Source organism: Emydura macquarii, unplaced genomic scaffold, assembly GCF_026122565.2.
Source record: "Emydura macquarii macquarii isolate MOO-44397 ecotype Brisbane River unplaced genomic scaffold, CSIRO-AGI_Emac_v2 contig_968, whole genome shotgun sequence".
In the NCBI taxonomy this organism is placed as follows: Eukaryota; Metazoa; Chordata; order Testudines; family Chelidae; genus Emydura; species Emydura macquarii.
In genome coordinates, this window is record NW_027131105.1 from 14,105,558 (window position 1) to 14,312,085 (window position 206,528).

The following is a 206,528-nucleotide window of genomic DNA, read 5'->3' on the forward strand; positions in this document are numbered from 1 at the left end:
AGTTTTCCCTCCCTGCTGTGCGTGCTCCAACGAGAAGCTCTCGGCAGAAGCGCCCCCAGACCACCACGGAGAGGCTGCAGCCTGCTGGGGAAAGCATCTAGCCCTTTGTGCAGACAAAAGGCTCTGGGAGGAGGGAGGTGCTAGTCACAGCACAAGGCAGAACTACAGATAATATCATCCTCATCATCACCTAGCGCTAGTATGGCACTTTTCACCTGCAGGTACAGGAGCTGGCCCTCTTCAGAGCAGGGGGGGTTTGCGCCACCGGGATAGAGCCAGGGCCCTAGCTGCAGAGTTCAGATTCCCCCCACTAAACCCATCAGATCTAGGGCCAGATCTGCTCAGTAGCAGCGCTGGCAGAAATTTTCCAAGAAGTTTTCCCCACTGAAACAATGGCCTATCCTCAAAGCTGATGTTATTTGCTTCCCCTCCTCCCAAGAGAGAAGCAGCTGTAGATGATATCAACCCAACGTTTTTCATTTGTCACAGGGAAACGCTTACATGTTTTTTGTTTACCTAAAATTCAGGGAACAATAAGGGCCAGCCACTGTTTCGATAAAAACGTCAGGAGGAGACATAGTAAAGTGTCACCAAGGGCAGGCCCCATTATGCATGCTGCACCCTGCACCTCTTTCTTCTTAATTTCCCAACCTGCTCTGCTGAATAATTCATGAGCCTTTGCACTAGTAAGGGACCTAGACTTCCCTCCCAAGACACAGCCAGCCACGCCAGTTATCCTTGCCCATCATTGGATGCCTCCCTCATTTTACCCTCATCCCTTCACATTCTGCCTGTCTTCCAGCATGGTGCCTTCGGCTCCTCATCCTCACTCTGAGAGTAACCACTCTTTCCTCCTGACCTGTCTCTCTGCTCTTACTTCCTGCTGCTCTCCCCTCACTCCCTCTGCTCTGCTGTCTTCTCTCACTTCTAGTGCACCTTTTGCCCAGAGTAAGGGGAGATGCCCTCTCATGCTTTTCCCCTCCACCCCATCCTCTCTCTGCCCCCTTGAAATCTCTTCTTAGTATTCACTACCCCAAGTAGCAATTTCCCAAAGCCTACACCTGTGCTTTCTTACGGACACGGTTCCAGTACTGCTAATCCCAAACATTCAAAAATGATGAGTCTGGCCACCAAATAGCATCAGATTCTGTTTTGTTTTTTTTTTAAACCAGATTTTTTGCCTTCTGTTTTTGATCCTTTAGGGGGCACTCAACTCATGGTTTCAAGCTTTTCTCCACACCAGGAGGGCTAGAAACGTACTTTAAAAAAAAAAAAAAAGCTGAGGTGCTTATAATCACACAACTCCAGAAACTAAAACTTTAAGGCAATAAATCATCAATCTCATGAGATGACTAACAACAAAATCACAAGAGTTGGCATACCTGCATTCCCTTTGCCATGAGATATTTGTCTTTGATTTCAAGTGTAAGCCCCTCCAGACCATTTACAAATGGCATCAGACCATTTGTAAATCACTTTCTATAGACTATTCTCCATAATAAGTGAAATGCACTTTGAATATTATGCCAAAGGCTGCTGAGGCTTTTAATGACCTATTTCATAGATAAGGAAAACTAGCACAAAAACAAGCAAAGTGACTTGGTGAGTCAGTGGTAGATCTGGGAATGGTACACAGAAGGCCTAATTCCTTGTTCCTTATTCCATTTGAGAATGAAGCCAACCAATTAAGACCAAAGCACAGACATTTACAACTGTTCAATGTTTTCCATTCAATTCTGTGATTTTGTAACAAATGGTTAAAACTGACCAAACAAATAAATGTTGGTTCTCTGTTTTTCACTAGGAAAAAATTCAGAAAAACATCCAAAATATCGCAAACTTTATTTTTTTTAAATGAAAAAGTTTGGAATTTTTACCCCACAGAGCACACTTATCAGTTTCTGACATGCTCTATTTAGAACAATATAGTGAAGCAATCTGGCTTCATGTAGTAAAACCCACAGAACTCTCTGCTGGTCAGGGTCAAATAGTCAATGGTCAAATGGACCAAGGCATTTAAAAAACAAAACCAGATAGCCTTATTACTAACCCTGACATTCATAGTCATTACTAAACAAGCATGAGCATTGATCACCCTTCAGGATGGCAGCTGATCACAGCAGGGTCAGGAAGGAATCCACTCCCCCACCAATGACAGCACTACATTACTGCCTGGGTGCATTACAGGGCTCTTCTTCCATTATCCAACACACCTGATATCCTTCATCTGATAGGGACAGGTACCAGCCTAGATGAACAAGTGATCTGATATGGTAAAGCAGCTGCTATGAGCTTGAGCTAAAGTGCTCTGTCAGCTTTCACCTCAAAAACTTCCAAATGGCTGAAATACAAAATTTAGTAATTGATACAGCGTCAAACACAATGGATAGGAAATTCAGCTAGACATCAGAAGATGCGGATTCTATTCTCACCAGCTCTGTCACTTACTCACTGTGTGACGTTGGGCAATTTATTGCCCCTGTGTGCCTGATTCCCTGAGTGGTAATAATGTCACTGACCCTCCTTTGTAGAGCACTTTGAGATCTATGGCTGTAAGTGTCAAGTCTCAAATAATACTTCCTTTATCATAAATACTCTGTAGGGTGGAGGTGACGCTGTTGGTAATTCAGTTCCCCTCCTAAAGGGGAGAATTACAGAATGTGGAGTGAATACTTGGGAGAGAAAAGTCAACTAAGTCCTTCAAACTCCACCTGCTTCCCCTCCCTCCAAGTGCCCCAAACTTTAGAGATACGTTGGGTCCAGATTTTCATTCATTCCAATGACAGTGATAGAGGAAAGTCCATAAACTCAGATCTAAATCCTCACCTACATCCTTTTATGTTCTGTGGTCTCTGCACTGGGGCTATAGGAATAACATGAGCAGAGGAAACTAACTGAGCAACACATGCCTATTTAAAATTTCTAGTGACATAATACTCCTGCCTCTGGATGGGCTGAAAATAGCTCCTTACTTTGGCACTTATGTGTTGGTCTAGGACGGAGCTGTGTAAATGCAGCATACATGGAAAAAACACACTTTAAAATAGAAGAATGAAATAACTATGTCACCATTCATCACTAGCTTCAGTCAGCCAGGCTAGCTGTGTCAAGCTGGGGGAAAATAGCTGTCAGTGATGGGCAAACGCCAAGTCCCAAGATAGCATGTGTAGCTTAAATCCAGCACATGAGCCTTCTGATCCACACAAACATAGACAAGTGTGGTTAACTGAACTTTGCTCTAAGGAGATTTAGACAATGCTATAGGTGATGGTTTATGTAATTTCTTATTTGATCTTCAGTTTCCCAGCTGGCTGATGTTTCAAAATTATGTTAATAGCTAGCAGTAGTGAAAGGAGTCGTGTGATTCAACTAGTGTTGTGAGCTAATATGAATCCTTTGTTTTATGGCACAGTTAACAATTTTCATGACCATTTAGAAGTTAATCGGATCATCCACATGTCCCCCCCCCCCCCCTTTTTTTTTTTTTTTTTTTTAAATTAGCATCTTTTCCTGTTTCTTTCTGCCATTCACATAGGTTGGAACACTAACATTGGTCTGTTCAGTTCCACTTTTGTTTCCACTTTCAGGTTCCCTCTAATACAGTTGTGTTGAGGTTTACAGCACTACAGGGGAAAACTGAAGATTTTGGGGGGTTTTGCATGCTTTAAGTTAAGCAAACAGTCTTGTCCTTAGGAACGTGCATAGTTTTACAGTTCCAAAGTTAGGATCAAGTTTTGGCCCCAGATACTTTCATACAACTTCCATTGAAATAGACAGACCTAACAGGTGAATAGCTGAGAATTTCATGATTTAGATCTATTAAATAAAATATACTAAACACAAATTCTTGTTTTAAAGCTTCAATTAAAAAAAATTAATTTCAAATACACTGGTAAGAAATTTTAGACCCATTGGTGAAACCAGACAACAGACTGGTTGGTTTATCGTTGTTCAGCTGAGCAAAAAGTAATCTACTGCCACGGTGAAGAGCAGATAGAAGTTATTAAATTATTGCAGTGTTAGCTATTTAAGGTGTTTACTAGTAACAGAACAAAGGATTTTAGTAAAACAACAACTTACTGTTTGTATTTCAGTAGCACTTAGAAGCCCCACTGGGCCTCATGCTAGGTACATACAACAGTAAGAGATAGTCTCTGCCCCAGAGATTTTATGATCTAAACAGGCTCGACAGAGAGTGGGAGAAAAAAATTCCTTTTATGGTCGGACAACGAAGGGATAGAGAGAATAAGTGACCTTGCCAAGGTCACACAGGAAAGATGTGGCACATCTGAGAATTGAACCCAGTGCCCTGCAGCACAGTCTATTTTTAAGGTACAAGACCCATCCCTTTTCTCATAAAAGGAAGGGTTGAGGATTTCCCTTTTGTCCCAGCACTAACTCCCTCTCTAAAGGAAAGAGTTAATCTCTCTGCTGTTGCAGACCCAGAAGTTTACTTGAGCATGTTTCTTTCCAAAGAGATTTATATAAGCTTATTTTGCTGACTTAGCCTTTTAATGCTGGGACACTGTGAAAGGTTTGTGACTTGTACTAAGCAGGGGCAGGTACTGGTTCTATTCTTCAGTCACTGTGGAAGCGAGGTTTGCATCTACTTCCCACACAGATGCAGCTTCAACAACTCTTGGGGCTTGTATGGAGGAGACATGTAATAATACAAAGTCTTCAAGTTAAGGGGCCTTGAAGACATTAAGGCCAGAAAGGACCATTAGGTCATCTAGGCTGACCTCCCTGTATAGCACAGCCCAGAGACTTTCACCCCATTACCTCTGTATTAAGCCCAGTAGCATGCATCTCTTCCTGAAAGACACCTAGTGTGGATCTGAAGACAACCAGGACCTGTAAAATCAACCACTTCCCTAGGCAGTTTGTTCCAGGGCTTTTGTTTTAAGTGTCTTTGATATTAAAATTATCTTATTTTTAATTTGTAGTTGCCTGGTTTTACTTTCCAGTCATTGGCTCTTATGGTTTTCTCTGATAGATTAAAGATCCCTTTAGTACCTGAGATTTTCTCCCCATGAAGGTACTTATACACCTGTGTATGTGCTTTGTTACTAGGGGTCTAAAGCAATACTTAGGCTAGAAAGTTATTCAGAGATTTCCTTGAGCACCTGAAAGCTCTAAAAGAATGTGTTAGGTGCCTGTGTTCACTCCCCACTAACCTTGAATTCAGAGAGATGCCTTGAGAGGCGAGCAGGTTAACCCTGATGCAGTGTACTTTGTGAACAGGAAGCAGCTTTGCACTGGAGATGCAGTTCTCAGCATAGGGTAGATGTTCCCCCCAGAGGCTCAATCTAAAGCCATGGTGTGGAGCTCCAATATAGTGGAGATATTACATCAGAGTGATTGCTGTAACAGCTGCAGAATTGATTCAAGGTCCAGTGCAGGAAGTTTAGAGCAAGCCCTCGCTGTAGCAGGGCTGCAGCACAGTATAAGGGTGATTGCACCCATCCACTCACTGTACCGAGATGCACATTCATCTGCAAGTAAATATTCCATACTTGCTCTTGCTCAGCTGATATTGCTTTCATGGCATGGATACCTCAAGCTGGAACTGGCTATGCTCAGTCAGTACAGAGCCTGGCTTGTCTGAGCTCCTTATAGGAGACACCTCAAATGGCTCAGGTATTTGAGCCACAAGTGGTTGGCTTCCTCTAGGACAGCAAGACGACATTTAGAGTTTATGATCATTTTATGAAAGCCTTTGCATGAGATCTGTAGTTGTGAATGCTGACTGTCATTTGACAAGCATGCTCAGAAAGGTCTATTATCCTGCGTGCTATTAGCCTCAAGAAAGGCTGGATGGTGGTGCTTTGGGGCCATGGTGAAAGCAGAAGCTAACACTGAACTGTTAAACCTTTCTGTACGTAGCAGGTCTAACAGTTCTAGTAAAGAGCTCACAGGACCAGAGGCAATACTGAGGTGCCATCAGTTTTATGGAGCTGTGCACAACAATTCTTCACCTATGAAGTGAGCTGGTTGCTTACAGCGATCTGCTCACCCAGAGCAAGCAAGCATTCTCTGTGCCTAGAGTCAAGTTTACCAAGGCCTCCCTTCAGTTGGATAGTTGTGCGCAGCTCTCCAAGCTAGGCTGAGGTTAGACAGCAGTTCTGTAAAGTGCATGCAGACAAACCGTTCTCTCCCCAGGAGACGGAGCTTGCATACAATGTGGTCAGCTTGTACTAACCCCCGTGTGCAAGAGTCTGGGCAATCTCCTCCCCGTCATGTTTCAGAGTCACACTGGAGGCCCTTCCAAAACCAGCCTGACTCAGTGTTCACAAGCAGCCAAAGGACCCCAGGGGACTTGGCAAATGGTAGTGACACAACCTTGCTTAACTAGCCCCTTTATTTCTTGGAGGGCAATAGCCAAGTAATTTGGCATTTCTTAGCTATCAGTGGATTTAAGTACAAATCCGAGCAGGGCAGGGGCCTCTCCCATCCATTGCTACACACAAGACCTTCACTTCACACCCAGCTTTCCAAAGGTGAACACTCATCTAACATTTTAACCATTACAGCTTGGAGCAGAGGGCCCAAACCTGGCTAACCCCGAGGACTTTCAAGGAAGCCTATTAGGGAGGGCAGCGGCTCAGAGGAAATCTCTCTGCTCCTCCCCAGTGCCCTGCAGTCCAATCCTTGCTGCATTCTGCGGATGGACGCTTCCTGGCAAGGCAGCTTCTGAGTGAAGCAGAATCAGTGTTCACCCCGTGTGCTGGACACTGGAACAAGGTGAAGTGGAGTGAAGTAGCTACCTTTAAATTAAGAGCTTATGATGTGTGTAGCGTTGGGGGCAGGGCAAGCAGCATCTCACAGTGAAGGCATCTCTGTCCCTTGACAGAGAGGAATTATAGGACTTGATGGGACCTTGAGGTCTTCTAGTCCAGTCCCCTGCACTCAAGGGAGGGCTAAGTATTATCTAGAGTTTCTAGACCATCCCTGTAATGAATGGCCGAGCCAGACACACAATTCCCAGATGCTTTCTGCGGCCATTTGCCCCTCACTATGCCTTCCCTCAACTTCAGGCAGGAGCAGGTGAGGTATTAATAACCCTGGGCACTAAAAATTAAAACAAGTTTTGGATGCTACTGGGACGCTGTTCATGCTAGGGGGTTCTGTCCGGCTACTACCTTTAACCATGATTATGAAAATCGGCTTTAAATTCAGCTCATGCCAACTGGTTACAAGTTATAGGCTGTATCCGCACACCAGCTCTTCCCTGATAAACGCATTGGCACGTCCACAGCTAGCGCACTAGCTCATCATATTTACATATCAGTGCATTCTGGGGACAAAAGTCCCTCAGCAAGAGAGAGGCTGGCAGGAAGACATGCCCATGGGCCACAACAGGAAGCCCTGACACACACAGCCCGGGGAAAGCCAAGCCAGTTATACAAACATGGGGTAGGAGTCTGGTTTACACTGCACAAAAGCAGCATGCTGAGCCAATTATGGAACTAGAGTCATGTGCTACCCTGGATCTCTGGCAGGAATGAAACATTGTTAGACACCCGCTGCTAAGTTATAGCCAAGCTGTGTCAGGCTGACAGCTATGGTTTGAAAGCCACTAATGCCAATAACTGGAGCCAAATTCTGTGAAAGGCACCAAAACACTCTGGAGTTTGCTTGGACCCCACAGCAGGCACAGCCATTTTCAAGTCACGTTCTAGACCCCCTGGGGGCAGTCTATACCAATGGTTTGAGCCCTGTTCGACACCAGCCACACAAATTGCATTTAAAACAAAAACTAGCTGACCTGCTCTTGGACACGGTCTAGGGCTGTGCCACACTGAAATGTGTCAGCCACTCAGCCAAGATGGCAGATGGACATGGAGGCTGCATAGTAAAAGGGAAGGGAACTGGGGTTACTGGGCTGCGGTTTAAGACCACGGGCACAGTGCTGTTCATCGCAGAGGCAGGAGCCTACAGAGAGCCAGTGGAACTCAATAGGGGCTTGAGCACTTCAGAAGAACAGTCAGGTCTGGCCCAGACATCAGACACACACACTGGTATAGGAACCAGAAAAAGTCCACAGAACCGGGTATCATTCACAGGCCCTGCTCCTATCGGCCTCAGGCAGAAATTGTAGTGTGTCGATCATTCCCCTTGCCCTGTGCAGCAGTTTCCTATTGTCCCATCACGGTGAGGAAATGCTGAACAGTCTAGAGAAAACTACTGTGTGCCCAGCCCATTCCCACTCCCCCCACAGGGCGACAGTTCCTGCGAAGTGAAAAGGCAAGGCCAGGACCTCAAACCCCAGGAGATTAAAATGGCGCCTCCCTCTCCCCCTGAACCTCCATTTTGGATGGAGCAGACACACAGCAAGACAAAGGACGAGAGCAGGCAAGTTGCTCAGTCACGCTTATCCTTCCTGACAGCCATGGGGCGGGGGAGGGGATTCCCAGAGGAATACAAAGACAGGCATATTCAAAACACATGTATTCAAACACACAGTAAAAGAGCAAGAGACTCGCCGTCCGTCGAATATACAAAAAGCAGGCATGACACAGGAATGTGTTCACACAATCCAGCCCTCAACAGATTTCTTCCTGCATGTTGTGCTGCAGGGCTTCTCGCCACCACAGCTCTCTAAATGGCCAAAGCTCATACATCTGGGGGGGTCTCAGCTGACTTTGCCCTTTGGGAACACCTTGCACTGATGACAGGTTCGCCAGCCAGCCAGCGTTCTCTACAAGCTGTACAAGTTCTGTACAAGCTGTACAAGCGTTCTGTACAAGCTGGGCTGCTTTAGGACCGAGAGGGGGCGATGCTTCATTCCTAAACTCACAATACAGCTTAGGTTCTACTGCTTGGTCCAGTTCTTACCCTCACCCCTTCCTAGGGCAGAACCTGCCACCCATCAAGGCGTTTAACAACCCCCCAGGGCCTTTGGACAGTGACCCCATGCAAGACAGATGCAATACCAGCCCCTCCTTTACAGATAACCACTTAACCAGCTCGAATGTTTGATGGGTGCGTGTTCTACTTGCCACAGTGAAGCCTCGACAAGCCCCTCCTGCTGAACCAAGCACGAGGTAACTATCAGACCCGAGGGATTCAGCCTGGGGGCCAGTTTCTCTCCATCTCCCAAGGGAGTCAGTCAGTTTCAGCTCTCCGGGAACCAGTCCTGATTGCTACCCGTTAGGCAGTAACCAGAAACAAATGGAGCCTGAAGGCTACGGTGATCTGACTGGCAAGTGCCTGCCAGCCAAGGAATGCCCGTCTGTTGGGACTGCTCCAGCTATGCCTTCAGGGAGAACCTCAAGCCCGAGCTTCAGCATGGAGGAAGCGGGGAGGGTGGAAAAACATCCCGCGCATTCTCACCTATTAGGTTCGGCTAAGAGACAAATTAGTTACCAAAGCTGCTAACAAACAGACTTAGCTGGGCCTTTAATTACTTAACTCTGTTCTATTTACAAGTCCTTCTGCAACTCAGCATGCCCAGGGCACTCCCATAACCCATAAGGCACAGAGCAAGGAAGGGAACTGCTGAGTCCTTTGGGTTCTCTTATTTCCTGTTGCATTCTTGGGTGGGACACATGCCGACTTCTCTTCTCCCTTGCACACGAGGCAGGCTCTGCCACTGCCCTCAAAACTGCTGGACAATAACCTTCCGTTTCAGGTCACGGCTGAACTTGTTCATCTTGAACAGTTCGCTGTCATAGAAGGCAGAGAGGTTGTGAATGTTGATTTGGCGAGCCTGGGAAGAGAACAGAGGGAGGCGTCAATGCTCATTTCAGAAGAGAAGGCTTTGCACAGCACAGGCCTCACACCATTCATCCAGATCTACATTCTCTGCTCAGCAGAGGCCCAGGCTTGCAGCAACAGGTGATGCTGCAGGTCAAGACTAAGGAAAGCTGCATAGTGGATGCTACCTCAGCACCTGTCTGCTCTCTGCCCGTCCTTTACTTCCATTGGATCTAAAATGCAACCATACCTAGAGAAAGCTGAGACCCATCATATGAACTGAGTTACACTGGGATTTCAGTGCTGGTTAAGAAGGCTCTTTAGCCTTCTCTGATGAGAGGGGCTGAATGGACCAGGTACAGTTATTAGACACGTTCCATGACAGGGGCCAAGAAGGAAAGGAAAGGAAGGAAGAAACCAGGAAGTTTGATACTCTACTGGTGCCATGTACTGTACCGACACACCCAGTGAGGGCCAACAGTTCAGTTAAAAAAGCTCACAGACAGACAGGTAAGCTGCAAACACTCAGTGAATGGGGGGTGGAAATGAGGGAGGACAGGAGTAGGTATGATCTTTACTGATCACTGCTTGTATAATTACATGCTTTTCCCATCCTCCTGTCAGCTCATTGGCCAGTCAGACTAAACTCCCTGGGGCAAGCACCAGCCACTCCGTGGGCTCTACTGTCCAAACACTGGAGCACTAGACTAGTGCACAAGAGACAGAAAACAAAACTGATTAGGAATAAGTGAAAGCCACTACTCTATTCCCTTACCCAGATGGGAGCCAACCAAAGAGACAGACTGAAAGCTAAACTTTAAATTAAGTGGTTTGTGTCTAATGCTAGGCTCTTCTGGCACAGCAACTCAGGCAAGGAGGTTTTCAATAACAGTATTAGTCTGCCAGTGTCCCTTTAAAGACAGCTATGACCCTATGGCAGATTGACAGTAGTAACGGAGGACCCCAGAGAAGACTTCAAAATAAACATTCCAAATCACATTCTGCAAGGGCTGGAGCAGCTGGTTTCTTGCTCCTTCCTGGTGTCATAAGCATCTTCTTTTACATAGAGCAAGGAGAACTCTGGACCATTAGCACTGAAGATTAAGGGGGAGACCAAGGATCAGGAGGTGGGGACGGAAGGGACAGGGAGCAGTCAGTCCCCACCAGGCAGAGTGCAGTGCACAGAACTTATCCCATACCTTATCCACCAGGTCTTTCTCTGGCATCTCAATAGTATCCTGCTGGGCCCCATAGCGGTTCCTCTGATACATCACCTGCTCTGCCACAAGCTGTTTCAGAATAAACAGCAAGAGCTCGTTGTTGTCTCGTCTGAAAGCCAGGTAACGGGAAAAGGTCTGGGAAGCAAAGGAAGAGCCAAGAGGTTAGAGCCAGAGGGCCACACAAGCGTAACGGCCTGCTTGCAGGACACAAGCGTAACGGCCGGTCTATACTTAAAAATTAGATTGATGTGACTACACTGATCAGGGCTATGGAAAATTTTGCTGCGAGTGCCATGGTTAAATTTATCTAACCCCCGCTGTAGACGTGGCAAGGTAAACAGAAGAATTCTTCGGTCAAACTAGTTGCTGCCTCTCGGAAAAGTTAATTTAACTACATTGATGGAAAAACCATTCCAGCACACTACAATGGCATAGCCGCAGTGCTGCTTGTCACGTAGACATGCTGTGTGGGAAGGTGAGGCTTAGACTGTGAAGTAAAAAACAAACATTCATTTCCATTTCACACCCTCCTTCAGGGTCCTGCCTAGGCTTTGGAACACAGGCCTTTCCCAGCCATATGAACAGCTAAGGAGAAATTTACAGAATCCAAAGGGCGAACATATTTAACATAACCAGGCGGAGGCTCCTCCATCAGGTGCTGTATAATTTTGCAATGTAGGACATCCCCAAAGGCTCAGGAACCAACTCTGATGCTCCTCAAAGGCTGAATGACTGTGCTTTTGGGGGAGGGCCTGCCCTTGGGGGGAAGGTCTATACGGCCTCTTCCCTTGGCCCTGAATTCTAGAGATTTCACAGTGACCTCCCAAGATTAAAACTTGCTGATCACAACATCCTGCCAGAGAAAGAGGCCATGAGTGGTTAAGTGACCCCAACCAACGAGCCGCTTCCCACACACCTTCCGCATGCTCCTCATGACGCTGAACTTCTGCGTGTCGATGAAGCTCTCCAGCATCACCCTGATGGCCATGTTGACATCATCCTCCACCACGTAATCCCGCAGGTGAATGCGGGCGTGGGCCTCAGCCATGCGGATCATGGACTCGATGTGACGCACTGTGATGGGGATACTGCCAGTGGCCTATGGAGCGAGAGGAGGGACAACATTACAAGGGCACAGAATGCAAGAGAGAGCAGACCAGGCTCCTAACACAGACCATGCACACCTGCCTGAGATGCAAGGCTACCTACTGTGACTGATCATAAACCCTCATGCCCAAGGAACTTCAGAAACCATGGAAACCGCACCACCTGCTGGCAGACATAGTGCAATACAGAGAAAGGCAACTGATATCCATGGGCCTAGATAGGCAGCACTTTAATTCACTTAAAAGTGAGCCGTGAAGGTGCTTATGCCCCTTATTTTACTTATTTATGATGAGAGGCCTGAAAGGGTTATTCTCCCCTTCTCCCCCAATTCTTAGTGGGGAATTTAAAAAAAAACCCCACAAAACAGACTAAGCCATACATTAAACTAATTTCCTCAAGGTCTGTTAACTTCCTGTGGCCCTAGCAGGTTCAGCTGAGAAAAGGAAGATCCAGGATCCCAAGGGAGGAAAGGAAAGGAAATCCAAAGACACAGCAGGAGTTTATGGGATTCCACAGCAGCAAGGCCAATGAATTCAATTTGTCTCCATGGATTCCGACCAGAGAGCATAGTGCAGCAGAACGTATTAGCCCCATGGCATTGAAAACCACACTAACAACCTGTGGGAACTTTACATTCAGATGAGGCAGAACCACTTATTTACCAGGTATCTCTACAACACTGGACTCAATCCAGCCCTTATGGCAAGGTGGCCCAGAGCCCCCTACCCAGATACCATGGTGATGGATACAACATGAACAAGTAGGAAGACCTTGGGACAGTCACTTGTTCAATCCTGTTCCAGGCAGGGCCCCAGTTCCGCACAAAAACCCTTTTTAAAGTCTACTCACCATGGACTCCTTCCGGAGATCACTGTATATCCGAGCCACCTTGTCTTGGTCCATCTGGTTGAGTTTAGGGTGGACCTTCTCCTTGGCATAGATGATGTATTTCTTCAGGATCTCTTGAGGGATGGGGTCCACACCATAGGTGTTCGGGAGAATCATCTCCTGGGTGTCTCCATTCACTACGTCTTTGCTGCCAGGGTGGTGTTTGATGTGGCTTCCCACAACAAACCGGGCGAGCATCTCGTCCTGCAGGACAATGGTAGAGTAACAGGCACTGAAGCCACCTGCTACACAAAGTGGCAGCCAATGCTGCTTCTGCAGTGGAGTTCTACCAAGCAGCTGTATGCTGCAGACAAACAGAAGCTTGGGGATAGGTGCACAGATGGCCCAGGGCTGTCCTCAAACAAGGGGACCCAGTCTATCACCCTGGCTGGCAAAGGCTTGAAAAGTCGCACTCAGTCCCTGGAAAAGGGGAGCAGGGGCCCCGTGACATTCGACAGTGATCCCAGCGCCAGTCAGAACAACATGCACTGGCCCCAAAAGGGAATCTCAGCCAGTTGCCAGTGGAGGGACATGTCACATTTAGAGAAGCAACATCATTCTTTTCTGGGGTGGGGTGGAAATCTTCACTATGCTGGGGGGGTGGGGTTGAGTGCCTCAGGAGGAAACACAGTTACAGGAGACATTACAGCATGAAAAACGGGGCTGCTGACAGACGCCTGGGTTTGAGTAAGGCCCTGGATGGTGCAGGGAGGTGTTGCGGCCTGTTGGCTGAGAACGGGGGATGAAGCTCTCTTGCCTCAGGGGAAGAGGCATGGTGCAATCCTCTCTCCATGTCTTGAATGGCCAATTCAAGGAATTAGCCACTTGACTGGCAACAGAGTGAAATGGAGGCAGAGGCATTCAAGGAATTGGATTAAGGGCAGGTGGCTGGAATGAGATGAGTCTTAGGGGAGAGGGTTGGGGCCCACAACTGGCTGTAGTCACCAACATGCAGAGGCTTGGGGCGGTGAGGGTGAGGGGGGCTTCTCTTGGCAAGAGCACCAAGGCAAGGGGTAGCTCTGCTCCATGCCCACCGCTATCAGTGCTATCACAGCATGGCTGGCGCTAGAATCCGACCATCTCCTGGTCAGCCGGGGCAGTGGCACCCCCACCACCGTATAAGCTGTGGGTCACACTTTGGCTCGTACCTGAACTGGGTCCACCGTGTCTCTCACCACACACAGGACATCAAATCGAGAAATGATGGGCTCCGTCAGATCCACGTTCTCCGAGAAAGTCAGCGAGGGGTCATAGCGCCCACCTGCATCACAGACAGATGCTTTCATGGTCAAACAGTACGTGGGCTGAAGCTTTCAAACAAGGTCAAACAAGGCCAGAGAGGCCCTGCATCCAGCATCTTAGCCTTGTTACTGTGGGTTTGGTTTCCATCTCTAGACGGCACATGTAGTAACAGGGTCAGAGCATCTAGTGAGCAAAGATAGATGAAGAGGCAGGGCAGTGGTTCTGGTGACTGCAGAATTGACACCATATGTCTCAGACAGGGACCCCCTGCTCTCATGGTCCGCAGGCACTTACCTATAGGGTTGGCAGCAGCAATAACCGTGCAACGGGCCTGCAGGGAAGTGACTATGCCTGCCTTCGAGATGGAGATGCTTTGCTGCTCCATGGCTTCATGGATGCTGGTCCTGTCCTGGTCCGTCATCTAGGGAGAGCAAAGACTTTAACATACACTGATGCCCACTAGTCTGCAGGAGGGCAGAGGCAAAGTGTAAAGGAATATGCTGCACAGAACTTTATGGTCCAACTTTCATGAGCCTACACTAGGTGCATGCTGCCAATGTCACAGAGGGAGGGAAGAAAAAAAAAAAATCACCAGTCCACACCCACTACACAGGAGATTGCAATACAAAGCTGAGAAACTTGTTTTAACATTTCCATGGGCAGCAAGACGGGATGTAGGGCAGATCCATAAGCCCTGGGTTAGGGGGCTCATATATTTCAAGGACAGAATTCACTGCTACAGACTGCCCTTAGATCCTTACCTGTCTATTGCTGGGCCTGTGGGTGGCTCAGATTCAGGTAGTGGTGTAAAAATTACTTTAATTAAATATCCGTTTAAACATTCTAAAAATAGAACATTTAAATGGCTAAAGGCTGGGGGGTGAGCCCAGCTGGGCTCCGCTCCTTGCCCAGCTGCGGCTCCCCCCGCCCCTGCCTCACTGCACATGCAGAACCGCAGCTGGGCACCTCCTACTTGCGGGGAGCCGAGCCGAGCCCACTGCCTAGCAACACTCCCACCCCGTGCTGGGTTTTGTGCCACCCCGCTAGCAAGAGCTGCCCAACTGCTCTCACCCGCAAGGAGCCGAGCCCAGGTGCCGCTCCCCTCCCCCTCAGTTTAAACAGTAATCAGCTTTTTCATAACTTTCATAAGGGCATCCACACCAGCCTGGGTCATTCTCTCCCACAAGCAACAAATAAAATATTGTGGGGGGAGGGAGGTGCGGGGAGACACACTGTCGTGAGCTACTGAACTCCTTAGTCAAGAGGGCCCCTAACCTGCATTCACCTAGCTCTGCCTTAGTGCGTAGAAGAAATCAGTGCTCACCTTGTCAAACTCATCTATCAAGCAGACACCTCTGTCTGCCAGCACCAGCGCCCCTGCCTCCAAGGTCCACTCTTTGCTGACTGGGTGCCTCTGCACATAGGCGGTTAGACCAACAGCAGAAGCACCTTGGCCAGTGGTGAAGATGGCTCTGCTGGACGTCTTCTCCACATACTTGAGGAACTGAGATTTGGCTGTACCCGGATCTCCGCAAAGCAGGACATTGATATCACCACGGACTTTGTGTTTGCCACCTACAGCCAGGTCAGGAATAGGAGAGGACTTAGGGAAAAGCAGCTTGTATACAATTTAACGACGCTGCCCTCTAATGGAGAAGTATGTAATGGAAAGGAAACAGCAGCACTAAGAAGGGGCGAGTGTTTGACATGGAAGTTTAAGAAATACAGCGTCTGGTGTTTTCATGTTTTGTTAAAAGTTTGGCAAGAACAGTGAAATCTCATGTTTCCCTTGGACCAGGAGTGTGCAAATGGGCCCATCGGCACTCAAGACACTACTTCCTGAGCAAAACCCCAGAAGTCTTGTTTAAAGATCAGTTCCTTCTACCTCCCTCTTCTCCTCCACCCCCACTTCAGCGTGAATTTGAGTTTTGAACATTTCGGAGGGGTCCCAATTCACTCACTGCTGGAGTTCTGCAAGTGCAAAAATCCACCCCAATAGAACTGCAAGCGTTTTATAGAGATCCAGGGTCACCAAACTCTAGTACATTTTGGTGGTCCAGGATCTCTTGGTACTCCCCACAGCAGCGCTAACCCCTTGTGGAACTTGGTTCTTTTACATTTAGATGTGTGATGTTGCATTTCTTCCCCCAGTTTAAATAAGATCCTTTGTACAAAAGGAGGAAGCAGTGAGGACTCCCTAGGCATCAGACCTGCACAAAAACCCTAAACCCAGAATGCTAGGAGCAGAGCGATGTTAATGACTAATAAGCAGTTGCCTAAATTCTAGCTCTTCAGAGCAGGGACCTTGTCCAGTCCATGTATTTCTACTTCTGCAAAGTGGAATGTATGTTTCTAGTGTTATAAACAGAATTCCCTTATTCTACTACTCCTGATCTTCTCATCACAAAGATAATTCCTAACTGCCTGCACTGCATCAGCAGAAACAGGTCTGGAATCACACACTAAATACAACTGACAACACACCTACCAGGGTTTTTGGGTTCACCACCAAACAGGGCAAGGGCCAGGCCTCTCTTGATGTCTTCATGCCCATAAATAGATGGAGCGATGCTGGCAAAGATCTGAAAGGAAAGGCAGAGGGATTTTCAGTGGAGTCCCCTTGCCCAGTATATTCAGTATCCGGCTTGAAAAAAATCAGTAAGACACATTAGCTACACAGCTATTCTAATCAGTGCTTGAAGTTCACATTGCTGACTTCAATTATTCCCCTATTATGTAAGAGGAATGTAGCATCGATGCAATAGTACGACCAATACACCATGGAGGTTCTGCTGATGAGCAGGACACATTGTGCAATACAGTGCAAGAGAATTCGCTATTACCTCTACATTCACACTTCACACTAAATACAGTGGAGAGACTGTATTTATTACTTTGTTCTGAGTTAGAGATCCAGATTCTGGCTGATGCCTGTTTAAGTGATATTTTAATATTTGTCAACTATCAGAATAACTAAGATTGGATGATCTATTGTATAGATTAATGGCTCTCAAGGTCAAGTATTCAGATTAGACTTTATTTTGCATCCCCAATTAAGGCACGTGCAGTCAAAACATTGGATGTTGGTCATTACTGATGTCAAACCTACTGAAGTTTTATTTCCAAAGCTCTGGCTTTATAGATGTATCAGCTGCACCCAGTGGAAGTAAAGTTACAAACACCAGACTCTGCAATTAAAGAAGATAGGACAGAGATGACAGAGATGTCATCCTTGCTACAGGATCTGAACCCACCACATTACACTTCCTGCCCTACGGGTGCTCAGGAAATCCTTATTCTAGCTCTATGTTCTTTAGTGTATCAACTCAGGTCTTGGCAGGTTGCAGGGTTGCTAAATGAACAGTTTAAACTCGTTTTATTCCTTGTCAACCCGAAATCACAACCCTCTATTAAAAAGAGCAGGGACAGAAGGTTTTAAGGGGAAAATGCTTGTTTTAGGCACTCGCCCTTAGAGAGCAAGGCAAGAGAGACAGGAGATCAGACACACAGAATACTGGAGCTAGACCTTCTTGGTCTTCTCCCCACTAGGCAACCACTGCTTCAGCAAGCGACCCATCAGTTGGCGTCGATCTAGTTTCAGAACTGCCCCTGTGGAGTCTCTTTGTCAATTCTGGTGGCTTCCCTATTCACATTTTTCTATTTTGTCCCTGTTGTGGTGTGAAAGGCTTGTCCAAACAAGATGGGAAACTGACTATCCAGGAAGAATGCTCAAGTTGCCGCTACACAGAGCGCTGACAAAAATGCACAAAGCAAACTAAGAAAAAAAAGTGTCTCATCCACCCCTCTTCAGTTTCTCACTCTCACTGGGAGCCCTCTTAGCACTATAGGGGGCAAGACATTTTCAGACAGAAGCAGATTTTTGAGCTGATGGTGTCCCACTAACGAGGGACGCCACACTGTCATCTCTCTGTTTAACTTCATTCTCTGATCTCAAGCAGACAGCTGGCTGCCAGGAAGAGAAATGTTTCAAGCAAACTCACTTTCTCCCCAATTTGCTCATCCTTAGACAGGCCTATGATAATCTTCATGTCCTCATCAGTCAGTTCCCCAACTGCCACCTTGTTGTCCTTCTTGGCAATGTGATTTGCCATGATCACCGTCGCAAAGACTGGGAATCCATTGGCAGTGTTCAGGGAGCCATCGTAGTTGTTGTGATAGATCCCTGTTAGCTCCTAGAAAGCACAGGAAGGGATATGGCAGGTTAATGTCTTAGTAGCAGGACCTCCAAGTACCGATTTACATGGCACGAGACTGTCTTCTCCCACTAACACTCCATTATCAAGACACTGGACGTGAAAGTCGGGTTTCCAACCTGACATCTTGGAGCTAAGACACCCCTCCCAGTATCACCCCTTCCCATAGACAGACACAGAAGTGAAAGTCCAGCTCCTCACAATACCACCAAGGAACTGAGAAGAAGCTTAACTGCTCCTCACTCACAATCTCATCTCCTGGTTTGCAGCTATCGACCAGGTCAGCAAGAAGAATGGCATCCTTGGAGCGAGGCAGCCTGCCTGCTGCCACCTTCCCCGGGCTCTCCTGGATTTTGATGCGCTGATAGTTCTGGTAGACAGTCTGCGATAACAAAAGCGAGTTGCATGGTGAGTCAGGTGCCCCTACGGCCTGCACAGGTAATTTTCAAAGGGCCTTTACAGAAGAGGCCCAGGAGAATGCTGGAGCAGTTACTTCAGATTTTTAGACTCTGAGTCAAGAGCGGGGGCCATGTTTGGCTTGGGGTTAATCAGAAGTAGTTTGAGGGCTAGAGGCAGTCTGTTGGATAGACAGTGCTGGAAACAGTGGAAGCTTCTGCCATGTTGCCCCTGACCAAAGCTTTTCACCCTCTAGTACCCACCTCCATGAGTGGGAGGTAAGTAGTGTTTGCTCATCCAACTCCTGGCTTTGGGCAGGGACATCCAGCTTGTGGGGAGGAGCATGATATAGTGGTTAGGTCAAACACTGGGAGCCAGGAGCTTTGAGTTAGTGGTTCCGCTTCACTGCTAGATGGTATCTGCGGCTCGGTTCTCCTAGCTATAAAACGAGGACAATACTGACCTAACTTGGGGAGGAGGAGGGTGTGCAAGGCTCAGTGTTTGCAACCCTGCAGCACCTTCAGGGATCTCCATACCACAGGGATCAACATGGTATCAGACACAGAAAGATTTATCCAAGGCCCTTACACCAACCAAACAGATAAGGACACTCAGGCCCAGAGACAACAGGATCTAGATCCAGGGATCAGACCTGTCATCAATACAGTTCATCATTTACTACACCAAGCTTCAGCAAAGGGTGGGAACAAATCCATCTGAGGACAGAAGAGGGAAGAAGACACTACTGCAGGAGCCCATGTCCACATTGTATAGGAGGTTTAAATCTTACCTCTTCCATGTTGATTTCAAAGGGGCCAACAGACTGACACTCTGGGCAGGAACCAGGCTTCACCTCCTGGTTCTGGGACTGGAAGAAAGGCCCCAGGATGAAGCTGCACTTGCTACAATTGTACTTGACCATGCTGAGCTGAGGCAGGACCCCTGTGCAGCTCGTCACCACACCGCTGGTTCGGATCAGCTGGTTCAAGTGCAGCTGCCTAAAGAGAGAAGGGAAGACAATGGCAGGCGTCAGGGAAGGCAGAAGGACCTACAGCAGCCTCCTTGCTGCAGGCACACCCGGTATGATACCTTGTCACAACACCCAATAGAGAACATTGATCAGTAAGTCTATTCTTACAGATTTGTTGTTTATCTTTTGGGGCATCAGAATCATTATCCTTAAGCAACTGGATTACTTTAAAAATAGACCCCACTGTCCTACTGAGGCAGGCTGGATCAGCTGGCATCCTTCCCCCCAGCAGAGCCAGAGCCCCTATTTTCTTACACACAATTTTAGTCACTGTAATTCCAGCAAGCCTGTCCATCCCAAACATGTGGTCCAAAGATCCTCATAGGATGGCCATCAGCAATACTAACGGCACTGCCTACCTGAGCGACCGCAGCTCCTCCACCAGAGGTAGATGCGAGATACGGACATGGATCTCCTGAGTAATCCGGTCGTATTTGGGGTACATAGCCAGCACCACTTCCTTGGCTGCTTCATCGAAGATCTTCAGCATTTCAGCTGGGGCCTCCGGCAGGAAGTAGGCAAGGACATGCTCCCGGGCAGCCAGATCTTCATAGTTCACCACCAGGCTCTCTCTGTTCTCTGCAGAGGGAACAAGTAGGGTGAATTTTAATCATCTGTAGTCAGTGTTCTACTGCATCTCTCCTCACCAGTACCAGATTGCTGATCGCTGAGCTGAAAAACAACTAAAAAGCTCCCCAAAAAGCCCAGAAGCCCAGTGCAATGTTTATAAGACTGAATGGCCCTGCTGCAATGCCCAGTCATCCAACCACCTCCAAAAAGTTAAAATCAGAGACTACTAGCCCATGCTGTGCTAGATGACTGACCCAAAAATCTGTGCCTCATGTAAGCTCTTTGGGGCAGGGACTGACATTTTGGTTTTCTCCTGTGTTTGTACAGTGCTTTGCACAATGGGATTAAACTGACAACACAAACCATTCTTAACAGATTTGATTAATTTTGCTTTTTCTATTGGCCAATTCTTCTTCAAGATTAGTCAACAGTATTTGTTGGTTCTGTTTCTTCCGTGGCTTACAACTTCAAATTCAACATTGCACTGCTGAGCTCAGACTGGTCTCCTAAGTCACATGGCACTGTTTCTATTCCCTGTTTGAATGACCTGGTTTCTGGTGCAAATGATGCCAAAAAACAAATGTAAAATTCCCCTCTATCTTGTACTGGAGCCTGTAAGCTTCCAATCTGCACCCCTGCAAGCCTTCCTGCTGGCAGAATTCAGCTGCATAGTGGAAAAGTGGAAAGTGAACACAAGAGGGGCAGGAATTAAGAAGTCAGGGGAAAGTTTGCAGCAAAGTTCTGCATTATTCAGCCAGCTCCATCAAAAGCAGCAAATCCCCTGTAAAAACTGATTCAGCATTTGGGGTAAACAGGAGAGAAAGAGGACATATGGAATGGAGTGTTTTAGAGTGCCACAGCCAAGGAGGAAGGGGAAATGCTGTATCAGACATCCCAAAGTGTGTTCTGCTATAAAAAAAAATCTATCTATCTATCGAGGTGGGTCTGCCCTCCCCCTGGCCCTGCCTGCCCCACAGCCAGTCATACCTTTGCACATGTCACTGATCCTCTCCTTGAACACATTGTGCCCATGGTCATCCACATGGGTCTTCAGGAAGTTCTTGAAGCGGTGGTAGATCTCAAGCCGGGGAGCCGCCATAGACACCCACTCCCTTACCGAATGTCCTTTCATGTCTTCCAGATTCTCAATGCTCTCAATCATGTCTTCATCCTCTTCTTCTGCCCCATCTGCAGCCCGTTCCGCCAATCGCCTCTTTCGGGAAGGACGATCCTCATCTTCATCATCACTATCTGAAAGTTTAAAGAAAAAGAGAAGTCAATCAGAGCTGACATTTCTGCTCTCTACGCTGCCCCGCCCCCTTCCCAATATATATATAGAGAGCTTACAAGAACAGAGCTTAGTTTGGTCTGGCTGAACGTTGGGAACTCTCCCTCTGTGCGTGCGTGCGTAAAGAATGGACCATTATATACATACATGCATACAAAGAATGGACCGCAATATCTCTGCAAGTGGGGTCAGAAGTTCCCAACATTCAGCCACACCAAATTAAGCTCTAGTCTAAAACCATGCCAAACCAAACTCTGGGCTACATCAGACCCCAAGCGTTAGGTACCAAGAGCAAGTTGATTTACACACTGGCTTTTCAAAGATTATGGAGGCAAAAGTAAGAGCCCCATGTAGGCCCCCAAAACTATACACACTGAAGTTGACATCAGAACCTGTGTCCAGAATTGTTCCATTGTGTCCAGAATGAGAGAGAAGGGGGGCTGGACTGGATGCCAGGGATAATAATTACCATTTCCCTAAATGCACCAGGAGACAGCCCATCAGAGATGGCTCAGTGCTGGTTTGGAAGTCTCCATAAAGACAGCACTGCCAACAGTGCAGCAGTCTGCTCAGCCCTTACTGGGTATGAGCCCAAATCCTGATGTGGGCCTGGGAGCCGCGGCTCAGCAGCAGCCACATAAAGTGCACTAGGCTAATAGCGCTAATGCCAGAGCCCCCAAAGTGCCCACCTTACAAGGATTTTGTATAGGGAAATTCACGTGCTGCACAGGCCCCTCAAAACCTCAATATTGAGCAAGCTGTAGAAGCTCCGCAGCCGTCAGGCTCAGCAAGTAACTGCATGCTGTGGGGGAGGGACTGTAACCTGCCCTTTCAGGAGAAGCTAGACAGTCACTGCTGGAATGGCAGCGTGCTTTTAAAAATCTCATCGATGCATACCATACAGCAGCCCCCTCCTCATGCGACCCAGGCCACGGTCCAGCTCACGGTCCCTCTGCCTCATTGCCTGTTCTGCCGCCTCCCTCTGGCTTGCGGTCAGTTCCTCCACATCCTCATCATCCAAGGCCAGGCCCTCGGCTTCATAGACATCCAGCTCTGGAATAGGGCGGTAGTCCCTAGGCACAAACAGATGTAGTTTAGTCAGCTATTCAGTTCAGCCAAATGTCAGTGTTTCTCTAGCCATTTTACCGTTTGGGGCAAGGCAGGGTCAGGAAGATCCAGCCAAACTTTCTCTGGTGAACAGAGAGGAATTCTACAATTCCATGTTACCACTGGCAGAAGCTCCAATTCTATGGCAATGAATACCAAGGTACAAGCCTAGACCAACAGTGTCTGTACTACACAGCTGACTGGTTTGTAATTGGACCAGGGATAGGCAAGGTTTCTTTTTCAATCCAGTTGCAAAGGTTCCAGTATTTGTAGAACAAACAGTTTTGCTTCAGAGGGAAGGTTGTGAGTTTCGAGCTCACAGGAGTGAGCGGCTAGCACTGATCTGAGCCAGACACCGTCTGGGCAGGAACGGTACAAGTTTACCCCCACAGCTCACCCAACAACACACCTCACTGCTCCGCTATCCCAGCCCCGGACACCTGTCCATACCCCTCACCAGTGCCCTGCAGCCTCTATGCTTTTCCCATCCCAGGCTTCTCTTCAGCAGACACATCCCACAGGGCTGGTGACAGGCACTTTAGAAACACCTGCACAGTGTGAACATGCTGAGCTACACTGGGCTATTCTGAAGTGTGCACAAAAGGGGAGCAGGCTGAAGACAATGAGTTCTCCCCCCAATGCTCCTCGCAAGAATCTGAACCTGTCCCAAGGTGAAAGACAGACGCTTCCCCTTGTGCCAAGGTGCTGCCTGCACAGAACAACCCCGGGAGACTTCTCACATCATTCTCTGACTGCTGCATGCACCCTACCTTTCCATCCCATCCCCAATCAGCTCTTCCCCATCCTCCTCCTCTTCGGGGAGTCCCTCAGTCCCCAGGAGTCCCTCTGACTCATCCTCAAAAGGAGGCAGGTCCCTGCCCGGACTGGAAGTGAAGGCATCTCGCCGAGAGCTACGGGCAGGACTGGTGGCCACATTCTGGGACTCCGAGGAATCCTACAAGAAAGGCAGAGTTGTGTTAGAGGCGGGCAGAAGAACAGACTGTCCCATAGGGTATGCACAGGGCTCCCCCCCACCCCAACGAAGGGTCCACAGAACCGTGGTAGATGGAAGGGACGGCTAATACCCCATGGGTCTAACTTCCCAACAGGCCCCATAGTGCCAGAGGTCCAGGAAGGGACAGGAGATCTCCCAGGGGAAAAGAGTTACAATACTCTTCACATTACCTGTTGGGCAGATCAGGGCATGAGACCTGCCACTCTTCAGGGTCCCCTCCCCCATGCAGAGCCCCGGGCGCGGGGGGGGGAAGGGGGGGCTGTCCCGTGGATCCCCTCCCCCATGCAGAGCCCCGGGCGCGGGGGGGGCTGTCCTGTGGATCCCCTCCCCCATGCAGAGCCCGCGGAGGGGGATTTCAATGTCTCGGGGTCACCCATATCCAGAGCCCAGCTACCATGCGGTCACCCCCGTCCTGCTCACCGCCATCCTTCCTGCAGACCGGTCCCGCTCACTCCTGTCCCGGGGCCCGAGGGTTACCGCGCGCGCAACTATCCCACGTGGTCAGCAAAAGCCCGCGAAACCTCATGAATAATTAAGAAGCCGCTTATGAATATTCATCAGCATGTTGTGCCTCTGCGAGAGACCCGCGAGTTTCGGGAAGGTCTCGCACACCGAGCGCGGGGACAAGCAGCGGGCTGGGCAATGTGGGAGAAGATGAGGGGGCTGGGGAGTTGGGAGATGGGGGGGCTGGGCAGGGTAGGAGGAGCGGACCTGACTGGTAGAACACCAGAGTGACACTAAATCCTCACCAGCTGCGTCGTAAACACCAAAAGGAGTGAATTGAAGTCACGTGAGAGGTTTTAGTGCAAGTCTGTGTGTGGACGGTCTCTTTTGGAAACAAAGTGGTTTCAATCAATTTGGCTTAACTCGGTTTGTTCCTGATCCTAGTTAAATTGGCTTAGCCACCTCTGTTCGAAAACAAGGTTGTCCACACACAGACCTGCACTGAAATAACAAAAGGGGGGAATTACCACTGGTGTTGTTTTGGGACAAGTTGGTGTGTAAAATACCTAGCCTGACATGCATTCATCTCTGAGACGCAACCCAGGTGAGCCAGCAGTTGTTTAACAGCACAGCAATACAGCTCAGAACAGGATGTAAAGGAGACTCGGGTATCTAACAGAAACTGCAGAGGGAATCTAGGAAGAGAGAACGTAACTACAGACTGGAATGTGGCCAGCAATGAGGGTTAATGCTGTCTTGCAAACCATGTTGTGAGCTCTTTATTAACCACAGGTGGTTTGGATGAGGATTATAGGTCTCTGCTTCAACCTGGCCTATTCAGTGGCACAGACCCTTGGACTGATGGTAGGTCTGAGGTTTAAAGTTAAACCCTATCAACCTCCTAGCATGCAGGACTCAAATGTGGGACAACACCCCCAAAATTTGGGATGCATGGAAAAAAACAGTATCCAAAGGAGGTAGCTAACAATACAACTGAAATGAAGGTTTTGAGAGCCCTAGTTCCAGGATGGACCATTTCTGGTAGTTAGAACTGGCACTAATGTACAGTGAGATAACACATCAGGTTTATATGGGACAAAGGCGAATCCAGGCCTATGATAACGTGGGCAGTGCCTGATAAACAAGATAACCAGGGATGGAGTGAACTTAATGTCACAGTGTGTTGGTCTCACCACAAGGTGTCACCTTATTCCAGGCCTAGGACAGCTGGAGGGGGTGAGCAAGTGGCATTTCCAAAGGAGACAGACCAATGCCTGCACTTTTACAAGTGTCCAGTGTTTTAGGGTACTCAACTTCATTGTGCCTGATTTTTAGAGATGACCTAATATAATATAGGGGGGCTGCAGGTGCTCAGCATCTCTGAAAATCAGGCCCTTAGCTGGGCAGCTAAAATCAGCGGCCAGTTTTGAAATGGCCCAAGTGTTTGGACCAGGACTTGTCCATCCCTAGGTGAGACCAGGGCTGGATTTACATCTTATGCACCCCTAGGCACAGCATCTTCAGCGCCCCCCGTCTACAGCTGACCATGTTTTTCGGGTGCAGGGGGAGAGGGGCTGGGGTGACTAGCTCAGCCAACTCTGGGTTAGGGGAAAGTGTTCAGCTCACTCCTGGGCTGGCCAGGGATGGGGCTTCAGGAGGAAGAAGAGGAGCAGGGGGTGGGGCCAGAGTTCCAGTGTTGGGGGCCCCCAAATGGGCCGGGGCCCCTGGGCACAGGCCCCATTGGCCCATGCAGTAATTTGCCACTGTTTAGGCACCCCTAGGCACATACCTACTGTTCCTAATTGGAAATCCAGCTCTGGGTGAGACTATGTATTGGTATATTCCAGGGGATTGAGAAGGGTACGGAGCCCTTCACACCTATCTGCTGGTCTGAATCCAGATACAGTCTGTTTTGATCTGATAACTGACTGGTGGCTTGGGTGAGTTGAGTTTTGTAAGCTCAGTCTAATTCCTAGTGGAATGGTAATCATATCTAAAAAAACCCAACCCAACCCACCACCACCACCAGGATTGCACTAACTGATCCTTTTTGTTGGTAGTTCCAGCAGACGGCAAGCAAGGATTAAATGAGCCATGGAGACTGAATCCCCCTATCCAAGGCAGGGCTGAGACAGATGGGTTGGTGAGAGGGAAGCTTGACCTGCTGCAGCTCATGTATCTGTCCTGTGGATAGAGAGGTTCAGTCTCTAGGGTCATCAAGTGAGCAGCTTCCACCAGTGATAAAAATTTCAAATAAAATGAGATTTCCTAGAACCAAAGTAGAGTGAAATGGAGCAATGAGAGGTTCCATAGTGACAGCTCTGCCAGGGTTCCAACAGGAGCTATCAGGGTTATACAGAGGCTGCTAAATTTCCCATCCTCTCAGGCAAGTAGCCACTGTCTCACTTTGGCATGGGAGAGTTACAATGATACATAAAGAAACAAAGGTGGGTGAGGTAATACCTTTTATTGGACCAACCTCTCTGGGTGAGAGAGACAAGCTTTCGAGCCACACAGAGCTCTTCTCCAGGACTGAGAAAGGTGCTCCAAGTGTAATAGCTAAATGCAAGATGGAACAGATAGTTTAGCATAAGTAGTTAGCAAGTTACAGATTGGTCTGATCTGTTGTGGGAATCCCCGGTGGATAAAGCACTGGACTGAAATTCAGGAAGCTGGGTTCTATTGCTCGCTGGAAGTCACTTCATCTTGCTGTGCCTTGGTTTTCCCTTCTGTAAAATGGGGATAGGAGATAACAATATTGATATTGTAAAATGCTTTGAGATCTACCAATGAAAACACTATGTAAGAGCTAGGCATTGTTATTGCTAATAATAAAGCCCATGTTCCTATTAGAAAATCCAGGAAACAAAAGGAAAATGGAGATGACAACATTAGAAAGATAAAGAGGTAGCACAGTATCATCTTTTTGAGTGTGCACTTATGTTAGCCTCAAACCTAGGTGCAGAGGTGTGAAGAGCTCAATACTTATTGATTCCAGACAGAAAAGTATTTATTAAGACTTAGGCCAGAGGACCTGTGGAGATTCTTATCCTATTAAAGTTGTCTATAATGCTGTCTCCACTGACTCAAGGGAAATAAATGTCTGTTCTTTAGGATCTTATACAGAGTGATACAGCAAGTATCTTCAGGAGAAACCAATTGAAGCGATGCAATACGGTGAAATATCTTTGTTGGTGTTGAAGCAAGTGGAAAGAAGCTGCTTTGTTCTGTCCATGTTACAGGGAGATGCATGATAACAATCATTATTATTTATTATTTGTATTAGACCAGGACTCGTTTGTGTTGGGGGCTGTACAAATGGAGAACAAAAAGGTGGTCCTTGGCCCAAAGAGTTTCCAATCTAAGTATAAGAAGAGATGATAGGTGGATACAGGCAGATAGATGGTGTGTGTATGTGTATGAGGAAATAATAGGACAGTTACTATTGGTCAGCATGATAGGCAGTGGCCTCAACACAGCAGTAGTCTGACTATTGTCAAGTTTTTTGTAGGCTTCATGGAAGAGGAGAGTTTTAAGGAGCAATTTGAAGGAGGATAATGTTAGTTTCGCAGATGTTTAGGGGGAGCTCCTCCCAAGTGTGAGGGGCAGCATGAGGAAAGCATAACAGTGCTTGTTTGAAAATTTAACAAGTGGACAATGGAGGCTGGTGACATCTTGATAGTGAATGACAGCGTTAGGTGGGAGGGGATGGGGATTGGTTGTCAAAGGTCTTGAAAGTGAAGACAAATATCTTGTTTGCTATACAAGAGGTATTTTTGGCAAAAAAAAGAGGTAGCCAGTGGAGGGATTCAAAGAGAGGGATGAAATCTTCAAATCACTAGGGAACTTCTAGAGGGCTGGGCTGCTGACTCAACTGTATCCTGAGCCTCTGCCAACCCCATGCTCAATATAGCTTTCAATTAAATCTATGAGAATTGAATCGTGCTTCCAGAGAACAAGATACAAAGACCTGAAGACAGTAAATAGACATTCTGCAACTCTTTGGACTATTTGAGCCTATTTCATTATTATTATATTACTTGTATTGAGGCTGTGCCCAGAGACTCTAGTCAATATGATGGTCCCATTGACAGGGATCCTGTCCCAAAAAGCTTACAGTCCAGGAAGTCAAATGACAATGAATGGGTGGGGTGAGGGAAGAGGAATGTAATCAAAAATAGATTCAATGTGTATATATGTTTTCTCTATATATGCAAATATGAGCTCAACTGCTTCCCAGTTTAATCACAATAATCTGGTTAACTTGTAGTGAACCCAGCAGAAGTGAGTGTTGAAAGAGGAAAGGGTAGTTGCCTCAGGGACAGCTTTTCCCTAATGACTGAGACTGCAACACAAAGTATTTATTCAGCACTTTGCATTCGTCTGTCAGCTTCCGCCTGGAGATGTCAAAGCACTGTACACATAACATCTCATGCAATCCAACTGCTTTTCTTTACTCTGAAACTGCCTCGGGTGCTCTCACATTAAACTGGGTCAGTGTTGGGATCTCTTACGTTACCCTGACTTTTCCATGTGATCTCGAGTGTTTTACGTCTTTTCTTGTGCCATCCTCACATAGTTCGCACCATAGATCTTTCTGTTTGTACCTGTCCCGCGCAGACGTTTCTTCCATTCTCTACCCAGCTCCTCCGTCTGCTCTTTACCCTCCTTATTCACTGTGGGCCAGATTCTGCCTCCTTTACCCACCCCTAGCACCTTACTACTCCCCCCAGTCCTTGGGGAGGGGCGGAGATGAAGAGAGGACATATGTTGGGATCAGGAAGGAATTTTCCCCCAGGGCAGATTGGCAAAGGCTCTGGGGGGTTTTCGCTTCCCTTTGTAGCATGGGGCAGGGCTCACTTGCTGGTGGATTCTCTGTACCTTAAAGTCTTTAAACCATGATTTGAGGACTTTAATAACTCAGTCATAGGTCAGGGGTCTACCACAGGAGTGGGTGGGTGAGGTTCTCTGGCCTGCCTTGTGCAGGAGGTCAGAATAGATGATCATACTGGTCCCTTCTGTTCTGACTTTCGAGTTCATGAGTCTATGTTCCTGCACCTTTTAGACCCTGACATTTCTACAGTGCAAGTCCCGCCTCCCCGGGAATTCCATTGGTTCCTCTGGCCGTTTTGTTGCTCCTTTTGGCAAGTCTCTTGACCTGGGCACCTCGTGATTGGTCGAAGCGCTCTGGCTCAGGGACCCGCTGTAAATTCCAATTCTAGGCCCAGCCGAATAGGCCATTCCTTCCCTTCCCCGCAGGGCGTTTGACCCCTTTCCGGCTTGCGTGGGCCCGACCAGCCGAAGGAGACCCCCACCAGGAGGGAATGGGGGTGCGGCCAGCCCCGGCGGAAGGGGCTAGCGAGCCAAGGGAAGGGTTGCGGATTCCCGGTGATGTGGCTCCTTAGCGACGCTCCCTGGGCTCGCAGGCGGTGGGAGCGGTGGTGGGGCCAGGCGATGGGCGGACGAGGCTGCCGCGGGTGAGCAGCGCCGGCTCCTGCCGAGCAGGTAACGGCGAGCGGCCGCCGGCGGGGCTGAGCAGCGGGAGAAGGGGCGCCCGGCCCGGGAGGAGGGTTTCCCTGGCAGGCGGCGGGAGCCCGGCCCGGGCCTGGCACTGAGGCCTTGTGGGGGCTGCAGGGCGGCCGTGCCCGGGGGTGATCCGCTGCCGTGTGCGGGGGGCCCTGTTGGGAGGCGGCTGGTTTCCGATCCGTGCCTGTGGGTGCAGGCGCGGCCCGGCCCGGCCGGGACATAGGGGGAAGGTGGGACTCGCCGCGCAGCGGGTCGTTTCGGTTCCGGTTTCTGGACGGCCCCGGCCCCGGACACTCCCTGGCCGGCCACCAGCACCTCGCCTCCCGCGAAGGGCCTTCAGCCCGGCGGGGCAGCGGGGCGGGGAATCTGGCGGCCGGGGGCTGTGCCCAGGGGCTGCCCGGCAGCGGGACTGCGAACAGCTGTTCTCCCTGTGCGCGGGAGGCGGGACCAGAGCGAAGGGGCTTGATCTGCAGCAAGGGAGATTGGCCTTAGATGTGAGAGAAAGGTCCCAGCTCTGCGGGGGTTACGCTCCTGGGCAGGCTGCTCGGGGAGGCTGTGGAGTCCCCATCGCCGGAGGTGTCTAAGAAGGGGTTGGGCAAACACCTGTCGGGGTGGTGTAGGTCTACTTGGTCCTGTCACAATGCAGGGGGCTGGACGTGACGCTTCTGAGGGTCCCTTTCAGCACTGCATGTCTGTGATCCCCTCTGCGCCAGCCTTCCTGTGCGGAGAGATCTGCTAATATGAGAGTGAGGAGCCTCTGAGGGGTTGGCTACATTCAGAAGTTCCATCAGTTTTTAAAATCATTTGAAAAGCCTGATATAATTGTTGCAAACCCCCGTGTGGACACACTTGTTTCAGTTTAAAACTGAAACTGGTCAGGTAGGTTTAACTTGTGCCTGTACCTTTTCTGACACAAACTAAACTGATGTAATCCAGGTTTAAACTGACACAAGGGTGTCCACACATGGGTTTTCATGTGTTACTAAATCACTTTAAAACAGATCTTTAGTTATACTGATGTAACTTGGGGTGTGTTTAGATAGTTTTAACATGTTAGTGGGAAGTACGATTCATCCTGATCAGCTAATACATGTTAAAACTACAACTTGCTCTGGCTACATTATGATTTTAATGTAACATATTTCAGTTTAACAACACACCTTTTTTTCCTGGCGTAGACACGTTTTTTGTGTGTATGCCAAGCTTTAATGGGAAATCCTTGTTTAATCTGTTTATTCTGGGGATGTGTGTATGTTGGGAAGGTTGTTACTGGTCTCAGGAGTTCTAAAGAAGGTGAGAAATGCTCTCTCTCTTTGCTAGTTGTGTTTTTTGTGCATACTCTGGGTTTCATAAACCAGTACGTTCTAGCAACACAGTTTGTGCCCTGCATGGGTGCTGCTGACTGGGAGCTTTTAGTGTTGTTTTTGAGAAACATTGAAATTAACTGCACACCTCTTCCATGAGGAGTGAGTGTATTAAAATGGAAGTCTAGCAAATCTGGACAGATGCAATGCAGTGGCAGGTTGGCCCAGCTGTTGCGAAGCTCTAACAGCTAACTGCATAGTGCATGGATTATAACCATACACTCTTGGAGCTTTTATGTGACCCTGCATATTGAGGATCTGTCTAAGAATGTACAAATGCTATTCTTTTAAAAGCCTTGACTAGCAAGGAGTGCAGCTTGACTGTATGAAGTGGAAGAAGCTTGGGAAGAATTCCTTATGATCATTGCATCCCTATTTGAAAATCTTGGATGTAGCCTTATGTTCCCAAACAAAGCTATTGTTATGGCTATAAACAGGATTTGATGATGATTTCTAACTGGCCTTCAGAGCTGGCCCCTTCACTTGTGCCAAAATGTTACTTAAAATCTTAGGCCAGACTTTCCAAACTTGGGTGCCTCAAGTTAGTTGTCTGTTTAGACACCTCATAAGTGGCCTGATTTTCAAACTCTTTTTGGGAGTGGTGGGTGCTCAGTGCCGCGGAAAGTTAGGCTACTTTAGATGCTGAAGCATGGAATTAGGTGTTTAACAAGAGGCATACACATTTAAAAATGTTGGCCCGAGTGTCTTATTTAATAGTAAGGCCTTGATTCTACAGTGGGGCTCCATGAAGGCACAGGATTCTGTTCGCTCAGAGCTCATTGCAGGATCAGGGCTGAATTTAAGATTTCTCAAACAATTCTGTTGGATTTTTATACCGTTTTAGGTGACTTTGAAGACAGTTAATCTGTTGGACTTAAAATCTGCCAAGGTTGCACAAGCGGTCTTTCTTATTGAAGCTTTTTATCATGGTGCTTCATATTGTCACTCTATGATGCTGTTTGCAATGTAGTTGAGCTCCAGGTAATCACTGTGGATGGAAACTAAATTCTAAATATTCTGCGATGTGTGATCAACTGAAAATTACTCATCACTAATATGGAGCAAAAAATGTGTGTCCAAAAAAAGACTGGTAAACCTAGGAAAGAGAAAATTGTTGAAAACAGATGGCAGTGGTAACACTTGTGAGTGTGAGAGTGTGTTACATCTATTGTTAACCCACAAACACATCAGTAAACACTGGCTTTCAAAAGCTAGATTGTGTTCTGAACCAGTGGTTTTCAACCTTTTTTCATTTGCGGACTCCTGAAAAATTTCAAATGGAGGTTGTACCCCTTTGGAAATCTTAGACAGTGTGTGTGGACCCACAGGATGAAAACCACTGTTCTAAAGTCTGCTCAAATGGCAGAACTCTAAGACCTTTCATCCCTAGTGCATGTAATATTTTGCACTTCTCTAGGTGTCTCTCATCAGAAGATCCTGAAGTACCTTACAGAGTTTAATGAATTTAGCCTTACAGCCCTATTTGAGAGGCAATTGAGGAATACTCCATTTTACAGATGGGGCAGCTGAAACACAGAGAAGTATCTTGTCTGAGTTGTCACAGTGTTTGGGTGACAGGACTGAGAATAGAACCTGTGGTGAGAATTTCTCATGCGATATGGTTCAGAACTTGCAGCTGAAGGGTGGGGAACGGCTAAGACAGCTTTAAGTCATGCTCCAGGCCACCAGGATAACACAGACAGCTCTTAGCCATAGGGGCCTAAATTACCTAGTCTCCTGGGGCTGCTCCACGGGCTGCAGTGCTGTGTGGGACCGTGAGGGCTGGTGAGTTGGCACTTGGGAGGCAGCCTCACTGCATGCACTGGGGCAATTTTCTTATGGCTGGAACCAGGGCTTCTAGGAATCGTTTATTCCACTTTGGTACCTTTGTGTGATGTAAAGGGGCTGGAGTGAGGGTTGAGGATCTCCAGAGTCCTTTAGCTGCTTTAAGCAGGTGGTCATCCTTCCTTCCCTCCTCTCCTACATAGGGTATGTTGACTCTGTTTGCTGTGGGTACTTTTGCTACTCCTCTCACCCCTCCATGAGAAGGCTGTGCTGTCTTCCTGTCTGCTGTGCGTGCAGCCGTGTCCTAAGCTAAGGGATATTTATGAAGAGACTCTGCACATAAACTGTGGTTCATTATTTTATGGGTTTGGGTCACTGTTGAGTCTGCTGCTTCCGCTATTTATTTTTTTAGTATTGTGGTTTACTTTTCTTTCCTTATTTTTAAATATTTGCTTCAAATTCTGATGTGAAATTGAAACTGGGAGGGGGAGGGAATTAAATAAATGTACTTCTGCCACCGGGTGGAAACCCCATCTTGTGAGCTTTTCCCAAGGATAAAATGAGGATGCAGGAATTTTGAAGCAAACATTAATACGGTGACTCTTGAAAAGCTGTGTTTAAACCTCCCTTCCCCCAACTCATCCGCCCAAACCCTTGTTTTCACCTTTAAAGACATTGCAATGATAGTTGCATTTAAGCATGGTGTTTGTTAGCAGTTTTCTGTGGCCAGGGCTGCTTGTATGTGGAGAAGGCTGTGGACCACACAGTGTAGTGGATAAGCAGGGGTTTCTAATATGGTTCTCAGAAAGGGAGAAAGATATCCTTTCCTCACCAGTCTGGGAAGCCAGGCTAAAACTCTGCTAGCTGTGTAATTCAGCTCTAGAGGAGAGGGGCCATGAGAGATCAGAACGCTATCCAGTAATTCCAGCCACAAACCTCATCTATCTCTGAAATTGTTAGAATGTCCTAATTAAAAATAAAAAAAAAATCCACCTTATTTTAGTGAGAGGGAAAATAGTCACCATTTGTATGTTACACCAGCAATAACAGGATGCCCCGTGCTACTCTATGATTAGGGCTTCTAGGCACTATGGTGATAAAAGAGAGAAATAATAATGGTAAGTATCTAACTAGCCAGGCAGACGTTCCTGTTGCTATTGTCCCTTGTGAGTCCAGAGTTTGGGCAGAGAAGTTGGTGCAGTTTAAGACGGAATGACTTCTGCTCTGTCCAAAACGTGGTGAGGAAAGAGCATGAATTGATTTGCTGTCTGACAAAGAAACACCGCCAGTGGGAGAAAGAAGAGGGGCCTGAGCTATAGCACCATTTTTTTTAAACCTGGTATAATATGATTTTTCTTCATCCACACAGTCTGGTCCAGTTAATTCAGCTTCAACAGAGTTTAACAGCTGTGGAGCATGGTGGTGGTGGCTATGTGGACAGGACCTAATGAAACATCTCTCACAATGCATACAGCTGATTGTATTTCAGACTAGACTGGACAAAGCTCTGGGGAATATCCTGTTAAGGAGCAATCCTGTGGTGGATGAAGGAGCTAAGACTGCCTAGAGCCTGTTCCTGCTCCCATTGAAATCAGTGGCAAAAATGCCTGGTGCTTCAATGAGAGCAGAACAAGGACACTTGATCAGTTCACTAGCCCTTATTATAACCCCTAATCACTATAAATAGTGTCACTTAGCGTGGCTTGGTTCTCAGTGCTAGATGTCTTCTTACTTTGCTTTTATATTGAGCATTCTTTGGAAGAAAAGTAGAACATCTAGCGTTTGCCCAGAACTAGGAGCCTGGTTGAGAGGCAGGCTCAGTATTGACTTGTCCTCGAGTCTTTGTGACTGGAGCGCTTAGATCTGGCCAGCCCAGCTCTGCTTATCACCACTATGTTGTTTTTGCATGATAACAGTGACTCTTAAGGAGAGGATCTTGGGTCTCTGATGACCTCTACAAGAAAGACATTTGTTCTTTCCTATTTAACTCCCAGTCCAGACTGACTGATTTCTACCCAGGCTCTTTCTGCTTGGGGAAGGCAGGTCAGATGCTGTGTCTGGCACACAAATTGCCACCTCAGCACAAAGTTAATCTTCCCAACTGTGTGTTTATTTAATGTTATATACCTAAGGCAGTGCAGCATATAGTGATCATTAAAGAAAACCCCAACTCAACAAGTTCCTGTTAGAATATAGGGATGAAAAGTGGGTCTGTCACCTTCCCTTGTAAACCCTGGAAAGAATCCAAGCTCTCGAGAAGAAAGAACAGCTCTTTATAGGGCAGTTTCAGGCAGTCCCTGGAAGGGCAACACCTGAATGCCAAAGGTTCATCAGATGACACAGAGCTGTGCCTCTCCTCCTCCCATTTATGAGCGTGTCCGTGTACTGGCTCCTGCTGCCAGCACGTGGCAAAAAACCTACTTTACTTAACTTCCTCATCCTGGCTGTCCACTTTCACAGTGCTGGCTGTGTTTTAAAGCCAAACGAAGGGGAATTTTGTTGAGATTAATCCTGCATTAGCTACAGCAAACTGGCTGCCAGAGCTTTATCTGTACATCTATACTGCAAAAAACCCCCAAACCAACAACAACCTTGTGGTGGTGAGTCACTGAGCCTGGGCCAACTGATTCAGGCTCATGCTACAGGATTAAAAATCTCAGTGTAGACAATCCTAGTTTGGGCTGAAGCCCAGGTCTTGAGACTCTCCTCCCTTGCCAAGTCTCCGAGCCTAGGCTCCAGCTTGAGCGGGAATGTCTACACTGATATTTTTAGCCCATAGTGCAAGCCCCACAAACCTGAGTCAATTGACCCAGCCTCTGAGACTCACTGCTGCAGGTGGTGGTGGTGGTGTTTTGCAGTATGGACGTACCCCACCAGTACCCAGGGACATGTGACTTTGTGATGACAGGAGACAGCTTTTCTTAATCCCACTGTGCTCTGCAATGGCTGCACTGGGGAGTGCTGGGTTCGAGAGAGAACAGGACCTTGTGTCTGTGGAGTGTAAAGCATATTGCAGGGATGGGGTTCCCATTTACGGCAGGGGAAACGGCTGAACAGAGAGGAGATTAGCCTGAGGTCACACATCATGTCCGTGGCAAGGCTAGTGAGGCAGTCCGGGTCTCCTGCTTCCCAGTCTCCTTTAACCCCATGACACATTATGTGCCATGAAGCATAGCATGACACTGCCTCCCAGGCTGCATTTCACTGGTGGTGGACTGATCTGTATATAATTGTCATGTCTGTCTGTAAATCCCATGTGCTGGAACACAGGCCTGTGGTAGGTTGGGTTCTGAGAGGCGATCATAGGGCCAATTTCTACCCTAATTTCCACCAGTGCAACCCCACTGAAGTCAGTGGCCATGACTTGTGATTCCATAGATGAGAGTGCAGAATTTGGCCCAGCAACATTATGAATGACAACTAATAACCCAGCAGGAGCAGCCTCTTCTACCTGAGAGATGTGGAGCTAGGTCAGGCGTGTACGCAGGGAGGGTGTGAGCATGCATTTGGGGAGGACAGGTCATACAGTAACTGCCCATCCCCCTGCTGAAACCAGTCCCCTCTTCCTTCAGAACGCTAGGGCATTTTGTGATGCAGTAGACAGAAGAGTGACCCTGGACTCCAGGGTTCTGCACTTGTCTGTCCCCCTGACTTGCAGTGTGACCTTGGAGAAGTGACTGAATAACTGCGCTTCAGTTTGTACATCTATAAATTGGGGACAATGATGGTAACCCGTGTCCCAGGAGCGGTGAGGGGGTTAGTTTGTTGATGGCTGACCCTCAGAGCCCCATATGACAATCTTCAGAAGTTCTAGAGCTGGGGCATGCCTGCCGGGCCTCCAGGCTTCAGCCCTGTGGTGGGGTAGTTGTGTGGCTTCAGGCTTCTGCACCGCAGAGCGTGACTGCCGGGACTTAGGGCTTCGGCAGGCATGCCCGCCCCTGGGGCAGAAGCTCCCCAAACCCCCCTTCTTGCAGGACTGAAGCCCTGGCAGGCATACTCTATGGGGCAGAAGCCCTGAGCCCTGGCAGGTGCCTCCCATGGGGCAGAAGCCCTAGCCCCACTATCCCACCATGAGGCTGAAGCCCCAAGTTCTGGCAGGCGTGCTCCCTGCAGCCCTCTCCCCGCTGGGCAGAAGCCTCTAGCCCCACCGCCCAACAGCAGGGCAGAAGCCCTGAGCTCCCCAGTCTGATGGGAGGAAACGGGGGGGCCTAGAGGGCTCGGCAAGCCACACTTTAACTGTAAAAGAGCCACATGTAGCTCCCAAGCTGCAGTTTGGCCACCCCTGTTCTATGTCGTGTCATACTTGGCCTTGGAACCTATTGTGTGTGACTCTCATCCTCTGTCCCACATCCAGAGCAGAGGCAGGATGTCCCAGTCTGTGGTGAGGTTCTCCACGTATGACAATGTTACCCACTCCGCTGCCACTACCCTCGTTATGGCCTTGGATAATGTGACGACTGTGTCCCCAACAACAGCACTGGCATTCAATGACACCAACATCACCATGCCACACAAGTGCCTGCTCTTTCTGTATGAAGACATCGGGAAGTCCAGGTGAGAGGTGGGAACTAGGGCTGGAGCTTGTCCAGGGAAGAGTGGCTTTCACTCTCGGGTGGGACAGCAGAGGAAAGTGGGGCTGCCTGCCTCTGTGTGGGGGGAGATCATGCAAATGCACTTTTAACTATTAGTCTTATTTTACTTTTTGCAGAGTCCGCTACTGGGACCTTCTGCTTCTGGTTCCCAATGTGCTTTTCTTTGTCTTTCTTCTCTGGAAACTGCCCTCTGCCAGGGCCAAAATCCATGTCACCTCCAGCCCCATCTTTACTACCTTCTACATACTAGTGAGTACCAGCACCTATTCTTTGAATTGACTGGGAGTGATAAGGTGGTGTTTTGGTTTTTTTGGGTCTCCTCTTACCCGTCATCCCAGAACATTTATCATTTGGGGAGAACCTGAGTCAGATCCCTCAGAGGTAAAAGCCCTTTGGCTCCTGCATGAACACAGGTTTTCTTTTTAAATTAAGATGCACTGTTAGAAATGGGCACAGAACTTGAGAGTCTGGATCCAGATCAAGATTTCACTTCTCTGAGACGTGGAGGATGTTTGGATCTGGGGTTTTGGGTTGGGTCTTTCTCTACCATTACGTGACTAGTTTTTAAACTAACACAATTTTTGTACTTCAGCACCTTGCTATCTAGTATCTTCCCTGCTCGTTGCCTCTCTTCTAATACGTCACATTTAAAACAGTGCTAACTTCTCACTGAGGTAATGGAAGCAAAACCCCAGAAAAATGAAATGTCTGAAGCTGCCAGGAAGAGACTGCACAAGTGGCTGCCAGGAAGAGACTGCACATTAGTTATCCCGCTGCTTGGAGGGTGAAAACGGAATGTGGACAAGAACAATATTTGTTCTCCAATACATAGGATCCCCTTTCCCTTTCCACAGTTTAAAAAGTCACATGCAGCCTCTAATCAGGAGAGGATAGTCTCTGTAGTAGCTACTGTTTCTGTCAGCTGTGCTACCGCTGGTGTATGTACAGCAAAGGACCTGGCTGGATTAGATGTGTGGGTGAGATTCATGAAGCTGCTGTCCCAGGTGTACAGTCAGGCCCGGGGCTGCCTCAGAGCAACATGCATATGACTGTTGTCTGTCAGTGGGATTAAAGCGGCAGCAGTACAGTGCCCTGCTGGGCAGAGTTCACCTTGGTAGAGGGAAATGCCTGTTTATACAGGAGCGAAAGGAGGGGTGTCTCTCCTCAAACTAGGAACAAGTAGTAACCAACAAAAACTGGGAAGCGTGAAAAACTGAGGCCCAAATAATAGCAAACCTAGGTTCAATCTGTAATTGGAAGTTCTGAGTTGTGGAAAAGGGGTACAGTCCTGTAGTGCAGGCCCAGGATGGGTTGGTAGTGGGAGGAAATCTTTGAACAATCTAATATATAGAAAAGTGTCCAGGAATTTTTAAAAGCATTATCAAAAGTTTTAAATTTGGATTTGAACCTTCCTCAGTGGAGTCTCTGTGTGCAAATGGCTCAGCAGGGCGCCAGTGCCAAGGACCAGGAAAGTGCAACTGATCAGAAAGCGAAGGAAAGAAACGAAAGTGAAACTGCCTAGATGGTTGGCTTTGGGAGGAGCACAAAGTAACCCAGCAGCAGAGACTGTGAGAAGCATTTCTCTCCATTTTAATAATCTCGGGTATATTGGTAGGAAAGCGAGGACATAAATGTTTCCTTTGAAATCAGGATTTGTAAACTGACGGTCTCCTTTCAGACAACTATCTCTGTCTGGTCTCTCAAAAGTGAATGTAGGTCCTCCCTCTTCCAGGGCTTGGTGCAGCCTGTTGGACTGGTGGCAGGCTAAAGACAGCCCACTTCTCCTCTTGCCCCTTCTCGAAACCCACCCAAAGAGTTGCACTAGTGGGACTTACTGATGCCTTACTAAGCTGATCTGGTTTCTTTATTGTTAAAAATAAGTATGGGCTTTGGGGAAAGGTGGCCAGTCTTTTGCCCCTTAGAGCAGTAGCAAAGAAGATCCAGTTTCTAAACAGAGGAGGAACATATGGCTGCTAAACTGGTGCCCTGGAACATTCAAAGATTTTTGTGTTCTTCTCAGCACAACCTTTTTCAAAATCTTGTACTCCAGTGAGTAGCATCACTGCATTCTCTCTCCCTGTGTTGCACTCCTCCACACATCCCACTGCAGGGGTGTCCTTCAGAGCACCCACTTGGATGTAAAGCTAGACAGCTCAGGACGGTGCTATGAAGATCTGAAGTAGGTGGTACAGTTCAAGACACCCATGCAGTATACTCTAGAGCACAGCCACCCTTGGCTCACCCTCACCATGGAAAGGATAGTACAGTTCATGGGCTGGTTGATCAGATTTGATCTCTTCCCCCTGTTTTGATAGGGTTAGCCGCCTTGTATCCCTGGAGGCTTATCATAATTCAGCCCATGATGCTGGAAGCTCTTCTTGGAAAGGTTTGTGTTCTCAGAGGCTTGAAAGCCCTTGGCCACAGCTCATTTTCCATCTTCTGCATTCTTGAGGGCTGCCACTGTTGAGTGAATGGATTGTGGAGCTCTGCTTTATAACAGATCTGAGGTCTATTAATTGGTATCTGGTGAGATCTGTATTGAGTCACATTAGGCACTTGCCCTCATAATCCATAGTGGTGTTTTTGTTGGTTGAATCCTTTTCTGCGCTGAGAAGGTGGGAGGGAGAAAGAAAGAATTAGCTTCTTGGATCTTTGGGAATCCCCCTCATGAAGCCATTCTGTATAAGGACGGGATGAGGCTCCCTTCAGAGCGCCTTTCACTGCTTGTTGAGGGAAGTTAGGTGTTCATTCCTTCACACGGTCTAAGCCTGGTGCCTGTGCAATACTTGCACACCAAGTGAGCCTGTGGAGAAGGGGACCAGCCCCAGAATCTAGCTTGGATATCTGACTCAGAAGGCCCTGAGTACTAACTGCTAGGCTTCCTAGCTGACGTGGAAACTGTTACTAGAGCAGAGCTCCTGTTGGTCATCTTGGGCAATGTGTAGCACAGGGGCCCCAGCTCATCTTTGTTGTCTTTTCCTAGGTGTTTGTGGTGGCATTAGTGGGGATTGCCCGTGCTGTTGTGTCCATGACAGTCAGCGCCTCTGATGCTGCCACAGTTGCTGATAAGGTGAGTACAGCACTGACCCTAGACATTTCCGCATCACGCAGTTCTGGCCCTTGTGATTAGTAGCTTCCTGTTCATGTGCATGCTGGAAGAATGTTTTTATCTGCAACATTCGTGGTGTGTGGATACCATAAAGTCCTGGTGTGTGTGTGTGTGTGTGTGTGTGTGTGTGTGTGTGTGTGTGTGTGTGTGTGTGTGTGTGTGTGTGTGTGTGTGTGTGTGTATATATATATATATATATATATATATATATATATATATCTCAAAATGATCACAGCATGCAGGTCTGTGAAACAATGAGCTTCCTAAATAACACAAAAGAATATTAGCAATATCTCCATCTTGCCAGGAGAGAATGAATCAGCTAGGCATCGTAATGCGAAGGCAGGTTCCCCTACAATTGCCTAACGACTGGTAATCCCCAGGCTTTAATGTCCTTAGCTGCAGCTAAGTGAAAAATGTGAGGTTTTTTCCTGTGTATTGAGAACAAACAACATTGAGGTCCATCGTGATCCTAATAACTGAATGAATGTCTCCTGATCAAGCAAGGGGCAAATAGGAAATTTCTTGTAAAGTAAATTTTGTTCTATAGAGTTAAATGATTACCACAAGAGAGCATCCCCTAAATCAAATGCTCTGTAGCTCTTGTGCTGTTGGAGGCAGAAGTCTGACCTAGAAAACATAACTTACGCTAATCAGAGTTCCCTGAGTGCTGATGTAGTCTCTATGTTCCCTATCTCCCTGACGTTCCCTGTCGCAGATCACTGCTTTTCAACACTCTACTTGTCGTGAGTAGCTAGCTAGGTCCTTATAGCCTTTTTCCTTCACCTCTGCTGCATGGATCAGGGTCTGAGCATTACGTAAGGGATGAGATTTCATGAGAACAACTGTCTGTGCCTCTGTTCAGCTCTTTGCTGCATGTGGTGTGGTTTAGCAGCCCTGCTGGGAAGTCAGAGATGTCCTGTCCAGTACTCCCTACGTGGCTTTGCAAGTAGGGGTGCTATAACAGGTGGTGCATCTTTTTTTAAATAGGAATTGCTGTTGTGTGATTGGTTTTCCAAAGTTCATGAGTAACTCCTCCAGAGGTTACCCTGCATACTCCAGAAATTTCTGGGTTCTAATCCCAGATATGCCACTGCTTCACTTCAGGGAAATCATTTCATCTCTCTGTCTTGGTTTCCCTGTCTGTGAAATGGAAATAATAATTACCAGCCCCTCAGGGAGCATTAAGAGTTTATGTTTCGAGATCCCTGGATAGGCAACACCAGAGGAGGATACTAGAATTTTCCCAGCCATAGGTTTGCTGCAGAATAGCCCCAATAGTCCTGGTTTCTAAAGTGATGAAGACACATGCTGGTTGGGTTGGCAGTGATTGGGAATGCAGCAGAGATGACATCCCTTGCCCCAGAGGGAGGGCTTTAACTAAGCTGAACCAGGGCCACTTTCTCAGTCCCTCAGGTGGTGCATTGTTCATTCCCGCTCAATCCTCTGTTGGGAGGGCAGTGTGTGCAGTGCTGGGCCTTGGGCACGGGGTATAATTGGGGGGATTAGTTAATTTTCAGCACCCTCCCCTGCATCTTCTGCAAAGGATGAAGATGGTACGTGGGAGTGATCAGTTCCATCTGAAGAGTGTCTTCCCTCAGGGCAAGGAGGGTGGAGTCTTACTGTATAAACTTTCCATTGGCTCCTGGCCCTCCTGACCCTGGTTTTTATTGTCTCTCAGATCCTGTGGGAGATCACAAGGTTCTTCCTCCTGGCCATTGAGCTGAGCGTGGTGATCCTAGGTCTTGCCTTCGGTAGGTGCCGGGACGCTTCTTGCTTTCCAGTGCTTTGGATGTGTCTCTTCCCTTCCGTGGAGGTGGTGTGCGCAGCCTGGCCTCTGCCTGTGGGGGGGTGGGGTAATCCTGTCCAACGGGGCATCACTAGAAGAAAGACAGGAGACAAGTAAGACTCTGGTTATTTGAAATGACCAGAGGTCTCATTTGTGCAGTGTCCTATGTGGCCCATGCAGTTGCCAGGACTGCACATGAATCCTGGATTCACATTCATGCTTGTGGTGGTGGCGCCGCATGCAAATTGGGGAAGCCAGGAATGCTGATGCACAAGCAGACCTTTGAAAATCCCCTCCTCACAGCATGCAAATTCTTCCCAGAGTCTTTTTCAAGTCATTATTATATTTGGTTGAACCTCACTGTCTTGGGAGGGAAATTCCTCTGGAGGCCCTTCTAGCCACCTCCTTTTGCTGCCTCTTCCCTCTTAGTGACATAGACTAGATGAAGCCTCCTCTGTACTTGGCAGAGGCTCTTCCAGTTGAGCCCAGAGAGACGCTGCTTAGCACAGAGCAGTCCTCAGGTGCACGTATGTACTCGTGATGTTTCTCGTAGGTGTTTCTGTCATGCTCATCACTGCAGTATCTAAACACTGGATCTCCCACCCCAGAGGGCTCAGGACCGCGATGAAGGTTCTCCCAGATAATGCTGGTCCTGACTTGACTGCCTTTTACCTGTTCTCTGAAGAGAAAAGTTTGCAGCAGCTCTGTGTAGCTAAAGTTGCTGCTCACTCTCAGTCTTGTAAACAGTACTGGAAGTTGGTTTTCTGGGGTGGGAATGGGTGGGAAGCAAGCAGTCAGTCTCTTGTTTTATAGATGTGACATGCTGAGTCCTGTGAAAGGCTTAAACAGTCTGGGTGGTAATAGGGCTGCCTTGGGTTAAGTGAGCCGTAATTCTCCTACTGGGAGTGGAGATGGACAAGGGCTTTCTAGTGTTGCAGCAGCTCCTGGAGACAGCTGACGCGATGAGGGTGACTGGGGATGTGATCTCTCCTTGCTCCTTTCAGGTCATCTCGAGAGCAAGTCCAGTGTCAAGCGTGTACTGGCGATCACCACAGTGTTGTCACTGGCCTACTCTGTTACCCAGGTGAGCGCACCAGGGGCCAGCAAGCTAGTGCTAGACACTGTCTGGAGTTGAGCGGTGTTTGCCTGGGAAGAGCTGGTCAGCTGTGTGAGGAAAAGGATCTGTTGCTTTGGAGTCTGGGGAGGAAAGAAGCATGGCCAAGAATAATCTCCATTCTATGAGACTGGGAACATAACAGGAGCTTTTCACCTCTAGGGCAGTGGATTGAAGCTGGCTCAAGTCAAGGGGACTGGTTGGCTCAGTGGTGGGTCAGGGAATGAGATACCAGGTTAGGAGGACTGGCTGGCTGCGGGGATTGAGGAGTGGGAGTTGGAGCTTTTCACATCTAGGGAAGTACTTCCAAATTCAGCCTTTGCTTCCATCCTAACCCGATGGAGAAACAGGGCATGCTTATTGAACCAGAGCTGTACAGGGGACCTTCACAACCTCACATCTCCTGCCTCTTCCTGAGCTGAGAGCTGTGCTTCCCAGCACGTTACCAGTCAGTTTGCTAGCTCAGCATATTAGCTGCGTGTCTCTCTCTCTCTCTCTCTCCCCCCCCCTCTGAACAATGTGCTATGTGTCTCAGCATGTTTTCTTCTTCACTAGTGGCAGTGGTCAGCCCTTTGTAATAGTCTTTCTATTTGAGGCAGTACCGGAGTAATAGGGCGGTCATTGTTCAGTGTTTGGGCTCTCACATGCAGAGGCAGTGAGCTGATTGTTACCACATGATACGCTGGAAGAGCCTCATTAAATATCAAGTGGCTCAACTGTATCTGGATTCAGTAACTCCCTCTTTCTCTTCACTGTCTGTGCAGTCACATCTGTCTAGCCCGTTTTCAGATGGGGTCCAGGAAACTGGGTCTCCTTTCCCAGCTGTGCACAAGTGCAAGGGTTTTACAGATTGGGCGTTACAATAGGAAGTATCAGTTCTGGAGGAGGGAACACGGGACTTTCCATTCCAGGTCAGACCAATAGTCCTTTGAGTCCAGTCTCCTGCCTCCAATCCATTCTGTCTTTGGGGACCTCACAGGAGCTGTTCTCCTCCAGACCCAACACTGTGGCTGGTCCCCTGGCTTGCTTGCTTCCCCCATGTTCTGGGGAAAACTCTCTCCCCCTACCTCTGCTCTATTGGAATCCTGTGGCTCCCCAGCTTCTCCCCCACATCACATCCACTGTCTTCCTACCTGATGCTGAATTGCCTGGGTGGGGGGCATGTCTGAGCAATGCAAGGTGCAGGCTTCAGGGGAGCAGTTGTCTGAGCCTCTGTAAATGCAGATCTCCTTTGTCCGGTGTCCTGTGGTGGTGGTGGGTGGGATAAAGAAGGGTCTATAAGTGGTTGTGTCTTGATAATGCCTTTTTCTCTGTTAGGGGACACTGGAGATCCTCTACCCTGATGCTCACCTCTCAGCAGAAGATTTCAATATCTATGGCCATGGAGGAAGGCACTTCTGGCTTGCTAGCTCCTGTTTCTTCTTTCTGGTAAGGACAAAGCATGTTCTGTTCTCCTGAGCCACATGGAAGGACAGTTTGGAGAGGTAACAAATTGGTACCTTTCCCGGTAAGTGTACCTGTTATCTCGGCTTACCTAGCTGCTTGAAGTCTTCTAAACAGCATAGTGAGAATTGTGCCCAGGTTGTCAAATGCCAACCCAAAAGCACTAGACAGCGCCCAGCTCCTCAGCTGGGACTACTTATTCTCTTGTAACTCGCTGGGTGCAGTGCTGGAACTGGGAACTCCTGGGAGTTGATGCCTCTCGTAGGGGTGGGGAGGGCAAATGAAGATGGGGTGGGAGAGGCTCTGTTGTTGGCAGCTGAATTCTAGCTGTGCCTGGTGCCCCTTCCCAGTGTGCCAAAGTGAAGAGCCTCTAAAGGTCTGAGCCAGCAAGGTGCTGAGCACCCAGGGGTTCCAGTGGCTTCAATATCGATGTTTTGGTTCCCTGTCTCCCCTTCCTTTTCCCTCTGAATTCATATTTATATAGTGCCAGTGGGGTGCATGGCACTTTGCACACCCACCGTTCCCTGGAGACTTTTGCAGTATAACCCCAAGCCAGTGGTAGAAAAGTTTGCAAGGGCCAGGACTTAGCTGTCTCCTTGTGCCTCAACAGGTCTATTCCTTGGTGGTGATTCTTCCAAAAACTCCCCTGAAAGACCGGATTTCTCTGCCATGTAAGTGGGCATACCAAGCTTCCTGTGATGTAGCCAGCCAGTGTTGGGACAGAACCATGTATTGGGAGTGGTGTGCATGGATGGGAATCAAGGGTTCCTTGGGCCTCCATGTGTAACCAATTCTACTGCAAATACATCTCAGGCAGTGACTGGGGCATTGGGTATGTGGCAGAGGATTGAGTAGAGGGGTTGCTTGCTCTTCACAACCAGTAAACCTGCTCAGTGGGATGTCCATTTTCTGGGTGGTTTGGATACTGTAGCTTTGGTCTGGCTGGTCAGTATTAACCCTCCAGTTGCCAGCATGTTTTCATACTGGCAGACAAAGAATTTCCTAGCACAATGGGATGCACATAGGTTTCCAGGGTGAATGAGGGTTACTTTGGCGCTCGAAGCACAAGTAGCTGATTCCTGAGGGGTGAAATCCCTGCAAGCTGGCGTGTCTTGCATTTCAGAGAGTCTCTCCCTCCTGAGATGACAGAGGGCGAGAGAGCATATTCGTGTCCCCGCTGTGACCGTAAAGTCATTGAAGGAAGAGAAAGGGGCTTTTCCATTATCGGGGCGGGGGGAAAGGGGTGTAACGAGTTTGAGTCCCAGTATGACTCTTGTAAGTGTGGTGAGTACCATAAGGGAGGGTGTGGCTTCTGAAGGGCAAAGCCCCTTGTTGTGGAGCACAGGAGGTTACATCATCATGGAGTACAGCTGGTGGCTGGCCACTTGGAAGGGAAAAGCTCTAAGCTTTCCAGACTGACTGCATAGGAGTTGTTAATCAGTCTTGTCTGGTTTGGCAAACTCTGCCACCTTTGTTAGTACGATACATCCAGAGCGTCCTGAAGTGGCTGCAGTAGCTGAACTAGGGGATGGGTGGTTCAGGTTATTAGAATCCTTTGATTAGATTTTCATTCTTTAAATGAGAAAAAAATTGTGAATGTGATGCTCACCAAAGCAAGGGAACATGCTGCAGGCAGATACTGGCCAGGCTTTGCCAGGCCACAGCTCTGCAATGCACTGTATCCCAGACCTGCAGTATCCCCTGTTATTCCAGTCTTGGCCTCTGTCAGTTGTGCTGATACTATCACTCCTGATGCACAATGCCCCTTGTCGTTCCTGTCCTGGTCCTCCATGCAGCTTTGCTAATGCCCTTCATTCCTGACCCACAGCATCTCTTCTAGTTCAGTCACAGGCTTTTGTGTCCAAGATTGCCACCTGTGCTACACATTTGTTTGCCATGTGCCCAGCATTGGGTCAGCATGTCCAGCTGTAACAGACTCGCGTGTGTTGCCTTGACACAACCCTTTGGAGCCCCACCTTTTCCTTGATGATGCATGAGCCTGTGGTTTCATCCATTATACCATATTATTATATGGCTGTTTATTTCCTAGTCTCCAGCAGAGCTCCTGGCAGAAGATGTGGTATGGGAAAGAAATATGGGACATCCTGCATTCCAAGCATTCCTTAGTGTGCTCTCTTTAAATGCTGCTTGAGACCCTACCCCTCTGCACATGGATTGTGTCGCCTCTATCAAGCAGGGCATAGCTATCATGATCAAGCATTATCAGTGCTGATGGGGTTAGATTTCATCCTTGTGTCCTTGTCTGTCTTACAGCTAGGAAGAGTTTTTATGTCTATGCTGGAATTCTTGCTCTGCTGAATCTGGTGCAGGGCTTGGGCAGCGCCCTTCTCTGTGTGGATATCATAGAAGGATTGTGGTAAGTATGCAGGAGGCCCCAGTATCCTGCCTGCTACTGCAGATGGGTCCTTGGGTTGGCAGGTAGGAGAGAAGCCTGTAGCCCTGTTAAGCAAGACTTATTTACTGAGTGTCTTGTATCTCCTTCTCTTCCTGCCCTGGGCACAGTCCTGGGATAATGAACTGCCTGACTGTCCTTAAAGGGAAATAAAGCTGGGGCGTGAATTAAAGAGTACTTCTGTTATGATCTCCCTATGAGAGATACCAGGAAAAGACAACAGTGCAGGAAGCTACTTGGGAGCGAGGGGTTTGTGGATTTGTTCTTTAGCTCTCGCCACACTGGCCTCTTGTGCCAGGGTGGCACCTTGTCTCCAGCGATGACTAGCTATTGGCTTCATCTTGTCTGGGATTTTCACAATGACAGAGACCATGTTCAGTAGATATTAATGGAAGAAATGAACACAGACGGTTTCCCAGAAGTATTGTGGAGACACCCCCTGAGTTGTGCTTTGGAACTGACAGGATCTGCACTGGGATTCAGTGCTCTGCTCTTAAGGAGCTTCCCCTGTGTTTGAATTGGGATGTACAGGACTCATAGGCCGTTTGTGCTGTAGACATTTGGGGCCTGCTGGTTCTGTCCTGGGGACTTGGGAGTGATGAGGCTTTGATGGCAGAAATTGTTCATTTGCACCAAAGTAATGTACTTGTTTCATAGAAGGTTTTTTCTTCTGTTTGCTCTGCCCCACCCTTGTGTCTTTGACACTCTGGATGGAACAGATCCCCTCCTGGGTGGATGGTTGTGTTCATTACATAGCAGACAGCTTCTGCTGTACTGAAAATAGATGGTAAATAGCTGCATGTTTCTTCTTGCCTCCAAAGCTGTGTCGATGCCACGACATTCCTCTACTTCAGCTTCTTTGCGCCTCTCATTTATGTGGCATTCCTGAAAGGCTTCTTTGGGTGAGTAGCCAGACAGGCGGCTTAAATGTCTGTTGATCTTTGTGCCCATTGCCCCATTTGTAAAATAAAAGCAGTGGATGGAGCACTAGGCAGGGACTCAGGAGAACTGGGTTCTGTTTCAGGCTCTGCCATTTTTCCTATGTGACCGTGGGTAAGTCACTTCCCCTCTCTGGGCTGACATTTCTCCATCTGGACAATGGAGCTAATACTTAAACTGCTCACAGGAATTTGTGAGGATTAAACTGTTCATGTCTGCAAAGCACCAGTAAGAGCTAAATTGTTGGTCACTGAAATTAATAATTGACTGATTAGTGAGAGACTGAGTCCCACAGCAGGATTAAATGGGGATCTTGGCTCCTGGGTTTTCTGATGGGTTTAGAGAAACTATCTGTGGATTAGCTAACACCATGGATATCCAAAACCTGAGGCTGGGAACTCCTTGAACATACCTCCACCCCTCACAAATGCTCTCTGACTGACTGATTCTTGGGCTCAGGTGCCACTGTGTGGCCAGACCGAGGAAATGCAATGTCTTCATCTTACCGATGTTTCATGAACAGGACACATCAAAACATGCAGGCATGTTTGTGAGAGTCTTGCCAGTGGGGGAGGAAGCAGCGGATTCTTAACCCCACTTAAGGGCTTGAGGTACTCTCAAAATAAGTAAAACTGTCTCTGGGGCCTCATATGCTGTCTGAAGGGAGCTAAGTTTGGTTTGGAATCCTCTGTAGATAGAAACTGCTGGTTCTTCAGATAGAAATGCCTCTTGTCCGTGTATGGCTTAAATCCCCTGGAGGAGCCTTGAGGTGCCGGCCTGGTCCCACTGAAGTCAGTGGCAAAACTCCCATTGACTTCAGTGCATCAGGATTTCACCCTTGGTATTTAGGAGCTAAATATTTAATCGTAGCTCTGCCAATGTGACTCATTGCTGAGCTGCAGAGCCCCGTGCTGTTTTGATCATAGAACTCTCCCAATGATCACGTCATGGAGTAATGTGCTGAGGCTGACTGTCCTTTAGGACAGTGCAGGTTCCTTGTAGCTGCTATTGCTTCTCTTGAGATACTGCACCACTTAAACAAGCATGTTCATTCTTTTCCCTGACTCTAGGTCTGAGCCGAAGATCCTTTTCTCCTACAAATGCCAAGTCGATGAGCCCGAAGATGTAGATGTGCACCTTCCCCATCCCTATGCCGTGGCCAAGAAAGAGGGTGTGGATTCCAGCTTCTACTCCAACACCCAGATCGACACCACAGCCTACCTGGATGATGTCGCCTCAATGCCCTATCATGTGGGCAGTGTCAACAGCATTGACAGTGACCGCTGGAAAGCCATCAATGCTTAAAGCAACCCAGACCTCCAGCACGATGCCACCTGCCCTGATCACACAACTGCTGGGATGTGCATCGCAGACTGGTCCTCAGTCACTTGGTGTGGCTTTTCCCTCTTCCCTTGGGTTTTAAAAACCCATCGTGGAACAAAATCAACAGCTCCAGTACTCCTAGAAGGATCTTTTGTATCTTCATGTGATAACCATCTAAACCAGCTTTGTTCATAAATATCTAAATGCTGACCCTTCCTGAGCCTTAGTGTTCCAGATGTAGCTGTGACCCAGACGATGGGCCTGGCTGACACCCATTCCTTTTCAGGAATGGCAACACTTGTGTAACTGGGAGGGGAGTGGAATTTTGGGGCGGGCGAGTTGAGATTGACTTCTCCATGGTGCATATGGGTGAAGCATTCAGCACGTTGAGCCGAAGGCACTTTCATGGGCTCTCTCAACAACAACCAACCTGCCTGAGCTCTTAGGAAGAGCTCTGTCTAGAGAGAGAGAGCCTGGGAAAGCAGGGCTACTCCCCAATTCCAGCTGATACCGATGGAAATCATGAACTGCAGTAAAATGGGGGTTACAAGAAGTGTTTTGGGCATGTGTGGGAGAAGGCTTACTGATGAGTGAACTGTTAAATGTGTCCTGTGATCATTACAGGGGCACTGTCTGGGATCTGGCAGCATAGCTATATCCTGGGTCAAGGAAAAAGGCTTTTAAAGAGCCAGCACTGCTGTCTGTCAGTGGCTATGGAAGGGTCTCTGAAGACCATGCTAATGTGCGACTGAACTCATACTGTGAACTTGCAGTGACAAGCGGCTATGTATTTTACACTGAATTAGGGTTGAATTTTAAGAATAAAATTGGCCAAGTGTCATTTTTTTCAGATCTGCACTCTGCTTTACAATCCTGGCTGAATTCCAGAGCTCCAAGAGGGCTGTAGAGGAGAAAGCTGGCCCTGAAGATGAAGGCTTCAGAGGAGTTCAGATGGCAGACACAGAGCAGAAGCCCCAGATGAGTCCTGGCTGCCAGTGGCCAATAACTGGTGAACTCTGGGAAGTCACCAGAGTGCTAGGATCAAGGCAACTAGTGTTTTAGGTTCGGTGGTAGATGGCATGCAGGGAGACAGGCAAACTGCTGCTACTTCTATGACAGCTTCCCTCTCCTGACCTGTGGTGCATTACAGCTTGCACCCTAACACAGTCACACAGGCCTGAACAGGTTTTATAGCAGGATGTATTGAAAATACTTCCTTGAACTTAGAACATGGTTCTTTTAAAGACTGTCCACAACCTGCCATTAACCCCTTCCACAGTGAAAGAACAATTCCCATCTCTCCAACCTGGCAGGCTTTCCTGGACCTCATCATGGTCCAAACACATGGCTGTTCCACTGAAAGATACAGCAGCTGTGCTTGTGGCACCTCTGTGGTTGGTTTGTATTCACTGATGACAAATAGGTTTATGGCTGTAGAGATGGAGGCTCTTAAGATAAGAAATGGCTGCATTCCATTAGGGATGGCAGAGTGAGACCGTTTTAAACATTTGAGGATTGTATGTGTCTCTCTCCTATGACTGTTGCTTGTGCCTGGCAGCCAAAGAAAGTGGAGACGGCAAAGGTTTTAGGAAATGTTCATCCTGTGGGGTGTGGGGGTGGTGGTTTGAATTACAAGTAGGTAGGGGGCAAATGTAGCAAAACCAGCTTCCAGAAGTGCCTAGTGTGAGGAAGGGGAAACACCAGGAGTGAGAACTGGAAGCTAATGCAGGTCTTTGAAGCCATGCAGACACCTCATTTCTCACCTCTTGTGAATGAGCAGTGCAGTCTCTCTATGGCCCAAAGTTCTGCTGCCTTTGGAGTGATTCTGCCCTGCTGATCTGCAGGCAGTGCTGGGACTCAAAGGAAAAGATTCTTTGGTTTATTTTTAAAACTTTTATCTACTTTTTTAAAGGAAAAACTTCTCTGATTGCTCCTATGCTTGGGTTGAACTGTTCATGTGGCTCCTCCACACCTTTTATATTCCCACTGCCGGCAATGACACCGAGGCTGAGACTGGGGTCTTCCTTTTTGTCAGGCTGTTTGGCCAAGTCAGCCTTTTCCACTCTAGGGAAATGTTGGAATTTCCTACTGTTGTGGACACCCGTTCAGCTCCACTGGTGTTAGCAGTGTTGGGATTGTAGGCCTGCAGTGTGTAGGGTTAGATGACGTCCCCCTGAAATACTAGCGGACTAGTGCTTCCAGTGTGGCTGACATCACCAAAGTTGTCCCAGCGTAGCAACAGTGGGGGAACTCTTGCAAAATTTCCCTAGGGTAGGTAGGGCTTTGCAGAGACTCCTCAAGACCCTGAAAATGAAGACTTGCTTGTTCCCCTTGGTGATGTGAAGAGCAGACTATAAATATAACCTACGGTATTATCTGCAAAATTAAATGCTGAAGAATCAGCTGGGCAAATGTTCATTGTGTTCTTCCATTTCTCCTTTTTCAAGACTCTGTTCCCCCAAGTTAAATATCATCTCTGAATGTCCCACATTGTCTTCTGCTGAGGAGATTCTGCACGAGGTCTAGGATGGATCTTCCTTCTGTGGTCTTTTTATGTCTGGAACGCCTCTGAGGCCAGTACATGATGTGGTCCATGAGCAGAAGCGTGTGTATGTGTTTGGCAGGACTGGGGGAGATTAAAAATAGAGTAATGTATATTTTTGTTTGTAAAATAAAGAAATAAAATGAAATTTGGTATAAACAGTAACATTGTCACTCAAATCACCTGGGCTGTGCAAATGCTCTTCAGAATCTTTTAAAAAATCTGTCTTCTATAGTGTAATGTAACATCCCCTTTTCAAAGGCTGACAGGGAAAGGGGGTGATGTTTGTATGTAGTCTTCCACCCTAGCAATAACCATCTAACAGTATGGAGCTGAAGTGACCGTGGTCTCCAGTTCCAAGTAATTAAGTCAAGCCTTCAGCTATCCTGCTCTTCCTCTTGGAGTGGAAGAGTGGGCTACCTGGAACTTCTTTTATGCTGCACGCAGATTCCATAGCCATGTCTCAGACTTCATGCAGTCTTCGTAACCAGTGAACACTGATTTTTAACTGGCCAGAGAGGTTACTCCAGAATAGGGCAATTTGCTTCCAGATGTCCAGTAGGGCTTAGCCTATTGCTTCCACTGCAACCCCGCCTTTCAGAATACCACTCCAAACTGAGCCGCCTCCCAAACATTGCCTGCACGTGTACCATTTCTTCCACTGAAACTATTGTTTAGCTTTCATCTCATTCTGTCGTGACTCTACCAGCTCCTTTATCTATGTCACAGTGGTCCATAAGAGCTTGTGCAGAATGCTGCTTCAGCCACTTCCTATGACAAAGCAGCTTGATCATATGCTCACTGTTCTCAGACAGCCTTATTAGAGAGACATTTAAAAATCTCTTTGAAAAATAACCCTCCATTGCCTTTCTGTATCTGATCTCATGGACCCTGGTGCTCGCTCTTCTCTCCACCTCTTTTTAGGGCTTGCATAGTGCCCTGCACTCACCTTTGGTGGGGCTTGGCTGTCCTGCTGGGCTCTGTGGTCTTGTTGGCTCCTCCCTGGTTATCTGTGCAGTTGCTGCTTCTGTGCTGCTGATACTGCTGCTCCTGTGCTGTCTGCTGTCCCCTGCCATGCAGACAGAAAGGTGTTCATGCTGTGTTGCCTAGCAACCAGCACCAGTGGGTGGTAGTTGATCGGCCCACTCCTGCAGGTCACAGGCAGCATCTGGCAATGGATATTATGCTGGCAACAAAAGGGGAGGCGGGGAAGCGAGCCTGCAGCTTGTTGGACACTTGTCTCCCGTGTTTGTGGGCAATGCCCTGGACTCAGTAGGGGATTCAAGGGCTTCAGTGATGGTTTGGGGTGACTGGTGCTGGTTTGAAGTGAGGGATGGTTGGGGCAGAGGCTTGGGATGGGTGTAGCTCAAGAGCAGCCGTTTAGGGTAGGAGGTGGCAGGAGCAGTGGTTCAGGATGGTGGGCGGTGCCTCAGGGAGGGGGTCTGCGGGGTTGGCGGTTTAGGGTGAAGGGCCAGTAGCTCTGGGTGTCAGGTTGTGGTTTGGTATGGTGGTTCAGGGCAGGGGTGGGTGCCAGGCATCGCCTGTCTTTTGGCTTTTACATCCAACTGCATTTGTATTTGGTGCCTCTAACTGGGCATTTCCATAGATAAGATGGCTAATGAGCAGCAGCAGCACCAGACAGCATGGCTGGCACAGGAGGAAAACCAAAATAGTTGCCAGGCATAAAAAAAGTACCTGGTGATAGAACTAAGAGGAGCTCTACCCCTACCAAGGGACTGGATCACATCCTCCTGGAGCAAAACCTGCTGCTAGGATGGCTTAGAAAGCAGAAATCTTTGTAAGTATCCCTTGACCAAGTTTCTTCCAGACTTTTCCATTGGAAGATGGCAGGGATTGCCCCACACAAGAAATAGGCTGCTGGATTCATCCCCTAAATTCCTCAGGATCTCAGGGGGGGATGCAGGAGATGGTGGCTATTTGTGGAAAGGGTATTTTAATTTTTTTGCTTTCTTTCTGTACATAGATATCCCTGTAATGCAAGTAGTGTACCAATATTTTTTATTATTTGTATTATTGTAGAACCAAGGAGCCCCCATCGTGGACCAGACCCTATTGTGCTAGGTGCTGTACAAACACAGGACAAAAGATGGTCCCTGCCTCAAAGAAATAACGATCTAATGGTCTTATATTTCTGCACTTGGATCCACGCAGAGGGACCCTTGTGTTTAGCCAGCGCCGCACTGCTAGACTGAGGCTGTGGTTTTCATATTTATTAAATTAATAATGTTAAACATTACATGAACACCTCTATCTGGAATGTGTAACTAGTAAATAGGCAAGCAATTTATTAATATTTTTTACTTTATATCTGTAAGTGATGGACTGACTTTGGAAAATGAGGAAAGTCAAATAATAGAGAGGTTAGGTTGTGTGGCGGGGCTTCAAAATTTTGCTAGAGAAGAGCCCTGTTGAAAATAACATGTCTGCTAGTCACCATTCTGATTAATCTGCTTGTATGTTGCATACCTTTTCCCCATTCTTTGTCTGCCTTATCTGTTTAGATTGTAAGCCCTTTGAGCCAGGGTGCATCTCTTACTATAGATTCGTACAGTATCTAGTACAAGGAAGTGTTCTGCTCCTTGTTGGGACCTCTGGGTGCTGCTGTCATACACATAATAAATAGCAATAATTCATAAAAGACTTGCTGAACTGAAGTGAATGCCAGGTAAGGAAAGGTTATCTTGAACTACAAAGCATTATCTAAAATTGGTTATAAAAAGAAGCGCAAACTGCAAACAAAAGAATTGCGTGAATTGAGTTTAAGATGATATTGGATGGTGGAATGCCCTCCAAGGACTCTTCGGGTACATGTTGGTTTAATGATGATCTAGGAATTCCTTGAAATGGAAACAAATGCCTACGCTTGGAACAGTGGAAACTGACTTGAATGATCAAATTGATGGGAGTGTGATAGCTGGCACTCCCTTCCTGGACATTTTAGAGGGAAAAAAACATTGCACATAGACATCCTGAGCATCTTCAGGATCTTACAGTCCCTGAGGTTCTGACCCTGGTGAACTTATCATATGCAAGTGATAACACCTTCAGTAGTGGACATGGGGGACATTTCTACACTGTTGCTTGAATTTATGCCATCACCATCAAGTCAGTGGAATCTAAAGCAATCTCTGGAATCTAAGATATAAGCATCCTGCTCTCCATTCCCCATCACCCCTGTGATACTCCGTTTTCTTTCTTTCCTGTCTTTCTGTTTGGCTTTTGCCTAAAGAAACTCACTCTATTTAGTTTATCAAAGTGAAGATTTATGAGATGACTTTGACTTGACCACTGTCTATAAATACCTACATAGGGAAAAGATTTCTGATAGTATAGGGCTCTTCAATCTAACAGACAAAGGCAGAACCAGATCCAATGGGTGGAAGATGAAGTTAGACAAATTCAGAATAGGAATAAGGTGCAAACTTTTACCAGTGAAGGTAATTAATCATTGGAACAATGTTGCCTAGAGAGGTGGTGGATTCTCCATTACAGGAAGTCTTTAAGATTAGATAGCTTTTTGAATGAGATGCTGTAGCACAAGCAGGAGTTACAGTATTGATGCAGGAACGACTTGGTGAAATTCCCTGGACTGTGTTATGCAGGAGGTCAGACTCAATTATCATAATGGTCCCTTCTGACCTTAAAATAGATTAATCAATTCCAAGATTAGCCATTTTTGAAATTAAGTGAACTCCACCCTACCATCCCCATAACAAACCAGGACAGGCTAAGACTTGTGCCAGATTTGCACCAGCATGAAGGAAGACCAATGAGAAGAAACCAGAGCATACCAGCCAGATGTCATCCCAGACTGGGGAAAGGAGCGAGGCACAGAGGGTAAAATGTGACTGACCTGTATACCATATCCTGCCTACAACCTGAATTAAAAAGACAATTTTTTCTTTCCTCTCCCTTCTCTTCTTCTCTTGTGTGCATTTGTCTAAAGAGCATGAATGATCATAACAAGAATAACACCAGCAGCAGCCTGAAACATTCTTTTTCCCCAACGAAGCCTTCTGGTACTAGCAAGAAACTTTTAAAATCAACATTTTCCTTCTGAAGGACTTTGAATGAAATATGGAGGGGAACTTTCCTAGAATGAATAACCATTTAACTTTTGATTTCCAAGAATTTTAATGTTTCTCTTTTGCTTGTCATGATTTTTTTTAAACAAATGCCTGGAAAGATTGGTATGGTAAAAGTAGCCCAGAGTCCCTTTACAAAAGAACCTGAATCTACAATTAACTGTTTCATGTTTCAATAAGAAAACACAGGTTCTAGTATCACCTTAGTACCGTGGAGCCTAATACCCATCCAGCACAACATAACACAATGGTGATTTGTTGTTAAGAGAACCTTATTTGCTGGTATATTTAATCTCATTAGTGGTGCAATAATTAAATAGGCATATTTTGCCAACTGCATATCACATTTTATTTGTGATAACTGTGTTAATTAACTGTATTCACCAACTAAAATGTATTAAATTAAGAGATTCCGAGTTCCACCCTCACAGCACCAAGCCTTTCTCTTGGAGCAAATCCAAATTGCCTTCTGTAAGACCTTTTAATATGTCTCCAGAGCACAGAATTAATCATCTTCCTGCAAAATTCTTTGCTTAGTAATCTTGTAGAAAGCCTTGTGTATCTTCTAGATCCTAAGACCTCCGGAATGACCCTTCATGCTGTACCCTCAGGATATCTAGATAGACCAAATAGTGGCAGATTTTATTCTCTGTTTGTTGCTGTGTAATAGGATTGACTCATGCCTGCTGTTCTAGTACGTCAGATGCAAATTTCCGAAAAAGTAAAATTATTTTGTCTGGGTGCAAGGTAGTCCTTTCCCAGGCATTTTGTAGCATAGTCCATCTACTGGGATAATGATGTATTTGGATTATCACAGCCCTTGTTTTTTGTGTGTCCATTTGTCTGGCCCCTAATGTACATTGGGAACTCATAGACTATAAGGTCAGAAGGGACCATTATGATCATCTAGTCTGATCTCCTGCACAATGTAGGCTACAGAACATTCCCCCACCCACTCCTGTAATAGTCCCCTAACCTATGACTGAGTTATTGAAATCCTCAAATGATTTGAAGACTTCAAGGTAAAGAAAATCCACCAGTAAGTGACCTGTGACCCGTGCCCCATGCTGCAGAGGAAGGCAAAAAAAAAAAAACCAAAAAAAAAACCCCCAGGGCTTCTTTATTTCTCAATTTTTATGAGGAAAACTTCAAAAGATTTGGATCAAGCTGTCAAATAACTCACCATATTCTTTGTATGGGCAATGAGAGATTTGCCACTGTTTTCCATGGTCTGATAAAGCAGTAATAATAAGTTGTATTACCTAATTAGCTTAAAAATTACTTTGGATTTCAACAAATATCCTATGCTCACTATAAGAGTCTACACAGCTGCTTCTGTATAGATTCACTGAGGTATGTGCCATGATATATGGTAGACTAACATGGAATGTTAGCTGCTTTGTGGAATCATTCTTTGAGTGTGATTGAGGGTAATATCTTTTTTATGAGGGCTTTTAATGTATTAGGTATAAAATTAGCTATAATTCTGTCAGTGGACAGAAAATCCAGCAGTGGGAAACTCTGTCTTGTAGAGGCGAACTTGCTTTATTTAAGTATTTTGGAAAAGAATCATTTTCTTTTTGCCTGTTAACAGAGCCTAGGCTGTGAGCACTCCTCTGTTAAAAAGTTCTTCCACCTTAACTAAGGAAAGGTAAATAGTTGTGAGACCTTTCTTTCCTATTTAAGTCTATGAACCTTCTGCCGTCTGTATTCAAATAACTCCACCTTTACTGCTCAAGTCTATGGGCATTCAGCCCATCTCAGTTATATCCTATGAACATTAATTAATCTGTCCCATTTCACCCTTTCCCTATTAGAACCTATGGCCATTCTCTTGTGGTGTTACATCTTAAATAAAAAGGGGGTGGTGGTAGAGGGTTGACTTCACAGGAAGAAAGTCAACTTACGGTACAGTGTACACAAAGTGCTGTCAAATGCATCCAGTTAAACTACCTCACCCCACCAGCCCCATTCAACAATCCCTATTTTATCATACATCTTGTTGTATTTGGTGCCGTGTTGAAGCCCCAGGTGCTGCAATCAAGAGATTGCATGAGAATCTCTGCTTTCATGTAAGGGAAGCTTGTAGAGCTCCTGGGTGTGGAGAAAATCCCTGAAACTGCAAAGCAAGTGAACCTAAAGGCTCAGAATGTGGAAGACGAACAATAGCTCAATGTGTCTTATTTTAAAAACCCTCATGGTTTTGGGGGCCCACCCAGCTCATGGTGTGGAAAGCTTGGGGGGGGTGGGGGGAGGTGGCTCTATCTGCTCCTGTGGGGGTTGAGGGTGGCCTGCCCAAGGCCCTGTGGGAGGCCAGGACCACAGGCTCAGCCTAGGATGCCTAGCAGCTAATGCAGGTCTGAGCTGGGCTCGCAGAGGTTAGGCCGCCTCTTATGCCCGCTTCTCTCCTGGGGCCCCTCAGTCTGTCCTCTGCAGACAGAGGCTTTGGAAGAGCATCCCCAGCGACCAGACTACACTTCCCAGCCTGCCCCGCGCGCCATCGCCAGCAACGGGCCGCTCCATTGGCTGCTCCCGGGCCCGCCGCTAATGAGACGCGGGGTTGTTGGTAAGCGAACTAGGCAGAGTTTGTGTTGCTGTGTGGAGCTTGTGGGGCAGCCTCGGAGGGGGGCAGACAGGGATAACCCCCCCGGCCAGCCCCGCCGCCATGGGGGGCAGCGAGAGCAGCTACGAGAACAGGAAGGTCTCGTTCGGTCTGGATGAGCAGGAGCGAGTGCGGGTGCTGCAGGGCATCAGGGTGAGACGGGCTGGGGTTGAGAGGGGCTGTGGGTGGGGGCTGGGGAGGTAGGGGGAGAGGTGCTGAGGGGCTGGGACAAGGGAGCGATGGCCAAGACTAACCGTAGCGTTGTTGCCTCTTTCCCCCAGAGCTGTTTAATTCATCCTTCACTCTTGATTTCTTGGGGGTTAGAGGAGCTTTGATGTTAAAGGCAGGAGATGGCTGCTGTGACTAGCTCAGAAAGCCTCAAAGGGAAGATCCCATCTCCCTTAATTCACATCGCCTAGGTACTATACTCAGTGTGAATAGGCATGTCGGGAGATAGGAGTTGTTGCGAGTGAGGATTAGAGGCCTCTCCAGTAGCAGTCTGGGGGGGAAGGTTAAAATTGGAGGTCAGGAAGGAGGCCCCAACTGCATCGTGAAAGGACAACCTAGAGATAGAGTTGGTGGTGTCACTAGGGTGCATTTTTCTCTTTAGAATCATAGAAGATTAGGATTGGAAGGGACCTCAGGAGGTATCTAGTCCAACCCCCTGCTCAAAGCAGGACCAACCCCAACTAAATCATCCCAGCCAGGGGTTTGTCAAGCTGCACCTTAAAAACCTCTAAGGATGGAGATTCCACCACCTTCCTAAGTAACCCATTCTGGTGCTTCAACACCCTCCTAGTGAAAGAGTTTTTCCTAGTATCCAACCTTGATCTCCCCCACTGCAACTAGCAACCATTGCTCCTAGTTCTGCTATCTACTACCACTGAGAACAGCCTAGCTCCATCCTCCCTGGAATATGCCCCCCTTCAGGTATTTGAAGGCTGCTATCAAATCCTCCCTCATTCTTCTCTTCTGCTGACTAAACAAGCCTAATCATTTTTGTTGCCCTCTGCTGGACTCTTTCCTATTTGTCCACATCCTTTTTGTAGTGGGGGAGCCCAAAACTGGACACAATACTCCAAATGTGGCCTCACCAGTGCCGAATAGAGGGAAATAATCACTTCCCTCGATCTGCTGGCAATGCTTTTACTCATGCAGCCCAATATGCTGTTAGTCTGCCTGGCAACAAGGGTACATTGTTGACTCATATCCAGCTTCTTGTCCACTGTAACCTCCAGGTCCTTTTCTGCAGAACTTCTGCTTAGCCAGTCGATCCCCAGTCTGTAGCAGTGCATGGGATTCTTCTGTCCTAAGTGCAGGACTCTGCATTTCTTTCTTTCTTATTTCTGTCTCCTTATTTCGCTTATGTTACTCCACTCTTTTGTGCTTTCCACCTATTTCCTTTGTGCCATTTGTATCCCATTTTAGCTTCTTTTTTGCTTAGCCTGATGTGAAAGGCTTGCGGAGTGAGACTAGATAAAATTATTCACTTCCTTTCCCCCAGCCTCCAATCACAAGGAACCGACTAGGGTTGTTTCAGATTCCCCTTGCAGATGTTTGATATAGAGGGGAATCTAATCCTAATCAGTTTTTTCTTTGCTGCGGCTTAGTTGGGCTTGTTTAACATTCAGCTCCATGTACAAACTACACAGCAAAGTGAATTGCTTTGTTAACTTTATGTTGCTGCCCAGCTGAGTGGTGGTGGAATTAGAGAAAAGTGTTGATTCATGGTTATTGGTCCATTCCATTGATCTCTAGGAGTTCAGACAAATGGAAGGAGCCCCAATATCGGTTGTCATAGGAGCTCATGCTAAATGAATAGAGGCCTCCCTAGCTCGTTCATTTGAATTGCAAAGATGAATCCAGTCAAAAGCTTTTATGAAATGAAATAGACTTTCTCGTTCTTGGAACTCTAAGGGGATTATTTTGTTTTTTACAAAACCGTCATACTTTATAGCTAGTGTTGACAGTTCATTTTCTTTCAGGGAAGTACACTCACTTCTCTACAATTATTAATTTTGTCGTTGTCATTACTAAAACATCATAGACATTATGTATATTATTTTGCAGTGCTTGCTGAATGCCTGGAGCTGTGTTCCCTGGGATCTGTCGATAGAGTACTGTGTGTATTTCATCTTCAGTGCAAGCAGTAGGGAATAGAGTTGAAGACCTAAGACCAAACTGCAAAATCACAATATGTAATCAAGATGTTAAAATGCTGCTTATCTTGGATTTTAGTTGTGCCACTACTGCCCATGTCTAGTTTATGTTCTGAAGTGTGTCAATATGAGTCTGGCCTGAGCACGGAAATTGAGCACCCCTTAATTTTGTCCATTAGGGAGGAGTGGCCAGTACAAGATTATTGACTGTGTGATTTGTCACAAGAAGACTTAGACTTGTCTATTCCATCAAAGGCAAGGGCAGAAAGGCATGCTGAACTGAATTCCCAGGAGAATTTTGGGTGCATTTTCTACCTTTCCATAGTTCTAAGTATGGGAGTGGGAAATAAAATTGGAGATGGGCACATTCGGCATTCCACATGTTTTGTGGAAAACTCTGTATAGACTTATAAAAGTAGGTGCTGAAGATCTACTAGGTAATGATCCTTCCATTCCCCCAGGTGTGTGCAGGTTTGTCCTCTATAGTGTGTTCTCCAGTTCTTTGTCCAGTCTAACCTTAAGACTCAGCTGCTGAAACTCATCACTTCCTGATGTGATATTTTCTAAATGTGAATTCAACAACACATAACTTGATCTCATATAATGTTTTAAAATAGCATAACAAGCAGTATTTTGAAGCAGGATAAAAATAATTATCTGTTGAAAACTCCTCTTAATACAAAATAAAAATCAAGAATTGCCTCGCTTAATCTCTTCCCAACAAATGCTCTAGCTCTCTGAAGATGTAGTGAACCGAATGAAGGAAACTCCTCAACCTAAAAGGGACCAGAGATCATCTTCCTTACCCTCTCCCTCATCCTATGGCACTGCATCATCATCACAAGCCACAGAAGGGAAGCCCAAGTCTGCTATAGGTATTATCAGTCTGTGCTGTCTCTGCAGTCTAAAGTTTTGATGCTGTTGGTCACTGAGGCATGGTCAGTGTCTTTATAAACACTTATACCTTGTCAGGATATACTTGTTAAGATGAGTGGCATTTCCACCTGTGCAGGTATCAGTGTGACTACACAGATGTGTCATTGTCATACTGTTTCAAGAAAGCTTTTTTTTTTTTTTTTTTTTGGGGGGGGGGGGGGATGGGGTGGAGAAGGAGACGGAGACAATGTTGAATGGTTGGGAGCTCTGGGTTCTGTTTCTGACTCTGCCAGTGAGTCAGTATGACTCTAAACAAATCATCTAACTTTTCATTGCCTCTCTGTTTTCCCCGTGTGTGGAATAGTAGTAATACCCATTTGATCAAATATTTGTATGACTTCATTAATGTATGTAAGGTTCTTTTGAGATCTTTGCATGGTAGGTGCTGTAGCAGTTCAGAGTATTACTTATGACTAATGCCCTTTTAGAAGCATTGTTGTATCAGCTCCTTTCACTGGACAGGGAATCTGCTGTACATATGTGATGTTTATTCTTCAGGTTCAGAAGAGAAAAATTTCATGTGCTGATACCAGCTGTTACCAGAAAGAGAGGAGGAGAAACTGGCAAAGTTCAGCTATTTTGCTACATGCTTAATGGCTTGTTTTCTCATTTAGTCAGCTGACTCTTGTTTTCCTCTCTGGTACCCAAATATGTATTGTTGGTACATTTGTCATTGGTCCCTTAAGAGCTGTAAAAAAAGAAAAAAAAAATATGGGATCCAGAGTGATGCAGGGGATTAGTGAAACAGTCCTTTGCTGCCAAAGACCAGCATTCATTTGTTGCCCAAGTCTTGTTTAAAAGTGAGTTTAGCGGTGCCTCATCATTGTCCCTGTCTGTGAATGTCCCAAACCACTTTACAATTTGATCTCTACTCAGGAGGCCAGTGCTGGAATGGCAAAGGATGCAGCAGGTCAGGAAAGAGATGCATTTGCAGAACTGGGACAAAAGGGGTGTAAAGTAGGATTAAAATAACATGAGTGCTTGAGGTAGGTCAAGGTTGAAGTGCATCTCCTCAGATGTTGTTAGGTCTTGTTCTAGACAGTATTGTCAGCCTCTCACTTACATGAATACTAAATTCAGCCATAAAACGTTTAAAAAGTTATTTCTTTGTTTTCCTTTACTTTTCTTGTTGTACTGTGTGTTCCCTTGGTGGACTGTTGCCAATTTGTTAAGAATTTTCCTCTTCCCTCTGATAATGCCTGTTCATGTGATGGTAGTCAGTGTTTTCTTCCACAGTAATCACTCGCTTCTGTTCTTCTCTTCAGGAATCCATCCACCAACTGCCAGTAGCTCTGGTCGGAAGCCCTCTGAGGCAGAGGAGGACCTGTACAAGAGGTAGGGGGACATTATTCCTGTCAGGAGACAGCCACCTGTGCTGCCTTGGCCACATACGTGCCCTGTGTAATGCTGCGTTCTATAGTTCAGTGCTGTGATGATTGTATGTGTTACTGCATAGTATCTTTTCAATGAGGTCTTAATGTTAGCTAAGGCCATTGGGCATCTTTTGTTTAGAGACCATGTGACACTTGGGGTAGGTGACAGGTGAGGAAGCTGGGAACCAATGGGAGAGTGTTTATAGAAACATGGAAGATGGGGAGTGAAGAATGCTCTCTCCACCACCCATAGACAATTATGTGAGACATAAAATATATGTCCACTGGAGTCTAATGTTGGGTCTTCCTGCTCTTGCTGCCTGAGGAAAGTGAAAACCCCTAAGACTTTTGTTGCTGAGTCCTTGAGGAAACTTCTGCCCAAGCCACAAATCTGTTGATCAGTTTAACTCTGCATATGAGTGAGAATCTCTGTGATTATACCTGAAATAATGTTTGTCTGGACATCTTCAGTTTCTCCTAGTGACTGCTCCACTAGACCTGGGGGCTGCCAGCCTTTTCCATTATGCTGTGGGTTTTTCTTGTATGGAGCATTTTGGCTTAACAAGAAGTCAGTGCATATAAGGGTACAGTGAGAATGAGATTAGTTGTGTGAAATGTGGTCCTTGCTGTTCCCAACCTCAGGAGTCTCTGCTGCTTGTTCCAAGGGTGGAGGACAGTAGGAGCTCCACTTCCCCATTGCTGAATGGCTGTCTGTTATAAAACAGTTGCCATATGTTTTTCTAGCAGCTTTTTCCTGTTCTTTCTTTGCTGCGTTGGCATTCTCCTGACTGTGTCCATGCTTTCTCTGCATGTCATGCAGGGCCAGCTTTGGGGACTATGAAAATGAGTCCTTTTCAGTGCTATTGTTGGTTATTCAAGCTTGTAAAAGTGGTGCATCATCTGCACTGTTCACGGTCATGTTTCTGACACACCAAGTGGACACTCTGGTTTTGTTCTTTAAAGAGATGATGAAATCAGAATTCCTAGTAGTCTTCAGTTTTGGCTTTCTTAGCTGTTTTTTGGACAGATGCTTTAGCGAATGCTGCAGAGAGAGAAGGGGAGTGGCATAGAGGTCCGCTGTCTCTCTTGGGTCCTGATGGGCCTACCCCTCAGTGTATGTGGAACTCCCAGGGTCTGAGTGGCAGTCACTTGGAGTATACCTACACTGCAATAAAAAACCTGCAGCACTGAATTTCAGAGCTCGGATCAATTGATTTGGGCTCCAGGGCTAAAAATTCCAGCATAGATACTCGGGCTGGAGTCTGTGAAGGAGGTGGGACCCAGAGCCTGGGCTCCAGACCAATCCTGAACATTTACACTGTAATTTTTAGCCCTGCAGCCTAAACCTGAGTCAGCTGACTTTTGAGCCAGCCACAGCCATGCTGCAGGTCTTTCACTGCAGTGTAGATGGACCCTTAGGTGCACTTAATTTGCTCCATAATACTGGTCCTTCTGATTCAGGTGCTTAGACTGTGGACGTGTCTTAAGATTGCTTCCCCTACATCTATCAGCCCACTTACTTTGCAGATGGCTCCTTCTGCCTCACAGGGCCAGCAAAGCAAATAAGTAAGGTAGGATTGGTAGTAAATATCAGCTAGACAGACACACTCCTTTTTGTATGGCCTGCATCTTATTTTTTAAAAGCAGTTTTTTATATATAGTTTATTAAATCCTTTATTCTCACTATTTTGAGGTGGCTTAAGGGCCACCAAACCTAACGGAAATGTAGGTTTATGTGCTTTGTGCCCCTTTGTTTCTTGAATTGTTCAATCCTGAACTTCAAGTTACCTTTAAGTTCATGGTACTCCAGAATTCCCACAGATGCCCAGGAACTGTGAGCAGGCTTTGTCCCAAGTAAATCACAACTCTGCCTGTTCTGTTCCTGGCCAAGGGTAGAGCAGACCATCCCATTAACCTGTTGCCAGAAGTCTGCTGAGCACCTTCTCTCTGCCTCCCTTTGGCACTGATACAGGTATGAGCGAGAGCAGGCACTGGTCCAAGAGGAGCTGCTACGACTGGCTAAGAGGGAACGGGAGGCAGCCAGTGAGTGTCTCAGTACAACCCTCCAACGGGAAAAGAACAGCACCAATGAAGAGAGGCAGAAAGCAGCTCAGCTGGTACGTAAAAAGCAACATATTTCCATGCATGGGGCGAGCCTGAAACCTTTTCCTTTGGAGAGATCAGTTAAATGCCATTTATTTGCATAATAAGTTCAGCAATCACTGCTTAGTCCCAAGTCCATGGCAGTCATCACCTCATAACTCTTCACCTGCTTTTTTTGGCTTACACAGGAGTTAGCAAGCCTGTCATGTAACTAAACCTAGGCTGATCTTGCATGGGTATGGTATAAAATCTGACTAGATACTAGGGGGGAGCATCGCCTGTGGGAGAGTGGAGATGGCTGGCAGAGGCGGCTGCTACATAAATCAGGTTGGGAGAGACTAGCATTGTGACAGCCTGTGCCAGATGGAGCTCTGCTAAACTACCACGTGTGAAATGGATATTTTGATGGACATACAGACTTGACCTGTCTCAACTTCCCTATATCTGGGCCGTCGAGTAAAGTTACACAAACACCTGAATAGTGGTGGGTAGAGTGTCTTACAGGAACTGGTAGCTTATTCTGAACTGTAGTGGCATGAGCTGCCTGCCTCCTTACAATAATGTGAGCATGATGCTTGCTACAATTTCCTGAGTATCATTAGACATCAAGGTGAATATTTAGACTAATTCACTGAGAGCCACGCCTGTTACTAATTAAAAAGACAATGTCTAGATGAGGGAGGGAACAGGGCTGAGAGTTGAGTTCCAGGTTCTATTCCTGTTTTTTCCCCTCCCTCTTCTTCTTCTCTCCCCCCCCCCCCCCAACTGATTTGCTATGTCTTTGGTTAAATCACAAAATCACTCTGAACCTCCATTTTTCCATCTGTCAATAGGTGTACATGATACTTGCCTTCAGGGGTGGTATAGTGCGGTGTAAGTTGGTAATGAAGCACTTTGGAACAACTGAGTATCATAATTATTATTGGGCCAACATGTTAGCCTGCTGCTTTCTGATATTGATCTCCCTGATGTGGTTCATAAGTAACCCCTGTGAGGCAAGTGATATCCTTTATGACGAACAGCAAGGTCTAAGGGTGGAAGATCTCTGTCCAAAGGGTTAAATTAAATAGAAAAAAGGAGTTGATATCCAAGGTGGGAAAGAGCTGTGTACCTGGGTGAGACTTGGCTGGTAGCATTAACTCTGTTTCCCACGAGGAGGATATTAGTTACTTTTATAAATGTAATTAACAGACCTTTGTAGAAAGTGGCAGTGAATTAATTTCTAAACCTGAGGAGATGGCACTGCTCAGTGAGAGAGGCCATTTCTCCTGGAGTGAGGCACAGAAGAGTTGTCTGGGAGGAATGTGGCTGGGGTGTATCAGCATTTATCACTGAAACATGCCCTTATGGCTAGAACAAACTGGGAAATGACTCCTAGGATATGTGTATACTGCAACTAAACACCTGTGGCTCGCTCATGTTAGCCAACTTGGGCTCGGGCTACAGGGCTGTTTAATTGTGGTACAAGCAGTTGGGCTCGGGCTGGCACCCAGGTTCTGGGACCTTCCTCCTTCCCGGGCCCCAGAGCCTGGCCTCCAGCATGAGCCTGAACATCTGTATCCCAGGAAAACAGCCCCATAGCCTGAGCGCTTTAAGCCTGAATCAGCTGACCCAGGGCCAGGCATGGGTGTTCAATTGCAGTGTAGACATGCTTTCTATGTACAAAAGCTGTAGTTACATTAGAGTGTAACACTTAATTCTCCAGAGTATCAGGCATGGAGTTGCTGGGTACATGATAGTTTGCAAACACAAGGTGGATCAAATCAGACTTTTCTTGGGTAACCCCTGGAAAACAAATAGTGAATGTGCAGCTTGAGCCCAGAATGTAGTTTTAGAGAAACTCTGGTAAAGTCTCAATAGATCACTGACATAATGAAACAAATCCGAACAAAACCTTAGAAATCAATGAGAAATTGGGTTGTCTACTCTGTTCTAGCAAGAGTCAGGGCAAGGCTGCTGCCTACTTGCTCCTGGATTTCTTCTGAAACAGGAACTTTAATGTGTTAACCCTTTAAACTATGGAGACTCTTACATGGTTTATTTTCTCTCAGTTCCAGGCACCCTTTGAATATAAGGTTCCCCACTCTGGCCCCTCAAACTACTGGACCTCTGCTTGTCAGGAATGTCTCTCTACATCACTCCCAAACTTCCCAGTTAGTGTTTGAAGGCCTGGAGCCCCCTCCTGCTGTGCCTTGTACTTCTTGAACTGTAGCTGTCACTGGATCCTTGTTGGTCAGGATTCCTCTGTTTTCTAGCTCCTGGGTCCCTTAGTCTGGAATAATGTCTGAATGTTTGTTTGCTCCTGTCCTCAAACCTGGAACATGAGGGGAGTGATAGGACAGAGAAATCAAAGGGTGGCCTGAGTCTATCTGTTGCCCCCTAACTTAAAATGATAAACAGCAATGTGGATGTGATTTTTATGGATGTCGATTGTATTATCCTGCCAGTCAAGATTGCACTTTCATGCACATGGAAGCCAGGGGGAATAAACTTTCAGGGGTTCTATGCGGTCTTGCACAAGGGGGTGCTAAAAAAAGAATGGGGTATCTTATTTTATTTGAAGCAACTGAGTGGTCTGCCTTTAGCTACTTGAAATTTATTAGGACTTGAAGATCATGCCACATCTGTTGGAAAACTCATTTCTTCAAGATTTTCAGTAAGGTCTTAGTGATGTTCTATGCCCTTGATGGCCAAATAATTTGGCTTTTAATGCCGTTTTCTCGAACAGGCACATCCACTAGGGTCTCCATGTTCTCTCTTCACCAGACCATTTGTAAGCCATAAATCTGAATACAAAGGCTATGGTTTTAAACAATTTCATTTTGATTGTTCTGAAAGCCATTTGTTGTGTAATCTGTGTTCTTTATAGTTTTCATCCACTGACTTTTATTATTATTAGTATCTGTGTAAGGTGATGGTTCAGTCTTATTGGATTGTGGGCTTTCCTGTGATCAGAAAGTAGAGTGTACACTGACTCTTCAATAATGGACCCTATTGCAGGCTTATGGATATAATTAATTCATTACTTACAGGAGGGCCTCAGTTTAGAACAGGCAGAGAAGAAAGGTGGCTCAGTGGTTGGAGCAGAGCCCTGGGAGTAAGGTCTCCTGGTTTCTATTCTGAACTCTGGCATGACCTCTTTTTATGAACCTGGACAAGTCACTTATCCTTTTGATATCTGTTTCTTTAGTTGTAAAACTTCTTAAATCAGAAGTCCTTCCTGGCAGGAACTTCACAGCACTACACTTTTCCCCTGAAGGGGCCATGGATATCACTGTGTGGAACCAGCTGGGATGGAAACAGTCTGTGAGCAGGAACCCTTCCCATTAGAGGAGGAGTTTTCTTCCTGTATCTTTGTACAACATCTAGCACAACAGGGCTCTTTATGCTGATCAGGTTCCCTAGGTGCTCCATAATAAAAATATTAATATCAGTACAATGCAGATTGTATGTACAGCACCTCATAGTGGGGCTCTGATGCCTACTGAATGTTTGTAAAGTGCTTTGATCCTCAGATGAAAGGTGCTATCAAACGGCTGAGAACTAATGTAGCTGATTTTTGTGAGCCTTTTTTATTTTAGCATGAAGGGCTAGCAGTGGAGTCTTCCTAATCAGCTTCTCCCTTACTCTGTTCCTCGGTTTTACCCTGCATAGCCCCACCTTTCCACAAACCAGATACCGTTTTTTTCCCCTTCTTAGTTTCTAATTAATCTCAATCTTTTTCTCCTCTCCTAATTCTTGTATTTTTGCCAACCAAAAAAACTTTGCAAGTGAGGCAGCCCCCACACATTTCCTTAATCTGGTGGGGCTATTTAGCATGCATCTGTCAGCCACCCAGGCAGAGGCAGCGACTTTTCAGGCCTGCTGGCTTTAAACAAAACATTTGAAATAAATCAATGTGGGATGGGGAGAGCAAGAAGCAGGCGGGAAATAAACACGATTAAGCAAAGACATCTCATTACTGCTCTAGAAAGGGAGGATTATAACCTATAAAATAGGAGGATCTCATTCAGGGGCCATGTATGCCAGTGTTATCAGGATAGAGGGAGAGCAAATAGAATAAATGAAATTAATACTTTGAAAAGAAGCATTACCCGGATTTGAGAACTGAATTAATATGATTTGTGCAAAGCCCTGAAGTTCTTATCTCCCTGTTTAATCCCTCCAGAATAATGGCTGTCAGATTTATTGACCCAAAAGTCTTCTCTTCCTATGTCCCCATGCCCCCCTTTTTCTTTTAAAGCGTGAATGCAGAATGGGTGAGGGTAGGGTCAAATTTCACATAACTAGCTTTTTTCCCCAAGGAGAGCAGAAGGCATTGGGTTGTTGTGTGGAAATGGGCTAGGATGGAAGCATAGCTCCGCATCTGCTGGGGAACAATTCCTCCTGCTGTGTGTAGAATGGTGGCTTCTCATGCATGGTATTCTTGACTGTGCTTTGCTAGCTGGGCAGAAAATCTCTCTGATGTCCACTGGTTTCTGCTTATTGGCACTTGAGATGAGCCTACATTGGAATCTGGACTTGAGGGAAATCCTAGCCAAATGTTGTGGTTTGTGCTCAGGTAGATGGTGACAGTAAGTAAGCATGGGCAGTCTAGGTCACACTTCATGCCCAAAAATAACCTAGTTGCTCTTCAGTTTCTTCCTGTTACTTTTCTTGGGACTAGAATGAGGAAAGCATGATTGGTGGTCATGATCGCAGTCTTGGATTTTGGAGCTGGCCCTATGATTTGCATAACTCCAAGCTCTTGAACCTTGTCTACACGGGTAGATCTCTGAAAATTCCCACTCTTGTACTAGCAGTGGGAATCCTAGCATAGACTGGCCATTGGCATTTTAACCAGTGTTCCGGGTTTGTTTTTGTTTTTTTCTAACCCAGCTCAGAGCAGATCTTTGACTCTGTTTAAAATGCCAATGGGTGGTTCATGCTAGTTTAACCACCAATGTTAACATAATGGAGGGAGAGTTTGAGAAATTTGCCAGTGTAAGCAAGGCCACTGAAGGTCGATGTGGAAAGGTGGGAGATGATCAGATGAGGAGTTGCCTTTCCCCTTTGGTCCACAGGTAGAGGGGAAAGACCAAGTCAGTCTGCGGGTGGAAAACTTGCGTGACCTTCTCGGCAATTGTTTATGCTTAAAACTAATCATGCTTGCTGTATTGCTAGTTTGTATAGCTGTATTCCTTGTTGCTGACTGCTGGCATCAGAAATAGATGTAGCTGAACTGGTGCTGAACATGGTTTGGTTCTGTTCACACTTTCAATTAAACTGTTTTTTTTTTTTAGTTACGGATCAGCTGCACCCTTGCTGACTCCTTTTGTCATCAACAAGTAAACTTTCTAATGTAGACAAGGCTTTTGAAGCACATATTCTTTTCCCTTTGACAAGTTTGGATGACTGATTCAAATCCAGTTCTTTTCAGCATAGATTTACCGGTCTTGCTTCCTCTGCTTGGTGGGCTTTGCAGTCATGGTGCAGCATGCTGGCTTTGTTCAAAAACCCCTTTCCATTTCTGTTGCAAGAAATCTGATTGTGTGAAGTGTGGGGTGTGGGAGGATGCATTTGTCATCAATGAATGCTGGATCAGTATCTCTCACAGCACCATTGTAAAGCATGAATTTTGTTTCTACATGTTGATTATTTAAAAACAAAAAAACCTGGAGACAGCAGTTTCTTTGTGGATGGAATGGCAAGGTGGATTTTTTTATTTTTATTTTATTTTTTTTTAAACTAAAGTAAGCAGGAAATTTTGACTTAAATAACTTCAATCTTGTTATACATTTTACTGCTTGGTTATTTTCCTGAAGAGAGGTTGATTCTCATTGGTTTGTATGAGAATTACTTTTTGGTAATCAGGAGGATACACTGTACTTCTACACATTTATTGAAGCAATTATATAGCTTAACATACTTTATTCATATTCTTAATTTTTTACTTGTTTAGAAAATGGTGAATGATACGTTCCTTATTTACAAGATGATGATGAACTGCATTTGGATAGGTGTTGGAATTCCATTAAAAATGGACCAACAACATTTTAAGTGTTCTATTTAGCTAGTAAAAACATACCTTAAACTTACTATTTTATATCCAGCTCATTTATCAAAACATTTTGCATTTAAAACTGTTTTATTAAACAAAGTATTCTCTGTAGTTACTGAATTAAACTGATTATTCCTAGTTGCTATGTCGTTCAAGATTTTAGAACTTGTAGATCTCATCATGTTACACCTTATTTCTATTCATAAATTGGAGGATGAGAATGAGCTATTCTGCTTTTTTTCCAGCTCCCCATCAGTTTTTCAACTTTCAGTGAACTAGCCATTGAACTGAACTAGATGAATAAACTGAAATGAAGAAATAATTCTGCACCTGCAGAAGAGGCTACTGCTGTCAAAAGCTGGTGTAGCACTTCAACAAGCTCTTGTTCCAGGTGCTTGGTCAGTGACTTCTGCTAGTTCAATGGTTTGACTTTAAAATATTGGCAACAAAACATACTGCTTGAATATTACTATTTTAATTTAATTGTGCTGGCTGGGAAGAAATTCCTGCTCCGCAATTCCTTTGCACAGGCAACAGTGATTTAGAAGAGTATTGCTTCATTGCATCATTTTAAAGACTAGATACCATTCTGGCTATGCAGAAATTCCATTATTCTCACTATGTACTTATTTTTAGTAAAACAAGGTTGCCTGGTGTGACGCCTGTTATGTTAGCTCGTCAATGATATGTCTCGTTGGCATATTGTTATGTGTTTTTTTTAAACCTGGAAAGACCTGTAATAAATAGTGTTAGACAGGGTGCATGCTGGAATTGTCTCCCCCTGTAATGTGGGATATGGAAATATCCTCCTCTTCTGTGCAAATGGGAATTGTAATACTATGTTTTCAGCATTCTTAAATGTGTCTCTTTGTCTCTGCTGAGGGGTCTGGACTGGTTTATATAGTTCCAGTTTCCTTCCTCTATCTATTGCAAGAAATTGACAGGGGGAATTAAATCACTAGGCTGTGCAGCTTCATAACTTGCTCTCTCTGCCTCCCCACAATATATTGCAATCTGGGCTAGATAACATAGCTCCAGAATTTCCCTCTCTCTTTGTTGAGCTGAATTCTATGTGGTTTTATTTATGCTGTGTCTGTTCTGCATGGACATTAAAGATTCCAAGGCACTTCTCTGGATCTGACCTGGAGTCCTCGGTCAAAACTCCTCTTTTTTTCTTCTTATCCTAGGGGGACAGCAAAGGCACTATCTGGCAGGGGATAAGAGGCTGCCAGCCCAGCTGCCTATGTGCTGTTTATTTTTGCAGCTACCAATAGTTCAATGGATTCAGTACCCATTTGTAAACCTGTCGCAATCCAAAGGACCACCTGTAATGCCCTCAGACTTGTTCTCTCCCACTTCCCCTATAGGGGTCCATTGGCAGGGTGTGGGGGCTCAGAGCTAAGATTTCATATGCTCCATCCAGATGTGAACAACTGGGAGGAGGGTCAGTGAGCTGAGATACTCTCTGCCCCCCACCCCAAGCCATGTGTGTTTTTGAGAGTTAAGGAGTGGGAGAGATCTTGGGGTCTGGGGGTGTAGTGAGAAAGGAGTTGGGGGTTCTGAGCAGACTGGGGAAGGATATGGAGATGTAGGGGTCTGGGGGAAGGACAGCAGGCTGATAACTCTGCAGAGAAAACACAGCCCCTGACATGCCAATGAGGGGCAGAGGGTAAAGAGGTGCGGGATTTGGGGATCTAGAATAGAGAAGGGGTCTTGGGGGAAGGAGTTGGGTAGCAGAAGAGGCTGTGGGTGCAGTGGGGGAAGATCTGGGGAGTCAGGATGGGTGGTATGATGGGGAGTTCCTGGGCTGTGGGGGAGGAGATACATTGGTGGGGCCTGGCTGCAGGGCAAGACAGGGAGTATGGAATACAGGGTGTTGCCTGGCTGTGGGGCAGGGGTTATGTTGGGGGGCCAGCACTGATTGGAGAATGTGACATCAACCACTCATTGCCGACTCCTGTTCCACGGGGCTGACTGAGCTTGGCTCCCTGCTCTGGGCATTGTGACCTCTGGGGTTGCCGTGCCACTCAGTTTGGTCAGGGCCAAATTTGCGAGAGTAGTGTTGCAATCTGCTGTGTGGGGCCATGGTGCCATTCACTCAAATTTGGCCTAGATGGCCTCCATCATCATGAAGGAAGAGGTGGCTGGGCCAAACCTGAGCAGGGCTGTGACCCTATGCACTAGATTGTAATGCTTAGAGTGGGGAGCTGATCCTGGCTAGGCCCTGCGACTCTGATGCATTCTGGTTTTGGATTGTGACCCACAGGTTGAGAAACCCTGTACCAGAGTGATTGACCAGAGGTTTGCAGCAATCTTTTTTTCTCTCCCTCCTTTCCCCTCTCTAAAAACCACAAAAAATCATTTCTATTTTCTGCTACTTGAGTCTCTTTATCTCCTGACTCTGAAGGTTAATTTGTGTTTGCAGGGTTTGTGCAGATTTCAGCAGCTGATGGTCTAATGTGAGCATCACATTTTTACACCTGCCTTGGCTAGAGGCCCTTATCATTGGATGGGCCTCTTTTTAAATCATACAGCTACGACAAATTGAAGTCATTTGTGGGGCTGATTGACTTTTCTGCCTTCCCTCCATTTTGCATGTTTTTACTACAAAGTTCACTCACTGCATGGAATCTGCTGTCAAAATAGCTTGTTCTGGTTTAGAAAGCTCATACTAGCAGGGGTTGCAATGGGTTTGTGAGTTTCAAAGTCTCTTCTTTCTTGGAGCTGTGAAGTGATGGATAAATCACTGATTCTTTGAGGGAAAAGCCTTAACAGCTAAAATAGAACTTTTAGTTTTTCCTTCCACTTGTGAGTGAATTTAGTGCTCAGAGAAGTGAGTGCCTAATTGCACTAGCTGGAGCCAAGGATAGTGCAGGTCAGTGCTATGCAAACTTATCCAATATACCTCTGCCAGTGCATCTTAATCTTCCCATGGAGCACCAGCAGCTATTCCAGTCCTAAGCTCTATCAAGATATTTCTATTTTGACCAATAACAGCCCATTCTATTTTACTCTTGGACCTTTCATGAGCAGTGGCTTTTGATTGTGCCAGAAACAGAGTATGTCACAAGCTACCAAAGAGTGACTAGAAGATTGTGGGAACATTGATTTCTAGATGCGTTAAATGTGCAAACTCCCTGTTCCACCATGATCCTTGGTGCATTGCCTATATAAGTCCCATAGAGTTAGAGCAGATTAGCTTTAGAGTTACAGAAAATCTATTCCACCTCTGAAGGAGGGGAGCAGAGGAAAAAGAACATGGCCACAACATTGGCAAACAAATGCAAGGTTCATAAATTGATACTTGACAGTGAATGAGTTCATCAGAGCTTCTCCTTGATTCTTCCCTTATAACTAAAGGCCCGAACTTCATGGCACAGATGGAATTCTGTTCTTATTCCCAGCAGTCATTTTCTGGCCTGAGTACCAGTACTTTGATTCCACATGGAAGGCTTGGTTAGGAGTTACAGCTCTTCAAAGAGAGAGAGCAGCACCACTTCTCAAGGTATTACGTTGATGTTTCATTAGAAAGTCCGTACCCCTCCCCCTTTTTTTTGTCTGTACTGAACCAGTGTGGTGCTGCTGGAGGTACCATTCTTCATATGAGATCACTACAGATTTTTGTAAGATTAGGAGTATTAGTCCAATTTCAGTTTGTTCAGTTTGTTCTGCCTCTCAGTTTTGTGTATGGAGTCCTAAGTGAACTTAGTTTAGTATTTGGCTATACTGTTAAATATCTGCCGTGTTCCACCTCAGTAGTGATTGCATTTTAGTCCTGCATGATGACCTGAAGAATCCTCCTAGAACAAGATTAAAAACTAGGAACTGGACTCACAGCGGTACTTTGATGGATTTCAATGGTGATAATCAATGGCGTGCAACCTGAAATATTTCATCCGTTCCAAATAAGCAGCTTATTACCGACCCTACTGAAGAATGGCCAGGCTTTGACCGGCGACTGAAAGAATGGTGCATACTTAGCCGCATAAGAACATTGCATGGAAGATGTGTCCAGAAACTCTTCCAATGGAAAATGAGAAGCAGCCCAGACTGTGATTGTAGACCAGGGCCTCAAACCATGTAACACACACACTCTGCCTGCCCTAAGTGTTTGTTTAAGGGTAGCCTCACTGATATTCGACTCACCCCTGATGCAATTAACTGGGTTTCAAACCTGGACATTGACCTATGAACTGATCATTGCAAATCAAACCAATGCCATAAGTAGTAGTAGTCCTGGATCAATGATTCTTAGAAATACAGTTTGTAAATTCCTTTTGGGATCCTTCTGGTGTGGGAAGGGGGGAAAGATGAGAAGGTGAATTTAAAGGGTATATGGTGGCTAGGAAACTATCTAATTTACATGAAATGAAAAACTTGGTGAATAGCTCTGCTTTTCCAGATAAGGTGGAAACTGGGTGAGGAGTCCCATTCCTTCCTTTCATCCTGTCCAAACACCCTGAAATCTAGCCAAGGCCCTCCCCCTTCTCACACCCTTCCATCTCGGTAGCTTAATTAATTTTTTTGTTTTGTTTTGCTTTGCTTTCTTAAGAAGCCCTATATGAAGGTTCCTGAGCGCTGCCAAGAAAAGGTTGATGTGATTAGCCCATGCTTGAGATGGGAATAATTTATCTGTATCGTTCTGGGGGATACAGTGAGTGTACATGGTGTAGTTGGAGAAATTAAAAAGTGGCCATAAAGGTATGGTGTGTGGTTTTACTTTATTTTGTTTAAAAAAAAAATGAGGATTAAAGAAGTTGATGTGATGAGCAAATTCCACTTGAAGCTTTTCTCCCAGTTAGTGCTAGCTGCAGCCTATCATTCCTGCACAGCTGCCAAAACTGGGTACCCAAAACCTGTTTTTTTTTTGTTTGTTTTTTTCCCCCTTGATCAAGTTTATTTGCTTTCTTCCTAGCTTACTGCTCCCTCCCTCTCAATCTCTTTTCTTCCTCAAAGCTGCAGGACAGTTTCATTGCGTTGCATCTTGGTGGTGGTGGTGTTATCAGGAGCGTGTGTGCGGAGGATGAGATTGCAAGCGCCACTGTTCTCTGGGACTTTAAGTATCAGACAATGTTTTACACAGCGTCCCATTCTCTAGCTGGCTGGTTGGACATGATGTTGGTACCTTATCTTCATGCTGACACACACTGGACATTAATAGAAATACATTGCTGAGGCACGTGAGTGGAATTTCAAGCAGCCTCTCTAGCTGTTGCTTTAGATAGTCTATTGTGTGCTTAACCTCCTCGGAAAGGGTTTTGATGAGAAACCAATAATGTTAACTCTTGGGTGTCTGGGTGGCTTTTTAAAAAGTTTTCTTTTAGAATCAGTATAATTGCTTCCTAATTGTATTTGCACATGCACGTGTTGTGGAATTTCATTTTTTTAAATCATAGTTCCATGAGCACCATTCCTACTTCCTTATGCAAACTCCTGGAAAGAATTTGCCATGTGTATTACACATTAGAGAAGGGGGTTGATTTTCTTTCTTTTGCTTTTGTGTTACATTTGAAATTTGGGTCCTATTTAGCTTGGAAGACTCTCTGTGGTGAATGGGAAAACTTAGAGGAATGACATGCCAAAAGTTGAAAGTGAAAACCTGAGCCACTGAGAAGATGGGGGAGACCTGTTAGTTATGACTGTTTTAAAACTTTTTTCGTTTAACCTCTACTAAACTTTTGTGGTAAATCAATACTTTGGAGAAATGGTGTCTTTTGTTAAAGTTCGAGTGCTCCTAAAATTAAAGATGGGACATTGAGCAGGTCTTTAGCATAACCCTTCTGCATTGGGATATGAGGAGGCGCAGCTGGCTTACCTGGCTCAGAGCATTTATCTAGTAAACAAATCTTCAGACTGTCTTTTCTAAACTTCTAGGTTGGTTTTGGTTTTTTTAGTGAATGGAACAGACGTGCTCATTGGCATTCAGCTCCTCTTACAACAATAGTGTGCGAACACAAATTAAAACCATGCCACCCCATATTGGTAGATTTCCCATGTCAAATTCCAGAATCCTAGTGCACGAGTAACTGGCTCCAACATAACCTGTTCTCTTCCCAGTTTAACACTTGTAAATTTATTTTCCAAAACATTTATTTGAGCAGTAATATCGTGTGTGCACGTGTGAGAGAGAGCGCATCTATATATGAGGAAATAGCCTACATAATTCATTTTAGTAGGTAAATGGGATATTTTTTGGGAAGGGGGTACATTTACTGTTGCCAATTCCAATATATTTTGTTCATCAATCCCCCCCTTCATCTAATCTCCCTATATAAAAGTGACATTTTTGGGTGCAGATTTTACAAATAATAGAAGAAGCCTTCATTTTTTTTTATATCTTAAAAAAATTAAGTTGAACATTATCTTTACATTTTTAAATAGTTTAAACCTGAGCCCAGTTTATAATTCTATCCCTAAAAGGCAGCTGCTTCTCTCCAAAACATCCCTACCTGCTCAGGAGTTTCATTCTTTAATTGATAATTTTATTGTCTAATTTTTCTCAACTTCACGCACATAAAGGGTATCAATTTGACAGTCATGAAGTCCTTTTTCCACATGATGGGTGGAACACAAGATTCCCTGTACTAGACCCCCTCAAGCAGGGAGAGGAGAGTTCAGTCTCCATGCCCCTGTCAATACTTGATGCCTCTACCAGTGCCGGTAGCAATGCGGGCATTTCTCCACTGGTAATGAACCAGAGACTTACCAACTCATCTTGCCATCTGATGGCTGTTTGATTGCCTGTGTAGCTGCCAGACTGTTGGTCACTATGACATTGGTTCAAATAGGAATTGGCAATCTAAAGATGAAAAGCTCTTTATCCCATTCTCAGCCTCTGGAGCTATTCTGCCCATTATTTTCTTTAAAGTAATATATAAGTAATTTGTGTAGGCAGCCATACTTTCCACAGCTGAGGCAAAATCTGGAGTTTGACGTTACTATTTTAATTGTAATGAGTCCAGGTACAACATCACTTTCTGCATGCCCAAATTAAGATGAGACCATTAGCTGTGCTATAACTTAGCTATAATGGGTTCCTTTCCCAGTGTTAATGAGGAATCTGTTAAGGCACCTTGAGGCAAGGGAACTCTAATGATCTTGGTTACCTTTCTGTTTTGTGGAGATGGGACTGGTATGCAAGGTAAATACATTATTGCCACAGGCTGTTGACCTGCTGGCTGTTCCCTTGAGAAAGGAAACGGGGTCCAAAGTGTACCTCAGGGATCATTCAGATAGGATTGAGGCAATTGGAAGAGACCATCAATCTGCTCCAATATGAATTTAATGCATTTTAATTTAAATGCTTCACAATCAAACTTGAAGCTCAAGGATGGGCACATGCAGGTGTGTGTGTGTGTGTGTGCGCGCGCGCACAAATGTTAAGTTCCATATTCCAATTGGTTGCACCCATCTTTGAAGGGCAGGATTAAGCCCTTCGGGCAGGGAATATCTTACTCTCTGCTCTTAAAACATGAGGAAAGCTTACAGTTTTAGTCAAACAAACAAACCCCTAATAATTAATCTCCATTAATGTTGCTCTTGATTGGCCAGCAGGTGTTGCTATTGAGCTGTACTAGGCTCCCTCTGGTTGTTCAGCAAGTCATTTGCCTATTTAAGGAGCTATAGACTCAGGCTGAGAGTTGAACCTGGTTCTTCTGCTTGATAATTCACATTGCTTACCACCAGGTCAATGAGCTGATCCCTGGTCTTGAAGTGTTTTTCTTTTATGTCTGTGTCTCTACATATATATATAGTTTTAAAGTAAGTCTCTGCGTGTGTGACACTCTGATCTGTTGGTTTTGCAGTTGGTTAGTGGCCCTGAGTGAACTTGAGTCCCATGAAACCTTTTGCATTAGCTAGGACGGTATGAGTTTCTGCTTTGACCCTTAGGCGGAAACTCTCAAGCTGGCTAAGTGTGACCCTCTTTCTAAAACCTGGTGGTGCAGGCAAGAGCCTGATAAATAGGGTCAAAACAGCAGGTGTTTATACACTCCTGATTTCTCACCCTACTCTTTGCACTTAGAGCCCAGGAAATCAGTCACTTGCCTCATTTACTGGGTCTGGAAGTTGATTATTTATCTTCCATAGACCAAAACCACTGCCCAGCTGGGAGTCTGTTCTGTATATTGATCTTATTCAGGCTCTGGGCTGCTGGTCAGATAATTGGGATGCAATTCTTGGCTGTAGCGCTCTTTTATTTTGGGGCTGAAAAATTTAACAAATGCTGCTTCAGTTACTTGCCAGTGAAGAGTGCTTTCCTGAGCCAGTCTCTTTTCTTCTGTATTGAGAAGGGTTTCTCAAAACTGCTAAACATTTCCACTTGGTGGTGGTAAAGGGATACCAAATCACTCTTCCAATACTGTCTCACAACAGCTGCTGAGGCCTTGAATCGCATACCAATGAAACCTCTTGAAGTTTTGATTCTGGCCATAGGCTCTTCTGAACTGGGTTGTGGAATATGCCATGTTTTCATCCCGAATGCAAGTTTATACCATATTCTGGCCATCCACTGATTCTGTTTGGAATTGTGGGGCTGCTGTGGCCTAGAACACGTTAAAACCTAGAGATCTATGTTGGATCCACCTGCTGCTGCTTTTCATTTTCTCCTCATGCCCCCTGAGGGTTCTTCTCCTTCTGTTTAAACACACAGATCTAGCAGCCATCAATTATGTTGTTGTGTATTCAAGCTTTAACAGTGACAGTAATTAACCCATGGAACAATTTATTAAGGGTTGTGGTTGATTTTTTCCATCACTGGCAATTTTTAAATCAAGATTGGATGTTTTCCAAAAAAATGCTCTGGAATTATTTTGGGGAGTGTTCTATGGCTTGTGTTACACAGGAGATCAGATTAGATGATCACAGTGGTCCCATCTGTTTTGGAATCTATAAATTTCTGCAGCAGGATGAGCAAAATTATCAACAAGGAAACAGAGATTTCTGAATAAATGCTATGAATTTTTTTAGCTGCCTCAGTTAGCTGTCTTTGCTGTCCAGGTTCTTTAGTCTGCATGTGATAGTTCTGTTTTTGAGGGTTAGATGTTCCCTATTACAACTTTTTAGAGGCCAGTCAGAGAAGAATTGCAGACAAAACAATGCTCCGTGCTTGATCCTGAGATTCACACAAGATTTTCCTGAAGACTCACTATTACTGACCTCCATCCCAGCCTTCTTTGTAGATAGTGTCCACAAAACCAAGAGTATTGTAATAAACTAGTGTCTGTGACCCATTACCCTCAGCTGTCTGGAATCAGAACGGTTTGACTGTGTCAGAATAGTCCTATATTGCTGACAGGTAAAGGAGACTCTCTCCTTTAGCTCAAGTGGCCATGGCCTGTGCTTTGAATCAGGAGAATCTGAATTCAGTCTTGCTTCCATTCTGAGTTTCTGATTAGCTGTGATCTGAAGAATAGCGACGTCCTAACTAGCCATGGACAAATCGGATTTTTAAAAAATAAACCAAGTGTATGTATGTAACACACAACGGATCTTGTGATCTTTGATGGTTGTAGCCCTTCTGTTGTTCCCCTGCAAGTGCAGAATCCCATTTTGGGGGGTATATTGCTGGTTTGCTTGAATCCCTACAACTTTCTTTAGGAGCAGGTCTGTCTTCTGCCTTCAAGAAGGAGAAACCTGAATTACAAACACCACTTACATGTTCAGCTAAGATTTATTCTGGCTGCATAACTGCCGCCTATAATAACCCTAATGTGCATTGCCCTAAAACTCTTAATTGGCCTTCGTGTTGGCAGGCCTTTCAAACCCAGCAGAATCTTCAGTGTTCAGCAGCTTTTAAGGAGGAATCTAGCCAGAGAGGCACGAAAGATGAAATGGCTGCCTTATAAATTCTGACTGACCTTGAGAGTCCTCATTTTAACAAGGAAGCAGAGGCTGTTAAGACCTGATCTTGATGAGAATGGAGAGTGTGCAGGGTGTGATTTTTACTTTTGTACAAACAACTCTTGGACTTGGTCAGAGCAGATAGCTTAGTCACAGGTCATGTACCCAGTACCCCATCACCTCTAAGTAACTGGTTTGAATCACACCCACATTGGAATTATCATCTTGTCAGCTGTTTGGGGGTTTATGTGAGATGAGTTTGTTGATTTGGTCCATTTTATTGGGGCCAGTGTCCTTGCTATAAAACCCACTCCCAGTTAGCACTGAGCCTCTGTGTGGCAGTCTTGGCAGAGGCCAACAATTGAATGGCCACAGAGGCTGAAATCCCTTTTGCCCTTAACAGGTCTTGGTGTTGGGGTGGGTGGAATTCTGCCCTGCTGTTGTCCATGCTCTACCTGTTCTGAATATCATGAATAGCAGAGCGTTTCAGTCTCCAGGGCTGTCAGTTTGGCACCTTTCAAAGGCACTACATTCCCTTTAAAACAAAACATTTGGCTTAGTTTATTTTATTCCATTAAGTAATTTTGGTGCTAATGCATAATTATCTACAGCAGTACACTCGTCTCTGCTTTAATTATCACAAAGCTGCACAACCCCCCCAGGAAAGTTGTCACTTGTACACTAAGGTTTTGTAGAGATAAGTGTGTAATAACATTCCAGTGCTTTGGGCCTTACCCAATACCCAGTTAATTGTGGCTTGCCGCATGTGGGCAGTGGAAAGGTAAGTGTAATGAGGGATTTGAATCCCACATCTTCTGTTAGTTTTTGGTGTGGGGTCGGAGATATTTGGAATGAAAAGGAGCTAAGGCTTATCAGAACCTTCTAGCAGCAGGCTGGAGATAGAATAGTGGGGGAATGCTGAGGGGGAGAGACTAAATTATGGGAGGGAGAAAGACATGGAAGCACAAATATTTAATTGTAGGGATTTTTTTAAGTTGTTTTCTTGTGAAGGAATATTTGAAAATGTAGTGTTTGTGATGGTATAGACTACAGCCCTGAAACCCCACCCCACTCCTGAGGATTACATTGTGCAAACCTCTCCTTTCTCCTACCCTGCAAACTTACTCCCCAACTTAAATGTTCTGCAAATGCTGTTGTTGATGGAGCATAGGGGAGTCCATTAAAATCCTTTGGGGACCCAGCCTTGTCACCCCACTTTGCACTATGCACTAACGTGCATGAAATCCAGTTCAGTTATAGGATTCTTGCTCCCTGCTCTGGAGGAGCTGCCTGCATGTCTGCTGGGTGCGAGCACCTGATATTGCTCAATGACAGCACCTCTGGTCCACTAAGGAACAGCTTTGGGATGAGGAAGGAGATTCCTATCCAGTCCTCTTTGAAAAGAAAGTTAGTGGTTACAATGAGTCATGGATGCATGTGTGTGGAGTTGGGGGGAGGGCGGAGAGAGGAAATCAGTTTGGGTCCAATTAGGAGGGAATCACTTGATCTTCAGGAGATATCCAAAACCCCACACAAACTGGGTGAAGAGAAAGCAGGAGAACTAACTTTTATTTAGGACTGGAAATGTACATTGTCACCTTCTGAAGCTAACCATGGTGAGTCTGAAGGGGAGAAGTGGAGCATTAAGGCAGAGCTTGTGTGAGTTCCTGATCTAGGGAGGAAGGAAAGTCTTGTGCTTAAGACACTGGCCTGGTAGCTCAGGTGAGGAGAAATGTTTCTTACTTGCCATATACCGGTGATAAGATCTGGATTTTACAATTTTGGTGCCACCTGTTGGCTGACAACTACCTTGTTTGGGACTCTGGCAAGGGCCTGAGAACTCTGAGCCAGTTTCCATCCTTTCTCTAATGGTTCTGAGAAGGGTTGTCCTTTCATATTTTTAAGGAAATTAAGTCCTTTCCTTATGTTGTCGAGATGGAAATCTATATTCATTCACCAACTCTGTGAGAGTGGCGAGACCATATGCAACCAGCATTGCAAGGCAGGTCTCTCTTCAGCATGTCAGCTGCCTTCAGCTAGCTTCAAGGATGCCTGTTCTAAAATGAACTCTTGTTTGGTTCTAGTGATTTCTAATGTAGCCTCTTTAGGCCGGAGATCTAATCTTCTGTGTATCGTGCATGTTGCCAACAGGGCTTTTAGAGCTCTAAATCCGTTGATCTTAAGACTTTCTACGGTATGTATCATTATAGCATCTAAGTACTTTCCAGTGATTAGGTCTGCATGGTGAGGTCCCCAGTGGATTTCACAAACCCTGTTTTTCCTACTCTAGTGAAGGCAAGATTCTGCTAGGAATATACTTTTTTTTGTGAAGAAGGGTGTTTCCCCTCCTCTTGTTCACTTATAAGAAGACTGCCAGAACTTCTTTTCCGATAACCCCATTGCCCTCTGCTAAGCTTCTACACCTCTCTGGAATAGCCTTTCCTCTAAACACTGACTGCTGAAATTCCTTCCACATCTGGAGATAGAGGTTCAGCTGTGGAACAAGCTTCCAAACATAGCAGAACTAATCCCAGAGTCCAATTGCTTTCAGGGCATGCTGGAAGTCCCTCCCATAAGAGAATAGTGCAGAAGGGACGCTGACTGAAATTTGAACAAATTGTTCCTGTCAGATATCTATTGAAGGTGACTCTCCTGGAGAACACCCTCTCCTTCCCACCTGCCAGGTCTGGAGCCTTCAGCTGTCTTGTTGGCTCTACCTGCAGAAACAAACTGTGGCATTAAAAGCATCAGCATATGCCCTCCAAGTGAGGGTGGGATGGGATGTCACTCTTATTACAATTTCTTTTTTTCCCTTGTGTGAACACAGTGAAGTGTGTGAGGGAGCAGAGGTGCTGTAAATGAGAGCCTCTTGATTATCGTAGTTGGCACTTGTGAGGGAACCCATTGAGAGAGCATTCTTTAGTCTAATGGCAGGTGGACTGGCCAGGGATAATGGGGGAGCAGAAGAGGGAAAGGGCAGAAAATGAACCAGATGGGGATGTGTTTTAAAAAAAAGCATAACTTGAGGTTTTGGAGCCGGGAGGGTGGGGAGGGAGGTAGGGGGTGAGGTGTGGGGTAGAGGTTCGGAGGAAAGCAAAGATGAATGCTTTGTTGTTTTGTTGTGGAGGAAGAGATCCCAGCCTGCTAAGGCAACCAGCAGCACAGCTGATGATTAATTGCCTTTTTAAAATTATCATTATGTCACTCAGCAGAACCCATGAACATTAATTCTGATTTGCTGCATGAAGAACTGAATGATGACGGGGGTCATTTTGCTGGTGTCTCTGAAATGGGCTGAGTACCTCAACCAAGTCTTAATATTAAAAGCAAACTCCAGTATGACCCTGCGTTGTTCAGTGTCTGTTCTGTCTTCTCTCACTTCACTTTGTTTCTGTGTCCTTCTCAGGAGTCCACTCCCTTAATGCTGGTAGTTGGAACTTCCCATAATAACCAAGATAGACAGACTGACTGGCAGCTTGATTTAACTAATGGGTCTGGGCAGTGTTGGTTACCTGGTTAAACTGATAGCTTCTCATGATTTCCAGCTTTTGGAGTCCCTTAAAGAATCAAATCCTATTTCATTCTCTTGCAACTCCTTTCTCTAGTTTCAAATGATGATGTTTGTTGTTCCACTGTAGATTGGTGGGGGTAGATCTGATTGTACTATCATCAAAAGATGATGGGAGACCAGGGCTTATTAGCTGATACCCTGTGATTGTGAAATTGTTTTCCCTTTACAACCCATCTGAGCAAATATGTGGCAGGCCATGTTGAAAACTTCATTTATGTTGCCATTTCGTTCTCTGCTGGGGTGTGTGTTATATCTAGGGGAGTGAGAGAGATGTGATCTAGTTGTTAAAGCGTATGTCTGGGAGCCAGGAAGTCTGGAATTCTAATCCTGACCCTGACTCTTATTTGCTGTGTGGATCTGAAACACAGACGCTGAATGACTGGCCCAGTTTCCCTGGGAATACATTAATACCTATCTCAAAGGGTGTTGCCATGACTCATTAATGTTCATTGAGCACTTTGAAGAAAAAAAGTGTTTGTATGTGCTCAGTATCAGTATTTACAAAACAAAAATCCCTCTGGGACCTATTTGGTTATTGGGCTTTGTTGCCTTTTTAAAATTCTTTGTTTCAGTTGTAGCTTTCTGAAGGTTTGCACAGGTTTTCCGATATAACTGCTCTTTTAAATACACACATTGTTCCATTGCTTGCTCATAGAGATTGGTCTGTGCCACATTATCAAATTGACTGAGGGTCTGCAAGAAGGCAGAGCTGGAAGATGGGGGAGTTACACTGAAGAGGCAATATCAGGTCTTTGTTGTCCTTTCAAAGCTCCTTTTCTGTGGTGGTAAAAAATTGACCACCCTGAAAGTCTGCAGTGGTGGGGCAATGAACTGGAAGCACTAACCATGAAAATGCCACACTAGTTCTTGTGCAGGAAGAATAGATTCTTTGTTACTCAGTGAAGTCTCTGAAACACCATTTTGACTGTATGCTAAGATCATAGTCTTCCAGCATTGTCATTCTCCGTATCACTTCATGTGTGTTTGAGGGTCATCTCTCTTACCAAAATTAATCTGCTGATATTCTCTGACAGCATTATGTGCATTTCTATTACTGTATTTAGTGCTTGTACATACTACAGTGATAGATATTTTACCAGTACCTGAGAGAGATTTGCTTAGCCCTCCTATTTTCTTGTGGAAAGCCACCTGGTTAGATTACTTTTATATGTGATGAACTTTTAAATGCATTTTGATGTAAGATCCTCCCACAGCATGCAAGAGAGGCTGGGGACAACCTTAGAACAGAAGCGTTAATGGTTCATTAGATTAACAGATCAGCTCTTTTGTCTATCTGACAATTTAGCTTTATAATTCAATGATAAATTGTTCATTTGCATCAAATCCTTCCATTTTGGATTGTCCTTGGCACTCTTGTGTTACCATTGTTGCCCTCTGAGGTGAAAATTGAATGTTCCATTCTTCTTTGAGTATGTCCGTATTCGTCCCACTGTAGGCACACATGTGCCTCCTGTGTGGGAACTTGGAACCTTTCCTGACTAGCAGTGTCATCGGGGTCATGCATGCACCCTGTGCATCCTCATCGAGGGCATAAGGGTGGAGTGGCTGTGACTCTCCCTCAATTTCCATTTACCACTTGTGGCAGTGAGATGGAAACAGGTGAGTGTCTGACATGCTACTCCTCCTTGAGCTTCAATTCATTCCAAGTTTCCAAGTTTGTTTTTGTGAAGAAATCCTTCTTTTCCTTATTAATTTTTCGTGATTTGGACTCCCCACTCTATCTTCCCACCACCCCCACCAAAAAAAAAAAAAGGACAGCAGGAGACCATCTCTACCCCACCCTGTATAATAGGGTGAGACACTTGAGGCTAAACACCATCATGGCAGACTCAAATCCATAGGGTTTAAATCCAGTCCACCATGCAATGGCCTTATGCCCTTAAATGATGGGCATAGCAGATGCCTTTTCTGTTCAGTCTGCTATTCCTTCTCATCCTGCATCTGAAAATAGAGAGATGAGGATCAAATTATGTCTACTTGAGCAATCCATGAAAGTTGTGTCCAATCCAGGAGAGGTGAAGTCCACCAGGTGTGAGTTGAGGAGGCTATCCATGGCAAGTACCCCAGTAGTCAGGCACTATATGCCTGATTTGAGCAGGGAGACGGAATATAAAAGGGCCACCAAAACCACCAGTACCAGTGCCAACATTTCCAATGGCTGATATGAGACTCCTTTTTAATGAAGAATTAAAGGAGGATAATCTAGTTAATGCCAGTCCAGAAATGTAAGGAAAACAGATCCTTTCAAACTAACCTGAGACTACAAACATGTTTGATAAAGGTAATGGTGTTGATATAATATACTTAGACATACTGCATAACATTTTGATTTAAAAAATAAAAAACTAGAATGATACCAAATTTACACAGTGCACATTAAAAGGATTAAAAAAGGCTAGCTAAGAGATCTAAATGTAATTATAAATGGGAAATCATCAGAGAGCAGGTGTGTTTCTAGTGGGGTCCTGTATGGATCTGTTCTTGGTCTTATACTATTTAACATTTTTATCAATGACCTGGAAGAAAACATAAAAACATTACTGATCCAGCTTGTAGATGATACAAAGATTGGAGCGGTGGTAAATAATGAAGAGGATAGGTCACTGAAACAGAGTGACTCAGATTCCTTGGTAAGCTGGACCAAGGCAAACAATATGTTTTAATACAATCCAGTGCAGAGTTATACAGCTAAGAACAAAGAATATGGACTATACTTGCTGGATGGGGGACTCTATCCTGGAAAACAGTGAGTCTGAAAAGAACTGGGGGCTTATGATGGATAATCAGCTGAACATGAGTTCCTAGTGCGCCATTATGACTAAGAAGTGATCCTTGGATGTATAAATGGTAATATAGAGTAGGAGTAGGGAGGTTATATTACCTCTGTATTTGGCACTGGTGCAACTGCTACTAGAATATAATGTTCAGAATTCCAGAAGGATTTTGGTAAATTGGAGAGTGTTCGGAGAAGAGCCATAAAACAGATTAAAGGATTGGAAAACATGCCTTATGGTAATAGACTTAGCTTAACAAAGAAATGCTAAGGATGACTTGATTACAGTTTATAAGTACCTACATGGGAAACAGAAGTTGGATAATGAGCTCTTCAATCTAGCAGACAAAGGTATAACAAGATTCAGGGCCTAGAAGTTGAAGCTAGACAAATTCACACTGGAAATAAGGCACAATTTTAACAGAGAGGGTGTTTAACCGTTGGAACAAGTCATCAAGGATTGTGGTGGATTCTCCGACACTGGACACTTTTTTAAATGAAGATCAGGTGTTTTTTCAAAAAAAAATTTGTTTCAATTAAAGAATAACTCAGGAAAGTCCTTTGGTCTGTTATGCATGTCAGACTACATGATCATAATGTTTCTTCTGGCTGTATAATCTATGATGCTGACCAGTTTGGCATCGGCACCTTCTGCTTTGACTGTCTTGGTGCTAAACATGTCATCACAGACTCTGGGACAAGGAGACCAGTCATCTATGCTATCTACTTCAAAAAGTGCTGAGCCAGCAGACCTTTGCTAAGTGCGAGCACAGCTCTGAGTGTGAAGCAGCTTTTTCCCACAAAGATGATTTGAAACTTCCTTCCAGGGACAAATCTTCCAAGCCCACATCAACACTGAACAAGAGACTAATGGCACAAAAGATGCAGGAGAAGGAGATACTGGTATGCAGCCTTTGACACAGACCTGTACCAGCACCAGTCAGTGAACCCTTCCTGGCACCAGGATACACCTTTAGAAGAACAGACATCACTCTTCACCTTGGCACCAGGTCAAGCACTGGCATCGGCCATCCTGGCACCAGTGACACCACTATTTTTGGTGTTGTATTTCTCCTTGCCATCTCCTACTCACTTTTTCTCCCCTAAATCAAGTAGGGAACCATCCCCTGTCAGATCAGAAAAGGATTCCAGAGAGAGTTTTGGAAATAGGTATTATGGCACACCCCACTCTCCCTTCCCCCTACCCTCAAGTGAGTAGATAAACAATAACAAGTACTGTCCAAGGCTTTTGAACAGGTGTAGGCCCATCTGATTCCAGGGTGTTTCAATAGAATCTGCAGTCCAGGAGAAGACCAGGTCCACCCAAGGGATTCCGAAAGACAAGGACCCCAAGGAATTGTACCTTTTCAGTTAAAAGAAGTATTCATCTGTCTCCCTCCTATTTCATATCATGGACTATCCGGCCCTGTTTTCAAAATAAGTTGTTTTTTTTACTTGGGGAAGGGTAACCTTCATTTCTAAGCTCCCACAAGACTGCAGGGAGGCGCTAAGAGATAACATCAAAAAAGTAATCACCAGTCAAACTCCCGTATCGACCTGGCCTGTCGTCTCAAGATTAGGATCATGTTTTTCCAGATGGACCTGAAAGCCCTACACTTGATTACCTAGATGTCAGCTGGGTAAGCACCATGGAAAGGGACTGCTCCTTACAAGTTCAAGAAATCCAGGACACTTATTGTGCTGAATGGGAAATGGTCTCAACATGGGCTATCTAGCATGGCCTAGACCCAGTACAGGCCCCCTGGTACTGAAGATCCTCAGCTATCTGCTGTAGTTAATGTACTTCCTTTTAGCTCAGTCAAGTTCCACTGGGCAGTAAAATCAGCATACCATCTATCAGTGTAGTCGTTTTCAGTCTTCTCTCCCCCAGCAGTAGTTTCTCAAGGGCTTACTGCGTGCTTACCCACCAGTCAGAAACCTACTGCAGCATGTGACCTCAACATCTTTTTAAAGCTGATGGAGTCCCTCTTGGAGTGCTTCAGCTGCTATCTCGCTGTCAAAATGGTCTTTTTGGTGGCCATTACCTAGATCAGGAGGGTCAGCAAGCTTCAGGCACTCATGGTGGAGACCTCCATATACCTCATTATATAAGGACAAGGAGTTACTGAGACCTTATGCAAAATTCATTCCTAGGGTGTCTTCAGAGCTCCATTTTAAACCAGTCAGTTGACTTGTGTGTGTTCTTCCTAAACTGGCATTCCACACAAGGGGAGAAGAAGCTGCGTGCTTTGGTTGTATCTAGAGCTCTTGGATATTACACAGGAGCTAATCTTTAAGTCTGTCCCCTTGTCTATTTGTGGCTATAGCTGGCCACTCCAATGGTCATGCTGTTTCATTGCAAAGACTATCAAAAACTGTTCATGCATTGTATCTCATTGTGCTACCACTGGCCAGTATCTTTCTTCCACCAGAGCCCAAGCAACATCCTTGGTCTGCTTCTGAAATGTGCCAGTATCAGTATTCTATAAGCCTGCTATGTGGAGCAATCCACTTACATTTGTCAAGCACTCTGCTCTAGATCACAAGCCAAATTTGGGAGAGGAGTCCTCAAATCTTTGTTTGACTGATAGGATGGTGGGAAGAGAAATATCAGCCTAAGAGTCACCTACCATGGAATCCATGCTGACGTGTACTCAAAGAAAGAACCGTTACTTACCGTACAACTTTAAGATGTTGTAGTCAGCATGGATCCCATGGCCCACCTTCCATCCCCACTCTTCAGAGCCCTTCGCTGTCACGGACTTCAAGTTGTGAAGGACCTGAAGAAGAGTTGTGGCCTCTCTGCCCCTTATATCTTTGCACAGGAGCACGAGGAGGCATGGGGTGCATGTGTGGCCCTAACAGACAGCTACTCAGAAAAGATTCTGAGCTCCCATGCATGAGATGCATACTCATCTGCAGTGTGATCAGCATGTAGTACAGCATCTCGAAAAACCACAGTTATTGTAGAATATGTACGTTCTTATTCAGAGGCAATAGCGTGCTGAGCAGATAACTTCTTAACAAGCAGACTTGTTCTCAGATAGGGGTCCTTGTTACCATTTCCTTTTCCTATGCTCTCTTTTACTTACTACTAAGACCATAGTTACATTGTGTTTTAGATTGTGAGGTCTTTGGGGCTGGGACTGTCCTACTTTGTATAGTATCTAGTAAAATGGCGTATGCGGGCCTCTAGGTGCTATTGTAATACAAATACATAACTCTGTTAATGGTCACATTTATCTTAGCTCTAAGGAGAGGTGTCCGTTATGTGGCTTTCATGTCAGAACTGCATCAGTTTTGGGAGTTCTCTTGCTCACTGATTTTCATAAGATGCCACCACTTTCAGCTAGAGGAATCTGCATTTAGAGATGTAGATGTACAAATTTCCCCACTATACATGCTTTGGGGAGCGGTCAGAGAATTTATATGTCCTTCTGGCAGGACTAGACAGTAAAATGCCTCAGCCCGTGCAGGATAGTGGTCCATATTTGCAATTCATCTATCTAGCGTTTTTTCCCCATTGTTGTACAGCATATTAGTGTGGGTGTCAGGAATAGAACTAGTGTCTTGACTCTCCTCTGCTTTAGCCCTTAGGACAGAGGTTCTCAGCCCTCTTGGGCTCAATAACTATTTGTAAATCTTGATGGCCTGTCACAACCCAAGCTTTTGTACAAAAAACACCTGGCTTACTAAATATTCCCTACCCACCAATATACACATTAACATAAGTACTAAATGCAGCAACTATTTAAAATATAGTACTTGTATATAATTCCTAGATTTCACTCAATCAGAAACCTGAGCTTTCTTGTCTTTGGGTTTATCAAAGTTTGGTATAATTGTAGCCAGCGCAATCTGAAGGTCATACTCAACATCCAGTTTGTTCCTGCTTTTATTTTTTTGTTAATTCAAGGCTGAAAATCCTGGTTCACATAAGTATGTAGTACTGAATGGCAAAATATCTCTAATAGCATGGCTAGGAGGAATGGGATATTCCCCAGCAGTGCTGCACCAAAACTGGGAAGATTTGTTTTAGTATATTTTTCTCTTTACATTGTGCCTTCCTGTACAGGAAACAGTGGTTGCATGTTGCATTGGGTGCTTCTCGAAGAATCCTTTGCACAAATCCTGAGTGTTTCTCTGCCATTGAAATGGTTCTATCAGTTGTAACACGGACACACTTTGTCCAGATCAGTCCCACTGACTGCATATCATTATCCAGTGTAACAAACATGTCAACAGCAGTAGGCGTATTTGCACTAGTAGGTTCTGTTCTTGAATATCACCATCCTTTACATAAACTAGGAAAATGACATGGTTTGCAAAATCTGTAGATTTGTCAAATTGTAAAGCGTAAGTTACTTACTGAAAGATGGTCAGTTGTTTTCTGTTTGTCTTCTGAAATATCACGGCTCCTTCTCTGTATTGTATCATTGCAAAGAGGGACTTTTCTTTTTTCAATTTTTTTAGCAGCTGACTCTCATCCAACAACCCAGTGCACATGTCATTAGAAGAAGGTAAAATTAACTTCTCAGCTTTTTTTAGCTATTTTACACTTGGCAAGGCAGTATAGAGGCATGCAATTCTTGCCCCTGGACAGAATATCTACATTCAAGAATATTTTTTGCTATTTCCAAATTTTTGCTTTTAAATAACATTTTACAGAGCTTTTACTGTGAGAACTGCAAGTTTGGCTTGACACAGGGTTGCAACACAGAAATTCTGAGGTCTTGTTCTGAAACCAGAGAGGGGCAAGATGGTTGAACTGGGGTGGAAAGGGCCCTCTTTTGATATTCAAAACAGCACACTAATCAGCTATGACCCTGATGGTTAAACACTGTTTAATTCTGATGCCTGAGTTTTGCTGGCCTGGCAGAATGTGGATGTGGTTCCAGAGTAGCCATCATGCCCTTCTCTCACACTTGGTCTGTTTGCTATTAGCCTATCTTTTCCTTTGGACACTGAGAACTGACCTTTTTTACTGCTGTGTTCCCCTTCCTTTCAACCTGTGTCTGTCCTGCCTGGCCTTGAATAAAGTGAGTCATGTTGCTAGAGAGCTGTGCAGGTGTCTTTCTCTTGGTGAAGCCACTTCCATTCCTTCTATGGGCTTCTTGTTTCTAAAGCATGTGATCCAGGCAAGGGCCAGATCTCGAGGGAATGGCATGCCAGGACCCAGTGGCCTGCTCCATAGGGATCTGCTCCAGGTCCCCAACCACAGGACAGTCCCCAATGCTGGGAGCCAGGCAGTGGCCTGCCCTGGAGAGGAGTGAGAGGACCCTTTTTCCAGTGCATGGGACAGGGATTCCCATGGTCCAAAGGGGATCCAGCACTCTCCCTTCTCCATCCCCTGGGGCAGATGTAACCATGCAGTGACCATTGAGATATGTCCTCTACCCTTTGACACACACACATGCTTGGCCTTATCTGGAAATGTCAGGCCACCTTATTTCACATTCTAACCTAGAGGTCCTGCTGCCATCAGACACCTCGCTAATTATTTTGAGCAGTGTGAAAGTGCAAGTCTGCCTTGAGCTATGACCACCAAGTCCAACCTGAATCTGACTTCACGAGACCATCCGTGGGTCCGCCTGGCACCATTGTGACTTGTCGTATGTGTACATTGTAGCAACGCCGGGTCGTGACCCATGCATGCATGGGTGGATTGCGCTTGTGAGAATGATGTCAGGTTGTGGCATGCGCCGGGGGGTCAGACTCGGGACAGCACTGTGGGGTCACTGCACGTGCGTGGGCAGGGTCGGACTTGCGGTAGCGATGCTGCTGGACCCTGCCACAACCCTTTCATGAATTCTGGTGACCCAATTTTGGGCCATGACCGGGGGGTTGAAAAACCTGCTTTCTCCTAACGAACTAAATACTTCAAACACTGATTTAGCCATTCCTTGAAATACTGTGTGAAAAATCATAAATCCTTTCTAAATGAACATGGCTTTAATATAACTTGGTTCATAGCCCGCTTTACCCAAAGCATCTATAAGCTCTCTACATGCAGCAGTGCTAGAATAACAGCTTGCTGGGGTGGTAGCCAAGCAGACAAGTGCACAGCAGTGTATGCTGTAGAAATTTGAGCTAGTAACACTAGAGCCAAACCCCCAACTCTTTGACATGGGAACTTTAAAGGTCACAAAGAGGAGAGCTCATCAGTTTTAAGACTTCAGACGATTGCCTAGCAGACAGTGAATTGCATGAAACTCAGATGAGTTACCTTGAAAAGAGAGAGGGCAGAGCCTATCCTGCTTGGAATTGGAGCTGTGACTCTAGGGAGCCTAGGTATTTCAAATGAAACGCTAAGGTCACTGTCACCTGTAATAGCAAAGGTCTCCATTAGTTTCCATGCTTAGTTCCTATCATGTCAGTTTCTGTACCTCAGTGTGGGGAGGCAGAGCCCTGGTTGTGGTTCAACTTGTAGAGGTAAAATTTTGTTGAGGTTGACTTTTTCTTGTAAAATAACCACTCAGGAGAAATCTGCTTCTGTTATGTACCTGTCGTCGTCGTCGTCCCCGTCCCCCCCCCCCCCCCGTTTCCCCCAAGCACAAAAAGTCTACTTTTGGAAAGGTTGTGGTGTCCTATTGTAGCAGACACAGCTGAGCAATGTACTTATTGTCTAGCAATTCCAGAGCTTGTAAGTTCGGGACAGGCTCTGCTACCTTTGAGGCTATGGACTGGAAGGGACCTTGCTATCATTGCGCAGGGATTGTGACCCGTATGAGAGGGAAGGAGGTGGAAGGCTTAAGCTGCTGCCTGTCTTATTTCTGTCAACATAAGGAGTTTTACAATATTTTGCAAATGAGTTTCTCTTTTAAAGATGCTCTGTTGATGCTAATGTTGATTTAATAAGGTTTTTCTCATTCTCTCTCTTTGCTTAATTTGAAATGTCTAATTTTGTGCTTCACAGTTCTGAGCACTGAGTTAGTGAGGGAAGAAGAGCCAGAGGGAGGGGAGAGCCTAGTGCCACCCCAGAAGTTGCCTGGAGAGATTGATTCAATAGAGTGAAAAGGTGCAGAGGGTTTATATGACCACAACTCAGGATGTGCAGGGAGTACTAATTCAGAGGAAAGCTTGATCTCCGAAGACTAGGAATTTAAGGTCTTCTTGGGGAGGATACTCTAGAACTAAATGGAATGTGGGAGTGTTAATTCTCTGAGTGAATTTTGATTTTGGTCATGCATATTAAGAGAGAGAGGGAGGGAGCCTTTTATTTTAAAGGTGGTTTTGATCAGTTTTTCTTTCAAAGAGGCTGGGCGGTTTGTATGGAGCAGCAAGAATTCTTATTAATTAGCAGCTTGTGAATTTGGTCTTGGGAAAACAATCTTTCATGAAGCTTCTTTATTGTCTATGTAGCTGAGTATTATTTTCTGTTAGTTTTGTGCTAGTGAAAAAGCATCATTGACAGCTCTGGACACTGAACTCTCCTGTAATCCCCAGTACAGACTAGACTCTTCGATGCCATGGTGATATGTAGTATAAATACTTACGCAGATAGATGATAGCAGCAGCAGCAGCAGCGTTTTCCTTCCCTCCCATCCTTGCCAATGTTCCTCAACCCTGCCTCATAGGGGACCACTTCTGTCAGGGAGAAGGTTGTTCAATCCTTGGCCTCCTTGAGCTTGTCTTCACGATGAAACTGAATCCTGGCTAAAATCAGTTTTTAAACAACTGAGTTTTGCACACACGGCTTATTACAGCCGACTTGTCAGTGTAGGTGAGGACAAGTTGTGTTCAGCGTTGTGTCAGCATCATGTCAAAGTGTGGTGAAACTCAAATTCCCTAGTGAAGACAAGCCACCTGAGGCTGCCAGTTAGGGGCACCATTGCAGTGACAGTGGTTGTGATGTGGACACCTGGCTGGCAGGAACTGCAGCGAGTCCTTGTTTCCTTCAGGCTACCGAGATGGTGATAATTTGCCGTCAATAATGACCCATGGCTGACCTACCTAATAGTCTTTCACATGTCTCCTCATTGTGCAAATATAAAGTTACAGTGAAGATGACTAAAATTAGGCTTGTGAAATTGTGATCAAGATACAAGAGTATTTCATACCTGAGAAAAGGCTTCTTTCTTTCATAATGAATGCTAAGTATAGCAGTGAAAGAACTTGATGTACTCTGGGCTGCATGGCAGCCTGAAACATGATGGCTCCATCTTGATGTGGGGCTTTCACAATTAGTTCTTATTTGCTCAGGAGCTAAATCCCCCTAGCGTACATGTGAGGGAAGTGCAGGACGAACGTTTTCAGGGAAGGAAGGGTTCCTCACCTGCAGAATTTGCTTTCTTTGTTGTTTCACTGGAGCTCTAATTTGTTGATCTTCAGGTCCCTGTGCAAGATATATCTGTTCTCTCTGATTTTTTTTTAATTTTTTCCTCCCCTAGGAGGTTGGGCTTGGGGTAAGGGTAGTGGGTCTGAGTGGATGGCAAGAGAATTGGGCCTTATTTGTTATGTAGTCTTTTATTAATGAAGTTTGTAAATGTGTTGGATGAATGCACTTCTTCAACAAGTAAAAATAAATAGTCTTTATTGACCCAGTGCTGCCATCATGAGGTTAGTGGGCTTTGTGCTGATGGAGAGGGAATCTTAAGTGTGAGGTATAACCCAGGCCTTGACATTTGTGCTCTCTCAAAGCTTCTGTGGCCCTTTTCTCCAGTGTAGAAATTGTTAGCTGCACTGCTCTGTACATACCTCAGTTTGGGGAATTGGACACTGTCTCCCTATATTACCCTCTCTCTGAAGTTTTGCTTGGATGATTCTTCATTTCCTGTCCAAACTCTTTTATATAGCATTGGCTGTGCTCCTGCTGCTTTTTTTCCCCTTTCATTCTTCTTTCTCATTTGTTTTCGACTAACATGTAGCTGAACTATCCCTCAATTGTTTCCACTGACTGCATTAGCCCCTACTGCACTGAGCAGAGCTGGCCCAAGCCTTAGCTTTCTGTTCTTTTGTGAATGGACTTGACCAACCAAGTCAGTAGAAAGGGGACACAATTAAAGGTTTCGGGTCCAACCCTTAATTGATAGCCTAGGTCCTATTACTAAACAAACCTGTGCCCAGCTTGCAAGAGCTCCTTCAGGCAACAGCCTTCAAATGATTATATGCAAAGCCACTTTCCAGTCTGGCTATTTCTAATCTATTGCACTGGTAAATTTGTTTAATCAATAAATCAATCAACAGGCTCTTGAAATGGCTTTTATTGACTCTCTTTATTAGGAGCTGGAAGGTACAAAAGCAGCTCAAAGAAAGTAAATGATTGGTGTGCCACAGCTATAATTAGAGAGCAAATTATGTGTAGGTATGTTTATAAATAGTACCTACTATAATAAAAGAGGGGTTTTGGTTTGAAGTTTACATAGTATTCAGAGCTGGATTGATTCCCTGAGAACTGAAACCCATGGAATCAAGACTGTTAGCTCTATCAGCTCTTCTGGCACTACATTTTGTAGCTTTTTAAAAGTAAATGTTGAGCAGTATTCATTGACCAGAGATCCTGATCGCTTTAGGAGTGAATATTTCCATGATTCCTTAGCACATGACCGAATATTTAGCGTAGGATAGTATATTTAAGCTTCATAAACTCACCATTTGGATTTGGGAGCCAAACTAAATCATTTTGTTTTAAAGACAACTAATTAGTGCTCCCTAGTAATTTCCTACTACTAAACCTAAACAGAAACCTCACTGCAGTGTTTTACTTCTTGCTTGTGCTCCTTGGTGAGAGGTTAACACATGCTACTCCATCTTCACATAGGGTAGTTCTACTCTGGTCTTTCCAAGCGGCAGATCCTTCCTCTAGACCAGTGGTTCCCAAACTTTGTATGTTGTGCTCCTCCTTACCCCTGTCCATGTCCCCCCAGCTGGGGCTGGGAACGGGATCACGGTCGGGGCTGGGGGCTGAAGCTGGGAATGGGCTGGGGGCCTTGGTGGCTGGGGGGGTCTGCCAAGGGGTCAGGTGCTAGGGGCCTTGGGCTGTGGTTGGGGCCATGGCTGGGGGGAGGGCGGTGTGGGACCAGAGCAGAGCTTGGCCATAGTGGGGCTGGGTGGCGCTCCCCCTCCAATCCCCTTGTGGGGGCTGGCCCAGGCCATGTTGTGCCTCTGAGATGTTCCTCCATGCCTCCCTGGGGGTGCGTGCCCCACAGTTTGGGGACCTCTGCTCTAGACCCTGATATTTCCTAGTGTGTGCGAAAGAAATTGTGCATTATTCAGTAAATGTAAATTGGCATTGAATTCTTGTAGCTATTACAAATGTTAAGCACTTGCACAACATGGAAAACTGCTGTTTGCAAATTGTGCTATCAAATGGAAATCAAAATTTTGCTGGCATTGACATATATTTGCAAATTTCTCTTGATACAATCATGCCTTGGAGATTGCAATGTAAAAATAAAAGTATATAGTTCTACAATAGCCTGCAGTTCTTTTTGCTGTAGCTACACTCTTGCTGGGTTGCAGATGGCTTCATTGTGATGTACTCGACCATTAAAAGATGTTAACTTGCAGCATTCTCTCTGACCAGAGCCTTGTAAGGACTGGATAGTGCGCTTACCAAGAACCAGGATATTTGCTGTCCAAAATGCACAGTTGGAAGCAAGGTCTCCAGAAGCAAGACTGAGTCCCTAGTGGACATTTGTCTATACCTCAGACTCACTGCTTAATTGGCAGCCTTTTCAGAGGAGGTGGTGAGGACAGGTGTAATGGGGGGGTGTAGCAGGCCAGGAATGAGCTGCATTAACAGAACTGTAGGTGGGGAAACTTAATCGTTGCCTGTTTGTCTCTATTTAGTGATCATGGAGGTGAGGGATGTTGCAATGAAGTTGGTCCATTCCATAATGTACTCCAGAGGAGTGGAGAAGGGCAAACATAGTACCTATCTTTAAAAAGGGAAATGGAGCTCTCTGGAAGTTAGACTAGTCAGCGCAACTTTGATACCTAGAAAGATACTGGTACGAATGATTAAACAATCAATGTGCATACACCTAGAGGATAACAGGATTATAAGCAATACTCAGCATAGATTTGTCAAGAATCAAATGTTGCCAAACCAACCTAATTTCTTACTTTGATAGGGTTACTGGCCTAGTGGATGGTGGGGAGCAGTAGGTGTGATATTTTGATTGTAGAAAGGCTTTTGACACAGTTCTACATGACATTTCTCATAAGCAAACTAGGGAAATGTGAGCGAAATGAATTTACTATAAGGGGCATGCATAACTGGTTGAAAAGACCTTAGTCAAAGAGTCATTATCGATGGTTTGCAGTCAAACTGGGAGAGGTACCTAGTCAGGTCCCACAGGAGTCAGTCCTAGGTCCGGTACTATTTAATATTTTCATTAATCACTTGGATAATGGAGTGGAGCGTATGCTAATAAAATTTGTGGAGGATGACAAGCAGGGAAGTGTTGTAAGTAATTTGGAGGACAGGATCAGAATTCAAAATGACTGAAATTGGAAAATTGGTCTGAATTCAACAAGGTGAAATTCAATGAAAACAGGTACAAAATATTTCACTTAGGAAAGCAAAATCAAATGCACAACTACAAAAAGGAGAATAACTGGCTAAGGTGGTAATACTGCTGAGAAGGATCTGGAGGTTATAGTGGATCACAAAGTGAATGTGATTCAGTAATGTATGCAGTTGTGAAAAAGGCTAATATAATTCTGGGATGTATTAACAGGAGTGTTGTATGTAAGACTTGGTGACTTCTCAAGGTCCCTTCTAGCCCTATATTTCTGATTCTATAATCCCTTCACCTGCCCCGACAATCCTTATTAATGTATCTAATTTAAAGCTTTTTCCAGCTCCAATTTACCCAACTATAATCTACCTCACTAAAATGCCACATTATGATGGCAATGCTTGTCTTCTAGGAGTGGAGTTAAAGTGGGTGGCATGTCCGATATGTCCCCATGAATCTATTTTGTTCTTTTCTCCAAGGATTTAGAAGGCAATCAATTTATGCTAAACCTTTTCTTTTCTCCCCTTGATGATTTTCTTATGGCTTTCATATGTGCATTCCACTGTCTTATTAGGCTGGATTCCAGACCCTGAAAGATATTGATTGGGTTTTTCGGGGTAAGAATGTTTTTGTGTATGTCTCAGGCTGAAGGAGTAGAGAAAACTGGAAAATATACAAGACTATCTGTGCTTGTAGAAATCTGAGCAGTGAAGTGTGAAACTGGACAGCCAGGTCTCCATCTGCAAAATGAGTTTGCATGGAGATTGGAAACTTCTTATATGTAATGTAGTCTCCGATCTTCATGCATACTATGAGGACTTTTATCCCTGGGGAGCGGGATATATATGAGGGGGAGGTTGGATTCAGGACCATGATATTTGAAGATTTTCTAGGATTTCCTTACCCAAGCAGCATAGCTAATAAAACCACCTTAGCCTGTATTAAAAAACAGCCCCAAATCTGACTGCATTTCCTTCAGACCAAAGAGCATTTGAGAGAAGCTTCTTAAATGAACAGAAATTAGATTTTTAATCTTGTGGTAGCTAGTTTGGCAGGAACAAAGGATTTGCTGTACTGGATTAGGCCACTGGACCATCTAGTAAAGTATCCTGCTGCTGGCAGTTGCCAATAGCTGATGCTTTAGAGGCAGGTGAAAGCTGCTGCCTGTAATGCAATTGCATAATGCTTTACATTGTGGGGTGGAATGGAGAGATTCTTTCCTGACCAAGTGGATTGATCATTTTATGCTATCCTGAGGGATGTTGGTGGATTACTAATGTAATCTTAATTTCTGTATAGCATTGGTGGTGCTAGATAAAATATTCCTTCTGATGTGTTTGACTAAAAAACTTGCATCTCCCTCTTCTGAGTAGCTTGTGTCTGTTTTCTTTCTCTCTCTCAATGTGTGGGTGGCAGGCATATTTGACTACTGCTACCATCAATCTTCTCCCCGGGGATAAAAGTAGGTGGTCTAGATGTATAAATTGGGTCCTGCACTAGTGGTCATGTGGGATTCAGAAATAACCTAGGATGTATTTTGGGTGGGATTATGATGCAAATCTATTTTCTTGTAGATTGAGTAAATCTGGTCTGGACTAAGTGACCCACAATCATCATGGAATCTCATGATGCCCATTGAGAGCCATTGCTCTGTTCTGTAAGTTGAAGAGGGGACTTGGGGACTTTAGAAACTAATATGCAGGAGAGAAATTTAAGGGAGGAAGAAAATGTTTAGACTGCCTAGTTCCTATCTTACCTGCTATCAGACATGGAGTATTTTGAGCATATGTCTCTGGAAAGCCTATGCTCTACACAGACTTCCTGTTGACATTGAATGGCTTGTTTATTGGCAGACTATGTAATGAACTGTGTGTATATATGGGTGTGGAAGGACAGGTAGAATATGGGGAGGAGTTAAGTATTAAAATAAACAATGAAAGCAATTTATTTACTTTGGATTTTGTAAAATAGTTTTAATTTAAAATAAAAACACTGTCAGCTCTGGGCATTGCAAACCTATTTGTAGCAACTCCATAAACATTAGAGGTGCTGTTGTCCCTGAGTCATAAAGGGGACAGAGGCCTTTGCTGCTGCTTTCTATCTTCCATGTTTATAAAATTGCATATGTTTGGTGTACATTAGGCTTGTGCAATTTCATCACAACCTTTCCTTCAGATTGATTGTGTCTAGTCTCAGCCTCAAAATTCTCTAATACTTATCACCATGGAAAAATCTTGTTTCCAGATTTTCTCCTTAAAGAAACATCACTGTTTGCCTATTAGAATGACGAAGTCTGACCATCAGGATGTCAGTGTGTCTGATGCAGAGCTCCTCAGACTTGCTGTATGACCCCTAAAGTTGCCAGCAGCTACTTAGGTTGTTGTGAACCTGTGCCCTTCCCTGTATCCAGGCTTCTACTGTGTCAGATTTGCTCAAGCATCTCATAGGTTCTGTCTCAATCCCCCTGTCGCACTCCATCCTCCTGAAGCAGGCAGTGTCCCATAAACCATTGTACCACTTTTCAAGCATGTTGACTTCTAATGTAGGAGACCTCTAGCCAGTGGCCCAGATTCCTACTGAGCACTCTGTGGGATGGGCATATGATCTATATCAACATAGCAACTGCTGGAATAACTCTAGGCAATTGTGGGTTCTGTTCTGTGCAGCCCATAGACATCATCCTGCCCCAAAGCCCACTGCTCAAGTGTTCACTTTACTGTAGTATGTTGCAAGATGGATGGCAGAACTTGAGTCTGAGTGTCACATGCCATGATCTGGCTACGTGCTGAAATGTCTGGTGTCATACATGCGTATGATGTGGGTGTACTAGTGCGGAGGAATGAAATGCCAGAGATCCATACAAATGAACAGATATTCACCACTAGGTTGTGTTGACTCATTTTAAAGGGACATCACGTGTTGATGATTTTATTGTATACTGAATTGGGAACCACTTAATTGATTCTTGGGACGCTACCCCTAGCCTGCTGCAAAATCTCTGCTTGAGTATTAACTTTTCCGACACACACTTATAACTTGTATAGTTCCTGAATATAGCCAGAGTCCACTTCAGGTAGGCACTGTAGGGCAGTTTAGGCATTTGTCCTTTTCTATGTGAATGCCCCGAATGAAGGATTCTTGTAGTGGTTTGACATCAGTGTCTGCTTTGGTAGTAACCATATGCACCTGGTATAGTCAGAGCGAGAATCTTTTTTTCTGTTAGGCTCCAAAGTAATAAATCTACCAATGATATAACCATACTGTAATTCCTCCCTAGGTAGATTGTCTGGAAAGTTGATCTAACCTTGTACGCTTTGTCTCAGCGCAGGGATGCTGCAGAGCTGACCAAAGGCTTGAAAATGTGGCTCAAATATTGGTGCAGAGAACATAAAATACACAAGCCTGCAGCTGGCAATTCAAAGCTAAGTTCAGATGGCTGGGAAACGACACACAATGTTATTTCTCTTAGCCAGGCAACTTAAACTCTGAAACAAGTGGTTAGGCACTTTGGGTATATTGGCTGACAGGTCCATTGAAACCTGTTGGCACAGGCCTGCCAAAAGGTAAATTTTAACCCAACATACCTCGAGGGTGGCTTCCTTTGAATCTCTATTTCCTTCTTTTCTTGTTAGCTGGGTCTTTACTCAGGATGTGGTTGACTGTTTCCAATATAAGAGCTGGTCTAGTCACATTTTGGACTGTTGGTTAAACTTTTCTATTTCCGTTTAATCACTCTCTTAAAGTGAATTTTATTCTTTATGAAAGGTGCCAAATTTAAAGCCTTTGGGAATGAAGCTTTGTATCCACAGAACAGGCATAGCACGGGCAGCAATAATACAAATTTCCCTTGTAGAATTACCCCCACACTACACACCCCACTGCATCTCAAACCTGACATGGAGAGGTCCCCTCAAATGTGATGGAACAAATTAATTCTTAATATTATGCCTCTCTGCTGAGACTACCCAAAGTCAGTGCCAATGTTTGTGAGTTTTTGATGCAAATGTTTTTCTGCTAGGAGGTTGACAGTTAATAACTTAAGTGTCCTGTGGATGACTGACTTAAATCCAGCAGAAAGCTACCTGTATATGGCATATCTACTGAAATAATAATATGCACTACAACAGTCCTACACCCATTCCCTCCTACCCATCTCCTGAGGGCAGATTACAGCACAGCAATGGAGAGGTTAAAATAAACAAAACCAGCACATCTGTCTAAACTGTAAATACAGGTAGGAAGAAAAATATTGTTGAAACCAGGCTCCTGTCATGATCGGTTGTCGATTGTCAGTGAATGTTTGACATGTGTTGGCTTGATGGACTGAAGTTGCTGGTTGTGGTGCATCCGGTTCATCTGCAGAAAGGAGGGAATTGGCTTTTCCCTGCTGTAATGTAGACCTTCAGTTCCACCCCTCTTGGCTGTTGCAGAGGATGGGAACAGACATCACACATAGCTAATCACACTTCATCCCTCCACAACTTCAGGTGGTGGCTCTGTGCCATTAAAACAACAGCAGCTTCCATAAACCAATTGCTTTGTGCCGTCTTCTGTCTCTGGCACTGAAATACAACCAACAAGAACATCCCTCCCGCCTTGCCAAAGCCTCTCTCATAAATAATCATGATAAAAAAATGAGTATTTTCAAAGTAACCACTTACAGAGTGTTCTGCCGAGCGAGTGTAGCCCCAAGAAGTAGGGGAGATGCAGCAGTCCTTGACAACGATTAAGCACTCTGACTGCTTTGTAAACATCTCAGTCTGAAGCCAGGATGTTTATGGGCTTGAGAGATGTTTATCGTCTTGCACTTGCTTTGCTGCTGCCGGGTTATTGCTTAAGTAAAAAATAATAATAATAAAAAGTGTGAGAGAGGAGATACTGAGGTCCCCGTGATCTGTGCATCTTCACCATGGAGTCCCTAAACAGTGACCTTGCAGACAAAAGAAGAGAATGTAAAACAAGGCAGCTTGGATTTGGCAAAGAAGTTCAGAGTATACACTATAGGAATATTGGTCTGCCTGTGGGAAAAGGCATGGCTGAAAATGTGGTCAATGACTGATCAAATTTTCATTGACTGAGCTGTCAACTAGAAGGTATCTAGTACAACTACATGAGTGAAGATGACTTGCTAGCTAGGTGACCTTGAGTATATGGAATTGCTCTTCTCAGGGAAGTTGGAAGCAGCAGGGCTTTTGGTTTTATCCCTTACAGTGCACTTGACACTACCACACTCCCTGTTGTGTGTTGCTACTGATACCGGTATTTCTAATATTATGCAGTGCCTTGTATGACTCTGGCTGCATCATATCTGTCTTTGCCTAGCATCTGTTCTACAGGGAGCGCTGTGCAGCATTTATTACTGTGTGTGTCTGTGGGTTTTGGTTTTTTGTTTTTACTACAGTGCCTCAGCCAATTTAACAGCCTCTATTTACAGCATAGTCACTAACAGGTGACATAGGTGCTCTGTTAAAATGCTTGCCATTTTTAAGGAACTTTTCTGAACTCCTGTTAAGAGTTATATTGTGCAGCAGCAGGCAGCCTCCATAAATCACTGATACATCTTTTCCCTCTTTCCTTCCCCTTGTCTCTCTCTCTGTCTCTCTCTTTTCCAAGCCTGCGGATTTGGATGCCTGGGTAAGCTCTCTTTTTGTCTGTCTCTTGCTTATTCCAAGTGTCATATTGTTACCGCGTGCATACAGATTGTTATTGCCGAGCACAGATGCAGGATTTTATTTTGTCATTACATTTTAAAAGGTGTTCAGCTAGAAAATTGCATATTATTTCCTCCATAAAGATTTTCACTGGTTCCTTTTGTGTGGCTTACAGCTGCTGAGACCAAACTTGATCGGGTGATGGGTGTGTGTATATGGGGCTAAGTGGGTAGCAGAGGCAGGGAGGAAACAATGTTTTCTCCAGTGTTGCTTTTTAGGGCCCTAAGTCTGAACCCACTAGTTGATAGTTAAAAACTTCCATTGACTTCAGCAGAAGTGATAGGAGGGCTAGATTCTAGAGCACCTGGGATACTTCAGGGACAAAGGATACCAGGGTGATTTTGCATGGTTGAGCTGCCTAACATAGACATTGAGAACTGTCCCAACCACTTTTGATTAGTTGGATTTCTGCCAATGCAACTCAGTCCTGACTAAAATAATCCTTTTGTTATTTCAATCTTGTATACTCCTCTGTACACGGATCTCAGTCTTGATCTACAGCATCCCTTGTGATTTCAGTCTTGCCCTGCTCCTTTCAGCTCAGTCATTGCTCCTTAGTTTTGACCAGCAGGACTCCAGCTGTTCCAGTTCTAGAATACACTATTTTGCTGGTGCACTTCAATCGTGACCAGTAGAACACCTGTTATTACAGTCCTGGGGTCCTGGACAGGATTCTCTTCAATATCCTGTCTGCTCCTGTGACTGAAGAAGACATGTGGGAGGGCACGAGGTACAAGCATCTGCAATCGTTAGTCAGTGAAAAGGATGAGGTGCCCGAGCTGAGACATCTTATCTATGCTGCTGGCTTTGTTTGGGGAAGCTGATTATTTCCCTTCCCCCTCCTCCCCCAAATTAGATTAATTTAATGTAGAAAAAAGGCATTTGTAAGAGAGGTGTTGGGAGGTACGGTGTAAAACACTGTAGGAGTTTATGCCCAGGCGAGTGTTTTATTAATGGAATTTCAGAAGTATCAGTTACCAGATACTGTGAGTTGCCTCTGGGAAGCACTTCCATGGACTTTGCTATGGACCCTTTTTCCTGTGTCAAACCTCCTCTTGCTTAGAGGCAACTGGTTTGCCTAAGATGAATTCTTATCTTCCTCTGGATTCTGGGGCCCTGGGTTCTAGTTTAAGTAAGGCAGCCTTGTGACAGTCGTGAGCTGCTCTAGTGCTGTGCCTCATTCCTGAATCCCATTTAGCCTACCTTGATCTGACCCTGCCAACAAACTTCCTTTTCCTGGTAAGTGTTCTCTCTGGTTTGCATGTGCATAGCTCGCAGGTGTATATGGGAAGCCTGTTCTTTCCACAAGATGAAAAGAGATAAATGAAGTGTAACACTGAGAACTGTATTTTGAAAAAAGGGCATAAAATAGAAATTAACACAGTTGGGATAATACCTGCCATGAGCCTTGCACTGCCAGACTGATTGCAAAGTCCCCAGAACTCCAATGCTGTGTTGCCTTATCACACAGGTACAGCGCTGGGGTTCTCAGATTGGGCACTGAGCTTGTTTCTTGCTCTTCGTGCCTGTGGGAGCAGCCCACTCAACTCTTCAATGATTAATAGCCAACCTGGTTAGTAACCAACATAGGTGCCTTCATAGTTATTCCTAAAATCTTACATGGTGAAGTGTGGAGCATGGAAGGAGAGCCATATATTCTCTGCTACAGCTCCTTATGGCTGACCCAAGAGCAGTGGTTTTTGGGGAGATAAGTCCAGACCCTTTTAATGAAAAGAAAATTCTTTACACATAGCCTTTTTCTGTATGGGGTAGGGGAAGGAGATGTGAAGAGAGAAATTAGGAGGAACCTCAGAAGGCTCCCCCCCCTCCTTTCTCTTTGTCTCACTGAATAAACTTCAGCAGCGGCTGTTTGTTGTATGGTTAAAGTTGAGTCTTGGAATTAGAAGGCGCTAACCCTGGTGCAGCAGCTGCTCTGTTGAACAGAGATGAGGTAATGCACTGGCACCGGCCCTTCACTATCCCACCTTGAGAGTACAGAGCAGTGAGGGCTTATCTACACAGTGAGTTAGTGCATGGCAAGCCAGGGTTTGACTCTGCACATTAGCTTGTTGTGCACTAACTTCCTGTGTGGGCACTCTGACAGTGCACTAAAAGATCCGTAGTGCGCATTAATGTATTCCCAGTTTGAAATGGGAGTATGGCAAAGTGCACTGCAGCAAGCTAGTGCTCTGTAGATTCATACCGTAGCTTATCGTGAAGTAATGTCCAATGCAGACAAGCCCTCAGTTCCCAACTCAATTACAGACTATTCTCAAGCATCTTGTGCTCTCCTCCTCAGTCTCCTTGCATTGTTGACCCCCTTAGTCAGACATTCCATCACCACTTCCTGTTAGAGAAGTTCATACATCACTTGTTTGAGAAGGGGAATGTGAATTTGGTTGTTGAGAAGTTAGTATTCTACTCTCCGGTGCTCCTCTGGAACACAATCACTCTTCACACAACATGTCCAAGCCCAACTCAGACTCTTAAATACGGACACAAAATGGATCAGCAACTCTTGAACATCCTATTTAGAAACCAGCGTGGTGTTATATATTTCTTTTTTCCTCCATCCATTTGTTAGAAACTTTTTACGTGAAAAATGTTTCTGATGCTTTGTTTGCCACCTGCAGTCTCAATCCTCAGTGAAATTTATAATCATCTCCACAGCAGCCAAGTCTGTCTGGGCCATCACAGGCTTCTGACTTCAGGTGGGGAATAAGCAGCAGGACAAGAGGAGCTCTTAATAAATATCCTGTGTTCAGGCAAAATGTCCCTAGTTGCCTAACCCAGTTTTGTAATGTTTGGTACAGTGAATATTTCAAATGACATGCTCTGACTGTGCCATACATACCTCAAACATTATGATAAAGTGTACTAAATTTCCTAGTAATAACAGCTGGGGATAGAGGAAAACAGAAAGCAACTTTCAAGCAGATCTGTCTCTTGAGACTGTTTCTCAGTGCACTTCAATGGAGTGAAGCATCAGGAGTTATTTAAAATGAGTAAATCATTGAAAACATGTCTGAGTTACAAGTAAAACTTTTTCTCTGCAACTTCTTGTCTGTAGTTCAACTGGATAATGGTGATAGTGGGGAGAATGATCAGAGAAATTAATTGGAAAAGAGATATTGAGAGGAAGAATGATCCAGTCGCTAGGGCTCTAGCATGGGATTCAGGAAACCCAACTTCAATTTCCTGCTTGGCACAGACTTCTTATGCGACCACTGGCAAGTCACTTAGTCTCTTTGTGCCTCAGTGCTCCATTTGTGAAATTAGGATACTAGGGCTGCCCTACCTTACAGGGTTGTTGAGGATAGATATTTTAAAGATTGTGGAGTACACAGGTACTGTGATAATAGGGACCACATAGTATTTCTCTGCTGGGGTAGTGTTGGTGAGACCCCTAGACCAGTGGGTCCTTGCCTTTAACACCCTTCTGAGATGCATGGGGCAGTTCACTGCACTCAAAACTGTTGTTCCAGGCTGTCTGTAGACTCAGGGATTTGATTATGCCTGAATCACATTAAACTATTATTTGCAACTATGTGGGCTAGAAACTATTTTTTTAAATGAAAGCTGGGATTTTTTTTTAACAACATGACTTCAGGAGATGGTGCTTTAGGCATGGGCTTATAGTGTGTGTGCCTTAATCTGGCCCTGAATGGCAAGGAAGCAAGTGTGGAAAACAGAAAGTTTCAAATCTGGTTACCACTTCAAAGAAGCTGGTCACTGCCATACCTGTAAAGTAACAAAAAACCTACTTGCTTCTTTACTGGCATCTTTATCACCCATCCCTCCCTCCCTAACTTAAAAGATCCCCTTATTATACTCCAGCATATCCATCCTCAGGAGAGCAGAGGGAAGGAAACAGGCAGCAACCTGCTTTCAGATGTAATTTTTCTCGTTAACAATGACTGCTGGCTGTAAAATGACAGGTCTGAGCCCACAGGGGACGTTCCTGTCCAGGCTGCTTAATCATATCGGACCAGCATCCTCTACGATTGCATCGGGCATCATTAAAAGTTAAGAGCGATGCTGCTGGGATAGGTGTACGGATTAGCAGTGTTTGCATTCATGTGAAACGGTCTAATAATTCTGCCTTTGGAAGGTCCACTGCCTGGGGATAAGTTAGGTGGTCATGCAGGCTTTTTGGGGCACAAGTTCCATCCTCTTCCAGAGAGATTTTTATTTTATTTTATTTTAATATTATAATAAGAAGTATCAGTTCAATTCCATCAATGCCTTGTTATCCTAATGCCACTCCAACATAGGTGTAGGAGTTCATTGAAGTGCTGCTAACTGTAGTTTCTAAATGGGGAAGCTATGTTCCTATAAGAACACAAATATTTTCTTGTCCTGTTTTTTTTTGGCTGATGACTAGGTTTTACTTTAAGCATGTGTTTGACTGCCTGACTTAATATGTCAAACAAACAGCAACCTTGTGCTTTACACAAGGAAGCAACAAAAATCCTATTTAAAAAAGGGGGGATAAGACCCAAAACAAAGGTTGGGAGCATGTATACTCAGTGAGCATGGGAAAGAGAATAGACAACGGGGATGGAGAGACATAGGAGCTACCTTGCCACCTTATTTAAACACTACATATGTAGAAAAGCAAATGCATGGGCAATGAGTTTGTGTGGTTTCAATATTGCTGTATAATATAGTTTGAATATTCAGCGTTTCCCTCTAGATCTTAAGAATGAGTTGAATCTTGTATGAGTTCTCTTAGCCCCCAAGTGGTAGGAGCTTGAAGTTGGATTTTTGTTTTGTATTTTAAAGCACCTTGTGGACACCTGAGGGAAGTGTAGAAGTCCTTTTGTATGAGAGATTTGGATCTGGACTAAATGGAGCTTGGGAGAAGGTCTTACATTGGCCATATGGGTCACTCCTATGCTTATGCATCTTAGATGATTTATATTGGCATTCTTTTAATAGGGATAAGGAATATATATGGGATAGAGAATGAAAGTGTGATGGTGACAGCCCTTTAGAACCTTGAGAGCAATCCCGAGTTAAGCAAGTGTATGTTTGATGTGTTGAAAGTCTGACTGAATTCTGTTTGGAGAGACCAGGTATGGTCTCCTCTACACCAGTCCTGGGTGATGTGGGGTTTCTGAACTCCTTCCAATCCTAATCTTCTCCTGCTATCCTTGTCCCTCTAGCTATCCTCTTCTTCCTCCTAGGCCCAGGAGTTACAGTGCAAGGAGGCGGAGCTGAAACGGCGAGACACCTTCTGTAAGGAGCAGTTGGCCCGCATTGAGAGGAAGGTAAAGCTATGTTGTCTTTCATTTGCTGTGGCTGAATGCTAATGGGATCAGCAGAGGAAAAAAAACAAGTATTGTGCTGAAACCTGGAACTGTCAGTCCCCATTATTTATCCACCTTATGCAGTTAAATCAAACAGCTCCACAAACTGAATTTTTAAACAACGCACATGTGAAAGATAATTGGTTTTTAATTGGCTGATTTTTTTAAAAACTAGTTTATAATAATTAACGGGTTTTTTTTATTTTTCTCCCTTCCCATAAGGTTTAATTGAAAGCGAAGTTGCCTTGTTTTTATTCCTTTTGTTAAAAATCCATGGCTAAAAAAAAATAAAAGTAATCTCAAATCTTGCTATACATATGAATTAAAGTTGTATTATTAATTTTTCTTGGAGGAGCCCAGCAGATCAAAGTGTGTTGCTGCAATGTACTATCTGTCTTTTGCTGGATAAGCTTTTGAAATGAATGTGATTTAAAGAGACACTGTCAGGCATCTTTTAAGCCTGAAATGACCTTTGAAAATCCATTTAGGGATTTGAATCTCTTCCCTAAACGTGGGATTTGCTTCTCTGTTTAATTGTTTACCGTGATGAGTTTTTAAAAATTGATGTAATAAAAATCGGAGCAGCCACACTGTTCCTTGTGAATTAAAGTGTTTTTCCCTTCCTGACAAAATGAAATAATGTTAGTAGTAGCATTTATTTTTTAATAAATGTGAAGAATAATATTCCACAATTTGAAGCAATTAGACCTTGTCACAGAGAGGTTCACAGCCCTGACTTCTAGTGATGTTCCCTGCCTGAGAAGAATGCAGTGATGGGAAAGGTGGATCCCAAAGAGACGATAGAATTTGTGCATCAGCTTTACTACTAACATGCAGTGTGACAGTGGCCCATTTTCACTGGAAAATTAGATTGTAAAAATGGGAAGACCCTATTAGCACATCTAATTTCCTTTTCCCTTCCTCTGCTAGCGTGTGTTTGTTCGGTACAGTACTTTTTAATGCCATTAATGGTGAAACATATCCAGGAGCAGTTTTACTTTGCACATTGTGGCAACACTTTTATTTGTATAATTAATTAAAAAAATAAAGTAAAACTACCACTTAATGCTGCAATAAATTCAGGTTTAAATTCAGTTTATGGATAATGGAGATTGTGCAGTGAAATCTCAAACAATCCACCAGCCATTGCTATAACTATCACAGTCATCCATATGTTCCGATGCAAAGGGAATTTTTGCAATTTGTTGACCTCATGCTGTGTGTATTATATTTTTTCCCTTCAGATTTGGTTTCCCAATGTGGCAACTGCTAGGAGCATTTGTACGTGTGTCTGTCCTTTTACAGACGTGTGGGCTTAAGAGAAGTTATGTCCAGCTCTGCCTTTTTAAAAACAAGGTGACTAATGCTTTGGCTGCAGGAGTTTCACTTTGAGATCAGATGGAAGATCTTTAGCCCCGTTTAGATCTCTGATACCTAGATACTTTCCTTCTTTAGTTCTTCTTTGCAATATAGTGAGTAGGTAATAAGGACAGCTTTGTTTCCTAGCTCAAAACACTAGATAGTTCTGACCCTTAAACATGAGCATTTTACTGGTAATAAAATAGAAGAAAGCCTCCAACTGTTAGAGTCTAAATTGAAGCGGGAGGTGTGGGGGCTGGGTGGGGAGATGAGAGAAATGTACTTGAAACAGTGTAATAAAGCTTAATTGTATTAGTTTTGAAAAAGCTTTTCGATCTTCTCTGTGGATAATTTTATTCCTATAATGGTTGGAAAGATGGAAAACACAGCACAGAACAATCTTTTTTATTAGCTGTTGCTTTTATGTAATTCTGCTTCCACTTGCTGAATACACACAGACCTTGACATTTTTTACTTTATAGTCACTGTTTTAGAGCCTTCCAATTGAACCTTTTCTTTTTAAGAGGTTCAGTGGGAGACAAGTTAGGGGGGAACTTCTGAACAGTTGAATGTCACAGAAGGACATTTGGATTGCCAAGGCTAGATTGTTTGGGGGTGGTTAGGTGGGGGTGAAGGAGAGGTAATGATTCAGTATGGAACTAGAGAATCCAAAATCATCCTTGGAAAGAATAAGCTGTCAGGAATTCCCTGCCTGTACTTTGCTTATCTGAAGTATGGGTTTGGCTCGATTCCCACTTGCGTGTGGTAACATAAAAGTCTGCTGCCTTTGCATTATATCTATCTATTTTCAAGAGATGTTTTTAACCCCTTTGCTGCTGCAGGAATATAGACTTAGTTCTCTATCTGAAGTTTCCTACTGAGTAACCAACTACACACTTCATAAGACATCAGGAGGAGCATATTTCATAGGGATGGCAGAATTGCCATACTGGATCAGACCAGTGCTTTATCTGGTTCCAGTGTCCTGTCTCTGACATTGGCCAATTTCAGATGTTTCACCAGGAGAAATTAAAAAAAAAAAAAAAAAAAACCAAACAAACCAAAAAATAAAAACAAAACCAAAACCAAAAAAACCCCAAATACCACCTCTGTGGTGGATAATGATGGAATAATTTGCCAATAGGGGAAATGTCTTCCTAACTGCTGTCCATCAGAGGTTGACATATACCCTGAAGCATGAGCGTTTATATACCTTTACAATGTTGTGATACCTTCTTCTTTGAGAGCTTGCTCATGTCCATTCCCAATTAGGTGTGTGTGGGTTACGTGCATCGATACTGGAAATTTTTCCCCTAGTGGCATCCATAGGGGCCGTCTCTAGCGCTCTCTGCAATGGCGCATGTATGCGCTGGTATATAGGGTGCCGCTCTCAGTTCCTTCTTATCACCGGTGACGGTGCTGGAATGTTCTCTTGCAAGCGCTTCTACCAACTGGTTTTTCATAGTTCCTTAGTGTACATAGCTTAGTTGTTTGTTGGTTAAGTGTTAGTGTTTTAGATAAGTGTTAACAAACGTGGCCCAGAGACGGGACATACCCTGGTCCCCAGGCTTTAAGCTTTGTGTGTCATGTAAGAAGCCTATACCAGTTAACGACCTGTACTAGAGCTGCTTGAAGTGTATAGGAGAGGCTCACGTGCAAGAAAGGTGCAGAATCTGTAAAGGATTCAGGCCCTGCACCAAGAAAGACTGGGGCATTAGATTAAGGGCACTTCTAATGCAGTTCGTGTTTAGAATGGCATTGGAACTAGGTTGGTTGGACTCGGTGCTGAGTATGTTGACTTCAGTGTGGAGCGCTCCCGCAGCGCCATCTTCTTCCTGGTACCATCTCCAGTGCCCAAGAAGAAAACGAAGAAGACACATATCAAACGGGGAGCTTGCCAGCACCAAAGGAGGATAAGAAGGGTGCAGGAGACCTGACAAGACCCATGTCGGGCCCCCTGTCCCCATTGGAGTGTCCTCACCCATACAGGTTTTTTAGCCCTATCCCGGACCCACCACCGACTCCTGGGTGCGGCAAAGGCCCTCGACACCTCATGGTACCTACTAAGCTGGAGGCATTCCAGTCTGTGAAGGACCTCTTGGCAATCCCCATACTCCCGACCCCTCGGGGAGGGAGGCCTCCCCACTGGGACCAGGTGCCAACACCATCGATCACAGGGCCATCCAAGGGCAAGCCCGCAATGAGATCCCCGCAATGATCCCTGACGCCGAGGTGCTGGCCTCCAACCCGCCAACAAACACTCACCCATGGCACCGGTCCCCAGAGCTGCACCGAGGGCAGTTGGGCTCTCGCCACCAGTCTCCAGACCTTCGGTGCTGGTCTCTGTCACAATGGCACTTGTCCCCGGAGTCCTGGCACTGATCCCCGGATGCCCAATGCGGCTCCACAGAGTCCTGCCACTGATTGCTGAGCCCATACAGGAAACCTAAAGACAAGAGCTGGTCTCTGGACATGCGACATATGGGTTCCTGGCACCACTCTCTGGTACCGGAGTTCCGACACTCCCAGCTTGGTGGGGGGAGGCAAGCGACATCAGCACCCCCATGGTCCCCATGCAGCAGCTCCTTGAGGAGGAGGAGGTGACCCTACCCAATGGACAAACTTCTACCATGGCTGCAGGCTTCCCCATAGCCCCTTCAATGAGGATCTGGTCGCAAGGGCAGTGGCCTGTGCTATGGCAGTTTTGGAACCCTTGGGGCTTTCCCCCAGCCATGGGACCTCAAGGACAATCACTCTCCAGAGTCTCAGTGCCGAGGTCATTGACAGCTGCTCACCTAGTAACGGACCTAGGTGTCAAGTCGAACCAGGAAGAGGTCCTCACAGTGGCCCCAGAAGGGACTAATGAACAGAAATCAACGCTTGTACCAGTTCCAGGGATAGAGTTCATCAGTGCAGTCCTAGATGCCATCCAAGCCAGAGCGCTCTTACTGGAAGCCAGATTCCTGGCCATGTCGGAGCTCGTAGCCTGAGTATCAGCCCACCCTCTCACTACAGCGAGAGTGTGCCTCAGACTGTTGGGTCACATGGAAAACTGCACCTACGTGGTCCATTATGCCAGGTTACACCTCAGACCTTTACAAATGTAGCTGGCAACGATATACTCACAATCCAGACACCATCTTGACATGGTCCTCATGATCCCTCCACCAGTTCTCGCCTCCGTGTTGTGGTGGACAAAACTGCATCATGTATTGAGAGGGGTACCTTTCATGGTACTGGCACTGCATACAAATATCAGAGAGCTCAGAGTGGCCTGCGAAGTGTTCCTTCCCCAGCTGTACAGCAAGGTTGTAGTTCAAGTACTGATGGACAAACGGCCTTGATGTACTACATCAACAGGCAAGGGGGAGCCAGGTCCCCAGCCCTTTGTCAAGATGCCCTACGTATATGGGGCGTCTGCATGGATCACAACATCAACATGGAGGCTGTGTACCTCTTGGGGATCAGGAACATGTTGGCAGATCTCCTCAGCAAATCCTTTTTCTCTTGCCGTGAGTGGTCCCTGCACCTGGAAGTTGCCAAATTTATCTTCCATAGATGGGGCACTGCCCAAGTGGACCTCTTCACCTCCAGGCGGAACAGGAAGTGCAATCAATTCTGTTACCTGCAAGGGCTCGACAACGGTTTGATGTCCGAAGCCTTTCTTCTGTTGTGGTCAGACAACCTCAGTCCTCGTAAAGATCAAGAGGGACAAGGTGTGGATCATCCTGATAGCCTGGCATGGCCACGCCAGCACTGGTTTGGGATGCTGTTGGATCTGTCAGTGGCCCACCCTTGGGCACTTCCAGTACAATCGGACCTCCTCTTGCAGGACCATGGCCGGCTGCTTCACCCAAACCTAGCCTCCCTGCACCTGACAGCATGGATGCTCCATGGCTAAGCCTAGAAGAGTGGGCCTGCTCTATGCAGGTCCAACAAGTCCTGTTGGGAAGAAGGAAACCTTCCCCTAGAGCGTCATACTTAGTCAAGTGGAAGCGCTTCTCCTGCTGGGTGTCTCATCAGAGTATCTCCCCGACTAAATCACCTATCCAAGTCATTCTGGATTACCTGCTCCACCTAAACCAAGAAGGTTTGGTCTTGTCATCGATCAGGGTACATCTAGTGGCCATATCGGTTTTTCAGCCCCCTATACAGGGCAGGACAGTCTCGCATGAGATGACAGCCAGCTTCCTCAGAGGTCTGGAGAGGCTTTTTCCCCCTGTGCGGGACCCAATCCCTCAATGGAACCTTAATCTGGTCCTATCGAGGCTCATCGGACCACCCTTTGTGCCCTTAGTGTCTTGCTTTCTTACGCAATTATCCTGGAAAGTTGTGTTCTTAGTGGTGATTACATCCACGAGATGAGTCTTGGAGATCATGGCCCTGACTTCTGAACCCTCTTACATGGTAATCTACAAGGACAAGGGCCAAGCCTTCACCTGGCATTTCTGCCAAAGGTGATCTCAATTCCACATCAACCAGATATCTTCCTACCGGTCTTCTTTCCGAAGCCCCCCAGTTCTAATGAGGAAAGGTGTCTCCAAACTCTTGATGTCAGGAGAACTCTGGCGTTCTACACTAATAGAATTAAGCCCTTCCACAGGTCCATGCAACTCTTCGTTGTGGTGTCCCTATGGATGAAAGGGCTGCCTATATCATCCTAGAGGATATCGTCCTGGATCACCACATGCATCTGAGTCTATGAACAGGCCAGGGATCACATCTCCAGCTTCACTGATGGCCCTTTTGACAAGGGCACAGGTGTCATGAGAGGCCTTCCTGGCTCAGGTTCCAATACAGGACATCTGTAGAGACGCAACCTGATCTTCAGTGCATTCCTTCATTTCGCATTACGCAGCAGGCCAAAGACGATGCTGGCTTTGGCAGAGCAGTGTTGAAAGCAGTATGTCCATGAGCTCCTGCCTGTCTCTGGGGTGCTGCTGGTGAGTCACCTAATTGGGAATGGACATGAGCAAGCACTTGAAGAAGAGAGAACGGTTACTGACCTTAGTAACCATTGTTCTTCCAAATACGTTGATCATTTCCATTCCACAACACACCCTCCTTCCCCTTAGTGGGAGTTCCAGCAAGAAGGAACTGAGAGGGTGGAGGGCTGGCGGCGCCCTATATCCCTCCCCCCCGCTCCCCCCACACTTATGTACTGCAGAGGGTACTATAGCTGGCCCTACAGATACCACTAGGGGAAAAATTTCCGGCACTGGTGCATGTGGTGTGTGCACACACACCTAAATGGGAATGGACATGAGCAACACATCTCGGAGAACAACAGCTACGAAGATCAGTAACTGATTTATTTAATGTTACTGCAGATATTCCCATTATTCATATAAATATTAATCCATTTTTTAACCTACTTATCTTGGCCTCGATATATTGTGGCAGTGGATTCCACAGGTTAACCATTCATTCTGTAAAGTTTTCTTTTATCAGCTTTAAATGTTTCCTTTGAATTTCATTGACTGTCCCCTTGCTCTTGTATTATATAATAGGGTTAATGGACATGTCCAATTTACCTTCTCTATGCCATTCGTTATCTTTTACATGTCTGTCAAGTTCCTTCTTACATATCTCTCCACTAATCTAAACAGTCCCTACCTTTTCAACAACTTCTCCTATGAATGTTTTTCCAGGCCTCTGATTTTTGTTGTCTGTCTCTGAACCCCCTCTCCTGCTGTGCCTTTAAGATAGAGTTACCTCAGTAGTTCCATGGGATGCTGCATTCTTTGCTGAACATGTTAAATTGAAGGACTAGATTGGGTAAATATATTAATTACCCCTCTAATTTGTAACCTTCAGAGAGGCAGCGTGATCTAGTTGTTTGAGCACAGGATTGGAAGCAAAGCAGTCCTGATTTCTAATAGTAGTTTCCTCTCTTTGAATGTGGGCACATCATTTCACCTTTCTGCCTCAGTTTTTGAATCTGTAAAAATAAGAATAACTCCTAAGTAGATAATTACCTCCCTTGGGGCAATGTGAGGATTAGTATATTTACCCAGTGCTTTGAAGCTGTACAGTTATAAAAACATTTAGAATTTATTTTGTTGGCCTTTATGCTGATTTAAATGAAGTCTTGGGTACATCTAGTTTTAGCAGATATTAAGACTCTTAGTCTCTTTGGTCATATCCTTCCTATTGATGATTTCAGTAGTAGTAGGTGCATAACATGAAAGAAAGCACAGCCTCTGATACGAATTCTGAGACCAAAGTTAAAATGGGTAATCATTGTGAACTTTTATAACTCATGGAATAAGAATCAATGTTCTGTGTAGGAGGATAGCAGATTTTAGTATCCTGCATAGGGATGCAGTGCTGCTCTGAGCCATCTTGTATTGGGCCCTCTGTAATTCCTGCAGTGGCATGCTAGAAGATAGGAGGAAGCTTAGGCTGAGGTATGTTTGGTAAATGTTTAGTTTTGGGTTTGTTCAGAATTGAATGAGAATTACATGTGTTTTATATGGGGGTTGGAGGTTTGCATGCCCGTTCCTGCAAATGGCAGATGCATCCCTATTAAAGTTGAATGAGAAGTCGATTCAACCGCCTTTTGAACCCTTCAGATGCTGATGGGTTTTCTTAAATATACAGTTGTTTACCACATGAAATGTAGACATTTATTTGATCCCTTTTGCTGTTCTCCCTGTTTCTCCATTTAAGCTGACCTGGATGAGTTAAGGCCATTGCTAGAATAAAGCAAAAAATGAATATCTGGTTGCATAATGTGAAATAGCATAGAAAGGCTGAGGGTAATCTCAGTGGATGAAGCACAGTTCCCTTCTGTAAACTAAGGTTGTTTCTGTCTTTTGATTTCTTAAGCACTGACTCCCACAGTAATTTCTAGTATGTAGCTATGGATAGTGTTGAGCGGCAGATATGTTAATTTGCAACATTCTCTGTTCATAGTTTTTTCATAACATTGAATACCAGAAGAGGTAGATGCAGCTACAGCTTATTTATGCAGGTAGGAAAGAGATGCATTAAATAAATATCATTTTTATTTATTGATGAAGATATATGGTGGCTTTTCCTTTGTTTAGTTTCATGGATCTCATAATTTTGTGTGTGGCATTCACTTTGTTTGATTTGGTTAAATTAATCTCCTTCTTTCCTTGCACTTAACATTAATTCATGTTTTGTAAAGCATTTAGGGCACGTAAAGCACTTTGGAAGTGCTAAATTGTTTTTGTTTATTATTCTTATTGATATTGATTCTTCTTATCTCTTCTCCTTAGAACAGTCTCCCACTTCTGGTATGTCAAATGTTCACTCACCCTCTTCATTCAAATGCCTCCTTACGATACACCTCTTCCTTAAATCTTTCAGAATTAACCCACTGTAGAGAGAAATATAAAATAATCCTTAAAACAAAAATGATTTTAGAGTTGGTCTTTATCTAGTCAACTTCAAGTGCAATTCCTTTTTGTCCTCTCTGTATTCTACAGTGTTGCGCAAACTGATGCCACCTGGTAAGTAATACTGCTGACTGATTTCTTATGAAGGGAAAACTGAAACAGTTTATTAAGACTGACCAAAAAGAGCTGGGGAATCCATGTGGAGTTTCTCTAGCCATGAAAAACTAAAGGGCTTATACTTAATATTGAAACAAGGGCTATGCTGAGGTGCTGTCCTTGGGATGGGAGGTTAACCTCATCTCCGACCATCTAGGTTGGGAGTTAAATATTCATTGCCCTTTTCTAGATGAGTTGATATCTCTTGGCAGGTGTCGTGAACACCATTTCCTTTCTCAGTAGAATCGACTGTAATGTCTTAAGGCTGCATGTGAGCTATTGCTGTGTGTGTAATGGCTGCTCTGTTTGCCTCCAGTCACTATACTGCCAGTACCTAACTTATCACTTTGTCAAGGGCTTCAGGATACTTAGAGTAAGAGAGGCTGGTATAAAACCAAATTCTATGCTGTAAGAAATCATTGTCCTTTCAAAAGTAACTGCTCTCCCATCATTAGATAGGTTGATTTCTCTTACCTTTATTAAGAATCTGAACATTCTTTATTTGACTTCAATAAAATAATTTTTGTGCATTTCCTATTCTATTGAACTTCCCACCATTACCATTATGAAATCAATTGAATTACCATTATGAAATCAAAAGCAATGTAGACTGATATTAGTTTTCTGAAGTCCAGAGAAGTACTGTGTGTGGTTTGTCAATCGAGTCAATAGAGTAACACAATAGAATGCCAAATTCATCAAGCGGATGGTTTGATCTGTGAACAGAAGAAAAATAATCCCTCGGTATAGCTTCCTGTAATAGGTCGATAAGGTTCTTTTTGTTCCTCCAGACTGTTTCCCCAGTTACTTAGTCTGTCTAGAGAGCCTGCATGGACATGCCTCGTCAGGCAGGGGTGATTCCATGAGACTCTTGTCATGCTTTTTTCACTGATGTGACATGAGAAGTTCTTAAAGCCACAGCATAGACATCCTTCAAATCTTTGGGGATTTAGCAAGGTGGAGCTATTGTACCTTTTTATGAGTTAGGTTAAACTACTTTTCTTAACAGCAGATCCAATGTTAGAGAGGGAAAAAACTCTCTGAACTCGGTGGAGTAGCCAGTTGAAACAAGTTCTAACCTCTTCTTCCATGCTGCCCTCTGCCTAGTTTTTTTGTATAACTATATACTTCATATGCCCTCTTTTTGAAAAAATTACTTTTTCTTCTCCAGCTAGCTCCCTCCCACATCCCTCCATTGGCCTGCATATGTCTTGGCAGGGTTTAGCAATGTTCAGCTGGAGATGCTCTTGTTGGTGTTTTCCATGCAGGCCTCGAAATGCAGCTGTACATTTCTACTGGGTGGACTTACATGCTACCTTTCAGTGCTCTATGCTTGAGTCACCCATTAATGGCTGTTTCACTAAAAGCCTGTAAAGTTGAATAGTTAATATACCTCAGTGCACCTGCTTTCAAAAACCAGAGAAATTGAGTGGTAATTTGATGAACTCAAAGAACATTTATATTAGGGTAAATAAAATGTGCTAGATGTCAGCACTGCCTGTCTGCTTTCGCTTCAATGTGTATGTTCATGTTAAGTACTGTGTTGACTGATGTACAGTGCATGACATCAGTTTACAAGCAGCTTCTATGCAAACAGCAACTAAGTGTCTGCTTCCTTTTTAGTCTGCATGATTAGTGCAGAGATGCATTTGCAGCCTGTGTGCTGAATGGGCAACTGCCTGAGCCTCATGATGATTTTGTTTGCCTGGTGTTTAAGGTACCTTTGCACAGGAAAAGAAGGATGCTTACAGGCTGCTTCATCTAGGAAGAATCCATCCTTAGACTTGCTTATGAAATAAATGTAGCAATGTGTGGTTTTGAACTTAGTGCCTTAACATTGAATTTAGCAGCTGAATATAAATAATAATCTGGTACTTGGTCCCATCAGCATAACAATATGAAGACTTTTTTACAGATAGAAACGATGTAGGACATAATCTTGTCTCTCATTTGTCAGTATAACATTGTTCCCCACAGAACATGTGAGTACTTTGTCCAGTTCTAAATTCAGTTCAGACCACTTATCTGCTTATTCCACTGTCTAATAAAGCTCACTGTTGACACACTTTTAAAATATCTCATCTGATTTCCTTTATTTCATCCCATTGTTTCCTTATTCTAAGCCTTTGGACTCCCTACTCTTTCTAAGTGGTTATGCTGTTCTTGAACTTGCAGGCAGTGTTTTTCTTGATGCTGTACAACAATACCAAGGTAAATCTATACCGTGTACACTGTCCAAGTACAATAAATAACAACCCTATTTCTTGTCCCCCAGAATTGTTTAGCCAGGCTGTATATAGTTAATTCTTGGTCCAGGTAGCTGCAATACTGGTTACATTATTAATCTGGAGGGGGGGGGGAGAGGAGGAAATGGCTTCATGAGTTGATAGGAAAAAATGTGCTGGCTGAAATGTGTTCTGTAACTTTGGATGAGATAGTCAAAGAAGTCTGAGGCACTGAGGAGATTTAGGCACCTGACTCCCCTGCACTCCTCTTTGACTATCCCAGTTTTAGGCCTCAATCCTGCAAGTTGTTCCATGTAGGCAGACCCCTGCACCTGCACAGGGTCAACCCATATGAAGCTCATTGCAGAATCAGGGCCTTACTGTCTAAATTGTCTCAAAGATTGACTTGGAATATGAGAGGATACAGCCTTTCTGAGCACACTCATGATCCTTATTGTTAATTTATCAATAACTTGTATTTCATTAATGTCTTCTATCCAGGGATCCCAAGATCCCATGGTTTAGAAACATGGAAGAATTTTAGCCTCTTAACATCCCTGTGAGGTGACAATATTATTATGTTCATTTCACAGATGAGCTTGAAAAGTGACTTGCCTAAGGTCACATAGTGAGTTTGTGACAGAGTTAGCGATAGAACCCAGAAATTCTGGCTCACAGTCACATACCTCTGCTTATTTGTATTCACATTTACGTTACAAATACTCTTCTCCTCTCGCAGGGCTCTTAACCTGTCTGTGGAAAAAATGTTCCAGGTTGAAATGTGGCAAAGAGAGCCTCAATTCTGTAGATTTTTAAAAAACAATTATTTTACTTGCTTGGGTTTAAGCCTTGAATTTTTTTAAGCACAAAGTTTGTTTTAAAATTCTGTTCTACACTTGTCTTGATTTTTTGGATAAGAAATGATGTAGACAGTGATTAGTCCATAAAATGTTCTAGCTGCATGGAGTATCTCAGATACCCGCTAAATTAGAGACAGGCCAGATGCTGAACTTATTGTGCACTTAGTGTGACTGCATCTCATGAGCGGTATGCGTGTGTGTTTGTAATAGGAATAGTTTTCTGTGGGTGTTTAAATATATACTTCATGACAGCCCAGGGCCACTTCTTTGAAGGCTTTCCCCATCAGCCAGGCATTTTAAAGAAATGTATGAATAACAGAGCTATTCCAGTTTCTTGGGCATATAATACATATACCCAAGAGACAGAACAACTCTGAAATAGCTTGTAAATAGTATGCTTTAATGTCCTCCTTAAATATACTTTAGAGTCCGCTATGAGCTCTTGGACTCCAGCAAATGGTATTTGTTTCACCTGTCACAAACTCCACTGTCCCCAGGGCTGGTCTTTAACACTTCTTTTACCAAGCCTGTGAAACATTTTGCCACATGCCTCCAAGTCTCAAGAAACAAATGCAGTTCCACTCTCTCCCTTAACCCCTCTCAATCCCCCCCAAAATTAAGAGTTGCCCCAGGATGATCTCATCACACTCAGCATTAATATGAATCAGTGATGACGTCTCCATATTTATATATTAAAAAAATTTAACTGCTTTTCCCTAAAAATTGAGAATTGCCCTGTTCTCAGGAGCTGGCCCTGCAACAGTCACAGAAAACAGTGTTTTATTCTGTTTTTTGTACTCCCCAGCAGACAGGCCATTAGCCACTTGAGCTGGTGAATTGACGAGATTGGGTGTGAATGCTTGTACACATCAGGAACCACGCTCAAATCTGTTGTACAGTTATACTGAAGATTCCTTTGAAGGCTTTCTCTCCTTATACCCCTTACCCCTCTGTAAGCCAGCTCATCATCCTTTCATGGTAAGAACCAGTGAAGTCTGAGACCATGGGAACTGTAGTGGAGTGCAGCTACACCACCACCACAGGCAAGCAGCTTCCTCCTCAGACAGGGCCAGCAACACAGGAGACAGCTGGATTGTGGCAGGCTTTTGGAGGTGGAAAAAAATCAGAGGTGTAAGTGGGGAGACAGGATTGACAATGAATTGGTGCAGTGTGTGTGTGAGAGAGGGTGATTTGAAGGTGAGAGCCAAAAAGGAAGGAATGAAGAGACAGAGAAAAGAAAAAAGAAAGCATAAGTGTAGGTAATAAGAAGGGGGAATGGGCAGCCTTTTCTCTCTTGTACTTCTGCCTCCTTTGTCTGCCACTCTACCAGGGGGGTGGGTGTGTGTGTGTGTGTGTGTGTCTTTTTTTTCTTTTTCCCCCCTGGAACCCAACGTCCAGCACTTGGTTGTCTGAAGGGGTTGTAAATAACTGGTGATCTTCAGAGAATGACAAGCTTTCCCCCTAGCTATTACATTTTCCAGTGTCTTCATAAGGATAAAGGGTTAGAAACTTAAGGGGTTTTTTTCTTAATAAAAGCTGTGATTCTACTTCTACAATTTTATGCCCTGTAGTTATGGAAGATGGGTTGCCATGGGCTGGCAAGCCTTGGTCTACCAGCAACTCTTAGTTTTCTCCCTTCTTGATTGTTCCAAAACGTGTATTGTGGTGCATCAAGCAATACAAAGAAATTGCCTGATGTGCCCAGGGCACATCATAAATTTTGAGCAGGCTTGTGTGTGGTTTTCTTTTGAGGCGGGGGGAAGAGAGATGGGGCGGGAAATGTCTCATGTTGGAGTGGCCATGTAGAAAATTCCAAGTGCTTTTTTCTTTTTCTTTCAGTGTGTGGATTTTTCATTTGAGCATGTAAAAAATGTTATGCTCTGTATCCAACTGGACATGTGAATGTCTTAGGGAGTTTTCTGCTGCTCTCTGGAGTCAATTTACTGTGGATCTCAATTTTCCAAATACTATAGAGTGTGCACAACAAAATTGCCTTTCACATGATGAGTGGGCAGTTTTTAGCATTAAGAATGGGATATGAAGCCTTTCACCTTTAGGTCATTCATTCAAATACAGTTTGGTTTAGCTACAGCCAAAAGCTGTTAACATTTGATGGCTACTCAGTGGTTTGGGTGGCAGTGAAATGATGGGTCTTGGTCCTGTTGTTAGAATATAAGTGTTCATGTTGCCAAAAGAAAAAAAAATTGCAACCTAGTTGGCAGTCTTGGAAGATGGGGAAGGAGTGATCTGGCCATGGATACTAAGGTTGCCCCTGCAGGTCAGGGACAAGGCAAGCAAACGTAAAGCAGGGTGGGGAAGTTTGCATTTTGATATATCCATTTGTTCTCTGGATCAAAGATTTCACTTTCCAGGGGTCTCATACGCATACTGGGAGGTTTCTACAACTGTACATAAAAATATTTGTTACCTGCAACAGAGTCCTTGTTTTATCATTTTTCTCCCCCCAGAATTTGTTGATTTCTGCACTCTGCAGCCCACCAACTCAGCAGGGTCAAGGAGGATTTCGTTGTTTTGGTAGGCTCTGCCCACCAGAGCAAATGTCAAATAAGTACACATCATTCACCTACACTAAAGTCACTTAAAAACCCCAAATCTTTCCTTTCTTTGTTAGCTACAACTACAAAAGCCCAGCTGTAATTTAAGTTTAAGTATCTATAATGGCTTTAGGAAATGTATACATATATTTGGTGCTTCCTCATTTAGCTGCTGGACCAAGTTCTTTCTTTGTATGAAATACCCTTTGCTGTGGGAGGAAGAGACCTTTTGGTATATAGAGTTTGAATTCTGCATGTGGATGCGTTTACATTAAATTTATTGTTTTGACTGTGTTAACTTTGTGTTCCTGTGTCATCCATTTGTAACTTGACTTTTCATCTCAACAGGAATTTCCTGGTTTAAATGTTGTTTTGAAAAATAGATGATAAACTATTTATTATGGGCTTGAGGAAGAACACCCTTTTTCCTACTTGATCCTGCAATGAAACCCTAATTTTAAAGTTGTGGTGACTTAACAGCATTGAAGGCCACATATGATGTCGTATACCAGAATTGTAATGATAATCTAGTCAGATGAAATTGTCTGAGCCAGAGTGCATGGATGTAGAATTCCTCCTCAGTTATGCAGTTCCCTGCACTCTGCTGTGGTTGTCTGATGTGCATAATAATGATTACGTCTCAATAACCCTATTGTGAATATGCATCTCTTTCTAATATCATTGGCTGTTATAATCCCTTTGCTTTGATTGGCTCATGTACTTAGAATTTTCATGCTCTTTGTGAGCAACAAAGAAGCCTCCTTGATGTCTCATTCTCTTCAGAGGAATCAGGAAAGCTCCAAAAATTACATGAAGGAGAGGAAAATACTTAAAAGCAGAGAGAATGTGGCTGTCAAACTGTGGAAAAGGAAATAGGTTAAAAATATTATTTGACTGCTTTCCCTTCCTTTTTACAATTTCTGTTCCCTCCATACCCTTTCCCTGTCCTTTCCCTGCAGGCCAACAGAGCTCTCCTTCCCATTTTATTTTTATTTTATTAACTACTGGAAGAATCTTGAAACACAGTATTTAAAAACTAAAGAGTACAGTAGTTATTCTTGAGCACAAAGTATTCCTCGGGTTTATGGCGGATCCCGACCACTGTCAATAATAGGTGCTCCCATTTGGCCTAGCATCTGCACCCAGGGTCTTCACAAAAGTGTTTCCAGTAGTAGCAGAGCAGTTCAAGCAAAGTAGCATCACCTTCTTTCTGGATTTAGATGATTGGCTTCTCTTTGGCAGGATACGCCAGGAAGAGCTTGTGTCAACCTTGTCACTGTTTCAACATCTGTCATCCCTAAGAGTCTGTGTGAACTTGGAGAAATCTATTCTGATTCTGACGCAGATTAGAATTTATAGGAACAACTTTTGACTCAGTCAGGGTAAGGGCTTATCTCCTGATGACACATTTTGCACTATGATCAATGTGGTTGACGTTTGAGGGTCTGTTTGGATTTGTCTCTCCTAGGATACATGGGATCATGCATGCACTTACATCATACAGTTTGCCATCTCTTTTGTCTTCAGGTTTGGCCCCAAACAATATATATACTAACCAAACACAGCATGAACACCACAGTAACAATTCCTACCAAGGTGACGACCTCAGTAACTTGATAGAAGAATCCAGAATGTGCGTGTGCCCATGTGTGCATGCCTTTCCTACCTTCCACACCCAGCAAGATGATCATTATAGATACCTCCCTGACAGGCTGGGGCAGTCACATGGCACAGGGTACTTGTACATTCTGGTCTCTCAGGGCATACATCAATTTTCTACAACTCTCAGCAGCCTGAGAAGCTTGCAAAGCTTTTCTACCATTCATCCAGTTTCACCATGTACTTATGTTGGACAATATGACAACCGTATTCTACATGAGCAAGCAGTGAGGAGCAAAATCCATCCACCTGTTTTGAACTGGTCACTCTATGGAACTGGTCAATCAAGGACCATATTGTCCTGTTGGCAGTGTACCTTCCAGGAACCCAGAATTCATTGGCAGACAGCCTCAGCAGGCATTTTGCCATTGATCACAAGTGGGGGTTACATGACTCAATTGTGAACAGCATTTTGACTTAATGGGGAACCCCCATTGGGTCCTGCTTGCCACACAGAAATACAGGAAAAGCAACATATACTGCTCCAGAGGAGCTTGGGAAAAGCATTCCAAAGGCAATGCTCTCCTTCCCTGGTCAGATCACTTGAGCTATGCCTTCCTTCCAATCCTGCAACTACCTCGGGGTCTACAGAAGATTCAGCAGGGCAAGGCACAAGTCAGCCTCATCAACCCTAAGTGGCCTAGGCAATTCTGGTTTCCATGCCTTCTATGAATATCATCCTGCCCAACAATTGATGTCCAGTTTTTTCCAAATCTCTTGACCGAGGAGAATGGCAGAGGTCAGCATCCCAACCCCAAAGCTCATGATCTCGCAACTTGATATTTTGATAAGTGTCAACCCTAGAACTTTCCTGCTCTGAAGTTGTACAGACCATTCTTAATAATAGCAGAAAGCATTCCACCAGGAAATGCTATCTAGCCAAGTAGAAATGTTTCTTTATCTGGCCCCAGCAAAAATCATATTTCTCTAGAGACAGTAGATATTTCCACTATTATAGACTATCTCCTTATGCTCAAGACACCAGCTCTTTTCTTTAGTTCACTGCAGGTTCGCCTGGCAGCGGTCTGTGTGTATCCCCCATTATCGGACGGTTACTCAATCTTTACCCAGCCAGCAACAATCAGTTTCTTGAAAGGCCTGATCAGAACCTTTCTGCCAGTAAAGAAACCAACCCCTCCCTGGGACCTTAATTTAATTCTTACGCCACTCACTAAATCACTCTTTGAACTGCTAGCTATGCGTCCCATGAGGTTGCATTCCTCCTTGCCAACACCTATGTATAATCCACCATACACAATATTCCATAAGGACAAAGTATCGCTACAACTAAACAAAAAATTCACTCTTAAGATAATTTCGGACTTTCAAGTAAACCAGTCGATTTACTTACCTTTGTCTTTTTTCTGAAGCCCCATGTCTCTGGCTTGAAGATGAGACTTCATTTTCTCACCATTCAATGACCGTTCACATTTTGTCTTCACAGAACAAAACTGATCAGAAAGTCACCTAGACCGTTTGTCATTGTAGCAGAATGAATTCTAAGTCAAGCTTTATATTCCCAGTAAGCTCTAAGTGGATCTCTGGCAGTATCCTACCCTACCAATTGGCACAACTCCCTACCCCGCACACGGTAAGGGCTCACTCTACAAGGATACAAGGGGCCTCAGTGACATCACTTCAACCAGGTACCCCTCCTTAACATTTGCAGGGCAGCTATGTGGAGTTCCATCTGCACATTCATGAGACATTATGCCTTGGTCCAAGACCTCTCTGCTGACTCATCCTTTGGGGCAGTTGTTCTACAAGCAGCTGTACCACCTGCTTCCCCCGCATCTTGCTCCTCTATCAGTAATGCTTTTCAGTCACCCACAGTAGAATACAGTTAGGGACAAGCACTCAGAGAAGAACGGGAAGTTATATAACTTGTTGTAAATGGAGTTCTTTGAGATGCCTGGTTCCTATGTGTATTCTACTAGTACCCTCCTTCCTATTTTCTTTGGATCATGACTGGATTTGCAGTAGAGAAGGAACTGGAGTTAGGGGTCAGTCTGCCTCATCTATTATAACGTCAGTACGGAGCACGAGGAGAGCCGGGCTGCAGGTGTGGACCAACAGAAACTGATTGCAGGCATTCTTCAGTCCCATGCCCATGGAGTGCATGTGTACCCACAGTGGAATACACATAGTGACCATACATCTCAAAGAATTCCAGTTACAACAAGGTAAGTAACTTCCTTGATGTGACTACTAGCCCTCCCCTTCTCTGCAGGATGAAATCCAAGGAGAAGCTCCAGGCTCTGAAAATGAGTGAGCACAGATTCAAAATATAGATATATTCAAAAATAGCCGAGGGAACAAAAAAAGGAAAAAAGTGGTGGCAAATTAAATTGCTGCTTGTGTAAGTTTTTTTCTCTCCCAAGTTTGCCCTTAGTGTGGAAGTGTCTCTCATAAATAAATAAATGCAAAGATGAGAATTGCTGCCAAAAACTGTCAAGTTTCTGGAACTTTCTGCCCTTGATTAGTCATATTATAAACCTCCCCCCGTCACCACAAGTAGAACAGTGCTCTGAACATATACACCCACCACTCAGTCAGATCTGTGCAGTCTGTGTGTCTGGTTCATCTTCTGTGCCTTTGATGTGCTTCGTAACTCAGGCAAAGAGAGGTCTGATCGTCTTTCTAAAAACCTGACAGTCTGTGTGACAATCTGTCCACAAATCCACAGGCTCCCTGTCAACCAAATGAGCTTTTGAATATCAGAGGTTTTGGGAATGGCTCTTACAGCGTTGCCCATGCGCTGAGGGGAAAGTACAACAGGCTTCATGTGTAACCTGAGAGATGCTCTCCATTTTCTTTAATCATTTTGGGGACATCTCATCATTGCTTGTTGGCTGGTTCTCAGCCCTGCACATGTCAGGGTTATTTAGCAAAGCTTGATTTGCTGGAAACTGCGTGCTGAATAATTTGCTGTTGGAGGGGAAAAACCTGAAGAAGGAAGAAAGGAAAATGGTTGGCCAGACTGTTCTCTCCCTTCCCCCTAGAAAAAAGTAACTTTATTTTTCCATGGAGGTTTCCATGTCCTTGTTGGTGGACTGACATGACCCACATTCTTTTCCTCTCCTCCCCTTCTGCGTGTAACTCCTGTTCCTGAGAACCCTCCACTATGGGCACTGAGTGCCTCTTGGAATCTAGTCATCTGCGTTCTTTGGCTACCTGTTCTGCAAAAGTTTAGGATTGAGAATGCAATCTAGGTCTCTGGTATGGACAGGCAAAGCTTACTTACCAGGCCAGCCTTTTGCAGTTCCTAGGGGCATTCTTGGTGAGAAACCCCAGACTTTTAGCCACAGCAGTCTTGGTGGGAGGAGGGGGCTTTGGTGCTCAGAAACCGGTGATAGAGGCTTCTGCCAAATACCAACCCTTGGACAGTCATTACAATCTTTTTAACAAATCAAATATCCCTCTAATGCAGAGGGGATTGGTGGTGGAATGTATTTAATAATATCCCCTTTTCAATATACTGCAGTTATCTGAAGACTGCTAGTTTTGTTGCTGAAGTGCTGGTCATTTATCTTGATAGAAGCTTTTGGTTATGCAGACTAGTACCCCACTCCGCTGACAAGCCATTTCCTCCTTACCCCACTTTTAATATAGTTACTGTGCTCTTATTAGAGTTGTAAGAAACAATCTGTGCTGGGACCTAGGAGTCCCTTTCTGCTTTTGTAACCCTGATCTGTTGATAGGACCCATGTGTTGCTGTGTGGCTGGCAGTGCTGCCACAATACCCAGACAGACATTGAGCAGCAACTGTCATGCCCTGAAGCCTTTTGGGTGCTGCTTTCTCTCTGCAGGACAAACAGGTTGAGCAGTTCTGTAAAACAGATGCTGAAAATCTTCACGCTTAATCAATGCTGGTGAGGCCTGTTTACCTGCAGTTGTCAGGTATAATTGATTAGGGCATTTACTGCGAATTCCTCACAGAAGCCAGAAGTCCTACGTGTTAGACTTTCAGCTAGAAAGTGTGTGAGAAGATACTCTTCTGAGGCATTTTAAATGTGATTCTGGGGCTTTTGCATTGCCCGATGCTGTCCTTGTCAGAGTCTGTGTCGCCTGCTGGCATTTTATGGCCTTTCTCCATAAAGCTGATTTTGCTTTTCAGAACTCTGTATTTAAAGCACCATTGATGCTTCATAGCAAACTTTGCAAGCTGTCTACTTTAACTCAATTCTGCTTCTACATAACGTGATATATATTCTGCATTTTTGTTCCCTTGTTTTATTATTTCTGGGGTTACTCACAGGAATAAGGATTATTTTATGAGTTTTTGTTTACATCTACTGCTTCTTTTTCCAACTGGAAGCTATTGGCCTCATAACCACAGGTGAGGATTGAGCTGCTGGAACAATGACCTCTCAAGAACTAGAAGATCTGTTTCCGTGGAAGTGTGTCAGAGAGAGAGAGGAAGAAAAATAGAATTCAGTTGAGTAGAAGTTTTTTAAACTCAGACTTTTCTTCACATTTTCAATGAGATATTAACGGCTTTCTACAGGAAAAGCTGCTGAATTTGGCTATTTGAGGTGCACACATTGAGACAATTGGCCCTGTGCACAAAACAAGACATGTATTTACAAATAAAGCTTTTAACCAGAGTCTCCTCTCTGGAGCCTTCTTGCTGAAGGCAGGCTGGTTGCTGAATGTGACCCCAGCATTATGGAAGCCCAGTGTCAGACTGTAAATGTGTTCTTAATCTGGTAGAATAGCCTGAAAACAGGACTTGGAACTAGCAAGTCCTGAGATCTAGTCTTGTTTCTAACGCATGCCTTTTTGTGGGTTTATTGCAAGTTGCGTAACCACTTGGTGTCTCACTTTCATCACCCGCAAAACGGGGATAGTCAATTATTTCCGTCACAGGGGGCATTGTGAGAACTGATGTTTGTAAAACACTTTGGATATGAAAAGCTTTCTGTAGCTGTTAAGTATTATCCTGCTTTCACCCATGGGTAGAGTTGCAGCAGATTTATTCAAACAGAAATATAACTAGTTTAATTTCTCTTTTGCTAATATTGCAGATGTAGCTCTTCTCCCTTATTCTGCAGTGAATCTAATCTAGCATTTATGATCTCACAGCCTGTTGCCAAGGGAATGAATTGAGTGTCACAGATTCAGTACTCTGACTTCACTGCAGGCCCGGGTAGGAGGAGTGGATGAGCCCACGCTTGAACAGCAAATACCAGTGCTTCATTTAGAAGCTGCCTTTGGATAGTAACCACCCTTCCCCGTGCCAACACTTCCCCCATTATTTCCTGTATCTTCCCTGTGCTAAACCCAGGGAAAAGTAAGTAAATTCTCATAAAAAATGCCCTTCAGTTTAACCCATTACTCACAGGAGCCATGCATAGCCATTTTTCCATTTGCAAAGTGTGCCTGTTGATTATCCTTCAGGTACATTCAGACTTAGTAGCAGTGGAAACCATCAGCTGTGTGCATTTGCTGGACTAATGTCAGCAAATAAGAAATGAGCTCTGTAACACCCCCACTCCGAAAGTTGAAGTGACCAGCCTTTGCAATGTGTCCTAAAGATCTAAAACTCAGCTCTTTCAGACCAAAGCATGAGTGTAATGGGGAGCAATTCCAAAAAGTCATCCACTGAAAAAGGCTAATTTCAGGGACCCTCTGCTTGCAGCCCCAGAATTTATGGGGGGAGGGATGGGACGGGGACTCTGAAATCATCATGTTCCAATCCATGGGGGACTTTTTATAGATCAGAACCAACAACCTGAGTTACATGTGAATATGAAAAATGAGGCTGTGATAGTCTCTGGACCACAGCTGGAACATGCTCCCTGTAGGAGGCACTGCTGAGCAAATATGGCTGCTACAGTCTGCCCTAGCTGAAGTTTTTGATTGACCTTCTCTGTTGCCCTCATGTGAGCGGTGGCCTTCTGAGCATGCGTGTATTCTCTAAACCAGAGGTTCTCAAACTTTTTTTGACAGACCCCTTTTCAAACGTAGTGTTAATCACAGACTCCCAACTGACAAACTGATTGACAAAAGTATATGTATACTTCATGTAAACATGTACTGAGTACTACTTTAAGAAAAGGAGTACGAGTACTTATAAGTGAGATGGGTGTGCCTGCTTCTTACAGCAGAGTCTGTCTACCCCTTGGTGTGATGCAGAGGAAATGTGTGGGGGGAGGATGCGGGGTCATGTGTCCCTTCTCCCCCCTCCCCCAGATTTCTGCCTTCCATTTGGCCTTGCTCCCTGAAGTGCTGATGTTGTAGGGCAGAGCAGTCGTGTGTCTCCTTGGCTAGCTGTGCCCGCTGTGGACTCAATGGCTGTGAGGCAACCCCTTCTGATGGCGGGGGAGATGTCCCTTCTGCAGTGACGCTCCAGTTTTGAGTTGTGCCTCCCCAAACCTGGACAGGCTGGGTGGCCCACTGAGGTGAGTCGGGGGTGGAGTTGGCGCTCCCTTCCTGAGCCCCGCCCTGCAGTGCTGGCCTGACCATTTGGTGTCACCAAACCTCCCCCCCCCCCCAAACGTTCCTCTATGCCCCACCTAGTTTGAAAACCTTTGGTGCTCGCTCCCTGAGCCCTGCTGTGCGTCACTGCTCCCCCTCCCGAACATTCCTCTGCACCCCAGGAACATTCAGAAGGGTGGCGGCAATGCCAGTGGCCGTGGGCCAGCCCCACATGACGGTGCTCAGAGAGGGAGCTCCACTGCCACCTCCATCTCAGTGGGCCACCCAGCAGACGGGTAGACCCCAGGGGTCTGCAGACCACAGTTTGAGAGGCACTGCACTGAACATTTGTATCAGCTGCTTCACGAACTCTATGTGCAAATGACAGAAGGCAGCAGACATGCAGGTTCGCATGAGTGTTATGTGAGGTCTTAATGTCTGACTTCAATGGTATTGGGAAGCAGGGGCTTAAAATCTTTTGGTAGACACTTGTGGTAGAGGTGGTAATGTCTCCCTTGTCTTGCCCCTTCTCCCCCATCTTTCATTTTGTATTCATCCTCCTCCAGACTAGAATGAATTCCTCCCTTTTAGCAGACCTGGGAAACACACTTTCCTTTCAGCTTCTTTAGGGTCACATATCTGGAAGTTTGTTGGAGATTGCACACAAGCGGAGGGAATGTAAGTGATGCATCTGTCAGGTGTTAGGCAGATCTCACCATCTAATCCCTCAGCTGTCATCTGTAGCATTTGTCAAGACCTCCAATGGCCTGCTCTGTTTCATCAGAAGTATCGCTAGTATTCAGTTAGGCTGGCAACATTTCAACAGCCATTAATCCTTTTTGTATCTTTAAGCTCTATGACCATTGACAGGATTCTGTACACCAAGGTGTCAAAATACCTCAAGATAGCTTTGGTGTCTGTTGTCTTTTTATATCCAAACAGCCTCTGATCCACTGACCCAGTTCTTAACCTGATGGATAAATCTGTGTTCTGGTGTTAGTTTTTTGCTGCTGCTGTTGCTTAAGGTTAGCAAAGCATTTCACCTGCATTCTGATTAGTTTCAGGTTTTTCTCACTTCTCTCACATTCTCATGTTAAGTGTTTCACATATCATAGTGAACAGTACACATTCTACTGAGGTGGTATGTAATAGCTTCAATTTAAGGGCAAAACTGAGCTGGCAGGGTTTTTCTCATGACATTTCAGCTCTTCTACTTCTGAAAAAGACCAAGAAGTGCTTTCTTTGCTGTATTTTGGGTTTTTTGCTTAGTATTTTGGAAGAAACTGGACAGTACAGAAGAGTATGAAGACATAATGGAGCCTGTGTGTATGTGGGGAATTAACCAAAATTTGTTTTGAACCTCAGATTTAGTGTGGAAGGGAAGTTTTTAGATTAAGGCATATGTGTGCACGTGCTTGTGTTTGTGTGTCAGAAAGAGAGAGAGAGAGAATCTCTGAGACTATATTTTTATAATCTCTTAATAGTATTCTCATTATCAACCTATTGGTTATATTATCAGACGTTTTTCTGCAACCATAAGGGCTGGAAATTTAGGATATTTTTAATGATACCTCAAATTCTCATGTAGCCACTTGCCTCTATGAGCTCGGGCTTTAAGTAAAACATTAAATGTCATGAGACTGATGATTAAAGTCATGAGAGTTGGCAACACTATATTCTGTGTGGGATGTTTTCTAAGCATGTTTTTATGAAGGCTTGCAGCTGAATTTCCTTTCCTAATGTTAGGGCTCTTTATGCAACATATGGCCAACAGTCTCTCTGTTGGAGCTCAGCAATGTCACAGCCAGGTCTAGCTTCAGACACCAACAATACCTGTGGTTATGGGGGACCTGAAGAAGTTGTCACCCAGAGTAATGTGGGTAAGATGATCCTGCATTTTCATGTGCCTGGCTGTTCTGAGCTTTCAGACAAGTTAGAAAGTCCTGGGTTAATTTCAGCCGTTGGAAAGTTCTGTCACAGTGTGGTGGAGCATCAGCACAGGATCACATGGAAAGGATTCAAACTATGACAAGAGGCAACAAATGTTGCAGGCATAGATTGGATATGAGGGACCCTCAAAACTACACACTCTCTGGAGGAAAAGCCCCAAATTATAGAACCACCCCTGATCAGTGCTCAGATTGAGGGGCAGTTGGGTGGAATTGGTTCTTATTAAATGATTGGGAGAATTGGTCTGAAATCAACAAATTGAAATTCAATAAAGACAAGTGCAAAGTACTATACATAGGAAGAAAAAAATCAGCTACAAAAGGGGGAATAACTGGCTAGGCAGTAGTGCACCTGAAAAGGAGCTGGGGGTTACAGTAGATCAATGAATGAGTCAGCAATGTGATGCAGCTGCAAAAATGGCTAAAATCATTCTGGGGTATAGTACATACAACACTCCTACACTAATTGTCCTGCTCTATTCGGCACTGGTGAGGCCTCTGCTGGAATACTGGAGAGAGTCCGGGGGGAGAACAACAAAACTGATAGGTCAGATTCTCTGAATTTTTGTGGAAAGATTATAAATCTGGTCATATTCACTCTTGAGAAAAGAAGCGTGAGTGGGGGACTGGATAAATCTTCAGATATGTTAAAGGCTGTTATAAGGAGGACTATAATCAGTTGTTCTCCATCTCCACTGAAAAGTAGGCCATGAAGTAATAGGTTTAATCCGCAGCAAGAAAGATTTAGGTTAGATATTAGGAAAAACTTTCTAATTCTAAGGTAGTTAAGCTCTGGAATAGGCTTCCAAGAGAAATTGTGGAATGCCTGTCTTTTTGAAAGTTTTTAATAACAGGTTGAAAAAACACCTGTCAGGGATGGTCTAGGTTTACGTGGTCCTACCTCAGTGCAGGGGCCTGAACTCGATAACCTCTTAAGGTCCCTTCCAGCCCTACATTTGTATGAATCTATGTATGCAATAAACGTGAGGCAAGGATTGAAGTGAATGAGCAACCCCCAAAGAGGAAGAGGCCCAAATGGAAGGGGAAATCTTTTAAACACTTCTATTTGCTGAGTAAGCCCAGGTTTGAGTCTTCCCAAAATGAAAAACAGAGGAGTAATCCGAAAACAAACAGAAGGCATCTGGATTAGTGGGAAGGGGTTTTATAGACTCTGTACTTAGGTTTCCCACTTCCCCTTTTAAATGTGGCATTTTAAATTCCTTTCTGTGCCGCCTCTGCCCCCACCTCCCATCATACTCCCACATGGCACTCACATCAGACTTGCCAGGCTGCCTGGCATGTGGTCTGACAGGATTGTCTTCTTTCTCTCCCTCCTGATCACTGAGGTTGAGATGCCCCTCCCCATCTGGGTTCTCACATGCCTGCTTCCCACCCAGCTTGAGAGCTGGAGTGATTGATATTTTACTGGTTTCATGCAGTACTTCTGTCCATGCTTGAGGGTTGCACCTGATGTTGCCCAGGAGCTGGGGCAGGAACTTGATGCAATAGTGGCGTCGTCAGTATTTCTACTACCTCTGTCACAATAAAATCATGGGGCTGAACTCTGCCTCTCTCATAAACAGGCAAAGGCCCAGGCACAACCGCTTTAAATCTCCAAGCCTACTTGCAAACAAATGTGTTGGCTGCTTTTCCCTTCTTTAAGTGGGTTAAATGCCAACTTTGTACTGGGCATCACATACAACATATTTGTTCCTGTTTTCCTCTCCTGCTGCTGTTTCACTGCAAATTGCTGCTGGTTAATGGTAGCTGATGCCATTACTTTCTATCGCCTGAAAAATGCTTAATTTTTCTACCTTTCTCTTTCTCTCGTTTTGATCTCACAAGTTCAGTTCCTTTGAGAAATCAGGTGGTATGAAATATGGAAATTGCTTGAGAAGTAATTGGAGAAACAGTGAGACTTATGAAACTCAGGGAGAATAATGCTCATACCTACCTTTTCACATTGTTTAATTTTTAATGGCAAATTTAATTAATTGGCACATAGGTCTTGTAGGTTCATATGTGACTAAGAAACAGCAGGGAGCTGGAAGTCATCAGGTCTGTTTACAGGGCAGAGAAAAAGGCTCCATTAAAATTTGTACTCTTTGCTATTGGATGAAGTAAAAAGGATTTTGCAGCATACAAGTTTGACTGTTGTGTAACAAATAAGCAAACAAAGACATTCATGACTACTTGCTGGCAAAACTCATTGTGGATTGATTACTTATCCATGATTTGTCAGTTCTAAGAATTACTCTGAGGTCAAAATTTGTGAAAACAAATTCCTTCCTGTGGCTTGTGTGTGTGACATAAATGCAGATATATATAGAAATGGCGCTTAAATACAGTACCTTTCAACCAAGCACTTCATAAACCTTTCCATTAGCTAAAAGTCACGACTTCTGTGAAATAGGCAGGTGTTATCCCCACTTTACAGAAGGGAAACTGAGAGACACAGACGCTGACTTGCTCTATTCCCTTTTCCAACCACTGAACTGCAGTTTCTTGATGTGGAGGACCACAGGTGCAATCACAGGAGAAAAAGTTGGGGAGGGAGAGAATTGTGTTTAACATAAAATGACAAAATCAGGAGACAGGTAAGGAATGCTGCAAAAATGGGCCCCAGATAAATTTCAGTCCTTGCCCCCAAGACCATTTTTATCTCATCTCTTCTTTTTTTTTTTTAAAAGTGGTTGATTATTGTATAAGTCTTTTCAGACTGACAAAAGTCTGATGATCTTCACTATACTGTTAAAGGGGAAACATGGTAGCTACTCTACAAATGGCTCAAGGAATTTTCCTTAAAAAGCAAGTTACATGGACAGCGGGGTTGAAATATAAAATTAATTCTCTTGTTAGGCTAACAGCATTAGCAGCTAGCTTTGACACTTACAAATCAGTAACCTGTAGGCTTCCCACAGCAATTAAAAAAAAAAAAAACCAAAACAAACCCCAATCAGCATTGGGAACTCCCATTGGAAAAGAGTTTGAGTGAAGTAATACAAGCAGAGCATTTGGCCAAGAGGCCTACCGTTCCCCACATCCCTATACTGCACGGAGGTGTCTTCAGCAGTATGCCTCAAGTTTGTTGCCTTGATGTGATCTATTGAAAAGTGCATATGTTCTTTCATATTCATGTTTTTATATTGGTTGAGATTAACTTGTTTTCCAGCAGAATGTTGTGCCTGCTGGGTGTGCACTGAATGTTGTTTATTATAGAAGACAATTGCATCACAGGGTAGGGTACAAGAAAACAGTCTTGAGTGATGAGCAATATTTGCTTTGTTTCAGAATGCTGAAATCTACAAGCTGACATCAGAGCAATTCCACGAGGCAGCCACTGGTGCAGAGAACCAGATAAAGTAAGAAGTCATTTCTGTTCTTTGCAACAGTTTTATTTGTGTTTATAATACTCTCTCTCTCTGGGTAGACCCTGGATATTCATATAAATGGAGTGTGATGTTACCTCATATTAAGTATTTAGAGGCTTGAACAGTTGTAAACTCTCTCTCTCTTTGTGCTAACTTTAAGGGAGGAAGTTTAGGGTTAAAGTGTAGAATTTCTTAGAAAAGAAAAATAGAAGGAGATGAGGGTGAATCTAGAAAACACAAATCGGATTTTTGTGCTTCAGTAGCATTTTCCAGCTCATTTTCTATGTCTACTAACAGCTAAGAAAAAATATACTTTTTTTTTTTAAGAATTCTTTACTATTCATGAGTCCAGAACAATTATACTGTTAAGAGCAACATTTGTACCTCAGTTTGGTATAACAAACAATCAGCTAATATGCAATAAACTGGAGTAGCAACATATGCAGTATAATTGGATCAGGTCCAGACTGCATGATATTTAGCTAAATAGATTATACAGTTGTATGTAAGTGGGGTACACAGCATAGTATATTGTATTCTTTTTTTTATTATGATTGGCTGCTAAAGAATCACATAACCTGTTATAATTTTGCACTGTTACTTGGACAGTTTGGTTGCTGCAAAAGCTCACGTGCAGTGTACTTAAAAAAAAATCAATGCACTGATACAGCTCAGACATTTTCAGAGAACTATCCTTAGTAAAGTTTAAATTATTAAAATAAAATCTGAAAATTGTAGATGTGGTAATCAAGACTTGACAGCTCCCTTTGAGCAGAGGGAAGACATTTTATCTGTGTGTGCTTCCAGAATTGTATAGGCAGTGGGTGAGAATATATGTAACAAGGATATAATATATAACATAAATAATGAATTGTTAGAAAAGAGTAAGACCCCAGGTTATGCCTATAACAACAAATACAGGACTATGTTGAACCTATTTTTAGGGAAGCCTTCACTTGGATTCCCTTGAGGTTTATTTGACCTTCCTGTTCCTTGCAAAATGAAGACCTGCAGCATATGTTACCATCTGGTAATGCAGCCATTCCTCAAAATGGCAAACAATTGAGATCAGTACAAAGGTTAATGATTTCCTGAGATTTAGCAAGAATGTTCTAGAGTCTTAGAGGTCCCTTCCCCATCTCTTTGTGCTGCTAAGAACAGCCAGTCTGAGATGTCCTTCTTTTCTACTTGTGTTTTTTTGTAATATTTTCTGTTGAAAGAGTAAGAAGACTTCTGCCACTATAAATAGAGATATTTTCATTGGGTTCACTTAGATGGCAACTCTCCTTTGACCAGATCTCTCCATTGGGCCCAATATGATATCTGGTTTGAAGTTCCTGTTGTTGCTTTGAAAAGATAGCTTGGGAACCATGTGCTGGAAGCCTTGATTATTGGGAAAGAACAGGCTATGCAGGGCTGGTAAATGTGAGAGTGAAAGAGTACCTCATATCATCTACCTCTTTAGAATGGAGATTCTTAGAAAGTCACAAGTGATTTTGCCCTACATCCTGGGCTCTGTGTTGGAATATGCCATCTAAGGGGTTGATGGTACCACATGTTAATCATACCAACCAGCTCACCGTGCGATGTGTGTGTGTTGCAGTAGTGCCTACAGGCCCCAGTCTGCTGTACAGACATATATGAATGCACAATTCTGCCTAAAGAGCTTGCAGTCCTAAAATTAGAACAGAGCTAGTCTTGGGTGGAATGAGGGGAAGTATCCTGTACTTACTAGGTAGGACCAAACATTTGTGCTAAAAAGTCTCTTTGTCAGGCACTGTTTGTTGTGTGCTGAAGAATGCAGAATTTGCCACCCCTTACCCAGATCAAAAACGGCCCAATGTTCTCAGTGAGCAACAAATGACCAGAAGTAGCAGACCAGTTATGCTGTAAATCTGAAAGTCGTTTACCAAGGTGAATAAATCTGATTATCCCCGTTATACAGGTGGAGAAATGGAGACACAAACAGTCACACAGATTCTGCTAGGGGTGAAACTCAGGTCTGCCAACTCCCATCCCCATGCACAGTGCACTTGACCATAACTACTCCTGTATAACAAGAGGAAATGGGAAGGAGGCTCTATCTCCATTCCACAACTCTTTCTCCTCTCATAATACACCAATCCCATCAATCATGGTGTATTACTAGACTTACCTTCTCTGCCATGTGTGCGTACACACCTAATCAGACCCAGCTGCCCTGCATTTTGTCACCTTTTATCAAGTACAACATTTGAATTTACATTTGAGTGTACTGGGGAGATGTGGGGAAATGAAAATGGGACTTCCGCCACAGTGAGTAAATTCTGCTTTACAGAGACCATATTGCAGCAAAGGTCAGAGAAGCACAAATCATGGAGATGGCTTCTGTGGCATTTATAGGCGTCTGAGTATCCCTTTCCTTCACTCTCTAGCCCTTTTAAACAGTTGCAGCTTTGTGAAAGTGGGCCAAGCACACTACTATTTTTTTCTCTGTTTAATATTTATATGGCCCTTCACGTGTTCAGAGTGCTGTACAGATCTTAACTAATGAGTATTTACAATGTGCCCGTGAGGCAGGTGGGTAAGCCTTATTATCCCCATCTTACAGGTGGGCACGTAGTGAGTCTGTGAGAAAAGCATCAGGTATTGGCTGCTGCTGGAGGCAGGCTACTATGCATGATGAATTAGTGGTCTGATCTTGTGTGGCAGTGTTTGTTCCTAACCACTTCACTTGAACCTAGCCTTCACCTTCCTGTGAAGTATCTCAAGAAGCTGCACAGCTATCCTCCCTGCTTACTGCTCACTCTCCTGTCCTGGGTTCTGTCCAGCCTGCATCTTTCTCCCAAGAAGAACCTCATAGTAACAGGAAACCACTGAACAGAGTTTGGAAAATGGGCAGTTCTTTCAGCACCTTCAGTAACGTGCCCTTGTTGCTTGTATGGTATGGTGACTTGGAGCACTGCTATGAACACATTGTCTGTTTGATTTTATTATAATTGCTGCGTTATTATTTTGCCCTTTGTTAACCAGTAGAATTAAAGTCTGGGGACCCAGAACTTTTTCTCCCTCCTTCCCTGTTCAGCAAATTCCGCACATCAGTAGCCACCCACAAAAGAAGCAACATGTACATAAAAGACCAGTGTTCCCCACCCTTCACTTTGCTCCACATCCTTTTCTCAGTGCTCAGAGAGCCATGACTCAGACTGGGTTTAGAGAAGACAATTTGTTAATCTCCTCCCTACTACAGAGAATAAAATGGCATTTCATTCCAAGCTCTATTAATGCACTCGCTCCTGGGATAAAGCAGGACTCCCAAAAGGCAGTGGCCAAATTTTTTTCTTTTGCGTTGTCTTTGTCTTCTTTTGAGTGTTACATTTAGATTAGCTTCTGCGGATTAAATGTTATTACAGCTCCTGAATCTGTTAAGGGGGGGAAAAAATCCGTGAGGAGGTTATGGCTTAGTACAGGCACTCAAGATTTATCCTCAGAGTGCTGGGTTTTTTTATTTCATTTATTTCCTTTTGTTGAGTTTGACCTTATCTTATTTTTATTATTATTTTTTAAATTTGGAAGCAAAGATTGGTATGGTTGGGTGTGGGCACATGGCATTCTTTAAAAGGTAAAGCTGCAGAAGTGGGGTATGGGGATTAGGAAGTTGTTAAGAGATAAAATTGTTCTGGAGCTGAATAATTTCCCTCTGAGATCGCCTTATGGTCTGTTGAACTCTCTCTGAAGCTGCTTACCAGGAGCCTTATTCCTTAGCACGCTACGCTGAGAGGACTGAATACGCCATGCACAGTTATCAATGATTATTTAAAGAATGCCCTTATCTTGTCATACTGATCGAGATCAGCTTTGAAAGCAAGGCAACTTTCCAATAGAAGTCTGCCATCAAGATTTACTCCACACGGGACCTCATATCTAAGAGTTCCTTTAATGATTCTTGGGTCTTTAAACTTAATGGACATGAGTATTTAAGGTGATTGTGTTAGAGAAACTGATAAGTGGTAAGTATCCTCCTGGGCTTTGAATAGAAAGGAGAACTGCATAAACTTGGCGTGGCCATGGGGTAAAAAGCTTCTGGACAGACTGAGCTTGGAACAGAGAATTTTTTCTGAGTTCAGTACCCCTGAAAATGAGGGTCTTATTCAGTTTCATAAGAGTAGAGCAGTGATAGGCCTTCACTGAAAGCGGCAACCATGAGCAAATCCCAAAGGAAATGCCAGCTTTTTTACTGCTTTCTTTAGAGTTTGAGGACGTTCAAAAGATCATGCATGGTGCTACTTTGTTGGCTCATGAAATCGTAGTCTGACATGGGACAATTTTTAACTAGCCCCATGTATTTCTCCTCTGAGAGGACTGCACACAGGAGGAGAACTCTGAAGCGGACATTATGTGGACATACTGAAGCCCAAGGGGAAGAGGCAGGGACGTCATAGGCTTCAAGCAAAATGGCTGTGGGATTTCTCCTATTTTTTTAAATTAATAGATTTATATATTGTTGAAATTAGGGGCCCAACCAGTAGGAAGACAGGAACTTTCAGGGCTGGAACACCAGCTACCCTTTGGGGCTCATCCTTACTTCATGTTGAGTTAAGAGCAAGACTGTTACCCTGCAGAAAAAGGGTCTAGCTCCCCTGCCTTTCTAACTCTATTCATGCTGGTTACTCCCAGCCGTGCCTTCGGTGATTCTGTTCCACATGCATTTCATATAAAGGGATTCCATCACAGCCGGGCTTGCACTGCACTGACCCTTTATGCCTCCAAACCTGGTCTGTGCTGGGAAATTGAAGTATTGCTGATACTGGCCTTGAGGAATACGTTCCCCCAAAATGATATGTAAAATGGTGCAAGTGCTAGAGTAGATGGGCAGTACTGGCTTTAATTCCATTTCAGAAAGTGTGAGCGAGTTTTAATACTTCTTTCTATAATCCTTTGTTAAATGGAATTGAAGGTGGTTTTGCCCCATTTACACTAGCATTTACCCATTTTCAGTACTGTTTCAGGAGGACCATTGTTAAACTGTTTCTAGCTATACATTGATTTCAGGGTCTTGCACTCAGACTATTTGTAAGTTTTCATTCTTGTGGTCCCTTCTGTTCTGGCAGTGTGGTGTGTTATAATGTGGTTTGTCCTAGCTGTGAAGGAACTGCATAAATCTTCCAGTTGGCTCCTTTTACCCTTCCTGGGAGTGGTTCTTAAAGCCTTAAACAGGAACTGCCACAAAGAAATGTTACCAAATTGCACATTTTATCCAAATTGTCATGGCTTCTTTTTGCAATTCTTAGGGATTGCCAAGGTGCTTGTGTCTAAACAAAAGCACCTCCTGTGGCCCAGTTCACTGAATTAACTGTGTTTGCAGTATTGCCTCTTTCTTACTTGCGTTATTGGGATGATGAAGTGAAAACAAGTGTACAAAAACTGTACACATTTGTCACTGTTGCAACACCAGTGCAAAAATGGCAGTCTCTCCTCACAGGTGCAGGAGTTTCTGTATATCAAAATCAAGGTGCAATGGTAAAGCTATGGAGGGTGTGTGTTGGGACTGGACTACCAGGGAAGAAATGACAGATTCCCTGAAGTTCACTAGTGATTTTACTATTGCTATTGATTTCACGTGGAAGGCACTCATACTATGGTGTTGGGTGGCAACATAAAACCTTACGATCGATAGATGAATAGACTAAGGTGCATTGACAGAGCTGATTCTGATCACTTTCAGCAGCAATAATATGTATCCCCTTAAAACAAAACCATGGTTTTGTAGTGTAAAACATATTAAATACATCTGGCAGGCAGCTCAAGTTTACTGCAAGGCAGAGACTTCATCATAAAGAATAAAAGTGAAAATGGAACCAGAGCACTGAGAAGTTGGTGGGGATTGCACAGTGGGAAAGCAACATGAATGAAGCAAGAACTTTTCAGGTTTCAGAGTGTTTCAGAGACTCACCTGGATATAATTTTCCTATTTGGCTGCAGAGTAGTGACTCTTTAGCCCTTCTCCCTCTCCCAGGGAAGGAGTCCTGCGTATTGATTAGTGACCTCAGATTGGCCAGTACTGGATGTCTGCAGCTGCCTTTGTGTATGGTGTTGGTGTCAGTGACAGCAAGGGGTTGATAGGAAGCTCAGGTCATCTGGAGCTTTTCAAGAAAGTGATGAATTAAGGATGTCAGAAACAATAATGCCTCAGAAACCACTTGTAAACAGTGAGAGTCCTGTAGCACTGTAAAGACTAACAAATTTAATTTCTGCAGGCATAAGCTTTCGTGGGCTGCAACCCACTTCCTCAGATGCAAGAAATAGAAATCAGATAGGGGGTATATATATACATCTAAGGGTAAGGAACAACAATGGGGAGGGTAGGTGTTAGCAATGTCCATTCAGTTAGAGGAGATGAGGCCTATTCACAACCATTGATTAGAAGGTGAGAATGTGTGAACAATGACAATTACTTCTTGTAATGAGAGAACCATTCCAAGTCCCTATTCAGACCCAGTTTGATTGTGTCAAGTTTGCATGAGTTCCAGCTCTGCAGTGTCTCGTTGAAGTCTGTTTTTGAAGTGTTTTTGTAGAAGTATGGCAACTTTCAAGTCAGCTGCAGAGTGTCCTGGGAGATTGAAGTGCTCTCTGACTGGCTTATGGATGTTATCATTTTTTTATGTCTGATTTGTGTCCATTTATTCTTTTACTTAGTGACAGTCCGGTTTGGCCAATGTTTAGGGTAGAGGGGGCATTGCTGGCACATGATGGCATATATTACATTAATAGATGTGCAGGTGAATGAGCTCCTTATGGTGTGGCTGATGTGGTTAGGACCTGTGATGGTGTCACTAGAGTCCATGTGCGGGCAGAGCTGGCAACGGGGTTTGTTGCAGGTTTAGGTTCCTGGGTTAGTGTTCTTGTTGTATGGTGTACGGTTGCTGGTGAGTATTTGCTTCAGGTTGGGGGACTGTCTGTAAGCAAGGATAGGTCTGTCTCCCATGGCTTGAGCAAATGAGGGATCATCTGCTAGGATAGGTTGTAGATCCTTAATGATGTGTTGGAGAGATTTTAGCTGGAGGCTGTAGGTGATGGCCAGTGGTGTTCTGTTTTCTTTGTTGGGTCTGTCCCGTAGTAGGTGACTTCTGGGTACCCGTCTGGCTCTGTCAATTTGTTTCTTCACCTCTCCAGGTGGGTATTGTAGTTTTAAGAATGTTTTATGGCGGTCCTGTAAGTGTTTGTCTCTGTCTGAGGGATTGGAGCAAATCCAGTTGTATTTGTAGACAATGGATCGTCAAATGTGTCCAGAGTGGAAGCTGGAGGCATGAAGATATGTATTTGCGGTCCGTGGGTTTTTGGTATAGGGTGGTATTAATGTGACCATCCTTTATTTGCATTGTAGTGTCCAGGAGGTGGATTTATTGTGTGGACTGGTCCAGGCTGAGGTTGGTGGGGTGGAAATTACTGAAATCCTGGAGGAATTCTTCGAGGGGCTCTTTCCTGTAGGTCCAGATGATGAAAATATCATCAATGTAGTGTAGGTAAAGGAGAGGTGCTTGGGGACGAGTTTTGAGGAAGCAGTGTTCTAGGTCAGCCATAAAAATGTTGCCATACTGTGGGGCCATGTGGGTGCTCATAGCTGTAACCAGTGCATTAATGACTTGTGTGCTAATTAGCACCCCAAGGCAAAGCTGAGGCAACACTCCTAATAATCTGGTCATTAATTCACTAACAACTGCTTTCAAGGGCAGTGTTGTTGTTTTGAACGGTAATTGTATTCATGTTTCAGAATTATATGCTCTGTATGTGAGATGCTTCTATTTATTATTGAATGTTAAATTCTCCTCATGGGGTGATAGGAAACAAGGGTAAGTGATGTTGCAGGAATTTGAGGGGTAGTGAGGATTCATTGTACATTGGAGTTCCTGTGATGTGCCATTAAGCAGGCTTAGTGCTGCTGCCATCCTCTCTGGGGTATCCCCTGGAAACACAGCACAAGTTTGAAATACAAATATACCAGGAAGGCAATCACCTTGAAGTTGGTGCTGGTCATGTTAACTTGCATGAGAGTTTTTTTGGTGCCAGTTTGAAAACATATGGTTTCCTAAGAATTGAAAGCCATGTTGACCAAGCTGTTTACTACTGGAATTTCTTGTGTTCTTTAAAGACTTTGTTGAGATTGTGTTGCTTGCCAAGACTGGAGTTCAAGGCTTTGTGTTTCTCTTGCAACAGCAACATTTCCATTGCTTAAAAGGGTGGGTGAATGGTGGTGGAGTGAGTAGTGAATAAATTGCACAGCGTGGTGTAAGTGTGCTGTGCTGTGGTGCTGAAGGCATCATCTTAGTCATGAGATGTAATATTGAAACTTTGATTGCAGAACATGCCATAGGGTCTTTACCCTGAGGTGTTTAGCTCCAATGTCCCACCTGAATTCTAATTTGGATAATTTAATTCTGTCTCTGTAAATTTCCCCTGCAGCTTCAGTAGGATACAGTAGGGTAGTGTATATAATGTATGTAGTGCAGCTGTTAGTTGTCATGTCCGCCCCAGAAATGCCTGCATTTTAGTGGTGGGTGAAGTATATACCGCAGGAAACTGGTAGAATGCTTTGCAGCCCTTCTGGAAGAAAGGTGCTATCTAAAAGTATGATGGAGGGGGTATCACTGCAAGGAAAGCATCTCTCTAGCATTGTGAGAACATCAGACTCCTCTCTTGCAGACCTCATGTCTTGCAGGTACAATAAATAAGCTGATTTTAAAACATTTTAAAAGCAAAAGGATTAGTTCTGTAGTTTTCAAATCTGTATAGGTTTAACATTTTCTCCATAGGCAGTTACCCAGTTACTCCCTAAACGCTGTAGCACTGACCATCACAACATTTGTATTCTTAGAAAAAGTAATTCATTCATTTAGTGAGCTGCACATATTCCATTCCTGAGCTGAGGTCTTAACTGTTCTTAAATGTTGTTTATCTTTTTTTTTTAAATCCCTGTTTGGGTCACCTTTAGGGCTAAGTTTTTTGTTTCAGATGCAGTTACTGCTTGCTATATTGCTTTTCTGCCTTGTGGGAGCTCAGCCATCTTCCTTTTCTGATTCAGAGAACTCCTTCCAGCAACAAGGTTCTGACTCATTCCTGTTTGGCTTCCAAAGGCCATTTTGCTGCTAACTTTAGACGCTTCATCTTTGCTTGTCAACCTTAGTAGCTTGGCATCTTTGGATGAAATGGTGTGTGGTGTTTGCAGGCATGAGATCCAGTTCTGTTAACTTCAATATCTCCTGGCAAGGAAAAGAACAGGCTGTAATTTTCTTTTCCGCTTCAAAACTGGCAGAGTTCCTCCAAAGTCAATATCCTACGTTCATCGCTAGTAAAGAATTTATGTCCAAATATATATTTGAATTGCCTGCGAAAAAAATCTCTTCTATTACACTACACAATGTGCCATCTGCCATGCAAAATGCCAGCAGAGATGAATAGTTACCTAATTTGCAGGCTCAATGGGATGGAGCCATGTCATCCTCTGTTTTGTTGAGTTTACCAGTGCTCAACAGATAACCTCAGTGTTCATAATTGTAGAGAGTATATCGATGTTACTGAAATTACTTTGACTTTGTCTAGCAAAACAGACATACAAGGTAGCAGAAGGAATTCTGTATTTGTGGAGGCCTGTAACTCAGGAACCTGTTAGTCAAATGACCCTGAATTTGGATCACTAACAGTATCCCATGCCCCTATGAGGTACGTCAAATTTCAAAGCACTTTGAGTAACTGTTCAGATTTTACAGAGACAAGGGGTGAGAAAATATCTTTTATTGGACCAGCTTCTGTTGGTGACAGAAACACAGCTTTCAAGCTACACAGAGCTTGTCTCTCTCACCAATAAAAGATACTACCTTGCCCGTCTTGTCTCTCTAATGTCCTAGGACCAACATGGCTTCAACAACAGTGCAAACAACAGATTTTAGAGCACTTATAAGATTTGAGTTTAAAGCATATAAAATGGTGGGCATGGAAACCCCTCTGACTGTTTTTCTGTGTTGGTGCATGTGCAATGTAAAAAATGTACATTTCTTTAAGTTGGATTCCCCAAACATTTGGTGAGTATCATACACTAACTTGGGTAAAACTTGAGAGATTGAGACCTTTTTGACCCATATCACATCAATAGTTTGATCTGTAGCTCTGTGCAGAAACAAACAAACAATCAAACAAAAACACCCCTCACCTACAATTTTTTTTAAAAAAATGGCTATTTTGTGGGGCTTATATCTCTGGAACTCCTGGTGCAAATAACTCCAAATTTTGGTCATTAACCCTATTCTGCACCCTAAATTTCAAGGAAACCAACTAAGCATGTTGATTTTAGAGAACTTAGAAAGGTCTACCTTTAAACAGGCAGCACAATACACCCTTAACAATAGTGGCACTCCTGTGCCACTGTAATACAGCAATTGCTTCACTCACCACTGAAATGCAGCTATCTCTGGGGTAAAATGCAGCAGCTGTTCAATAGCAGTGTTGCACAACTGTTTTATGCTGACAAGAGGTAAAGCAACATACTGTATCCAATGGAAACAGCAGAGGGAATTCAGGGTGGCAGAATTTAGTTATCTAAGCTGGAATTTATCCAGAACACTGAGGTTAATAGCTCTGTTCTTCTGAGAAGTCCTAGGGGTGGTTATCTCTCCACTTCAGTCCACCTTGTCCTCTTACTTGACATAACATAGTATTTGTCAGAGCGGAATGGGCTTTAGTTCTGCCCTATTTAGTAATCAATCCACAGTAGTGTCCAACCCTGATGCTTTGGAGGAAGGTGAAACCAGGCCAGTTGAACAGCGTTCTTAGGAAGGGCAGGAATACTTTCTTCCTGACCATATAGGTTATGCTTCTGAAGCATGCAGTCTGGGTACCTCATCTTAGTATGTATAATAGAATATTATTGAATCATGGAAGAAACCTATTAGATCATTCACTCAATACTCCTGTCAAAGCAGTCACCACATGACTATCCCCTTTTTAATTCTAGCTATGTTATTGAACTGACCTGCTGGGGCAGGGAATTCAAAGAAAGTAGTGAGATCATAGTGCTGGGTTTGTGATATTGCAGCATCCTCTAGTCCTCATCTGATCACCAGCTGATAGCTTCCCAGATAGTTTCCACAGTTATTTTCTCTATGGTGATGAGTTTGTTATTAATGACTGAAATGCTTCAGTTGTGTTTAATTTTTGGCTATAAATGTCAAGGATGCAATAATGCCTGTTTGGTGTATTCCTCCAGAGTTATTTTCCTGACATGTTAAAGAGAAGCTGTCAGTGACAGTCCAATACCACCAAAAGGAGAATGCAGTTTTACAGGTCAGCTGGCCACTTATATGTTTTTGTGTATGTGCAATATCATACTGCAACATACAGTATCTGATCATAGCACCAACATGCTCACTCTAAAATTACCCACAACATGCCCTGTGATGTAAAAACATCCCACTGTGTGATTCCCAGCTCATGTAGACATACTGACACTTGCTCCCATCAGGGTAGCACCCTAAAAATAGTACTGTAGTGTAGCCAGGATAGCACAGCCAGCAGTGAGTGTGGCATGGATGAGCTGTGCCGGCCATGGGTCCACAGTGTTCAGGCAGCTTCGTACTCAGCACAGCTAGCCTCTGCCACTGCTTGCCACTGCTGTGCTACCGCAGTTATGCTACTATTTTTAGAGCACTAGCTTGCTGAGAGGTAGCGCGAGTATATCTACACAAGGTGGGAGTCAGAACCCCAGCTCACAGTGTAGAGATACACTGGTAACATAGGCTATGTCAGTCCTGACCTGCAACACCCCGAGCTATCTATGCCTAGGATCCTCATACAGCTCTGTCAGTGCACCTTGTTCCTGACGTGCCACACCACCTGCTATCTCAGGCCCAGGCTTTTCCTGAGTAGATGCATGAAAATATCTAGGTTTAGATTCTCACCGCTTCTTCTCCGCAAACTCCTTTGTAATTGCAGTATACAGTTCAGCTCCCCAGAGTGTAAAAGAGTAACCTGCTATGGCATTTTTTTACTACATCTGGGACCTCTGTAACAATCAACTAGTTTGTCTGGTGTATGGTAACCAATAGGAAATTGCTCTCCTCCACCGGCCTACGGAGCTGCTATGTCCTAAAACAGTAGGGCTTGGTCTTCACCTCGCTGGTGTATTTATAGTTGTAGGACAAAATAGCAGCAAATACTGTTTGGGGTTAGAGATTTTTTCCAGGTGGTTGGGCAGGGTTGTGGGATACATCAGAGCCACAATTGTAAGGTACACCAGGGTGTTTTTATTTAAGCAACTGACTTCCAGAGTTGGGAACTCTGTCCCAGAAGGGTCAAAATCCTGCCTCTGAAAGCACATGAACTTTATGATGTGGGGATGCACATGTGGTGGAAAGGCAGGAGTTTATGTGGACTGGTCTCCCTTCCCTGACTGACTAGGAGTAATGAGCATGTTTTCCATTAATATTTAGAACAGAATATCCTCCTGTCATCCTCTGTAGTTGGCAGCATTTACAGCCCTGTTTTCTCAGTGCAACTAACCCCAGGAGTAACTTTAAGGTTAAATGGCACTTACCTCTACCAAAGTTTTGTGCAACAACCACCCTTCAGTTACCCCGTAATAGACTCTCTTCTTCTTGTCTAGCCTTCTGTCACTGTGCTGACACTGAGGGCTTGTCTTCACTATGCTGCTAAGTTGATCTAAGTTATGCTAGTTACATTACGTAAGTTACCTAACTTAGGTCCACTTACTTTAGATCAACTTGCTGCGGTGTCCACACCATACTATGTCAACAGGAGACGCTCTCCCGTTGACATAGCTTCTGCTTCTTGTTTAGGTGGATTACAGACATCGACGGGAGAGCACTTTTCCCTGAGTTTAGTGTGTCTGCACCAGATCCACTAAATTGGCACTGCGGCGCCAATGTAGCACAGTAGTGAAGACAAGCCCTGAATGTCTTCCTCCCAGATGCCCAAGGCTCTCCACCCCTCCACTTCCCAGTCCTGAGTCCATGATCTTCCTTGTAAAGGTGGCGACCTACCACCAGCAATTAGCTGGGTACTTCTCCATGGCCTATTACTCTGCCTTGTTCCTCCCTCTGGCCACCTCTGCCTGTGGGGCCTGGATCCCAAGGATCTTGCCATAATCTATCCCTGTAATAGCTGACTTTCTCAGTATGTGTGTGGGGGAAAGGGAAGCCTTACTTTTTGATTAATTGACAAACATTCTGACCAGCTCTTTTTACTAGCCCAGAATTTATGGTGGAAATTCTTTAGGAACCTTGCTTTAACCTCCCAGACATTCTGCACTTCATCATTGGCTTTATATTCACACAGAAATGAATTTGCCAAGACAGATGAATGCAGCTGTTGGCTGGAGCAGCAGTTACCTGCTGCTGCTGAACAGCCAAGAGAGGGTTAAGGAGGAAACTTCTTCTGAGCCACTAGATTGGTCCTGACTAAGATGAATGTCTAATTCACTCCCAGCGTCCTTACTGCTGCCAGTAATAAAAAGCTTGCTTCACATATTCACCCCACTGCAGACGTTTCTCTTAAATTAAATATCAGGAGGAGATATAATAGCATGATTCCACGCCAAGCCAATATTATCAGATTGATGTCAGCAGTGATAATAGAAGAAGGATAAGTTGATGAGATTTCATTTATTAAATCAAGGAAATACAAGGAAAGAGATAGGAATTGGTAACTCTAAGAGTGTCGAAATGCAGCAAGATCTCTCTGGCCTCCATGCTTACCTCAAGGGATGGCAGAGAGAAAGATACCCTTTGTTTCATTGAAGAAAACCTCTCCCTTCTTTTCCAGACAAAGACCTGATTTAGCTTACTCAGTGGGAGGGGGAGAGGAGGATCTGAAATCCTGGATTTCATGTGTACACAGCCTTCCTTCCCATTGGACAGCAGAGAAGCAAAGGTTTGTTTTCTCCCAGTTTGATGAGAGAGGCATAACTAATGAGTTTTTATTTCTAGTCTCAGCTGTTCCTCTTTCCACCTGTTGACTTATACCTTGCCAGATACACAGACGGGGGATAAATTATTGACTTAGCCTCTCATATTGCTGTCCTTCACTTTTCTTCCTGGGGCATTGCTCAAGCCCCTAACCTTGCAACCCTTCTTTCTGTCCTTTCTTCCAGCCCCTGTGAAGGAGTCCCATCTATCAGTTTCAGTAACACTGGTGGGAATTATAACTCAATATGTTAAACAAGGTCTATGAGCCTAGCCTTCTCTGGAGCCAGTATATTCTTTTTTTTAAAAAAGGAATACATTTCCTTTTCCTTTTTAAAAATAGAATGAGCCTTGAACTTTTCCAAGGAAAGCCCCAGATATGTCACTGCACCAGGTCCCCTCATCTCCATTTTTATCTTACCAACAGCAACCCAGCGGGAAGGCTCGAATACCGACTTTCTCAGAGAAGTCAGCTACAGCCAGTAGGCTCAAACTGGAGGGGGGGTGGAGGGGGCAAGGTACTTTTCCAAGATCCACCCACAAACCAAGCTCTGCCTAGTTCAGAGGCCAGAATGGGATATCATTTTCTGTAGATTATGGAGGTGTTCAAAGTATAACATTCTGCAGGACATTCCACTAGGTTCCTCAGGCTTGGCTCCCTCTCAGTGGGGTTCAGAAATGCCCATGAGTGGGGCCAGATGAAGGCATAGGCATAATAGTTGCTTGGGGCCATCCCTCTCAGTCATGCAGTGATGTCACAATCGAAGTTCTCTGGTTTAAAAACAAACATTAAAAATGTGATCCAAGAGGAAGCAACGCAGTGATGTCTGCCTGAGGCTGCACTAGCTGTAACAAAGGGAGGAGTAGCAGCTATTGGAATTAGGGAAGAAACTGCTTAGCCTTACGTTCACCACCAGAGCAGTGCAGGCACCTCCTTCTCTGAGTGAGCATGGTGGGGCCAGGCTGGTGGGGTGCCCCACTGGGCTCTCCAAGATAGCCTCCCCTTTGGTGGGGTTCGCATGACCCCGTGCTAACTCTTCCCCTTTAGTTTCTTAGCTCCACAGGTCAGATTGAAGGCTGGGGGAGAAATGGTGAAACCTCCCAGAAGCCACCTGCTTAATGACTTCAAAATGAGCTTTCACTTGCAGTAGATCATGCAGATCTGTGATCTTCCTGCTCTTTCCCTGACATGTTTTGATCAGCAGTGAGATAGTTAACAGACCTGGTATCTAAATTATTATTGGGCATGTCATAAATGGGACCGTTCACCCATTCAGAACTATTGTTTCAGTCTATCTACAAACTCAGGCAGACATTACTGCATTAGTTGCACTCCTTCAAATTTTTAAGGTTTTCTTTACAACTATGGAACTCTGCTTTCATTTAAAAAAAAAAAAAAAGAGGTCATGTCTAAATACAAGTTGTACTGATTTACCTAAATAAGTTTAGTAACAGACTTGGTTAAATCAGCACAATTCATTTGTGCAGACACTCTTAAATCGATTTAAGAGTGTCTTAAATCGATAATTGATTTAACTGATTTTACGTTTTATTATCTAGTTTATCAATCTAAACCTATTTCGTTAAATTGGTGCAACCTGTGTGTAGGTGAGGTCTTGGTTTTCATTTTGAAAAAAATATTAATTTATTGAAGCAGGAATAAGTTTTGTGATGACTCTGGCTAATGGAAATTCAGTTGCTGTGTAAACTCTCTGCTCTTCAGGATGTTCTGTGAAGCAGTGGCAGATAGAGACACTGATGATCCAGCTGTTTCCCAAGCAACCTCTGTCATTTTACACTGGTTGATCTCTCACCTCTTGCAGGGGAGAGGCAGTGGCAGGCACCTCTCCAGCTTCTTTCTATAACTTTTTTTTTGTTTTTAACTCTGTGCAGTGCGGCAGTCTGGGCAAGAGGTGCCATGAACCCTCAAGTGTATCCTAACTTTTCTTTGATCTTAGTCAGTGCTATGACAGACACCATAGCAAGTACAGGTGAGGAACCAGCAAATAAGGGCTTAATGGCCCTTCATTCTGAGACTGGCAAAGTGAAACTCAAATACTCTAAAATGTATCTGTCCATCTGAGAAGCTAATATTGCACTGTTAAATTCAGGTGAATATAGATGAATGATCTCATAACATATTGTATCTTTTTTTCCCCCTTCCATCCTGTTGGATGAAGTTACAAAGTACACTTTAGGGTTTTTTTAACATGCTGAATTAAAAACCTAATTTAAAAAGTCTTAACTTTCCCAATGAATTGAGGGTTTTGATGGTATTTCCTGACCTAGCACTGCTTGGTATTGTTTCAAAGGTCTCAGAGTTGATTAGAATGATATTAAAATTGCAGTGACAGAGCAAAATGCCAGCCTTATGGGTTTCTGAAGCTCCCTGCAAGTTCTTTTCCATTTCAAGCTTTTGGAAGGCTTTTAAAAGATGTTCTTGTTTAATATGACACAAAATAACGAGCACAGTCCAGTGTCAAGGGACCCTACATCGAAATTACCTTTCTTTTAAAGACCATACCATTTTTTAGGTGGATGGGGAGGAGTGTCTAAATTAGTCTGACTGTGTCTGATTCAAGCACCGTGACATTGCTGTTACTTTTCATGCTGTTGTTGGTATGTGAGGCATGTTTCTGATAATGCTAGAGTTTTGCCCTTGAGACTTGGTGGTATGATCAAGGCTAAAGGTGCACTTCTTGGGCAGTGTCCCAGTACAATTTTCTCTTAGAAGTACCCAGACCTTGACTTTGAGATAACAGAATATTTTACCCTCATTGTGCCCTCCTGCATGCACCCACAACCTAAAAAATGTGTGGACTGGAGGTTCATCTGAGCTCCCTTCACCCCCATCTTCACTACAAAGGATCCAAGAAGCACAGGATTTTTAGTTTGTTTGCCCAATAGAAAGAAATGTGACTCAAATCATAGCTTGAATATGCAGCAGGTGCAGCATCCAGATGCTTCCTCTCAGCACCTTCCTGATCATGCAGGGAAGTCCATAAGGATGCATTGATGACACATTTTTTGTTGCTCTGGAAATGAATGTGATGTCATAGCACAGGATTACAACTCGCCTGTAGCATCAAGTGCTGTGGAAAGAAGAGCTGGGCTCAGTGTTCAGACACAGACCTACAAATGTCACAGTACAGGAAAAATGGGGATTTGTGGTGTAGTAGGTTACATCTGAGAATGTCTGTCTTCTTGTGTGAACTCCCTCCTTAACAAGTGCACACACTTGCACAAAGTTCTAAAGTGTAATGCAAATTCTTTAGTTTGTGCTTACCTCTCTGTGTGGATGGTGGCACTTTGCTAGCCAGCAGCACGGTCCTGGTGACCCCCAAGCCTGCTGTTTTTTGAAGTGCTTAAATAGCTGTGACTTAAACTGGAGAATGTGAGGTGGTTTATTCAACAAGTCATGGTTGCTCCTCAGACTCGTAGGGTGGACCTCTTGTTGTTTTGGAGAGTCCGGTTCAGCCCGGATTCCAGGGATTTACTTCCAGCTCTGCCAAAGATTTCTTGTGTAATTTGGGCAAATCATTTAATCTTTGTGTCTGTTTCCCCACTTGTTGAATGGGGATAACCCTTCCTAACCTCATGGCAGATTATGAGGCTTGTATTTGCTAAGTGCTTTGAACTCCTCAACTGAAAGGCACTGTGAAGGGAATGGCTTCTTTGGTGATTGCTATTCCTACTGGATAACTTATTTTCTGAGGACTTTTCTGGTGGATCCAGTGCAGAGGCTGGTATGTGTATGGGAACTGGTAAAGTTAAAGTGTAGGTGAATATTACCTGTGTCACAGATCCTCCTGTTGTCATTTTCTCCACAGGCGGAGGAACACTGAGCCTCTGTGCGCAGGGCTGCAATCAGAGATTCTGAAGTGCTACCAAGAAAACAAGCATGAAGTGCTCAAGTGCTCAGAGCTGGCCAAGGAGTACCAGCGCTGTGTTAGTGCAGCTCAGAAGGTAACAGTTCCTTCCCTGCCGCATCCTGCTGGCTTTGTGGTCCTCTCTGCATGGTGTTTTCCTTATGGGGCAATTTCTCTCAGATTGCTGACAGGCCTCAATCTCTTCCCTGGCTTCCCCATAGGCTGCTGAACCCTCCCCCCAATTGCAGTGGGTGCTGATGCTCTGAGTTAGTGCTTTGAGACAGTAGTGCCAACCACTGCTGAGTTTCTGCTAAGCTTCTCATGAGTCCCACGTCTCAGCTTTTCCTGTGGATCCTCTAAGTGCTCTCTATCTCCCATTATTGCACCCCAAAATTGGAAGGTTTGCCTCCTATTGATGTTGCTTGCAGTTAATTTCTCTAATTGGCAAATTAAACCAAGGAGTTTCCTCTGAGAGATTATAGATAAGGTTAAGATTTTGTCACTTTCATTTTTAGTAAAAGTCAGGGACAGGTCGCGGGCAAAAAACACAAATTGATAGAAACCCATGACCTGTCCCTGGCTTTTACTAAAAATAACTGTGACAAAATAGGGCTGCTGCGGGGAGGACTGAAGCCTGAGTGAGAGGGATGAGAGCCCCAGCCCCACTGTGGAGGATGGGGGCAGCGCTCGCCATCATGGCGGCTGGGAGCTCCACGGGCTCCTGCTGCAGGGCTGAAGCATAAAACGTCACAGAGGTCTCCAAAAGTCACGGAATCCATTACCTCCATGACATAAGATTATCCTTCATTATGGATTTCCCAAAATTGCTGGCGCAGCACAAAAAACCTGCATCCCTTATGATCTGATTTTCAGAGGTGCAGAGTGCATGCAGCTTCCGTTAACATCCATCAATTGTGGCTGCTCAGCACCTTGGAAGAATTAGGCGATTAGTATATGAACAAAAGTAAGGGAGTGGAAAAGATGCACAATTCACTGACCACTTCCACTGGAAAAATCACGCTTTCCAGACCTTTCAACTGGCAAAAATGGTCTTTGAGATGGTGGTGGGTATGAAATAAGATGCCATGTGGGATTTCTAGTATGTGAGGAAAGGGGAAAGTATCCTTCCAGGTACAAGGCCATCATCTGACTGAGCGATTTCTTGAAGGGTGTCAAGATTTATGGTTGAGTGGACTTCAGGGCAAAAGCAGAGCTTTGTAGGGAATGAGAGACTGAAATACTTCTCATGGGGTCACCTGTGTGAAAGGGAGAGGCTGGGGTTGTTGTGAAGAAAACCTTTCTCCTTTGCATTTGCATTGTGAGGGGAAGCTTTATGCCTGATTTAAGTATAACATGAAACAAGCTGCTAGCCGGCTCCCAGAAGAAGCCCCGACAGAAGGAGATGGGAAAATTGTCAGGATATATTAGACCAAATGTTGTTGCAAGTCCTAGTGGAATTTTTTTCTTCCTGTTTACAAAGAAGGTCTTTGTATGTCTGCAAATCAGCAAGGTTAAAGCTGCCAGGGAAAGGGCTTTTCTCTGATATCTTTAAAGTCCCCAGCTCCCAAAACGTGTGGTTTCTTTTTCTTCCTCTGCAGCAGCAGCACAGGCCCTGCTTTGCTTTAGAGCACAATCTCTGCCTCCTGTTGCTGTGTGCAGAGCACAGCACATCTCTTGCCAATCTCCGTTAGGCAATGCTTCCTTCATGCCTCCTGTAAATCAAGCTTGTAGCCTTTTCAGCAGAGTATATCTTTAGCAAATGCATTTACCAATACATCTTTATTGTGCCCAGTGCAGACGGAATGTGATTACCAAAGAAGACAGATTGCATTAAACTTCAGCATATTCACAAGCTGTAGCTCCAATTCGCCTGAGAGAGAGGCTGGGAAGCTGCCAGTCCTGAGCCCCAGCCTGACATTATTAAAAAGTAAATTGGAAGCTGAATGACTGGTAACAGCAGAGGGCAGTGAAAGATCCTATTAACTTGGAGTTGTGGGGTTTTTTGTTGTGTGTTTTCTTTATAAACCAAATATCTGGGCAGTTTTAGTTTCCAGAGACTCTTGCGTATGGTGAACCTTGCTAGAAAGTTTCCTTGATTTTGTGGAAATCTGTAGGAAAGAGCTGCTGACAGGGTGTTGAAACGCATATTAAATTGATTTGCTACAGACGATGGCAGGGTGGCAGGAAATCTCTCTCTGTGCTGGGATGGGGGATGGAGGGGAGAGGCTTCTGTCCGGGTGCCTGTGAGCTCTGAAGTTAGACATAGGCATTTGTGGTGGATTCTCCATCACTGGACATTTTTAAACCAAGATTGGCTGTTTTTCCAGAGAATATGCTCTACTGCAAACAGGAATTGTCTGTGTTCTACAGGAGGTCAAACGAGATAATCACAGCAGTGCCTTCTGTCTTTCTAATCCATGAATTAAAGGGTTCTGAAAACACTGGACCAAATGGAGCCTTGCTGTAAGCTCTTACAGCTTCAGTGAGTTCTCCAGCTTACCCCAGGGTTAAATCTGGCCATGGTGGTTAGCCCCACTGGTTTCTGGTGCCCTCTGAACCCCGAGATGTGGCCATTACCTCAGTCACAGGTTGCTGGCTATGTTTCATGAAAGGCTATTACAAGATTAACAACAAAATAGACTTTTTTTAATCTACATTTTATACCGAATGCCCCTCTGCCGCAAGCTCCCCTGTACATTCCATTGAGTCAGCTTGGAGAAAGGTGGGAAAGAGGGAAGACCACTTCATGATGTTTTTAAACTGAGCTTCGTTTCTAGATAGTGAGGTCTAGACATTGGCATCTCACTGACCACTGTATACAGGTGACTTCAGTTCATTTGATACAGAAGCTTTGTCTGCACTAGTGCCCTTCATCAAAGATCTTGTAGTGCTCTGAGAGCTCCTCCCGATGGTGGCAGAAAAGTGCCCAGGACATACTTTAAACTAGACTCAGGATGGGAGGGCTCTGGGTTATGATGGAAATGAAGATTACAGCTTGCAGTGGATGGCTAGTGTTCCTCCACTCCTTCTAGTTACTGTATTGATCAGAGCCTGGCCTTTTGTGGAAAAAAACCGCATTCTTTCTGAAAATCTCCCTGAGCGAGAAGTGTTGCATGTGCTATGAGTGCCCCCAGCCTCCTAACAAAAAGATAAAAGAATTCTCTTCTTTCTTGTTTTTCCTTGTTTAATTTCACCCCCTTTAGTTTTAAAAATATATTGAATGAGACATTTCCTTCTCTTCCTGGTTCCTTTGCCTGTCTTCGCTAATCCAATTGCACTAGTCCAAGGGTGGCCAAACATAATGACCCTCTGAGCTGCATAAAATAATCTTCACAAATTCAAGAGCCGGAGTGCACCTGCCAGGGCTTAGGGCTTCAGCCCCCTGTGGGGACAGGAGTCTCGGGGTTTCAGCCCTGCCGGGGCTTGGGTTCTAGGCCCACTTCTACTGAAGCCCCAAGCCTAGGCAGGCATGCCCCGTGGGACTGAAGCCCTGAGACTCCCTCCCTACTGAGAAGAAGCCCCTAGCCCCACTACTCAGCCACAGGGCAGAAGTCCCAAGCAACCTCTGCCAGTCTGGTAGGCAGAGAATGGGGGAAAGCATGGGGGCTCTGCAAGCCACCTTTAACTGTAAAAGAGCCACATGTGGCTCACAAGCCATGGTTTGGCCACCCCTGCACTAGCCCTTTGTTGGGGTCCCAGTGAGTTCTGAAAGAGTGACTAGGATGACTCTGGATTTCTGGAAATTTGCTGTTTATTAAGGAGCAAAGGGGAGAGGGCAGCCAACTGTCTGCAGGCCAAGAGCTGGGATTCCTAATAATGCAGCAGAATGAGGTAGGGAGGAGAATGAGATGGCAATAGAGGCTCCAGGGCTGTGTGTGAGTTTGACAGTGTTGGGCGAGCTGCCAGGGTCAGAGTGACCAATCTCAGCAGGGTACTCTGCAATGCAAGGGGTGTTTGGTGGAAAGCCAGCTCAGGGAAAGAGCATCCCCAGAGGGATCTTGGGAAGAAGAGGAAGAGGAATGCTGTTCACCTGATGAAAATCAGGGGACAAGGGAAGGAGAGACCCCTTGGTTCCTGGACTCTATCTCTGTGCCGTAAAGATACTGCTACCTGTGCCAGGCTGTGGAAAACCCTTTGGCTCCTCTTAAGATGGTGGCTGTTTTTACTCTGTGGGCCTGATGGGGCAGAGGCTGATGGGCAGGGATGAAGTGAAGGGGTGTGCAGAGGAAATGTAAAGGAAATTCCCTCTTCAGTGGCTTTGACCCAAAAAGTATTCTTTATTTACTTCTTCTTAAGCAGTGTGTGCAAGTGAATGTGGGACTACTTTTTCTAATGTCTCCTCCTCCCAGCAAGCGAGAGGAACTTGGGAGGCACTTTGTGAGACCCGGTTTCAAATCTCCCCTGGAGCCTATCTAACAATGCGTATAGAAGCCTTCGGAGTGATTCTAGTGGATATTGTTCCACCTAAGTACCCTACATTATCGGCGCACCAGCATCCTGAGCTTGCCCTGTCTTGCTTGCTGGGAAGTACATTGACTATCAGATTGGCCTGCTTGTGATGTCTCCTGTTTAGCCTGGATCTATTTTCATATCTCTGCAGAACGTCAGACAAGAAAGCATAAAATCACTGCTTTTAGACCTAAATAAAAGCCTGGATAAATGGTGATGATGTGGGAGGGGCAGCTCCCATTGTGTCTCTTCAAATTGTCTGTAGTTTATTGACTGCAAGTTTCACCAGGAGCTACCACAGCTTGCAGACAATTAGTATTGAAAGACGATGCTGCTATTTTCTCTCATGCCAATGGGGGGCAATGGAAATCTGGTTAATTTGTTTCTTGGAGCCCAGATAGGGGGAGACATGTCTTTATGAGCAAATGGCAAAAGCCTGTGTATTTTATCAAGCCTCTGGCCCCCATCCTGATTAGACCCCCTGGGCTTTCTGCAATATTTTATTGTCTCTCTTTTCTGTAAACATGTCCCTATGAGTGTTTTGTTTGTTCCCCAAAGGCTTTTCCCCCTCCTGCCCGAGAATGGATAGAATCCAAATGTCACCTACGGTTTTAGTTGTTAGAGAATGTTCTTCCTGATTTGTTACATAACCTATTATTACACAATCACATTTCCCAACAGCCCCCACACAGAAAAGGTGACCCCTGGTGATTTCATAGTAACCTACAAGATTGAGCCAGTGGGCCTGACATCTTGATCCCTCTCTCGCCTCACAAATGCCTTCAGAGGATTGCCTCCCTGTGAGTGGTGGTGTTATTCCTTTCCTCAGACTGCTACCCCAGTGTCACCAGGACCTTTCTTTTATGGACCAGCCAAGCTGATATTTTGGCTTATTTGAAGTTTATGGCCAGGCTGCGTTATGCAAGGCTGAGGCCACACACAGGTTTCACTCAGTAGGGTCCTGCCACATAACCATTCTCTCTTGTCAGTAGCAGGTACCTACATAAAGTTGTTATGAGGAGTTCATAATTCTCCTTTATCTTTTTCACTCTAACTCTATACTACCCACCACATTACACAAAAATATGAGGGAGGAAAACTTTGGCCAGATATGCTGGGGTGAATGCCTACTCTGAAGAGGTGTGCCAGAGGATTTTTAACAATCTTGTAGAGCAGGCAGGACCTCATTAAAGTTTTTTTGAAAAGATACATACCTACACTCAGAGTATACCACCTGGAACATTATAGCTCAACTCAGAAGGCTGACGGACAGTATATCCTTTTGCAATTCAAATGTAGTTTCAGAGAAGTCTGTATTTTATACCTGGAGCTTGGCGCACTCAGCCGTCCCCTGTGGTACACTCCCACTCTACTGTCTGCATATGTCCACCTACCTTTGTTTAAATGCAAATGGATCTGCAAAGCTTTCTCTTGCTTTCCCTGTAAAGGTAGTTCAGTTTTTAATCTTTCTCTCTTCCAACCTTTATTTGTGCAAATGCTGTGGTGATAACACTATCGGAGGAGTTTATGACTCAATAAATGGCCCTCACAAGGGAATCATTGGAGAGGCCGCAAGTTGCAAGCAGCTGCTGTCTATTTAGTCATAAACTCTGAGGAGAGCAGCATCAGATTAACTGCACCCAGGCGTTCTCCTAGCCTATTATTTGAATAAGAAAAATAATCCATATTTTGCTTTTAAATTGTAAATGAAGAAGAACTGGAAATGGTTATTGTTTAGATCCTCAGGCAGAGGTTCCTGTTCTGAACAGTCTCTATATGGTCCATACACAAAAGTTTTTCACGTGCCCTAGAGTTCATTGGTGTAAAAACTAAAATTATGGAGCTGCCTGAAAAGACATAAACTGCCCTCTTAATATGTGAGGCATGTCCCCAAGTAAAATGCTGGCCTACTTAAAATGGAAATGGCTGCTGCATGCACCCAGTATTTACGAAGCTAGAGGCATGAGTTCTTTATTTTGCTCTGTATCATAGAGCTTCACAAAGCCCTGGTGTTTGCAAGCCTGGCGTATCATCAGTATGTATTAACTCATGTGAACAAGTGCCTTTCCCTATCTGTGCTGCACAGTCCACATGCTATGTGAAGCCCAAATGTGACACCTTGGAGTTTGGCATTATTCAAGAAAACAGTGAGAACAAGCAGCTCAAAACTTCTTCCCATGTTTGGCTGTGCTCCAGAGTTCTTCCTCCAGTACTGCTCAGCCCACACTCTATCCCCCATTTCCCCCATACGCCATGAGCTCTTATGTCCAGGTAAAGTCACCTGCCTCAGCAGCTCCCACTTAACCTTTTCCCTGCAAGAGCAACACCTAACAGGGTGGCATGTTCCAGGCAAAAATCCTTGTTAGCCTGATAGGGCAACACGGAGTTGTATCTTTAGTTGTGTGTCTTGGAGTCACAGGGTATGCCTCATCCTGTAACAGTCTCTTGGGAGTGAGCCCATTAGGGAGCTGAGCTCCATGGACCCACAGGTCCATGACCTTCAAGACTGGAGCTTTAGCACCAGCATTCCCCCCCCCCCCCTCTGACTCCCTGCAGCAAAGCCAGACTACTGCAGGAGGCTTGTACTGTGCCCTTTCTGGGCACAATGGTCTCAGTGAGTATTTACAGTGACACAGCAGCCTTTTCAAAACAAGGTAACTATTTATTAGTTAGCTGGCATACAATCAGAAGTCCTGAAGTTAGCACAGAGAGGCAGAAGTTACACCATAGCTCATCCTGGTCAAATCAGTGCCCTGATGGGCCAGCCATGCTGTGATGGTCTCCATCTCCCTGACTTTTAATCTCTTCCCCTTCCAAGTGCTCCCAGCTTGCTCCAGCAGCCAGACCTTATCCCCCACTCCACACCTCTCAGTCCTTTGTTCTCAAGGCAGGGCCATGCTGAGGTCACAACCCCACCTGCTGTGGCTTCCAGAGTTGAGGATTGATTGTAGAATCATTGGAGTTTACATTGTGTCTCAGGTTTTCCATTGATAAGAGTCAGCTATGCCAGTCCTTTTTAATGACCTATTCAGCATGCTCAGATAGCTGGATGACACCCACACACCTGTCTCTTGATGTGTGCTGCCCCTAACAACAGACTTAATCCCCACTGGGTGATACATATAGGGGAAGCTGAGGCATACATTGGATTCATAAAAAAATATTACAAAACATTCCCAGTTTCACACTGTTAACAACCCAGTGCCTTGAATGAAAGAGGAAGAACTTGATGACCCCTAAGTTTTCTTCTCCAAAAGCATCTGTACACATCTGCTGTTCTCATTGGTCCCAGTGGGATATGTTTAATATAAGGCAGCAGTTCCCAAACTCTACTACGTTGTGTACCACCAACATAAAACTCCTCCACCTGTAGTACCGCCACCAGTTGGTCAAGGTGCTGGGCCCACATGGGAGAGGGGCAGAGGAAAGGGGCGGGGCCGGAAGGGGGGGGCGGGGATAGAGCCCTGCAAATCCGGGGCTATCTGCTTTTATATCTGCGGATATCTGCAGATCATATTTTGGTGGATAGTGGAGCGGATGTGGATCTCAAAGGCAGGGAAGCAGCTCTCTGCAGCTCATAGCCTTTGAGGCTGCTTCCCCGCCTTTGAGATTAGGGGTGGGAGCTGTCCCCTGATCAGCTGTTCTGCTGGGCTCCGGGGCCAGCAGGGGAGCCCTGCAGAACAGCTGATTAGCAGTTAGCAGGAGAAGCCCAGCGGAGCAACTGATTGGTGGCCAGCAGGTGAGTCCCACTGAACAGCTCTGCTCTGCAGGGCTCCCCTGCCTGCCACCAATCAGTTGTTCTTCAGGGCTCCCCTGCCAGCTGCCGATCAGCTGTTCCGCTGGGCTTCCTTGCCAGCCAGCAGGGGAGCACTCCGAACAGCTGATCTGTGTTGGACAGGGGAGCCCCAGGGAACTGCTGGTTAGCGGCCCAGCAGGGGAGCCCCGCAGAACAGCTGATTTGCGGCCTGCAGGGGAGACCCATGGAATCAGCTGTTCCGCAGGGCTCTGCTGCATGCCGATCAGCTGTTGGGCAGCTTCCTGGAGAGGTTTCGGGGCTCCAAAACTGTGGATCAGCATACTGCAGATGGCGGTCTATGGTAAGATTGCCACAGATGCAGATCCACGCTGCTTGGGAACCGGGCTGACCCTGGAGCGGCTCCTGGCCAGCCGCTGTGCTCCTGGCTAGCTGCTGTGTGTCTGGGGATGAGGGGTCAGAATGTCCTGGGTGCTGCTGTGCTCTGTCCCTGCACAGCATAGTGCCACTGGGGCTCTGCAGACGGCTCCCCAGTAGCAGGTGGATGCGTACCATTGGGAGGTGGCCTGCATATCACCAGTGGTATATGTATCACAGTTTGGGGATCGCTGCCCAAAGGCCTGGCTTCTTTTCTAATGGCTCTTCTCATCCCTGGCCCTCTCCCAGGTAAAGTTAATGTAAATATGCATATTTTCCAGGCAATCTTGAAACCAGCTCAGTTAAAATGGGTGAGGCAACATTACAATGTTTACAATTGGATTTACGTTATAGTTCTTAATGGTTTTTAAATCAGATTACTTAAACCATTTGGAAAATTTCCCTAGTGTAGACAGGATGTATAGGTATTATGCACATCCAGTCAGGGAACAATAACCATACCACATGACTTATGCGTAGTCAGAGCTAGCCAGCTGCCTTGTAACTGGTGCATCCAACCTAATTTTGAATACTTGTAACAAACTGCTCATGAAAAGGTGCAAACTGAAAATTGTTTATGGAAATTTGGGAAACAGATTTGAGAAAATTGTAAGCTGGTCATGGACAATTCATTAAAAAAAGATAAATCAGTTGAAATAAACTATTTCATGTAAATTATTCACCCACTTCTATGGGGTGCTAGCTAATTTGAATGGCTTGTGGTCAAAACCAAATAGTGATTTTTAAGGGGGGCTGTAACCATAGAAGCGGGAGAAGTCCTGGATGTTTTTTCAGGGAAAGAGGTGATCCCAGATATTTGCCTGTGTTGGAAGTTTCTCCCTAGTCACCTGGTTGGTGGTGTTGGAATGATTGTCTTTTTGAAAATAAGTCCAGTGCTGGAGGAGAGATATTGTGTATTTCAGTTCTGTCATATTAGCGCTATTAGACTCAAAATGGGTAAAGATGAAAATATTCTTCTGATGTTGCATATTAGAATTTGAGCTAAAGTTTGGCTGAATACTTATTAGAAGCAAGAAGTGGTATGTCCTCTTGTATCCAGTATTTTGGAAAGGCTTGGACCTCTTCTATCCTAGCGACTTTAAACTAGATCTTTTTTAGGCTAAATTACTATACAGTAAGTATACAGTGAGTGTACAGAGCTATCATACCTAAAGGACCCCAAATTCTGTGTTTAGGGGTTTGAATGTATAACTCTTTAGTAATATAGCAGATACAAAAATAGACAGTGTTTTCCTGAGTGAACACACCATATCTTCGGAGAGGGATATTGCATTTAGGAATTTGTTCTTCAGGACCAAAAGGAATGGTGCAGTGTACTGTGGTGTTGGATTTTTCATGATTTCGTGGTGTCACAACTCGATTTTGGATGCGTGAGAGTTTCTAGCCAAACTAATTCTGGGAGACATTAGTGTCCAAGCAGCCCAGGGTAGAAAAGTTCATTCACAGCTGAAGAGTAGTATTTGAGGCTGAGGGTAGATTGAAATAGACTCACATAAATTGCAGTCGGTGGCAACTGCCGATTAGTAACGCAAGGTCAATGGCCAAATAGCTTTAATTTCCCAAGAAGTTAAAAAATAGCCCTGAAATGTGCAACCTGTTGTATACTGTTGTCATGGCATGGAGCTTAATTTGGTTATTACTTTCGAGGGAGAGGCAGCCTGGATATAGCTTTCCAACAGAGTTGTAGAAACTGGACATCTATTCATAAAGTCCAGCGCCAGAAGAGACCTTTGTGATCATCTGGTCTGACCTGTATAACACAGGCTACAGAACTTCCCCAAAATAATTCCTAGAGTGTATCTTTTAGAAAAACATTCCATCTCGATTTTAAAATTGCCAGTAATGGAGAATCCACCACAACCTTTTATAAATTGTTCCATTGGTTAATGTATGCTATATTTCCAGTCTGAATTTATCTAGCTTCAGCTTCCAGCCATTGGATCATGTTGTATCTTTCTTTGCTAGACTGAATAGCCCATTATCAAATATATATATATATTCCCCATGTAGATACTTATAGTCACCTCTTCATCTATCTTTGTTTAACTGAATAGATTGAGCTCCTTAAGTCTATCACTTTTGGATTCCTATATCCTGAGAGGTAAGTGTCCAATTGTTCCCCACAGCATGAAGCTTGTTCCTTCCCTGTCCCCACTTCCAAATGTTCTGTTTAGTTTTAAATGTCCCTTGGGCTGAATGGCTCTGGGATTAGTAATCCATGTAGTCCCTTTCGCCAGTCAATTCTGATCCATCCCTGGCTGGTAGTGTTTGAAAGTAGTTACTCTGATGGCTGTTTGCTCTTAATCCAGTGGGAAAGTGTCTGCATCAAACATGAGCATTGCAATAAACATTAATTGCAGCTTTTGCTGGCAGTTATAGAAATGAGGCCAGGGACACTGAGCCCCACTCTCTTGCTGGGAGGTGGTCTTTTCAGGTTAGGGCTAGGGGACATTGGAGGAGAAGTGATGGGCTGCTGCTTTTGTTGTACTCATTCTGTGGATAGAGATCCTCTATCTCCAGGACTGTCAAATTGGCACCTTTCACCAAATCTAAAATTCATGTGTTTTTGTTCAACTTTATATAGTGTATGTATCTCTAGTAATGGCAACTTTCAACCCTTTGTGAGACTGTTCTGCCGATTTCCTTGCTAGGAGATATTTCTGAAGACTCCACGTGTATTCTGAGGGTAATGAGGTGCCATTACTCCTAACTACACCTTATCAGACCATTCTGAAGTAATCTCTCTGTCTCCTTAGTGCTTGACTCCCTTCAAATACTGATACAAGAAGACTGGAGGGAGGCACTATGTTATAGTGGTTAGAGCACAGAACTTGGTGTGAGCTCTGCTATTGGCTTGCTGTGTCCTTTTGGAAGATACTTAATCTCTCTTGCTGACATCTGTAAAATGAGGTTAATGCTTACTCACCTTTGTAAAGCGCTTTAAAATCTTGTGAAAAGGACTTTATAAATGTAAAGTGTTCTTAGAATTTATTTGCAAAACTTCCCCTATGCTAGGATTTGAACTTGCTACCTTTGCAATATAAGGGCAAACACTTAATGAAGAGTCTTTAGAGGAAATGTGGTGCTGCAGCATTACACGTATTGAATTGTTTCCAGAAAGAGACTGGCCTGCCATTCTGTTGTGCAAAGACTGAGCATGTGTCCAGAAATGCAGGCAAAATTATTTTGACAATGTGTTTAGTCTTTGTCCCTGATGAATGCTGAGTTTGTCCTGTGTAAATGGGTTTTAGGTTCAGTCAACCTCCTGCTCTGAGTTAGCCTGATAAGGTATGGTGGGGAGAAGGTAAAGATCATAATCAAGAGCTAGTGGCTCCTTGGTTATGTTAGGGGGAGTGATTTAAAAATAATGCAACCAGAAAACTGTTGTTTTATCTTTTAAAATATTTAGTTTATACCCTGTAAATCTAGGCTCCTCTGCCTCTGTTCTTCAAGCCCTCTGCTTGCCCTCTGCCCAGTTACCTTTCTGTCAGGTCCCATTGCCTCTACCTATCTGGCTTTGTATTTTACTCCACTCATATCAGCCCACACCACTGTCCACAAGGTTTCCTGTGTGGATCATCTGCTGGGCCACTTCACCAGGTCAGGTAACAGAGAAATAATGTTTACCAGATTCACTCCATCCTGCCAAGCACAGGTCAGTTGTTTCATTTCTTTTTTTTTTTTTTCTTTTGGAAGACTCCTAATTTCCCTGCAGAACATCCTATACATCTTCTGTGTTGAATGGTCACTGCATCCTTTACTCACAGAGGTTTAATCCCCATCTCTTTTTAAGGGTGAGTTTAGTGCCGGGGAAAGGTAATCCCAGTAGACTGAGATCATCTAACCAAGCATACTGGTGGTTCCAACTTCCTCTGTGTGCTGCTTTGTGTATGGTATTCCTCAACTCTGACCTAGTTGGACCACCTCTCATGGAAAGAGGAGAGTTTGTTCTCCATGGCCCATTTGGTCTTCAGTCTCTCTGCTAAAATTGCCAACAAGGGGGCCATTTAGTTCCAGATGTGCTGGTAATTTTTTTTATGTGTACACCTGTGTTTTAAGAAGTGGGCTAAGCCCCAAACGTTCACTTCATTCAGGCCACCAATGACCTTCAATCAAATTTGAAGCAGCGAATTAACAGGTTACTGACGTTGCACCTGTCCCAGTCAAATGAGTCTTCCAGTCTTTTTTTCAGGGAGTCTGAAACTTGGCTCTCTAAATGCTCTGTCCTGGGGGGGAAAAATAAGCAAATTGAACCAAAGGCACTTTTAAATATAATAGACATTAACAGCCTCTGATAGTCTTTGCTTCCTTAATTCAGAACAGCCTGGTTGGATAGTGTTAAAATTCTGCTTTGTTTCCTTCATGATGTTTACTACTCATGGCTGAGTGCTGTCCTCTGTCTGTTCTCTTGTTTTAAACCAGCACAAGGCCTGGGCACTCTGCCACCTCAGCTATTAAGAAACCCCAGCTCAGGATTTACCTTTCCTCCTCAAGTGGTGCATGGTGCCTCACCAGCATCACTCGCTCACTTACTAAAGCACATATTCCTTTCCATGTTGGGTGTTTTGGAAATATAAATGCCTCCCTACAGCCCTGGGAGATAAATAAGTAGCACTGTAATGTCCTGGCTTGTGGATTGAATGAGACCGTCTCAACTGCCCATCTCACAGAATCTGAAGGCTAGATACTAAGAGTATGTCTACACTTGTCGCCAAATTTGGTGGCAGTCGACAGAAGATACACAAGCATAAAGTAGCTTGCATCTCTCCTGTCGACTTCCTAACTTCTACTTACCATGGTGTCTTCAGTTTGCTGCGCCGATGGGAAATGCCCTTCAGCGTTACTCCACCTGGTGGAGGTGGATTAGTAGTTTTCCAGTTTTCTACTTCTGCTCAATTGATCCGGATAAATCGATCTGCCGCCATCAGTGTAGACATACCCTTAAGCTATGTTACCCAGGCTCAAGGCTAACCCCCCTTCCGTCCACACTGCAGTTGAGCTCATCCAGGGCTCAGACCCATGATCCCAGCATCTTGAAAGGCTGGAGGGTCTGAGCTCGAGTCAAGCTGGGACTCGGGGTCTGAGTTGTATTTCTTTGCAGTGTAGCCACAGCCCTGCCTGATGCAGGCCCGGGAGTCATTCAGAAGTATCCCATAATTCCATGGGGCAACTTCCTTAGTCTGCTCTATCCCCAGGATCTGCAATCCACTCTATTGAGAATGGAAGTCACCTCCCCTTCCAAACAGCAACTGCTCAGGTCAGCCTTAACCCATTGTCTTCTGATCACTGATCTGCAAGCATACTATCAGAGAGCCTCCTGGGTTTGCAATGGAGAGTGGACTGATCAAGCCTTTTGTGAAGCAAGCTGCTTCCTAGTAAAGTGCAGGGTGGCCAGTAGAGTTTTCCCACAGTGCACCACAGTCCTAGGGCTAGAGCGGTCTCATTTTGGGGAAGGGGACGCCAGAGCCCTAGGTTTGAACACAGGTTAGAAGCCTTGACATAGGGTTAAAATACAGTGTAAATACTCAAACCCAGGGTTCCTTAATGTGGGTTAGCTGACTTGAGTCCCACTAGCCATGGCTTATGGGCTAAGGGGCTCTTTATTGGTGGTGTAGACATTTAGGCTCGACTGCAGCCTGTGTTCTGGGACCTTCCACCTTGCAGAGTCCTTGGGCTGGCATGGGCCGCTTGTAGGTTTTTAATTGCAGTATAGACATACCCTCAGGGTTCAAACTACATAGGGATAAAAAAAAACCCTGGCTGGCCCAAGTCAGCTGATTTGGACTCAGGGGGCTCGGGCTCTGGGATTGAAAAATTGCTGTGTAGACATTTGGGTTCAGGTTGGAGCTTGAACCCTGGGACGCTGTGAGGGTGGAGGGTCCCAGAACTCGGGTTCCAGCCTGAGCCTGAATGTCCACACAGTAATTTTTAGCCCCACAAGCCCAGGTCAGCTGACCCAGGCCAGCTGTGGCTCTTCTGTACATCTCTTATCTGTGTAGTCATATCCTAAGAGTTTCCTTTAGGTAAATTGATGAGAGTCCTGGACTTTTGGGTCAGGAGGATCAGATTTCTGTTGCTTTTGTCACTGTGCACTTTCTATTCAATATCTTCCTCAATGATTTAAATAATGGTGCAGAGAGTCCACTTACACAGTTTGCCAATGATACCAACCTGGGAGGGGTTGCAAGTGCTTTGGAGGGTAAGATTAAAATTCAAAATGACCCAGAGAAATGATCTGAAGTAAATAGGATGAAATTCAATAAGGACAAATGCAAAGTACTCCTCTTAGGAGGGAACAATCATTTGCACACATACAAAAGGGGGAAATGACTGCCTAGGAAGAAGTAGAAAGGGATCTGGGGTTCATAGTGGATCATTAGCTAAATAGGAGTCAACAGTGTAACACTGTTGCAAAAAAACCAAACGTCATTCTGGGATGTATTAGCAGGAGTGTTGTAAGTAAGACACCAGAAGTAATTCTTCCATTCTACTCCATACTGGTAAGGCCTCAACTACAGAATTTTGTGTCTAGCTCTGGGTGCCACATTTCAGGAAAGATGTGGACAAATTGGAGGAAGTCCAGAGAAGAGCAATAAAAACGATGAAAGGTCTAGAAAACATGACCTATTAGGAAAGAGGGGAAGAATTGGGTTTGTTTAGTCTGGAGAAGAGAAGACTGAGGGGGCACATAAGTTTTCAAGTACATAAGAAGTTGTTATAAGGAGAGAGAAAAATTGTTCTCGTTAACCTTGGAGGATAGGACAAGAAGCAATGGGCTTAAATTGCAGCAAGGGAGGTTTAGGTTGGCCATTAGGAAAAATGTCCTAACTGTCAGGGTAATTAAGCACTGGAATAAGTTGCAAGGGGGCTGTGGAATCTCCGTCATTGGAGATTTTTAAGAGCAGGTTAGACATACATCTGTCAGGGATGGTCTAGATAATATTTAATCCTGCCTTGAGTGCAGGGGACTGTACTAGACCTCTCGAGGTCCCTTCCAGTCCTACAATTCTATGATTCTAAGAAAGAGGCATGGTGTGCAGAGTGGTGGCAATTGTAAAGACCCTACGTGGTTGGAATAGCGGTTGGTACTGTACGACAAGAGCGAGATGCATGTGAGGACAGAGTTGGAACCTTGAACTGGAATGACATGGGTGCTGTAGAATAGGATTGAGGTGCACTGGAAGAGCAGTGGGCGGTGAGCTTGCACCGTGCCTGCCACACTATGCCTGGCGTTTGCCTGTGTGATAGTCTGCGTTCATGAGCATCAAACTCATCTGCACAATGTAAATCAGAAAGCAGGTCAAGCATGCTGTTGAGCGCATAGGGGAGTAATGTCCAAAAAGAGTTTCATTCCTGTCAGCCTGTCCTAAACTGCATTGTCTCTTTGCTAGGCCATACCAGCACTACTTTCTGCAGCGGCAGAAAGGTGCTTCAGAAGCCATTTAATGTAAACCTGACACTTTGCACCAGCTTTTCAGAAATGGGTTGTTTGTTCACACAGAAGCAACAGCAGGGACTTGAGACAACAGATAGCTTTTAAGCTCCTTGCATAATGCAGCATCAAACCGAAAGGGAGGGGGGGGAGAGATCCCAAGCTGCGCACCGCACCCTTCATGAAATGTCATAATTATTGCTGAGTCTTGACATTTGCTGCAGTAAAACACCATAAAACCCAATAAAGTCTCTCCAATCATGTGGGTGTCTCAGCAGGTCTCCTGTGCCCGAGGATTACAGCCTGGGCCTGTACAGTAAAAATATAAATAAATAATAAAAGGCAAGATTGTGTGCTGTGCTCCCGCATCCATGCTGCACTCCGCTGGCAGCAAGCAAGCTCTGAGCCAGTGGTGGACTCTGCTCAAGAGAATGAGCTAGTATATTGATATTGGGCATTGCAAAAGGTGGCTGCCAGCAAGGAGAGAGCTTCACTCATAGGGACTGAAATGTTGGCAAAGACATTGCATTGGTTTACTTTTGTATAAAGCCCTACCAGATGTTGGTAGGTGAGGAGCTCAGTCATGTATAATGCAGCTAGGAGGTGAGGAGGGCAGACTAATGGGAGGGGAAGGATAAGGCGGGGCAATAATTTACCCACTCAAGTTCGATGGGTAAAATGTTGTTTTAGGTTTTATGTCCTCCATTTCCCTGGATCTGTGGCTGATTGCTCTAGTCCTCCCAGCTCCAGATTCCCCTCCCTCTCCAGAATTGTTTGGCCCTGCTCAAAGTGGGAAGGTACATGATTTCCCTGTGAACTTGCTGTTAACTCTCCCTCACAGTTGGAGAAAATTCCACTGGAAAGGCTCAGCAGGGGTGGCTGGTACTAGAGGAACAGTGAGCGGCATGGACAGCTATCATTTTAAGAGTGGTTCTTTGGGAGGCATCTCCCCTCGGCAGGCTATCAGCTTCATTCTGGAGGAGGAAAGGTAGAAACAAACCTCTCATTGCAGAGCAGGGTTTTCTCTGATCTCAGTGGAGGAGTAACTTGATCACTCCCTTAGGTGTGTTATCTGTGGAAGCACATCATTTTCTACCCCATCCTGTGACTACCTACAAAAATGAGACCAAGCTGAATTTTTCTGTTCTCAGTCAAGAAATAGCTGAAGCCAAGGTAGTAGGACTATTGAGAGGGCCAGATCAGCCTTTGAGACTTTAGAAAGATGGAAGAAGAGAGAAGGCAGGTCTGTTTACATCTTCCCATTGTGCTGTGAAACAACCTTGATTTTTCTGAAGGCTGGACACTGTCAGAGTGATCTATTTTGTGAGAAGTTAACAGCCCCACCCCCAAAACCTCGCTCAATACACATACTCTAGAACAAAACGTGAGGTAGTGTGGTTGGGTCTGAGCAACCATCTGACTAATCTTGGGAGGAAAAGAGAGATGCTGGTTTTAAGGCTTTTAACCTTGCCCTTGCCCCCATATGCCTTGTGGGTTGTCCGGTCAGTTATTTCATGCTTGGGAAATGTAATCACTTGGGATCAGCTGAATCCAGAGCAGCTGCTAATTCTAGCTGGCGTGAGCGCCTTTTCCTGCTGATCAGCAGTATTTGTGGCTAGTTGTCAGCCAGATGTCAGTTTCTTGGTGTCTTGTTTTCACTGCTTACTGCCAAGACAGGATAGTGATTGAGGGGAGTGGCCAGGGGGGACTTCATAACCTGCTCATGTAGAGGGTTAAAGGACCAGACTAATAGGAAAAAATGTATCTGAGTCAATTTGCTCTTTTACATGGAGAATGCTTTTCCAACTGAGAAGAGGTGTCTAGTAAATACCTTTCAAAGACCTACCAACCCACTAGCAGGTACTCAGTGTAATTGGCAGGATGTAATACATGTGTACTGCGCCTGGAGAACGTTGAACCTCAGATCTGGATCGCAAGGTTAATGATGCTGGCCATTTTTGTCCGGTCCCCAATGTATACAAGTCCACTCAATGCAGTGTGGCTCAATTGACCAATCCTCATTGAACAGCTGGATGTAATGGGAAGTTGCGAAGTGTTGTCATTGAAGACAGAGGCGGATGAGCAGAGCTGTTGGGAGACTTGGGCTTGTATAGCTGCAGGTCAGAGTGAGGCGGATCATCCCTGTGAAGCTTTCACAGTGCCTGTCACAGTGCAGATGGGGCTGAAGTCTAAGTTTCAGGAAAACTTCCTGTCTCCCACAAGGAGGAAAACAATTTAAAAATCCCCAGTAGGAAGCAGATCCATTTTACTGACTCAGCTAGCACCCATCCTCTGTGGTTTCTCTCAAAACCAGCAAGATTCTGTTTCCTTCTCTGTGATGGAGGTGAACTGTGTTCCTTTTGTGGAAAAAGTGCAGTCTCTTCACTGTAGATTTGCCACCTACCCCTGGAGCTTGATGCTGTACCTGATTTCCATAAGGGAAGCCTGTTCTTCCCAACCATAAATCTGACTCACCCTCTGAGCCATCCTGTTGTTTGCTGGTGAGGTTGAACAGTGAAGTAGGTGGGAGGTGACTTCGCTCCATGGAGGGTGAAGCCGTGGAGAGCGAGATCATGCAGCACAAATAAATGGGAGAGGTTGCATGCCCACCCTTTTATAAAGGAAATAGACATGGCTATACCTGGGGCTAGCCCTTCTCTTGCAATGTGTCACCTTGTGGGAAACTTGTAAGTGAATCTCAGATCCAGGCTCTTGCTTCACTGAAGTGGCAGAGTTTGAAGGTGCTGTGGGGAAGACATCTATGCCTTCTGGAGTGGCTGGTATTGGTGAGCTCTAAAAGAGGGGTCCAGTCTTTTCTGCCAGAAGGATGTTGGTTGCGAGATGACCCCTGAAAGCAGGGGTTTAAAGCAGCAGAAGTAATGGAGGACCTGTATAACTTGCACTAGAGCACTTCTGTCCCATTCTAAGAAATGCCATTAGATTAGAATTCAAGACATGGATAGTTTTGAACAGGCTATACTGTGTGGTGTGAGACAGCGGGGACAGATGGCACCAGAAGGGTCATCAAAGGGAGATATATAAGCCCCAGAATGATCATTGTTCCCTGTAGACTGAGCTGGAGTTACTAGGGGTTAATTAGGAGCACCTGAGGCCAATTAAGGCCCAGCTAGAGTCCTGATAAAAACCCCTGCACCAGACAGGCAGAGGAAGGAAGAAGAGCTGGCAGTGGTGTGGGAGGAGTGTTGCTGTTGACCAGAGAAGAGCCAAGAGAAAGGCACAAGAGATCAGAGAGGGAGAAATAGCCCAGGGGAAGGAAGTTCAACCACAAGTATTGTCAGCAGCGCATAGTTGCTATTCATAGGGTCCCTGGGCTTGGACCCAGAGTAGAGGGCAGGTCTGGGTCTCTCCCCTCTCACCAGGCACTATGGAGGACCGAATGCCCAGAGAAGGGCAACAGGCGGTATCCTGACCCACCACCTGAGGGAAAAGCACGGGACCTACCATACTGGAGCCAGCAATTTGCCACAGTGGGGAAACCCCTTATAAAATGTAGCTGTCCCCATTACTCTCTCTCAAAGAGAGGGAACTCAGGCATTCATCACCAGCTGAAGAATGTTGCCATTTAGAGTGTGAAAGACAGCTGGAGACACCACAATTCTGTTCTTGCTGCCCCTGCTGTCTCTTAGCACTTCATGTTCCTGATTTACCCATCTCTTTCCAGAGTCCATGCTCTATTTCTTCCCTTCCCTATTTCCTCTGTCTCCCCTTGTATTACACCTGCCTTCTTCCATTCTCTGCTCCCTCTCCCTCCCTCCTCTCCTGACCTCTACTCTGTTCTTTCTTTGCATTCCTTTCATTTTTAAATCTGTATTGGAGCTGACATGAGGATGCCTATTCCTTGTAGCACTGAACCAGCAGTTTGGAAAGAGGAGGCTGCAGTTTCCTTAGGGGACAAGGCAGAATTCAGTGCCTGTCTTACTTTAAATATGCATCTCCACATGGCTGATTAGAGGAGCAGAAAAATCTCTGGCCTCTGAGTATTGGAGGCTCGTAAGGACATAAAGCATGGGTCTGCATTAACTTTGTGCCTCTTGCAGAACAAGGATCAGAAATCTAGAAGGTAAAGTTGCACGGGGGAGAGGAATAGGAATGACTCTCAAAACAGTGGTAAGGGCGGGAGACCCCTGGAGAGAGGATGGGGTAATCATCACACCTTTCTCCTCCTCTCCTCTTCCATTTGTACAGAGCTTTTCAACCCTGAAGGACTCCCAAGGTGCTTTACATAATTATGTATCATCTTTAAACCTTTACAAAATTCTGTGTCCCTTGGGCAGGTAAAAGATTTGTCGCTTATCCTAGTGACAAAGTGTAAATAGAGATGGTAAATTTCCTTGACAGTTTTGCAATGTAGCTATATGTACAGGAATTTCTTCTTGCACACCTGAAATGCAGCCACTTGAAGGTTGAAGCAGGGTAGCTGTTTAGCAATCCAGCAACTCTGCACAACAGCTTAGGACAGGAAACGAAGGGTAGTATACTGAGTTGACATTGCAGGAGTAATTTTGGTTAGGCTGAATGTAACTATCCAAATTGCAGTGTGGCAGGACACCATGGTCCTGACTTCTGCAAAATGTGCCATTGGATCTTGAATAATTGATTGGGGGTGGGGTGGGGGGCAGGAGCGCTGCTTTATGCCTTCTGTGAGTGTTGGTACTTCCAACATCACACTGCCCTTCTTAGCATTTGGTTTAGTACCATTTCAGAGAGAAGAATGCTGGTCTTTACTGATGCACCCTGGTTGTCTCCCATGCTCAAAGTAATCAAACCTATCCCTGCTTAAACTGTGATCACATCAGATCTCCCAAAGTAAACTACGAGAATAGCTGCAGGATCTGTGCCACCCAATCTTCAAGTGTCACTAGCATGTGAAGGGCCTGCGCAAACAAAGGAGGCACACCAGGTCACTGCCAAGTAGAGAACGGCAGAATCCTTGTCCAAAGTGGCCCAGTTAAACAAAGCATCAAGGCAGAGAGAAAACACACAATATAAGGAGTGTTATCCAGAGGGATTTTAGCAATGCTAAGGCAGCAGGTGCTATGGGATGAGGAGGTCTTCCTTCATGAAAACTACTGCTTAAAAGATTCCCGATATAAGTACAAAGAAGTGGCTGCTACACATTTTCCACTCATCCTTCCTTTCTAACACAAAGGAAGATACTATGAAACCACAGTTTCTTTTGTGATTTGTCAGTGCAAAGTGATCAGAAGAGCTGAAGTCTGGACTGGGAGGGGGAGGTTGCCTTCTCTTTGGATGCTGGCAGTTTTTGTCGAAGCATCATTTCTTTCTGCATGTACTGGGCCTTGATTGATTAGGTATGTTCAACTGCTGTTCTACTTACAATTTGTTCGGTATTTTTAGGAAGTTGTGCAGATGAAGTGGGTTGGGGAGAGGAGAGGTAAACGCTGTCAAGTGTAGAAAAATTGGCACATGCCATTCTGCAAATTCACCCTTCAGTTTCTGCTGTTTTTCTCATTTAAAAAAAATTTTTTTGTTGGCAGAGAGGAATTTGGTGCTCCTGAAAAGAAGGGCATGGTAGTCCTGGCTAGAGCTAAGCAATATTACAAGCTTCCCCAGTTCTGCTGATGTAGGTTATTCCTGACCTACAGAGCACCCTGCTGCTATTGGAGTTTTGAGTTCTCCATGTAGTTCTCCCAATGCCCCAGTATCCTAATCAGTAGCACCCTCTGCTGTTCCAATCCTGAGTTCTCCACACAGCACTTCTGATGAACTGTGGTCCTGACCTGCCATAATTTCTGTTCCACACTTGCTCTCTCCTAAACAGTTGAACCATTCCTCACGGCTGTGTCTACAACATTTTTCTTAAAAATTGCGCTCTGTCACCAATGTAGCTTTAGTACTTAGAGTAAGTCTAGACAACAGGATAGTAAAATTGCCTGAGCCCTGTCTATCCCTGTGCTCCCACTGTTGCTGCCACCTGTGTGGAGCTGTGCCCGTGGTAGTGCACAGATGGGGATTTTTTTTTTTAAATGCTAGTGTTTTGACTGTTTGATCATTTTGTGTTATGGATAAACCTCCAAAAAGGAAGTAGGATAAGACATGCCTATGGTCGCTGTCACCTGTGTACTTGGGCTTTGACCCTAGGTCTCTAGAGGTAAAAGGCTGTTGTGTTAACCCCACTACTGCATTATTTGACAAGTCTGAAAATCTAGGTACTTCAGAGAAGCTGTTACTTGTTTGACCTTCATGCATGAAGCAGTTTCTTTTTAAAATGTTTTTTTCCCCTTTATCAGTTATTCATTGAAGAGTGTCTTTGCATCTGTAGAATTTTGAAGGGTAGCTATTATTTTACCATTTTAATTTTCCCAGCTGTTCAAATAATAGTTTTAACCTTTCAGTGCCTGGAAAACAATGCTTTTCTCATCTTTGTTGCTCTGCATTGTAATCGTTCAGCTTTATTTGATAAGTTATGGACAGAAAGAATATTTTCTTTCTCCCCTTCTCTAGAGGGTTATCCTGTGGGTCTCTCTCCGAGCCTCTGTGACAGTGGGGTGGCCTGAAATCTGGGCTGGGTGCCACAAACTCTTGAGTCCTAATACCACTCTGACTCTGATGTTTCACAGGTGCTGAGTACTTGCAAGTCCCATTGAAATCAGTGTAAGTCATGGATGCTCATCACTTTTGAAAAATCAGGCCACTAGTCTCTTTGGAGAAGTTTTCCTATCTGTAGAATGGGAATAATGTTACCAGAAAGAGGTATGAGAAGATAATTAGTTAATATCTGTAAATTCACATAAAGTGCTAAAATATTATATTCCCTCTCTAGCTCCCATCTCTTATAGCCACCCCACTGACTGCAATTCCCTTTGGGGCCTGTCAAAGCTGTTCTCTAATCTGCCAGAGAAGGTTGCCAACTAATCATTGAGGGGCAGTCTAAATTAGTGCAGAATTCCCAGCCTATGCTGATCTTCCCATGATGGGCAGCACTTACCGGGTCTCTTTTGTGGCAGAGCAAGCAATGAGGGCAGCAATGACTTCTTCTGATGTCTGTTTTCCTTTTAGCTTTTGTAGTAAGCATTGCATCTGTTGTCAGGACCTTGCCATGGGTGACAGAAGGTGGAATTTGAATATAAGTGACAACATCAGGGTATTTTGGACCCATTACTGTGTTCTTCTCCTTACGTTTTTTTCTTCCTCTCACGTGTTTAAGAGAAGTTCCAAGAGTGATTTATATTTCATCAAACTGAGCGTGAAATATCAAACTGCAAAACCTATCAATCTGATCCCATCTATCTCTATCCCTTTAATTAGGGAAGCCCTGCTGAAAAATGTACCCATCAGCTACTGAGAGATGGTGTAGTCCTGGACCCTTGACATAAATCTTGAGTTATTCAGGTGCCAAAATTCTGTCAGAACTGACAGATTTTAGAAAAATACACCCACAGGCAGAGTATTATCCATTATTCTAGCACTGAGCAGTGGGCAGTAGGAAAAATCAGTGGAGAATGTGTCTCTATCAACTTTAATTGGCTTTTCTCATTGATAAAAATCAGTATACTCGGCAAGGGACAGAGCCCATTTGGCAGTTTGATCTTTCTGTCCCAGAGCTGAAGGATTCAGTCTGTCTCCATTGACATGTGACATGGACTTGTCTCAGCACAGCTCATGGCAGTGCAGCAGAATCTACAGCCTAAAAGAGGCTGCCAGTCTGCTCTCGGTGAGTGACCATGTTTAAACAAGCGTGAAGAATGAATTACTGTGTCTGGATGAGCGAAGTTGGATTTCATCTGCGCTTCAGTTGCTGGAAACTTGCTTCAGAGAGAAGCAAACTTTGTTTAACTTTTCTTCAGGCACTGCTTTGTTAATGCTCCTGGATTATAACTGGACATTCCCCAAAATTAAGAATCTGGTCAATGAAAATTCCAGTGTAGGGTGAGATTTCACAGCTTTATAATAGCTACAAGAAAGGACTATCCTAGGATCATTTTGGTTGGAAGGGCTTTTTCTGGGTCATCTAATCCTGCATCAATAGACAAGGGTTGATATCTGCTTTGGATCTCTACAGTGAAGGTGATTCTGCAGCCTCTCTCGGCAGCTTGTTCCATTGCCTGAACTGTTCTTAGTTATCAAATTTCTTTTGTCTTCCTTGTTGCAGCTTAAGTCAACTGCTACTAGCTTTACAAAAGCTTTTATTAAACTAAATAATACAGTAAAGTAAACCACAAATCCATTACTTCTTGTTTTGTTCATGTTTACTTGTGACTGTAATTGATTCCTTTATTTATGACCATATAAATGATAGATCAATTGATAATATCTATAGCACTTCCCCATCCCTGAAAATCCTCATGATTTCTCAGCATGTTTCTTCTGCTTTTTGTTCTGCTGGACAAGACTCTAGTAATCTATTGCATAAATATTGTAGAATGCAAGCAGGACTATTTGCAAATAGGTACTGGCTTACTACGTTGATCTACTTTTGCTGCTGTTCTAGAAACTGCACCATATCCTACCATGTCTTTGAGGGTCCTGTGAGTCAAGATGCAGGAGTCTCACCCTCTTAAATTTACATACAGTGCAGTATAGATTACTTCAACCCTAATTTTTAAATGGATGCAAATGTCTCTAATCCAAATAAGTGAAAATATTCAGCTCTCAAAACCTGTGCCATAGGAAATTGTCATTCCCCTGAAATGGATCATTGATCTTTTAGTTTGTAAGCTCTTTGGAGCAGGGACTATCGTTTTTTATATGGTTGTATGGTGTTCAGCACAATGGAGCCCTGGATCTGTTAGCTTCTAGATGCTACTGCAATATAAACATAGAATAATAATGTGACCGGCATATTGTGCACACTTGTTGAATGTATTGGCTGGATGTTTCTGGCACTGTGATCAGCCATGAAATTGTAACTTCTAGTGTCTTAAGTATGAGTGGGTTTTAGAATGAACATATATCTAAGATAAATGAGAGGGTGAGTAGTGGAGGCCTTTCCTTTTCTTTCATATTCAGCCTATCTGTTTGCAGGCCAACCATATGAGGTGTGTTGTCAGAGTTCTTTCAAGCAAAAGGAAGACAAATACTTCAAATAATTTTTGGAGAATACATACAAAATCCACGTGAATATCCTAAAACTTCAGAATTCACCCAATGTGTCTGGTTTCTGGCCAGATTTCAGTTTGGGTAATTCCATTCTGCTAATCTAAATTGCCTCTGTGGTTTTACCAGGATGCAGTGTTCTTTACTTCCTGCCCCTAACCTGATGCGTGGTGTTGCTGTGTGCTGTCATGTGTCACCTTAGGGATGGCTACATTTCAACAATGGAAAATAATATTTTGGCGGTATAACCTGTGAAGGTGGTAGAGAAATACATAATTATTATGACATATAAAGAATTCCAGTGGGTGAAAAACTGATGAAGGACCTCAGGATTTGGGTTACCAATATTATCCCAGGTAATATCTCCTTTTGTCTGGTGTTGCCGTCTGATATCCCCTCACCTAGTAGTTGAAGGTGCCATCAGCCTTCTAGTATGCATATTCTATGCATTTACAACCAGTCATACAATGGCAGACTTTATAGTGTAAAAAAGGATGGAAGATATCTGGTACCAGGGCCTTTCAGTCATTCTCTGGATGCCTGTCAGTATCTGCTTGGCCAGTTCCCTGGTTAGTTCTGTTTAAAAGATAGTTGCATGAATTTTTGTTTCTCTGAAGCATTTTGCAGTCTTTAAGCTCTGTGAACTGTTGTCTACACAGCGCTTCAGGATTTTTGTTTTTTGAGGGGCTCTATGGGTATGTATTGTATTGTAAATATGAGCTCCTTACACTGCAGGTGCTGGAAGACAGTAAGAGACAATGTCTCCAGGGATAATGAAAAGAAGATGGCACAGGGGATTGTGGGAACAGGAGTCAGAATAGTTGCCTTGAGCATCACCTTTTAATAAAACAGCTATTTATAGATCAGCTGAGGCTCTGTAGAATAGATTGTTAAATTAATATTTACATACTAGCTTCATTGTTTTCCCCTGAAAATCTCATTTTCATAGCTGCTTGGACTGAAGTGCAGCTTCCCGTTCTCCAGGCGCACACATGGTCTCAATAAAAGAGACCATAGTTTGCAGTATGAATATTAAAGCTGTTACATCCTGCCTTATAGTACCTCCCCTCCCAATGGTAACGTTTTCCCTTTTCTTTCTGTGTCTGTCATTGCTTTCTAGAGGAACAGCTCACAAAACCCACTTTGGTTCCCAAACACTCAGGCTACTCATCATGAACTGATCTCACTGGAGGGAGACATGCGGCATTTCTGCATAGTGATTCCTAGTTAATCTCTGCCTCTTGGAGAGAGACTTGAATTGTTGATGGATTGTGGTTAATTTAGTAACTAATAGACAAACGGGATGTATGAATGGTGGCAACTTAACTCAGGTGCAAAATTCCCCATCTCTATTGCATCTGTTTGAGAGTGTTCTGTTGTAAAGGCCTTTGTTTCTTTATACCTCTTTAGCACCAATGAACCAGCAGTGAGAATAATCACTTCTCACTGAACATAGCAGACTTTACACTTGGATGAGGAGTTTAAACCTCTTTGTGTGTTTCAACTCAAAGGGGAAGAGTTATTTAGCTGTTAGATTTGTGTGTCTGCCTTACGCTCATTGGATGTCTTGAGCAAGACATTACACTTCTCTGTTTACCTGTATCAAGAGGGGTAGATATTACTTACTTGGTAGGGATATTGAGATTGACTGGATGTCTGGAAAGTGCTTTGAGTTTCTTAGATGAAAAGCATTGTTGAAGCATAAGATATTATTTACATTGTCTTTTCATAAAACTGATTAGTGTTCAGATTCACCTCTGTGTGTCTTATCATCTTACCTCAAAGCCATTTAGACTCTTTGACTGCACAGGAACTGAAAAATTCATACACAAACACACGCCCCTGAAGGTACTAACAGCAGAAGCTGTAGTGTAGACAGGACTCAGATGGTTTTACCACCATGTCTTCTGACCTTTAAAGCAGGGATAGGTGATGCAGTGATGGAAATGCCTGTGCCCTGACTAACTGCACTCTCTATTAATGAAGCTGTACCAATGGTGTGTGTTCTTGCTATGCGTCTGTTTAGGAATTGACATTGTCCCTCAGTCACCCAACTGAGAAAGAAATAGGATGAGAGGGAGAGACATCCACTCCATTGTGAAGCTCCCTTGGTGTGGTGCTTTGTTGCTGGCTTCAGATAATGTCCTTTCACCAGTGTACCAGTGGCTAGGGTAGGACCATACAGCTTTCTGCCATCATCTTTGCAAGAGTATAGGAGTTTCTAGTATGGATTCAGGTTACTGGGGGCAATACCATTGAAAAAGAAGGGGTTGGAATAAGCAGTGGAAACAGCCTCTTCTTTAAAGAATGAAAGGTCTCCACAGCAATAAAGGGCTGCCAGGACCCATCAATGAGTTGTTTTTTTGTCTGCTGTTCTCTTAGTCAGGCACTGGGTTTCTCACTTTGCTGATGGGTTATTGATGAATCAGAGGTTAATCATAAGCCTGTGTGTATCCCCATGCACATTCCTGTGTAAAGTGCAGTCACAATAGTTCTTTTTCACTTTGCTTTTCCTATCTCTCAAGCTGAATTGTCTGAGGAGGGTGAGTGTGACTCAAGATGCGTAATAAATTGGTGGCCAGAAGTACTGGAGAGTTGGTGAGAGGAAGAGGTCTCGAGATGCCCAGGAAGTGTGGCTGTTAATGAGGCATAGATGTGTAGTGTCACATCTGCTTTTTAACTACAAGGCAAAACCTTATCATGAAGTTCAGATACTAAAAAGAGGAGGACCCTGTTTGATGTGTGATTTCCCTCTCCCCTCCCACATCTGTGAGAGAGGAGTGTATAAATTATATATTGATGAGGAAGCATTGTCTTGTGGTTCAGGCACAAGCTCAGGTGTCAGGAGACATAGGATCTATTCCTGGCTATGACACCAATTCACTATGTGGCCTTAAGCAAGTCAGTTCCCCCTCTGTGCCTCAGTTTCCCTATATTTAAAATAGGTACATTGCTTTCTCATGTCTGTTCCTCTCGGTATCTCTAACACACCTATCACTGTGGTGACTAGGCACTGATACTTCACAATGAGATTATGATGATAATTTATTAAAGTTTGTAAAGGTTTATAAGATCCTTGGATATTAGGTGGGGAAGGGCAATGTATGAGCATTAATACTGTTTAGTTAACCTTTTGCAGTCTATCCTGTGCCACCAGAAAAACCGCAGCCCTTGGAAATATTTATAAGTAGCTCTCCATATGGTTGGGGGCAGCTCCTGGAACCCTGTACTATACTGCACTTCTGAATAGATTTCCCTAGAGGATGATATTTTAAGGGTTAACATGGACCACAAGAGGAGGAGCAGGACACCCAGTGACATGATACAGTTTGCTGCAACTTAGTTTGCAATGAGAGTTTGAGGGGGGTGCGGAGAGGACATTTATAGCTAAAACCCAGGAAGGATGGGCTGTATATTCTGAGTCTCATGGTTGTGCCTATGATCTCGCTCTGGCCTCTCTATCACTTTAACTTTCACACTGACTGAAGACTGCATTTGAACTTTGTTCTGAGCTCGATCCATTTTCCTGTAACACACTGATATTCGGGGGGAAGGAAAGGTGATTTTTGTACAAAATTTCAGGGTCATCTCCCTGAGAGCTGATAGCATAAGCACATCACATCCATAGATCCACAGGCACTGAGGCTCAGGCTCAGTCACTCTCACTCAGAAACATACTCGGATGCTCAGTGACTCTCACACCGTCTTGGAATACATGCTTATCCTGCCACAGGGAGACAGGCAGACCTCAGCTTTGCCAACTCGTGCAATATTTCACAGTTTTCTCATTGCCCGTCTCCTGGAGTTATGTGAATACATGAGAATCTCAGCATTCACTTTTTAAGGACAGTACATTTCTGTCCCTTGTATTTACAAAGGAAAGTCTGAGAATGTGGGAGTCCACCCCCAAGATTAAAAAACCAGAAGGCAAATGAAAAAAATACCAAATGTATTTTTTTTTAAAATCTTAGGGTTTGGGTGGTTTGGAGGGCTGATTCATGGTTTTTTTTAAGGTTGGGGTGGGCAGTAAAGCACACTCTGGGCTGGGGGAATTATACGTATACCACACACATACAGCATTGATGTCAACTGCAAGCATTCAAAAGTCATGGGTCAGACTCCAGAAACTCAGAGCGCCAGTTTTAAAAATTTCATTTGCATTCCTGTTTTTGATCCTTTAGGGAGCCACGTTTTTCAAGTTTTTCTTTGAAGCCACGAGGGTCAAATTCTCTTTCATGTTGAAGTGAAAATTGAGATTCTTCTGTAATAAAGTCCCAGCTCCTGGAGTAATGTTGAGAAAAATACCACAAACACCAATTATGATGAGACTTGGGATAAAATCATAAGAATGGGCAACACTGCACATCCTCATGCACATTCTTGTAGTTATGCACATTCACATAGGCATGAAAATTCATACTCATGCCCCTCAATAGACCTTCAGAGATGCACAGCTTCACTCATAGGCCTTATATGCACACCTCTCGATCCCACAGAGCAGCACAGCCAGAGTCACAGGTGGGCATACATATACATTCACACAGGTTTCTCAGTGCAACACAGAGGCACACATACCTGCAATCACAGATGAATTGGTAGGTACACACTCACACACATCATTTGCCCATGCAGAGGCATACATGCAGTCAGACTCCTACAACATAAAGGTTTTCAGTAAAGCTGAAACGAAACAGCATTGTTTTCCCAATCACTGGCAAATGCACAGAGTCATTGTGTGGTCCTGAAAGCCTTGGTGCTTTATTTTCTGCAGGCTGAATGGCAGCTGTGGGTAATAATAACACAAGATTTAAAAAGCTAACATTATAGGGGCATTTACAACCCACCGAGAGAGTGAAATCTCAGCAAGGCTAAGCTCTGTTTCTAGTGATCCTTTATTTTTCCTGCTTGATAAGGGAATGATGGGCAGCTCTAGAGAAATGGCCACTGCAGTGAATGTGAAAGGGGAGCAAGTTGTCTGTTCAAACACCGCAGTAAGTGGAGTGGGACAAATAGAATAGCTCCCTGCAAATTAAACGACCTGTTTGTCCTCTTTGTGCTGCGTGGGCTGGCTTTGGTTTTTTTGCATTATTATTTTATCTGCAAACGGATGAAAAACACAGACTGGCTGGTTTCAGTGCAGTCACCTTCCGTTTCTGTAATTCTGTGCCTCATGCTGAGACCCCCTGGTCGTTGCCTGGCCAAGAAGGTCCATTGAAAACCTATCGAGAGAGAAATCTCAGCAAGGTTAAGCTCTGTCTCTCATGATCCTTCATTTTTCCTGCATGATAAGGAAATGATGGTCACCCACCCAAATATGTGGTAGGAATGTAGCTCTTGCTGTACTATAGCACCAGATTGACATTTAATGTGACATGGTTCCTGCCTTTCGTACAGGATCTCCTGTTCCATGTACAGAAGCAGCCACAAGTACCACGGTGAACTTAAACACTGTGGCACAGGAAATGTTTTCTTAATGTTTTCCATAGTGGTACCAACGGTACAGCAATGGCCAGCACCTTACTTAATTTAGATCCCAAGTTACCCCTGTCCCTACTGACACCTGGAGTTACTACATTGTTAAAACCTGTGTGAAAATTTCTTTGCAAACGTTATCCATTTTAAAGGAAAACTCCTAGTGTTAACAGAAGTCATGACAAGAAAAATCGCTCACATTTGGAATTGTCTTAAATATAGTAAAATCAAATAGAAAGCTGCCATCTTGATGGTGTGATGTAGAGTAGGATTGAGGGAATCCGGATGACACACATGGGAAAACTTGGACTTTCAATAGTATGTGTTAGCTGTTTAAAAATGTCTCTGTTTAAGTTAACAATAGTTAATTTTGCTTAATTTAGTAGTGGCTTAGCAAGTCTTAAATTAATATAACTGGGTGTATTTTTAAACTATATAGATCTTTTTAAACATTTGAAAGTCTGAGCTTTCCCATGAATTCATGTGGCAGGTGTGTTTCCTAATCTGAATAGGCAGTGTCTACCCTTGGCTGTTTCCGCTTGGACACCATTCACAATTGTGGCAATAGTGAAATACTGATAGTTTATTCTAAACACTGTTTTGAAAAAAGTCCTGTTTTAATAAGAGCATATTCTTCCCTAGCTGTAGCTAATATAGTTTTCCTTTTCTAAAAGATAACTTATTAAAGTTTCTTGATCTGCTTGAGTGAGGCAGTGTGAAATGGTTTCAGTAAGAAATTGGGACCTAGGACTCCAGGGTTTTGTTCCTAGTTATGGGATGGACTGTAATGTACTGGTTAGAGCAGTTCTGCCTCGAACTCATTATGTTTCCGTGGGCAAATTACTTAATCTGCTCCTGCCTCTATTTCATCATCTGTAATGTAGGGTTATTAACAGAGGTGGGTGACATTTTTTTGATGAATAATTTCACAGAAAAATTCGTTTTTTTTTTTTTTTTTTTTTCCAGGGCATCAAAACTATTTGTGAATTTGGGTCCAATTTGACCAATAGCTTAGTCCAACCAAAAAAAAGGGGGGTGGGGGAGCAGGGGGTTAAGTCAAAAAATCCATTTAGACTATTTTGAGATGAAGTGGCTCATTTTGACCATTCTGATATGAAACATTTCAACATTTTTTTCAAAACCATGTTTTGTTTAGAAATTTAGCTAATTTAAATAATAATAATAAAAAAAAAAAAAGTAAAGAACACCCAAAATTAAACAAAAAACTGGGGAGAAAAAGTTATGGGTCAACAAAATGGTTTGTTTGAGTGAAAATTAAATCTTTGTGGGGTTTCAGCTCAAACGGAACTGATTTTTAAAACAAATATTCAGCCCCTGAAAAGTCAGTTATTTGCTCTGCTTTCACTATAACATATATCACAGGGTTTATGAACCTCAGTTCATATTTGTATGTTCTTTGAGATCCTCTTCTGAAAGGCTTTATAGGAGGGCAAAGTATTTTGGATGGTTTGGTTTGTTTTGCCTATATGATATTGGCCAGTTCATGAAAGCTAACGGGATATGTACAGTCTGCACAATCACAAAAAATGTGTAAATCTTGCTTGTGTATGGCTTAGTACACACTCACTGGGAAATTGGCAGTTGACAGGAGGTACACAAGCTACGCAGAGCAGCTTACATAACTCCCGTCGATTTCCTAACTTCCCTTTATCGCGCTATCTCCACTGCGCTGTGCCGACGGGAAATGCGTCGGAAGATGGGAGATGAGTTGGTTCCAAACAGACAATACTTTTCTGCAGATAAAAGGATGCTCAAACAGCTGTGCTGGTATCTATCACACACAGACGTGCTCCACGGTGAGGGAAATCACAGCACCAGCACCATTCATCAGAAATTAAAACACCCTCAGCCTGAGCTGTGTCCACAAGACACCTGCATAGCACATTTATAAAGCGTTGCTTTCTTTTCCAGTCTCTTATGAATTTTAAACTGTTCCCACCTGTTAAACATCCCATTAACCATGAGGACTTGTTTGTAAAAGATGGGTTTAGATGGCAGCACATCTCCACTCTATGTATCTGGGGCTAGACATTTTCAGAGGTGGAAAGGAGAGATGATGATTTAGGTGGCCCTAGTGGTTTATCCCAGCCTCCTCCATCCCATTAACCATGGGAAGTGTCACATTCCAAACTGAGGAGGAGAAAGGAACTGGAGAAATGCAGCTTTTTTCAAGGATTTTAATCTTGGAAATGTGCTTGGATCTGATTTGGGAAGGAGGAGGCAGTAGGTTGAGAAACCAGGATGTTTCTTTGGTTCATTGCTGCTCTCTCTTCACTTGTCAGTGCTGCATTCAGAGTTGTCGCACAATTTATGTGGTTATTTTTAATAGCATTGAGTGCATTGGCTATAAACAGTCAGTTATACGAAACCATTTTGCTGCAGTATTAAGGAGTAATGACTTCCGTGTGTGTGGCCTAGCAAATGCGTGCATCTGAGTTGGTGGCTGGGTAAGTCTACCACTGGGTTCGTTGCTGGGTATCTGCACGATGCCAGACATCTCTCTGCGTTTTTACTCCATTTCTTAGCTTTCCTGTTCCATTCAGGTTTTTGTATTGTGCCCATCAGTGATCCAGTGGATCGTGTATTTCCAGCCATGGGTGCTAATTCTTCATTATGTGCCAGTTGAGAAATCCAAGTTGCCATGTTTCCTGGCTCCTTGACGCAGCTGAAAGGAGGGATCAGCCAGCAAGTGTAAGAAAGTGACATGATTGGGGTTTGGTGCGTGAATGCTGGAGCCTCTACCGAGGAGGTGTGGGTTCGGAAGTAGGTAGAGTTTAATTTTCAGCTGCAGCCTAGTTTGTCAGTTCATTCACATCACAAAACATGATGAGAAATGCCTGTTACATTCCTGTCCTTGGCTGTTATGGCTCTACAGAGGCCCATCAATCAGGGGCTTGGTGCGGATGATACCGTAAGACTTCTCTTCCCCTTGTGATCTAGTCAGGTCTCTAGACACTCTTTGATGCCACGGAGTTGAATGTGGTATAAATGCCTAGGTTGCTATATAGATAAATTTCCAGTGTTGCAGTGCTATGGCACTGATCTGAAGGAGTCAATCCTGTTTGGAGGCATTTCATCTCCAGCTCTTATGCTTGTGCATTTGAGTTAATCTCTGTGTAAAATATCTTTTTAATTCACTCAGGGACTATTTATTCTGACACCAAACAGACGGTCATTGTAGGCGTTTTATAAAAGCAGATAGAGAAGGTTATATTCTTTACATACTTGCAAATAGACGTTGTGAGTGCAGCCTTACCTTTCCCCCATTGTTGCCTTGTCTGCTGACACCCTTCTTCTCTGCCAAGGGGAAGAGAAAATGACATTAACATCCGTAAACATGAGATGAATACGGCTATCATACAAATAAAATTACTGGCTGCGGAATGGCAACACCTTAATGAAAATGGGAACCGTTAAACAAATACAGCCAGTCGAGCTTGTAATACTTCTGGGTGGAATTCCACTATATCACTGAGGAGAAATAAAATTAGTCATAGAAGAGGATATCTAGGAAGTCATTCCTGCCTGTGTTTGTGTGCTCAGTATATGAGGCTGGAGTGGAGAAGAGTTAGCCTTATGCAAGGTGTAAAAGTGTTATCCCTGAGCCGGAGTGAAAATGGAACTACACATTACTTTGCAGGAATCTTTTAAAGCAAGGCAGAAGGGGCTGGGTAGCACAGTAAATTAATGCATCCACTTTCTCTTTCTGAAGCCTGGATTCAAATCTTGCTGTGGAAATAAATCCCAAAAGAATTCAGTGGTAAGAATTTGTATTTGAAATTTGTAAAGAATTCCCTAGCATCTTCCATTGGCATATAATTAATGCACTTGGACAAATAACTAACCCTTGCAGGACCACTGTGTGGTTGGTGTATCAGTATTCCTGTTTTACAGAAAGGGGAAATGAGGCAGAGATTGACTTGCCCAAAGTCACTCAGTGAAATCTATAGGAGAGCTGGGAATAGAACCAGGAATCTTGACTCCACCATATGTTTTCTCGCCTCTAAACACCCTTACTTTCTAGTAATCAAAGAACCACTGCACAGTTTGGCAAGACCTTCAATCTCTGCTAAGGAGAGTCCCAGAGTAGGACATAGCAGGTGATACTGCATGTCAGGCATGGCCAGAGTTGTGTGGTAGTGAATCTTACAGAGCAACTGCTCACATTGTACATGAGTCTGGGTGTTGCAAACTTCTTCCTACTTTTATGAGCACTAAAATTCACAAAACAAATGTGGTATTTTGAAAAGAGAAGAAGTGGGCATCGATTAATGTGTCCAGTGATTAGATGTGGAACTGTGAAGACAAAGGCTGGTGAGCAGAATAGGAACCAGAGGGAAAATGGCCTGTGAGCGCCCCCTATCGGTGATTAAGAAGCAGCATTGACGACCTCAGAACAGAATGGCATCCTGTCTTCCTTGATCTTACAGCCAATGACTGCAATATGGAGCTTTGAAGGGTTAAGGAGGGAAAGGGAAGCGTCTGTATGGGTACAAAGGATATTCAGGGGATGTTTTCTCTTTAGCAGGATGACACTGCTTCAGAGGAAATCATGTCTTGACCAGACTTGATGAGCTTGGTTTCAGCTTAACATGGATTCCCAATATCATCCAAGTTGGAATGCATCAGAATTGCCTGGTGCACTAGTGCACTGTGGTGTTTAATTCTGTGGGAAGTCTAGTGAGTGAACTGAGAGCTGAGAGTTTGCCCCGAATTATCAAATGGAAGGTGGATAAAGAATCTAAAATACTTGTCTGACCAGAGTGTGTTATTTTGACTTTAGTTATCACTCAGTCAAATGGCATTTGGTGAGGCAGGAAAACAACTTATTTAAAGGAGCCCTGTCTCAGATGTCGTTGGTTCTGAACGTGATAAAGTAATCCCTGCATATAATCTGTAATGAATTACTTTTGGAACATTGGATATATAAACTCAAGAATCTGAAACCCAGAGAGATCGAAGGGTAAACTGATCCCGAAATGTGTTTCTGCATATCTGACTTTTATGTCTCCACTGTTTCTTGTCTGTAGGCTTGCCCTTTTTGTTTCATTGGGATGAAATAGATTTATTAAGTAGCAGTGTGACATTCTGAATTCATATGTCCTAACTACAGGCCTTCAAAGCCAATACTCTTTTCATATCTTGGTATCAATCTCTCTCCTCCTGCTTCCTTTTCCCAGAAGTCTGCAAAAGTCATTGTCTGTGTTAGTTCTAATTCTTGCAGAGATGCAGTTTACTGGTGTCTTGTTTTATATTATCTTGTACTATGGGGCTTTGCACGTCTATAATCCTTTTAATCCAAGAGTTTGAACTGCATTTCAACTATTTACTTTAATCTCTCAACCCCCTGTGATTTGTAATATTGTAGCTGTCTTCATCCCAGAATATGAGAGGGGCAAAGTGGGGGAAGTAATCTATTTTATTGGACCAACTTCTGTTGGTGAAAGAGACAAGCTTTCGAGCTACACTGAGTTCTTCTTCAGGTCTGGCAAAGATAATCAGAATGTCACAGCTAAATACAAGGTGAAATAAATTAAGCATAAGGAGTTAACACATGTTGCAAGAAACTATTAAAGATGAAGTGGGCAATTAATACCTTTTCATGTATAGGACAAAGGAGGGTAAGTGGGTTACAGATTGTTGTAATGAGACATAAAACCAGTGTGTGTATTGAGTACGTGGTTTTTAGTGTCTAGCAGAGTTCTGAATTTAGGCCTCGGGTTCATCTTTTGAAGGTAGTGTGCATGTTTCCTTTGAGGATGAGAACAGAGAAGTCAGATATGGAGTGATTGTTTTATGATGTTCACCCATGGATGATGAGATAGCTTTTGTCTCATTGTTTTTCTGTGTGAGTTCATTCAAGAGCATAATGATTGTTTGGTTTCACCCACGTTGTTGTTGCTGGGACATTTAATGCACTGAGTGAGGTATACCACATGTTGTGATAGGTATGTGTAAGACCTCTGGATTTTGAAAGGTGTGTTATGGGGGTATTGATCATTATAGCAGTGGAAATAAGTCTTCAGGTTTTGCATCAGTTATGGCAGGGTCTTCTGCCAATTTGAGTTTGTGTGCCCTGGTCTGTGGGGAGATTGCTTCTGATGGTGAGTTTGGCAAGTTTGGGGGGTTGTTTGAGGGCCAGAAGAGGAGTTTGGGGAAGATTTTTTTCAGGTCGTAGTCCCCATCAAGTATGGATCGTAATTGTTTGATGATACTCCAGTCAGTTACAGTCTGGGTTTGTAGGTGACAACTATGAATTATGTGCAGTTTGGGGCGTGGAAGATTCCTGTTTTGAAGCAGGTTCTCTTGAGGTATTTGGGTGGCTCATTCCATCATGCAATCTACTTCTCTGGTGGGGTGTCCTTGTTTGGCAAAGGTGGTTTTAAGTGTGTTAAGGTGTGTATCCCGGACTTTGTCCTCAGAGCACATTCTGTGGTGTCTGAGTACCTGGCTGTAGATAACAGATTTCTTGTTGTGTCTGAGGTGGTAGTTGGATCTGTGAAGGGTAAGTATGATGATTCTTGTATACAGTTGTTGGTAGGGTTCATTGCTGAAGCTGATCGTGGTGCCCAGGAAGTTGATGCTGCTGTGGGACATTCTTGAGAGAGTCTGATGCATGGGTGGTGGAACTTTTTGTATTTGTAGTGGAAATTTTTGAGGGAGTTTATATCATCTGTCCAGAAGGTGGAAATATCACTGATGTATCTCAGATGTATCATTGGCCTTGTGGTGCATTTTGCCAGAAATTCTTCCTTGAGGTGGTCTATGAAGAGTATGGCTTATTGGGGAGCCATCCTACTACTCATGGCTGTTCCCATGGTTTGGACAAAATGTTTGTTGTTGAGTACACTGTTGAGTACACTACACTGGGTGAGGATGATATGGATGAGTTTGGCAATGTGTTTGGGCTGGATATCTGAATGTTGTCCATTGTCTTGTAGGTGTTTGAGGCAGGCAGTGATGCTATCATGATGCGGGATGTTGGTGTACAGGGAGATGAAATCTGTGGAAGCAAAGATGGTGTTCTTAGGGAGGTTGTTAATTTCACAGAGTGCTGGAGAAAGTCGGTTTTGTCTTGGAGGAAGCTGGCCCTTTGTGTGGGGAGTGGTTTGAGGATGGTTTCTATGAGTCCCAATATTCCTTCCGTAAGAGTTTTGTGGGCAGACATGCTGGGTCTGCTGGGGTTCCCTTGTTTGTATATGTTGGAAAAAATGTACCTGAGCTGAGTTTGTGGTGGGCGAGGTTACAGAGTTCCTCTTGGAGTTGTTTGGGGAAGGAGTTGATGGTATTCTTAAATTCCTAGATGAATTGTGGTCCTGGATCGTCTTTGAGTTCTTTATAGTAGGTGGTATCAGAGAGTTCTGAGTTGGCCTTGTTAACACAATCATGGCTGAGGACTATGATGGCATGCCCTGGGTCTGCTGGTTTGATCATTATCTGATGGTTGGATTTCAAGAGCTGTATAGCTCGTCTCTCTGTGGTGAAGTAATGGTCATATGTTTGATGTTTGTTAAGGATTTCACAGTCTGTTTTACTAAAGCAATAAATGTAATGATCAAGCCTGTGTCTGTTGGGGGTGTCCAATCAGACTATACTTTTTCCCTATGATTGTCAGTGGGGACGTGATAGTTATGTATGGAGTTGTCCTTGTTGTGAAAGGAATGTTTGAGACAGGCAAAAAAGATGACACCCCCCTACATCATCAACTTATCAAGGACTATCCCTGACTGGAGTTTAATTATCTGTTTTCTCCAAGATACTGAACCTCTGCTCCACCACAGACCCTGATACCATACTAACATGGAGAACTAGAAGAATTCTTTCACTGACCCTGCCTTATCACTCCATGGTGAACACTCTTCAGAAAACTCACTATATCTGATCTCTTAGTCCTTGTCCTCAAAGGAAACCTATGCAACATCTTCAAAAGATGAGCTTGGGAGCTTATATTTATAGTGTCACCAAAAACCATGGATTTAATAGAGACACTGGTTTTATGTCTCATTAAAACAATCTGTAACCCACTAACCCGCCTTTTTTCTACGACTGCAGAGATGTTAACGTCATCTTGAATGGTCTCTTGCAATTTGTGTTAACTCCTTATGCTTAACAATTTGTTTCACCTTGTATTTAGCTGTGATGCTGTGATTACCTTTTCCAGACCTAAAAAAGAGCTCTGTGTCACTCAAAAGCTTCTTTTCTCCAACAGAAGTTGGTCCAATAAAATATCTTACCTTCTCCACCTTGTCACTCTCAATCCCCTGTGAGACAGGCAAATACTATCTCTATTTTACACATGGGGAAATGGCAGTACAGAAAGGTTACTAGCCTGATCCACAAAGTTTCTTTGGCCTTGTCTGTACTAGTATTTTTTTCATTTTCTTTTAATTTTCCACTGATGCTTCCATTGTTCAGTTTGACTGGTTGTAGCAATAGGGGAACCCAAGTGTAGACAAAAATCCAGCATTTATATGTACTTTGTTTCACTTAGATCTGCTATGAGCAAGGTAAAACATAGCAGTGGTAAATATGCCTGCAGCCACAGAAGCCTTTCTACACCAGCAACAATATTGCTACCCTTTGTCCTTACTTCATTAATGCTTTTGGGTTATAGTTTTTAGGACTAAAGTTTTATGTTGCATCCCTGGGTGATTTTCTGTTCCTTTTGGCTCTGGAAATGGAAATATTGCTCCCCTTGCTGCAGTTATAAGCTGTTAGTTATAAGACGTGGCAAAATTCCTTTTAATCCCACATAAAACTAAGGTTGAATTTGTACAAGTTGTAATTATTCTGCTTTAGAAAACAGCAGGTATCTACTGGATTCCTTTATCCTGCCTGAGGTCTGAACTACAGGCTTAAAAAGCACGAGGGGTTATTCCGTTTGCACTGGAGAGGAATATCTGATATTCTGTCCTTTCCCTATACACTACTTTCTTTCAGTCTGTTCGTCTAAAGTCCTTTGTGTCTGTAACTTGTACCTTGTAATGTGTATAATAGGATGTAATTATCTTCATCCAAGGTGGAATCTTTGTGTTTGGTTGTAAAGAGAGAGGTCACAATGCTAGTCAGAAATGCATTTTAAAGCAATCTTGACCAACTCTAGTGGAGCTATTTCATACCATGAGAAACCCAGCAGGCACTTCACAGCAGTTGCGTGCCCTTTTCCACTGATAAGATGCAGTACTAACACTTGCAGAGTGTTTAAACAAAAATATGTAATAAACTGCAAGTCCCAGCCCTGGACTTGGGTTCTGATGATTAGGGATCTGTGCTGCTGCATGGGAGAACCAGGTCAATCATAAGTCTTGATTGTTATTGTTATATACAGAGTCTAAAAGAGAACTAGGCACTTTATGGAACAAATAAGACAATAGCTATAAGCCCTCCCCATCTCCTGTAGCTGTGGGTGCTGTGAAGCTGCCCCTATGATCCAAGGTCTGATTCTTGCAGAGGCACGAGAGAGAAGGAACATCATACTTCTGTAAGAGGTTACAGGTCAGATATTGGCACAGTCAATAGAACTAAGTAATATAGTAGGCAGATGTGCCAGCATTTTATCTTGGAAGGCCTGGCTTCAAATGTGGGCTAAATTATAAGGCAAATGAGCTTGGTCTGAGCCTTGTCTAATAGCAGGTACTTTTCATTTTACAAAACATTAGCAGCTGACAGAATTCAGCATGATATGACAATTTTGGCTCAAGAAGTTCAGGACTATAATAGCAAGGAGAGAGGCATTGGCAAAGCTGGGGAAGGGTTAGCATAGGAACAGCAGGTGAGATTTCAGGTCAGCACTGAGGTGCAGTGGTAGAGCTGTGTGTGGGGCCCAGGACTAGAACAGCAGTGTGCGCTTCATATATGGGTTGAGGTGCAGTGACAGAGAGATGAGGAGATTCAGGACTGGAATAACAGGCAGGCGCAGCAGCCAAGCTCTGAGCAGGTACCAGCATCAGAACAGCAGGATTAATCTAGCAGTGAAAGGCTCCCTATCCAATTTCCATCCCTCAGTAAGTCTATATTGAAAAATAAAAAATATCTTAATAATCGTCAAATGTACCCTGTCCCAAACCATTTAACGATGGGTGATGAAGAATGAAGATGAGTTCCTAAATGAATTATTCTAAATTTTTCTCCTTTTGCATCATCTCCTGGGTGTGGGTGGAATCTGCATGCCAGGCACAAGAACATCACTCTAGCCTGGTGAGCTTCCTTGGTGGGGAAAACAAGATTAAATGCATTAATTTAACAAAAAAACACCCTCAGTATTTATTGCAGGCAATTAGCAATCATTCTCTCATGAGTGACCCTTTGCAGAGTTTTGTTTGTTCCTCTCACCCCCAGTGTTTTCTAGCTCATGTCCAAAATAAAGAGCTGGTCTTAGCCTTCCCCACTCCCTACAGTGATATGTTAGAGCTGCTGACTAGATAGTGGACTGGACCCCAAACAGGAGCAATTTGTTTACAGCATTCAGAGAACTGCAGGGACTCTCAGCCAGTGGCAGAACATTTCCCATAAAGCAGGTGTAACGATTAGGGCTCTTTCTGGGCTAGAACAATGATCAGAGTGATTGTCCTGTGGAAATCAATACGTTATAATGCATGAACAAACAGGTGAGTCTCAGAACGACTAGAGATTAGTGGAGCTAGTGAATTACTCCATCTTCCAGTCATACACAGACGACAGGAGGTGTAGTGGCAGAGCAAAGTAAACAGTGCATCTCGTCTCTCGAGTCAAGGAGAAAATAAAGGAAATAAGTAGAGAAGATCTGTTTCCTTTTCTTTTTTTTTTTCCAGTCAGGCTGTGGAGGCCAAGTGGGGACTTCCATGCTGATGTGCTCTGTGTGGTTCCCCCACTATCCACCTTGTACCTTTTTGGAGAGTTTACATTCTGCCATCATGCAGGCTTCTGAGACCTATATATCCAGGAGTGAAGTAAGCCACAAGCTACTTATTTCTGTTCCTCCTCTGTCTCTGCAAAGCTACTGAAAACGGTTAACAGAGTAGAGGATGAAGAAGCAGAACTCTGTGGATTGTTACTGAATAAACGCTTTTTTTCTTGGTGCTTAAACACCCTCCTGTTCCCTCTTAATCCAAACTTTGCATCAAGGACAGCAGATTCCCCAGTACCCTTGAGCTGTGTGTTATCCTGAAGGACATGTGATTCAGAGGAGATGTCAAGCTGCTTTATTTTCATGCGGTAACTATATGACATAGAAGTGCTTTGATCCATTTGTGAGCACAGCTGCTCCTTGGAATAGACCATTCACTGAATGCACCAATACAAATTGCACATAACTATAAAATACCTGAGCATACATCAAATCAAAGTGACTCAAATGCCCCTTAAAATAGTTTGAAGTGCTAATAGCCCAGGAACAAATGCCTTAGCCAGTAAAAAGGCCTTGAATACCTATCTTGAGACTGGCAAAGTTTTCTGTATTTTCTTGGAGAATCCTTCCAAGTTAACAGAAGTGAAAAATGCTTCTGCAGTCATGCTAGCTAAAGGCAGACATGTACACCAGCATTAAGGCTGTTGTAGAGAGGTATGTATGAGCATAGGGCAGGGAGCCATGAATTCCACAGTAGTAATTCCAGGTCAGCCACTGACTCCCTTCTGCATAGCCTTGAACCAGTCACTTAACATTTCTGAACCTGTCCCCCGCCATGTAAAATGAGGATAACACTTTCCCACCTCCACAAGATGTTTGTAAAGTTCAGTGGAGGGGGAAAGCACCGCAGAAGTGCTAAAGATAAAGCAGCAAGCATCAGCATCTGCAGTACAAGTGCAATGAGGAATTAACGTTTTGCACCCAGGTGATTGCACCTTGCTCAAGAAGATCCATTGATAGCTGTTTAGAACTCAGAACCTGGGGAGAGTTCATTTGGCAAATTCACAAAAAAGAGATTCATAATAATTTAAATGGAAGTTTTTCCAAAGAGAGGATAAGGATAAGCTGGTTAGTGGTGGGAGGTTACAGCTACAACCATGGGGAGAAGCTAAAAATATCCACTGCCCCATTTTTTAGACCACCTTTCCGGGATAGGGATTCAGGAGAGAAGAGGGATCTTAGACATTTGGCTCATGGCTGGCAATCCTGATCCTTGTTACCATGGAGCCTGAGTGCTGAAAATAATATTCAAACAAATGTAAAATAGTGTCCATCAGAGGCACCCAGCAAAGGGCCGGGTTTGCTGCTGTGGTGTTTGCTCAGGCTTTAACAAATGTCTTGCCCTGCGCTGAGGCTTGCCAAACACAGCCTCTGGCAAACCACCAGAAGGAGCAAGTTCCACAGGGTATGGGGCTGTCAACTGAGAACGTTCCACACCTGCCTGTGAGTGCTGGTGCCAGGTAACACCTGAGAGCCAGATCATCCTAGCCATGATGGGGCAAAGGGAGAGAGGTTCCTCACTACAACTCTGTACTAGCCCAAGTGATCTTAATTGGGCTACCCTTCTGGCTGCAGGCACCACCAGGCAAAGAATAAAAGGGAGGAAGATAATAGAGCATCACTAGAAAACATTGTTGCTGAGTTTACCTGGCCCCTGATGTTGATACCAGGGGGAGTAGGGGAGAGCCCAGGCTCCCCACATCTACACACACACACTTGGAGAGGACAAAATGTCTTGAGCTGAAGTGATTGCAGATCCTGACCCTTCTTTGTCCACCCTGATGGAACCAGGGTTGGAGAGTAGCTGGCTTCCATGCAGCTGCTGTGAGATGACAGGCTGGCAGCCCAGCAGCTAGCTGATTTTCAGTGCTGTTAGTTGAGGGTCAAAGTCTCACAGTAGTGAAGTCATGAGTTAGTAGCTCAGATGGCTTCATGCCAGGAGAAGGGAGGTAGAGACAATCAAAGCTGGAGATGCCTTCTGGACTGGACAGATTTCCCCCACTTGCTGGAACTGCAGTTGTAAGGAATTATCTTATATTCTTGTCTGTGTGAGATGTGTATACACACACACACGAATTTAGAGGTGCTAGATTGGCAGCCCTAGAGACTGAAGTCCTCCATCTACAGATCGTGTACATCATGGGTAGTAGCGTGGCAAGCTCCCCCTCTCCTGCCAACATCCATCACCCTTGTTTCTCCAAGTGTGACCTGGGACCACAGTCTTCATGCGGCCCTTGGCTTTGTTACTGAAATTGTAACAAGGAGATCAGTTAGTGCCAGTTGTGGTGGTTTATTGTGATGATGCTTACCAGACTTTGGGCTGAGGCCTCTAACTCAGTTCATTGTGGGCCACCTAACAGCCATTGCACAGGAACAGCTCTTGTTTGCTAGCTGACTGGCTTTGAGCCCAGGACCTGTGTAGGGATGAAATGCTGTGTATGCCTTGCGAGGGACTTGCCTGGTTCATCCAGTGATAACTGTAAATTCCTGGAATGGCATACTGTGGGGGTGCAGGGGGTAAGTACCCAACAGTTAGTTCAATCTGACAGCCAATGATAAGTGAGACAATTTCTACTTGCAATGTAAGTGTATGTGTATATGATATTGGAACAAATCAGTGTGTGTCCCTCCCTGCCCTCTGGCTTTCGCAGTGCAGCACATTGTGATTATCTATAGCTTTACGGTGGCCATGGGGAAAGAAGTTTGATCTCTGGCACCAACATCACAGGCCCCCAGCATCATTAGCTGTTAACAATATAAGGTTTGTGACTCACAGTTGATTCCATCTAGGAGAAGCAGTGGCATACACATGAGCCAACTCATGTGTACCATGGTTTTTTGCTTTTTTTGTAAAATGAACCTGAATACGTAAGAGGGTTTCAATGTTCCTCTGAAGCATGAGTCACTGGTCAGTATTGGAGACCGGATAGCATTGGTCTATGCTGGTTTGGTAAATGCTATGAGTCTGAGTCTCTGTGCCAAGCAGTGAAGTGGTCATGGCTGTGAGAGGCTTCCCTGTATCCAATCAGCTGTGTGCTGAGAGTGCTTCAGTTTCTAAGCAGTGCCAGTCCCATAACCTTCATAAGCACAACATACCCTCTTAGGAGGGCAAAAATTAATTAGTCACTCCATCCAGTGTATGTTGATCTTAGATGTAATTGTATCAGACCTCCATTGGGAGCAACCTGGGCTGATTGATGGTGCTATCAACTGCAGCCTTTGTTCATAGAAACTTTCTTTAATGTGAGCTGCGTGGCAGGAAGCAGGTGGGTAGCTCTGTTCTGAACCCCAACAGCTTTGGGGTCCAATGCCTATTACACAAGGAGTTTCATCAAGTTTTATTCCCTCCTCCTACCCCCAAATGAGATGGATCCTGATGTTCTAGAACTCGGAACGCTTGTTACCCTTCAGGTTGACACATCCCTAGAGGGATGTACATAGTTTGGGGTTGGAAGGATTTGATTTTAATTAGTAAGTGCTCGCTAATTGTCTTTCTCCCAGCAACTAAAAACAAATTAAAATAACTGATAAATATCACAATCTGTGGGGAGAAAAAGTGCTTTTATAAAGTTTTAAAATATAATTTAAGGGTGAGTTGGTGCATTAGTGACTCTGTTAAAGAATGCAGCATTCCTTGACACAACTAAAATGTTACAAAATGAATATAATGAATTATTTTACTGTGAAATGTACTGCTTCTTGGCTTATTACATTTTGGAATTTTTAAAATGTACTGCTTAATGTAAAACTTTATTACTAATGATCAAAAAATTACTTGGGAAATTAGAGCTGGTCAAGTAATCTTGATGATTTCCTGATAAGCTTTGACTAGATAATTTGGCAAATAATGTTTCTCTTTATCCTCCCATCCCTACCAACTCCCTCCAGTTTATTAATGCTAGAGATGGGAGCACAGTGGGGATGCACGGGAGGTATAGACCGAATAATTGCCCTTTCAGGAGCCTCAGTCAATGTACATGAGCCTATTATTAGATTACTGCTGGAGTGACAGCAGCAGCTGCTGATGAACGTTGTCCGGCACAGTGATACCACTCCTGTAAGGACCCCACTTTCTGGGTCAGTGCTTGTAGGAAAAGCAGCTTCTCCCAAAAGGAAAACCACCAGGATGGGAGGGAGATAGTACTTAAATCCAGCCTGAACCTCTGGACTGCTGTGTGAGACTCCGTCATCCCTGAGTTACTCAGCCTCCTTTCTGAAGCTGACTTTAGCAAGGTTTTTAAAACATTGCTAGGTTCCATTTGCCCTGCGAAATGGAACCAGGCTTTAACCCCATAGGAGAGACAACCAACATCGTAACTGGTTCCCTCAGCATGCTTCTGTCAATTTGTTGAATGTGTGGCTGGTAGGATGCTGCTGTTGCTGATACAGGGAAGCCAACTACCCACTCTATGAACTGGTATCAGACACCAGGAACCTGGATTATAAATTACTGAAGGTACCCTGTGTATATAGGTTGTTGGCAGTACTGGCATCTGCTTCTAGGGAAGAATGACCACTCGTCCTTAAGGTTTTGACTCTGGCCCAAAAGTAGAAACATTTGCTGGCATCACATAAGCACATCGATGCCCATTGAGGAGAGTGGCCTTCACTTGGTATCAGCTCTGCTGTCATTGGCAGGAAGGGAAGGACACATGGGTGTTCTCATTGCAGGGCAGCTGTTTTCTCTGAATTTACAGAAATGAGAAAAGACAGAGTAAACAGGGGGAGACCATGGCATTTGTTACAACCACCATGATATCCAAAAAAGATTTGAACGGCCCCTCAGGTTTTCTGTCTTCTCTCACCCTTAGCAGGACATGGAGTGTGATTAGAGAATAGCAGGGTTCAAAGGAGCAGTGGTCAAGGAGCTAAAAGATTCCTCTGGGGACAAAGCACATGAGGTTGATTTGAGTTTTAGGAAGGTTTGTATCACTCAGATTAAAAGCCAAAGTCCCTCAAACTTTGGAGGGGATGAGGGTGGTCTGTGGGACCCTCCATTTCATCCTGCTCTGTCCCTGTCATGTCAGACCTTCAGGAAGGGGGACAGGGTGCTGCTTCCTTCTAAGCTTGTCTGCCTGGCCCATGTGTCAGGTGAAGAGAGAGAGAGAGAGAGAGAGAGAGAGAGTGTGTGTGTGTGTGTGTGTGTGTGTGTGTGTGTGTACGTACACGTACGTACGTACTGACGGATAGGAGGAGTTCAGCTTCATAGGGACTGAGCAAAGTGCTCCAAGCCCTGGTAGGCCCAGGGAGTGAATACAGCACTAGGTTGTGAACCCTATCATGGGGTATGGTACTGTTTACCCATAGCTGATCTGGAACTTGCCTAGCTGAGAGACTTCAGCCTCTCTTCCCACCTGTCCATGGACTGTCATGGGAGGATAATCACGCTTGCTGTTAATTACTGGAGCAAAACTTTCCAAAGCCAGTGTCAGAGCATTCTCAGTGGAGATCCCTCACCAGTGGAATTTGCTATTTCTGGTCCATCAGAGTTCAAGGTTGGTGGCCTTCAGGGCAGATTGTAAGCCCCATTGTTTAATCAGGCTAGGGTCAGGGCCCTGGCCCATCAAAAGGTAAGAACAGACATTTTGTTGTAATCCGTGTGTGTGTGTGTGTGTGTGTGTGTGTGTGTGTCAGTCACTTTGACACTGTCAGATGCCAAGATGCTGCCATGATAGGCAGTATATAAACACTCGAAGGAAAAAATAAGCTGTCTCTAGTGTGATTTACATTGGGAACATTGATTCTTGAATCTGAGGTTAAAGACCTGCTGTTTCTTACTAAAGTCCTTACATCCCCATTGTTAAATCCCTCCTTGGACTAATTTTTTCTTGTGCCCCTCACCGGAGCTTGTGTCTCATGTTTGAGCCTGGAGCTGCTTTCACTTGTCCCCCATGGTCAGCCTTACCATTTGTGGGACCCGAGATCCCACAAAGGTGGCAAATCAGGCTACAAATTACCTCCCCTCTTACTGTTATCAGAGGAGTCTGACAAAGAGGTGTTTCCTTTTATTCAAGCTCCACTATCTGAGAAGGAGATGGGTCAGCCTGAGAGGCACAGAAATTATAGGGGATGGTGACCTCCTAGCAAACAGCTTTAGTTTGGGTCAGCCCTAAGGACAAACAGTGAGGGGTTTAACATGCTTTAGCTTGGTTTGCGGTTTCTTGCTGCTAACTCCCAGAAGCTGTATGGCGTAGGGACTGACAAGTGTTAGGTGAGAACCTGGAAGAAATCCTTCTTGGCCTGCGCAGAAACTCAGCTCTGATTCACATCATGTAGGGGTGATGATCCAGAAAAACAAGCTTGAAGCAAATGAACTGCTGGGGTTGGGCTAATTCTTCCTCTTCAGACCAGCTTTGACTTCGTTAGAGTGTGAGAAGAAACCTTAATGACAATGACAAGATCTCTACACTGTGTAGTTGCAGAATCTTCATTCAAAACTCATCAGGAAGCAAATGGAGCTCTGGAATTTTTAACTTGTCCCTGCTGAAATGTTAGACCCTGTAAATCGTGGTGGGATCATGTTGATTTTGGGTGGTACAGGGTGGAAAGAGGGGAGGGCCCAGTTACACATTTTGAAATGTTCTACCTCTGCCGTTTGGCTGTTTCAGTGACCTGTTCTGTAATTCCCTAGATCTTGCTTTGTTTTTCAGCCAGCAATACCTGATAATCTTCTGAAGGATGCTGTTTCTCCTGTCTGGGTCTGAGCTATATCTCACCCCTGCCCATGTTACTCATTCATCTCAGAAAGAAACAGTCCAGTGTCAGCAGTTGAATAACTAACCAGCCAGCTCTTCCCTTTGTCTTCTTCTTTCCCTCTTTCCCAGGAACTGTTGGTTAATTATGGATAAACCCCGGCAGCCACCAAAGAGCAGAGCACAGGGACCACAGAGGCCCTGGGAAGCCCAGCATCCTTCTGGATTTATGCTCACCAAAATCGGTGCCTTCTGTCTGTAGCAGTCCAAGAAAATGACGATTCCTCTTCTAAATGCCTGCATGTATTGGTCTCACTGGATGTTTTTGGAGTTGGGGTGGGGGGAGGACTTGAGGGGCAACACTGTTCTGCCAAGTGTGCTTCACCCTTTCTATTCGTTCATTATGAAAAGAACCCTGTGAACACAAGTGCCCACAGCACAGCACATAGCTTAGAGGCTCATGTGACCCAAGGCCCAGTTAACTTTGTCCTAGTTTTGGTTTCACTTACCCAATCTGTGTTTCAAGTTCTGTTGCTTTTGTCCTGTGCTCTAAAGGCATCTGAAATATTTGGGGAAGCAACCCTGACCTGCTTGTTAGGATTAACTGTTCCTAGCATGCTCTTGTGGTTAACACCAGCCAACACATTCTTTCCCTTCCAAGGCTCCCTCCTAAGAACAATAAACTGTCTAATGGTCACTGGGTCCGTGAGATGCTTTCAGTCCCATGAGTTTGAGAATTGCTCCTTTCTCTCCCTCCGGACCCTGCCAGCAGCAAAAATCTGTCGATTCCCAATAAGCATCCGAAATAGGAATAGTTCCAGTCACAGTTTGTAAATTAAAAATTTCCTCTTGTTTCAAGCCAAAGACTGAATGACTTTGGTTTTTCTGAAAGAACTTGGAAGGGGACAAAGCCTTGGCCAAAAGGGAACTAGCTGCAGTGAATAATGCTGCAAAATGCAGAGCCGTCCCTGTCCCTCACTGCATCAGTCTTTTGTGTATTCTCCCTCCCTCACTTGCTGTTAACTCTCTCCTCTTTCTCTCTCACACCCCCCTCACTCTGTTGTGCTCCCTCTTTGTGGAACAAAGGGTGGTGGGAAACAGCACAGCTAGCATTGCATCCCTGTCCAGTGCAGAGGCAGTCGCAGCTCTTGTTTTTAAATACAAGTCCCCTCTCCCTGGCTGAAGCAAAGCCTCTTTCTCAGACATCTTTTTCTGGCCCTCATTCTTTGATTGTGGTGTCTTTCCTGGCTGCAGAGCAGTTAACAAGTCGAGAAGAATCCAGATTTTTTTTTTTTGAGCTCATATCAGAGTTGAACACATCATTTATGAAAATAGCTGAGGGGAGGGGGGCTGAGAAGAGGCCCCCATGCTGTGTCCTGCCTGTCTGTGTGTCCTATAGGGAGTTGTCCAGTGCTTTGGAGTAGCCCAGTTCTTGGTTAGAGGGGGTATATCCTTTCTTTCCCCTGACAGTACTCAAATACTGTTGCCATGGGAACCTGTGTAAGAACCTGGGTAGGGGGATGAAGATGGGATTTGCTGGGATGAAAAGGGGAACATTTTGTACCTCTTAGCTTTAAAGGGGTCTGGCTGCCTTGACTCTCTTTGCATAGTGAGTCTTGTGTCCTTTATTGTGGGGTTGGGGAAGGAGGAAAGGCATAGCTGGGGGTCTTCTAGCATCTGTACTGTCTGGCTTTGGTCCGTGACTGGACATGTCCCTATTGCTTTGCACACTGTGTGCTTGTGCGTATAGCATATGCAGAGGTCATTCTCCCATCTTTGACATGCAGCCACGTATAGGTTGGGATCTAGTTCATGATTTACCATACCAAGGACACTATGTAGTCCTTGAGGACAGGAAATGAAGAATAACTTCTCCAGTTGAAACCACGGGTGAGGTATAAGGTAGCCAGAATGAAATGAACGGAATTGGAATTTAGCCAAGACATCCAGCCACCACCAAAGCTATTGAAGGATGTACCATGTCTTCAATAACCACATGAGATCAGAACCTCGGTTTAACATCTTAGCCAAAATGTAACACCTCCAGCATTTCAGTGCCCTTCACAGCTGCTTTGGGTGCTTAGTTCAGTAGTAAAGAGTGCCACCTCCTGAGTCATTATTGAACTTTGTCACTCATCACGGGTGCGCTTGAACTGGAAATGTGCCCGTACATTAGCTCAGTTTCCTGGCCTTTTACACTTGCCCTTAATCAAGCAGGACAGAGCTGCAAAGCCCTGTTTACTCTACGAAGCAGTGTGTTCACTCACTCATTGCCTTCCTTGGTTAACGTCTCAGATCGTCTATAGATTCCAAACTTGCTGCACTGTGCAGGTCAGATCCACTGGCCCTAAGAGAGGAGGGAAAGCTTTGTGAACCAGAACCGGGCAATCTGTGCCC

The 206,528-nt window shown here is 44.4% G+C and overlaps 3 protein-coding genes across 9 annotated transcripts; 2 read left to right on the forward strand and 1 right to left on the reverse strand.

The window, feature by feature from the left end:
* Window positions 1–8,436: 8,436 nt before the first annotated feature.
* MCM2 (minichromosome maintenance complex component 2) lies at window positions 8,437–24,449 on the reverse strand. The gene is made up of 16 exons (XM_067544286.1): window positions 24,197–24,449; window positions 23,532–23,716; window positions 22,552–22,727; window positions 21,354–21,617; window positions 20,156–20,375; window positions 19,557–19,764; window positions 18,618–18,752; window positions 18,158–18,349; window positions 16,645–16,738; window positions 15,481–15,731; window positions 14,451–14,577; window positions 14,063–14,175; window positions 12,876–13,118; window positions 11,836–12,018; window positions 10,899–11,054; window positions 8,437–9,712 (listed from the first exon to the last, which is right to left on the reverse strand). The coding sequence occupies exons 1-16, from the start codon at window positions 24,200–24,202 to the stop codon at window positions 9,602–9,604; spliced, it is 2,664 nt and encodes an 887-aa protein (XP_067400387.1). The 5' UTR covers window positions 24,203–24,449; the 3' UTR covers window positions 8,437–9,601.
* Window positions 24,450–30,151: 5,702 nt separating this feature from the next.
* On the forward strand, window positions 30,152–52,316 carry TPRA1 (transmembrane protein adipocyte associated 1). Its single transcript, XM_067544287.1, has 11 exons — window positions 30,152–30,240; window positions 37,250–37,449; window positions 37,604–37,736; window positions 40,471–40,557; window positions 42,278–42,350; window positions 43,390–43,469; window positions 44,817–44,927; window positions 45,553–45,613; window positions 47,217–47,319; window positions 48,177–48,257; window positions 49,365–52,316. Exons 2-11 carry the CDS (start codon window positions 37,262–37,264, stop codon window positions 49,597–49,599), a joined length of 1,152 nt encoding a protein of 383 aa, XP_067400388.1. The 5' UTR covers window positions 30,152–30,240; window positions 37,250–37,261; the 3' UTR covers window positions 49,600–52,316.
* A 6,519-nt stretch (window positions 52,317–58,835) lies between these two features.
* On the forward strand, window positions 58,836–205,087 carry CHCHD6 (coiled-coil-helix-coiled-coil-helix domain containing 6). Of its 7 annotated transcripts, XM_067544288.1 has the most exons (10): window positions 58,837–59,020; window positions 61,760–61,901; window positions 63,228–63,297; window positions 65,308–65,452; window positions 104,762–104,782; window positions 110,049–110,132; window positions 138,013–138,083; window positions 151,902–152,009; window positions 155,872–156,007; window positions 204,264–205,087. In XM_067544288.1, the coding sequence occupies exons 1-10, from the start codon at window positions 58,931–58,933 to the stop codon at window positions 204,285–204,287; spliced, it is 891 nt and encodes a 296-aa protein (XP_067400389.1). In that variant the 5' UTR covers window positions 58,837–58,930; the 3' UTR covers window positions 204,288–205,087. The 7 variants fall into 7 exon arrangements, with proteins under 7 accessions (XP_067400394.1, XP_067400389.1, XP_067400391.1 ...); XM_067544289.1 differs by lacking the exon at window positions 104,762–104,782 and having other exon boundaries at window positions 58,838–59,020; XM_067544291.1 differs by lacking the exon at window positions 151,902–152,009 and having other exon boundaries at window positions 58,839–59,020.
* The last annotated feature ends 1,441 nt before the right edge of the window (window positions 205,088–206,528 follow it).

Coding starts and splice junctions, on each gene's coding strand:
- CHCHD6 (XM_067544288.1), top strand. CDS start 58,931: ATGGGGGGCAGCGAGAGCAGCTACGAGAACAGGAAGGTCTCGTTCGGT. Junction 104,783..110,048: donor CTGCGGATTTGGATGCCTGG/GTAAGCTCTCTT, acceptor TCTTCCTCCTAG/GCCCAGGAGTTACAGTGCAA. Junction 110,133..138,012: donor TGGCCCGCATTGAGAGGAAG/GTAAAGCTATGT, acceptor GCTTTGTTTCAG/AATGCTGAAATCTACAAGCT.
- MCM2 (XM_067544286.1), bottom strand. Junction 13,119..14,062: donor ACACGGTGGACCCAGTTCAG/GTACGAGCCAAA, acceptor ATTGTCCTGCAG/GACGAGATGCTCGCCCGGTT. Junction 11,055..11,835: donor TCATGAGGAGCATGCGGAAG/GTGTGTGGGAAG, acceptor TTTGCTTCCCAG/ACCTTTTCCCGTTACCTGGC.
- TPRA1 (XM_067544287.1), top strand. CDS start 37,262: ATGTCCCAGTCTGTGGTGAGGTTCTCCACGTATGACAATGTTACCCAC. Junction 37,737..40,470: donor TTACTACCTTCTACATACTA/GTGAGTACCAGC, acceptor GTCTTTTCCTAG/GTGTTTGTGGTGGCATTAGT. Junction 40,558..42,277: donor CTGCCACAGTTGCTGATAAG/GTGAGTACAGCA, acceptor ATTGTCTCTCAG/ATCCTGTGGGAGATCACAAG.